Genomic DNA, 288,358 nt, shown 5'->3' with positions numbered 1-288,358 from the left:
TACTCTTATCCCTGTAGTGCCCCAAAAAGAATATTTAAAGTATCAAACCAATCCAAAACAAAACAAGCAAACAAAAAATAACAAAAAGTAATAAAAAAAACCTCCAAAACCCCAAGAAAACAACCAACCAACCAACCAAACAAACAAACATACAAACAAATCTCTTTGCTCCTCTGTTTCCCACCTCTCCAACACCTCTTCATTTGTCCTGGTGGCTTTGGAAGCTGCCGTGCTTCATACAGCATACCCTTTTGTCCAATCAGCTCTACTTGCAAATGTTCACTGCAGTGAGTCATTGGTCAGGTTCAAGGCCACTGGTTTCTTGTGCATCTTCATCACTGGATCCTCACCAAAACTCTCTCAGACATCCCTCATCAATCCCAAGTTATGGCGATCTTGTGGATATCCTTTCACCAGACCAGTCCCTTCACTAGCTACAGCAGATTCTATATAGGATAGATGTTAGGATGGGCCAACCCCACCTTTGGTGGTATTCGAGCTGATCTATAGGTGCTGTGGATAACTCCCCCTCTAAACCTAGACATATTGCTTAAAAAAAAAAAAAAACGGTTAAGAGATTCTTGTGTCCCAAATCAGAAGAGCCCTCTGGTGTGGGACAGAGAAAATCCAATATTTTTATTTAAAACAGGTTGATTATAAATGTGATCACTTTCTAAAAAAGAAAAGGGGATATGATATAGATATATAGGAGAATATACAGATGATGAGATAAAAGGGTAGATTAATGAACCTACTTTTAAAGAACAACTTGTTTAAAATGTTTTACATTGGTATAGATTTTAGTTTATGTTTAAAATGTTTTATATTGGTATAAATTTTAGTTTATTGATACAAACTTGAAGTTAATTTTGTTATACTATATATATATATATTTCTATTCTTGTTTGAAGTATTATGTTTATGTAACTCATTTAAAATTGTAATGGATAATTAAGAATAGATTAATAATTAGTCATCTATGATAATAATATTTGTAGCCATGTTAGTTAAGTCTTCTAGGTATACATAGATATATTTTAGATAGATAGGTAATCTTCAAACACTTCATAGACCTAGAGAATATGGCATTTAAATAACTTAGAATTCTGTTGACATGAGACACAATTGCTCCTGGTTGCACCAATTTGATCCCGAGAGAATGTTGGGCTTCTAAGACATTTCCATTTGGAAGTTTGTCTTTTTGGCACAAAATGGCCTACTGGGCAAAGAACTGCCTTTGCCTTGACGGCTGACAGTACAAATGCAATGCTGTCCTTTCTGGACAAGCGGGACACAAGGAAAGCGACCAATGTACTCTGCCAAGACAGGGTAAGATGGTCTCTCAAAATTCCTGTTTCTGAAAATGGTCTGTCAGATACTCTAGGCCTGTAGCCAATTTGAATGCACCAACAATGCTGAGAAACATTAGGTGACTGTCCAGGCTGCCAGCTGTCTTGGTCTACTCTTGCAAGATTCCCGAAAGTTTCTTGCATCCATCTACCATTTCTCAGGTACCATTATGTTCCTTCTCAGGTCTTTGATGTGGTTGAAAACTAGATAGTTGTAATTTCCTCAGTTATGATAAAAGATAAGTTAGATATAAAACCTTAAACTCACAAATATAAGATAGATAGGACATCTTCTTTAATATTGTAACTATAATTCTTGCTCAGTAATTGTTTTGTTATATGTAATTTTACCATGTTAAAGTTAAAACCTTCCTTTTTAAAAAAAAGAAAAAAAGGGGAAGTGCTGTGGATATTGCTCTATATAAATAAAACACTGATGGCCAGTGACCAGGCAGGAAGTAGGTTGCCAGGCAGGAAGTAGGTGGGACAAGGAGAGAGGAGAATTCTGGGAAGCAGAAGGCTAAGGGGAGACACTGCAGCCACCGCCAGAACAAGCAACATCTAAAGACTCTGGTAAGCCACCAGCCATGTGGCAAGGTATAGATTTATTAAAAAATGGGTTAATTTAAGATAAAAGAACAGTTAGCAAGAAGCCTGCCATGGCCATACAGTTTATAAGTGATATAAGCATCTGAGTGATTATTTTATAAGTGGATTGTGGGACTGCGGGGCTTGGGGAATCTGGAGAGAAGCCCTCCAGCAACATATAGGGCTATGAACCCAGACATGGCCTTTGGCAGCAACCAGGCCTGGGACAACACCATGGTCCTGGGTGGTAGCATAGGCCACTCAGATCTGTATGTCCCCCTCTGCATCACATCCTCAAGACTCCAACAAGGCCAGAAGTGGTGGCCCAGGCCATGGGATTCCCAGTGGCCCATGGTGGGCCACAGAGTTCAACATAGACTCTGGCTGCAGTAGTATTATGGACCCAGACATGGTCCTCTACAGTAGCCTGGATCTGGAGGTCACCTAGGTCCCATTTGGCAACATAGGCTTTCAAGATTGGCAGGGCCCCAGTGGTAATGTGGCCTTTGAATACCAAGACAGCTCCAGGTGGTGGCCCAAAACCTGGGAATCTGAATGGCCCTCATGTTGACAGGGACCATGGAAATCAACCCATACCCTGGTTGCAGTAGGGCCATGGACCCAGATATGGCCACCAGGTGCAGCCCTGGCCTAGATGTCACTATGGCACTAGATAGCAGTATGTACCATTTAGGTCTGTATGGCCCCAGATGCACCATGGCCCCAGGGCACTAACATGGTCCCTGGTGGCTGGCTGGTCAGACCCTCTAACAACCACATAGATTCCTGTTGAAACAGGAGTCACAGACATCGACTAAGATCCTGGCTGCTGATAGACTACAGACCCAGACAAGGCCCTCTAGGGCAGCTTGGGCCTGGAAGACATCATGCCCATGCAGATCAGCATGGTTCCATCATCAAAATGGCTTTTGGACACCTACAGGGCCACTGGTGACAGGCCAGACACTGGGCACTATTGTGGTCTTTTGTGGCCACATGGGTCATGGATGGCCACAAAGATGCTATCTGTGGGAGGACCATAGACCAAGACATGGCCCATGGCAGCAGCCTGGGCCTGGACATCACCATGGCCCTGGGTGGCAATAAGGCCTCCCACATCAGCCTACTACTCACTGCCTTCTCTCAATTCTTCTTTTCCACCTCTTTCCATAGCACATGAACCATTGCTCTTTGCTTTCTCTCCCATTTCTCCACCACATGCTCTCTCATCCTGATGGGTCCCACCTTCTGGACACTGTTGTCTCCCCACCAGTCTAGGTCTTGAGAACCCATGCTCGGCTTTGGGTGGCTTACATTCACCTGAGCCGAGTCCTCATCATTGTTCTTATCACTTTTTAAGCTTATTCTCTAAATCAACACATCCAGACTGCAGTTTCCATTCACTACACTCTTCCCAGTCCTCTCCCTCCCCAAGATCCATTCCACTTATGCTTCCCTTTAGAAAAGAACAGGCTTCCAAGGAATATCAACTAAACATGGCATAACAAGATATGGTAAGATTAGGCACAAACTCTCATATCAGGGCTGGTAAAGGCAACCCACTAGGAGGAAAAGGTTTCTGAGGACAGACAGAAGAGTCAGAGACACCACTACTCCAAATTTTAGGATTTCCATAAACACCAAGCTCACAGCAATAACATAACTGCAGACCTACCTAAGACCTATGCAGACTTTGCAATTGCTGCTTCAGTCTCTGTGAGCCCTCATGAGTCCTGCTTAGCTGATTCTGTGGGGCATGTTCTCATGGTCCTCAACCACTCTGGCTCCAACAGTTCTTCCTGCCCCCTCTTCCATGGGTTTTCCCAAGGTTCAAGGGAAGGGACCTGATGGAGATTTCCATTTTGGGCTCTCTCTTTACCTAATGTTGGGCTGTGGGTCTCTGCATCTACTTCCATCAGCTGTTGGAGAAAGAATGCAGATTGGAATAGGCAACAATCTATAAGTATAGCTGAATACCATTAGGAAACATTTTATTGACTTTTTTTCTATCCTGGGTTTCAGCCTCTGGTTCTTGTTCATTTTGACAGTGATGGTCATGGGCTCCCTTTCCTGATTTAGGACTCAAATTGGACCAATTATTGATTGCCCATCCCCACAAGTTCTGTGCCTCCATTGCCCTCACACATCTTGCAGGGAGGATAGATTGTAGGTTGAAGGTTTTGAGGTTGCTTGGTGTCCTAGTCCCATCAATGGAAGTGGCCTGGTTACAGGAGATGGCCAATTCAGACGCTGTAACCTTCATTACTAGGAGCCCTCTCTAGGGTCACCCTTGTAGAATCTGGCAGTTTCTATTGCACTAAGTTTCCACATTGACCCCCAGTTCCCATCATCTCTTCCCATACTGTCTCTCTTCATCCCTCTGCCCTCCAACAGGATCCCTCCTCTTCCCATTCCCAATAGCCTCCAGTCCACCCACAAAAATCTATTCTATTTCCCCTTCTCAGGGAGATCCATGTGTCCCCCTAGAGATGTTCTTGTTACTTAGCCTTTCTGGGTCTGTGGGTTGTATCATGATTATCATTTACTAAACTGTTAATATCCAATTTTAAGTGAGTACATACCTTGTTTATCTTCCTTGTCTGGGTTATCTATTGAGGATGATTTTGTCTAGTTCCAACAATTTGCATGCAAAATTTATAATATCATATTTTTAGCAGTCCATTGTGTAAAGGTACCACATTTCCTTTATCCATTCTTCAGTTGAGGAACATATAGAATGTTGCCAGTTCCTGGATAGTTTAAAAAAATCTTATTGAACATAATTGTGCAAGAGTCTTTGTTGTAGGATGGAGAGTCTATGGTGGTATTTTATTTGTACTGAAATGTGATTTTCATTGTATGTTAATAAATAAAGTTGCCCAGGGGTCAGAGCTATTAGAGCCACAGCAAGAGCGTGGTGGTGGTGGCGCATGCCTTTAATCCCAGCACTTGGTAGAAGAGCTAGGTAGATCTCTGTGTGTTCAGGGAGACAGCCAGCATTGGAGACATATGCCTTTAAGACCTGGAGGGCGGTACTTACAGGCAGTGACGAGGCAGTCATGTGTTTGGGTTTACAACCAATGAGAAGGCAGAACAAAAAAACTATTTAAAGACAGACACACAGGAAGTAGCTCTCTTTCAGGGAAGCTAGAAGCACTGCAGGAGGTAAGATTTTAGCTCTGAGCTCTCACCTCTCAGCTTTCTCTTTTACATTGGTTCTGTGTTTCTTATTTTAATAAGATGGTTGGTTACATCTACAAGAGTCCCTTGGGTATATATACAAGAGTGTTATAGTAGAGTCGTGAGGTGGATCAATTTCCAGTTTTCTGAGGAAATGCCATATTGATATCCATGGTGATTGTACTAGTTTTCACTCCCAACAGCAGCAGAGGAATATTCCTCTTGCTCCACTTCCATTCCAGCATGAGCTGTTACTTGTGTTTTGATCTTAGCCACTGTGACAGGTGTAAGATAAAATCTCAGTGTCCTTTTGTGAGGCAGATAAGGCCTAAAGCACTGGGCCATGCCTTTAGCTAACAAAGAGCTCTGACATGCACAGTAGTATCCTGACCCAGAGGACCCTGAAACTGGACCCTCAAGATGACCTCTGTTGACATATGACCCAGAGCTAACCAGGAAACACCAGTACAGCTAGAAGCAGAGACTGACAAAAAGTACACACATAAATGCTTTGGTCCTTTTTTAATAAACAAGATTGCTTAAAACCTCTCAGAGCCTGTGTCATTTGGTTCTGTGTCTACTCACCGTCTTCCCCAGCTGCAGAGCAAGCAACACTTTTGATTTTCATTTCCCTGATGGCTGAGGATGTTGAACATTTACTTCTTTTTCTCAGCATTTGAGTGTCCTGTATTGAGAATGCTCTGTTTACATCTGTACCCCATGTTTAAACTGGATTCTTTGGTTTGTTGACTTCTAGTTTCTTGAGTTCTTTATATATTTTGCATATTGGCCCTCTATCAGATCAGGAATTGGTGGAAATATTTTTTCATGCTGTAGGCTTCCATTTTGTCCTATTGACAGTGTTCTTGGTCCTACAGAAGCTTTCTGTTTTTGAGGTCCCATTTATTAATTGTTGATCTTAGTACCTGTGCTATGAATGTAATATTCAGGAAATTGTCTCCAGTGACAATGTGTTCAAAGCTATTTCCCACTTACTCTTCTATCAGAGTCAGTATATCTGGTTTTATGTTGTGGTTTTTGATCCATTTGGATTTAGTTTTGTACAGGGTGATAAATAATGGATCTGTTTGTAATCTTCTATATACTGACATCCAGTTATGACAACACTATTTGTTGAAGATGCTTTCTTTTTTTCTGTTACATTCTTTTAATTTTTTTAATAAAAATTAAGCTGTCCATAGGTATGTTGTTTTATGTCTGTGTCTTTGATTCAGTTTCATTTATGGATGTGTCTGTTTTTAATTTTTATACCATAAGTTTTTTATTAGGAGAGCTCTGTAGTACAACTTGAAATGGGAGATAGTGACATCCATGTGAATTCTTTTATTGTTTAGTATTGTTTTAGCTATCCTGGACTTTTCCCCATATGATACAGAATATTGACATGTTGAGATCTGTATAGAATTGGGTTGGAATTTTGATGGGGAGTGCATTGATGGTTTAGCACAGAATTTTACCAGACTTTAAAAGAAGATCTAATGCTAATACTTTTCAAATTCTTCCACACATTAGAAACAGGAGCATTGTCAAATTCATTGTATGAGGCCACAGCCACCCCAAAACCTAAACCACATAAAGTTTCCACAAAGAAAGAAAATTATAGACCATTTCCCTCATGAACACAGATGAAAGAATACTCAATAAAACACTTGCAAACTGAATCCTAGAACACATCAAAAAGTTCATCCACCATGACCAAATAGCCTTTGCCCAGGAATGAGGGTTGGTTATACATATGAAAATCAATCAAAGTAAGCTACCAAATAAACAAACTAGAAACAAACAAAGAAACAAAAAATGTTCATCCCATGAAAGCAGAAAAAGCCTTTGACAAAATTCAACATCCTTTCAAGATAATAGTATTGGAAAGAGTAGGGATACAAAAAATATACTGCAAAATAATAAGAGCAATTCACAACAAGCCTATAGCCAACATCACATTAAATGGAAAGAAACCAAAGTAATTCCACTAAAATAAAGCAGAAGGGAAAGATGTCCATTCTTTTTATATCTATCCAATACAGTATTTGAAGTTCTAGTTAGAGCAATAAGACAACTGAATTGGATGCTAATTGGAAAGAAGTCAAAGTATTGCTATTCACAGATGATATGATATTGTACATATGTGTGATGGTATGAAAGAAAATAGCCCTCATAGGGAATGACAGTATTAGGAGGTATGGCTTTTTGGAGTAGGTATGGCCTTGTTGGAGGAAGTGTGTCACTGTAGGAGGTAGACCTTGAGGTCTCCTTTGCTCAAGCTATGCTCAATGTGGAGGTTTACTTCCTGTTGCTTGTGAATCAAGATGTAGAACTCTTAGCCACTTTTCCAGCACCACAACTGCCTGTATGCTGCCATGTCATGCCATGATAACAATTGACTAAACCTGCAAAACTGTAAGTCAGCCACAATTAAATGTTTTACTTTATAGGAGTTGCCATAATCATGATGTCTCCTCACAGTAATAGACACCCTAACAAGAGAGGAGTTTGTCCCAGGACCTGGGGTAATGTTGTGATAGGCCTGACATGCATGCTTTTGTTTAAAGGAATATGGATCTTTGGAATTGTGGAGCAAGGCTCTATCATGATATTCAGACAACTATTCTCCCTTTAAAAGACAGCCTTTGGACTGTGTCTTAATTTGATATTTATTGCTATAAAAAATACCATGACCATGCAACTTTTATAAAAGAACAATTAATTGGGGTGGCTTGCTTACAGTTTCAGATGTTCAGTTCATTATCATCATGGAGGTGAGCATGGCAACATGCAGGAAGACATAGCACTGGAACTGAGAGTCCTACATCTTGCAGGCAACAGGAAGTTAACTGACACATTCAGTGGTATACTGAGCATAAGAATCCTCCAAGCTCTCCTGCAGTGACTCATTTCCATCAGCAAGGCCATACCTACACCAACAAAGCCACACTTCCTAATAGTGCCCCTTCCTATGATGTTATGGAAACTGATTACATTCAAATTACCATGTTCCACTTCCTGGCATCCATAAGCTTATAACAATATCACAATACAAAATTCATTTAGTCTAACTTCAAAAATCCCCATAGTCTATCACAGTCTCAACAATGTTTAAAAGTTCAATGTCTCGAACCCGGACCCCATCCCTGGGCACCAGCCACTCCAGGAAGACCTGCACAACTTGGCCCCAGGTTCTGGCCACCGGGCAGGTCCCCTTCGAGCCCCACCGGGAGGGATCCCCTTTTCCAAGGCCCCTGGTAGCCCCTGCAATCTCCGTGCCCTGCCCACATGCCCATCAGACCCCAGTCACCTCCTGAGACTTAGAGACCGGCCCCAAGCTCCCATCTTGCTCCTGACTTCCCTTCTGGACCAGAGACTTCCGGTCCAGATAAGAGCTTCCATCCTGCCCTGGAGTTCCCATTTGGAAAGAGAACTCCCATCTGGACAAGAGAGAGAGACTTACTGAATCTGTCAGCTCTTTCTGAACCAAGTACACTGAGAAGACCAAGAAGGAACCACAAGGAGATGGGCAGACGTCAAGGCAGAAGTACATACAACAAAATGAAGAGCAATACAGCATCACCAGAAACTAGCCTGCCTCCAACATCTAGACCTGAACATCAAAAATTGGAAGAAGAAGAAGAAAGTAGCCTTATGAGTAACATCATGAAGAAGGTAGAGGCTTGTGTAGAGCTAAAGACAAGAAAATTGGAAGAAGGCTGTAAACAACTAGAGGAAAGGGCAAACAAATTAGAAGAAAACAATAAAGTCCTGCAAGAAAGCAATAAAGTCTTGGAAGAAAACAATAAAGTCCTGGAAGAAAACAATAAAGTACAGGAAGAAAACAATAAAGTACTGAAAGAAAATCATGAAAAAGCAATGAAACAAGTAAAGGAAACAGTCCAAGACCTGAAACGGGAAATTGAAAAAATAAAGAAGACACAAACAGAGGAAATGCTGGAAATAGAAAACCTGAGTAAAAGATCGGGAACTTCAGATGCAAGTATAATCAACAGAATGCAAGAGATGGAAGAGAGGATCTGGCATTGAAGATACAGTAGAAGAAATAGTTTCATCAGTCAAAGGAAACACTAAAGCCAACAAAGTCATGAACCAAAATGTCCAAGAAATTTGGGACACCATGAAAAGACCAAACCTAGGAATTATAGGGATAGAAGAAGGTGAAGAATACCAACTCAAAGGCACAGAAAATATATTCAACAAAACTATAGAGGAAAACTTTCCCAACTTAAAGAAGGAAATGCCTATGAAGATACAAGAAGCCTATAGAACAGCAAACAGAATAGACCCCCCAAAAAAGTCCCCTCGACACATAATGATTAGACAACTAAATGTACAGAATAAAGAAAGAATATTAAGAGCAGCAAAGGAAAAAGGCCAAGTGACCTATAAAGGTAAACCCATCAGAATAACATCTGATTTCTCAATGGAGACTTGGAAAGCCAGAAGGACCTGGACAGATGTAATGCAGACACTAAGAGACCATGGATGTCAGCCCAGACTAATATACCCAACAAAACTTTCAATAATCATAGATGGAAGGAACAGGACATTCGAAGACAAAGCCAGATTTAAACAAAAAAAAATGGATAACAAACCCAGCCCTACAGAAAGCACTAGAAGGAAAATTCAAACCGAAGGAAGTCAGATACACACTCGAAAACACAGGCAATAGATAAAGCCACAACAGTAAACCCTAAAGAAGAGAAGTACACACACACACACACTACCACCAAAAATAACAGGGATGAACAATCACTGGTTGTTAATATCCCTTAATATCAACAGACTTAACTCACCTATTAAAAGACATAGACTTACAGAATGGATACGAAAGCAGGACCCATCTTTCTGCTGCATACAAGAAACACATGTCAAATTCAAAGACAGACACTACCTAAGAATAAAAGGCTGGGAAAAGACTTTCCAATCAAATGGTCTTAAGAAACAAGCGGGTGTAGCCATCTTGATATCCAACAAAATAGACTTCAAACTAAAATCATTCAAAAGAGATCAAGAAGGGCATTACATCCTCATCACAGGAATGATCCACCAACATGAAGTTTCAATTCTGAACATATATGCCCCAAACACAAGGGCACCCACATATGTAAAAGAAACATTACTAAAGCTTCAACCACATATAAAACCCCACACATTAATAGTGGGAGATCTCAACACCCCACTTTCACCACTGGACAGATCTCCCAAATCGAAACTTAACTAAGAAATAAAGGACTTAACTGATGTCATGACCCAATTAGACCTAATAGATATCTACAGAACATTCCATCCTAACAAGAAAGAATATACCTTCTTCTCAGCACCCCATGGAACTTTCTCTAAAATTGAACACATACTTGGCCACAAAGCAAATCTCAACAGATACAAAACAATTAGAATAACCTCCTGTGTTTTATCAGGCCACCATGGATTAAAGTTAGATTTCAAAAACAACAAAAACTACAGAAAACCTACAATCTCATGGAAACTGAATAATGCTCAACTGAATCACCAATGGGTTAAGGAAGAAATAAAGAAAGAAATTAAAGACTTCCTAGAGATCAATGAAAATGAAGACACCACATACCCAAACTTATGGGACACTATGAAAGCAGTGCTAAGAGGGAAATTCATAGCACTAATTGCCCACATAAAGAAGTTGGAGAAATCCCACACTAGTGACTTAACAGCACACCTGAAAGCTCTAGAACAAGAAGAAGCAAAGTCTCCCAGCAAGAATAGACACCAGGAAATTATCAAAGTGAGAGGTGAAATTAATAAATTAGAAACTAAGAGAATAATACAAAAAATTTAATTAAACAAAGAGTTGGTTCTTTGAGAAAATCAACAAGATAGACAAGCCCTTATCCAAACTAACCAAAAGACAGAGAGATCATCCAAATCAACAAAATCAGAAATGAAAAGGGGGACATAACAACAGACATTGAGGAAATCCAGAGAATTATCAGGTCATATTTCAAAAACCTCTACTCCACAAAACTGGAAAACCTAAAAGAAATGGACTTTTTCTGGATAGGTACCACATAACTAAGTTAAATCAAGACCAGATAAACTATTTAAATAGTCCAATAACCCCTAAGGAAATAGAAACAGTCATTAAAAGTCTCCCAACCAAAAAAAGCCCAGGAACAGATGGTTTCAGCGCAGAATTCTACCAGATCTTCAAAGAGTTAATACCAATACTCTCTAAATTGTTCCACATAATAGAAACAGAAGGAACATTACCAAACTCCTTCTATGAGGCTACAATTACCCTGACTCCTAAACCAAACAAGGATGCAACAAAGAAAGAGAACTACAGACCAATCTCCCTCATGAACATTGATGCAAAAATACTCAATAAAATACTGGCAAACAGACTCCAAGAACACACCAGAACAATTATCCACCATGATCAAGTAGGCTTCATCCAAGGGATGCAAGGGTGGTTCAACATATGAAAGTCCTTCAATGTAATACACCATATAAACAAACTCAAAGAAAAAAAACCACATGATCATCTCACTAGATGCAAAAAGGCATTTGACAAAATCCAACACCCCTTCATGATAAAAGTCTTGGAGCGATCCGGAATACAGGGAACATTCCTAAACATAATAAAGGCAATTTACAGCAAGCCAACACCCAACATCAAACTAAATGGAGAGAAACTCAAAGCAATTCCACTAAAATCAGGAACGAGGCTGTCCATTCTCCCCATACTTATTCAATATAGTATTTGAACTTCTAGCCACAGCAATAAGACAACATAAGGAGATTAAGGGGATATAAATTGGAAAGAAAGAAGTCAAGCTTTCCCTATTTGCAGATGACATGATAGTATACTTGAATGACCCCAAAGATTCCACCCAGGAATTGATAAAGCTTATAAACACCTTCAGCAACATAGCAGAATACAAGATCAACTCAAAAAAAATCAGTAGCCCTCCTATATACAATGGACAAAGAAGCTGAGAAGGAAATAAGAGATACATCACCCTTTACAATAGCCAAAAATGACATAAAATACCTCGGGGTAACAATAACCAAGCAGGGGAATGACCTATATGACAAGAACTTTAAGTCCCTGAAGAAAGAAATTAAAGAAGATGTCAGAAAATGGAAAGATCTCCCATGCTCATAGATAGGCAGGATTAACATAGTAAAAATAACAATCTTAACAAAAGCAATCTACAGATTCAATGTAATCCCCATCAAAATATCAACACAATTCTTCACAGACCTGGAAAGAATAATACTCAACTTCATATGGAAAAACAAAAAACCCAGGATAGCCAAAATAATCCTCTACAATAAAACAACTTCTGGAGGCATCACAATCCCTGACTTCAAGCTCTACTATAGAGCTACAGTAATAAAAACAGCTTGGTATTGGCATAAAAACTGACATGTGGACCAATGGAATCGAATTGAAGACCCTGACATTAACCCACACACCTATGAACATATAATTTTTGACAAAGAAGCCAAAAGTGTACAATGGAAAAAAGAAAGCATCTTCAACAAATGGTGCTGGCATAACTGGATATCAACATGTAGAAGGCTGCAAATAGAACCATATCTGTCACCGTGCACAAAACTTAAGTCCAAGTGGATCAAAGACCTCAACATAAATCCAACTACTCTGAACCTCCTAGAAGAGAAAGTAGGAAGTAATCTTGAACGCCTTGGCATAGGAGATCACTTCCTAAATTTAACACCAGTAGCACAGACACTGAGACAAACAATCAATCAATGGGACCTCTTGAAACTGAGAAGCTTTTGTAGAACAAAGGATATGGTCAACAAGGCAAAGTGACAGCCTACTTAATGGGAAAAGGTCACACATCTGACAGAGGACTGATATCTACAATATATAAGGAACTCAAGAAATCAGACATCAAAATGCCCAACAGTCCAATTAAGAAATGGGCTGTAGAACCAAACAGAATTCTCAACAGAGGAAACTCAAATGGCTGAAAGACATTTAAGGAATTGCTCAACATCCCTAATTATCAGGGAAATGCAAATCAAAAGAACTCTGAGATACCACATTATGCCTGTCAGAATGGCTAAGATCAAAAACACTGAAGACACCTTATGCTGAAGAGGATGTGGAGCTAGGGTAACTCTCCTCCACTGCTGGTGGGAATGCAAGCTTGTACAACCACTTTGGAAATCAATATGGTGCTTTCTTAGAAAATTGGGAATCAATCTCCCCCTAGATCCAGCTATACCACTCCTGGGCATATACCCAAGAAATGCTCAATCATACCACAAGAGCACTTGCTCAGCTATGTTCATATCAGCATTGTTTGTAATAGCCAAAACCTGGAAACAACCTAGATGCCCTTCAACTGAAGAATGGATAAATAAATTGTGGCACATATACACAATGGAATACTACTCAGCAGAGAAAAACAATGACATCATACGGTTTGCAGGCAAATGGATCGATCTAGAAAAAATCATCCTGAGTGAGGTAACCCAGACTCAGAAAGACAAATATGGTATGTACTCACTCATAGGAAGATGCTAGATGTGGAACAAGGATGATTGGACTGCTACTCACATCACCAGTGAGGCTACCTGGAAAACAGGACCCCAAGAAAGACACGGAGAAATGGATGAGATCTACATGAATAGCCTGGACATGAATGGGAGCAATGAAGGGTGACAGTCGAGGGAAAGAAAGTGGGAGATCCTAGCTGAATCAAGAAAAGAGAGGGAGACCAAGGAATAGGAGACCATGGTATATGAAGACCACATGAGAAGGGAAGGAAGCAGAGAGCTAGGGAGGCCCACGGAGATCCACAAAGATACCCCTGCAAAAGACTGCTGGCAATGGTCGAGAGATGGCCGGGACTGACCTACTCTGGTGATGGGATGGCCAAACACCCTGATAGTTGTGCCATAAACCCCATCCAAAGACTGAGGAATCTGGATGCAGACATCCATGGCTGGGCCCCTGGCGGAGCGCTGGGAGTCTAATTAGTGAGAAAGAGGAGGGTTTGTATGAGCGAGAATTGTTGAAGCCAAGGTTGGATAAAGCACAGGGACAAATAACCAAATGAATGGAAGCACATGAACTATGAACCAAAGGCTGAGGGGTCCCCAACTGGATCAGGCCCTCTGAATGAGTGAGACAGTCATTTGGCTTGATCTGTTTGAGAGGCAGCTGGGCGGTGGTGCCGGGTCCTGGGCTCGTTGCATGAGTTGGTTGTTTGAATCCTGGGACTTATGCAGGGAAGCTTGGCTCGGTCTGGGAGGGGGGGACTGGACCTGCCTGGTCTGAGTCTATCAGGTCGATCCCGGTCCTCAGGGGAGACCTTGATCTGGAGGAGGTGGGAATGGGGGGTGGACTGGGGGGAGGGGGAAGGGGGCAGGGGGGGAGAGCAGGGGAATCTGTGGCTATTATGTGGAACTGAATGGTGTTGTAAAATAAAAAATAAACAAATAAATAAATAAAATAAAATAAAAGTTCAATGTCTCCTCTGAGATTCATGCAACCTCTTAAATGTAGTCCCTTATAAAATGAAAATAAAAAGTAGATCACATGGTTCCAAAATAAAAGTCACATGTTATACATTACCATTACAAAACACAAGGAAAGGAGCATAGTGAAGAAATACTGGACCAAAACAATACTGAAAATCAGCTGGGGAAACTCCAAACTCTGCACCTCCATATCTGATGTCAAAATGCAGTTCAAATTTCCAACTCTGTTCATTTTTGTTGACTGCAACACACTTCTTTCTCTTGGGTTGATTCTACACCTTGTTAGCAGCTATCCTCACCAGATATCCCAAGACTCTGGCATCTCTAACATTGTGGTGTCTCCAAGGTAATTCAGGCTTCAACTTCATACTTTCACATAATGGCCTACCTATTAGGCCTCTATTCAGGGATTCCCCTGTCATCTGCCTGGCCTCAGTGGCCTTTTAAGGCATGCAGGCACACTCCATAACTTCTTTCTTCTATTTTAACTCTAAAGACAGAACCACACGTTCCAAGCTGCCAAGTTCTGCTGCTTACTGGGGCTGGAAAATGGTCCCTTAATTTCATTACATCTTTATCAGCTTTCTGTCATTCACTGCTTAATCTTGGATGCTCTGAAACTTGCTCTCTAGACCAGTCTGGCTTCAACTCAGAGGTCTGATAGCCTCTTCTTCCAAGTGCTATCATTAAAGGCATGTACCACCACACCTGGCTCTAAATTTTCTAATTCACATGTAGAAACTTAGCTTGATGGAATATTGCCCTCAGCTCATCAATCCCTTTATTCCATATCTTTATGTTGTTGAACACACAATACAGCTCCATTCCACTTTCTGATGCTCTTTTTCTTTTCAAAATTTACTTTTTGTAATTTATCCTGATCAGCTTGCTCCTTTTCATTATAAATCTTCATTAGAGTTATCACTAATATCCACACTACAGATTCTATACGAGACTGGTTTGAGATTTCTTCTGCCAATGGAATTAAGCTAAACTGCTTCTCTTTAGCCTCAGGCAGACTCTTTCTACAAGGGCAAAAGGCAACATTCTAAAATTCTCTTCTGAAACATCTTGAGTGAGCCTCAGACAGTTCAAATAATTCTTAGCACCTCTGTCTTTGATGCTTCTACTGGCATGGTACAGTAAGCTGTGCTTAAAACATTCTACTGCTTTCATAACTCAAGGTACCAAAATCCAAATTCTCCAAAAAAATACATGATCAGGCACATCACGGCAATATCCCTTCCCTAGTACCACCTTCTTTCTTAGTTAAGGTTTAGTCCATTATCATCATGATGGGGAGCATGGCAGTATGCATGGAGACAGTGCTGGAATAGCTGAAAATCCTACATTTTGCAGGCAACAGGACGTTAAGTGACACATCAGACAGTATTCTGAGCATAGGTGCTGTGGGATATCCTGTATGCTGCAAAGGTATGTTGCCATGATTGACTGATAAATAAAATGCTGGTTGGCCAGTAGCCAGGCAGGAAGTACAGGCAGGACTAGCAGAGAGGAGAATTGGGGGAACATGAAGGTGGAGTGGAAGGAGATGCCAGATCGCCATCCAGGGAGCAGCAAGTAAAGGCAGCAGGTAAAGCCACAGAACATGTGGCAACATACAGATTAACAGAAATGGGCTGAGTATAAGGGTAAGAGCTAGACAATGGTAGGCCTGAGCTAATGGCTGAGCAGAATAATTAATATGAGCTTCTGAGTGATTATTTTATAAGTGGTTGTGGGGTCTGTGTGGCTGGACAGCACTGGAGAAAACTCCAGTTACACATAGGAAATCTCAAAACTCATCCCCACAGTGACACACTTCCTCCAACAATGCCAAACCCTCACCAACAATGCCACACCTAATAGAGCCACTCCCTATGAGATTATGGGAGCCAATTCCATTCAAACTACCACAGCTTGGTATTGGGTCTTTTTTATATATATATATATTTTTTTTTTTGATTTTTCTTTTTTTTTTTTTCTTTTTTTTTTTTTTTTTTTTTTTTGGTTTTTCGAGACAGGGTTTCTCTGTGTAGCTTTGCGCCTTTCCTGGAACTCACTTGGTAGCCCAGGCTGGCCTCGAACTCACAAAGATCCGCCTGGCTCTGCCTCCCGAGTGCTGGGATTAAAGGCGTGCGCCACCACCGCCCGGCCTGGTATTGGGTCTTAGTGGAAACTGTATGTTTGACAGTGGACCACCAAGATACCATAAGACCTGAACTGCTTATCCATGAACTGGGTGCTATCATATCCACTGGGTCATAAATGAGGATGTGCTTAACCACATTCTATTATCAAATTAAAGTGGTATATATGAGACTGGGCCTGAGAAAGTCATAAAGGCACAAGCTATATGAAGAAGTTGTCCAAATATCTATAGTTTCTTCTCATATTACAATAATGTCTGCTGCCAGACATCTAACTATGGCCTCATTGAGTTTCATATGATGAGTTGATTGAGGAAGAGAAGACTAGGGCCTGACTCAAGAGATTTCAGAGGAGAAGAATATTAATATGTGATTGCAAGATTGTTCCTGTGATATTTTGGTGAAGAATGTGGCTGATTTTTGTCCTTGTCTGAAGAGTCTACCTGAGGTCAAAGTGAAGGGATTTGGATTAATTCTGTTGGCAGAGGAAACCTCCAAACATCCTAGTATTGACTCTGGTATGTGGTTGGTAGTATTAACTCTAACAAAGATTTATAATGAAAAAGAGCAAGTTGAGAAAGGAAAACATAAAACATACAATTTGAGAACAGAAGGAGCACCAGGAAGTATAATAGAGCTGTGTCCTGTGTTCAAGGAGATAAATAGATTTAGAAATGGAATAAAGGGAATGGTGACATCAGGGCAAGATCCCACCCAGCTAGGCTTCCAACTTCTGAAAATGAATTAAAGAAAAGCTCAAAGCTGGGTGTAGTGGCACATACCTTTAATACCAGCCCTCTGGTAGCAAAGGCAGGTGTATCTCTTTATTTGAGGTCATTCTTGTCTACAGAACAAGTTCCAGGACAGCCAAGCTCATCCAGTGAAGAAAACTATTAAAAAGAAAAGGCTGGTAAAGATGTAATTGAGAGATCTCTGAGCTCAAAGCCAGCAAGGTCTACAAAGCCAGTTCCAGGACAGCCAATTGAGGAAGTGAAGAAAACCATGGAAAACAGAAACTGGTAAAGATGTAAATGAACAAGGTGGGTATATATTCTAGCTTCAACCATCAGCAGAACTTGGCTGCTTTAGCAACAGGATTCTGTCTTTAGAGAGTGAAGACTAGAAGATAGGGTTTATAGAATCTCCCTCTGCTACTAAGGAAAGCTGCTGAAGCCAGGCAGGTATCAGTGATTTCCTTGAGCTGAGGCTAAAAAGTATTATAGAAAGTTGTGTAGGTAAAGCATGGATTGCTTTCAAGATGACAAGATTCTGGAGATGCCAAAGTTGTGGGATATCTGCTGAGGAGAGCTGCTAACAGTGAGTGGAACCAGCCTAAGAGAGAAAAATGTATTGCAGTCAACAAAGCTGAAAATAAGTGGAGATCTTAAAAATGTTTTGAACTCAGATATGGAGATGCAGTTTGGAGTTTGCCCAGTTGGTTTCTGGTTCCGCTTTTGTCCAGTATTTCTTCACTATGCTCTTTTTCATAATTTTTGGAAAGGTAATGTATATCCTGTGTCATTATATGTTGGAAGTATGTGATCTACTTTTGAATTTTGATTTTACAGGAGATTACAGTTAAGAGATTATATGAATCCCAGAAGAGACTTATGAACATTAGGCTTTTAAATAAGTTTGACACTGTTATAGACTATGGGGACTTTTGAAGTTGGACTGAATGAATATTCACATTATCATATTTCTACAAGCCTGTAGGGGCCAGGGAATCAAATGTTGTAGCTTAAAAAATTTGCTTCCATAAGGAGTGCCACTTTAAGGAGGTATGTCTCTGTTGGAGTAGGTATGGCCTCATGGGAGGAAGTGTGTCACTGTGGGGATGGACCTTGAGATCTCCTTTGTTCACACTATGCTTAGTGTGGTAAACATTTTACTTCCTGTTGCCCATGGATCAAGATGTAGAGCTCTAAGCTCCTTCTCTAGCACCATGTCTGTCTGTATGCTGCCTTGTTGTGCCATGATGATAATGGACTAAATCTCTGAAACTGTAAGCCAACCTCAATTAATCATTTTCCTTTATGAGAGTTGCTGTAGTAATAGTGTCTCTTCACAGCAATAGCAACACTAAGTAAGAAAGAAATTGGTCCCAGATGCTAGGGTTTTGCTGTTATAGGCCTTACCACACTTTTGTTTGAAGGAATATGGATCTATTGGATTATGGAGCAAGGTTCTACCATCATATGCAGACAATTATTTTCCCTTAGAAAGAAAGTCTTTGGCCCTTGTCTTAGTTTGGTTTTTATTGCTGTAAAAAGACACCATGACCATGGCAACTCTTATCAAGAAAACATTTACTTGGGGTGGCTTGCTTACAGTTTCAGATGTTCAGCCCATTGTAATCATGGAGGTGAGCATGACAACATGTAGGAAGACATAGCACTGGAACAGATAGTGCTGTATCTTGCAAGCACAACAGGAAGTCGATTGACATTCCTGTGGTATCCTGTGCAAAAGAAATCTCAAAGCCCTCCCCACAGTGACACATTTCCTTCAATAAGGCCATACCCATTAAAACAAAGCTACATCTAGTAGTGATATTGGGGCCAAATTACATTCAAACTACCCCATTCCACTTCCTGGCCCCCATAAGCTTGTAACATTATCAGAATGCAAAATTCACTTAGTCCAGCTTCAAAAGTCCCCATAGTCTATCACAGTGTCAACAATGTTTAAAAGTATGAAGTTCAAAGTCTCTTCTGATATTAATGCAACCTCTTAAGTGTAATCCCCTGTAAAAGCAAAATCAAAAAACAGACCACATACTTCCAATGCATAAAGGTTCATGATTACTATTCCTAAATGCAGGGAAGAGAGCACAGTGAGGAAATACTGGACCAAAGCAAAACTGAAAGACAAGTGGGCAAACACAAAACTCTTTACCTCCATGTCTGATGTCAAAAATGCAGTTCAGATTTCCAACTCTGTTCAGCTTTGTTGACTGCAACACACTACTTTCTCTTGGGCTGGTTCCAGTCTTTGCTAGCAGTTCTCTGTGGCAGGTATTCCACAACTCTGGCCAGCATCGCTAACATCTTGGCTTCTCCAAAGCAATTTAGGCTTCAATTTTACAGCTTTACAAAATGGCATCTCTACTAGATCTCAATTCACAGACACTCCTGACATATACAGCCCCAATGGCTCTCCTTAGGCATGGAAGTAAATTCAATAACCTGTTTCTTCAGTCCTTCACTCGGATGCCAGAACCACATGACCCAAGCTGCCAAGTTCTCTTGCTTGCTGGTCATGGAACAAGGCCCCCTCATTCAATTACATCTTCAACTGCTTTCTTTCCTTCACTACCTAAGTTTGGCTGCTCTGAAACCTCCTCTGTTGATAAGACTGGCCTCAAACTCAAAGATTTTCCAGCCTCTGTTTTCCCAGGACTGGGATTAATGGTGTGCCCCATCACACCTGGCACTAAACTTTTCCTTAGTTTTTTTTCCACAAGTTGGAAAATTAGCTGGATGGGATCTTGTCTTAAGGTTGTAGATGTAAACAACCATCTATTAAATAAGAAACACAGAACCAATGCAAAGAAGAAAGCCAAGAGATCAGAGATAAGAGCCTTACCCACCTGCTGCAGCTAGCCTCTTAAGCCAAGAGACCTCTCCAAAAGAGAGCTACTTCCTGTCTGTTTGTCTTTATATAGACTTTCTGTTCTGCCTTCTCATTAGTTGTAAAACCAAAAACATGACTGCCTTGTCACTGTCTGTTGTACAGCCCTCCAGGTCTTCTATAGTATTGATATTAAAGGCATGTGTCTCCAATGCTGGCTATATCCTTGAACACACAGAGATCTACCTAGCTCGGCCTACCAAGTGCTAAGATTAAAGGTGTGCACCATGAATGCCCAGCTTTGCTATGGCTTGCTATTAGCTCTGACCCCCAGGCAACTTTATTTATTAACATACAATTTTTTTTTCAAATTAACAAACTGTAAATTGTTTTCCCAAAGATACATTTTTTCCATACACATCCATCATACACTGTAACCAAAAAAAGCAGTGTACATGAAATAAGAGAAAATAAATTAAAAACCCATAGAATAGGTAAGGAAACTCTAGTCTGGAGCACAGCTGAGTTTCCAGCAATGTAAGGAGGCTTGAGAGTTGCTTTATAAGAATGCCTGCTAGCAAGGGTTCCAGCAAGGTGGTTGGTCTATAGTCAGTCTTGAGTACTTGAAACAGTTCAGTGTGTGGTTGGTTGTTGTTTTCCTTAGTGTTTAGAATAGCCATCATTGTCCTGCAATAGGCAGAGCTATCACATCCAGGAAAAGGAGGGAGGGAACCAGAGGCAGCATGAGATCCAAATACAGCATTCAAAGGTAATTGGTCCAATGGTGCCTGGAGGAGGAGGAAGGGGATGATACTCCAGGGTTAGCCATCTTCCTTTGGGGGTGTGTACCAGCCGTTTTTTTTTTTTTTTTTTTTTTTTCGTGGATCTGCACCAAAGACTTGTAGGACTGCTGTGCTCTTGTTAGGCTGTACTGAGATTTGTTGGCTACAAACTGCCCCGAGCCTTTCCCTTCACCAGCGTAGTGCTGATCTGCATGATCACATTTCAGTACAAATAAAATATCACCATGTTTCCCCTTTTCTATTTTTTAAAAAAAAGGAAAAAGGTTATAACTAACATAAGAAAAACTATACACAAAAGTATAATAACTATATACAATATATACAAGTAATACATACCTAAACAATGTCTAGTCCATTTGTATTTGACAAATTCAGAGAAAATAATTCCATTATCTATCCTATTTTTCTAAGTCCAAAATGTCCCTAATTCACTTTCCATCCTAATTAATCTTCAATTATAACTAAATAATCTTCAACTCTAACTAACAAATCTTCAACTCTAACTAACTTGTGTTCAACTCCCTCAGAGACCCAAGAAGGAAATAATATTAGCTAACAAAAATAAAAACAGGAAGTGCACACAAGCAACTTCCAAAAGTTTGTGAGTTGACAGGAACAGCCAGTTGCCTGGACAGTCATCTGAGGTTTCTCCGCAGTGTTGGGGCATCATCTTTAGCCTATAGGCTTAGCATATCTGACAGACTCATTTGTGAAGTAGGTTGTACACAAGGTCAACAGTTCAACCTCACATTGGGTGAGAGCAGTCCATGTACCAGAAACACCTGAATTCCACTAGTGTCATGTCATAATTCAGGATTTTAAATTCTGGAAATTGTTGATTTTTTTTATTTCAGCTGTCCATTCTTCTTGGCTGTGTATATATGGCTTCATCTCAGCATCCCATTCTTCTCCACATCCCTCTATTAAATGCCAATCTATTATTGAGAGGTGTGAGCTTAGTTACTCTTCAAGAATAACTGTTTCAGCTGCTGTTCCATTGCACATCAAAAGCCATCGGCCCACTGCCTGTTCAGCTGCCTTCAAAGAAAAAGGCACTGTACCTTTTCCGGATTGCGAAGGCCACTTCAGGGATGGTGCCATATTGTCCTGGCCTCAGAAGATGCCTTTTGATAAAGTCATAAACACTTGTTTTGGCAAGAATCAGTAGTCCTTTGTTTCGTGTCCTGTCTGTCCTGTTTGTCAGCAGTTGATTCAAGGATACTTTGTTGTGCAGTGGCTAACTTTTGCCACAATGAAAGTTAATTCCATATGCAGTTTCTTCAATGCCCATATTTTCTCTGAAGTAGATTGGTACTGCCAGGAGCCGACATGTCTCAAAAAAGAAAAAACTTCTAAGTTATTAAAATATTTTAAATGCCACATATTCTGTAGATCTCTGAAGGGTTTGAAGATGACCTGTCTATCTAAAATATATCTGCTCAATCTTGAAACATATGTAATATGACTACAAGTTATATTGTAATGTCTAACTACTAAATTTCATTTCTTTATATCCTAATAGTTGGTAATAATAACATTCAAGGATCAGAAAATTGCACATTACATTGTTAAATGAATGGTAAGAAATATACATATAGCATTTTCTAACAATATCAATTTCAATATATATAATTTGTATACAATATAAAAAAAATCCAATCCAATGTAAAGTATTTAAAACTAGTAATTGTTTTTTTCTTTTCTTTTCTTTTTTTAACAAGAACCTTAAATCTAATCTCCTTTGCTTAGCCTTTTTCCTAACCCTTGACAACAACTTGTAACCAACCTCCCCTAAACAATGAAAATTATCCCAGACACAAAACCCATTAAAAAGACCAAAAAAAAAAAAAAAAAAAAAACCACCCGCCCCACACCACCTCTTTGGGAATGTGGGCATCGTATTCTTAAAATTTCTTCCTGCTGGGTATGGGCAAAGTTATCTTTATCCTGAAAGAAATATTTTAGGTTAACTGTCGAATTCTAGGAAAGGTAACTACATCCTTTGTTATCTAGTCTGTGTATAATGCCCAAGTTCAGGATTTATCTCAAGTCCTTATTCAAGTAGTCATTGAGACTGGATCATCTCAGCTAGTCATCTCAAAATTGCTCTGAGTACCTTGTAGTCCAAAGCTGATCTGTAGATGATGTTTGTCAGCTTAATGATATTATTATTGTCCACGTGGAATTATTATTGTTGTGGGGCCCCATCTTCTTCCTGGAGACTTCAGTTGATGTTAGGCCTGGCCATGATTTCCTGCAGAAAACTGATAAGAGACTCGAACACAAAGACATATATATGCAGCTAATTGAAGCTTTTTTTTTTCTAGAATTAGTTAGTACTCTATAGGATCACTCATATTTTAACAAAGTTTAAACTGTATATATATATATTAATCTTGTAAATTTTGATATAAAATTCATACTTTAAGAAAAGTTTAGGGAATCAGAATAGAATCAAAGAGTTGAGATTAGTAATAGAATTGTCCCTTAATTAATTTGGCTTTTCTCCTGTCCCATAACAGAAGATGGCTCTTTCTTCTGGCATGATACAGGGAGTTTGCATTTTCCTTTTAACAACATGCTTGAGTTTAAAGAAGGAGGGAGCCATTCTCCAACTCCAAAGTCAGCTTTAAATTTTAATTAAACTGGGACTATTAGAAGACCAATAGTGTTAAATCTTTAGAGAAAAGTGGGAACAAACATTTAGGAAGAGATAAAATTTTTTAGATAATATATAGCCATATACCGTTTCACTCTGTTTCCTGGGATAGATGATTTGTCCCTTTTCTTCAGTTGTCTCATTTGTCTTGTGTTCTTCAGATTCCTTAACCTTTATTCTCCTAAAAGACAAAAACAAAAACCTTTCCCCAAGACTAATTTTGGGGATGTTCCTTTTTGGCAAGTTATTATTTGATTAAATGAAAAGGCATGTGTTACTGGTACAAGTTAGTTTAAATTGGATGTTCATGCTGGTTGATGAACTATAACCTCCTCTAATTAAGAGGTCTCTCTTGTTCAAATCGAACCTTTATCAATTTTTGATGGTACCCACAGCTTATCTTCTCCTGTAGAAACAAAAACAAAACCTCATCACCAACATAATACATACCCTGGTTTCCATTCTGAGGTCAACACAACCTTAAAGTATATAGGCTGATTTAATTCTGTAGTTTTTTCTATTATCCAATGTCTCTCTGCAGCTGTTGTTCCTTTCTCATTGGCATTCAGAAAATTCAAAGTTAATAGAGCATTAAGTAGTCTATTTCTGGAGGTTTTTGTTACCCTTTTCTGTTTATTTAGCATATCTTTTAGAGTTCTATTTGATCTTTCTATGACTGCTTGACCTGTAGGATTATGTGGTATACCTGTAATATGCTTTATATTTTAATAAGCAAAAAATTGTTTCATTTTAAAAGAGACATATGATGGAGCATTGTCAGTTTTGATTTGTGCAGGTATGCCTATGATGGCCATAACTTCCAGCAAATGAGTGATTACAGAATCAGCTTTTTCAGAACTCAATGCCGTTGCCCATTGAAATCCTGAATAAGTATCAATGGTATGGTGTACATATTTCAATTTTCCAAATTCTGCAAAGTGAAACACATCCATCTGCTAGATTTCATTCCTCTGAGTACCCTTTGGGTTACATCCTGCTGGTAATGGCATTTGATTGTAGAAGGAACAAGTAGGACATTTCTTTACTATTTCTTTGGTTTGTTGCCAAGTTATGGAAAAATCCTTCTTTAAACCTTTACTATTGACATGATGTTTTTTATGAAATTCTGAGGCCTCCAACACATTTCCTATCAATAATTTATCAATCTCATCATTGCCTTGTGCTAGAGGGCCTGGCAGACCAGTATGGGATTGAATGTGAGTTATATATAATGGTTGACTCCTTTTCCTGATTGTATCTTGTAATTGAATAACTAATGAAGTTAATTCTGAAGCATCAGGGATAAATTCTGCAGTCTCAGTATGTAATACCACTCTTTCAGCATACTGAGAGTCAGTTACTATGTTGAGAGGTTCTGAAAAATCCATTAATACCAACAGAATAGCATACAATTCTGATTTTTGAACTGAATTATAAGGACTTTGAACCATTTTACTTAAATTTTCTGATTTGTAACCTGCCTTTCCTTGTTTGCTGGCATCTGTATAAAATGTACGAACTCCAGATATGGGTTTTTGCCGTACAATTTGAGGCAAGATACAATCAGCTCTATTTATAAGATCAATTCTATCACTTTTGGGATATTTGCTGTTAATTTTTCCAAAAAAATTACTGCAAGCTCTTTGCCAAGGTTCACTTTCTGTCCATAATTTTTCAATGTCCTCCTTAGTTAAAGGTACAACAATTTCTACTGGATCTATTCCTGCTAATTGACGAAGTCTCAATTTTCCTTTCCAAATCAAGTCAGAGATTTTTTTCCACATAAGTTTTTAATTTTTTTATTTGGTTTATCTGGTAAAATATCCATTCCAATATAATATCTTCCCTCTGCATTAATATTCCAGTAGGAGAATGAGAAGAAGGTAAAATAACCAAAATGCAATCCAGCTTTGGATCAATACGATCCACGTGCCCTTCATGTACTTTCTTTTCTACCAAGGCCAATTCTTTCTCAGCTTCAGGTGATAATTCTCTTGGACTATGTAAGTCCTTGTCACCTTCTAAGGTTTTGAACAAATTATTCAGTTCATCATTTTTTTACCCCAACAATAGTTTGTAGATGAGAAATATCTCCAAATAATCTTTGAAAGTCATTAAGAGTCAGTAGTCTATCTCTCCTAATTTGCACCTTTTGGGGTCTAATTTTTGTAGCTCTATCCTAAATAATTAATAGAATCTCCTCTTTGTATCTTTTTAGGAGCAATTTGTAATCCCCAGCAATGCAAAATTTTCTTTACTTCTTCAAACATTCTTTCTAAAGTATCTGCATTTGAGTCAGCTAGTAAAATATCATCCATATAATGAGAAATTATAGATTTAGGAAATTTTTTACGTATCACTTCCAATGGCTGTTGTACAAAATATTGGCACAGAGTTGGGCTATTCAACATTCCCTGTGGGCGGACCCTCCATTGAAATCTTTTAACCAGTTGAGAATTATTATAAGTAGGCACTGTGAAAGCAAAATCTTAATCTGTCTTTTTTGTAAGGGTATTGAATAGAAACAGTCTTTTAAATCAATAACTATGAGAGGCCATCCTTTTGTTAACAGAGTAGACAAAGGAATCCCAGATTGTAGAGAGCCCATTGGCTGAATTGCTTTGTTAATTGCTCTAAGGTCTGTTACCATTCTCCATTTACCAGATTTCTTTTTAATAACAAATACAGGAGAATTCCAAGGGCTGGTTGATTCTGCAATATGATGAGCATTTAACTGTTCTTCTACCAGCTCTTCAAAAGCCTGGAGTTTCTCTGTTGTTAAGGGCCATTGCTGAACCCATGCAGGCTTGTCTGTTAACCATTTTAAAGGTAGAGCTGTTGGTGTCTTTGGGAGATTATCAGTTGTTGTGCCCTGTTCTTGTATAATATGGATGGCTGGTGACCACTCAGAATAATGCCTTCTAATATTTCTTTCAGAAACATGTGCTAGTTTATGATTTGGCTCTGAGATTGGAGGGATGTTAATCTGAGTATTCTATTGTTGCAACAAGTCTCGACCCCACAGGTTCATAGGTATGTTAGCCACATATGGTTTTAATTTTCCTCTCTGTCATTCTGGACCTATACATTCGAGCCATCTTGCACTCTGTTTCACCTGAGATAATGTCCCAATTCCTAACAGTTGAACGTTTACCTCCTTAAGAGGCCAAGTTGGATGCCAAAATTCTGGTGTAATTATGGTAACTTCCACACCTGTGTCTACCACACCAGACAACAAAACACCATTTATTTTTTCCATTAATTTTGGTCTTTGTTCATTAATAGAAGTTTGCCAAAAAATTTTCTTTATGTTTTCTCCTGAATTTTCTATTCTCTCTGTTTCATCATCCTGACCAGCATGTTTTATTCCAATAGGCATTTGGTTATTTAATTGCTCTGAGTAGCTCTCTGAAAGAGAGAGCTACTTCCTATGTGTTTGTCTTGATAAAGTCTTTCTGTTCTGCCTTCTCATTGGTTGTAAACCCAAACACGTGACTGCCTCATCACTGCCTGTACGTACAGCCCTCCAGGTCTTAAAGATGTAAGTCTCCAATACTGGTTGTATCCCTGAACACGCAGAGATCTACCTAGCTCTGTCTACCAAGTGCTGGGATTAAAGGCATGCACCACCACCACCATGCTCTTGCTATGGCACTAATAGTTCTGACCCCTGGGCAACTTTACTTATTAATATACAATTAAAATCACATTTCAGTACAAATAAAATACCCCCATAGAGAGCTTTCACTTGGTCTTTGAGACCTGCTGGAGCCATTGCAATTTTCAGGGTTGAGAGGGATTGTAAATTAGCTGAACACATGTTTTACATTGTGGTAGGGATATATGTTTTAGGGCCTATGCTGAAATATTAAAGTTTAAAAATGTAATCTCCCTGAAAGCATCACATGCTAAAGGCATTGTTGAAAGATTATAGGGCTTCAAGGAAGTCATTGTATCACGAGGTCTCCAATTTCCTCATAAGTATAGCATTGTTTGACTCATAGTTTGATGACATTGTTGGGATAAGATGCAAACTATGTGATAGAGCTTGGCTGCTAAAAGTGAATCACTGAAGGATAGACCACTAATCATATGATGTGTTTGTAACCCATTCAAGTCTGTGCTTCCTGAGGATCATGACATTGCCAGATTTTCTTTACCATTTCATTCCATCATGATGTTTCTGTCTCTCTCAGTATTTGAAACAATGGAGCCAGCAACCAGAATCATCTCTGTGAATCCATGAAAAAAATATTGTTTACTGATTTGCAATTATTTATATAAATTATTTGCTAAAAGTCAAAGGTCATCACATGACCATTTGAGAAAATATTTATGCTGGCCATTACTATCATCAGTTTACATAAAAAATGTTTAATGAGCTAGAGATAGCTCAGCAGTTAAGAAAACATACTGCTCTTTCAGAGTCCCTAAATTTTCTTCTAAACACTCATATCAGGTGGCTCACAACTACTTTTGAAGGATCTGGTAACTCTTGCCCCCATGGTCACTTGCACTGATATGACAAACACACATAGACACTCATAGACATACACATAATTAAAATTTTAAAAACTTGTAATTCAATGCTGAAACCACAAAGTTTAAAACTTATGGATACCAGTTTAAAATCTACTATGAATAACTAGTAAATATATAGTCAGTTACTCAGATACTTAATTTCCAAAAACATTAAAAAATCCACATTAAAACAAAAGAACATACTGCTTCACACTCCTTAACAAGGTTTAAATTCAAAGAAGACACTATAGTCCTTTGTCATATCTGAATGACTGCCTTTCCCATCTATTCCTGTTGGGAAGTGAAGCAGTAACACCATGATGGTAAGTATTAGGAAAAGTTATTACTGTGAGTTAATCCTCAATTTCCATATATATTTTACTCTAGATTTTTTATTCAGGACGTATAAAAGCTTTAATAATAATACACATGCAATTTCAATATGATATACTTAAACCACAGCATTTCTATCTACTTACATAGTACTCAGCATTATAAATGATGATTCAAGGAATATAATGACATTGATAAATCCCTAAAGCACATTGTGCTGAGTGAGAATGATTTAGGAAATAAAGGAATACACATGAACATTTGAGTAGATGCATGTTTTCTCTTATATCAACTCTATAGTATGTATACATGAATAGCAACACCACATAACAATATCATACACTAATCTTGATTAAAATAAAATATATATGCAATATGATTATTGTTAAATTAATTCCAAGTCAATGCAAAATAATATAATGGTATAATGAGAACAATGGTTTTTCTCTTTAGCAAGGAATGTGACTTTGAGTATTCAGTGGAATGGAAATGTTTTGGTCTTGATTGTATTCTGAGAACATGAGTGTATTTGTTCTCCAAATGCCATGTTTTGTTCACTTACAACTTGGATATGACTCTCTTGTTAACTCTACTAAACTCTAGCAAAACTAAAAATACTAGTGTCTGTAGTACTTTACATTAATATAATATTTGATAAATTAATTGACAATTCATAATTAAGTTAATAATTTTGAGTTATCTGGAATGAAAGGTAATTTGGTATACATGTTCTTAAGCAGCAGCTCTGTTAAGCTAGTGTCCCAGTTAGGTTGATTTGTCAGGTTGACACAGCCTTGAGTCCTATGAGAGGAAAGCCTTGTAGCAGATTCATCTAGATGTGGTTGGTCTGCAGGCATGCCTATCAGTGACTATCTTGGTTATTAATTGACTCATGGTCCCAGCTCAACAGGGAGACAACAACCCTAGACAGATGGTTCTGGATAGCATAAAAAAGCTAGCTAAACATTAGCAAACAAGAGAGAGGTAGCAGTCAGCATTCTTCAATGGTTTCTGCTTCACATTCCTGCTTGAATTCCTACCCTCATTGATGAACTGGGAGAGGAAAGGTAGATCAAATAAACTTCTTTTCTCCTTAAGATGACTTCACGCAGAATGCCTTATTATAGCAACAGAAAGGAAATTAAACAGAAACTGATACAGAGTAGGAGTTTTTCCTGGGACACACATAGCCATGTGGCATTTTATGCCTTTGGATTATTTTGTTGGATATTGCATAAGATTTTGGAACTTTGTGCTGGAAATTCTGCTGAATGCTCAACATTTAATATAGTTTAGTAGCTTGGAAGATGAACTATGGAGGTGTGTTTTGTGAGGTTTCTGGGAATATTGACTAAATTAAGAATTGGTCCAGAGGCCATTTGTGTGAAATGTTGTGTAAAGGGTCTGTGACTGTTGTCATCTGAGACTGCAGATTTAGTTGTAACTAAAACCAGATCTGTAGGCCAGGTGGTGTTGGCACTTTAATCCCAGCACTTGGAAGGTAGAGGTAGGCAGACCTCTGAGAGTTTGCAGCCGGTCTGGTCTACAGAGCAAGTTCCAGGACAGCCAGGGCTACACAGAGAAACTCTGTCTCCAAAAATTAAAACCAGCCGGGCGGTGGTGGCACACGCCTTTAATCCCAGCACTTGGGAGGCAGAGCCAGGTGGATCTCTGTGAGTTCGAGGCCAGCCTGGGCTACCAAGTGAGTTCCAGGAAACGGCACAAAGCTACACAGAGAAACCCTGTCTCGAAAAACCAAAAAAAAAAAATTAAAACCAAACCAAAACCAAAGAAACAGATCTGCATAATTGAGGTGAACCTGTTTTTCTCTTGGATGATGAGATTGTTTGTCACAGGGGGTTGAGGAATGAGCTGTGATTGAAAAGAATTCAGCATCATTGAGATAATAGGAATGTATTTTCCTTCGGGTCAGCTCAAAGAAGCTATAGTCCAAGACAGCCAAGGCTATATTTTAATTTGGCAGCCAAACTTGACAATGTATAAAAGTCTCCCAGGTGATACTAATTTTAAAGGTTTGGAAAATTCATGATTGAATGGGTCATGGATATGAACTTGGTCTTTGTAGCATATGGCAGATGGGCATTCCTTTGGAGAGTCCAGAAGTAGTCATTAGTAAAGGTACATTCTTATTCGTAGTGAAAACTAGAAAACTGGAGATATCAGGACTGTGGGCTGTCTGACAAGGAGAGTAGCAAATGTAGAGTGTAGCTAGCACAAGACTCTGAGACAAATCATGTGTTCTGTATATGGCAGAGCTGGAGAAGGGTGACTGTTTAGCTTTTGGAGATAGAGACTACACAGTAAGCAAGCCTCAGATAGTGGATATTGAGCAATAGAATTGTGATTTATACTGCTGAATATTTAGGTTGATTTTCTGCTGTTATTATGTCCTTTCATTTTGGAGTAAGAAGTATGTAATTTGTTTTCAACTTTAGAGGAGCCCACAGTTAAAAGACATCTATCTATCTATCTATCTATCTATCTATCTATCTATCTATCTATCTATCATCTATCTATCTATCTATCTATCTATCTATCTATCATCTATCTATCTATCTATCTATCTATCTATCTATCTATCTATCTATCTATCATCTATCTATCTATCCTATCAATCTATCTTGCCTACAGCATTCTATGTGCATGTATGCCTGGATGCCAGAAGAGGGCACCATATCTCATTATAGATGGTTTTGAACTACCCTGTGGTTGCTGGGAATTGAGTTCAGGACCTCTTGAAGAGCAGCCAGTGCTTTTAACCTTTGAGGCACCTTTCCAGCCTCAAGACTTTGGGGTCTTGAGGTGAATTTTTAATGAGTTTTAATAAGACTTTTAATGTGTTTAAATTTTTGAGACTAGAGCTTTTAAATCGAACTGTGTTTCATGTGATGATGTTAAAATAAGATCTCAGAGACAAATTATTGAAAGATTGTAGCTTAAAGTGAAGTGTTTGTGTGTCAAGTTGAGAAGTGGTGAAATATTCTAGTTAGCAAACTGTCATATTGTCACAGCATAGAATCTCTTGAGAACAGAAGTCTCATTGAATAAGTATCTTTATTCAGTTTGGCTATGAGCATGTATGTGAGGTATTATCTTATTTGTTAAGTAGGACTTAGCCTACTCTGAGTCTTGCCATTCCTTATGCAAATGGCTTTGGGTTGTATAAACATCCTGCAGCATGTATGTACAATCTATTAGAGAGATTAGTCATTACAGAGAACCTAAGCTCTGTACTGGGACAATAGAGGAGTTTCTTGAGGGGCCACATGCAGAAGCTGATACACTGTGATCCAATAAGGCAAGGCTACATCTCCAACTGGTGTCAGAACTTGGCACTGACTTCTACATAATACTGGTTTGATGGTGTTGGACCCCAAAATTTAGGGTCTCAAGTAGGTGCCCCAAGAACCCAGACTCCAGTCCAGTTGATGCAATAGCAGGAGGATTTATTAAGCTTCTATATAGAAGGGCAAACTCCGCTCCTAAGAGGAAGAGCCGCATCTTACTGCAGCCACATGGGGGTTTTTAAAGGAAAAGCCCACAAAAGCCATAAGATTACAATTCCCATACAATTTTGTTTCACAAGATCATGGTCTGGGTACAGAGTGATCACAGAGGGGGTACAGTTACGTCGAAACCTCAAGGGGGGTATCAAGGCGGGAGTGGAGTTTACACACAGGTCACAGTGGTCCTTCCTGGAACATCTGCAACTATCCCAGTCACAGTTGAGCACATCTCTTAACAGAAATCTTTTTACAATGTTATATGGTTGCAGGGGAGATTGAACAATGGCTGAGTCAGCTTGCTCTTGGAACTAGATTTTTAGTTTCTCATTTCCTGGTGCTTGAAGTTTCTCTTTTCCTGAGGCTTGGGGGTGTAAGCCTGAAGTCCTTCAATGGATTGAAAGAGGTAAGATTTGGGGGTCATTCAGATCAGCTGTAGTAATGACTTGAGTCACTGAGAAGAGCCCCTGGGTGACTATGTGAAAAAAGGAAAGTAACATCTTACTTGCAGTGGAAACTCTAGGATAGTGGAGCTGGCAGAACCATTGCACATCAGTCAAGGATGAATAGAGGTGGCAACTCTGGCCTAAGTTGCTTATGTTTCAGGAAACAGAGATGCAGAAGAAAGGCTACCCGAGACAATGCTATCAGCCCCTGGGAACAATGAAATCTGACAGAAGTTCTTTGGAAGAGAAAAGATGCCTAGTGGAACCACTGAAATTTTTTGTTATGAAATATGGTTCCCAGACAGGAAGGATCAAAATGAATACACAGAGAGAAGAGGGAAACACGTCCTTGGAAGCAAGGCATAGTGAAAGGGAACCACAGGATTACAGTCTACATTCACCTTCTATAGATGTCACAGTCTTATTAAATAAGAAATACAGAGCCAAATGCAGAGTTAAAAGCCCAAGAGGCCAGAGCAGCAGCTAAGAGCTGAGACTTAAAACCACCTTCTTACCCCTCGCTGCTGCAACCATTCTTCCTCTCAGAAAGAGACCTATTTCCTGTGTATCTGTCTTTTTATTGACTTTCTGTTCTGCCTTCTCATTGGTTGTAAACCAAACTGCATAACCTCCTTATCACTGCCTGTCTATACAGACCTCCAGGTCTTCTATGGTTGGTATTGAGATTTAAAATGTGTGTCTTCATGCTGGTGGTGTCCTTGAACACACAGAGATCTGCCTGGCATGTGATAGGGATTAAGGGCATGAGCTACCACTGCCAGACTTCTGCTATGGCTTGCTATTAACTCTGACTCCCAGGCACTTTTATTTATTAACATACAAATAAAATCACATTTCAGCACAAATAAAATATCACCATATTTCCCCATTTCTATTTTAATAAAAAGAAAAAAGGAAAAATGCTATAACAAATATAAGAAAAACTATATACAAAAAGTACAATAACTATATACAATATATACAAGCAATAAATACCTAAATAATGTCTAGTCCATTTGCATTTGACAAATTCAGAGAAAATAATTCCATTATCTATCCTATTTTGGTAAGTCCAAAATGTAACTGATTCACTTTCTATCCTAACTTATATTACTAACAGAACTATCTTATAACATCTTTCAAATTTATACACTTATACTTTAGTGAGTTTCTTTTCTGAAATTCTTAACAAGAAAAACTGTAACTATAACTATCTAATCTTCAACTATAACTATCTAATCTTCAACTATAACTATCTAATCTTCAACTCCCTCAAAGACCCAAGAAGGAAATAATATTACCTAACAAAAATAAAAACAGGAAGTGCATGCAAGCAGCTTCCAAAAAAAATGTGAGTTGACAGAAACAGCCAGCTGCCTGGACAGTCACCCAAGGTTTCTCCACAGCACTGGGGCATCATCTTCAGCCTATAGGCTTAGCGTATCTGACAGACTCATTTGTGAAGCAGGATGTACACAAGGCCAACAGTTCGACCTCACATTTGGTGAGAGTAGTTCATGTACCAGAAACACCTGAATTCTACTAGTGTCCTGTCATGATTCAGGATTTTAAATTCTGGAAATTGTTCAGGTTTTTTGTAATTCAGCTGTCCATTCTTCTTGACTGTGTGTGTGGCTTCATCTCGGCATCCCATTCTTCTGTGTATCCCTCTATTAAATGCCAATCTACCATTGAGAGGTTAGACTCTATCAGCTTAATTACTCTTTCAAGAATAACTGTTTCATCTACTGTTCCAATGCACACCAGAAGTCATCAGTCCACTGCCTGTTCAGCTGCCTTTGAAGAAAAGGCCACTGTACCTTTTCTGGATTGCAAAGGCCACTTCAGGGATGGTGCCATATTGTCGTGTGAAGTTCAGAATCTTGGCACATTTAGCTGATGACCTGGGCCATGCAGTACCTAACTCCAGGCTTCACCAAATGTGCAGGGTCAAAGACGTTCTTGATTTCTGTAATGTTCCCAGAGTTCAAGATAGATCTAAATTTGATGAACTCATTGCCAGTAATTTGCCTCCCAATTTGAAAATCAGTTGGGGTTACTAAGCATTTCAACAGTTGACTGCATTGAGATCTTGTTCTCCTCACTACAGTGGCTGACAAACCTTGTGATATGGTATCCATCAGAACTCTTCTCTAAACCTCCCTTTCCTTTCCTTTTTTTCCCCCTGTAGAAGAACACATCTTTTTTCTCATGGAGAATCAACAAAGAAAACATTTTCACATTTGCTAAAGCTGTTTCTCCCCAATAAAATCAACTGTTGATAATTAAAAAAAAAAGGAGGCATCAGAAGATGCCCTTTTTACGGCCACAACCACACTTGTTTTGGCAAGAATCCGTAGTCCTTTGTTTTGTGTCCTCTCTGTCCTGTTTATCAGCAGTTGATTCGAGGATACTTTGTTGTCCAGTGGCTAACTTTTGCCACAATGAAAGTTAACTCCATATGCAGTTTCTTCAATGCCCATATTTTCTCTGAAGTAGATTGGTACTGCCAGGAGCCAACATGCCTCATAATCATAACAAAAAAAGAAAAAAATCTAAGTTATTAAAACATTTTAAATGCCATATTCTGTAGATCTCTGAAGGGATTGAAGATGACCTGTCTATCTAAAATACATCTGTTTGATCTTGAAAACATACCAAATATGACTACAAGTTCGATTGTAATGTCTAAGTACTAACTTTCATTTCTTTATATCCTAATAGTTGGTAATAATAACATTCAAGGATCAGCAAATTGCATTACATTGTTAAATGAATGATAAAAGTACAATATCTTGAACAAGATTGGAAGTATACATATAGCATTTTCTAACAATACCAATCTCAATATATATAATTTGTATACAATATACAAAAATCCAATCCAATGTAAAGTATTTAAAACCAGTAATTGTTTTTTAAAAGTAGATTTGATAATCTATCTTTGTATCTATATCTTCTCTTTATTTTTCTGAGTAGATTCAATAATCTACCCTCTATTCTAGCATTTCTAGGTATCATTTTTTAAAAACAAGAACCTTAAATCTAATCTCCTTTGCTTAGCCCTTTTCCTAACCCTTAACAACAACTTGTAACCAACCCTCCTAAACAATGAAAATTATCCCAGCCCCAAAACCCATTAGAAGACCAAAAACCACCTGCCCCACAGAACCTCTTTGGGAATGTGGGTGTCGTATTCTTAAAATTGCTTCCTGCTGGATATGGGCAAAGGTATCTTTATTCTGAAAAGAAAAATTTGGGGTTAATTGTCAAATTCTAGAAAAGGTAGCTATATCCTTTGTTGTCCAGTTTGAGTATAATGCCAAAGTTCAGGGTTTATCTCAAGTCCTTATTCAAGTAGTCTTTGAAACTGGATCACCTCAGCTAGACATCTCAAAATTGCTGAGCAGTTTGTAGTCCAAATCTTATCTGTAGATGATGTTTGTCAGCTTAGTGATATTATTATTGTCCACATGGAATTATTATTGTTGTGGGGCTCTGTCTTCTTCCTGGAGACTTCAGTTGATGTTAGGCCTGGCTGTGATTTCCTGCAGAAAACTGATAGAGACTTGAATACAAAGACATGTATAGGCAGCTGATTGAAGCCTTTTTTCTAGAATTAGTTAGTATTCTATATGACCATTAATATCTCAACAGTTTAATATATATATAATCTTATAAATTTTGATATAAAATTCATATTTTAAGAAAAGTTTAAAGAATCAGAATAGAACCAAAAAATTGAGATTAGTAGTAATAGAAATCTCTTAATTAATTTAGTTTTTCTCCTGTCCCATATCAGAAGATGGCTGTTTCTTCGGGGGGCATGATACAGAGAGTTTGCATTTTCCTTTTAACAACATGCTTGGGTTTAAAGAAGGAGAGAGCCATTCTCCAATTCCAAAGACAACTTTAAATTTTAATTGAACTGGGACTGCAAGAAGATCAATAGTGTTAATTTTTTTTAGAGAAGAGCAGAAACAAACATTTAAGAAGACTTATGAAATTTTATAGATGATATACTAATAGACGATTTTACTCTTTTTCTTGGGACATTTTTTCTAGATGATTGGTCTTTTTTCTTCAGATGTCTCATTTGTCCAGTGTTCTTCAGATTCCTTAGCCTTCATTCTCCTAAAAGACAAAAACAAAAAACTTTCCCCAAGCACACATGGATGCTGATGTAACTGGTTATAAAATCTGACCTCATTCTTCCAGTGCCCTAAATGGTGGGCATAATCAGCTTGAAGGTGATAATTACAGTCCAGTTAAGGCATATTTAACAGGTTTTTTTGATATTGCATATTTGCTTACTCAGAAATTTATGTATAAGATATTTATAAGGTTATACACATATCCTAAAGCTTTAATAAATTAAAGGAGACTGAGATTGTGAGCAATTTTATACAATTATGTTAATATTGAGACAAGAGTGTTAAAAAAGAGAGTATCTGAGCAAAATATAACATTGATTTAATTACTTTCAAGTTCAATGACCAAAGAAATTCTAACCTTTCCTGCAGGGCCTTAAGACTTCCTCCAAGGGGTTAGGGTTCTCCACAATGGGAGCTGCCCTGGCCTTGAGCAGCAGCACCAGGGATTCTGCAAGAAGTACCTGATTGACAAGCCCTGTCTCACTGAACTTTCACAAGAATAATTATTTTTAAACAGACATAATATCACATGTTCAATTGAAATTGTTATCAAAATTGCCCATATGGTTAAAGACAAAGTTGTCTCTGAACTCCACTCTTGTATGATCAAAGCAACTTTCAACTGCTGCACCAGACTGTTTCCTGCTCTCTAGGCTCTCTTGAAGAGCCCCTCCCTTCACCTACCTCCTCAGGAGTGTCCTGCATGGCTCTTTGCAGGAGCATCTTCAGAGTCTGCCTTTGGAACCTGCAATGCCTAATGGAGCCAACAAGGAAGTAAATGATGGGGTTGGCACAGCTGTTAACACAGGACAGGAAAGTTGTAATTGAATAAATACTGCAAGGGAAAATGTCAAGAGGCCACCAGATCCAAAGTATGAAGAACCAGTAGATCCCATAGGACAAGCCGAAGAGCAGGAAGACTAGCACTGTGAAGGCAATGGTCACATACAGCCTGGTCACTGGCATCCGTCTTGAGCCACAGAAAATTCTGACTAGCAGAGTCAGGGTTGACCCTGAGAGTATTACAACTAAAACAATTAACCAAGCAAAGGTGATGAAATCTAGTTTCTCACACCCACGATAATCAAACACATCATAAAGTAAGCCACATGCCATCCCTTCCAGGAGGCTCAACAGCAGGGACAAGGCCCAGAGCAGGGCACACATGACAGTTGATGTATGTCTTGGACGTCTACAGCGATACCAGATGGGCCACACAACAGAGAGGCAGCGCTCAGCACTAATGGCACTGATCATGCTCAGACCTGAAAGGTAAGCAAAATTAAACACAATTCTCAAATACTTATCAAGGCCAATGTGGGTGTTGTGGATATGAGCAATAATATTCCTAAGGGAATATACAGTCTGAAAACAGAGGAAGAGGAAGTCAGCACCAGCCAGGTTGAGGATGTAGACAGAGAAGGCATTCCTGTGCATGTGGAAGCCCAGAAGCCAGAGCACTATGGCATTTCCAACCAGCCCAACCAGGGCAATGGTGACTGTTAGAATATTCAGTGTTTGGGACATGGTCTTACAGGTTAAGTTTGGATTGTAGTAACTTTCATTCACTCCTGTGTTGTTAGTCCTCCAGGCAAAGGTGGCTAGGTCCATGCCAGGCAATTCTTCACTAGTGTTCCTTAAATGAAAAACAAGACATAAGAAATGCTGTATACATTCCTATTTTCAGGCACATCCTGCTCTGTGGGAGTAACTAACGGTGGTTCATGAGGAGGAGGAAACAGATTTACAGAAATTAAGTCATTTTTCAAACCCTAAAATTTCTAGAAGCTTCTTCCAAATCAATTTTTTACTGACTTGAGCTATCTATAACCAATTCATCTACCCACACTGGGGTAGCTGATAGCTCAAGCACAGCTGCTCAGCATCCTATGTGGTATCAGGAAGAGGCAGGGCTCTGACCACAATTTCCCTTCAGTCCTGAGGCTGAGGTTTCTCTTATAGTGAGGAGTATAACATGCCCCAGCATGAAGAGTGGCTGCCCTCAGTAATTGGGATAGAGGCCTTCCAATGGGGAAAAATGGAATAAAGAATGAGAGTCAAGAAAGGAATGAGCTTGTTACTAAGACATCTATGAGACCAGACAGATTTATTAGGCTTGAAGGGCTGGTCTCCATTTCACATTTTGGAAACTAAAAAGCAGAGAGGGCCTCAAAGATAGCTAGGCTTTTCTGTTGTCTGTCATTATGCCACAAGTATCTAGCTCTCTACAGGGAGCACAGTGGGTAATTAAGAAATGCAAATAAAGAAAAAATGAATTATATGCACTAGGGTAGTTGAAAATTTGAAGTAAATATTGTAAAAATGTTTTAAAACAATTTCAGCCCAGGCAGGCCTCGAACTTGTGATCCTCCTGCCTCCACCTCTTTCAGCAAATCCTACCAGCGTGGCCACCACAACCAACAAGGAAACACATGAACTATGAACCAATAGCTGAGGAGCCCCCAACTGGATCAGGCCCTCTGGATAAGTGAGACAGTTGATTAGCTTGATCTGTTTGGGAGGCATCCAGACAGTGGGACCGGGACCTGTCCTGAGTGCATAAGCTGGCTGTTTGGAACCTGGGGCTTATACAGGCACACTTGGCGAGGCCTGGGAGGAGGGGACTGGACCTGCCTGGACTGAATCTGCCAGGTTGAACTCAATCCCCAGGGGAGTCTTTGTCCTGAAGGAGATGGGAGTGGGGGGTGGACTGGGGGTCAAGGGGGGCAGGGGGGGAGAACAAGGGAATCCATGGTGGATATGTAAAATTTAATTAAATTATAAAATAAAATAAAATAATAATAATAATAATAATAAAATAATAAAAAGAAACAAAAGAAAAAAGAAGAAATGCTCAATAGCTCAATATAAATGAACAAACCCAAACAAAATTTCCATTCAACACATACTTCCAAGTGTCTCCAAGGTAAACTTAAGCTATGAAGAAATTTGCAAATGATCCTGGAGTTTTAGGTTTATATTATCTATCTAGGTAGGAAAGGGGAAACATATAAAATGAAACATTCACTGGACACTTCTGCATGTCATTCTGTAGGAATGTTTACGCAGAAGAACTCTTCAAATTCTAAAGAGAAATCTTAAGATGATTTTTTTTAAACACAGAAGTTGTAAGTGAAATCACACTAAAGATGAATGGCAGAGCTTTATTTTATTCTGCATTTGTTTTGAGTTCTTAATCCAAACTCTTCATATACTGCGCTGTCTTCCAAAAACCAAAGTCTCCATGAATACATGATTTATGTGACCATAAAGAGATAAATACAGGAATAGGAAATGATGCTCTTTCCTACTACAGAGATAATATGACCCTTTTTTTGAGAAGATATAAATGATCTACATAGATATAGAGTAAGGTAATATATTTGAAAGGTAGTTTGATTCTTTGTTGACCATTTGCAGGCTGATGCAGAGCGATTGTTACATGGCAAGAGGAAGAAAGAAGACAGGGATTATTATGTTGGTAGTAGATATTGCTGTTGGGTGTGGTGAAAAGCCAGGCTATCCTAGCTCCTTCAGAAATATTTTCTTTGTCAGATCATGACTCCTTGATGTCCTCAAGTAAATAGTTTAATTTTCCTTGTATTTTTGGTGGATTTTCCTTTTGCTTTAGGAGTAATGGAGATGAATGCCCAACTTAAGGAATGTGGAGGGAGAAGAGATCCTGATACAAAGAACAGCATAAAAAATTATACTTCTTGGCAAAATGTGAATTAGTGACTAAAAGCACCTGATTAGTTTGAGAGAATCATTAGAATGTTTTCCAATGATTCTACCATGTTTTGAGTATTCTTCAAATTTTTCTTTCTTGTAATATTTTGAGACACATGATACTTTATATTTTTTTAATTGTATTCTGAAAATCAGTTCACAAGATGATGACTTCTTTGTAAAGATTTCCTTGAATTTTCACACATTATATAAATATTCAAGTGGGCATAGAGAACTATCCCATCACCCCAAGAACCTCCCCTTTGCAACCTAATTTGCAATCACTGATCTTTTCTCTGTCACTCATTTCATTTTTGAGACTGTCTTGTAAATAGAATCATAGATATGTAACTTTTTAAGACTGCCTTCTTTTACTGAGAATAGTATCTTTGAAATTCATCCATATTACTGAATATTTCAACTCATTCTTTTAGCTTTTGGGTGACATTTAATTCATAGAAATTAATACAGTGTATCTAGTCACTCATTATAGGAAAATAATGTTTCCAGATATTGGAAATTCTGAATAAATTTGCTTTAAAAATTTCTTTGTAAAAAAAGTTGAGTACTAGAAAACACAAAGAATAAAGAAAATATCACTGCTAATGATTTCCTCCATGAAAAACTCTTGCAGTTTTGAAGAATGTCTTATGCTATGGAGATGAATAATGATGGTCATAGTCATTCTGCAACCCAGGAATGTCTAGTATATAGCTGTAATTATGACTCAGAAGAATTTCAGACCCCAGGTTAGGCATTTGATTCTGAATTCATTGTGGGTCCTGAAAACTAGATGTGATTTTATGTAGATAAAAAAATATAGATCTACATGGAAGGATTTGTAGGTTGAGTTGAAAAAGGAAATAGGAACCACCTCACTTTGTAAATGCTGTCCCATCCTCTATAAAGATCAGTAGTAGATGTAAGTGAATACAAGCAGGTCCTGAGGCACATAGGATTACTTATTACTTTTCCCCCACCCAACACCCTGTCCAAAATTTTTCATAGGCTCCTCTTCCTCTGAGGTCCAAAGAGATGTTTGGAGAAAGCACATCTACTCTGATCTTTCCATTCCCATCATCACACTGGACAATGGGAATTTAATGAGGGCTATTCCTCTATTTGCTGCTTTGGATCCTGAACAAAGAAATCACTGTGAGAGCTCAGGCCACCAGAGTTCTCTGTATTAGCCCTGTTTTAGCCCTTCCACAGAGGCCAGGAATGTTGTTAGGTGGGGCTCTGGCACCATTCAGTTGATCCTGGCTTGGTCTGTCTAGAGCTGAGAATGCAAAAGGATCACAATACAACCATTCATACCTACTGAGCTTCTGAAACAGAATCCTGAGAAGAGCAGCAAAGCATCCACTCTCCAGCTCATCAACAATGAATGGCTGTTGTTGTGCTTTCTGTATCTCCTTAATGTTCTTTACCCTCACAATTCGTTTTTGTAATATAATCCCATATACTTCTCTCTTTCCTGTCTTGCTGCTTCTCTCATTTCCACTAGGCACACAACTGTCCACACCCTGTCCATAAATATTAAGTATTACTTTCTTTTTTTTTTTTTTTTTTTTTTTTTTTTTTTTTTTTTTGGTTTTTCGAGACAGGGTTTCTCTGTGTAGCTTTGCGCCTTTCCTGGAGCTCACTTGGTAGCCCAGGCTGGCCTCGAACTCACAGAGATCCGCCTGGCTCTGCCTCCCGAGTGCTGGGATTAAAGGCGTGCGCCACCAACGCCCGGCTATTACTTTCTTATTAATACTTTTGCATTTGTTACCTTGTACTTCTCAGGTTTTTTTATATTACCATAGCAACATCTGTAAAATTACATAAAATCACAGCTAGTTTTCAGGAGTGTAGTTGTTGCTTTCAATTGTTTTCTGTTTCTTTCTAAATTTAGATATTTGGCTGTGTTTTGTGTTGACTAGGTCTGCTTTCTCCTTCTGAGCAAAAGTTGTTCCCTAGGAAGATATTCATAAAAGAGTTATCTAACAAAAGGATACAAATTGTGATCCAGAAATAAACATTTTCAAAGAACGAGCAATATGACTCTAAGTTTGATATCACTTCAATATGAAAAATCAAAAGGTACATAAATGATGTAATACCAGACAATGAACTCAGAAGTCTAAATTTTTAATGTTGAATGATTTGAAAGAAGATACAAGTAAATGGAGTAAGTGACAAATTTATATAACCTATTGTAGATAAATTCACATCTTTATGAGATTCTTGAGCAAAGGATACAAATTATGGGAAGGACAACCTCAGGGAGTCAAATGAAATATCCATTTGGAAGCATCTCTATGTGGTGATATTTTATTTGTGCTCTAATAAACAAGGTTTACTTGGAGATAAGAGGAAAGAGCCAGTGACTATATTAAACATAGAAGTCAGGCAATGATAGCACACACCTCTAATTCTAGCATTTGGGAGACACAGATTCACCTGGATCTCTGTGAGTTTAAGGCCACACTGGGAACAGAGCCAGGCATGGTGGCACACACCTTTTTCCCCAACTCTAGTTAACCATAGAGGTCTGTAGATCTGTAGAGACAGACAGGAAGTGATGTAGCTGGGCAGAGGGAAGAAGTGAGGTGGCAGGGCACAGAAAGGATATAGGCATGGGTATACATGGAGTAGCTCCTTTTGGCTGATGGTCTTCAAGTGGTAAGAATGTAGCTGCCTTCTTTCTGATTCTCTGATCTCTCAGTTTCTCCCCAATATCTGGCTCTGTGTTTTTTTTTTAATCAATAAGACCATTTAGCAATTCATTTTACATCTGGTGCCCAACATTTGTGGCATGAATTCACAAAAAATCCACTTGGCTGTGGCCTTAACAGGCCCTAGTTCAGGCCTGAGCTACATGCATCCAGAGTCTCCACTCCACATGGGCCAGAGTCTCTTTACTTCTTCTCTCCTGGTGGATGGTGGGCTCTCTCTGGATCCCCATCTCTGATTTCTACCACACAAAATAAGCTGCCTTGAAACTCCCTCAGACTTTTACTGTTCTACACAGTAGGCAGACTTGGTGAGTCAATCAAGATATCTTAAAGGGGAGGCATTAGTTATAAGATAATTTTTTCCCACATTAAAATTTGGGAAACAATTTTACAATGGAAGGAATTTGGTCTCTGTTTGATAACACACTGGGCAATCTGAAAATGGAAAAATTAAATGAGATGATAATTAATGTTGATGAGATTTACATAATGTCAATTATGAAAATTATTTGTTTGATCATTTTTATTTTAGCATTAAAAAGATTGGTTAATTTGAGTACCAAGATAAAAGTATTAGAAAAGCTTATTAAAATAGATCATACAGATAATCAGACCCAGACAGAAGAATTTAAAGGTGAACTTATCTCAGCATTGAATTATATGGTTAGAGAGAAACAGCCTATTTTCAAACAAACAACCTTAATCCACCCAGTAACCTTAAAGGAACTGCCAAATGCTCAAGGCTATGTATGAGCTAACTGGACTCCTGAGGAAATATTATATTTAAGGAGATTTAAAGAAGCTGTAGTCTTATATGTTATGCATTCTCTGTTTGTAAAGCAGATGTTAAACTCGTGGTAACAGCATTATCCCTTGGGACTGGAAAGACTTGGTTACATCTGTATTAGAGGCTGGCACACAGTTATAATGGAGAACCTGGTGAAAAGAAGAGACTAAGACTATGATGTAGAGCTAGAGGTATAGAAATTTCCCAAGATCAACTTCTTGAAGAAGGCAATTACACTGATATACAAAGACAATCTTTATATGATGACCACACTGTAATTTTATGCCAAATGGCAGCCCTGAATGCATGGGACAGAATTGAAGAAGTAAGAAAAAATGAGTCATTATGAAAGTTATACAAGGCTGTCTTACAAAGGCTGTCTTCAGCAGTAAATAGAATGATACCAAATTCAGAAGCTAGACAAATAATTGAATCTCTGGCTTTTGAAAATACCAGAGCAGCATACAAAAGGGTAATTAGGCTGTTAAAGGCAAGATCAGCACTCTTAGAGGATTGGGTCAGAGGTACAATTAATATTGAATCCCATGATCATGATGATACTTGGATAGGAGAGGTTATTTCCACAGGTTTGAAGAAAAATAATATTGTCAGGTGCTTTAATTGTGGTAAACAAGGTCACCTAAAAAGGGACTGTAAACAGGACATTGCTAGAAACAATGTTCCTTCAAGAAACAATGGCAACAGAATGACCCTCCCTTCTGGATTATGCACAAGGTGTGGCAAAGGTAAACATTGAACTAATGAATGTAGATCAAAAAGGGACAGACAAGGTAATTCTTTGCCTTTGCCATTGGGAAACTCCCTGATGGGCCACTTGTAGGCCCCCATGCAAATTCAGTTCAGTCCTTTCCTGTTATTGTAGAAGAAACCCCCAACCAGGGCAATTAAATAACCAAATGCCTGTCTTAAAAAAATATACTGCTTGGGGTGATAGAACAGCTATAGCAGAGAAAACAGGAAATTCAGGAGAAGGCATAAAGTGATTTTTTGACAAACTTCTATAAATGAACAAAGATCAGAATTAATAATACAAATAAATGATGTTCTCATTGAGGGTCTTGTAGACACAGGTGAAGAAATAACAATAATTTTATCAGAATCTTGGCATCCAAATTGGCCTCTTCAGGAGTTAGATGTCCAGCTCTTAGGGATTGGAACATTATCTCAAGTGAAACAGAGTGCAAGATAGCTTGAATGTATAGTACCAGAAGGACAGAGAGGAAAATTAAAGCCATATGTGGCTAATATAGTTATGAACTTATGGGGCTGTGATCTATTACAAACAATGGAATACCCAGATTAACATTCCTCCAACCTCAGAAACAAATTATAAACTGACACATATTTCTGAGAGAAATATTAGAAGGTATTATTCTAAAGAATGGTCACCCACCAGCCACATTGTACAAGAACAGGGCACAATAACTGATGATCTTCCAAAGACACCAACAGCTCTACCTTTAAAATGGTTAACAGACAAGCTCTTATGGATACAGCAATGACCTTTAACAACAGAGAAACTGCAGGCTTTAGAAGAGCTGGTACAAGAGCAGTTAAATGCTCAGCATATTGAAAAATCAACCAGCCCTTGGAATTTTCCTGTGTTTGTTATTAAAAAGAAATCTGCCGGGCGGTGGTGGCGCATGCCTTTAATCCCAGCACTTGGGAGGCAGAGCCAGGCGGATCTCTGTGAGTTCGAGGCCAGCCTGGGCTACCAAGTGAGTCCCAGGAAAGGCGCAAAGCTACACAGAGAAACCCTGTCTCGAAAAAACAAAAACAAAAACAAACAAAAAGAAATCTTGTAAATGGAGAATGGTAACAGACCTAAGAGCAATTAACCAAGTAATTCACCCAACTAGCTGTCTACAATCTGGAATTCCTTTGCCTACTCTGTTACATAAAGATGTCCTCTTAGAGTTATTGATTTAAAAGACTGTTCTTTTCAATACCCTTACAGAAAAACAAAGAAAGATTTGCCTTCATGGTGCCCACTTATAATAATTCTCACCTTGTTAAGAAATATCAATGGAGGGTCCTCCCACAGGGAATGTTGAATAGCCCAACCCTGTGCCAATATTTGGTACAACAGCCATTGAAAGTAATGCATAAACAATTTTTAAATCTATAATTTATCATTATATGAATGGCATTTTACTAGCTGACTCAAATGTAGATATATTAGAAAGAATGTTTGAAGAAGTAAATGAAATTTTGCTTTGTTGGGGATTACAAATCGCTCCTGAAAAGATACAAAGAGGAGATTCTAGTAATTATTTAGGATATAAAATAGATCTAAAAAAAACAGACCCCTAAAGGTGCAAATTAGGAGAGATCAATTACAGACTCTTAATGACTTTCGAAGATTATTCAGAAACATTTCCCATCTATGAACTATTGCTGAGGTAAAAAATTATGAACTAAGTAAATTGGTCAAAACCATAGAAGGTGACAAGGACTTAAATAGTCCAAGAGAATTATCACCTGAAGCTGAGAAAGAATTGACCTTGTTAGAAAAGAAAGTACAGGAAGGACATATGGATTGTGTGGATCCAAAGCTTGATTGCATTTTTGTTATTGGACCTTCTGGGCATTCTCATACAGGAATTCTAATGCAGAGGAAAGATAATGTATTAGAATGGATATTTCTACCAAATAAACAGAGTAAAAAGTAAAAACTTATATGGAAAAGATCTCAGATTTATTTTAAAAGGAAAACTGAAACTTGGTCAATTAGCAGGAATAGACCCAACAGAAATGGTCATACCTTTAGCTAAGGAGGACATTGACAAATTATGGGCAGAAAGTGGACCTTGGCAAAGAGCCTGCAGTAATTTTTTAGGAGAGATTAACAGCAAATATCCCAAAAGCAATAGAATTGTACTTATAAAAAGAGCTAATTGGATTTTACCTCACATTGTATGGGAAACACCCATATCTGGAGCTTGTACATTTTATACAGATGCACACAAACAAGGAAAGGTAGGTTACAAATCAGAAAATTTAAGTATAGTGGTTCAGATTCCTTATAATTCAGTTAAAAAATTGGAATTATATGCTATTCTGATGGTACTAATGGATTTTTAAAACCTCTCAACATAGTTACTGACTCTCAGTATGCTGAAAGAGTGGTCTTACATACTCAGACTTCAGAATGTATCCCTGATGATCAGAATGAACTTCATTATTTATTCAGTTACAAGATATAATCAGAAATCGGAATCTTCCCTTATATATAACTCACATCCAATCCCATTTGGGTCTAGCAGGATCTCTAGCACAAGATAATGATGAGATCAATAAACTATTGATAGAAAATGTGCTGGAGGCCTCAGAATTTCATAAAAATATCATGTCAATAGTAAGGGTTTAAAAAAGGATTTTTCCATAGCCTGGAAACAAGCCAAGGAAATTGTAAGGAAATGTCCTACTTGTTCTTTTTACAATCAGACTGTACTACCAGAAGGATGTAAGCCAAAAGGTACTCACAGGGATTAAATCTGCCAGATGAATGTGTTTCACTTTTCAGTGAAACTTTTCAGGAAAACTGAAATATATACACCACACCATTGATGCCTATTCAAGATTTCAATGGGCAACTGCTCTGAGTTGTGAAAAGGCTTATCCTATAATCATGCATTTGCTAGAAGTTATAGCCAACATGAGTATACCTGTACAAATTAAAACTCACAATGCTCCAGCATATGTCTCTGGTAAAATTAAACAGCTTTTTGCTTATTACTGTATTGTAATAATTATTACAATTTTACTATATTGCAATAATATTGTATTACAGGTATACCACATAATCCTACAGGCCAAACAGTCATAGAAAAATGAAATGAAGCTCTCAAGGATATGCTAAATAAACAGAAAGGGATAACAGAACCCCCCAGAAATACATTACATAATTCTTTATTAGCTTTGAAGTTTTTAATGCTAATGAGAAAGGAACAACAGCTGCAGAGAGACTTTAGATATTAGAAAAAAACTACAGAATTAAATCAGCCTATATACTTTAAGAATGTGCTCACTTCAGAATGGAAACCAGGATATGTATTATGTTGTGAACTATTTTCTGTTTTTTCTATAGGAGAAGAAAAGCTATGGATGCCATCAAAATTGACAAAGATTCGATTTGAACAAGAGAGACCTCTTAATTAGAAGAGGTAATTGTTCATCAACCAGCATGGCCATTCAATTTAAATTAACTTATACAACTAATAAATGCATTCGATTTAATCAGCTATACCTTGCCAAAAGGGTACATCTCCAAAGTTAGGATTGTGGAAGGGTTTTTGTTTTTGTCTTTCAGGAGTATCAAGGTCAAGGAATCTGAAGAAAACTGGACAAATGAGATATCTGAAGAAAAAGAAAAAATCATCCAGAAAAAAAAAATGTCTCAAGAAAAAAGAGTAAATTGGCCTATTGGTATATCACCTATGAAATTTCATAAGTCTTTCTAAATGTTTGTTTCTGCTCTTCTCTACACACCCTTAACACAAATGGTCTTTATATAGTCACAGTTCAATTAAAAATTAAAGCTGGCTTTGGGGTTGGAATATGGCTCTCTCCTTCTCTAATCCCAAGCATGCTTGTTAGAGGAAAATTCAACATCTCTGTATCATGTCAGAAGAGCCACCTGATATGGGACAGAAGAAAAACCAAAATTAAGGGACTATTCTATTGCCACTATTCCCATAATTCATTGGTTTTACTTTGACTCTTTATAATTGCTAGTCTTTGAAAGTTATTACCATCTATTTAGGATAATAAAGAAATGAAGGTTAGTAGTTAGTCATTACAATTGAACTTGTCATATCAGGTATGTTTTCAAGGTCAAGCAGAGATATATTGTAGATAGACGGATCATCTTAAAACACTTCAGAGAGATCTACATAATATGGCATTTAAGATGTTTTAATAACAGATTTTTTTTCTTTTTTTATGACTATGAAATATGTCTTCTCCTGGCAGCACCAATCTACTTCAGAGAAGATGATGGGCATTGAAGAAACTCCATATGGAGTTTTACTTTCACTGTGGCAAAATTTAGTCACTGGGCAAGAAATTGCCCTCATAACTCCTGACAGTATGCTGTCCAAATGGACAGACAGGACACAAAATAAAGGACTGCTGATCCTTGCCAAGACAAGGTAGGAAGGCTCATTAGAAAATCCTGCTTCACAAATGAGTCTGTCAGATATGCTAAGACTATAGGCCAAAGATGATGCCCCAATATTGCAGAGAAACTTCAGGTGACTGTACAGGCAGCTAGCTGTTTCTGTCATAACTCACATGTTTTGGAAGCTGCTTATTTGCACTTTTTGTTTAACTAGATAATATTATTTCTTTCTTGGGTCTCTAAGAGAGTTGAAGATTAGGTAGTTATAGTTTTCCTTGTTAACAATTTCAGAAAAAGAAACTCACTAAAGAAGTATAAAGTGTGTAAGTTTGAAAGACATCCAAAGATAGTTTTGGTAATACAAGCTAGGATAGAACATGAATTAGGTACATTTTGGACTCATGAAAATAATGGAATACTTTCACTGAATTTTTCAAATACAAATGGACTAGACATTGTTGCCTGTATATATTGTGTATAGTTATTGTACTTGTTGTATATAGTTTTTCTTATATTAGTTAAAACTTTTATGTTAGACAAAAAAGGAGAAATGTGGTGTTATTTTATTCGTGCTCTAATAAATACAATTTACTTGGAGATCAGAGGAAACAGCCAGCCACTATATTAACCATAGCAGTCAGACAGTGATAGCACATGCCTTTAATCCTAGCATTCCGGAGGCAGAGATTCATGTGGCCTTCTGTGAATTCAAGGCCACACTGGGAATAGGGCTAGACTTGGTGGCATATGCCTTTAATCCCAGCACTTTAACCCCATCTATCGAGTTCTGGAGGTCTGTACAGACAGACAGTAAGTTATAGAGCTGGGCAGAAAGAAGAAGTGATGTAGCTGAGCAAAGAGAGGAAGTGAGATGGCAGGGCACAAAAAGGATAAAGGCATGGGTATACAGGAAGTAGCTCTCTTTGGCTGAGGATTTCCAGGTGGTAAGAATGTGGCTGGCTTCTTTCTGCTTCTCTGATCTCTGTTTCTCCCCAATATCTGGCTCCATGTTTTTTATTAAGACTGTTTAGCAATTCATCTTACATATTTAGCACACTGGATCAGGAAGTACAAAGAGTTAAAGATATTAAAGATGAAGTTGTGAAATAATGAGATTTAGAATACAGTAGAAAAATAAGATAAATTGGGCATTCTAATTCCTATAATCCCAGGTATGATGAGTCTATGGCAGGAATGTTTCTGAGTTAAAAGATGGCCTGGACTATATTGTGAGATATACATCAGCCTGGTAATTTCTTTATCTTTGTCCAAACCAAACACCCATTGAAGAAATGTATTCTATCCTTACTCACATTATACTCCCTCGCCAAATTCTACCCAAGACATGGATTCTAAGAAAGATGAAAGTATTTGAGGAGATTTAGAAGAAGCTCCAGTCTTGGAGAAAAAGCCCTGAGGACCTAGAAAACCATTTGCTACCCAAGGACTTTTCAACAAATTGCCCAATGTGCTCTATTGTATTCACCAAGTTCACACCATTTTTTGAGCCTTAATTGCCCACTAGGAACACAAGCTCTTCATTTAGAACATTATCTGGACATCTACCAATAAAAATATTGGGAAACGAGATATTAGATAAGTACCTGAACAATCAAACTTGACTTTATTAGGCCTGTGACCTCTCAAAGTTCTTTCACAATGAGTAGTTCATCTTCAATAGGCAGTGGCAGGAAGCCAAATCAGAACAAAATCAATTACAGCTTCTATTGTGACTGAACTTCTTGTCCAAGCAAGGAAGCTTTAACTGACTTATATTTAAATCATTCACATCCAAAATATAATAAAAATGTTGCCAAGCATGTATGGGATCATCCTATAAATAAGAAAGAATAAAAAAGAATACTGCACAAAGAAACAGAAGAAGTGATCTAAAATTATGAGACTTTAGGAGAGAATAAATTTCATGAAGACAATAAAAAATGGGATTGAGAAGGATTCAAATATTTAAATCAATAACTGAGTAAACTTCTAAGATGAACAAAAATGCTGAGTCAGTACTCAAGTTAACCAGGAAAACCCTGAAATTACAGGAGCACCTTAAATAAGGAGTTTACCTTAAATATAAATGATGTTAAATCATCACTTAAATGATATAGCATGCATGACTGTGTGACAAAATATCCAACTGATGGCTGTCTGCAAGAAACACACTTCACTGACAAAGATATGCACAAAGTAATATGGAAAATGATATTCCAAATGGACAGAAGATAGAAAATCAAAATGTACATGTTCATAGTACTTCATGCAACAACTGTGGGGTAGATATCCTTTTTGACATGCTACAAAGTTTTCTCTAAAGTATTTTATCCCATAATATAGTTGTGGTGGATTGAATGTGATTGGTCTCCATAGACTCCTATGTTTAAACACCTGGCTCCCAGTTGGTGGAACTGTTTGCAAAAGATTAGGTGTGGCCTTGTTGGAGGAGATGTGTCCCTGGATTAGACCTTGAGGTTTCAGAAGCCCACGACATTCCCAGCACACCACCTCCACCTTACAAGATGTGAACTCACAGCTGTTCCTGCTACCATGCCTTTGCTCTGCCATCATGGATTCTAATCTTCTGAAATCATAAACCAAATTAAACACTTTGTTTCATAACTTGCTTGCTCATGGTGTTTTGTCATAGCACTTGAGAAGAAAGTAGAAAATCATTATATAGAAAATACTATTGACTAAATTGAACATCTCCTCAGGATTAAAAAAAATTGAAGTAACTCAGGATAGAAACATGATAATGTAACACAATGAAGGAGATATATTATAGCTCATTGACCCTGGAAAAAATTTTAAAAAAAAAGATACTTTCATACTCTTATCCCTCTTCTATTTAATATTGTGGTTAAAATCTTAATAAAAGCAATGAATCAAGAGAAAGAAAAGATCCAAACTGAAAACTAATTACTCACACTCCCCTTTAGCAAGAAACAGAATTACTTTAAAAACATAAAGCCTGGAAACATCTCATGGCATCAAACATTGAACACAGAAATCCTATTACATCCTCATATTTAGTTTGTATGATGTTCAAATATTTTCATGTCCATGAGACCTTGGTACTATTGTTACTTTTAGAATGAATACACTTATACAGATCTTTATACTGATAGATGATTGATTGGGTAGAACATATAGGGAACATATAGGGATAGAAAATACAATAACAAAATTCTCAATTATTCTGACTGATTACAAGCAGCGGTGATTATACTCAGAATTACTTATGCATGCCCAAGGACCTGAAGATGGTCATTGAAGGAACTTTGAAATAAAGACCCAACATTGCTTGGTTGTGTACTGAGGAGCACTTAGATGCACAGCGTGACAATGGGATGTACATCTGAGATGACTAATCAGCAAGAGGAAGCTGAGCTCTGAGTGCTGCTGCATAGAGGGACCTGAAACATGGGCATGTCTAATGGAGGACTGCTAAGTGGAGTGCAGTAATGAGAAAGAAAAAACCTAACATAACAGGAGCCTTCTCCATGGCCTCTTCTAGAAGGTGGGGCATTTTCTCTGATGACAAAATTTATCGGTGCAGACTGTCTGAAGATAACGTGAGAAGGTGCAGGACTTGTAATATAAATAGTGATGGGCTTGCAGGTATGGACTGAACGCCAGTTCTTTAAAAGCTTCCCTATATTGTCACCTTGAATCCCCCCTAGATCATGTGATACAAGAATAACTGTTTTTGCTAGTTTTCTGAGGATGGAATTGTAGCACAAAAGGATGAATGATTATACCTGACTCTTATAGTTGTGAATTCCAATCCAAATGAACTGCCTCAGGACCAGTATAGTGTGTGTGTGTGTGTGTGTGTGTGTGTGTGTGTGTGTGTGTGTGTGTGTGTGTGTGTGTTTGAAGAAGCTGATGTCAAGTTTTTCTTCAAATAGATCACTACCTTACTTTTTGAGACAAGGTTTCTCACTAAACATGAAGCTCACATACTTGACCACAGACCAGCAAACCCCAGGGATTCTCTGGTCTCTGCATCCCCAGCAATGGAGTGATGGGCATGCCTTGCCTGGCCTGGATTATTCTGGTTGCTGGAATTCATGTTATTATGCTTGCACTGCAGTTACTTTACAAACTAAGCCATCTACCCTGGACAGGATCAACCTTTCACAAACCCTTTGTACACCACAACACTGTGTGTCTATTATAAGTGAATAATGGAAAAGCCTGGGAGACTTACCCACAGTATAAGCAAGGTGTTTGTCTCAAGTGTGGTTGAATGAAAACTCTAGCTAAAAATTTGTGAAACAGCCAGAGAGAAGTTGATGGGGCTGAGAATGGAACTGATATCAGCTACAGTCAGCAAAAAAGTGACAGTGGCTGTGTTCACCTGTAACCCCGGTGCTTAGTAGGTAGAGGTAGGAAGATTAGAAGTTCATGTTTTTTCTTCACAATCTAGAAAGTCTAATTCCTCACTTCTCTCTTAACTAATTACCTTATTTTAAATTAAAATGGATCCCAGTTCACATTTTCTATTGATCCCAATGACAAAAGCATGAACGGAAACTGAAGATTCAAAGATGAGTGGATAACTGAAACAAGTCTGTGTCAGGGTTTTATAGGAACAACCCCCCTGCTCCTCTGTATCATCCCTACACTGACATGTTGATGAAACTGAGAGTTCTTGACCACAACGTTCCACTGCCCTTTTTTAGATCAGAGGACCAACAATGCTGCAGTTCTTGTGTCTTACTTGGTGCTGCTGCCAATCCACACATAACTTTCTTGGTAAGGTATTCTTCTACCTTTCTGTTTTTCAGTAGCAACTCTAGTACTGTAGCCAATAAGCAATGTTTCCCTGCATAAATTTCAGTCCAATCTCATGTCATTTTTGGTCAATATGGGTGGTTCCTCCACAAAAGCAATATTAGAAGAATAAAACAAACACAAGCAAGACAAACATTATTCTCATGGAGATGAGGGGAGAAATGATCTGATGGCAGTTAAATCTAGAAATCTCACAGTGGAAGAAGATTTGCAAGTGATGAAGTTTTTCTTTCCATCTTTCTCTGTGGTCCTGACATCTCACAGAAGTGCCATATCTCACTCCTAGAGCAGAACTTTTCTCTAAGTTTCTTTGTATTTGAGGCAGTTGGTGACATTTCAAGGATAGTGTAGAGCACAGAAAGAGTTTGGGATTTTTATTTTTAATCTCTCTCCAGATCAGCTGTGTATTGTCAAAGGCAGTGCTCATCAATGCATCTAGTTATCCCCTCTTACAAGGTAGCTACAATTCTCTCTGTCTCTGCCTCTTTCTGTCTCTCTCTGTCTCTCTCTCTGTCTCTCTCTCTGTCTCTCTGTCTCTCTCTCTCTCTGTCTCTCTCTCTCTCTGTCTCTCTCTCTCTCTCTCTCTCACCAATTCTTTTGCTGATTATTGGAGCCAAGTAATGGACAATTTCCTTCACTCTCTTGCTTTATCATGATTCCCCATGAATTGCCTCTGTCCCTAAGTCCTGTGGTCTTTGTAAATAAACAATTCCTGTGGTATTCCTCAGATATTCAAATTCTAAGGATCTATTTCTTTTTGGAAGCAACATATACACATTGCAGATCAGCTATGAGAGCCAACAATGAGCCGTTTTACAGGGTTTTGCCCTGGGAAACAAAATATTCACACAACCTTCCTCCTTAAGCAAATAACAAACATGAATATGAATCATTTGCCGAAAATGAGAAAAGTCTGTTTAAGCCAAGCCATCTCTGCTTCAAAAAGAAGCTTTTGTTTCATGCTTCCTAGGAGTAAGCCTTGAATCCTGCATGTTGCATTTTGTGGTAGCAGCACAATGATATGGATATAGAGAAAACTCCAAGACAGTAACTCTCAATGATATGGATATAGAGAAAACTCCAAGGCAGTAACTCTCTAAACATTCTTGGAATATATCCTTACCTTTCTTCCATTTTCAGGTCCAGAGGGGGGAAACTGACCAAGGCTGAAGAAGATTCTTTCACAGAGTTCTAGACTCTGTTTCTTTGAGTTAGGATTTGCCTTGTGTAGCTGACTAAGTGTTTCTGGGCCAGGTGAGGCTTATAAAAAATGTTGAGTAGACCTTTTGACTTCCAGTAAGTAAGTGGGAACAAGTCACACACTAGAGAAATTTGAATCCAGATGCCCCCTAAGATGTTTCCTGGCACTTGTCCCAATTACACTCATATCAACCTTTCCCATCCCATCCTTTTAGATCTATTTGTTGTCAAATAATTACTCTTCCATCTTTTATGGACCAACTCCCATCATAGGTAGCAACATTATGTAGTTTCAGCTCAGATTTTAAGAGTATATAACTGAAGCACAAAGATATCATGCCTCACATATCAGCCTTTCCCTTCCCATCCTAACTGGTTTACACTCCTTGTAAATGATAGAAATTGTTGATCAGTGGGGTTCTATGGGTTTCAATACCACAAGCACTACAGGTCATTGAATGTGATGCTAAAACCCTATTGGTAAAGACACCACATACTTGAGTCATAGAGAATGGAGAAATCAAGCTGGTTTATTCTGGCTTAGAGTTTGAAGGGATCTATCCTACCATGGGGAGGGGAATGGCAGCAGCAGTCTGAGGCTAGCTGGTCACCTTGCATTGGCAGTTTGGAAGAAGAGAATAAACAAGAAGAGAGGTACCCCTGGCAGTGACCCTCTTCTGCCAGCAAGGCTCCACCTGCTGAAAGTGATACACCCTTTCCACCTGCCACTCCAGCTGGAACCAAGTGTTCAAGTGCAGAGCCTGTGAGACACTTCACATTGAAACTGCCTGCCATGTTTCATCACAGCAGCTTGATGACTGATTGTTTCTCAGAAAAGGCTTCTATTTCACCATAGCATGGAGAAAGGAGATGACATCAGTCTTCTTCCAAGCTTCAGGTTCCCAGGGCCCAGGAAGTTAAATGAGTGAATTTGTTTGAGCTTTCAGTTCTCTTATAGAAACCTCACTGTTTTATTCTTTGTGGCCCCAGCGCAGCAACTCTCTCTCTCTCTCTCTCTCTCTCTCTCTCTCTCTCTCTCTCGTGTGTGTGTGTGTGTGTGTGTGTGTGTGTGTGTGTGTGTGTTAAGAGGTGTATCCCTATGGAGACTGTCCTTAAGTGCACTATGTTGCTCAACAGCTTCAAAATCATGGTGATTCTCTTCTGTAAGTCTCCCATGGGCTAGGATTTCAGATGAACACTACTATGAGTGGCTTCCAGAAGCTTTCTTTTTTCACCTTCCTTCTTTGCTTTCTCTCTTCCTTCCTCCATCCCTCCCTCCCTTCCTCTCTCTCTCTCTTTCTGTCTTTTTTTGCCAGTATTATTTGCTTCTATTCTAGGTCTCTGGGCTATCCTGTCTATGGTTCCTGGCCATCTAAACAGTGTCAGGCATGAGCTCACTCTTGTGGCATAAGCCTCAATTTGGACCAGTTATGGATTGGCCACTTGTGGTGGTATTGTGTCTCCCAATATATTGTGCACCCTAAAAATTTATCTGGGGTCAGAACAGAAGAGCCACTAGATAGATATAGAGGCCAGAAAAATGGTGGCACACACACACACACCTTTAAACCTACCATTCTGGAGGCAGAGATCCATCCAGATCTCTGTGAGTTCAAAGCCACACTGGAAATAGCCAGGCATGGTGACTCACACCTTTAATCCCAGGAAGTATTGCCAGGAAGCAGAAAGGTATATAAGGCATGAGGACCAGGAACTAGAGCCTTTTTAAGCTTTTAGCTTTTAGCAGCAGTTCAGCTGAGATCCATTTCAGATGAGGACTCAGAGGCTTTCAGTCTGATGAAATAAGATCAGCTGAGGAATTGGCAAGCTGAGGTTGGATGTGGCTTGTTCTGTTTCTCTAATCTTCCAGCGTTCACCCCAATACTTGGCTCTGGGATTGTTTTTATTAATAAGACCTTCTAATTTTATTAATAAGACTATTTAAGATTCATCATACAGCCCCTCCACAAGTTCTGCTCCTCCATTAATCCTGCATATCTCAGGTTGAAAGATTTGTGGCTGGTTTGGTGTCCCTGTTCCACTGTTAGGAGCCTTGCCTGGATTTAGAAGATGGCCAGTTTGGCTCCATACCCCCCATCACTAAGAGACTTTGCAAGGGTCACTCTCATAGATTTCAGGGAGTTTCCACTACACTAGGTTTCTACATCATTCCCAAATGTCCCCTAATTCCAATCATCTCTCCTCCAGTACCCTATTCCTCCATCCCTCCCACCACTGCCTGATCCCTCCTGTTCCTATCCCCACCAGATCCCAGTATACCTGCAAAATATATTCTATTTCCCCTTTCCAGGGGAGATTTATGTGTCCCTCCCCTTGTTACTTTTCCTCTCTGAGGTTGTGGATTGTAGCATGATTATCCTTTACTTAAAAGCAAATGTCAAGGTGAGTGTCCCGGCTCAGCCTAGACCCCATCCCTGGGCACCAGCCACTCCGGGGGAGACCTGCCCAACTTGGCCCCAGGTTCTGGCCACTGGGCAGGTTCCCTTCTAGCCCTACTGGGAAGGCTCCCCTTCTCCAAGACCCCCGGCAGACCCTGCAATCTCCATGCCCTGCCCCCACACTCATCTGCTCGAGACCCCAGCCACTTCCTGAGACTTAGAGACTTGAGACTTAGAGACTGCCCCCAGCCCCCATCCTGCCCCAGACTTCCCTTCTGGACAAGAGTGCTCATCCTGCCCCAGACTTCCCATCTGGACAAGAGTTCCCATCGTGCCCCAGAGTTCCCATTTGGACAAGAGAGGTTCCATCTGGACAAGAGAGAGAGACTTCCTGAATCTGTCAGCTCTGTCTGAACCAAGTGCACTGATAAGACCAAGAACAAACCACAAGGAGAAGGGCAGACGTCAAGGCAGAAGTACATACAACAAAATGAAGAGCAATACAGCATCACCAGAACCTAGCCCTCCTCCAATCTCTAGACATGAACATCAAAAATAGGAAGAAGCAGAAGAAAACAGCCTTATGAATAACATCATGAAGAAGGTAGAGGCTTATATAGAGGAAAGACAAAAAATGGGAAGAATGCTATAAAAACTAGATGAAAGGACAAATAAAGCAGAAGAAAAAAATAAATTCCTGGAAGAAAACAATAAAGCACTGAAAGAAAATCATGAAAAAGCAATGAAACAGATAAAGGAAACAATCCAAGACCTGAAAAGGGAAATAGAAAAAATGAAGAAGACACAAACAGAGGGAATGCTGGAAATAGAAAATCTGAGTAAATGAATGGGAACTTCAGATGCAAGTATAACCAACAAAATGTAAGAGATGGAAGAGAGGATCTCTGGTGTTGAAGATACTGTAGAAGAAATAGATTCATCAGTCAAAGAAAACACTAAAGCCAACAAAGTCATGAACCAAAATTCCAAGAAATTTGGGACACCATGAAAAGACCAAACATACGAATAATAGGAATAGAAGAAGGAGAACAATACCAATTCAAAGGCACAGAAAATATATTCAACAAGATCACAGAAGAAAACTTTCCCAACTTAAAGAAGGAAATGCCTATGAAGATACAAGAAGCCTATAGAACACCAAACAGACTAGACCCCCCCAAAAAAGTCCTCTCGACACATAACAATTAAACAATTAATGTACAGAATAAAGAAAGAATATTAAGAGCAGCTAAGGAAAAAGTCAAGTAACTTATAAAGGCAAACCCATCATAATAACACCCAATTTCTCAATGGAGACTTTGAAAGCCAGAAGGACCTGGACAGATGTAAAGCAGACACTAAGAAACCATGGATGCCAGCCTAGACTAATATGCCCAGCAAAACTTTCAATCATCATAGACAGAGTGAAGAAGACATTCCAAGACAAAGCCAGGTTTAAACAATACTTATCCACAAACCAGCCCTACAGAAAGCACTAGAAGGAAAATTCCAACCTAAAAAAAATCAGATACACTCTCAAAAACACAGGCAATGGATAAAACCACAACAGTAAGCCCCAAAGAAGAGAAGTACACACACACTACCACCAAAAAATAACAGAAATGAACAATCACTGGTCATTAATATCCCTTAATATCAAAGGACTAAATTCACCTATAAAAAGACACAGGCTTACAGAATGGAAAACTAAAGTAGGATGCATCTTTCTGCTGCATACAAGAAACACATCTCAAATTCAAAGACAGACACTGCCTAAGAATAAAAGGCTGGAAAAAGACTTTCCAATCAAAAGGTCTTAAGAAACAAGCGGGTGTGGCCACCCTGATATCCAGCAAAATAGACTTCAAACTAAAATCAATCAAAAGAGATCAAGAAGGGCATTACATACTCATCACAGGAAAGATCCACCAACATGAAGTTTCAATTCTGAACATTTACGCCCCAAACACAAGGGCACCCACATATGTAAAAGAAACATTACTAAAGTTTAAACCACATATAAAACCCCACACATTAGTAATGGGAGACTTCAACACCCCACTTTCACCACCTGACAGATCTCCTAAATTGAAACTTAACAGAGAAATATAGCTCTTAACTGATGTCATGACCCAAATGGACTTAATTGATATCTACAGAACATTCCATCCTAATAAAAAAGAATATACCTTCTTGTCAGCACCCCATGAAACCTCTAAAATCGACCACATACTTGAGCACAAAGCAAATCTCAACAGATACAAAACAATTGGAATAACCTCCTGTGTTCTATCAGACCACCATGGTTTAAAGTTAGATTTCAACAACAATAAAAACTACAGAAAGCCTACAATCTCTTGGAAACTGAATAATGATAAATTGAATCACCAATGGGTTAAGGAAGAAATAAAGAAAAAATTAAAGACTTCCTAGAGATCAACAAAAATGAAGACACCACATACCCAAACTTATGGGACACTATGAAAGCAGTGCTAAGAGGAAAATTCATAGCACTAATTGCCCACATAAAGAAGTTGGAGAAATCTCACACTAGTGACTTAACAGCACACCTGAAAGCTCTAGAACAAGAAGAAGCAAATTCACCCAGGAAAAACAGATGCCAGGAAATTATCAAAGTGAGAGGTGAAATCAATAAAATAGAAACAAAGAGAACAATACAAAAATTAATGAAACAAAGAGTTGATTCTTTGAGAAAATCAACAAGATGGATAAGCTCTTATCCAAACTAAGCAAAAGACAGAGACAATCCAAATCAACAAAATCAGAAATGAAAAGGGAGACATAACAACAGACTTTGGGGAAATCCAGAGAATTATAAGGTCATACTTCAAAAACCTCTACTCCACAAAACTGGAAAACCTAAAAGAAGTGGATAATTTTCTGGATAGGTACCACATACCTAAGTTAAATCAAGACCAGATAAACTATTTAAATAGTCCAATAATCCCTAAGGAAATAGAAACAGTCATTAAAAGTCTCCCAACCAAAAAAAGCCTAGGACCAGATGGTTTCAGCACAGAATTCTACCAGATCTTCAAAGAAGAGTTTATACCAATACTCTTTACATTGTTCCACACAATAGAAACAGATAGAACATTACCAAACTCCTTCTATGAGGCTACAATTACCCTGATTCCTAAACCAAACAAGGATACAACAAGGAAAGAGAACTACAGACCTATCTCCCTCACGAACATTGATGCAAAAATACTCAATAAAATACTGACAAGCAAACTCCAAGAACACATCAAAACAATTATCCACTATGATCAAGTAGGCTTCATCCCAGGGATGCAAGAATGATTCAACATATGAAAGTCCATCAATGTAATACACCATATAAACAAACTCAAAGAAAAAAACCACATGGTCATCTCACTAGATGCAGAAAAGGCATTTGACAAAATCCAACATCCCTTCATGATAAAGGTCTTGGAGCCATCAGGAATACAGGGAACATACCTAAATATAATAAAGGCAATTTATAACAAGCCAACAGCCAACATCAAATTAAATGGAGAGAAACTCAAAGCAATTCCACTAAAATCAGGAACAAGGCAAGGCTGTCCACTCTCCCCATACTTATTCAATATAGTACTTGAAGTTCTAGCCAGAGCAATAAGACAACATAAGGAGATTAAGGGGATACAAATTGGAAAGGAAGAAGTCAAGCTTTCTCTATTTGAAGATAACAAGATAGTATTCTTGAGTGACCCCAAAGATTCCACCCAGGAACTTATACAGCATATAAACACCTTCAGCAACATAGCAGGATACAAGATCAACTCAAAAAAACATCAGTAGCCCTCCTATATACAATTGACAAAGAGGCTGAGAAGGAAATAAGAGATACATCACCCTTTACAATAGCCACAAATGACATAAAATACCTTGGGGTAACACTAACCAAGCAAGTGAAGGACCTATATGACAAGAACTTTAAGTCCCTGAAAAAAGAAATTGAAGGAGATGTCAGAAAATGGAAAGATCTCCCATGCTCATGGATAGGCAGGACTAACAGAGTAAAAATGGCAATTTTACCAAAAGCAATATACAGATTCAATGCAATCCCTATCAAAATACCAACACAATTCTTCACAGACCTGGAAAGAATAATACTCAACTTCATATGGAAATACAAAAAAACCCAGGATAGTCAAAAGAATCCTGTACAATAAAACAATGTCTGGAGGCATCATGATCCCTGATTTCAAGCTCTACTATAGAGCTACACTAATGAAAACAGCTTAGTACTGGCATAAAAACTGACAGCTGGACCAAGGGAATCAAATTGAAGACCCTGACATTAATCTACACACCTATGAACATATAATTTTTGACAAAGAAGCCACAAGTGTACAATGGAAAAAAGAAAGCACCTTCAACAAATGGTGCTGGCATAACTGGATATCAACATGTAGAAGGCTGCAAATAGATCCATATCTATCACTGTGCACAAAACTTAAGTCCAAGTGGATCAAGGACCTCAACATGTATCCAGCTACTCTGAACCTGCTAGAAGAGAAAGTAGGAAGTAGTCTTGAATGCATTGGCATAGGAGATCACTTCCTAAATATAACACCAGTAGCACAGACACTGAGAGAAACAATCAATCAATAGGACCTCCTGAAACTGAGAAGCTTTTGTAGAGCAAAAGATATGGTCAACAAGGCAAAGTGACAGCCTACTGAATGGGAAAAGGTCTTCACCAACCTCACATCTGACAGAGGACTGATATCCAGAATATATAAATAACTCAAGAAATTAGTGCCCAACAGTCCAAATGAGAAATGGGCTATAGAACTAAACAGAGAATTCTCCACAGAGGAAACTCAAAGGGCTGAAAGACATTTAAGGAATTGCTCAACATCCCTAATCATCAGGGCAATGCAAATCAAAGCAACTCCCAGATACCACCTTACTCCTGTCAGAATGGCTAAGATCAAAAACACTGAAGACACCTTATGCTGGAGAGGATGTGGAGCTAGGGGAACTCTCCTCCACTGCTGGTGGGAATGCAAGCTTGTAAAACCACTTTGGAAATCAATATGGCATTTTCTTAGAAAATTGGGAATCAATCTCCCCCAAAATCCTGCTATACCACTCTTGGGCATATACCCAAGGAATGCTCAATCACACCACAAGGGCACTTGCTCAGCTATGTTTGTATCAGCATTGTTTGTAATTGCCAGAACCTGGAAACAACCTAGATACCCTTCAACTGAAGAATGTATAAATAAATTGTGGTACATATACACAATGGAATACTACTCAGCAGAGAAAAACAATGACATCATGAGATTTGCAGGCAAATGGATGGATCTAGAAAAAATCATCCTGAGTGATGTAACCGAGACTCAGAAAGACAAACATGGTATATACTCACTCATAGGAGGATACTAGATGTGGAACAGGGATGACTGGACTGCTACTCACATCACCAGGGAAGCTACCTGGAAAACACGACCCCAAGAAAGACATGGGGATCACCCAATGATGGAGGAATGGATGAGATCTACATGAACAGCCTGGACATATGTAGGGATAATGAAGGGCAAGGGTCGAGGGAAAAAGAGCTTGGGGGAGCAGGAGATCCTAGCTGGATCAAGAACAGAGAGGGAGAACAAGGAATAGGAGACCATGGTAAATGAAGACTACATGAGAATAGGAAGAAGCAAAGTGCTAGATAGGTCCACAGAAATCCTCAAAGATACCCCCACAATAGACTGCTAGCAATGGTCAAGAGACAGCCCGAATTGACCTACTCTGGTGATGGGATGGCCAAACACCCTAATTTTCATGGTAGAAACCCTGTCTAATGACTGAGGGTACTGGATGCAGAGATCCATGAATAGGCCCCAGGTGGGGCTCTGGGAGTCCAATTAGAGAGAAAGAGGAGGCTTTATATGAGCAAGAATTGTTGAGACCAAGGTTGGATAAAGCACAGGGACAAATAGCCAAATGAATGGAAACACATGAACTATGAACCAATGGCTGAGGGGTCCCCAACTGGTTCAGGCCCTCTGATTGGGTGAGAGAGTTGATTGGCTTGATCTGTTTGGGAGGCATCCAGGCAGTGGAACTGGGTCCTGTGCTCATTGCATGAGTTGGCTGTTTGAAACCTGGGGCTTATGCAGGGACGCTTGGCTCAGTCTGGGAGGAGGGGACTGCACCTGCCTGGACTGAGTCTACCAGGTTGATCTCAGTCCTTGTGGGAGGCTTTCCCCTGAAGGAGGTGGGAATGCAGGGTAGGCTGGGGGAAAAGGGGCGGGAGGGCGGAGAACAAGGGAACCCATGGCTGATAATGTAGAACTGAATTGAATCATAAAATTAAATAAATCAAAAAAAGTGGAGAAATCAAGATGAGCACAAATAAACAAACAAAAAAGCTAATGTCTACTTATAAATGAGTTGGTCTTCTGAGTCTGGGTTACCTAACTCGTGATGATCTTTTCTGGATCCACATATTTGCATGAAAATTTTATTATATCATTGTTTTTAACAACTGAGTAATGCACCATTGTGTCAATATACCACATTTTCTTTATCCATTTTTTTGTTGAAGGACATCTAGGGTATTTCCAGTTTCTGGCTCTTATGAATAAAACAGCAACAAACATGGTTGAGACAGTGTCCTTGCTGTAGAATGGAGTGTCCTTTGGGTATATGCCCAAGAGTGGTGTAGCTAGGTCTTGAGGTAGATCGATTTCCAATTTTCTGAAGAACCACCATATTGATTTCTATAGTACATGGCTGTACTAGGTTTTACACCTACAAGTAATGGAAGAGTGTTTCCCTTAATCCAAATCCTTACCAGCATGAGCTGTCACTTGTGGTTTTGATCTTATAGAACCTCAAAGTCACTTTAGATTGTATTTCCCTAATGGTTAAGGACGTTAAACACTTCCTTAAGTATTTCTTAGCCATTTGAGATTTTCACTGGTGAGAATTCTGTTTAGATCTGAATTCCATTTTTAATTAGATCATTTGGTTTGTTGAAATCTAATTTCTTGAGTTCTTTATATATTTTGAACATTAGCCTGCTATGGGATGTGGAATTTATGAAAATCTTTTCTAACTCTGTAGGCTGTGGTCTTGTCCTTTTGCCTTGCAGAAGCTTTTCAGTTTAATAAAGTCCTATTTATTAATTTTTTATCTTAGTTCCTGCATTATTGTAATTCTTTTCAGGAAGTTGTCTCCTGTGCTAATGAGTTCAAAGCTAGTCTCCATTTTCTCTTCTATTAGGTTCAGTATATCAGTTTTATTTTGAAGTCTTTGATCCACTTGGACTTGAGTATTGTATACAGTGATAAACAGGGATCAATTTGCATCCTTTTATATGATGATGACCAGTTAAACCAGCACCATTTGTTGAAGATACTTTCTTTTTTCCATTGTATATTTTTGGCTTCTTTATCAAAATTTAGGTGTCCGTAGGTTTGTGTGTTTACATCCGTGTCTTTTTCAATTCCATTGATCAACCTTTCTGCTTTTATGCTAATACCATGCAATTTTTATTATTATAGCTCTGTAGTACAGCTAGAAATCAGAGATAGTGATACCTCTGGGTGTTCTTTTATTGTACAGGATTGTTTTACTTATATTGCATTTTTGTTTTTTCACACAAAGTTGAGTATTGTCCTTTCAAAGTCTGTAAAGAATTGTGTTAGAATTTTGATGGAGATTGCATTGAATCTGTAGATTGCTTTTGGTAGGATGGCCATTTTTACTATGTTAATCCTGCAAGTCCATGAGCATGGGAGATATTTTCATCTTCTGTTATCTGCTTCAATTTCTTTGTTCATCAAAGACTTGAAGGTTTTGTCATACAAGTCTTTCAGTTGCTTAGTTAGAGTTACTCCAAGATATTTTATATTACTTGTGGCTAAAGTGAAGGATGTTATTTCCCTGTTTTCTTTCTTAGCCCAATTGTCATTTGTTTAAAGAAATAACTGATTTTTTAAAGTTAACTTTATATCCAGCAACTTCACTAAAAATGTTTATCAGTTGTAAGAGTATCCTGGTAGAATATTTGGGACTGCTTATGTGTACTATCATATCACCTGCAGATAATTATACTTTGACTTCTTCCTTTCCAATTTGTGTTCCTCTGATACCCTTTCAGTTATCTTATTGCTCCAGCTAGAACTTCAATTACTATAATGAATAGATATGGAAAGAGTAAATACCCTTGTCTTGTTTCTGCTTTTAGTGAAATTGCTTTGAGTTTCTCTAAATTTAATTTTATGTTAGCTATTGGCTTGCTACAAATTGTCTTTATCACATTTATGGATGTTCCTTGTATCTGTGATCTCTCCAAGAATTTTATCATGAATGTATTTTGGATTTTGTCAAAGGCCTTTTATCCAGCTAATGAGAGAAATCATGTGTGTGTTTGTTTCTTTCAGTTTGTTTATATGGTGAATTATGTTTATTGACTTTTGTATGTTGAACTAAGCCTGCATCTCTGGAATGAAGCCTATTTGGTCATGGTGGATTTTCTTTTTTATATGTTCTTGGAATAGGTTTGCAGTATTTTGCTGAGTATTTTTGCATCTATGTTCATAAGGGAAAATGGTCTGTAGCTATCTTTCTTTGTTGAATCTTTGTGTGCTTTGGGAATCAGAGTGGGTGTTGCCTTATAAAATGAATTTGACAATGTTCCTTCTGTTTCTATCATATGGAATGATTTGAAGAGTATTGGTGTTAGTTATTCTTTGAAAGTCTGGTAGAATTCTGCACTAAAACAGTCTGACCATTTTGGTGATATTTAATTTGTGCTTTAATAAATAAAGCTTGCCTAGAGATCAGGGGGGAAAGGTCAGCCATTTTAAGTAAACAAGAAGTAAGGCAGCACATGCCCTTAATCCTATCACTTAGCAGGCAGGATCTCTGTGTGATCAAGGCCACACTAGAGAACAGAGCCAAGCATGGCGGCACACACCTTTAATCCCAGGAAGTGATGGCAGGAAGCAGAAAGTTATATAAGGCATGAAAACCAGGAACTACAGCTTTTTAAGCTTTGAGGCTTTTAGCAACAGTTCAGTTGAGATTCATTTGGGTGAGGACTCAAAAGCTTTCAAGCTGAAGATTTGGGGAAACAGGATCAGATGAAGAGTTGTAGCGGTGAGGTTAGCTGTGGCTTATTTTGCTTCTTTGACCTTTCAGAATTCACCTCAATACCTGGCCCTGGGTTTGTTTTTATTAATAAGAACTTTTAAGATTCCTGTTACATTTGGCATCCAACTGTGGGGCAGGAACTCACAAAAAAGCCACTTGCCTGTGCTCTTGTAGACCCCAGCTCTGCTGGAACTGCAAGCGGACAGAGTTACATGTGGCCAGACTGCTTGTGGGCTTACAGAGACCCTGGCTCAGGCCCTGTTTCATGGCTCAGGCTGGAGCATGTGGCTGAACTTTCTTTAGCTTTTTTCTCCTAGTTGGGTAGTAGGCTCTCTCTCTCTCTCTCTCTCTCTCTCTCTCTCTCTCTCTCTCTCTCTCTCTCTCTCTTTCTCTGGATTTCCATCTTGGACTGCCACCACACTAGGTAGCTGCTTTGAAATTCCCTCGGACTTCTACTGTTCTACGCAGTCAACAGATTTGGTAAGTCAATTAAGATATCTTAAAGGGAAAAATTAGTTAAAAGAGAATTTTTTCCCACATTAAAAAAAAAATGGGAAACATTTTTACCATGGAAGGAATTCGGTCTCTGTTTGATAACACATTAGTTTGAAAGTGGAACAATTAAATGAGAGGATAATTAATGGTGATGGTATGTATGTAACATCAATTATGAATATTATTTGTTTAATCATTTTTATTTTAGCATTAAAAAGGTTGACCAATTTAAGTGCCACGATAAAAGCTTTAGAAAAACCTGTTAAAATGAATCATAGAGAAATTCAGACCCAGACAGAATAATTTAAAGGTGAACCTAGCTCAGGATTGACTTTAGAAAAACCTGTTAAAATGACTTATAGAGAAATTCAGACTCAGACAGAAGAATTCAAAGGTGAACTTAGCTCAGGATTGAATTATACAGTTTCAGAGAAACATCCTCAGGTTATCAGACAATAGACTTTAATCTACCTGGTAACCTTACAGGAACTGCCAAATGCTCAAGGGTACGTATGAGCTAAATAGACTCCAATGGAAATGTTAGGTTAAAGGAGATTTAAAGAAGCTATAGTATCATACAACATGCAATCTCTATTTATAAAGCATATGTTAAACTCATGGTCAACTTGTAATAGAATTATCCCTCAGGACTGGAAAGAATTAATTACAGTCCTGCTAGAGCGTGGACCACAATTATAGTGGAGAACATGGTGGAAAGAGGAGGCTAAAACAATAGAACAATGATGTAGGGCTAGAGATAAGGAAATTTCCCAGGATTAGCTTCTTGGAAAAGGCCATCTATTTCTCTTGCTTGAGCTTGCTTCTTTTTGGTCCAGTGTTTTCAGAGGTGCTGTTAAAATGCTAGTTTGAGATCGCTCTGATTTTTTATGTAGGCATTTAGTGCTATGAACTTTCCTCTTAGCTTCCACTCTGTCCCATAAGTTTGGGTATGTTGTGCACGAATTTTCAAAGAAGTCTAGAAAGTCTTTAATTTCCTGTTATTTCTGAAATCCAGTTTTAATTCATGGTGTTCTGATAGGATGTAAGGGGTTATATTAATGTTTTTTCTTTTCATTCAACATTGTATTTTTATTGATTCTTTGGGATTTTCACATCATACAACCCAATCACACTCACTTCCCAGTCCTTCCATGTCCATCCTTCTACCCTTGCTATCTCTCAGGCAACAAAATTTTTTAAAAAAGTTCAATCTGTGTTATCTGTGAGAACTGGAGCATGGTCAAACTCTGAGTGTCTGCTCATTAAGTAGAAGTGGGTCCTTCCAACCCCACCCCTGCCAGAAGCTATCAGTTGTGCACAACTACACTTCAGCATACTTATCACACTTTTTAAGAGTTCTCTTTGATGGCTTCCTGTTTAGGCTGAAACTTGGGAGGTACTGGGGAGTAGGGATTGTCACAGAAGCTCTTCGTGTTCCTCTTCATCAACTGTGTGTCTGCAGTCAAAAAACAAAAGTAGCTTCCTTGCTCTTTACAATGAGAGGGAGCATGAATCATGGACTTCCACATGGTTTCTGGTTGCAGCTCAGAAAAATGAACACAGACCTCAGCTGCAGTAGGACCACAGGCCTAGACAAGGCCCTCAGAGGCAGCCTGGACCATGGATATCAACCTGGATTCAAGGTACAAAACAGACCATGGGGATCCACTTGGCCTTCTCTGGCAGCATGGGCTACAGACATCAACAAAGACCCTGGCTGCAGTAGGTCCTAGGACTCAGACAGGGTCCATTGTGGCAGCCCAGACCTGGATATCATCATGGCCTCAGGTTGCAGAACAGGCCACTCATATCATTATGGCCCACCTTGGTGGCACAGCCTATGGACATCAACATGACTTCAGATCACAGCATAGACTACAAACATCCACATGGCATTAGGTGGCAAAATGGCTACAGACATCAACCCAGCCCTCAGCTGCATCAGGACCATGGACACACACATGGCTCTCAGCTGCTGCAAAGGCTAGAGACATCAACATGGCATCAGGTAGCTGCACAGGCCATTCATAACAACATGACTTCTGGCCTCCAGCATGGCCCTCAGGCATCAACATGGCTTCAGAGGTGGCACCAACCATGGATAGCCTCACAGATTTGGGTGGTAACACAGGCCACAGACATCAACTTGGCCCCTGGCCATATCAGGACCACTAACCTACTCATGAACTTTAGCAGCAGCATAGATCACAGTTCTCAACATGTCCTCAGGGTGGCTACACAGTCCACTTACATCAACATGGCTTCCCAAAGCCACAAAACGCCAAAGACATCACCAAGGCTTCGGTCAGTGGCACAGACTATGTATGTACATATGAATCTCAGGCTTCATCATGGCCTGGGGCAGCAGCATGGACTATAGATACCAATTGCCTTTGGTGACATCACAGACCATAGTGGACCAAGGTTATGAGGAGGTCCAATCCAGAAAGTGAACTGTTGCTCATCTCAGGCCTCCATAGTTGCCCATCACTGGGAAAATCCCATAGCTGAACAGTGTGTTTTGGGGCTAAGTCTGCACCTGCATAACTCCAGGTGTGTGCACACCACACTTGTGACTCCACTGGGCAATGGCATGTTTTACTGTCATTAGCCCTCTTTCACACCTGTCACTGATGTCAAGTCTCCACTTCTGCACACCTCATGCACTGGTCAGCTCTTCCATCTTTCCCAACTCTCCATCAAACAGCCATTCATCTTAGTGAAATATAGCAACCATCCTTCTAGAGGTGTACTAAGTAGACCAAATTTTCTAGTATCTGTTAAGACTTGCTTTGTGACTGTGTATGAGGTCAATATTGAAGAATGTTTCATGAGGTGATGAGAAAAAAGTATGTTCTTTTGTGTTTTGGTGAAATGTTCTGTAAATAACTCTTAAGTTCATTTGGCTCATAATGTCTGTTAGCTCCAGTATTTTTCCATCTAGTTTTTATCTGGATGATCTGTCTAATGGTGGGATTGGGGCATTGACGTCTCCCACTATCATTGTGTGAGAGTTGATCTGTGATTTCAGCTTCAGTAGTGTTTTCTTTACAAATGTGGGTGCCCCAGGAAACCACTTCCTAAATATAGCACGAGTAGCACAGACACTGAGGGCATCAATTAATAAATGGGACCTCCTGAAACTGAGAAGCTTCTGTAAGGCACAGGACATAGTAAATAAGACAAAACGACAGCCTACAGAATGGGAAAAGATTTCACTAACCACACATCTGACAGAGGGCTGATATCCATAATATATAAAGAACACAAGAAACTAGACATCAAAATACCAAACAATCCAATTAAAAAATGGGCTACAGAGCTAAACAGAGAAATCTCAACAGAAGAATCTCAAATGGCTGAAAGACATCTAGGTAATTGCTCAACATCCTTAGTCATCAGAGAAATGCAAATCAGAACAAGTCTGAGATACCATCTTACAACTGTGAGAATGGCTAACTAAGATGCAAAACACTGATGATAGCTTATGTTGGAGAGGATGTAGAGCAAGGGGAGCACTCCTCCACTGTTGGTGGGAGTGCAAACTTGAACAGGCACTTTGGAAATCAGTATGGTCATATACCCAAGGAATGCTCAATCATACCACAAGGACATACACTCAACTATGTTCATAGCAGCATTAATCATAATGGGCAGAACCTTAAAACAACCTACATGCCCCACAACCAAAGAATGGATAAAGAAAACGTACACAGTTGAGTACTACTCAGCAGTAAAAAAAAAAAAAAAAAGACATCATGAAATTTGCAGGCAGATGGATACAAGTAGATAATATCATCCCAAGTGAGGTAACCCATACTCAGAAGGACAAACATGGTATGTACTCACTCATAAGTGGATAATAGATGCAAAACAAAGGATAACCAGACTTCACCCCACAGCTCCAAAGAAGCTAGCTAACTATGAGCACCCAAACAGGGATGCATGGATCGCCCAAGGAAAGGGAAATAAATGAGATCTCCATGAGTAAACTAGGGATGAGGGGGGCAATGGAGGGTTAGGGGATGGGAAGTGAGAACATAAGGGAATGAGATGGTGGAGCTGGAACAGGGATGGAGTAGGAGAGCAATGAAAGAAATACCATGATAGAGGGAGACATCATGGGGATAGGGAGAAACCAGGTGCTAGGGAAGTTCCCAGGAATCCACAAGGATGACCCTAGCTTAGACTACTAGCAATAGTGGAGACAGTGCCTGAATTGGCTTATCCTAGTAATCAGATCGGTGAATAATCTAACGATCATCATGGAGCCTTCATCTAGTAACTGATGAAAGCAGATACAGAGATCCATAGCCAAGCACCAGGCTGAGTTCCAGGAGACTAGTCGAAGAGAGAGAAGAGGGATTCTATGAGCAGGGAGCAACAAGATCATCATGGGGAATCCTATAGAGACAACAAAACCAAACTATTAGGAACTCATGGACTGTGGACCAATAGCTATGGAGCCTCTATGGGATTGGACTAGGCCCTCTGAATAGTGAGACAGTTTTGCAGTTTGATCTGCTTAAGGGGCCCTCTGGCAGTGGGGACAGGATCCACCCCTAGGACATGAGTGGGCTTTTTGGAGCCCACTGCCTATAGTTGAACACCTTGCACAGCCTTTGTGCAGGGGGAGGGGCTTGGACCTGCCTCTACTGAATGTACCAGACTCTGCTGACTCTCCATGGGAGGCCTCACTTTGTTGGAGGAGGGAATTGTGGGTGGGTTGGGGGAGAAGGCCAGAGGGACAGGAGAAAGAAAGAGAAGGATCTGTAGTTGATATGTAAAGTGAATAAAAAAAAAATCCCCTAATAAAAAACAAGACAAATGTGGGTCCTCTTTCTTTTTAGGCATAGATTTTAACTACTGAAAGATTGTCTTGGTGTATCTTTCCTTTGATGAGAATGAAGTGTCCTTCTCTGTCTCTTTTGGTTAATTTTGTTTTGAAGTCTATTTTGTTAGATATTAGATTGGCTATACCAGCTTGTTTTTTAGGTCCATTTCCTTGGAAAGTCTTTTTCCAGCCTTTCACTCTGAGGTAATGTCTCTTTTTTGATGGTGAGGCATGTTTCTTGCATGCAGCAGAAGGATGGATCCTGTTTTGACATCAATTCTACTAGTCTGTATCTGTTTATTGGGCAATTTAGTCCATTGATATTGAGAGTTATCAATGATCAATGATTGCTAATTCCTGTTATTTTGTTGTTACTGGTGGTGGTGGTTGTGTGTCTATGGGTGTTTTCCTTCTTTTGGTTTTGCTGATATGAGATTATTTATTTACTGATTTTCATGGGAGTAGTTAAGCTTCTTGCATTGGAGTTTTCTTTCCAGTCTCTTCTATAGGTCTGGATTTATGAGAAGATATTGTTTAAATTTGACTTTATCATGGATTATCTTGTTTTCTCCATCTGTGGTGACTGAGAGCTTTGCTGAGTATATTAATCTTGGCTCATATCTGCGGTTTCTTAAAGTCTTCAAGACATCTGTCCAGGCCCTTCTGGCTTTTAGAGTCTCCATTGAGAAGTAGTGTGTCATTCTTAGAGGTCTGCCTTCATATGTTACTTGGCCTTTCCCTCTTGCAGCTTGGAATATTCTTTCTTCGTTCAGTATGTTTAATGCTTCATTATTGTGTGGTAAGGGGGCCTTTCTTTTCTGGTCCAATCTATTGGTGTTCTGTAAGCTTCTTGTACCTTTATAGGCATGTCCTTCTTAAAGTTAGGAATTTTTCTATGATTGTATTAAAAATATTTTTAGAGTATTTGAGATGTGATTCTTCTCCTTCTTCTACTCTTATTATTCTTAGGTTTGGATGATTTGTGTCAGGAATATTTTAGATTTAAAATTTCCTTTGACAGGTATATTAATTTCTCTTGTATTCCTGAGATTCTGTCTTCCATCTCTTGTATTCTGTTGGTGATGCTTGAATCTGTAGTTCCTGTTTGATTACGTAGATATTTCATCTCTATGATTTCTTCCATTTTTGTTTTCTTTATTGCCTTTATTTCCATTTTCAGGTCTTGGACAGTTATTCATTCCCTTCATCTATGTATTTGAGTTTTTTCCCTTGACTTTCTTTAAGGGACTTATTTAGTTCCTCCAGTTGTTTGTTTGTGTTTTCCTGGCTTTCTTTTAGGGATGTATTGATTTCTTCAAAATTTTTGTTCATGTTTTCCTGGGTTTCATTAAGGAATTTATTCAATTCTTATTTAAGGACCTCTATCATCTTCAAAAAATTGGTCTAAGGCCATTTTCTTGTGCTTCAGCAGTGTTAGAATATCCTGAGCTTGTTGTAGTAGGATAGTTGGGCTCTGGTGGTGACATTTTACCCTGGTTGTTGTGTTTTTACACTGGCATTTGGTCTCTTGGTTTTGGGTAATTATTCATTTATATGGAAGCTTCTGAGTTTGTTTTTGTTGGATGGGTGTTTCCTTATTTCTGTTTCCACTCTGGTCTTCCTCAGCAACCTGTGGTTCTGGTAGCTGGCATGTCCTCTGGTCTAGTGGGGTGCCTCTGCTGTGGTTCTGGTGGCCTGGGTAACATCTGGGGTTCTAGTTTCTGGTTTTGCCTGTGGTAAAGCAGGGGGCATCTGCTGGAGTGAGGACTGGGAAATGATGACTTGGGGCTGTTGGGAATAGGCTGGGTGGCCTTGGAGGGAATGTTGGAGGCCTCTTGTAAAGCATGGCTCTTCCACAGGAGTTATGGGCTGGGGTATATGAATTATGAAATAGTCTATAGAAACCTTAATATGCTGTTTGGTTAGAGTGCATAATTCTAAAGTATAATTTTATAATGCGTGCTGTGATAACAGGAAAATGAAATGCTACTTTGGCATTGGTCCTTTCTGAAAGTAAATTCAAGTAAGTCCCTTGGATACTTACCATAAGGAAATAGATAACCAGAGAGAGAAATTATGGAAATGGAAACGGGTGTAACCAGGATGCTAATGGAAGAAGCATGAAAGGAGCTAAAAACAAAGGAGTCTCTCTTAAACCTTCATTGTACAGGGATGTATATTGATCTGGTAATTCAACTGAAGGTGATACTTTCAAAGGTTGAAAATGGTGAAAGCAATATATTTCATGATGGGCTCAATTCTGGTAAATGAAGCTAGGGAACAGACTTACAATCAAACTAATCAGTTTATTTATTCATTAATATACTTGGTCAATAACAGTTATTGAAATTAGACAGTATTTTGAAGTCTGACAGAATTAAAATATACTGATTTGCATACCTATGTTGAAATTTAGTTTGTTCAAGGCATAGAAATAAAAGATATATTTAGAATATCCCTAAACTTATAATATGTGTTGGGAAGATGGCCCACTGGTTTTTAACTCCTGGTAAGCAAGCCTGAAAACCTGTGTTGGAAGTCCTAGAACCCTCATAAGGCAAGAACAAATACTGTGCTCATCTGTAATCCCAGCATTCCAGTGGCAGGATAGGAGACAGAGACATGAGAATCCAAGAAGCTCATGCTAGTTTATCTGATGTGAAAAGTGGTTAAAGGGATCTAATTTCAAGTAAGAAGGAAGGTGAGGACAAATATCTCAGGTGTGGGATTACCATAGGACCTGCCTAACCTTGCTATGGAATGCACAGACTCATACTTATGCAAGAACACATACACACACACACACACACACACACACACACACACACGCATGCAATGCACACTTGCAAGCTCATTAACAAAGAAATTCATTTTTTTGAAGTGACAGCTCTTACCCCCTGTCACTTAAAGCCTAGGAGTAAAACCCTGCTTCAGTATGCTACTCCATAAAAATTCACCATGCATTTCCAATTTCCCTTAACTTTTCCTATCTTTGTGAATCATCCCATCCTGAGGTTAACTCTTCAATGACTCCAATTTGAACCAATGTTCTTCTGGGTGGTTTATCACATGCATCATACAAATGCTTTGAAGAAGCAAGCAAAATACTGAAACCTGTTTGACAGGGCCTCAACTTTGCTTGCACATAGTCTTCTTCCTTAAATGAATGTCAGAGGATGTCTTCTCTCCACATCACCAAATCTGAATGTTTTGAGTGAAACAGGGGCTGTGTTGGAAGGGAGAACATTTCAGAGAGAAGCTTATCTCTTGTCTTTGTAGGAAACACCAGACCCCTGCATATAGTACTCTGTGATAGAATCAGGAGTATGTGAGCTCAGCAGAAACAGCATACCAAGAACTCTCTGGAAGTTCAAACAATATATCTTGACCTTTCTTCTATGTTCTAGTCCAGAGATGGGAATTTGACCTGTAATGAGGAAAAGAGATCCTTTCTTACATAGTTTACAACTTTGTTCTTCTATTTAGCAGATGCTTCTAGGAGGTGAATAAGGGTTTGTGACCGCATGAAGTTTGTACAAACTCTGATCAGACATTGTGACCTCCTGTACATGTTCTGGGGGCAAATCAGATATCAGATATGTTTGAATCTGGATCCTCACTAAGGTATTTCTTCATTTCTGCCTTGTTTCACTCACACATCATCTTCATCCATTAAGTAATATTTCATTCATACCCCTCCAAGTAATTGTGATTCTCTGAATGCAAACTCTCAGCTCATACGCAGTAACATCAAGGATCATGAGATTGCATTCCAGAGCTTTATGACTAAAGAATAAATGTCATTGGTCCACTCAACACACTGAATTTACCCTTTTGGAATTTTCTTTATTAGAGCATACTACATCCATTTGTATAGCTCTGTTCCAAATTACATAAATATACATGCAGTGAAATAGACTCTGAATTCCATTCTCTAGAAACCATTTACTAATTTCAATATCTGATTGCTCTTATCATTAGTATCTCTGAATACAAACTTATTTTTGTTGGTGATCTGTCTATATGGAATGGATCTACGGACTTCCCCAAGGAAATGTGGAATTTCACACAGGAAACACATTCTTCTTACTTTCTTTCCTTCATGAAAATCTTTCATTATTCATATTCTTTTAATGTACATGCTCACATCAAATATTCAGTCTTATTTTCTATTATTTTCCTGTATGTTCTTAATGCTACAATTACTTTATGTCAATTAAATATGTGATTTCACTTAGAAACTGACAAGGATATCAACTTTAGCTGCTTTAAGGAAATGATTTCCATGATTTGGATGAGGTTGAACTGTCTCCTTCCCAAATGTTCATGTGACTGGTGCTTGTTCCCCAGAATGATGGTTTTATGGAATGTTTAGCAGGCAAAGCTTAGGGGATGGTCCTCAGCATATTGGGGCTATGGTCTCAGACATCTGTTTGGAGATAGGGCTCAGTGTTTAAAGTTGAGTACTTCTCTTGCAAAGGACGTTGGTTCCTTTCCAAGCATATGAGACAACTCACAATAATCTGTAACTCCAGCTTGAGGGGATCTGATGCCTTGAGGGGATCTGATGTCTTATGTCCTTACAGGAACCTGAACACACACAGGAATACACACACACACACACACACACACACACACACACACACACACACACACACTTTTAAATTAACCTTTTTAAAAAAGATATATAGATGCCAAATATGTTTAGAAAAATATTTATGATATCCATTAAAAGCAAAAATTTTAAAGGAACACAATGTGATACTAGAATATGGCTCCTGGAGTATAAGAACATTGATGGTACAATTGCCATTGAGAAGGAGCATCAGGGATGTTCACATACTATGGGTAAAATAAAAAAAAATACCCAGATGCTTAAAATGTCAGGTGAAAGTTTCTAAAATTACAAGATAGAGGCTTATCATAAAACACAGGAGCCAAGTAATTTGGAATTCATAAAATTAATAAAAATTCCACTCTGCACATACAGCTCTACAAAAGCATCTGTAGCTGAAGATTGTGACAGAGCACTTACCCAGCATGTGGAAGGCTCGAGGGTCAATCACTAGCACCTCAGAAGCATTATAAACAGAAGTTTGCAATACTTACTCTCTTTGCCACATCTAGAAGTGTACAAAATGTTCTTTGCAGGTAAGTGAATGAGGAAAGGGTGGACCATCCATATAAAGTGAATCATTAATCATCATTAATAATAAATGGCCCACCATGAGAAGACATGGAAGAAGTCTAAATGAAAACTGAATGAAGTTTGTCTAATAGAGCCACATGCTGGATCAAAGCAATAAAACAAAGTATTGGGAGACATAACTCAAAAATGGCATAAGGTAGTGATTACCAGGAGCAATGGCAGGAAATGAGAGAATACAAGCTGTTTAGAGCATCAAAACTCTTCTGCATGAGATTTCAAAGACAAATGAATGTTGTTCTGCTTTTGTCAAAATCCACCGAACTGCATTCAGGACAAGCAGACTCCATGGTGTTTGCAGGGACTGCAATGTGCTCACTGCTCCTATCTATCTCTATTGTGGTGAGACTCCAGAGATCAAAACCAGTTCCCCACCAGATGCTGTCCAGGCACCACAGGGGGGCAGCAGTCTCAGGCTTCTCCCATCTGGTGGGACCTAACATAGCATGCCAATATTATCATAGGGCCCTTCCATTTTTGCTATCAAGCCTTGAGAACCAGGACAGGTCCATACTCTAGGGGAAATTAGTGCCAAAATTCTTGACTAAGGCACCAAAGCCATCAAATTGTAGCTGACAAGCAGACTACCTGGGGTAGAGAATATGACACTAAATACCAACAAACAGAGAAAATCCACATCTTAACCCTGTTATGGATTAGCTCCTCTCTTAATGTAGACACCTCTGCTGAAAGAAGAAAGGATACAAGAAAAAAGGTGGGGAAAACCCTCCACCAACCAATTAACTGCTGGTGTGCAAATCTCAAATACACAAATAAAAATATTTTTTTTGTTTTTTGCACATTCATCTTTTTAACTTTTTATTTAAAATTTTTCTTATATATTTTGATCATGTTCTTTCCTCTCCACCCAGATCCTCTCTTCCAATTTACCCAACTTTATGTTCTTTTCCTCTCTTAAACACTGCTGAGTAGTACTCCATTGTGTATATGGACCACACTTCTTTTATCCATTGTTCACCTGAGGGGCATCTAGATTATTTACAGGTTCTGCAATTATGAATAATGCTGCTATGAACATAGTTGAGGATGTGTTCTTGTGGTATGATTGAGCATTCCTTGGGTATGTGCCCAAGAGTGGTATAGCTGGGTCTCACAGTAGATTGATTTCCAATTTTCTGAGAAAACACCATACTGATTTCCAAAGTGGCTGTACAAGTTTGCACTCCCACCAACAGTGGAAGAGCATTCCCCTTGCTCCACATCCTCTCCAACATAAGCTGTTATCAGTGTTTTGGATCTTAGCCATCCTGAGAGGTGTAAGATGGTATGTCAGATTCATTTTAATGTGCATTTCCCTGATGACTAAGAATGTTGAGCAATTCCTTAAATGTCTTTTGGCCATTTGAGTTTCTTCTGTTGAGAATTCTTTGTTTAGCTATTTATCCCACTTTTCATTGAATTGTTTGGTATTTCGATGTTTAGTTCCTTGACTTCCTCATATATTCCTCATATATTTTAGATATCAGCTCTCTGTCAGATGTGAGGTTGGTGAAAACCTTTTCCCACTTTGTAGACTGTCCTTTTCTCTTATTGACCATGTCCTTTGCCCTACAAAAGCTTTTCAGTTTCAAGAGGTCCCATTTATTAATTGTTGCTCTCAGTGTCTGTGCTATTGATATTATATTTAGGAAGTGGTTTCCTGTGCCAATACATTCAAGACTACTTCCTACTTTCTCTCCTATCAGGTTCAGAGTAACTGGATTTAGGTTGAGGTCTTTGATCCACTTGGACTTGAGTTTTATGCATGGTGATAGATACAGATCTATTTGCAGTCTTCTACATGTTGACATCCAGTTATGCCAGCATCATTTGTTGAAGATGCTTTCTTTTTTCCATCATACAGTTTTGGATTCTTTGTCAAAAGTCAGGTGTTCATAGGTGTGTGGGTTAATGTCAGGGTCTTCAATTTGATTCCCTTGGTCCACATGTCAGTTTTTATGCCAATACTAAGCTGTTTTTATTACTATAGCTCTACAGTAGAGCTTGAGGTCAAGGATGTTGATGCCTTCAGAGGTTACTTTATTATACAGAATTGTTTTAGTCATCCTGGGTTGTTTGGGGTTTTTTTATATATGAAGTTGAGTATTTTTCTTTCTAGGTCTATGAAGAATTGTGTTGGGATTTTCATAGGGATTGCTTTGAATTTGTAGATTGCTTTTGGAAAGACTGCCACTTTTACTATGTTAATCCTACCTATCCATGAGCATGGGAGATATTTCCATTTTCTGATATCTTCTTCAATTTCTTTCTTCAGAGACTTAAAGATCTTGTTATACAGGTCTTTTACAAGGTAATTTATATTATTTGTGGCTATTGTAAAGAGTGATGTTTCTCTGGTTTCTTTCTCAGCCCAATTCTCATTTGCATATAGGAGAGTCACTGATTTTTTTGAAATGAATCTTGTACCTTGCCACATTACTGAAGGTGTTTATTAGCTGTAGTTGTTCCCTGGTAGAATTTCTGGGGTCAATTATGGATACAACCATACAGTAAGCAAATTGCAAAAGTTTGGTTTCTTCTTTACAAATTTGTACCCCCTTGATCTCATTTTGTTGTCTTACTGCTCTAGCTAGATCTTCACTTACTATATTGAATAGATATGGGGAAAAGGACAACATTGTCTTGTTCCTGATTTTAGTGGAATCACTTTGAGTTTCTCTCTGTTTAATTTGATGTTGGCTGTCAGCTTGTTGTAAATTGCCTTTATTATGTTTAGGTATGTTCCTTCAATTCCGATCTCTCTAGGACCATTATCATGAAGGTTTGTTAGATTTTGTCAAAGGCTTTGTCAGTATCTAATGAGATGATCTTGTGGCTTTTTTTCTTTCAGTTTGTTTATATGGTATATTTCATTGACAGATTTTCGTATGTTGAACCATTCTTGAATCTTTCAGATGAAGCCTACTTGGTCATGGTGGATAATTTTTTTGATGTGTTCTTGGATTCAGTTTGCCAATATTTTATTGAGTATTTTTGCGTCAATGTTCATGAAGGGTAATTGATTTGTAATTCTCTCTTTTTTTGCATTTTTGTATGGTTTGGGTATCAGGGTAACTGTAGCCTTATAAAAAGAGTTTAGTGATGTTCCTTCTGTTTCTATTGTGTGGAACAATTTGAAAAGTATTGGTATTATCTCTTCTTTGAAAATTTGGTAGAATTCTTCACTGAAACCACCTGATCCTAGGCTTTTGTATAGTTGGGAGACTTTTAATGACCATTTCTATTTCCTTGGGGGTTATAGGTCTATTTAAATTGTTTATCTGGTCTTGATTTAATTTTGGTATGTGATACCTATTGAGAAAATTGTCCATTTATTTTAGATTTTGTAATTTTGGGGAGTATAGGCTTTTGGAGTATGATCTGATGAGTCTCTGGATTTCCTCATTGTCTGTTGTTATGTCTCCCTATTCATTTCTAATTTTGTCACCTTGGATGTTACCTCTCTGCCTTTCATTAATGTGGATAAGGCTTCCTAGTCTACCTTGTTAATTTTCTCAAAGAACCAACTCTTTGTTTCATTGACTCTTTGTATTATTCTCTTTGTTTCTATTTTATTGATTTGAGCCTTAAGTTTGATTATTTCTTGGCATCTCTTCCTCCTGGATTAGTTTGCTTCTTTTCAGATGTTCTGTTAAGTCACTAGTCTGAGATTTCTCTAACTTTTTATGTCGACATTTAGTGCTATGAATTTTCCTCTTAGCACTGCTTTCATTGTGTCCCATTAGTTTGGGTATGTAGTATACTCATTTTCATTGAATTCTAGGAAGTCCTTAATTTATTTATTTATTTCTTCCTTGACCCATTGGTGATTCAGTTGAGCATTATTCAGTTTCCATGAGATTGAAGGCCTTCTGTAATTTTGTGGTTGTTGAAATGTAACTTTAAGCCATGGTGGTCTGATAAATTACAAGAGGCTATTCCGATTTTTTTGTATCCATTGAGATTTGTTTTGTGACTGAGTATGTGGTCAGTTTTAGAGAAGGTTCCATGGGGTGCTGAGAAGGTATAATCTTTTGTGTTAGGGTGGAATGTTCTATAGATATCTATTAAGTCCATTTGAGTTATAACATCTGTTAGATCCCTTATATCTGTTTTAAGTTTCTGTCTGGTAGATCTGCAACAATGATAACCAGACTACAACCCCCAGCTCCAGAGAAGCTAGCTAACTAGGAGGACCCTAAGAGATACACATTGGATTGTCCTGGGAAGGGGAAATGGATGAGATCTCCAAGAATAAACTGGGGATTGTAGGGGCAATAGAGGATAGGGAATGGGGAATGAGAACATAAAGGAACAGGGTTGGAGTAGGAGAGCAAATAAAGAGATACCATGACAGAAGGAGACATCATGGGGATAAGGAGAAACCAGGTACTAGGGAAGTTCCCAGGAATCCATAAGGATGACCCAAGCTTAGGCTACTAGCAATAGTGGAGAAGGTGCCTGAACTGGCTTATCTCAGAAATCAGATTGGTGAATACCCTCAATGTCATCATAGAGCCTTCATGTAGTAACTGATGGAGGCAGATGCAGAGATCCACAGCCAAGCACTAGGCGGAGCTCCAAGATTTCAGTTGAAAAGAGAGAAGAGAGAGACCGGCCCCCAGCTCCCATCCTGCCCCCGACTTCCCTTCTGGAAGAGAGGTGAGTATCCGGGTCCAACCCGGACCCCATCCCTGGGCACCAGCCACTCCGGGAAGACCTGCCCAACTTGGCCCCAGGTTCTGGCCACCAGGCAGGTCCCCTTCTAGCCCCACTGGGAGGGATCCCCTTTTCCAAGCCCCCTGGCAGCCCCTGCAATCTCTGAGCCCTGCCCCCACACCCATCTGCCTGAGACCCCAGCCACCTCCTGAGACTTAGAGACTGGCCCCCAGCTCCCATCCAGCCCCCCGACTTCCCTTCTGGACCAGAGTTGGACAAGAGAACCCCCTTTTGGACAAGAGAGAGAGACTTCCTGAATCTGTCAGCTCTCTCTGAAACAAGTACACTGATAAGACCAAGAAGGAACCACAAGGAGATGGGCAGACATCAAGGCAGAAGTACATACAACAAAATGAAGAGCAATACAGCATCACCAGAACCTAGCACTCCTCCAACATCTAGACCTGAACATCAAAAATTGGAAGAAGCAGAAGAAAGTAGCCTTATGAGTAACATCATGAAGAAGGTAGAGGCTTGTGTAGAGGAAAAGACAAGAACATTGGAAGAATGCTGTAAGCAACTAGAGGAAAGGGCAAACAAATTAGAAGAAAACAATAAAGCCCTCCAAGAAAACAATAAAGTCCTGGAAGAAAACAATAAAGTCCTGCAAGAAAACAATAAAGCACTGAAAGAAAATCAAGAAAAAGCAATGAAACAAACAAAGGAAACAGTCCAAGAACTGAAAAGGGAAATTGAAAAAATAAAGAAGACACAAACAGAGGGAATGCTGGAAATAGAAAACCTGAGTAAAAGATCGGGAACTTCAGATGCAAGTATAACCAACAGAATGCAAGAGATGGAAGAGAGGATTTCTGGCATTGAAGATACAGTAGAAGAAATAGTTTCAACAGTCGAAGGAAACACTAAAGCCAACAAAGTCATGAACCAAAATGTCCAAGAAATTTGGGACACCATGAAAAGACCAAACCTAGGAATTATAGGGATAGAAGAAGGTGAAGAAAACCAACTCAAAGGCACAGAAAATATATTCAACAAAATTATAGAAGAAAACTTTCCCAACTTAAAGAAGGAAATGCCTATAAAGAAACAAGAAGCCTATTGAACACCAAACAGACTAGACCCCCCAAAAAAGTCCCCTCAACACATAATAATTAAACAACTAAATGTACAGAATAAAGAAAGAATATTAAGAGCAGCCAAGGAAAAAGGCCAAATGACCTATAAAGGTAAACCCATCAGAATAACACCCGATTTCTCAATGGAGACTTTGAAAGCCAGAAGGACCTGGACAGATGTAATGCAGACACTAAGAGACCATGGATGTCAGCCCAGACTAATATACCCAGCAAAACTTTCAATCATCATAGACGGAAGGAACAAGACATTCGAAGACAAAGCCAGATTTAAACAATACCTATCCACAAACCCAGCCCGACAGAAAGCACTAGAAGGAAAATGCCAACCGAGGGAAGTCAGATACACACTCCAAAACACAGGCAATAGATAAAGCCACAACAGTAAACCCCAAAGAAGAGAAGTACACACACACTACGACCAAAAATAACAGGGATGAAGAATCACTGGTCATTAATATCCCTTAATATCAACGGACTTAATTCACCTATAAAAAGACATAGACTTACAGAATGGATACGAAAGCAGGACCCATCTTTCTGCTGCATACAAGAAACACATCTCAAATTCAAAGACAGACAATACCTAAGAATAAAAGGCTGGGAAAAGACTTTCCAATCAAATGGTCTTAAGAAACAAGCAGGGGTAGCCATGCTGATATCCAACAAAATAGACTTCAAACTAAAATCAATCAAAAGAGATCAAGAAGGACATTACATACTCATCACAGGAAAGATCCACCAAGATGAAGTTTCAGTTCTGAACATTTATGCCCCAAACACAAGGGCACCCACATATGTAAAAGAAACATTACTAAAGCTTAAACCACATATAAAACCCCACACATTAATAGTGGGAGATCTCAATACCCCACTTTCACCACTGGACAGATCTCCCAAATCGAAACTTAACAGAGAAATAAAGGACTTAACTGATGTCATGACCCAATTGGACCTAATAAATATCTACAGAACATTCCATCCTAACAAGAAAGAATATACCTTCTTTTCAGCACCCCATGGAACTTTCTCTAAAATTGACCACATACTTGGCCACAAAGCAAATCTCAACAGATACAAAACAATTAGAATAACCTCCTGTGTTCTATCAGACCACCATGGTTTAAAGTTAGATTTCAACAACAATAAAAACTACAGAAAAGCTACAATCTCATGGAAACTGAATAATGCTCAACTGAATCACCAATGGGTTAAGGAAGAAATAAAGAAAGAAATTAAAGACTTCCTAGAGATCAATGAAAATGAAGACACCACATACCCAAACTTAGGGGACACTATGAAAGCAGTGCTAAGAGGGAAATTCATAGCACTAAATGCCCACATAAAGAAGTTGGAGAAATCCCACACTAGTGACTTAACAGCACACCTGAAAGCTCTAGAACAAGAAGAAGCAAAGTCTCCCAGGAAGAATAGACGCCAGGAAATTATCAAAGTGAGAGGTGAAATTAATAAATTAGAAACTAAGAGAATAATACAAAAAATTAATGAAACAAAGAGCTGGTTCTTTGAGAAAATCAACAAGATAGACAAGCCCTTATCGAAACTAACCAAAAGACAGAGAGAGAGAATCCAAATCAACAAAATCAGAAATGAAAAGGGGGACATAACAACAGACATTGAGGAAATCCAGAGAATTATAAGATCATATTTCAAAAACCTCTACTCCACAAAACTGGAAAACCTAAAAGAAATGGACATTTTTCTTGATAGGTACCACATACCTAAGTTAAATCAAGACCAGATAAACTATTTGAATAGTCCAATAACCCCTAAGGAAATAGAAACAGTCATTAAAATTCTCCCAACCAAAAAAAGCCCAGGACCAGATGGTTTCAGCGCAGAATTCTACCAGATCTTCAAAGAAGAGTTAATACCAATACTCTCTAAATTGTTCCACATAATAGAAACAGAAGGAACATTACCAAACTCCTTCTATGAGGCTACAATTACCCTGATTCCTAAACCAAACAAAGATGCAACAAAGAAAGAGAACTACAGACCGATCTCCCTCATGAATATTGATGTAAAAATGCTCAATAAAATACTGTCAAACAGACACCAAGAACACATCAGAACAATTATCCACCATGATCAAGTAGGCTTCATCCCAGGGATGCAAGGGTGGTTCAACATACGAAAGTCCATCAATGTAATACACCATATAAACAAACTCAAAGGAAAAAAAACAAGATCTCTCACTAGAGGCAGAAAAGGCATTTGACAAAATCCAACACCCCTTCATGATAAAAGTCTTGGAGCGATCAGGAATACAGGGAACATACCTAAACATAATAAAGGCAATATATAGCAAGCCAACAGACAACATCAAATTAAATGTAGAGAAACTCAAAGCAATTCCACTAAAATCAGGAACGAGGCAAGGCTGGCCACTCTCCCCATACTTATTCAATATAGTACATGAAGTTCTAGCCAGAGCAATAAGACAATATAAGGAGATTAAGGGGATACAAATTGGAAAGGAAGAAATCAAGCTTTCCCTACTTGCAGATGACATGATAGTATACTTGAGTGACCCCAAAGATTCCACCCAGGATTTGATAAAGCTTATAAACACCTTCAGCAACATAGCAGGATACAAGATCAACTCAAAAAAATCAGTAGCCCTCCTATATACAGTGGACAAAGAAGGGGAGAAGTCAATTAGAGATACATCACCCTTTACAATAGCCACAAATGACATAAAATACCTTGGGGTAACACTAACCAAGCAAGTAAAGGACCTATATGACAAGAACTTTAAGTCCCTGAAAAAAGGAATTGAAGAACATGTCAGAAAATGGAAAGATCTCCCATGCTCATGGATAGGCAGGGTTAACATAGTAAAAATGGCAATCTTACCAAAAGCAATTTACAGATTCAATGCAATCCCCATCAAAATACCAACACAATTCTTCACAGACCTGGAAAGAATAATACTCAATTTCATATGGAAAAACAAAAAACCCAGGATAGCTAAAAGAAACCTGTACAATAAAACAACTTCTGGAGGCATCACAATCCCTGACTTCAAGCTCTACTATAGAGCAATAGTCATAAAAACAGCTTGGTATTGGCATAAAAACCAACATGTGGACCAATGGAATCGAATTGAAAACCCTGACATTAACCCACAAACCTATGGACATATAATTTTTGACAAAGAAGCAAAAAGTGTACAATGGAAAAAAGAAAGCATCTTCAACAAATGGTGCTGGCATAACTGGATATCAAGCTGCAGAAGGCTGCAAATAGATCCATATCTGTCACCGTGCACAAAACTTAAGTCCAAGTGGACCAAAGACCTCAACATAAATCCAGCTACTCTAAACCTACTAGAAGAGAAAGTAGGAAGTAGTCTTGAACGCATTGGCATAGGAGATCACTTCCTAAATATAACACTAGTAGCGCAGACACTGAGACAAACAATCAATCAATGGGACCTCTTGAATCTGAGAAGCTTTTGTAGAGCAAAGGATACAGTCAACAAGGCAAAGCGACAGCCTACAGAATGGGAAAAGATCTTCACCAACCCCACAGGTAACAGAGGACTGATATCCAGAATATATAAGGAACTCAAGAAATTAGACATCAAAACAACCAACAGTCCAATTGAGAAATGGGCTTTAGAACTAAACAGAGAATTCTCAACAGAGGAAACCCAAATGGCTGAAAGACATCTAAGGAATTGTTCAACATCCCTAATCATAAGGGAAATGCAAATCAAAACAACTCTGAGATACCACCTTACACCTGTCAGAGTGGCTAAGATCAAAAACACTGAAGACACTTTATGCTGGAGAGGTTGTGGAACTAGGGGAACTCTCCTCCACTGCTGGTGGGAATGCAAGCTTGTACAACCACTTTGGAAATCAATATGGCGCTTTCTTAGAAAATTGGGAATCAATCTCCCCCAAGATCCAGCTATACCACTTTTGGGCATATACCCAAGAAATGCTCAATCATACCACAAGAGCACTTGCTCAGCTATGTTCATATCAGCATTGTTTGTAATAGCCAAAACCTGGAAACAACCTAGATGCCCTTCAACTGAAGAATGGATAAATAAATTGTGGCACATATACACAATGGAATACTACTCAGCAGAGAAAAACAATGACATCATACGGTTTGCAGACAAATGGATCGATCTAGAAAAAATCATCCTGAGTGAGGTGACCCAGACTCAGAAAGACAAATATGGTATGTACTCACTCATAGGAAGATGCTAGATGTGCAACAAGGATGACTGGACTGCTACTCACATCACCAGTGAGGCTACCTGGAAAACGGGACCCCAAAAAAAGACACGGAGAAATGGATGAGATCTACATGAACAGCCTGGTCATGAGTGGGGACAATGAAGGGCGACTGTCGAGGGAAAGAGAATGGGAGATCCTAGCTGGATCAAGAAAAGAGAGGGAGACCAAGGAATAGGAGACCATGGTAAATGAAGACCACATGAGAAGGGGAGGAAGCAGAGAGCTAGGGAGGCCCATGGAGATCCACAAAGATACCCCCACAAAAGACTGCTGGCAATGGTTGAGAGATGGCAGGAACTGACCCACTCTGGTGATGGGATGGCCAGACACCCTGTTAGTTGTGCCATAAACCCCATCCAAGGAAGGTCTGAGGAATCTGGATGCAGACATCCACGGCTGGGCCCCTGGTGGAGCACTGGGAGTCTAATTAGTGAGAAAGAAGAGGGTTTATATGAGGAGAACTGTTGAAGCCAAGGTTGAATAAAGCACAGGGACAAATAACCAAATGAATGGAAGCACAGGATCTATGAACCAAAGGCTGAGGGGCCCCCAACTGGATCAGGCCCCCTGAACGGGTGAGACAGTCATTTGGCTTGATCTGTTTGGGAGGCAGCTGTGTGTTGGTGCTGGGTCCTGGGCTCATTGCATGAGTTGGCTGTTTGAATCCTGGGACCTATGCAGGGACGCTTGGCTCGGTCTGGGAGGGGGGGACTGGTCTTGGCTGGACTGAGTCTACCAGGTCGATCCCGGTCCTCGGGGGAGACCTTGATCTGGAGGAGGTGGGAATGGGGGGTGGGGTGGGGGGAGGGGGAGGGGGGCGAGAGGGGGAGAACAGGGGAATCTGTAGCTATTATGTTGAACTGAATGATGTTGTAAAATAAATTTACTAAAAAAATAAATAAATAAAAAATTCTTACACTTTCAGAAAAGGAATACAGACCAATGCATGTTTCTAGGAATAATATCATAACATGCTATAAAAATCAGTCACCAACCATTCAGGCTGTTCACAAACAGAGCACAACTGTTGTTGAACTCTCAGAAGTACCAACTGCCTCACATTTAAAATGGCTAACTAATAAACCTGTCTGGGTTGGACAATGGCCTTTGACAAAAGAGAAGCTACACGCTTTAGAACAGCTGGTTCAAGAGCAGTTAAATGCTCAACACATTGAAGAATCTACCAGCCCTTGGAATTCTCCTGTATTTGTTATTAAAAGAAAATCTGGTAATTGGAGATTGCTGACAGATCTGAGAGCTATTAATAAAGTGATTCAGCCAATGGGCTCCCTACAGACTGGGATCCCCTTGCCCCAGTACATCATACCATTGACACCTATTCAGGATTTCAATGGGCATCTCCTATGAGTTCTGAAAAGGCTGATTCTGTGATTACACACCTATTAGAAGTTATGGCCATCATGGGAATACCTGTACAAATTAAAACAGACAATGCCCCAGCATATGTCTCCAATAAAATGAGACAGTTCTTTGCTTATTACAATATAAAGCATGTTACAGGTATACCACACAATCCCACAGGCCAAGCAGTCATAGAGAGATCCAATCGAACTTTAAAGGATATGCTAAATAAACAGCAACAGGTAACAATGACTCCTAGAAATAGACTGCATAGTGCTTTATTAACCTTGAATTTTCTCAATGCTAATGAGAAAGGAACAACAGCTGCGGAGAGACATTGGACAACAGACAAAACTCCTGAGCTAAACCAACCAGTTTATTTCAAGGATGTGTTGACCTCAGAATGGAAACCTGAATATATTCTACGTTGGGGAAGGGGTTTTGCCTTTGTTTCTGCAGGAAAAGAAAAGCTATGGATACCAACAAAATTAATAAAAATTCGATTTGAACAAGAAAAACCCCTTGATGAAGAGAAGTAAAAGATCATCCACCAATGTGACATCTCTACAAGTTGTAAGAAAAATTTAATAATCATAGGGTGGGGTAGGGTTCTGTTTTTGTCTTTCCAGGATAATGGAAATGCCCATCTTCCAAAACTCATAAGGCCTTGGATATCCGGATGTTTACAGCAGAAAGGAAGAATCTCTTGGTACCAATCTACACATGGTAAAATCTCACTGTCTAACATCTATCTCTCTATCAATCTAGAAAAGTTGTGGTTCCAATTCAATTATAGCCAAGCTGGGTTTAGAGATGAAATTGGCTCACTCCTTCTCTAAACCCAAGCATATTGCTAAAAGAAAATTTTGAGAGATTCTTCAGTCCCATATCAGAAGAGCCCTCTGGTGTGAGACAGAAGGAAACCAATAAAAAGGGACCATTGTCTTCTAAATTCTAATTCTCTCCATGCTTACTCTTGATTTCTCAGAATCCTTTCTTACATGCTATGTCCTCTTTAAATCCAAACCTCCCATTTTTGATAACAAATAAGTTTTTCCAATAGCAATCTCAGAAGTCTCCAGAAGGAAGATGGGGCCCCAACAACAACAACTCTACACAATCCAGAATGATGCCATGGTAATCATCATCATACTACACTTCTTGCCAGAATTTCAGACAATCTTACTCATTACTCTAAAACTTGCTGCAGAACCTACAGTTAGTCTTACTGAGATTTAACTATCTGAGCTTTCTCACAGTACCCAACAGAAAAAACATCACCCCCTAAACGGCAGGAAGCAATTCTAAGAAAACGACACCCCTTCTCCCTTTGGTTTCATAATTCTCAGGGTTATGGATGACAGTTATAGGGTTGGGGGTGGAAGAAAATATTAGGCTCAGTATTGTAAAAAAAAGGGGGAGAGAAGAAATGGAATGGATAGGTATAAGATATGATGGTAAATCATTGTATATACTAGTAAACAAACTTAGTAAAATATCAACCTTAGATAATTTGCACTGTAATTTGTACTGTTATAGATTCTTATATATTGATACAAATGTAAACTATTTATATACTCCTGTTTAAGATAATTTGTATATTGATACAAATACAGAACTATATTTGTTATAATGTACATATATTTCTACTCTTATTTGAAACATTTTTATATTGATACAAATGTAAATTTATATCTGTCATACTTTATAGATGTTCTACTTCTGTTTAGGATATTCGATATATTGATATATATTTAAGATTATTGTCATATTGCATATCCCACTATATATTCCTATCTCTGTTGTAAATATCTTGTGTATTGTCACAATTTTGAAGTCATCATTCTTCACCATACATTTGCTTATAGACTGTTTACCTTATTTACGTAAAGCCTTAGTCCTTAGGTTATTTCGGTAGATAAGATTTATAGATTTATAGTCGCCTATGCCTGTCATCTCTATAGTTACGTTAGTTAGGTTACCCAGATTTACAGATACATAGGTCAGATGGGCAGGTAATCTTCAAACACTTCATAGACCTAGAGAATATGGCATTTAAATAACTTAGAATTCTGTTGACGTGAGACACAATTGCTCCTGGCTGCACCAATTGATCCCGAGAGGATGTTGGGCTTCTAAGACATTTCCATTTGGAAGTTTGTCTTTTTGGCACAAAATGGCCTACTGGGCAAAGTATTGCCCTTGCCTTGATGGCTGACAGTACAAATGCAATGCTGTCCTTTCTGGACAAGCGGGACACAAGGAAAGCGACCACTGTACTCTGCCAAGACAGGGTAAGATGGTCTTTCAGAAATCCTGCTTCTCAAAATGGTCTGTCAGATACTCTAGGCCTGTAGCCAATTTGAATGCACCAACAATGCTGAGAAACATTAGGTGACTGTCCAGGCTGCCAGCTGTCTTGGTCTACTCTTGCAAGATTCCCGAAAGTTGCTTGCATCCATCTACCATTTCTCAGGTACCATTCTGTTCCTTCTCAGGTCTTTGATGGGATTGAAGACTAGCAGTTATAGTTACAACTTAGTATATATAATATCTTAGATAGAACATATTAAGTATTAGATTCAGGTTTTTTAGGATAGGACACCTTTGAATGATATTTATAACATGTCGTTTACCTATGCTCTATACTTCTCTGGATTTTAGTATGTGTTTCTTGCTTGATATTGTTTGCATTGGTTGTAGTTACATCTTATCTAGGCCATTATCCCTCATTATTTCTGGACAATATTTGATAACAATTCCTTTGTATATAGTCTTGTATTAGTTTAGAACCTTCTTATTTAGACAAAAAGGGGGAGATGTAGTGGGTAGCCATTCCAGCTTGGATCTGGAAGTTCCAACCCCCATTGAGACTCTGGCAACTGTCACACCTACGAGGCAGGGTAAGGGGAGGCGCCTGGGGACCCCAGAGCTGGATGGGCCAGCGCTCTCTCTGTGCACTCTCTCGGTGCCGGGACGCTGAACGGTAAGGTGGACTGTGCAGAGCTCCGGAGAACACCACTGGACTGCATTACACCTTCCCCAGACCCTGCGACCTACCCATTACTTAATTTGTGAGTTACGCCATTAAATAAATATCCTTTAAACTATGTGGAGTGGCCAAAATAATTTCTCCAATAGAAAATAGCTGTGTAGTTGATTTGTTTGAGGGGCCCCTGGCAGATCTATCCCTGGTGAATGAGCTAGCTTTCTGAAGCACATTTTCTATAGTTGGATTCCTTGCTAACACTTGATGCAGGAGGAAGGGGCTTGGTCCTGCTTCAAGTGAATGTACCAGGCTTTGTTTATTCCCCATAGGAGGCCTAACTCTTTTGGAAGAGGGTGTGGGAAATGGGAGAGAAGAGTTTGAGGGGGAATTAGAGGAGGGATGATAGGGGGATCTATGGTTGGTATGTAAAATGAATAATATTTTTAATTAAAAAAAGAGCTGGAGCTGTGTGTGATGCCACTTGCCTATAACCCCAGCAGTCTAGAAACAAAGACAGGTAGCTCTCCATGAATTCAAGGCCAGCATGGCTTACATAGTGAATGTCAAGCCAGCCAGGGCTACATAGTGAAGTGAGACTTTATTTCAATAAAACAAAACAAATGAAAGAAGCAAAAAGTTGTGTTAGGCCACCATTGTGCAGTTGATTTTGCTGGCATGTGTAAACACACATAAACACACACACACACACACACACACACACACACACACACATACACACACATGCATATGCAGATATTACTTCTTGATGAATTATACATTTAGTAGTATGAATCATTATTACTTCTATTATTTGAAGTTTATTGTGCCAAATAGATGTACAGACACCCATATGTGTTCATATTCCATTTATTTAGAATAATATTTTCATTCTTTTGTTTTTATTCTATACATGGTTTTGTCAATAGAAATATGTTGCTTGCAGACAGTGAACAGCTGGAGGATTCTTTGTTATCCAATCAAGCACAGTTAAAACAATTTACTTTTGAGAGATATGTACTAATCCTATATTTTGGAGGGTTTCCAAGTTGATTTGAAAACCAACCCTGAGCCACTTTAATTAAATGTTTTCTTTATAAGAGATGCTGTGGTCATGGTGTCTTTTCACAGAAAAAGGAACCTTAACTAAGATAGAAGTTGGTACCAGGGACTTGGATCCTGTTATAGGCCTGACCATGTTCTTGTTTGAACAAATTTGGACTTTAATACTTTGGGTTAAAAAACAGAGGAATGCTTTTAACATTGCTTTATGGGGCCATAGTAATAGGAACATGTAATACAGTGATGCTAAGAGTTATTTGAACAGTTGTAGGCTCATTCAAGAGTTTTCAGAGGACAAGAATTTTAGTATGTTGCCTAAAGATCATTCTTGTGATATCTGTAAAGAAAATGGCTTTTACTCCTGTCCAAAGAGTTTGCCTGGGGCTAAAGTGAAGAGGTTTGGACTAATTCCACTGTCAGAGGAAATCTCAAAACAGCCTAATATAGACTCTGTAGTTTTATTAGTGGTAACTCTAGTGAAGATCTATAATGAAAAGAAACAAACTCAGCAGGATAGATTACAAAATGTAAAATTTCAGGAAAAAGGAACACCAAAAGGTTAAATAGAACCAAGTCCTGTGTTCAAGGATGTAAACATATAAGAAATGGAATAAAAGGAGTGATGACCTTCAGGTAAGATTAAACCTAGCTAAATTTCAAGCTTGGGAATTCAAGAAAAGCTTAGAGCTGGGTGTAGTGGTTCATGATTTTAATGAGTGCACTAGGAAGCAGAGGCTAGCAGATGTCAGAGTTTGAGGCCATCATGGTCTGTGGAGCAAGTTTTAGGACAGCCAAACCTATGCTGTCCTAAGAAAGAAAGCTGGTGAAGATGTAACTGAACAAGGGGCCATATTGCAGCCCCAGCAAGCAGCAGAAATTGGCAGCTTTGGCAATGTAGTACTGGCTTTAGAATTAAGGATAGAAGAAACATATTATGGAATTTGCCTCCAAGCTTAAGGAAAGCCATTGAGGAAAGGCATATGTCAGGAGTGTCCCTGAATGGAGGCTTAGTAGAGAGGCAATTTCAGGAAGCTGTGAAGTTGAAGCCTGGATTGCCATGGAGAACCCAAGATGTTAGAGATGCCAGAGTTGTTAAATACCTGCCAAGGAGAACTGCTAACAGGGAGTAGAACCAGCTCAAGAGAAATAAGTATGATTCAGTCAATAAAACTGAATAGGGTTGGAGATCAGGACATTTTGACATCAGATATGGAGATAAAGAGTTTGGAGTTTGCCCAGATGGTTTTCAGTCTTGCTTTGGTCCAGTATTTCTTTACTATACTCTCTTCCATGCATTTTGAAATGAAAATGTACACCCTGTGCCACTATACATTGGAATTATGTGATCTCCTTTTTCATTTTGATTATTACAGATGATTACAGTTAAGAGATTGCATGAATCTCAGAAGAGACTTTCAACTTTGAGCTTTGTAACATTTTAGAAACCGTAATAGACTATGGGGACTTTTGAAGTTGTACAAAATAAATTTTGCATTATGATATTGTTAGAAGCTTTGGGGGAGTGGAATGTAGTAGTTTGGATGTAATTAACCCCCATTGTCTCATAGGGAATAGCACTGTAGGGAGCGTGCCTTTGTTGGCATGGTTATGGCCTTGTTGGAGGAAGTGTATCAATATGGGGTAGGCTTTGGGATTTTCTATGCTCAAGATTCCATCCAGTTTCTCAGTCTACTTCCTGTTGCATGCAAGATGTAGGACTCTCATCTCCAGCACATTATCTCCCTACATGCTGCCATTCTCCCCACCATGAGGATAATGAACTAAACCTATGAAACTGTGAGTCACCCCAATTAACTGTTTTCTTTATAAAAGTTGCCCATGATCATGGTGTCTTTTCACAATAATAGAAACCCTAACTAAGACACTGCCTTACACCCAGAGGGTCATGCACATTTCATAATGTAAAATCTATGTAGCCCATCTTCAAGTCTCCAAAGTCTTAATGGTTCCAATATTGTTCAAAACCCAAGTTCAATTTTCCTTTGAAATCAATATCTGTGAACTCAGTGGATAATGAAATAGAACAGACTTCCTTCTGAGGTACTGTAGTAGAGGAAACACTACCATTCTTTAAGGGAGGAACAAGAAAATATCTGACCAAAGCAAAACTAAACCACAGAATAACAATTAAACTCTATAGATCTCTATCTGTCATCCATGTGACATGCTATCATTATTAACTCCAATAACCTTGACTTTGTTGCCTCTAGTGCTTGGCTCTTGTAACCAAACATGGTTTCTCTCTGTGGCTTGTTCCATTAATTTCTTGCATCTTTCCTCTTTAGGCATTCCACATTCCTGTCCTCTTCAAAATCTCTGGGTCCCCACTTCAGTTCAGATTTTATGCTCACACTTTTAACCTCTTGGGGAAATCTTGTAGGAATCCAACCGTATTGCTCATTGCCATAATTTCCAGGTCTCCTTTAAAAATCTATGACTCCACCTTTTGTCAACTTAACAACCAAACAAATCACTTCTAATCCAAACTCCCCACCTCTCAAATCCACAGGCTCATGATAATCTGGCAATACAAGAAGTGTTCAGTGCTACATTCTCAAACCAGGAATTAATAGGCACAACACAACTAACAGTCTAACATTTTCTAATTATGAGCTCCAAAACTGATAAGATCAAAGCACAACCAAAATCCAGCAGGGTAAATCCTGTGTCCTTCAGTTCAAAGTTCAGCTTCTTTTTTTTTTTTTTTTTTTTTTTTTTTGGTTTTTTTCGAGACAGGGTTTCTCTGTGTAGCTTTGCGCCTTTCCTGGAGCTCACTTGGTAGCCCAGGCTGGCCTCGAACTCACAAAGATCCGCCTGCCTCTGCCTCCCAAGTGCTGGGATTAAAGGCGTGCACCACCACGCCCGGCACAAAGTTCAGCTTCTTAAGGACATAATTAAATAGGCCCCAGAAGGTTTTGTGAGCCTCATTCCTCCAAATATGCTGCTAGGAACACACATGGGTTCCTCAACCAGCTCCATTATTTGCCCAAAGCCCTTCTTGACTGATATTCAATGGTCTTCCTTGCAACTTTGCTATCCTGTAATTTCCATTTCAACTTAAATGTCACCTTCACAATGTCACACAATGGCCTCCCTGATAGTCCTCTCAGTGTTCAACCCTACCATACAGTGCCTGACCTCAGCTGTCTTTAATGTCCCCCTGTGTATTTTGTCACTCATAACTTCAAAACCAGTACAGGAAAGTTCTGATGCCATCTTGAGATAAAGCCTCAACTTCCAGGCCCACAGCTGTTAACACAATCTTTGTGTAGACAACCAAGAAACACTTTCCTATTTTCTCAATGATTTTATGATGTAGGTATAAGAACTGGTACATATACTGAGATCTGCATTTCATGAGGTGGGTGATCCAACACTCTTCTTTATATTTATGAAGTAAAATAATAATAACATTTCTGTTCAGAGATTCTAGTGTTAATCCCAAAGACAGAAGAAAAAAGACCTCTGACCCATATCATTATGTCCAAAACAGTTAAAGAAAGCAACTAAATAAAGCAAGGATTTTGACTGATGTACATGAATTATTGTCTCCCTAAGATGGGGTTCAAGAATCCAGCATTGGATGTGAGGAAGACAAGGTTTGTACAGAGCTCAGGTGTAGGGGGTTTACAAATAGGAGAAATAGGCAGGATTACAGGTTCAGAACATAACATGTGGTTGAAAGAATGTAATAGCAACAAGTAGTCATAACAAGGTAATTATAGGTGGTCAAGTGACCCATTGAAAGAGAGAGTTGCAAGATGGTTATAAACAACTTTTTGAAACAAAGACATGATTACCATTCTAGGAACAATCATTATAGAACCATTTGTATTTAAGATTACAGGTGAGGCATAGCCCAATGCTTGAAAAGCAGACTTTTAATCACAAATGAGACAGAATCCAGTTTGACTTTACTTTAATTTCAGTTGTGTTACCAAGCCTTGAGAACCATGTCAAGCCCATACTCCAGGACAAATTTGTTCCAAACTTCTTGACCAAGGTACTGCAGTCACCATATTGTAGCTAACAAACAGAATATCTGGGGCAGAGGTTATAGCATAAAATACCAATAGACAGAGGATATCCACATCTTAACATTGCCATGAATTAGCTTCTATCTGAAAGCTATAGACACCTCTACTGAAAGAAGAAAGGCAAATAGAACAAATAAGAGAAAAAAAAACTTAGAGAAGAAGGGGATGTTGAGATGAAGCCAAGAAGAATGGACAGCTGAATTAAAAAACTGTCAACAATTTCCAGAATTTAAAATCCTAAATCATGACAGGACACTAGTGGAATTCAGGTGTTTCTGGTACGTGGACTTCTCTCACCCAATGTGAGGTTGAACTGTTGACCTTGTGTACATCCTACTTCACAAATGAGTCTGTCAGATACACTAAGCCTATAGGCTGAAGATGATGCCCCAACACTGGGGAGAAACCTCAGGTGACTGCCCAGGCAGCTGGCTGTTTCTGTCAACTCACAAATTTTTTGGAAGTTGCTTTCATGCACTTCCTGTTTTTATTTATTTATTTATTTATTTATTTATTTATTTATTTATTTATTTATTTATTTTTAAAGTATAGGAAAATTTTATTGGAGGAGAGTTAAATTGATTACATATTTCTCAGTTATGTTTTAAGAAACAAATTAGTCAACATACAATTCAAGAGAAAATTTAAAAATTAAAGACAGAAAATCTCTGACATTTAGAAGATATATGGAAATACAAACTTCCAGGAACATTAAAGATCATCTAACAATTCCTTTATTTTCTAGAGAAATAAGCCAAGACCTAAGAGATAATGATTTGGTTGAAATCATGTAATTATTGATTATCAAAAATTGAATTTCATTCTATGTGTACTAGTACTATTCACCTTCATGTTGCAATTCAAGAGGTACCTAATAGTTACTGTGGAGTGTATATCCATATAACCATATTAAGTAAAGTAACAAAATACCGTGATAGAGATATTATGCAGTGAAACATTAATAAGATGCTAAAATTAAATATACACCACTATGTACGAAGTAAAATGTTATATATTTTTATATTCCCAAAGCTGTGTCTGTAAATTGGTGGCCAACAAAACCAGGATTCTGGTTACTTCTAAGATGGAGCACTTAAAGAGAGCTGACAAAATACTAATTTTGCATGAGGGCAGCACCTATTTCTATGGGACATTTTCGGAATTACAGAGTCTACGTCCAGACTTCAGTTCGAAACTCATGGGGTATGATACTTTTGACCAGTTTACTGAGGACAGAAGAAGTTCAATTCTAACTGAGACCTTACGCAGGTTCTCAGTAGATGATTCTTCGGTCGCCTGGACCAAAACCAAACAGTCATTTAAACAGACTGGAGAGTACGGAGAGAAAAGGAAGAGCTCTATTCTAAATTCATTTAGCGCTATGAGGAAATTCTCCATTGCACAAAGGACTCCTTTAGGCACAGAAGGAGATTCTGATGAGCCCCAAGAAAGGAGACTCTCCCTAGCTCCAGATTCTGAACAGGGAGAGGCAATCCTGCCTCAAGCAACGTTATCCCCTCTGGCCCCACACTTCCAGGAAGAAGGAGACAGTCTGTTTTGGACCTCATGACATACACACCTAGCCCGGGCTTCAGCAGCCTCCAGAGGACAAGGGCTTCCATCAAAAAATCTCCTTAGCCCCTCAGATAAGCTTAAATGAAGTAGATATATATTCAAGACGGCTGTCTGAAGACAGTGCCTTGAACATCACTGAAGAAGTTAATGAAGACGATTTAAAGGTATGTCCCCCTCCATGTCTTAAGATGCCCTCATCCTAACTCCATAATTTCAATAAGTTCTGATACATATTACATATTGCATAGAATTCCATTGCAGTCTCTGGGTTCAAGGGTACAAAGTATGTAAGCAACTTCAAAATGTAAAATAACTATTTCTGATTGTAATTGAAATGTCACTTCCCTACAAAAGCTGTAAGCCAAACAGGGGCTTAGTACTGAGTCCCTTTACTAGGCCCATGATATGAGATTCATTATTATAAATTAGTAATTGTCAGACTTAGTGGTTTCCTAGAACATAATGGAGTAAACAAATGGTTGCATTTATGTAGACATAAAGAAGTGTTTCTAAACAGGCATGGCCTCGACAAGGATTACAAATACCTGGCTCCTTGACCAGACTGATTCACATTCATGCCTAAATTTAGTTAATGTGTACCTTTCAATCTTTCAGATTTCTTTTCTATGTTACATTTCTTTTATTGCACTGTAAAGTTCATAAAATTGGCGCAAAACATTGTGGTAATGTTACAATACCAGTTTTAAGAGTTCAGTAACTAATGAGGAGCTGATGGGATACATGCAGAACTGTGAAAGCGATCTCACTTAGCTAGCTGTACGTGTAGACTGTAAATCTACATTCAGATCATTTCTGAACTAAGACTATCAGCTCAGTTTATCTGTTGAGGTCAACCAGGAAACCCTAGAATATACCTTGATTTTTGCAAAAAACAAAATAGGGGGAGGGGTTTCTTCAGCATTTCAGTCCACGAGTAACAGTATCCTAACAGGCAAAGTGTTCTCTCACTGTCAACATAGAATGAACTGCTGCTGGAGGTCAACTTGGGCTTTAATTTGCATTAGCACTTACATGCATAGTAGTCCAAGTTGTTGACCTCATGACTTTAAAAAGTAACTCTAAAAAAGTAAAATGGCCCTTCTTGGAAGACTAAAGAAAGACATCCAGCCATAGTTGTAAAAATCTCATCAAAACAATGTACCCTTTGATGAATTATGCCTCAATTTAAAAAAAAAGGAGCCCCAAATAAGAAGCAGTTCTGAAAAAGAAAATATAACTTAAGATATTTGAAAAAAACAAGGTGAATACAGATTCAAAAATAATTAAGATACATTTTCCTAAGGCTACCTAGAATTAGGCTTTAAAGAATTCTACCATTTCAAATTTACCACTAGTTACTAGATACCAATTTACAAACAAGATGTTCACTTTTTTTGTTCCTTTATCAAGAGGAAAATCTACCTTCAGACTATGAGGATGGTGATGGGGAGGGACTAAAAAACAAGATTCAAACAATCCCATGCAAATATCACATTTTTCAAACGGAAGAACTCCAAACTGCACTAGTAGTTCCAATCACTAAGACACTTTCCATTGAAATGATTTAAGTACAAATACATGGCACCAAGGTTTAGGCCTAATATAGGCCTGACAACCAAGTCCTTGTTTTCTGGAAGAAAGGCCTCAAAAGTCCCACTCAATTCCACATAACAATGCTTCAAAGATCAATTAGGTTTTCATTTCCTTAATATTTTTGTTTTTGACTTCTAATCTTAAAGACTAGATTAAAACTTAGCTCAATTCCCAGAAGGCATTGCTTCCCTTTGCTCTATGAAAGAGTCCACCAAGACCTCTTCCTCAAAACCATCTAGCCCCCAGCCTCCAACCTGTGCTTGTAATGCATCTTTCTCAACATCCTGAAAAGGTAATGTAGGTAAAATATGCTCATAAACATTAAAACTAGTTGTTAGAAAGACATAATTAGCTTTATAATTTAAGTTTTAAAACATAAATGCTTGCAGCTTGATCTGCACTGACAATGATTGTCGGAGCCTAGAATTCAACATTTACAAATTCTCATTCACACACACAAAACACACTATTATCACACAACTTGTGTCTTGAGAGAATCTTCTGCTTTTTAAATCTTTGGCCTCCCAGTCAATCCCAAGTTCAACCAACTTTAACTAAAACTTCACTCAGAATTTCACCAAGCTTTTCACCCACACATTAATGCTTGTCATATCTTTCATCAACTGTCAAAATCTGAAGCCTGCTCAGAGATTGCCAGATAAAAGAAAATAAATGAAATACACAGAGGTTATTTCAAAACAGAACATGACCATCAAAAAAAAAAAAAAAAAGTCACGATTCCCGATTGGGATCATCCTTTGTTTACTACCAGTAAGAAAAATCCCACGTTGGACTATTTCACACTCCGGCGTTGGCCAAAGGACACGAGAGCTGGTTCTGGAGCATGCAGTTTCTCACACAGGTGTCCCCAGAGGAACACCAGGGACAAAGTCACGTGAGGCCTCTCCCATACAGAGGCTGTCTCACAGGGGCAGTGAGGACACCCACTAGTTTGTGGAGATCCCTGAGAAAGTATGATTCTTAAAATCTGGATTGTACATAATTCACATCAGCCCTGTTCAGGTACTCACTGGAAGAAAGATGCAGTTGTTTGCCAGAACTCAGCACTCCACTCTAGATCAGCCATGTGGCCATGATGGCTTTCTCACAAGTGATATTCTCTAGTTTAAAGGATAATTATGTTGGGCTACAGATTTGCTATTTCCAAGGATGACTTGGAGTTCATCACTCATCACTTGATTTGAATAACCGTCCCAACATCAACCATCTATTGAAAAAAGAAACTCTTCAAAGAATGACTTCTCACTCTGTAAGAAATAAGCTAGAAACAGCAAAGTAAAAAAACTCTAATGGCTGATACTGAGATTAAATTGTGTTCAATATGGGATCTAGTGGCTTACTGCAAAAACCAGACCCAGAGAGCTGTAGAATTACACATATGCTCACCATCAAAATAACTTACATGAAACTGCTTCTGGCATAGATCAAGAGGTTAAGATTAAAAAAATAAAAACAATGGATTGAACCTGCATGTTCCATTGCTCATAAACTTGCACACACTATTGTTCTGCAAAAAAGACAACTGCAGCAAGGAAAAATGGCCCTTCTGCAAACAAGCCTAAAAGTAACCCCCAAAAAGAAAAAAAAATAACATGCATATATGTATAAAGTGTTACTATTAAACACAATGCTATCTCTAGGGGGGGGGATTAACTGCATAGGTTAAAAAAGAAAAACAAAAAACCATGTGCAACATCTTAAGCCAGTAAAGCACCAAAATAAAAAAAAATTTAAAAACCCACCAAAAATCACTTTTCATAATGATTAACATAGAAGCACAAAATATCGACCATAAGCCAGGAAGCAATTACCTGGACAGATACAATGTCCACTGTTGAAAGAATTTTTCTTCAATTTAAATGTCTTTTCTCATCTCTAAAGAAACCTTAAAGTGCTAACTTTACTTATATAAAGCAGGCAAATTCTTCAAGTAATTTGCTACGCCAATTTTTATCATCCTAAACAAGGAACTAAAAATAGCAAGTGAAGTGAAAAGGACAGAACACCCGATGGGTTCCACACAGGTAGACACCCTGGAGAACGTCACTTACCATCCCGCCTTTCTTCACTGCACTGCACAAGCTAACAGATTAAGTATCTGTTTTCTTACATTAACTCCCTAGGATTTGCTAAGGTTTTTGCAAGTCACTAGGTAACACATACAGTCCTAAGGAAATAATGTCACTTAAAAATCAGCACTGGACACTAATTAAAGCAAGCTTGTGTGTGTGTACTGCCTTAAACTAAAAGTGAGGCATTGCTTACAAACTGTGACGAGCCGCCCTCCACCGGACGGCTCACTACTCCTGCCCCTCGGATGCTTTTTCAAGGAAGTCTACATTAACCAGATGGCGATTGAGGTGCTTGCTGTAATCCTTTTCCTTTCTAAAAGACCGATCACAGAAAATATAAACAAACTCTCCCTCGGTTATTTTAACTGCCAACCCCTCCTTCCCACCTTTTGAACTTGCTTCTTGTGGCACTGGCCGAGCCCCATGCAGCCCAGAATCATCACTTCCCTCGGACATATTATCACTCAGGTCACTTCCATCTTGGCTGTGGATGCCTTCGTCTTCATCAATGTCCGCCAAAGTGATAGGAGGCGAGGCCGTTACGGTTGGTGATGGGACAGGAGGCAATGGTGACGCCGGTTTGGGTGCTGAGGCTTTCATAGGGACACTCTCTGGGTTCTGCTCAGTGTCCACTTCCATTTCACAAAGCCCAGCTGAACCAGTCTGACACTTAGCATGTAACGTTTCACCACCTGACCCATTTGAGTTTTGTTCCAAGGATAAGACACTGGTAGATTCCTTGGGAGCAGCAAGCATAGCTAGACTCTGTTCCCACTTTCTTGAGAGGGGCCATTTTATTTCCTTCCCCATCAGAGCCAATTTCTTGGTCCTTGGGTGTCTCTTTTCTTCTTGAGTTTCCCTTTGGATGATCCTGTTCGCGCCTGCTTTCCTTCAGAAGCTGGCTATCTCTAATAGGCACTAAGCCAACTTCAATAAGGAATTGCTCCTGCCACACCACCTCACTCCACATGCCCAACTTCTCCTTGGTACTCTCTTTTCGGGGAGAAGACCTTTTGGTGACTGGTTTCACTTGAAGAGGTGGCTCCATGACAGCAGGAGGCTCCTTCTGAACAGATCCCATGTGAGGAGGCCCTGTCTGAGCAACCTCCATCTGAGCATGGTCCAAAGGACAAAGCAGCCTCTTCTGACAATGTCCCCACTGAGACTCCATGGGAGGAGGTGGCTCCATCTGATCAGGCTCCATGGGAGAAGGCGGCTCCCTCTGAGCAGGCTCCATGGGAGGAGGCTCCATCTGATCAGGCTCCATGGGAGGAGGCTGTTCCATCTGAGTAAGCTCCATGGGAGGAGGCTGCTCCATCTTTGGAGGCTCCGTGGGAGGAGGCAGCTCCCTCTGAGGAAGCTCCAGGGGAGAAGGCAGCTCCCTCTGAGCAGGCTTCAGGGCAGGAGGCGGCTCCCTCTGAGGAGGCTCCAGGGGAGAAGGCAGCTCCATCTGAACAGGCCTGGTCTGAGCAATATCCATGGGAGAAGGAAGCCCAGGCTGAGTAGAGCCTGTAGGGGTGACCACCACCTGAGTGAGCACAGGACCGGAAGAGACCTCCTCCTGAGCCAGCTCCATGGAAGGAGGCTCTGCTGGAGCTGTCTCCTTCTGCGTCTCCTGAGCAGGTCTGCTGCCTTTCTTACTTGATTTACCTTTTTGAGGTTTCTTCTTTGCACCTTTTTTAATGGAAGTATTTTGCTTTTTATTGTCCCCCTTAGTCTCCTCCATCTTGCTGTCATCCTTTGGCACCTCGGTACTATTTTTAGATTTGCTTTCCATCTTTTTTTTTTTCTTTTTGGTCACTGGTTCCTCGTTCACAGGCTCATCTGACAGATGGGCTTCAGCATCCACCTTTTTTTTGTTCTTCTTGGCTTTACTGACTTTTTCTTTATTATTTCCTGTATGTACATCTATGTGTTTCGTCTCTGCTGCCTTAGTCTCTGTCGCGGATTTCCGAGTTCTGGTAGTTACCTGGACCACTGAGGCATTGCCACAAGACTTCTCTTTTGAAACAACCTTTTTCTCTAGATATTAGGATAGCAACACCAGCTTGTTTCTTAGGTCCATTTGCTTGGAAAGCCTTTTCCCAGCCCTTTACTCGGAGGTAGTGTCTGTCTTTGAAGTTAAGGTGTGTTTCTTGTATGCAGCAGATGGATGGGTTCTGTTTTCTTATCCATTCTGTTAGCCTGTGTCTTTTTATAGGTGAGTTGAGACTATTGATATTGATGGATATTAATGACCAGTGATTGTTAATTCCTGTTATTTTTTGTGGTTGTATTGTGTTGTCCTTCTGTGGTGTATGTTGGTGAGGGATTATCTATTGCTTGATTTCTCATGGATGTGTTTAGCTTCTTTGGGTTGAATTTTCCCTTCTAGTGTTTTCTGTAGGGCTGGGTTTGTGGACAGGTATTGATTAAATCTGGTTTTATCCTGGAATATTTTGTTTACTCCACCTATGGTGATTGAGAGTTTTGCTGGGTATAATAGTCTGGGTTGGCATCCGTGGTCTCTTAGTGTCTGCATGAGATTTGTCCATGATCTTCTAGCTTTCATAGTCTCTATTGAGTAGTCTGGTGTTACTCTGATGGGTTTGCCTTTATATGTTACTTGGTCTTTTTCCTTTGTGGCTCTTAATATTTTTTCTTTGTTCTGTGTGTTTAGTGTTTTGATTATTATGTGTCGACGGGATTTTTTTTTGTTTGGATCCAGCCTATTCAGTGTTCTGTAAGCTTCTTGTATCTTCATAGGTATTTCTTTCTTTAGGTTAGGAAAGTTTTCTTCTATGATTTTGTTGAATATATTTTCTGTGCCTTTGAGTTGGTATTCTCCTTCTATCCCTATTATTCTTAGGTTTGGTCTTTTCATGGTGTCCCAAATTTCCTGGACGTTTTGTGTTACAACTTTTTTGTTTTAGTGTTTTCTTTGACTGACTAATCTATTTTCTCTATCATGTCTTCAGTGTCAGAGATTCTCTGTTCCATCTCTTGCAATCGGTAGGTTATGCTTGTTTCTGTAGTTCCTGCTCGTTTAGTCAGGATTTCTATTTCCAGCATTCCCTCAGCATGTGTTTTCTTTATTGTCTCAAATTCATTTTTCAGATCTTCTGTTGGTTACATCTACAAAAACTTCATCCAACAAACTAACTGCTGGCGTGAAAATCTCAATTACAGAAATAAGAACATTTCGAATAACAACAAAATACACACCTTGAACTCAAAGATATCCATCTGCCTCTGCCCCCTGTGCCATCAGGCTTAGCAGACTGTAGAATTTTCAAGTATGTTGTAATCATCTTCTGGACTTCCTTAGTATCTATTATAATGTTTCTCTTTTCATTTCTAATTTTATTAATCTGGGAACTCTTTCACAGTCTTTTGTTCAATTTGATAAAGTGTTTGTCAGCCATATAGCTTTTCTCACAGAACCAACCCTTTTTCAATGAGTATTAATATTTTTTCTTTTGATGTGATTTGGTTCTTTTTTATTTATTTCAGCCATGCATTTGATTATTTCTTCCCATCTACTCTTTTCTTATTAAGAACTTTTCTATTCATTTTACATACCAAACACAGATCCCCCTCTCCTCCCTTTTCCTGTACCCCAGCCTTCCCCCACAGTTCACTCTACATTCCCAACTCTTCTAAGGCAAGGTCTCCCATGGGGAGTCAGCAGAACCTGGTAAATTCAGTTGAGGCAGGTCGAAATCACTGCTCCCTGTACTAAGGCTGTGCAAGGTGTCTCACCATAGGTAGTGGGCTCCAAAAAGCCCATTCATGCACCAGGGACAGATCCTGATCCCACTGCCTGGGGGGCCCCTAACCAGTTCAAGCTAAACAATTGTGTCACCTATCTAGAAGGCCTAGTCCAGTCCCATGGGGGCTCCACAGCTGTTGGTCCACAGTTCATGTGTTTCCACTAGTTTGGCTGGCTATCTCTGTACATTTTCCCATCATGATCTCTATGTCCCTTGCTTAGAGAATCCCTACTTTCTCATCAATTGGACTCCTGGAGCTTGGCCTGGCACACTGCCATGGATCTCTGCCTCTGCTTCCATCAGTAACTGGATGAGGGCTCTATAATGACAGTTAAGGTATTCACTAATCTGATTACCAGAGTAGACCAGTTCAGGCACCCTCTCGACTATTGCTAGTAGTCTAAGGTGGGATCATCCTTGTAGATTACAGGGAACTTCTATAACACCCTGTTTCTCCCTATTCCCATGATGTCTTCATTTACCATGATATCTCTTTCCTTGCTCTCCCACTTTTTCCCTGTTCCAGCTCAAACCTTACATTCTCTTATGTTCTCATCCCCCACCCCTTGCCTTACATTAGCCCCCCCTCACCCCTAGTTTTCTCAGGTAGATCTTATCTATTTCTCTCTCCCTGAGAGATCTATGTATCATTTTTAGGATCTTCTTTGTTAGCTAGCTTCTCTGGAGCTATGAATTGTAGTCTGGTTATCCTTTGCTTTAATCTAGTATTGACTTATAAATGAGTACATACCATGTTTGTCCTTCTGAACCTGGGTTACCTCACTCAGGATAATATTTTATAGTTCCATCCATTTACCTGAAAATTTCATAATGTCATTGTTTTTTACTGCTGAGAAGTACTCCAGTGTATATATGTGCCACATTTTCTTTATCCATTCTTCAGTTGAGGGACATCTAGATTGTTTCCACATTCTGGCTGTTACAAATAATGCTGCTATCAATATAGTTGAGCATGTGTCCTTGTGGTATGATTAAGTAATCCTTGGGTATATGCTCAAGAGTAGTATAGCTGGGTCTTGAGGTAGACTGATTCGCAGTTTTCTGAGAAACCACCATACTGATTTCCAAAGTGGCTGTACCAGTTTACACTCCCACCAAGAGTGGAGGAGTGTTCCCCTTGCTTTGTATCCTCTCCAACATAAGCTGTTATCAGTGTTGTTGATCTTTTCCATTCTGACAGTTGTTCAGATGGTATCTCAGAGTCATTTTGATTTGCATTTCCCCGAGGACAAAGGATGTTGAACAGTTCCTTAAATATCTTTGGCCATTTGAGGTTCTTCTCCTGAGAATTATCTGTTTAGCTCTGTAGCCCATTTTTTTGATTGGATTGTTCAGTATTTTGATGTCTAGTGTCTCGAATTCTTTATGTATTTTAGACACAAGACCTCTGTCAGATGTGGATTTGATGAAGATCTTTTCCCATTCTGTAGGCTGTCATTTTGTCTAATTGACCATGTGCTTGGACCTACAAAAGCTTCTCAGTTTTAGGAGGTCTCATGTATTAATTGTTACTCTCAGTGCCTGTACTAGTGGATACTATATTTAGGAAGTGGTCTCCTGTGCCAATCTATTCAATCCTTTCTCTTCTATCAAGTTCAATGTAATTGGATTTATGTTGAAGTCTTTGATCCACTTGGACTTGAGTTTTGTTCATTGCAACAGATATTGGTCTATTTGCAATCTTCTTCATGTTGACATCCGGTTATTACAACACCATTTGTTGAAGATGCTTTCTTCTTTTCATTGTACCATTTTGAGGTCTTTGTCAAAAATCATGTGTTCATAGGTGTGCAGATTATTGTCAGGGTCTTCAATTAAATTCCATTTGTCCACATGTTGGTTTTTATGTCAGTACCATACTATTTTTATTACTATAGCTCTATAATAGATTTTGAGATCAGGGATGGTGATGCCTCCAGAGGTTGCTTTATTGTATAAGATTCTCTTTTTGATTTCTTTGTTTTTCTTTTCATATGTAGTTGAGTATTGTTCTTTCCAAGTATGTGAAGAATTGTGTTGGGATTTTGATGGGGATTGCATTGAATCTGTAGACTGATTTTGATAAGACTGTCATTTTTACTGTTAATCCACCTACCCATGAACATGAAAGTTCTTTCCATTTTCTGATATCTTCTTCAATTTCTTGCTCCAGAGACTTAAAGTTCTTATCATACAGATCCTTCCATTGCTTAGGTAGAGTTACCCCAAGTATTTTAAATTATCTGTGGCTATTGTAAAGGATGATGTTTCTCCGATTTCTTTCTCAGCCAAATTATCATTTGTATATAGCAGGGCTACTGATTTTTTTGAGTTTATCTTATATTCTGCCACATTACTGAAGGTGTTTATCAGATGTAGGAATTCCCTGGTAGAATGTTTGGGATTGCTTATGTATACTATCATATCGTCTGTAAATAGTGAAAGTTCTTCCTTTCCAATATCTATCCCTTTGATCTCTTGTTGTCTTATTGCTGTAGCTAGAACTTCAAGAACTATATTGAATCAATATGGGGAGAGTGGACATCCTTGTACTGTTCCTGATTTTAGTGGAGTCACTTGGAGTTTTTCTCCATTTAGTTTGATGTTGGCTGTTGGCTTGCTGTAATTGCCTTTATTATCTTTAGGTATGTTTTTTGTATTTCTGATCTCTCTAGGACCATTATCATGAAGATGTGTTGAATTTTGTCAAAGGCTATTTCAGTATCTAATGAGATGATCATGTGGTATCTTTCTTTCAATTTATTTATATGATGTATTACATTGACGGTTTTTTGTATGTTGAACCATCCTTGAATCTCCGGAATGAAGCCTACTTGGTCATGGTTGATAATTTTTTGATGTGCTCTTGGATTCAGCTTGCCAATATTTTATTGAGTACTTTTGCATCAATGTTCATTAAGGAGATTGTTCTTTAATTCTCTTTCTTTGTTGCATCTTTGTGTGTTTTGGGTATCAGGGTAACTGTAGCCTTACAAAAAGTTTGGTAATGTTCCTTCTGTTTCTATTGTGTGGAACAATTTGAAGAGTATTGGAATTAGTTCTTCTTTGAAAATCTGGAAGAATTCTGCACTGAAACCATCTGGTCCTGGTTTATTTTTTTATTTTTTTTTTTTTTGGTTGGAAGACTTTTAATTACCATTTCTATTTCCTTAGGTGTTATTGGTCTGTTTAAATAGTTTATCTCATCTTGATTTAACTTTGGTATATGGTCCCTATCCAGAAAACAGAAAATTGTCTATTTCTTTTATATTTTCCAATTTTGTGGAGTACGGGTTTTTTGAAGTATGACCTGATGATTCTCTGGATTTCCTTATTTTCATATGTCTCCCTTTTTATTTCTGATTTTGTTAACTTGGATGTTCTCTATCTCTCTCTCTCTCTCTCTCTCTCTCTCTCTCTCTCTCTCTCTCTCTCTCTCTGCCTTTTGGTTAATTTGGATAAGGGCTTGCCTATCTTCTTGATTTTCTCAAAGAACCAACTCCTTTTTTCATTGATTCTTTTTATTGCTCACTTTGTTATTATTTTATTGATTTCAGCCCTCAATTTGGTTATTTGCTGGTGTCTATTCTTCCTGAGTAAGTTTTATTCTTTTTGTTCTAGAGCTCTTTGGTGTGCTATTAAGTCACTAGTGTGAGATTTCTCCATCTTCTTTATATGGGCATTTAGTGCTATGAATTTTCCTCATAGCACTGCTTTCATTGTGTCCCATAAGTTTGGGTATGTTGTACTTTAATTTTCATTTAATTCTAGGAAATCTTTAATTTATTTCTTTATTTCTTCCTTACTCATTGGTGATTCAGTTGGACATTATTCAATTTCCATGAGATTGTAGGCTTTCTGTAATTTTTGTGTTTGCTGAAATCTAACTTTAAATCCAGGGGTCCATCAAAATACAGTAGGCTATTCCACTTTTTTTGTATCTGTTGAGATTTGCTTTGTGACCTAGCATGTTGTCAATTTTAGAGAACGTTCCATGGGGTGCTGAGAAGAAGGTATATTCTTCTGTGTTAGGATGGAATATTCTGTAGATATTTATTAAGACCATTTGAGTCATAATTTTTGTTAGATCTCTTATTTCTCCATTATGTTTCTATCTGGCAGACCTGTCCATTAGTGAGAGTAGAGTGTTGGAATCTCCCACTACTGGTGTGTGTTGTTTGATGTGTGATTTAAGTTTCAGTAATATTTCTATTCCAAATGTAGGTGCCCTTGCATTTGGGGCATAAATGTTCAGAATTGAGACTTCATCTTGGTGTATTTTCCTTGTAATGTCCTTTCCAATCTCTCTTGATTGGTTTTAATTTGAAGTTTATTTTATTAGATATTAGCATAGCTATACCAGCTTGCTTCTTATGTCTATTTGATTGAAAAATCTTTCCCCAATTTTTCACTCTGAGGTAATGTCTGTCTTTGAAGTTGAGTTGTGTTTCTTGTATATAGCAGAATGATGGATCCTGTTTTTGTATCAATTCTGTTAGCCTGTGTCTTTTTATGGTAAATTGAGACCATTAATATTAATGGATATTAATGACCAGTGACTGTTAATTCCTGCTCTATTGGTGGTAGTGTTGTGTGCTATTTTGTCCCCTGATATATTGTGCACCCTTATAAATTTATCTGGGCTCAGAGAACAAAGCAGCTACTAGACAGAAATAGAAGCCAGAAAATGGTGGCACACACCTTTAATCCTATCATTTGGGAGGCAGACATCCATCCAGATCTCTGTGAGTTCAAAACCACACTGGAAACAGCCAGACATGGTGACACATGCCTTTAATCCCAGGAAGTGATGGCAGGAAGCAGAAAAGTATGTAAGGTGTCAGGATCAGAAATAGAAGCTTCTGGCTTGTTAAGATTTTAGGCTTTGGGCAGCATTTCAGCTGAGATCCATTAGGATGAGGACACAGAGGCTTCCAGTTTGAGGAAACCAGATCAGCTTAGGAATTGGCAAGATGAGATTGGATGTAACTTGTTCTGTTTCACTGATCTTTCAGGATTCACCCCAATACCTGGCTTCGGGTTTGCTTTTATTATTAAGACCTTTGAAAATTTGTGTTACAGTTGTGTGTTTCCCTTCTTTGGTATTTGTTGGTGTGGGATTATCCAGTGCCTGTGTTTTCATGGGTTTATTTAACTTCCTTTGGTGGTATTTTTCCTTCTAGTGCTTTCTGTAAGGCTGGATTTGTGGTTAGGTATTGTTTAAATCTGTTTTTATCATGGAATACTTTGTTTACTCCATCTATTGCAATTGAGAGTTTTGCTTGTTATAATAGTCTGAGTTAGCATCCATGATCTCTGAGTGTATGCATAATGTCTGTCCAGGACCTTCTGATTTTCAGAGTCTCCATTGAGAAGCCAGGTGTTATTCTGATGGGTGTACCTTTATATGTTACTTGGCCTTTTTCCTTTGCTGCTCTTAATATTTTTTCTTTATTCTGTATGTTTAGTGGTTTGATTATTATGTGGAGAAGGACTTTTTCTTTGGATCCAGTCTATTTGGTGTCTATAAGCTCCTTGTATCTTCATAGGCATTTTCTTCTTTAAGTTGGGAAGTTTTCTTCTATGATTTTGTTGAATATATTTTCTGTGCCTTTAAGTTGGTATTCTTTTCCTTCCTCTATCCTTGTCATTCTTATGTTTGGTCTTATGGTGTACCAAATTTCCTAGACATTTGGTGTTATGACTTTTTTGGCCTGGGTATTTTCTTTGACTGACGAATCTATTTGCTCTGTGGTATCTTCAATGCCAGAGATTCTCTCTTCTATCTCTTATATTCTGTTGGTTATGCTTGCTTCTGTAGTTCCCGTTCATTTACTCCGATTTTCTATTTCCAGCATTCCCTCAGTTTGTGTCTTCTTTATTGTCTCTATTTTAGTTTTCTATTCTTGAACTCTTTCCTTCACTTGTTTGATTGACTTTTCTTGATTTTATTGGCTTTCTTTAAGGGATTTATTGATTTCTTCCAATTTTTTGTTCTTATTTTTTTTTGTTTCCTTAAGGAAATTTTTCATTTCCTCTTTAAATGCCTCTATCATCTTCTCAAAGACATTTTAAGGTCAATTTCTTCTGCTTCTCTGTTGGGATGTTCAGGGCTTACTGATGTAGAACTACTAGGTTCTGATTATGACATATTGGTATTTGTTGTTGACTGTATTTTTGCACTGGCATCTACTCATCTCTTCCTCCACTCAGTATAAGCAGTGTCTGGGTCTCAGGGAGCCTCTCGGTCCAACTGATATTCTTTGTCCTATGGGATCTCTTGGTCTAATTGGGGCTCCTTGTCCAATTGGTGCTGATGGACTCTGCATCTCAGGGAGCAGCTCTTAGTCCAATTGGCACTGGTGAGCTCTCTATTAGGGAACAGCTATTCCCAATTAGTTCAGGGTGGGCTTATGGTTCCAGTAGTCTCTGGTGCTGCAGGATATGGTTGACTGTTCCTAATCAGTGCAGGGTGGACTTATGACTATGGTGGTTACTGGTGTCACAGGGCATGGTTGTCTTGGAGATGGGACAGGGGAAGAGGTAGCTGCCCAGTCTCTGGAGCTATAATGGATAGGGAGAGTAGCATGGAATGTGTCCCTGGGGTGTTGGGGTTAGAGAACTGGTCTTCCCAGTCCAGAGATGGGGCCTTACCTGTGCCCAATTGGTGGAGGGTGGGTTTATGGCTCCTGTGGTCACTGATGCCACAGGGGATTGTAGCTGAAGTGTTTTTTTTGTTCCTGTCCAGCTCCCACAGCTTTGTGGTGGCTTGCATCCAAGTAAACACACAGAGGCTTGTACTAATTAAAACTGTTCAGCCAATAGCTGAGGCTAACTATTGCCTAGCTCTTACACTTAAATTCAGCCCATTTCTGTTAATCTGTATGTTGACACATGTTCCTTGCCTGTTACATGCTATTCTGTGGATGTCAGACTGACCTCTCCTGACCCAGCCTTCCTGTTCCCAGAATTCTCCTCTCTCTTTGTCCCACATATACTTTCTATTTGGCTACTGGCCAATCAGCACTTTATTTATTAACCAATCAGAGAAATACATTCACAGCATACAGTGATATCCACAGCACTTCCCCTTTTCTTTTTTCAAAAAAGAAGGTTTTAACTTTAGCATAGTAAAATTACTTATAACAAAACAATTATCAAGCAAGAATTATAGTTATAACATCTAGTCCATTTGTATTTGGCAAAATTAAAAAAGAAATACTGTCTATCCTATATTTGTGAGTCTAAGGTTTCATATCTAACTTATCTTTTATCATAACTAAGGAAAATTATAACTATCTAGTTTTTAACTACATCAAAGTCCTCAGTAGGATATAATATTACCTGAGAAATGGGAGAAGGATGCAAGCAACTTTTGGGAGTCTTGTGAGGATAGACAGAGACAGCTGGCATCCTGGACAGTCATCCAAAGTTCCTTTGTAAAGTTGGGACATCTCTTTCACAGGCTGTAGAGTGAGGCAGGGGAAGAATCTTATGCCTAGTCTCTGGGGCGGCACTGGCTGGGAGGCAGAGGAAGGAGTATATAATGTCCCCACTCGGGGCCTAGGAGTTAGAGAACAGATCTTCCCAGTCCAGAGATGGGCCTTACATGTTTCCAGTGGTTCAGTGTGGGCTTATGGCTTCATTGGTCACTGGTCACAGAGGATGATTGTCTTCCCATCTACTCTTTAGGCATATTACTCATTCTTGTTTTTCTAGAGCATTCGGGTTTATAGTTAAGTATGAGATTGCTTCAAGTTTTTTTTGTTTGTTCATTTGTTTGGTTTTTGATCTAGGCATTTAGTGCTATGATGTTGCCTTTTAAAAAAACTTCTTATTGATTCTTTGTGGATTTCATACCTTGTATTCTCATCCCACTCATCTCCCTGTCCCCTTGCCTCTGTCTTTACAACATTACTCCCCAACACACACCCCCAATTTAAAGTATAACCAAGAAACAAACCAAAACCAAAGAATCTCAAGCAACCAACCAACCACAAAAGAAAAAAAAACTCAGTGTGGAAGCTATAGTTTGGCCCAGTGAGTCACATAGTATACCCTTAGTCCATACATCTTTACTTGTAAGTGTTCATTGCAATGGATCATTAATCTGGCTTCAGTCCTCTGACTTCTGCTACCCTATTGATACTGGGCTCTCACTGGGATTCCTCCTGGATATCCTATTGCTGTTTTGTGTCACAGAGATCCTGAAGCTTTGGATCAGCAGGTCCAGTCCCTTCACATGTTCCAGCAGTTCATAGATGAAGTGGATGTTGGAGTGGGCTAACTCATAACATGGTTCTGGGCCTGGGTGGTAGTTAGGTTGGTCATCCCATCAGCTTTCCCTCATCTACAGAGTCAGGGGGAGCTCTACAGCATTGCCTTAGCTAGCTCACCCAAAACATCAGGCAACAAAGAGAAGGGCCAATTCTCCTGCTCTCATACCCTTGGCCTGGCTCACCCACACTCACATCACCAGGACCAGCTCTACTGTTTCTTCCAGGCATGATGTATGGCCCACTCTCCTGATTAGAACTGCCTACATTTTGTCCCATAGATTAAGATATGCTGTGTTTTCATTCAGTTATTAAAAGTTTTTAACTTTCTTTTTGATTTCTGTCTTGACCCAATTTTCAGTAAGTAGTGAGTATTTCAGTTTCCATAAGTTTGCTGTTTCTATTTTTGTTGATATCCAGCTTTAATTCATGGATTTCAAGTTAGAATCCAATGTATTATTTTAGTTTTCTTTTATATGTTGAGACTTGCTTTGCATTATATATAATATGTAGTCAAATTAGCAGAAGGTTTCCTGGGCTATAAAGAAGAAAGTGTATTTGTCTTAGTTACTCTTTAATTGCTAAGACAAAACACCATGAATAAGGCAAGTTATAGAAGAAAGGTAAATTGGTTGTCTTAATCACTGCTCTATTGCTGTGAAGAGACACCATGACCAAGAACTCTTCTGAAGAAAACATTAAATTGGGGGCTTGCTTACAGTTTCAAAGATTTAGTCCATAATCATCATGGTGGGGAGCACAGTCTCATGTATAATATGGGGAAAATAGCTGAGAGCTTGGTTGTGATTCGCTGGCCAAGAGAGAAACTCTGGACTTAACATGGGCTTTTGAAACCTCAAAGCCTAACACTAGTGGCACATTTCATCCAACAAAGCTACATCTCTCTCTCTCTTTTTCCTTTTCAAGTTTATTTACATAAGGCATTCTATAGTGAATTTTAAAAAAAATCTGTTAAAGTCTAAAGCAGATATAATATATTGCACTTTTTCCATTCTCACCATTTTTTTTTAATTTAACACAATTTCTTTATTGAATCTATGGGACCTTCACATCATGTACCCTAGTTCTGCCCACCTCCCAAACCCTCTATATCCTACACTTATCCCTTTAGTGCCCCCCAAAGAATATTTTAAAGTATCAAACAAATCCAAAACAAAATAAGCAAGCAAGCAAACAAAAACAAAAAAGAAATAAAAAAGCAAAATAAAAAACTTAACAAAACAAATAAACAAATTTCTTTGCCCCTCCATGTTTCCCACATCTCCAACACCTCTTCATTAGTCCTGATGGCTTTGGGAGCTGAAGTGTTTCACACAGCATACCCTTTTGTCCAGTCAACTATACTTGCAAATCTTTACTGCAATGAGTCATTGGTCTGAGTCAAGACTTCTGGTTTCTGGTACACCTTCATCACTGGTCTTCAAAAAAAAAACTCTCTCAGATATCCCTCAACCATCCTGAATCATGGAGATCTTGTACGTATCATTTTACTGGACCAGTCCCTTTACCAGCTCCAGCAGGTTCTTGATATCATAGATGTTAGGGTGGAATAACACCACCTGTGGGCTTGGATTGTAGTTGAGCCATTTTTTAGTGCCATGAACACAGATGGCCCTCAGCAGTAGCCAGAGCCAGGACAACACCATGGCCCTGAGGGGTAGCACAATACACTCAGATCTGTATGTCCCCCTCTGAAACATGGCCTTCAGTCTCCAACAAGGCCACAAGTTGTGACCCTGGGCCTCCAACTGGCCCCTGATGGGCCACAGACATCAACATGGACTCTGGCTGCAAGAGGATAATGGGCCCAGACATGGTCCTCAGTAGTAGCCTGAGTCTGAATGCCACCATGGTCCAAGATGTCAACATAGGCTATCGAGATTGGCATGGCTCCACTGGCAGTGTGGCCTTCATATACCACAGCCCCAGGTGGTAGCCTAGACCCAGAATCTACATGGCCCTCATGCTGTGGGATGGTCTGTATGTCAAATTGCTCTGATTGGTCAATAAATAAAACACTGATTGGCCAGTGGCCAGGCAGGAAGTAGGTGGGACAAGGAGAGAGGAGAATTCTGGGAAGCAGAAGGCTGAGGCAGAGAGACACTGTCAGCCACCGCCATGACCAGCGGCATGTGAAGACGCCGGTAAGCCACCAGCCACATGGCATGGTATAGATTTATGGAAATGGATTCATTTAAGCTATAAGAACAGTTAGCAAGAAGCCTGCCACGGCCATACAGTTAGTATGCAGTATAAGTCTCTGTGTTTACTTGGTTGTGTCTGGGCGGCTGTGGGACTGGCGGGTGACAAAGATTTGTCCTGACTGTGGGTAAAGCAGGAAAACTCTAGCTACACCCTCATGTTGACAGGAGTCATAGAAATCAACCCAGACCCTGGTTGCAATAGGGCTGTAGACCCAGACATGGCACCCAGGTGCAATCTTGGCCTAGATGTGTTATGGCACTAGATAGCAGTATGCGTCAGTTAGGTCTCTATGGCTCCAGATACAGCATGGCCCCAGGGCACCAACATGGTCCCTGGTGGCTGATCAGACCCTGGACAACCATACTGATCCCTGTTGCAACAGGTATCATAGATATCAATGCAGACCCTGATTGTTGTTGGGCTACAGACCCAGACATGGCCCTCTGTGGCAGCTTGGGGCTGGATGACACCATGACCATGGAGATCAGTATGGATCCAACAGCAAAATGGCTCTTGGACACCTACATAGCCACTGGTGGCATATCAGACACAGCATCATTGTGGCCTTTGATGGCCTTTGATGGACATAGATGGCCACAAAGACCATGGCTATGGGAGGACCATGGACCCAGACATGGCCCTTGGCAGCAGCCTGGGTCTGGACATCACCATGGCCCTGGGTGGCAAGAAGGCCTCCCATATCAATCTATTACTCACTGCCTTCAGTTCTGTTCTACCTCTTTCCACAGCACATGCATCATTCCTCTTTACTTTCTCTCCCATTTCTCTACCACATATTTGCTCATTATAATGGGATGTACCTTCCTGACACTGCTCTCTACCTTCCTGACATTACTGTCTTCCTACCAGCCTAGGTCTTGAGGACCCAGGCTGGGCTGTGGGTTGTTTGCACAAATCTGAGATGAGTGGCATCAGATGGATTGTGGATGTCTTCCTGCCTACCAGGGTCTTAAGAACCCAGGCTGGGCTGTGGATGATTTGTAACCACCTGAGCTGAATCTTCACCATTGTTCTTATCAATTTTTTCTTTTTTCTTTTCTAATACAATACACCCCAGCAGAAGTTTCTACTCACTCTACTCTTCTCAGTCCTGCCTCTACCCCAGACTGATTCCTCTTCTCTTTCCCTTTAAGAAAGAGCAGGCCTCCAAGAAATATCCACCAAACATGGCATAAAAACTTACAATAAGACTAGGCACAAACTCTCACATCAGGGCTGATCAAGGCAACCCTGTAGGAAGAAAAGGGTCCCAAGGACAGACAGAAGAGTCAGAGACACTACCACTCCAACATTAGGAGTCCCAAAAGTCACCAAGATCATAGCTCTAACATAATTGCAGAGGACCCCGCTCAGATCCATGTAGACTTTGCAATTACTGCTTTAGTCTCTGTGAGTCCTTAAGAGTCCCATTTAGTTGATTCTCTGGGCCATGTTCTTTTAGTCCTCAACTGATCTGGCTCCAACAGTTCTTCCTCCCCCTCTTCCATGGGATTCCTGGAGCTCTGAGGGAAAGGACCTGATAGAGATTGTCACTTTGGGTTCCCTCTGTACATAATGTTGGACTATGAATTTCTGCATATACTCCCATCAGCTATTGGAGAAGGCCTCCAAGATGCAGATTGGACTAGGCACCATATATGAGTATAGCAGAATATGATTAGGAATTATTTTATTGATTTTTTTCTATCCTGGATTTCTGGGCTGTCCTTCCTCTGATTCCTGGTCATTCTGACAATGTTAGGCATAGGCTCCCTTTCCTGGTATGGGCCTCAAACTAGACCAGTTATTTATTGCCCATTCCCACAAGTTCTGTACCTCTATTGCCCTCACACATCTTTTAGGGAGACAGACTGTAGGTTGAAGGTTTTGTGGCTGGTTGGTGTCCTGGTTGCAGGAGATGGCCAGTTCAGTCTATGTATCTTCTATTATTAGGAGTCTTTTCTAGGGTCACCTTTTTAGAATCTGGCAGTTTCTGTTGCACTAAGTTTACACAAATTAGCCCCAAATGCCCCCCCAAAATGCCTCTTCCTATAATGGCTCCCTCCATCCCTCCCCATTCTAACAGGATCCCTCTTGTTCCCATTCCCAACAGCCCCCAGTCCACCTACAAAGTCTATTCCATTTCCCCCTCCCAGGGAGATCTGTATACCTCCCCCATTGGAGCCCTTCTTGTTACTTAGCCTTTCTGGGTCTGTGGGTTGTATCATGCTTACCTTCTACTTAACAGTTAATATTCACTTATAAGTGAGTACATACCTTGTTTATCTTTCTTGCCTGCATTACCTCATGCAGGATGATTTTTTTCTAGTTCCAACCATTTGCCTCCAAATTTCATGATGTCATGTTTTTAGCAGCTGAGTAATACTCCATTGAGTAAATGTACCACATTTACTTTATCTGCTCTTCAGTTGAGTGACCAGTAGGTTGTTTCCAGTTTCTAGCTATTAACAATAAGGCTTCTATGAGCATAGTTGAGTAAGTGTCTTTGTGATAGGATAGAGAGTTCTTTGGGTATATGCCAAAGAGTGTTGTATCAGGGTCTTAAGGAGGATCAATTTCCAGTTTTCTGAAGAAATGTCATATTGATTTCCATGGCAGCAGTACAAGTTTTCACTCTCACCAGCAATGGAGGAATGTCCCTTTTGCTCCACCTCCACTCCAGCATGAGCTATCACTTGTGATTTTGATCTTAGCCATTCTGACAGGTTTAAGACAGAATTTCAGGATCCTTTTGATTTTCATCTCCCTGATGGCTAAGGATTTATCTGTTTCTTTTTCTGTTTCTCAGCATTTGAGATTCCTGTACTGAGAATTTTCTGTTTAGATCTGTACCCAATGTTTAAATTGTATTATTTGGTTTGTTGATGTCTGGTTTCTTGAGTTCTTTATATATTTTGAATATTAGCCCTCTATCAGATTTGGAGTTGGCAAAAATCTTTTCCCATGCTGTAGGCTTCCATTTTGTCCTGTTGACAGTGTTCTTGTCCTACAGAAGTTTTCATTTTCATAAGATCCCATTTATTTATTGTTGATCTTAGTGCTTGTGCTATGAGTGTTCTGTTCAGAAAGTTCTCTCCAGTGCCAATGTGTTCAAAGGTATTTTACACTTTATCTTCTATCAGATTCAGTGTATCTGGTTTTATGTTGAGATTTTTAATCCATTTGGACTTAAGATTTGTGCTGGGTGGCAAATATGGATTTATTTGTATTCTTTTATATACTGACATTCAGTTATGACAGCACTATTTGTTGAAGATGCTTTCTTTTTTCCATTGTATAATTTTGGCTTCTTCATAAAAAATCTGATGTCCATAGGTATGTAGATTCATGTCTGTGTCTTTGATTCAATTTCATTGATGGATGTGTCTGTCTTTAATGTTCACATCATGAGGTTTTTATTAGTAGGACTCTATAGCAACAGCTTGAAATGAGGGACTATGACATCCATTCTTTTATTGTTCAGGGTTGTTTTTAGCTATCCTGTTTGTTTCCCCATATGATGTAGAGTATTGTTATATTGGAGTCTGTAAAGAATTGTGTTTGAATTTTGATAGGGATTGCATTGATGATTTTAGCACAGAATTTTACCAGACTAAAAGAATAGCTAGTGCTAATATTTCTCAAATTATCCCACACATTAGAGACAGGGAGCATTGCCAAATTCATTGCCACCATCACCCTAAAACCTAAACCACATAAAGATTCAGCAAAGAAAGAAAATTACAGACAAATTTTCCTCATGAACATAGATGAAAAAATGCCCAATAAAATGCTTGCAAACTGAATCCTAGAACACATCACAAAGTTCATTCACCATAACCAATTAAGTAGCCTTCATCCCAGAGATGAGGGATGGATTTCCATATGAAAATCAATCAATGTAATCCACTAAATAAACAAAGTAAAAACAAAACAAAGAAACAAGAATAATCATCTCATTAGAGGCAGCAAAAGACTGACAAAATCCAACATTCCTTCAAGATAATAGTCTTGGAGAGAATAAGGATACAAGGAATATACTGCAACATAATAAAGACAGTTCACAACAAGCCTATAGCTAACATCAATTAAATGGTGAGAATCTCAAAGCAATTCCACTAAAATCAGTAAGAAGGCAAGGCTGTCCATTCTTTCCATATCTATCCAATATAGTATTTGAAGTTCTAGTTAGAGCAATAGGACAACTGAAGGAGATCAAGAGGACACTGATTGGAAAGGAGGAAGTCAAAGTATTGCTATTCACAGATAATATGATATTATACATACATGTGGTGGTTTAAAATAAAATAGCCCACATAGGGAATAACACCATTAGGAGGTATTGTTTGTTGGAGTAGTTATGGCCTTGTTGGAGGAAGTGTGCCACTGTGAGGGGTGGACATTGAGGTCTCCTTTGCTCAAGCTATGCTCAGTGTGGTAGACAATTTACTTTTTGTTGCCTGTGGATCAAGATGTAGAACTCTCAGTTCCTTCTCCAGCACCATGACTGCCTGTATGCTGCCATGTCATGCCATGATGATAATGGGCTAAACCTGTGAAACTGTAAACCAGCCCCAATTAAATGTTTTCCTTTATAGGAGTTGCTAAAGTGTCTCTTCACAGCAATAGAAACCTTAACTAGGCAGGACTTGGTCCCAGGGCCTGGGTTAATGCTGTGATAGGCTTGACCATACTTTTGTTTGAAGGAATATGGGCCTTTGGGATTTTAGAGCAAGGCTCTACCATCATATGCAAACAATTATTCTCCCTTTGAAAGACAGCCTTTGGACTGTGTCTTAGTTTTGCTTTTTATTGCTGTGAAAAGATACCATGACCAGAAAAACTTTTATACAGAAAACATTTAGTTGAGGAGGCTCCCTTACAGTTTCAAAAGTTTAGTCCATTATCATCATGAGGTGAGCATGGTGACATGCAGTAAGACATGGTGCTGGAGCTGAGAATCCTACATCTTGTAGGAACAGGAAGTCAACTGAAACATTCAGTGGTATCCTGAGCATAAGAAACCTCAAAGCCCTCCCACTGTGACTCATTTCCTTCAACAAAATACTCCAACAAATCGACACCTCCCTATGAGATTACGGAAGCCAGTTACATTCAAACTACCATTATGGCTTCCATAAACTTGTAACAATATTGTAATGAAAAATTCATTTAGTCCAACTTCAAAAGTCCCCTTAGTATACCACAGTCTTAACAATGTTTTAAAGTTCAAAGTCTCTTCTGAAATTCATGAAACCTCTTGAATGTAAGCCCCTGTGAAGTTAAAATAAAATACAGATTACATACTTCCAACATTGTCAGATGATGTACATTGCCATTCCAAAACACAGGGAAGGGAGCATAGTGAGGAAATATTGGCCCGAAACAAGTCTGAAAATCATGTGAGGAAACTCCAAACTCTGCATCTTTATGTCTGATGTCAAAATGTAGTTCAGATTCCAACTCTGTTCAGCTTTGTTGACTGCAACACACTTCTTTCACTTGGGCTAGCTCCACCCCTCTGTTAGCAGCTATCCTGAGCACATATCCCAAGATTCTGACATCTATAACATCTTGGGGTCCCCAAGGCAATTTAGGCTTAAACGTCACACCTTCACACAATGGCCTATCTATTGGGCCTCCATTCAGGGACACCCCTGACACATGCCTGGCCTCAGTGGCTTTCTTTAGGCATGGAGGTACATTCCATAACTTGTTTCTTTTTCTGATTTTTTTTTGAGACAGGGTTTCTCTGTATAGCTTTGCGCCTTTCTTGGAACTCACTCTGTATCCCAGGCTGGCCTCAAACTCACAGAGATCGCCTGTCTCTGCCTCCCAAGTGCTGGGATTAAAGGTGTGCACCACCACCACCCAGCTACTTGTTTCTTCTATCCTTAACTATAAAGACAGAACCGTGTGTTCAAAGCTGATAAGTTCTGCTGCTTGCTGGGACTGGAAAATGGTCTCCTCATTTAATGATATCTTCATCAGCTTTCTGTTTTTCATTGCCTAAGCATGGCTGCCCTGAAACTTGCTCTGTAGACCAGGCTGGCCTCAACCTCAGAGATCTGACAGCCTCTGACGTCCTAGTGCTATCATTAAAGCTTTTCTTTAACTCAAAAGTTGGAAATTTAACTGGGTGGGATCTTGCCTTAAACTCACCACTTCCTTTATTACATTTTTAAATCTGTCTCTTTGAAAACAGAATATAGCTCCATTCCACTTTGTGGTGCTCTTTTTCTCCTCAAAATTTACTTTTGTAATTTACCCTGCTCAGCTTGCTCCTTTTCATTATGAATCTTCATTAGAATTACCACTAATATCCACACTACAGAATCTAAACTTGGCTCTTTTGAGATTTTTTTCTGCCAATGAAATTAATCCAAACCACTGCCCTTTAGCCTCAGGTACTGTTGGGACAAGGGCAAAAGGCAAAATACTAAAATTCACCTCTGAATCATTTTGAGTGAGCCTCAGACAGTTAAAATACCTCTTAGTACCTCTGTCTTCCATGCCCCTACTGTTATGGCCCAGTAAGCAGTGCTTAAAGCATTATACTGCTTTCATAATTCAAGATACTAAAATCCAAATTCCTCCAAACAAACAAAAGATCAGGCACATTACAGGAATACCCCATTATCTGGTACCAACTTCTGTCTTAGTTAAGGTTTTTTATTGCTGTGAGGAGACACCATGACTACAGAAACTCTTATGAAGAAAACATTTAATTGATGTGGCTCACTTACAGTTTCAGAAATTTAGTCCATTATCATCATGATGGGAAACATGGCAATATGCAAGCAAACATAGTGCCGGAGTAGCTGAAAGTCCTACATTTTGTAGGCAACAGGAAGTTAACTCACACATCAGGCAGTGTCCTGAGCATACGAAATCTCAAAGCTCATTCTTACAGCAACACACTTTCTCCAACAATGCCAAACCCTCACTAACAAAGCCACACATCCTAGTAGTGTCACTCCCTATGAGATTATGAGAGCCAATTACATTCAAACTACCACAGCTTGGTATTGGGGCTTAGTGGAAACTGCATGTTTGACAATGGACCACTAAGATACCTTAAGACCTGAACTGCCCATCATGAGCAGGGTGCTATCACACCCACCAAGTCATAAAGTAGGATGTGCATAGCAACAATCTACTATCAAATGGAAGTGGTATATATGAGACTGGGCCTGAGTAAGTCCTGAAGGCACAAGCAAGCTACCTGAAGAAATTAACCAAATGTCTACAGTTTCTTCTATTACAATACTGTCTGCTGCCAAACATCCAACTATAGCCTCGTGGAATGTTTCATATGAACAGCTGGCTGAAGAAGATAAGACTAGGGCCTAGCTCAAGATGTTTCAAAGGAGAAGAATATTAATATATGACTGAGAGATTGATCTTGTGATATTTTGGTGAAGAATGTGGCTTCTTTTTGCCCTTATCTGAAGAGTCTGCCTGAGATGAAAGTGAAGGGATTTGGATTAATTCCATTGGCAGAGGATATCTCCAAACAGCCTAGTATTGACTCTGGTATATGGTTAGTAATGTTAGCTCTAATAAAAATGTATAATGAAAAGGCACAAGCTGAAAAAGGAAAATACAAAATATGCATTTTGAGTATAAAAGAGACACCAGGAAGTATAATGGAGCCAAGTCAAGGACATAAACAGATTTAGAAATGGAATAAAGGGAATGGTAACATCAGGGCAAGATCCCATCCAGCTAGGCTTCCAACTTCTGAGAATGGATTAAAGAAAACTCAAAGCTGGGTGTGGTGGCACAAGTCTTTGATACTAACCCCCCTGTTAGCATAGGCAAGTATATCTCTTTATTTGAGGTCATCCTGGTCTACAGAACAAGTTCAAAGATAGCCAAGTTCAGCCAGTGAAGGAAATGATCAAAAAGACAAAGCTGGCTATTATGTAATTGAGAGATCTCTCAGATCAAAGTCAGCCAGGTCTACAAGCCAAGTTCCAACACAGCCAAGCTAGGAAATTAAGGAAACCATGGAAAATAGAAAGCTGGTGAAGATGTAACTGAACAAAGGGGGAAATATACCAGCCCCAACAGTCAGCAGAACTTGGCTACTTTGGCCACATGATTTCTTTAGAGAGTGAAGAATAGAAGAAATGGGTTATATAATCTCCCTCTGTTACTGAGGAAAGCTGCTGAGGCCAGGCATGCATCAGTGACTTCCCTGAGTGGAAGGTTAGAGAGGCTACCATATAATGGTAGGTACATCCTGGATTGCCTTGGAAACCACAAGATGTTGGAGATGACAGAGCTGTGGGATATCTGCTGAGAAGAGCTGTTAATAGGGAGTAGAACCAGACCAAGAGAGAAAAATAAGTTGCAGTCAACAAAGTTGAAAGTAGGTAAAGATATTAAGAGTTTTGACATCAGATATGGAGATGCAGTTTGGAGTTTGCCTAGTTGGTTTTGGTTCTGCTTTGTCTAGTATTTCCTCACTATGCTCTCTTCCCTAATTTTTGGAAAAGTGATGTATATCCTGTGTCATTATATGTTGGAATTATGTAATCTGCTTTTGAATTTTGATTTTATAAGGGATTACAGTTAAGAGGTTGCATGAATCTTAGAAGAGACTTTGAACTTTAGACATTTAAATAAGCTTGATACTGTTATACACTATGGGGACTTTTGAAGTTAGACGGAATGCATTTTTACAGTATGATAATTCTACAAGCCTATGGGTACCAGGGAATGAAATGTGGTGGCTTAAAAGAAAATGGCCTCCATAAGGAGTGGCCCTATTTGGAGGTATGGCTCTGTTGGAGTAGGTATGGCCTTGTGGGAGGAAGTGTGTTACTGTGGGGATGGACCTTGAAGTCTCCTTTGTTCAAGCTATGTTCAGTATGGTAGACAAATTACTTCCTGTTGCCTACAGATCAAGATGTAGAACTCTCAGCTCCTTCTCCAGTACCATGCCTGCCTGTATGCTACCATGTCATGCCATGATAATAATGGACCAAATCTCTGACATTGTAAGTCACCCCCAAATTAATTGTTTTCCTTTATAAAAGTTGCTGTTGTCATAGTGTCTCTTTACAGCTCTAGAAACCCTAACTAAGACAGTAAGCACCCCAAATTCTACTAATGAACTGCAGCTACTGATAAACACCTTTGGTGAAGTGGCTGGTTATAAGGTTCACTCAAAAAAAATCAGTAGCTTTCCTGTAAACAAATGACAAATGGACTGAGAAAGAAATCAGGAAAACAACATCCTTTGCAAGAGCCACAAATAATACAAAATATCTTGAGGTAATTCTAACCAAGCAAGTAAAAGTCTCCTATGTTAAAAAGTTGAAATCTTTGAAGAAAAAAATTGAAGAAGATATCAGAAGATGAAAAGATCTCCAATGCTAATGGATCAATAGGATTGACATAATAAAAGTGGTCATCACATCAAAAGCAATCTACAAGGCCACACCTCTTAATCCTTCTAATCTTTTTAGTTAGTACCACTCCTTGGTGACTAAGCATTCAAATATATGAATCTATGAGGTACTTCCTTATTCAAGGAACATATGAGGGATTACAGTTTCAGAGGATGAGTCCATGGTCATCATTGCAAAAAGCATGGTAGAATGCTGTCAGGCATGGCAATGGAGCAGTCACTGAGGGCTTTCATCTCATTAACAGGTGTGAGGCAGAGAGAGCTAACTGAGAACAGTGTAGAATTTTGAAACTTTGAAGTCCACCACCATGAGTACACCTCCTCCTACAAAGCTACACCTACTAATCCTTTTCAAACAGTTCTACCAACTGGGGAACAAGCATTCAAATATATGAACCTGTGGAAACAATTTGTTCAGTGTTTGAGTGGAATGTTCTATAGATGTCTCCTATGACATTATCTGAATCAAGTGCTTCTGTTTAGTTTTTGCCTGGATGATCTCTCTACTGGTGACAGTGGGGTCTCGACATCACAATCCTGTGTGTTAGAATCAGTATGTAGTCTTAACTGTACTATTTGTCTTAGGGTTTCTATTGCTGCAGTGAACCATCATGAACAAAAAGCAAGGCAGGGAAGGGTTTATTTGCCTTATACTTCCACATTGCTGTTCATGACTGAAAAAAGTCAGGATAGGAACTCAAACAGGGCAGGATCCTGGAGTCAGGAGCTGATGCAGAGGCTGTGGAGGGGTGCTGCTTACAAGCTTTCTTTCCATTGATTGATCAGCCTGCTTTTCTATAGAACCCAGGACCACCAGCCCAGGGAAGGCACCACCCACCATGGGCTGGACCCTCCCCCATTGATCACTAATTGAGAAAATACCTTACACCTGAATCTCATGAAGTCATTTCCTTAGCTGAGTCTCCTTCCTCTCTGATGACTCCAGCTTGTGTAAAGGTGACACACAAAAGCAGCCCGTACAGTATTGTTTCTTTTATGACTTGGGTGCCCTTGCATTTGATGCATAAATGTTAGTATAATATTCTCTTGGTGAATTTTTCCTTTAATGAGTACTTAGTGTTCTTAACTATCTCTTCTGATTAATTGTGGTTTGAAATCTCTTTCATTAAATAGCTACCATAGCTATTCCTGCTTTCCTCATGGGCCCATTTACTTGGAGTAGATTTACTCATCCTTTTACCCTAAGGTGATGTCTGTCTGTGATGGTGAGGCATGTTTCTTGAATGCAACAGAACGACAGATCAGTTTTCTAATCAAATCTGCTATTCTACATCTTTCTCTTGGGGAATTGAAACCATTAAGTTTGAGAGTTGTATATGAGCAATGCATATTGATTCCTGTTAGTTTTGTTGTGGTGAGGGTATTTTCTCTTAATCTTTTGATTTACTCTTCTTGAGTTATTTATTTCTGTTGTGTGTTTCCTTTGAAACTGAAAATTTCCATCCTTCAGGGAAGCTCCTTAAGCAAGAAGGTAAGCTACTGAAAATAGCCTTAGGAGTTACTTGAAGACTCAAATACCAGACAATCTTCCTGGAAGAAGCAGAAACTAACTGAACTTCCTGCAGACTATGTAGTGTGCTCCAGGTTCCCAGCTTTTGTGAGCTTTCACCCATGTTATGCTGGGCTTTGGTGTGGCTTTCTTTGAATCATTTCTGGTCCTGTAAGTAACTCACACTCATATTCCTGAAATCAATCTCAATAAAACTCATTGGTTCACCAAGCTGGACTTTGGTGGTATTTGTACTTTGATCTGTAATTACATCCCTTTCTGTCATGAGTAGATGTGTGTGTGTTGTGTCTTCTCAGGAAAAATTTTGTCACACAATAATTCCTTATGTCCTCTTGGGTTTAGTTAACCTCTTCAACCTAATTTTTTCCTTCATGTGTCTTTTAAGAGTAGAATTGGTGGACAACAAATGATTATTTTCTGAATCATGTGTAGCTGGAACTTTCTCTCCAGTCCTGCCCAGCCTGCGGTCCCATAGTTGCTTATAAAATAATCACTCAGAAGCTTATATTAAGTATATCTGCTCAGCCATTATCTCAGGATTATCACTGACGAACTCTTTCATTTAAATTAACCCATAATTCTTATCTATGTTTAGCCACGTGGCTTGGTACCTTTTCTCTGCTCTGCCTTCACATCTTGCTCCCTGTGTGTCTGGCTGTTGACTCCTGACTCAGCCCTTCCTCTTCCCAGAATTCTCCTTGTCTGCTCACTCTGCCTATGCTTCCTGCCTGGCTACTGGTCAATCAGCCTTTTATCAAACCAGTGTATAAAAGCATTATCTTCCAGCAATCATGGAATGGTTTTCATTCTCTATTAATTGTGATTTATAGTTCTGCTGGGTCTACATCTCAGAGCTAATAGAAAAAAAATCTCCCTTGAAAATCATGTGTTATTTTTCTGGTTCTGTTTATTTGGTGATCTATATGTCATTCATACCTTGATAGATAGCTCTTTCTTTAGATTAGGGGAATTTTCTTAATGGTTTTGTTAAAAAATATTTTCTGTGCCTTTAAACTGGGTTTCTTCTCTTTCTTCTATACTTATTTCATAGGCCTGTTATTTTACATCACATATATAACTTAAGCCATATATGATTATAACATGCTTTTAGGCAACTATAATTAATTCCTTTTAGCTTTATCAAATAATGTTGTTGTTATTTGTGCTTTGTCCTCTTTCTTCTCCTGGATCGAGGTCTCTTCTTTCCCCAAGTTAGAACATCTATACCATCAGTCTGTTTCCCAATTCATATCACCTATATCCTGTTGTTTACCCCCTCATGCTCCCATCCCATCTATTGTCTCTTTATAATTTCCTGTTTGTTGTGTTTAGTCCATGTTGCATGGGGATTTGTAGCTAGGAGCTGTAGATGAGAGAGAACATGCAGTGTTTGTCTTTTTGAACCAGGGGTTACCTTACTCAATATAATATTTTATATTACAAGAAATTTACCTGAAAGTTTCATGATTTTATTTTTCTTTACAGCTGTATTATAGATAGACAGTTTTTGCACCCACCAGTTCCCAAATAACTGAAACAGAGACTCATCATTAATTATAAATGTTCAACCAATTGCTCAGACTTATTACTAACTAGCTCTTCCAACTTAAATGAACCCATTTCTATTGATCTATATGTTATCATATGACTCATCGCTTTTCCTGTCTTCCAGCATGTCTTTCTTCCTCTGAATCCTTTGGCAACCCTTCTGACTCCATCTTTCTTCTTCCCAGTGTCTTTACTCTGGATTTCCTGCCTAACCTTATCCTGTCCAACCATTGGCTGGTCAGCTTCTTTCTTAAACCAATCCCAGCATAATTTACACAATGTACAGAAGGATTGTACCACAGCATTTCCTCCCTTTTTCTAAATAAAAAGAAATTTTAATACAGTAAAATTATACACAACAAGATCAATATCAATTAAGAATTACAATTACAAATACCCAGTCCATTTGTATTTGGCAAAATCAGAGAAAATATTCTGTTATCTATCTTTCTTTGTGAGTCTAAAGTTTCATATCTAATTTATCTTTTTATTATAACTAAGGAAAAATTTAAGTCTAATTATTTAGTCTTTAACTCCATCAAAGATCCCAGAAGGATAAAATGTCATTTTTTTCATTGATACAACTTTCAAATTAATTTTGTTATGCTACATGTATGTTTCTACTCTTGTTTTGTTTTTATGCAGTTCATTTAAAAATGTAATGTATAATTAAGAAATACAGATTAAGAGTCATCTCTCATAGTCAAATTCATAGTCGTGTTATGGTATGTTTTCAAGATCTCTAATGACAAGGACATTTGGCTGCCTGGAAAGGATTCTTCCAACTCTGGCAAACAGGCCTGGTCTATCTAACAGACATTACTGAGAAGTAAGGAATTTTGAAGGATTGTTCTACTATTAATCTGTATTTCTTAATTATATATTACGTTTTTAAATGAACTGCATAAAAACAAAACAAGAGTAGAAACATATATAGTGTAACAAAATTAATTTGAAATTTGTATCAATAAGCCAAAATCCATACCAATGTAAAATATTTGGTGATCAATGGTTGTTTTTTGGATTAAAGTAGATCCACTAATCTACCCTTTCATCTCATCATTTCTGTATCATATCTCCCTTCTTCCTTTAGAAAGAGATCTTTGAAGTTAACTTCATTGTCTAGCTTTTTTCCTGTCTATGACAAATAACAACTTGTAACCACCCCCCTTAAATGATAGCAAATATCCATAACTCATATTTTTAGAATGTGGGCATCATTATGTAGACTACTACTTATTGTTTGGGGTTGCTGGTATCTCTGTACCCTAAGAAAATTCAGGATAATGATCTTGAATCGAGTTGCTGGATCATCTCAGTACTCTGAACTCAGAACTTAGAAATCCGCACTCAGAACTATGAAAAGACTGCAACAGAAGCATTTTGAGATGTTGGATCACCTTTGTCATTCATTTTCATTGGTGTCTGGTCTCCTTGTTCTGAAATACATAAACTTTTAATGGTAATGTAAATTACAAGTATGGAATATGTGGTATGCACAAGTCTGTTAAAGATGATTTTTTTGTTTTTTTATTTGAACAGGTAAAATACACATTATGTGTCATGTACTTCTTCTAGGCTTATTTCTTTATATTTGTAGCCAGAACTTTCAGGGGGTCTTCCTTGATCAAACCTGATCCATATCAACCTGGAATGAATCCACAGCCTCTCATTTACTGTGGAAATAAAACTATAACCTCTTCTACAAAGCAACACACCTTTTGACTTCCATTTCAAAGTCAAACTATTTTTAAAATATATAGGTTGGCTTAATCTAGCAGTTTTCATAATCCAGGGTCTCTTAGCAGCCAAAAAAATTTAAAGACAACACAATAACATATAGGATCCAGACTCTCCATTTATTTCCTAGCATTATGTGACTTTTATACTACTTTACTTCCTTTGTAAGGACTTTATTATTTTAAAACTATATTTTTATGGCTATCACTTTTTCACTTCTCTCCTGAGACTGTATATTTTTAAACACACTCTAACCCATTTAAAGTTTTTTTTTTCCATCTGGATCTGACTTTACTGAGTATCTATAACCTTTTCTGTCTTCATGAGCAAAATCAAAACCTGCCATGCAGTACACTGGTTGAACTTGGGTTGGCAGTTCAATCCCACAAGTAGCAGCTGGGAAATTGCTCTTTTTACTGCAGCCTGTGTGAGAGACTGGAGGAGCTGCCATGCATCTTAGTTCATGAAGTGTTGGCAGCTGCCAGGAGATGCATCTCTGTACTGTGAGAAACAAGGCTAGGACGCTGCATTTGGCTGTTTCTGTGTGTTTAAAACCTTTTTAAAACTTTCTCATGTCTTATGTGGATGTAGGTGCCAGATACTTGGGTACCATTTGTAGGCAGAATTTTATTTTCCACCCAGCAGTTCCCAAATGACTGACACAGAGACTCAATATTAATTATAAATGTTCAGCCAATAACTCAGGCTTATTACTAATTCTTACAAATTAAATTAACCCATTTCTATTAATCTATGTATTGCCATGTGGCTCATGGCTTTACCTGTCCTCTAGCATGTCTTGCTCCCTCTGCATCTCCTGGTGACCTCTCTGACTCTGCTCTCCTTCTTCCCAGGGTCCTTTGTCTGTTGTTTCCACCTAACCTTATCTTATCCAGCTATTGGCCAGTCAGTTTCTTTATTAAACCAATCATAGTGTAATTTATGCAGTGTACAGAGGATTATTCCACAGCACTGAATGATATTCCAGTGTGTCTAGGTACCATATTTTCATTATCCATTCATCTATTGATGCACAGTTAGGTTCTTTCTATATCTTGCTAATGTGAATAGGGTGGCAGTGAATATGACTGAGCAATTATCTATGGAGAACATATGCTAAGGAGTAATATAGCTGGATTAGAAGACAGATTTAGTGTTAGGGTTTGATTGATTGATTGATTGATTGATTGATTCTCCTTACTGATTTCTAGACATATAGTGAATGAAATTCACATAAATAGAAATAACCTCATTCTATGAAGCATATATTAGTGTAATAACCAAATGGGGTAAAGAAACAACTAAAAAACTATATTCATGATGGACTCAGTAAAATAAAAGTAAATCTGAACAAAAGCACATATCAAGAATATTGCTCAGTAAAATAAAAACAACTTGAATAAAAACACATGGCAAGAATATTATGATCAAATTGTATTTAACACAAACACAGAGTGGGTTCAAACTATGTCAGTCAATAAATATCTTAAATCATTATAAATAGGATTGAATACAAAAAATTACATGATAATTTCAAAAGATGCAGAAATAGGCATTTACAAAATCCAAAGTGCTTTCATGGTAAAATTCCTAGAGAAGCAGAACTGTAGGGATCCTACCGCAACATAAAAAAAGACTACAGATGACAAACTCATAGGCAACTTTTTCTTAAATGGATTAAAAACTCTAAGAAATCTCCTGAAAATCACTAATGAGATAGCACTGCCCACTATGGAAATTCATTTTCAATATAGTGCTGGAAGCTCTAGTTGAAGCAGTAAAGCAAGAGAAAGAAATTAAAGTGTACAAATAAGAAAAGAAGAGTCAACTTATCACCATTTGCAGATGATATATTATATATATGAGATGCCAAAATACTCAGAAAAAAAACTGGTAACTATACGTTCAGCAAAAAGGCAGGGTACAGAATTAACTTGCAAAAATTAGTAGTTTTTTATATATCAAGTGACTGCACAAGAGTGATTATTAATTGAAAAAAAATGAAAACATATATAGAGATGAAAACAAGAGAACAGCCAAATATAGTGGGAAGAACTAAATAAGAAATTAATGCTCAGAGATACAGTCTGGGATATAAGAACTGTGAAAATACTGTGGAGAGGCATGAATATTCCATGTGCTCTTAGGATCCTAGGTCTGTTCTTCTCAGTGTTCTCCTCTGGCACTGAAGGAGATGTTTGCTTCTGAAAAAAGGATCCCTGTCATCTGACTGTAGATGAATTGTTAAACGGTTTTATTAAATAAAAACCTGGAACCAGATATAGGAGTGAAAATCTGAGCGATCAAAAAAATAGGAAAAGCCACAAGCTAATCTCACCTCACCAACACCTCAATCTCCATAGTGAGCTACTTCCTGTGTACCCACACCTATATGTCTTTCTGTTCTGTTCTCTCATTTGCTCTCTCAGCCCAGCTACATCACTTCCTCTTCCTGCCAAGTCTGTCACTTCCTGCTTGCCTGTACAGACCTCCAGACCTCTATGGTTGGTGCTGGGATTAAAGGTGTATGTCATCATGCCTGACTCTGTTCCCCAGTGTAGCCTTGAACTCACAGAGATACAGACAGATCTCTGCCTGCCAAGTGATAGGATTAAAGGCATGTGCTACCATTGTCTGACTTCTATATAGTGACAGGCTTTTCCTGTGATCTCCATGCAGATTTTATTGGGAGACACAGTATATTGGGGAACTCAATACATCACCATATTTCCCCTTTTTTGTCTAAAATGAAAAAGCTATAACTAATATAAGAAAAACTATATACAATAAGTAAATATATATAATAAATACAAGCAATAAATACATTAACAGTGTCTAGTCCATTTTCATTTGACCAATTCAACAAAAATATTTCATTATTTATCCTATTTTAGTGAGTCCAAAATCTACCTAGTTCACTTCCTACCCTAGTTTGTATTGCCAACAGAAAACTATCTTATGATGTATTTCAAATTTTACACTTTACACTTAGTGAGTTTCTTTTCTGAAATTGTTAACAAGGAAAACTGTAACTACAACTATCTAATCTTCAACCCCCTCAGAGATGAGAGAAGGAAATAATATTACCTAGTAAAACAGGAAGTGCAATCAAGTGACTTCCAACAAATGTGAGTTATGAGAGAAACAGCCAGCTGCCTAGATATTCAGCCGTGGTTTCTCTGCAACTTTGGGACATTATCTTTGCCCTACAGATTTAGCATATCTGACAGACTCATTTGTGAAGCAGGATGTAAGCAAGGCCTACAGCTTGACCCCATATAAAATGTGAGTGTTCCATGTACCAGATAAGCTTGAATTCCACCAGTGTCATGTCATGATTCAGGATTTTAAATTCTGGCTTCTGGGCTTGTGGGTGGCTTTATCTCCTGTATTAAATGCCAGTCTACCATTGAGAAGCCAGATTCTGTCAGCCTAGTTACTCCTCCAAGAATACTTGTTCCAGCTGCTGTTCCATTGCACATCAGGAGCCATCATCCCAATGCCTGTTCAGTTGCCTTTGAAGGAAGGGGCACTGTACCTTTTCTGGATTGCAAAGCCACTTCAGCAATGGTGTCATATTGCCCTGGCCTCAAAGTATGCCTGTTGCCAAAGCTGCAACCACACTTGTCTTGGCAAAGATTGGTAGTCTTTTTGTGTGTGGGTGTGTGTCCTGCTTGTCCATTTTGGACAACTTGCTGTCAGCAGTCGATGTGAGGGTACTTTCTTGCCCAAAGGATAACTTTTGACACAGTGAAAGTTAACTCCGTGTGGTGGTTCTTCCATGTCCATACTCTGAAGTAGATTGAGGCAGCCAGGAGCAGATATGTCTCATAGTCATAAAAAAGGAGAAAAAAACTATGTTATTAAATGCCATATTCTGTAGATTTCTGAGGGTTTTGAAGATGACCTGTCTATATAAAATATATTTCTGCTTGCTGTAGATCTCTGAAGTGCTTGAAGACAACCTGTCTGTCTAAAATATTTTTCTGCTTGACCTTGAAAACATACCTATTACTATAAGCTTGATTGTAATGACTAACTTACATTTCTATCCTAATAGTTGGTAATAATAAATTCCAATGATTAGCAAATTGCATTACATTGTTAAGTGAATTATATAAGTATAACATCTTGAACAAGATTGGAAATATAATTACAATATATCAATCTCAAATTGGTATCAATATACATAATTTATATACAATATACAAAAATCCAATCCAATGTAAAATATTTAAAACTAGTTGCTTTCTAAAAGTAGATTAAATAATGTGCTTTTTTATTTTATCATATCTATATAAATCAATCTCAAATTGGTAGCAATATACATAATTTGTATATAGTACACAAAAATCCAATCCAATGTAAAATGTTTAAAACTAATAGTTATCTTTTCAAAAGTAGATTCAATAATCTATATTTTTATCTATATCATCTCATTTTTCTTTTCAGAGTAGATTCAATAATCTACACTGTATTCTATCATTTCTATATCATTTTTTCAGAGTAGATTCAATAATCTCTTTTTTTTTCAAACAAGAACCTTAAATCTAATCTCCTTTGTTTAGACTTTATCCTGACCATTAACAATAACAACTTGTAACCAACCATCCTAAACAATGACAACTATCCCAAACCCAAAACCCATTGAAAGAGTAAAACCACCCACCACACCTCTTGGGAATATGGGCATCGTGTTCTTAAAATTACTTCCTGCTGTTTGTGAGGAAAGGCATCTTTAGGGGATCTTGAAAAGAAAATTTGGGGGTTAATTCTCAAGTTCTGGACTGGTAGCTGTATCATTTTTTTTTCTTTCTTCTTTTCTTTCAAAACAAGAACGTTAAATCTCCTGTTTAGCCTTTTTTCCCTGACCATTAACAATAACAGCTGGTAACCAAACATCCTAAACAATTATCCCAAATCCACTGAAAGACCAAAAACCACCTGCCTCACCTCTTGAGAATATTGGCATTGTGTTCTTAAAATTGCTTTCTGCTGTTTGGAGGTGAAGGCATCTTTAGGGGATCCTGAAATGAAAAAAATGTGGGTTAATTGTCAAGTCCAGGGAGAGGTAGCTATATCATTTGTTGTCCAGTCTCTGCATAATGTGAAAATGCAGGGCTTGTCTCAAGTGCTTGCTCAAGTAATCTATGAGGCTAGATCATCTCAGATAGCCATCTTGAAATTGTCCTGAGCAGTTTGTAGTTCAAAGGTGATCTTTGGGTGATGTTTGTCACCTTAATGGTATTATTATTGTCCATATGGAATTGTCATTGTGGGTCCCCATCACTTTTCTGGAAACTTCAAATTTGCTGTTAGGCATGTTTATGAATCCCTACAGAAAACTGATAGAGACTAAAACACAAAAACATGTAGAGGCAGCTAGATAAAGCCTTTTTTCTAGAATTAGTTAGTACACTATATGACCATTAATATCATGACAAAAGTTAATATATATTAATTTATAAATTTTGATATAAATTCATACCTAAAGAAAAGTTTAAAGAATCAAAATAGAACCAAAGAATTGAGATTAGTGGCAATAGAATAGTCCCTTGATTTTGGTTTTGGTCTTTCTGATACCAGATCGCTCTTCTGACATGATATAGAGGTTTTGCATTTTCCTTTTAAAAAACATGCTTGGGTTTAGAGAAGGAGAGAGCCATTCTTCAACTCCAAAGCCAGCTTTAATTTTTAATTGAATGGGAACCAAAAAAGATTATTTGTGTTAAGTGTCTGTAGAGAAAAGCAGAAACAAATATTTAGGAAGATTTATGAAATTTTATATGTGATATACCAGTGGGCCAATTTACTTTTTCTTGGACATGTTTTTCTGGATGATTTGTCCCTTTTCTTCAGATGACTCATTTGTCCAGTGTTGTTCAGATTCTTTAGCCTTCATTCTCCTAAAAGACAAAAACAAAAACCCTTCCCCAACCCTAAGTTTGGAAAGGTTCCCTTTTAGCAAGTTATATATGATTAAATGAAATGCATTTGTTAGTGGTATAAGTTAATTTTAAATTGGATGGTTATACTGGTTGATGAACTATCACCTTTTTTAATTAAGATATCTCTCTTGTTCATATCGAACCTTTATCAATTTTGATGGTATCCATAGCTTTTCCTCTCCTGTAGAAACAAAAGCAAAACCTCATCCCCAATGTAGCATATATCCTGGATTCCATTCTGAGGTCAGCACATCTTTAAAGTATATAGGCTGATTTAACTCTGTAGTTCTTTCTATTATCCAATGTCTTTCCACAGCTGTTATTCCTTTCTCATTAGCATTGAGAAAATTCAAAGTTAACAGAGCATTATGTAATCTATTTCTGGGGGTTTGTTACCCCTTTCTGTTTATTTAGTATATCCTTTAGAGTTTGATTTGATCTATTACTGCTTGGCCTATAGAATTATGTGGTATATCAGTAATTTGCTTTATATTGTAATAAGCAACAAAACTATTTCATTTTATCAGAGACATATCCTAGAGCATTGTCAGTTTGAGTTTGTGCAAGTATACCCATCATGGCCATAACTTCTAGCAAATTCATGATTACAGAATCAGCCTTTTCTGAAATCAGTGCAGTTGACCATTGAAATCCTGAACAGGTATCAATGGTGGTGTACATATTTCAATTTTCCAAATTCTGCAAAATGAAACTATTCATCTGTCAGATTTAATCTCTCTGAGGACATTTTGGGCTACATCCTGGTGGTAGTAGAGTCTAATTTAAAAATAAAAAGTAGAAGATTTCCTTGGCTTGTTGCCAGGTTATGGAAAATTCCTTTTTTATACTCTTACTAATGGCATGATGTTTTTTAAAACATTCTGAGGCCTCCAGCACATTTCTATCAATAGTTTATCAATCTCATCATTACCTTATACCTGGCAGACCTGTATGGGAATGGATGTGTGTTAAATATAAGGATTGATTTCTATTTTTGATTATATCCTGTAACTGAATAAATAACAAAGTTAATTCTGACTCATCAGGGATAAATTCTGCAGTCTCCATATATAAGACCAGTCTTTCAGCATACTGAGAGTCAGTAACTATGTTGAGGTTCCAAAAAAATCCATTAATACCAATGGAATAGCATATGATTTTTGAACCAAACTATAAGAACTTTGAACCATTTTACTTAAATTTTCTGATTTGTAACCTGCCTTTCCTTGTTTGTTTGCATCTGTATAAAATGTACAGGCTTCAGATATGGGTGTTTCCCATATGTGAGGCAGAATCCAATCAACTCTCTTTATAAGTTAAATTCTATCAATTTTGAGATATTTGCTGTTAATCTCTCCCAAGAAACTACTGCAAGCTCTTTGCCAAGGTTCACTTTCTTCCCATAATTTGTCAATGTCATCCTTAGCTAAAGGTAGTACAGTTTCTGCTGGGCCTATTTCTGCTAATTGACAAAGTCTCAATTTTCCTTTCAAAATCAAGTCAGATATATTTTCCGCATAAATTTTTAATTTTTTTAACTCTGTTTATTTGGTAGAAATATCCATTCCAATACATTAGACTCATCTTGCACTCTGTTTCACTTGAGATAATGTTCCAATCCCTAACAGATGAACATTTACCTCCTAGAGAAGCCAATTTAGATGCTAAAATTCCGGTGCAATAATTGTGACATCAGCACCAGTGTGTACAAGACCTTCCAAGAGAACATCATTTATTCATATTTTTAATTTTGGTCTTTGTTCATTTATAGAAGTTTGCCAAAATATTTGCTTTATGGTTTCTCCTGAATTTCCTGTTCTCTCTGCTACAGCTATTCTATCACCCCGAGCAGTATTGTTTTTTACAATAGGCATTTGGATATTGAATTGTTATAAGAATGTGTTTTTTTCTATGACAGTGGAAAAGGATTGAATTTAATTTGCCATGGGGGCCTGCATGAGGCCCCTCAGGGAGTTCCCCAATGGCAAAGGCAAAGGATTACCTTGTCTGTCCCTTGTTGATCTACATTCATTGGTCCAATGTTTAGTTTACCCTGATCACACCTTGTGCATAATCCAGAAGGGAGGGGTATTCTGTTGCCATTGTTCCTTGAATAATCATTCTTTCTAAGAATGCCATTTACACTCCCTTTTCAAATGACTGTTTCCTGCAACCAAAACATCTGATATTTTTCATCAAAGCTTTTGATATAACCTCATAACGTATCATCATGGTCATGAGTCTCAATATTAATCGTGTCCCTGATCCAATCCAAGGGTGTTGATTGCTGTGGATATCACTCTATATAAATAAAACACTGATGGCCAATGACCAGGCAGGAAGTATAGGCGGGACAAAGAGAGAGGAGAATTGGGGAAACAGGAAAAAGGAAGAGAGACACTGCAGCCACCACCAGGACAAGCAGCATGTAAAGATGCCGGTAAACCACCAGCCACGTGGCAAGGTATAGATTTATAAAAATGGGTTAATTTAAGATAAAAGAACACTTAGCAAGAAGCCTGCCACGGCCATACAGTTTATAAGTATTATAAGCATCTGAGTGATTATTTTATATGTGGAGGGTGGGACTGTGGGGCTTGGTGGAAGCTGGAAAAAAGCCCTCCAGCAACAGCTGATCTTGCCTTTAATAGCCTGATTATTCTTTTATATGCTGCATTTGCATTCTCAAAGGCCAAAGATCCAATTATTATCTGTCTAGCTTCTGAATTTGGTATCATTCTATTTACTGCTGAAGACATCCTTTGTAAGAAATCCATGAAGGATTCTTTAGAGCCCTGTATTACTTTTGTAAATGATTCAATTTTCTTCCCTGCTTCCTCAATTCTGTCCCATGCATTCATGGATGCCATGTGGCATAGAATTAGGGTTTGGATATCACATAAACATTACCTTTTTATATCAGCATAATCGTCTTCTCCAAGAAGCTTATCCTGGGAAATTTCCATACCTCTAGTCCTACATCATTGTTCTATAGTTTTAGCCTCCTCTTTCTGCCACATTCTCCACTATAATTATTGTCCATCCTCTAGCATGACTATAATTAATTCTTTCCAGTCCTGAGGGATAATACTTTTACAAGTTGACCATGAATTTAACATCTGCTTTACAAATGGAGAATGCATGCCTTATGATACTATAGCTTCTTTAAATCTCCTTAAATCTAACATTTCCATTGGAGTCTAGTTAGCTCGTACACATCCTTGAGAATTTGGCAGTTCCTGTAAGGTTACTGGGTAGATTAAAGTTTGCTGTCAGATAATCTTAGGCTGTTTCTCTGTAACTGTATAATTTAATCCTGAGATAGGTTCACCGTTAAATTTTCCTGACTGGGTCTGACTTTCTCTATAATTCATTTGAACAGGTTTTTCTAAAGTCAATCCTGAGATAGGTTCACCTTTAAATTCTTTTCTCTGGGTCTAACTTTCTCTATAATTCATTTTAAAAAGTTTTTCTAAAGCTTTTATCTTGGCACTCAAATTGACCAATGTTTTTAATGCTAAAATAAAAATGATCAAATGAATAATATTTATAACTGATGTTATGCACATCCGATCAACATTAATTATTCTCTCATTTAATTGTTCCACTTTCAGACTGGCTAATGTGCTATAGAACAGAGACCAAATTCCTTCCAATTGTGGGAAAAAATTCTCTTTTAACTAATTTCATGCTTTAAGATATCTCAATTGACTTACCAAGTCTGTCAACTATGTAGAACAGTAGAAGTCTGAGGGAATTTCAAAGCAGCTCCCTAATATAGTGGAAATCTGAGATGGGAATCCAGAGAGAAGAGCCTACCACTCACCAGCAGAAAAAAAAAATAACAAAGAGAATCTGGCTGTGTGCAGCTCCCAGCTTGAACCATGCAGTTGGGGCCTGAGCCAGGGGGTGCTGTAAGGCCACAAGTGGCTTTTTAGTGAATTCTTGCCACAATCGTTGGAGCACCAAATGTAAACGAATTGCTAAATGGTCTTATTAAATAAAAAACCTGGAGCCAGACATAGGAGTGAAAATCTGAGCGATCAGAAAAATTGGAAAAGCCACCAGCTAATCTCACCTCACCAACACCTCAATCTTCATAGTGAGCTACTTCCTGTGTACCCACACCTATATGCCTTTCTGTTCTGTTCTCTCATTTGCTCTCAGCCCAGCTACATCACTTCCTCTTCCTGCCAAGTCTGTCACTTCCTGCCTGCCTGTACAGACCTCCAGACCTCTATGGTTGGTGCTGGGATTAAAGGTGTATGTCATCATGCCTGACTCTGTTCCCCAGTGTAGCATTGAACTCACAGAGATACAGACAGATCCCTGCCTACCAAGTGATAGTATTAAAGGTAAGTGCTACCATTGTCTGATTTCTATATAATGACTGGCTTTTTCCTGTGATCTTCACGCAAATTTTATTGGAAGACACAGTAAATTGGCAGACACAATACAACACCACATCTGACTGAGAATTACATAGTTAAAGGGACACAGGAATACTAATCTTTTGTTCTTTTTCTGAAAATGCAGTGTGCCTTCTGTACCACCATTATGGATTGGAAGAATATGACTGATTTCTTGATGCTTGGAGGCTTGGAGCTAGGAGCTTGAATAAATCTCAGAAGAGAGCTTTCACTTGGTCTTTGAGACCTGCTGGAGCTATTGCAATTTTCAGGGTTGAGAGGGATTGTAAATTAGCTAAACACATGTTTTACATTGTGGTAGGGATACATGTTTTAGGGCCTATGCTGAAATATTAAAGTTTAAAAATGTAATATCCCTAAAAGCATCACATGTTAAAGGCATGGTTGAAAGATTATAGGGCTTCAAGGGAGTCATTGTATCACGAGGTCTCCAATTTCATCATAAGAATAGCATTGTTCGACTCATAGTTTGATGGCATTGTTGGGATAAGATACAAACTATTTGATAGAGCTTGGCTGCTAAAAGTGAATTACTCCAGGATAGACCACTAATCATATGATGTGTTTGTAACCCATTCAAGTCTTTGCTTCCTGACGATCATGACACTGCCAGATTTTCTTTACCATTTCATTCCATCATGATGTTTCTGTCTCACTCAGTATTTGAAACAATGGAGCCAACAACCAGAATGATCTCTGTGAATCCATGAAAAAAAATATTGTTTTCTGATTTGCAAGTATTTATAAAAATTATTTGCTAAAAGTCAAAGGTCATCACATGACCATGTGAGAAAGCATTTATGCTGGCCATTACCATCATAATCAGTTTACATAAAAAATGTGTAATGAGCTAGAGAAAGCTCAGCAATTAAGAAAACATACTGCTCTTTCAGAGTCCCTAAATTTTCTTCTCAACACCCATATCAGGTGGCTCACAACTAATTTTGAAGGATCTGGTAACTCTTACCCCCATGGTCACTTGCACTGATATGACAGACACACATAGACACTCATAGACATACACATAATTAAAATTTTAAAAACTTGTAATTCAATGCTGAAACCACAAAGTTTAAAACTTACAAAGACAAGTTTAAAATCTATTATGAATAACTAGTAAATATATAGTCAGTTACTCAAATACTTAATTTCCAAAAACATTAAAAAATCCACATTAAAACAAAAGAACATACTGCTTCACACTCCTTAACAAAGTTTAAATTCAAAGAAGACACTATAGTCCTTTGTCATATCTGAATGACTGCCTTTTCCATCTATTCCTGGTGGGAAGTGAAGCAGTAGCACTATGATGGTAAGTATTAGGAAAAGTTCTTACTGTGTGCTAATCCTCAATTTCCATATATATTTTACTCTAGATTCTTTATTCAGGACATATTAAAGCTTTAATAATAATACACATGCAATTTCAATATGATATACTTAAACCATGGCATTTCTATCTACTTATATAGTACTCAGCATCATAAATGATGATTCAAGGAATATAATCACATTGATAAATCCCTAAAGCACATTGTGCTGAGTGAGAATGATTTAGGAAATAAAGGAATACACATGAACATTTGAGTAGATGCATATGTTTTCTCTTATATCAACTCTATAGTATGTATACATGAATAGCAACACCACATAACAATATCATACATTAATCTTGATTAAAATAAAATATATACACAACATGATTATTGTTAAATTAATTCCAAATTAATGAAAAATAATATAATGGTATAATGGGAACAATGGTTTTTCTCTTGGGCAAGGAATGTGACTTTGAGTATCATGGAGTCATTCAGAGGAATGGAAATGTTTTGGTCTTGATTGTATTCTGAGAACATGAGTGTATTTATTCTCCAAATGCCATGTTTTGTACACTTACAACTTGGATATGACTCTCTTGTTAACTCTACTAAACTCTAGCAAAACTAAAAATACTAGTGTCTGTAGTACTTTACATTAATATAATATTTGATAAATTAATTGACAATTCATAATTAAGTTAATAATTTTGAGTTATCTGGAATGAAAGGTAATTTGGTATACATGTTCTTAAGCAGCAGCTCTGTTAAGCTAGTATCCCAGTTAGGTTGATTTGTCAGGTTGACACAGCCTTGAGTCCTATGAGAGGAAAGCCTTGTAGCAGATTCATCTAGATGTGGTTAGTCTGCAGGCATGCCTATCAGTGACTATCTTGGTTATTAATTGATTCATGGTCCCAGCTCCACAGGGGGACAACAACCCTAGACAGATGGTCTGGACAGCATAAAAAAGCTATCTAAACATTAGCACACAAGAGAGAGGCAGGAGTCAGCATTCTTCAATGGTTTCTGCTTCACATTCCTGCTTGAATTCCTACCCTCATTGATGAACTGGGAGAGGAAGGATAGATCAAATAAACTTCTTTTCTCCTTAAGATGACTTCATGCAGAATGCCTTATTATAGCAACAGAAAGGAAATTAAACAGAAATTGATACAGAGTAGGAGTTTTTCCTGGGACACACATAGCCATGTGGCATTTTATGCCTTTGGATTATTTTGTTGGGATATTGAATAAGGTTTTGGAATTTTGTGCTGGAAATTCTGCTGAATGCTCAACATTTAATATATTTTAGTAGCTTGGAAGATGGACTATGGAGGTGTGTTTTGTGAGGTTTCTGGGAGTACTGACTAAATTAAGAATTGGTCCAGAGGCCATTTGTGTGAAATGTTGTGTAAAGGGTCTGTGACTGTTGTCATCTGAGACTGCAGATTTAGTTGTAACTAAAACCAGATCTGTAGGCCAGGTGGTGTTGGCACAGGCCTTTAATCCCAGAACTTGGAAGGCAGAGGTAGGCAGACCTCTGAATTTGCAGCCGGCCTGGTCTACAGAGCAAGTTCCAGGACAGCCAGGGCGACACAGAGAAACTCTGTCTCCAAAAAATTAAAACCAAACCAAAACCAAAGAAACAGATTTGCATCATTGAGGTGAACCTGTTTTTCTCTGCGATGATGAGATGGTTTGTCACAGGGGGTTGAGGAATGAGCTGTGATTAAAAAGAATTCAGCACCATTGAGATAATAGGAATGTATTTTCCTTAGGGTCAGCCCACAGAAGCTATAGTCCAAGAGAGCCAAGGCTGTATTTTAATTTGGCAGCCAAACTTAACAATGTATAAAAGTCTCCCAGGTGATACTAATTTTAAAGGTTTGGAAAATGCATGATTGAAGGGGTCATGGATAGGAACTTGGTCTTTGTAGCATATGGCAGATGGGCATTCCTTTGGAGAGTCCAGAGTGGTCATTAGTAAAGGTACATTCTTAATCGTAGTGAAGACTAGAAAATTGGAGATATCAGGACTGTGGGCTGTCTGACCAGGAGAGTAGCAAATGTAGAGTGTAGCTAGCACAAGACTCTGAGACAAATCATGTGCTCTGTATATGGCAGAGCTGGGAAGGGTGACTGTTTAGCTTTTGGAGATAGAGACTACACAGTAAGAAAGCCTCAGATAGTGGATATTGAGCAATAGAATTTTGATTTATACTGCTGGATATTTGGGTTGATTTTCTGCTGTTATTATGTTCTTTCATTTTGGAGTAAGAAGTATGTAAATTGTTTTCAACTTTAGAGGACCCCACAGTTAAAAGACATATATATATATATATATATATATATATATATATATATATATATATATATATATATATATATATATATATATATCATCTATCAATCATCTATCTATCAATCTATCTATCTATCTAATCTATCTATCTATCTATCTCTATCTATCTATCTTGCCTACAGCATTCTGTCTGCATGTATGCCTGGATGCCAGAAGAGGGCACTAGATCTCATTATAGATGGTTTTGAATTACCATGTGGTTGCTGGGAATTGAGTTCAGGACCTCTTGAAGAGCAGCCAGTGCTTTTAACCTTTGAGGCACCTTTCCAGCCTCAAGACTTTGGGGTCTTAGGGTGGATTTTTAATGAGTTTTAATAAGACTTTTAATGTGTTTAAATTGTTTTAATTGTATTTATTTTATTTTACAATGCCATTCAGTTCTACATATCAGCCATGGGTTCCCCTATTCTCCCCCCTCCCACCCCATCCCCTTACTCCCAGCCCACCCCCCATTCCCACCTCCTCCAGGGCAAATCCTCCCCCGAGGACTGCTATCAACCTGGTAGACTCAGTCCAGGCAGATGCAGTCCCTTCCTCCCAGCCTGAGCCAAGTGTCCCTGCATAAGCTCCAGGTTTCAAACAGCCAACTCATGCAATGAGCACAGGACTTGATGTACCACATTTTTTTCATCCATTCTTCCATTGACGGGCATCTAGGTTGTTTCCAGGTTCTGGCTATTACAAATAGTGCTGCTATGAACATAGCTGAGCATGTATCTTTATGGAATGAATCAGCATTCCTTGGGTATATGCCCAAGAGTGGGATGGCTGGGTCTTGAGGTAGTTCAATTCCTAATTTTCTGAGAAACCGCCATACTGTTTTCTACAGTGGTTGTACAAGTTTACATTCCCACCAACAGTGGAGGAGTGTTCCCTTTGCTCCACATCCTCTCCAACATTGACTGTCATTGGTGTTTTTGATCGTAGACATTCTGAGAGGTGTAAGGTGGTATCTCAGAGTCGTTTTGATTTGCATTTCTCTGATGATTAAGGATGTTGACCATTTCTTTAAATGTCTTTCAGCCATTTGTGTTTATTGTTTTGTGAATTCTCTGTTTAGCTCTTTAGCCCATTTTTTAATTGGACTGTTCAGTATTTTGTTGTCTAGTTTCTTGAGTTCTTTATATACTGTGGAGATCAATCCTCTGTCAGATGTGGGGTTGGTGAAGATCTTTTCCCATTCTGTTGGCTGTATTTTTGTCTTATTGATTGTGTCTTTTGCCCTGCAAAAGCGTCTCAGTTTCGAGAGGTCCCATTTATTAATTGTTGTGTTCAGAGTTTGTGCTGTTGGTGTTTTATTTAGGAAATGGTCTCCAGTGCCAATGCCTTCAAGAGTGCTTCCTACTTTCCTTTCTATTAAGTTTAGTGTAATTGAATTTATGTTCAGGTCTTTGATCCACTTGGACTTGAGTTTTGTGCATGGTGACAGATATGGATCTATTTGTAATCTTTTACATACTGAGATCCAGTTATGCCAGCACCATTTGTTGAAGATACTTTCTTTTGTCCATTGTATAGTTTTGGCTTCTTTGTCAAAAAGCAGGTGTTCATATGTGCATGGATTAATGTCAGGGTCTTCAGTTTGATTCCATTGGTCCATATGTCGGTTTTTATACCAGTATCAAGCTGTTTTTATTACTATAGCTCTATAATAGAGTTTGAGGTCAGGGATGGTGATGCCTCCAAAGGTTGCTTTATCGTATAGGATTCTTTTAGCTATCCTGGGTCTTTTGTTTTTCCATATGAAGTTGAGTATTTTTCTTTCCAAGTCTGTGAAGAATTGTGTTGGGATTTTGATGGGGATTGCATTGAATCTGTAGACTGCTTTTGGTAAGATTGCCATTTTTACTATGTTAATCCTACCTACCCATGAGCTTGGGAGATCCTTCCATTTTGATATATTCTTCAATTTCCTTCTTTAGAGATTTAAAGTTCTTGTCAAAAAGGTCCTTCACTTGTTTAATTAGTGTTATCCCAAGGTATTTTATATTATTTGTGGCTATTGTAAAGGGTGTTGTTTCTTTGACTTCTTTCTCAGCCTTTTTATCATTTGTGTATAGGAGGGCTACTGATTTTGTTGAGTTGATCTTGTATCCTGCCACTTTACTGAAGGAGTTTATCAGCTGTAGAAGTTCCCTGGTAGAGTTTTTGGGGTCAATTATGTAAACTATCATATCATCTGCAAATAGTGAAAGTTTGACTTCTTCCTTGCCAATTTGTATCCCTTTGATCTCCTTTTGTTGTCTTATTGCTCTGGCTAGAACTTTTAGTACTATATTGAATAAATATGGGGAGAGTGGACAGCCTTGTCTTGTTTCTGAATTTAGTGGTATCGCTTTGAGTTTCTCTCCGTTTAATTTGATGTTTGCTGTTGGCTTGCTATAAATTGCTTTTATTATTTTTAGAAATGTTCCTTGTATTCCTGATCTTTCTAAGACCTTTATCATGAAGGGGTGTTGGATTTTGTCAAAGGCTTTTTCAGCATCTAAGGTGATGATCATGTGGTTTTTTTCTTTCAGTTTGTTTATATGGTGTATTACATTGACTGATTTTCATGAGTTGAACCATCCTTGCATTCCTGGGATGAATCCTACTTGGTCGTGATGGATAATTGTTTTGATGTATTCTTGGATTCCGTTTGCCAATATTTTGTTGAGTATTTTTGCATCAATGTTCATGAGGGAGATTGGTCTGTAGTTCTCTTTCTTTGTTGCATCTTTGTGTGGTTTGGATATCAGGGTAATTGTAGCCTCATGAAAAGAGTTTGGTAGTGTTCCTTCTGTTTCTGTTGTGTGGAATACTTTGAAGAGTATTGGTATTAGTTCTTTTTTGAAAGTCTGGTAGAATTCTGCACTGAAACCATCTGGTCCTGGGCTTTTTTTGGTTGGGAGACTTTTGATGACTGTTTCTATTTCTTTAGGGGTTATTGGTCTATTTAAATGGTTTATCTGGTCTTGATTTAATTTTGGTATGTGGTATTTATCCAGAAAATTGTCCATTTCTTCCTGGTTTTCTATTTTTGTGGAGTACAGGTTTTTGAAGTATGATCTGATGCTTCTCTGGATTTCCTCATTGTCTGTTGTTATGTCTCCCTTTTCATTTCTGATTTTGTGAATTTGGGTGCTCTCTCTTTGCCTTTTGGTTAATTTGGCTAGGGGTTTGTCTATCTTGTTGATTTTTTCAAAGAACCAACTCTTTGTTTCATTGATTTTTTTCTATTGTTCTCTTGTTTTCTATTTGTTGATTTCAGCCCTCAATTTGATTATTTCCTGGCGTCTATTTCTCCTGGGTGAGTTTGTTTCTTTTTGTTCTAGAGCTTTCAGTTGTGCTGTTAATTCATTGGTATGGGATTGCTCCATCTTCTTTATGTGTGCATTTAGAGATATGAATTTTCCTCTTAGCACTGCTTTCATAGTGTCCCATAGGTTCGGGTATGTTGTACTTTCATTTTCATTGAATTCTAGGAAATCTTTAATTTCTTTCTTTATTTCTTCCTTGACCCATTGATGTTTCAGGTGGGCATTATTCAGTTTCCATGAGTTTGTGGGTTTTCTATAATTTTTGTTGTTTTTGAGGTCTAACTTTAAGGCATGGTGGTCTGATAAGATACAGGAGGTTATTCCAATTTTTTTTTTGTATCTGTTGAGTTTTGTTTTGTGTCCAGGTTTTCTATGGTTGGTATTGAGATTAAAAATGTGTGTCTTCATGCTGGTGGTGTCCTTGAACACACAGAGATCTGCCTGGCATGTGATAGGGATTAAGGGCATGAGCTACCACTGCCAGACTTCTGCTATGGCTTGCTATTAGCTCTGACCCCTAGGCACTTTTATTTATTAACATACAAATAAAATCACATTTCAGCACAAATAAAATATCACCATATTTCCCCATTTCTATTTTAATAAAAAGAAAAAAGGAAAAATGTTATAATGAATATAAGAAAAACTATATACAAAAAGTACAATAACTATATACAATATATACAACAATAAATACCTAAATAATGTCTAGCCCATTTGCATTTGACAAATTCAGAGAAAATAATTCCATTATCTATCCTATTTTGGTAAGTCCAAAATGTAACTGATTCACTTTCTATCCTAACTTATATTACTAACAGAACTATCTTATAACATCTTTCAAATTTATACACTTATACCTCTTTAGTGAGTTTCTTTTCTGAAATTCTTAACAAGAAAAACTATAACTATAACTACCTAATCTTCAACTATAACTATCTAATCTTCAACTATAACTATCTAATCTTCAACTCCCTCAAAGACCCAAGAAGGAAATAATATTACCTAACAAAAATAAAAACAGGAAGTGCACGCAAGTAGCTTCCAAAAAAAATGTGAGTTGACAGAAACAGCCAGCTGCCTGGACAGTCACCCAAGGTTTCTCCACAGCATTGGGGCATCATCTTCAGCCTATAGGCTTAGCGTATCTGACAGACTCATTTGTGAAGCAGGATGTACACAAGGCCAACAGTTCGACCTCACATTTGGTGAGAGTAGTTCATGTACCAGAAACACCTGAATTCTACTAGTGTCCTGTCATGATTCAGGATTTTAAATTCTGGAAATTGTTCAGGTTTTTTGGAATTCAGCTGTCCATTCTTCTTGACTGTGTGTGTGGCTTCATCTCGGCATCCCGTTCTTCTGTGCATCCCTCTATTAAATGCCAATCTACCATTGAGAGGTTAGACTCTATCAGCTTAATTACTCTTTCAAGAATAACTGTTTCAGCTACTGTTCCAATGCACACCAGAAGTCATCAGTCCACTGCCTGCTCAGCTGCCTTTGAAGAAAAGGCCATGTACCTTTTCTGGATTGCAAAGGCCACTTCAGGGATGGTGCCATATTGTCATGTGAAGTTCAGAATCTTGGCACATTTAGCTGATGATCTGGGCCATGCAGTACCTAACTCCAGGCTTCACCAAATGTGCAGGGTCAAAGACGTTCTTGATTTCTATAATGTTCCCAGAGTTCAAGATAGATCTAAATTTGATGAACTCGTTGCCAGTAATTTGCCTCCCAATTTGAAAATCAGTTGGGGTTACTGAGCATTTCAACAGTTGACTGCATTGAGATCTTGTTCTCCTCACTACAGTGGCTGACAAACCTTGTGATATGGTATCCATCAGAACTCTTCTCTAAACCTCCTTTTCCTTTCCTTTTTTTTCCCCTGTAGAAGAACACATCTTTTTTCTCATGGAGAATCAACAAAGAAAACATTTTCACATTTGCTAAAGCTGTTTGCCCCCAATAAAATCAACTGTTGATAATTAAAAAAAAGAAGGCATCAGAAGATGCCTTTTTTAAGGCCACAACCACACTTGTTTTGGCAAGAATCCGTAGTCTTTGTTTCTTGTCCTGTCTGTCCTGTTTATCAGCAGTTGATTCGAGGATACTTTGTTGTCCAGTGGCTAAATTTTGCTGCAATGAAAGTTAACTCCATATGCAGTTTCTTCAATGCCCATATTTTCTCTGAAGTAGATTGGTACTGCCAGGAGCCAACATGCCTCATCATCATAACAAAAAAAGAAAAAAAATCTAAGTTATTAAAACATTTTAAATGCCATATTCTGTAGATCTCTGAAGGGATTGAAGATGACCTGTCTATCTAAAATACATCTGTTTGATCTTGAAAACATACCAAATATGACTACAAGTTCGATTGTAATGTCTAAGTACTAACTTTCATTTCTTTATATCCTAATAGTTGGTGATAATAACATTCAAGGATCAGCAAATTGCATTACATTGTTAAATGAATGATATAAGTACAATATCTTGAACAAGATTGGAAGTATACATATAGCATTTTCTAATAATATCAATCTCAATATATATAATTTGTACACAATATACAAAAATCCAATCCAATGTAAAGTATTTAAAACCAGTAATTGTTTTTTAAAAGTAGATTTGATAATCTATCTTTGTATCTATATCTTCTCTTTATTTTTCTGAGTAGATTCAATAATCTACCCTCTATTCTAGCATTTCTAGGTATCATTTTTTAAAAACAAGAACCTTAAATCTAATCTCCTTTGCTTAGCCCTTTTCCTAACCCTTAACAACAACTTATAACCAACCCTCCTAAACAATGAAAATTATCCCAGACCCAAAACCCATTAGAAGACCAAAAACCACCTGCCCCACAGAACCTTTTTGGGAATGTGGGCGTCGTATTCTTAAAATTGCTTCCTGCTGGATATGGGCAAAGGTATCTTTATTCTGAAAAGAAAAATTTGGGGTTAATTGTCAAATTCTAGGAAAGGTAGCTATATCCTTTGTTGTCCAGTTTGAATATAATGCAAAAGTTCAGGGTTTATCTCAAGTCCTTATTCAAGTAGTCTTTGAAACTGGATCACCTCAGCTAGCCATCTCAAAATTGCTGAGCAGTTTGTAGTCCAAAGCTTATCTGTAGATGATGTTTGTCAGCTTAGTGATATTATTATTGTCCACATGGAATTATTATTGTTGTGGGGCCCTGTCTTCTTCCTGGAGACTTCAGTTGATGTTAGGCCTGGCTGTGATTTCCTGCAGAAAACTGATAGAGACTTGAACACAAAGACATGTATAGGCAGCTAATTGAAGCCTTTTTTCTAGAATTAGTTAGTATTCTATATGACCATTAATATCTCAAAAAAGTTTAATATATATATAATCTTATAAATTTTGATATAAAATTCATATTTTAAGAAAAGTTTGAAGAATCAGAATAGAACCAAAGAATTGAGATTAGTAGTAATAGAATAGTCCCTTAATTAATTTAGTTTTTCTCCTGCCCCCATATCAGAAGATGGCTCTTTCTTCGGGCATGATACAGAGAGTTTGCATTTTCCTTTTAACAACATGCTTGGGTTTAAAGAAGGAGAGAGCCATTCTCCAATTCCAAAGACAGCTTTAAATTTTAATTGAACTGGGACTGCAAGAAGATCAATAGTGTTAATTTTTTTAGAGAAGAGGCGAAACAAACATTTAAGAAGACTTATGAAATTTTATAGATGATATACTAATATACTAATAGACCATTTTACTCTTTTTCTTGGGACATTTTTTCTAGATGATTTGTCTTTTTTCTTCAGATGTCTCATTTGTCCAGTGTTCTTCAGATTCCTTAGCCTTCATTCTCCTAAAAGACAAAAACAAAAACCTTTCCCCAAGCACACATGGATGTTGATGTAATTTCCAGTGCCCTAAATGGTGGGCATAATCAGCTTGAAGGTGATAATTATAGTCCAGTTAAGGCATATTTAACAGGCTTTTTTGATATTGCATATTTGCTTACTCAGAAATTTATGTATAAGATATTTATAAGGTTATACACATATCCTAAAGTTTTAATAAATTAAAGGAGACTGAGATTGTGAGCAATTTTATACAATTATGTTAATATTGAGACAAAAGTGTTAAAAAAAAGAGAGTATCTGAGCAAAATATAACATTGATTTAATTACTTTCAAGTTCAATGACCAAAGAAATTCTAACCTTTCCTGCATGGCCTTAAGACTTCCTCCAAGGGGTTAGGTTTCTCCACAATGGGAGCTGCCCTGGCCTTGAGCAGCAGCACCAGGGATTCTGCAAGAAGTACCTGATTGACAAGCCCTGTCTCACTGAACTTTCACAAGAATAACTATTTTTAAACAGACATAATATCACATGTTCAATTGAAATTGTTATCAAAATTGCCCATATGGGTAAAGACAAAGTTGTCTCTGAACTCCACTCCTGTATGATCAAAGCAACTCTCAACTGCTGCACCAGACTATTTCCTGCTCTCTAGGCTCTCTTGCAGAGCCCCTCCCTTCACCTACCTCCTCAGGAGTGTCCTGCATGGCTCTCTGCAGGAGCATCTTCAGAGTCAGCCTTTGGAACCTGCAATGCCTAATGGAGCCAACAAAGAAGTAAATGATGGGATTGGCACAGCTGTTAACACAGGACAGGAAAGTTGTAATTGCATAAATATCGCAAGGGAAAATGTCAAGAGGCCACCAGATCCAAAGTATGAAGAACCAGTAGATCCCATAGGACAAGCCAAAGAGCAGGAAGACCAAAACTGTGAAGGCAATGGTCACATACAGCCTGGTCACTGGCATCCGTCTTGAGCCACAGAAAATTCTGACTAACAGAGTCAGGGTTGACCCTGAGAGTATTACAACTAAAACAACTAACCAAGCAAAGGTGATGAAATCTAGTTTCTCACACCAACCATAACCAAACCCATCATAAAGTAAGCCACATGCCATCCCTTCCAGGAGGCTCAATAGCAGGGACAAGGCCCAGAGCAGGGCACACATGACAGCTGATGTATGTCTTGGACGTCTACAGCGATACCAGATGGGCCACACAACAGAGAGGCAGCGCTCAGCACTAATGGCACTGATCATGCTCAGACCTGAAAGGTAAGTAAAATTAAACACAATTCTCAAATACTTCTCAAGGCCAATGTGGATGTTGTGGTTATGAATAATATCGCTAATGGAATATACAGTCTGAAAACAGAGGAAGAGGAAGTCAGCACCAGCCAGGTTGAGGATGTAGACAGAGAAGGCATTCCTGTGCATGTGGAAGCCCAGAAGCCAGAGCACTGTGGCATTTCCAACCAGCCCAATCAGGGCAATGATGACTATTAGAATATTCAGTGTTTGGGACATGGTCTTACAGGTTAAGTTTGGATTGTAGTAACTTTCATTCACTCCTGTGTTGTTAGTCCTCCAGGCTAAGGTGGCTAGGTCCATGCCAGGCAATTCTTCACTAGTGTTCCTTAAATGAAAAACAAGACATAAGAAATGCTGTATACATTCCTATTTTCAGGCACATCCTGCTCTGTGGGAGTAACTGACCCTGGTTCATGAGGAGGAGGAAACAGATTTACAGAAATTAAGTCATTTGTCAAACCCTAAAATTTCTAGACGCTTCTTCCAAATCAATTTTTTACTGACTTGAGCTATCTGTAACCAATTCATCTACCCACACTGGGGTAGCTGATAGCTCAAGCACAGCTGCTCAGCATCCTATGTGGTATCAGGAAGAGGCAGGGCTCTGACCACAATTTCCCTTCAGTCCTGAGGCTGAGGTTTCTCTTATAGTGAGGAGTATAAGATGCCCCAGCATGAACAGTGGCTGCCCTCAGTAATTGGGATAGAGGCCTTCCAATGGGGAAAAATGGGATAAAGAATGAGAGTCAAGAAAGGAATGAGCTTGTTACTAAGACATCTGTGAGACCAGACAGAGTTATTAGGCTCGAAGGGCAGGTCTCCATTTCACATTTTGGAAACTAAAAAGCAGAGAGGCCCTCAAAGATAGCTAGGCTTTTCTGTTGTCTGTCATTATGCCACAAGTGTCTAGCTCTCTACAGGGAGCACAGTGGGTAATTAAGAAATGCAAATAAAGAAAAAATGAATTATATGCACTAGGGTAGTTGAAAATTTGAAGTAAATATTGTAAAAATGTTTTAAAAAATGTTGAGCCCAGGCTGGCCTCGAACTTGTGATCCTCCTGCCTCCACCTCCTTCAGCAAATCCTACCAGCATGGCCACCACAACCAACAAGGAAACACATGAACTATGAACCAATAGCTGAGGAGCCCCCAACTGGATCAGGCCCTCTGGATAAGTGAGACAGTTGATTAGCTTGATCTGTTTGGGAGGCATCCAGACAGTGGGACCGGGACCTGTCCTCAGTGCATAAGCTGGCTGTTTGGAACCTGGGGCTTATACAGGCACACTTGGCGAGGCCTGGGAGGAGGGGACTGGACCTGCCTGGACTGAATCTGTCATGTTGAACTCAATCCCCAGGGGAGTCTTTGTCCTGGAGGGGATGGGAGTGGGGGGTGGACTGGGGGGCAGGGGGGGCAGGGGGGGAGAACAAGGGAATCCATGGCTGATATGTAAAATTAAATTAAATTATAAAATAAAATAATAATAATAATAATAATAAAGAAACAAAAGAAAAAAGAAGAAATGCTCAATAGCTCAATATAAATGAACAAACCCAAACAAAATTTCCATTCAACACATACTTCCAAGTGTCTCCAAGGTAAACTTAAGCTATGAAGAAATTTGCAAATGATCCTGGAGTTTTAGGTTTATATTATCTATCTAGGTAGGAAAGGAGAAACATATAAAATGAAACATTCACTGGACACTTCTGCATGTCATTCGGCAGGAATGTTTACACAGAAGAACTCTTCAAATTCTAAAGAGAAACCTTAAGATGATTTTTTTAAAACACAGAAGTTGTAAGTGAAATCACACTAAAGACGAATGGCAGAGCTTTATTTTATTCTGCATTTGTTTTGAGTTCTTAATCCAAACTCTTCATATACTGCGCTGTCTTCCAAAAACCAAACTCTCCATGAATACATAATTTATGTGACCATAAAGAGATAAATACAGGAATAGGAAATGATGGTCTTTCCTACTACAGAGATAATATGACCCTTTTTTTGAGAAGATATAAATGATCTACATAGATATAGAGTAAGGTTATATATTTGAAAGGTAGTCTGATTCTTTGTTGACCATTTGCAGGCTGATGCAGAGCGATTGTTACATGGCAAGAGGAAGAAAGAAGACAGGGATTATTATGTTGGTAGTAGATATTGCTGTTGGGTGTGGTGAAAAGCCAGGCTATCCTAGCTCCTTCAGAAATATTTTCTTTGTCAGATCATGACTCCTTGATGTCCTCAAGTAAATAGTTTAATTTCCTTGTATTTTTGGTGGATTTTCCTTTTGCTTTAGGAGTAATGGAGATGAATGCCCAACTTAAGGAATGTGGAGGGAGAAGAGATCCTGATACAAAGAACAGCATAAAAATTATACTTCTGGGCAAAATGTGAATTAGTGACTAAAAGCACCTGATTAGTTTGAGAGAATCATTAGAATGTTTTCCAATGATTCTACCATGTTTTGAGTATTCTTCAAATTTTTCTTTCTTGTAATATTTTGAGACACATGATACTTCATATTTTTTTAAAATTGTGTTCTGAAAATCAGTTCACAAGATGATGACTTCTTGGTAAAGATTTCCTTGAATTTTCACACATTATATAATTATCATTCAAGTGGGCATAGAGAACTATCCCATCACCCCAAGAACCTCCCCTTTGCAACCTAATTTGCAACCACTGATCTTTTCTCTGTCACTCATTTCATTTTTGAGACTGTCATGTAAATAGAATCACAGATATGTAACTTTTTAAGACTGCCTTCTTTTACTGAGAATAGTACCTTTGAAATTCATCCATATTACTGAATATTTCAATTCATTCTTTTAGCTTTTGGGTGACATTTAATTCATAGAAATTAATACAGTGTATCTAGTCACTCATTATAGGAAAATAATGTTTCCAATTATTGGAAATTCAGAATAAATCTGCTTTAAAAATTTCTTTGTAAAAAAAAAAGTTGAGTACTAGAAAACACAAACAATAAAGAAAATATCACTGCTAATGATTTCCTCCATGAAAAACTCTTGCAGTTTTGAAGCATGTCTTATGCTACGGAGATGAATAATGATGGTCATAGTCATTCTGCAACCCAGGAATGTCTAGTATATAGCTGTAAATATGACTCAGAAGAATTTCAGACCCCAGGTTAGGCATTTGATTCTGAATTCATTGTGGGTCCTGAAAACTAGATGTGATTTTATGTAGATAAAAAAAAATATAGGTCTACATGGAAGGACTTGTAGATTGAGTTGAAAAAGGAAATAGGAACCACCTCACTTTGTAAATGCTGTCCCATCCTCTAGAAAGATCAGTAGTAGATGTAAGTGAATACAAGCAGGTCCTGGGGCACATAGGATCACTTATTGCTTTTCCCCCAGCCAACACCCTGCCCAAAATTTTTGATAGGCTCACCTTCCTCTGAGGTCCACAGAGATATTTAGAGAAAGCTCATCTACTCTGATGTTTCCCTTCCCAACACCACACTGGACAATGGAAATTGAATGAGGGCTATTCCTGTATTTGCTGCTTTGGAGCCTGAACAAAGAAATCACTGTGAGAGCTCAGGCCACCAGAGTTCTCTGTATTAGCCCTGTTTTAGCCCTTCCACAGAGGCCAGGAATGTTGTTAGGTGGGGCTCTGGCACCATTCAGTTGATCCTGGCTTGGTCTGTCTAGAGCTGAGAATGCAAAAGGATCACAATACAACCATTCATACCTACTCAGCTTCTGAAACAGAATCCTGAGAAGAGCATCAAAGCATCCACTCTTCAGCTCATCAACAATGAATGGCTGTTGTGCTTTCTGTATCTCCTTAATGTTCTTTACCCTCACAATTCATTTTTGTAATATAATCCCATATACTTCTCTCTTTCCTGTCTTGCTGATTCTCTTCCACTAGGCACACAACTGTCCATACCCTGTCCATAAGTATTAAGTATTACTTTCTTATTAATACTTTTGCAATTGTTACCTTGTACTTCTCAGGTTTTTTTATATTACCATAGCAACATCTGTAAAATTACATAAAATCACATCTAGTTTTCAGGAGTGTAATTGTTGCTTTCAATTGCTTTCTGTTTCTTTCTAAATTTAGACATTTGGTTGTGTTTTGTGTTGACTAGGTCTGCTTTCTCCCTCTGAGCAAAAGTTTTTCCATAGGAAGATATTCATAAAAGAGTTATCTAACAAAAGGATACAAATTGTGATCCAGAAATAAATATTTTCAAAGAACAAGTAATATGACTCTGTCCAAGTTTGATATCACTTCAATATGAAAAATCCAAAGGTATATAAATGATGTAATACCAGACAATGAACTCAGAAGTCTAAATTTTTAATGTTGAATGACTTGAAAGAAGATACAAGTAAATAGAGTAAGTGACAAATTTATATAACCTATTGTAGATAAATTCACATCTGAGATTCTTGAGCAAAGGATACAAAATATAGGAAGAACAGCCTCAGGGAGTCAAATGAAATATCCATTTGGAAGCATCTCTATGTGGTGATATTTTATTTGTGCTCTAATAAACAAGGTTTACTTGGAGATAAGAGGAAAGAGCCAGTGACTATATTAAACATAGAAGTCAGGCAATGATAGCACACACCTCTAATCCTAGCATTTGGGAGACACAGATTCACCTGGATCTCTGTGAGTTTAAGGCCACACTGGGAACAGAGCCAGGCAGGCATGGTGGCACATACCTTTATCCCCAGCTCTAGTTAATCATAGAGGTCTGTAGGTCTGTAGAGACAGGAAGTGACAGAGCTGGGCAGAGGGAAGAAGTAAGATGGCAGGGCACAGAAAGAATATAGGCATGGGTATATAGGGAGTAGCTCCTTTTGGCTGAGGATTTCCAAGTGGTAAGAATGTAGCTGCCTTCTTTCTGCTTCTCTGATCTCTCAGTTTCTCCCCAATATCTGGCTCTGTGGGTTTTTTTTAATTAATAAGACCATTTAGCAATTCTTTTTGCATCTGGTGCCCAACATTTGTGGCATGAATTCACAAAAATCCGCTTGGCTGTGGCCTTACGGGCCCTAGCTCAGGCCTGAGCTACATGCATCCAGAGTCTCCACTCCATGTGGGCCAGAGTCTCTTCACTTCTTCTCTCCTGGTGGATAGTGGGCTCTCTCTGGATCCCCATCTCTTATTTCTACCACACAAAATAAGATGCCTTGAAACTCCCTCAAACTTTTACTGTTCTACACAGTAGGCAGACTTGGTGAGTCAATTAAGATATCTTAAAGGGGAGGAATTAGTTTAAGATAACTTTTTCCCACATTAAAATTTGGGAAAAAATTTTACAATGGAAGGAATTTGGTCTCTGTTTGATAACACACAGGGCAGTCTGAAAATGGAACAATTAAATGAGAGGATAATTAATGTTTATGGGATTTACATAATGTCAATTATGAAAATTATTTGTTTGATCATTTTTATTTTAGCATTAAAAAGATTGGTTAATTTGAGTACCAAGATAAAAGTTTTAGAAAAGCTTATTAAAATAGATCATAGAGATAATCAGACCCAGACAGAAGAATTAAAGGTGAACTTATCTCAGCATTGAATTATATGGTTACAGAGAAACAGCCTGTTTTCAAACAAACAACCTTAATCCACCCAGTAACCTTAAAGGAACTGCCAAATGCTCAAGGCTATGTATGAACTAACTGGACTCCTGAGGAAATGCTAGATTTAAGGAGACTTAAAGAAGCTGTAGTCTTATATGTTATGCATCCTCTGTTTGTAAAGCAGATGTTAAACTCGTGGTAACAGCATTATCACTTGGGACTGGAAAGACTTGGTTACATCTGTCTTAGAGGCTGGCACACGGTTACAATGGAGAACCTGGTTAAAAGAGGAGACTAAGACTATGATGTAGGGCTAGAGGTATGGAAATTTCCCAAGATTAACTTCTTGAATAAGGCAATTATACTGATATACAAAGACAATCTTTATATGATGACCACACTGTAATTTTATGCCAAATGGCAGCCCTGAATGCAAGGGACAGAATTGAAGAAGTAAGAAAAAAATGAGTCATTATGAAAGTTATACAAAGCCTAAAAGAAACCTTCATGGATTTCTTACAAAGGCTGTCTTCAGCAGTAAATAGAATGACACCAAATTCAGAAGCTAGACAAATAATAATAGAATCTCTGGCTTTTGAAAATACCAGCGCAGCATACAAAAGGGTGATTAGGCTGTTAAAGGCAAGATCAGCACCCTTAGAGGATTGGGTCAGAGGTACAATTAATATTGAATACCATGACCATGATGATACTTGGATAGGAGAGGTGATTTCCACAGGTTTGAAGAAAAATAATATTGTCAGATGCTTTAATTGTGGTAAACAAGGTAACCTAAAAAGGGACTGTAAACAGAGCATTCCTAGAAACAATGCTCCTTCAAGAAACAATGGCAACAGAATGACCCTACCTTCTGGATTATGTACAAGGTATGGCAAAGGTAAACATTGAACTAATGAATGTAGATCAAAAAGGGACAGACAAGGTAATCTTTTGCCTTTGCCATTGGGAAACTCCCTGTTGGGCCACTTGCAGGCCCCCATGCAAATTCAGTTTAGTCCTTTCCTGTTATTGTAGAAGAAACCCCTAACCAGGGCAATTAAATAACCAAATGCCTGTCATAAAAAAAACTATACTGCTTGGGGTGATAGAACAGCTATAGCAGAGAAAACAGGAAATTCAGGAGAAACCATAAAGTGAATTTTTTGACAAACTTCTATAAATGAACAAAGATCAGAATTAATAATACAAATAAATGATGTTCTCATTGAAGATCTTGTAGACACAGGTGAAGAAAGAACAATAATTGTACCAGAATCTTGGCATCCAAATTGGCCTCTTCAGGAGTTAGATGTTCAGCTCTTAGGGATTGGAACATTATCTCAAGTGAAACAGAGTGCAAGATAGCTTGAATGTATAGCACCAGAAGGACAGAGGGGAAAATTAAAGCCATATGTGGCTAATATAGTTATGAACTTATGGGGCTGTGATCTATTACAACAATGGAATACTCAGATTAACATTCCTCCAACCTCAGAAACAAATTATAAACTGACACATATTTCTGAGAGAAATATTAGAAGGTATTATTCTAAAGAATGGTCACCCACCAGCCACATTGTACAAGAACAGGGCACAATAACTGATGATCTTCCAAAGATACCAACAGCTCTACCTTTAAAATGGTTAACAGACAAGCTCTTATGGATACAGCAATGACCTTTAACAACAGAGAACCTGCAGGCTTTAGAAGAGCTGGTACAAGAGCAGTTAAATGCTCAGCATATTGCAGAATCAACCAGCCCTTGGAATTCTCCTGTGTTTGTTATTAAAAAGAAATCTGGTAAATGGAGAATGGTAACAGACCTAAGGGCAATTAACAAAATAATTCAGCCAATGGACTGTCTACAATCTGGAATTCCTTTGCCTACTCTGTTACATAAAGATGTCCTCTTATAGTTATTGATTTAAAAGATTGTTCTTTTCAATACCCTTACAAGAAAAAAACAAAAAGATTTGCCTTCATGGTGCCCACTTATAATAATTCTCACCTTGTTAAGAAATATCAATGGAGGGTTCTCCCACAGGGAATGTTGAAAAGCCTAACCCTGTGCCAATATTTGGTACAACAGCCATTGGAAGTAATGCATAAACAATTTTTAAATCTATAATTTATCATTATATGAATGGTATTTTACTAGCTGACTCAAATGTAGATACATTAGAAAGAATGTTTAAAGAAGTAAATAAAATTTTGCTTTGTTGGGGATTACAAATTGCTTCTGAAAAGATACAAAGAGGAGATTCTAGTAATTATTTAGGATATAAAATAGATCTACAAAAAAAATTAGACCCCTAAAGGTGCAAATTAGGAGATATCAATTACAGACTCTTGATGACTTTCAAAGATTATTCAGAAACATTTCCCATCTATAAACTATTGCTAAGTAAATTGGTCAAAACCTTAGAAGGTGACAAGGACTTAAATAGTCCAAGAGAATTATCACCTGAAACTGAGAAAGAATTGACCTTGTTAGAAAAAAAAAGTACAGGAAGGACATATGGATTGTGTAGATCCAAAGGTTGAATGCATTTTGGTTATTTGACCCTCTGGGCATTCTCATACAGGAATTCTAATGCAGAGGAAAGATAATGTATTGGAATGGATATTTCTTTTTTTATCTTTTTTTTATTATTATTATTTTACAACACCATTCAGTTCAACATAATAGCCACAGATTCCCCTGTTCTCCCCCTCTCGCCCACCCCTCCCCCCAGCCCACCCCCCATTCCCACCTCCTCCAGATCAAGGTCTCCCCCGAGGACCGGGGTTGACCTGGTAGACTCAGTCCAGGCAGGTCCATTCCCCCCTCCCAGACCGAGCCAAGCGTCCCTGCTTTTGTAGAGCAAAGGATATGGTCAACAAGGCAAAGCGACAGCCTACAGAATGGGAAAAGATCTTCACCAACCCCACATCTGACAGAGGACTGATATCCAGAATATATAAGGAACTCAAGAAATTAGACATCAAAAGGACCAACAGTCCAATTGAGAAATGGGCTTTAGAACTAAACAGAGAATTCTCAACAGAGGAATCCCAAATGGCTGAAAGACATTTAAGGAATTGCTCAACTTCCCTAATCATCAGGGAAATGGAATGGATATTTCTACCAAATAAACAGAGTAAAAAATAAAAACATATGGAAATGAACTCAGATTTATTTTAAAAGGAAAATTGAAACTTTGTCAATTAGCAGGAATAGACCCAACAGAAATGGTCATACCTTTAGCTAAGGAGGACATTGACAAATTATGGGCAGAAAGTGGACTTTGGCGAAGAGCCTGCAGTAATTTTTTAGGAGAGATTAACAGCAAATGTCCCAAAAGCAATAGAATTGTACTTATAAAAAGAGCTGATTGAATTTTACCTCACATTGTATGGGAAACACCCATATCTGGAGCTCGTACATTTTATACAGATGCACACAAACAAGGAAAGGTAGGTTACAAATCAGAAAATTTAAGTAAAGTGGTTCAAATTCCTTATAATTCAGTTTAAAAATTGGAATTATATGCTATTCTGATGGTATTAATGAATTTTTAAAACCTCTCAACATAGTTACTGATTCTCAGAATGCTGAAAGAGTGGTCTTACATACTGAGATTTCAGAATGTATCCCTGATGATCAGAATTAACTTCATTATTTATTCAGTTACAAGATATAATCAGAAATAGGAATCATCCCTTATATATAACTCACATCCAATCCCATTTGGGTCTAGCAGGATCTCTAGCACAAGATAATGATGCGATCAATAAACTATTGATAGAAAATGTGCTGGAGGCCTCAGAATTTCATAAAAATATCATGTCAATAGTAAGGGTTTAAAAAATGATTTTTCCATAGCCTGGAAACAAGCCAAGGAAATTGTAAGGAAATGTTCTATTTGTTCTTTTTACAATCAGAATGTACTACCAGAAGGATGTAAGCCAAAAGGTACTCACAGGGATTAAATCTGCTAGATGGATGTGTTTCACATTTCAGAATTTGGAAAATTGAAATATATACACCACACCATTGATGCCTATTCAAGATTTCAATGGGCAACTACTCTGAGTTCTGAAAAAGCTTATCCTATAATCACACATTTGCTAGAAGTTATAGCCAACATGGGTATACCTGTACAAATTAAAACTCACAATGCTCCAGCATATGTCTCTGGTAAAATTAAACAGCTTTTTGCTTATTACTGTATTGTAATAATTATTACAATTTTACTATATTGTAATAATATTATATTACAGGTATACCACATAATCCTACAGGCCAAACAGTCACAGAAAAATGAAATGAAACTCTCAAGAATATGCTAAATAAACAGAAAGGGATAACAAACCCCCCAGAAATGTATTACATAATTCCTTATTAACTTGGAAGTTTTTAATGCTAATGAGAAAGGAACAACAGCTGCAGAGAGACTTTATATAGTAGAAAAAACCTACAGAATTAAATCAGCCTATATACTTTAAGAATGTGCTCACTTCAGAATGGAAACCAGGATATGTATTATGTTGTAAACTATTTTCTGTTTTTTCTATAGGAGAAGAAAAGCTATGGATACCATCAAAATTGACAAAGATTTGATTTGAAAAAGAGAGACCTCTTAATTAGAAGAGGTGATTGTTCATCAACCAGCATGGCCATTCAATTTAAATTAACTTATACAACTAATAAATGCATTCGATTTAATCAGCTATAACTTGCCAAAAGGGTACCTCTCCAAAGCTAGGATTGTGGAAGGGTTCTTATTTTTGTCTTTCAGGAGTATGAAGGTCAAGGAATCTGAAGAAAACTGGACAAATGAGATATCTGAAGAAAAAGAAAAAAATCATCCAGAAAAAAAAATGTCCCAAGAAAAAAGAGTAAATTGGCCTATTGGTATATCACCTATGAAATTTCATTAGTTTTTCTAAATGTTTGTTTCTGCTCTTCTCTACAGACCCTTAACACAAATGGTCTTTATGTAGTCACAGTTCAATTAAAAATTAAAGCTGGTTTTGGAGTTGGAAAATGGCTCTCTCCTTCTCTAATCCCAACCATGCTTGTTAGAGGAAAATTCAACATCTCTGTATCATGACCTTTAGCAGCAGCATAGATCACAGTTCTCAACATGGCCTCTGGGTGACTACACAGGCCACTTAATATCAACATGGCTTCCCAAAGCCACAAAATGCCAAGGACATCACCAAGGCTTTGGTCATTGGCACAGACTGTGTATGTACATATGAATCTCAGGCTTCATCATGGCCTGGGGCAGCAGCATGGACTATAGATACCAATTGCCTTTGGTGACATCACAGACCATAGTGGACCAAGGTTATGAGGAGGTCCAATCCAGAAAGTGAACTGTTGCTCATCTCAGGCCTCTATAGTTGCCCATCACTAGGAAGACCCCATAGCTGGACAGTGTGTTTTGGGGCTAAGTCTGCACCTGCATAACTCCAGGTGTGTGCACACCACACTTGTGACTCCACTGGGCAATGACATGTTTTACTGTCATTAGCCCTCTTTCACACCTGTCACTGATGTCAAGTCTCCACTTCTGCTTCTCTGAACAGCTCATGCATTGGTCAGCTCTTCCCTCTTTCCCAACTCTCCATCATACAGTCATTCATCTTAGTGAAATATAGCAACCATCCTTCTAGAGGTGGACTAGGTAGACCAAATTTTCTAGTATCTCTTAAGACTTGCTTTGTGACTGTGTATGAGGTCAATATTGAAGAATGTTTCATGAGGTGATGAGAAAAAAGTATGTTCTTTTGTGTTTTGGTGAAATGTTCTGTAGATAACTCTTAGGTTCATTTGGCTCATAATGTCTGTTAGCTCCAGTATTTTTCCATCTAGTTTTTATCTGGATGATCTGTCTAATGGTGGGATTGGGGCATTGAAGTCTCCCACTATCATTGTGTGAGAGTTGATCTGTGATTTCAGCTTCAATAGTGTTTTCTTTACAAATGTGGGTGCCCCAGGAAACCACTTCCTAAATATAGCACCAGTAGCACAGACACTGAGGGCATCAATTAATAAATGGAACCTCCTGAAACTGAGAAGCTTCTGGAAGGCAAAGGACATAGTAAATAAGACAAAACAACAGCCTACAGAATGGGAAAAGATTTCACCAACCACACATCTGACAGAGGGCTGATATCCAAAATATATAAAGAACTCAAGAAACTAGACATCAAAATACCAAACAATCCAATTAAAAAATGGGCCACAGAGCTAAACAGAGAAATCTCAACAGAAGAATCTCAAATGATGATAGCTTATGTTGGAGAGGATGTAGAGCAAGGGGAGCACTCCTCCACTGTTGGTGGGAGTGCAAACTTGTACAGGCACTTTGGAAATCAGTATGGGCATATACCCAAGGAATGCTCAATCATACCACAAGGACATACACTCAACTATGTTCATAGCAGCATTAATCATAATAGGCAGAACCTTAAAACAACCTAGATGCCCCTCAACCAAAGAATGGATAAAGAAAATGTACACAGTTGAGTACTGCTCAGCAATAAAAAAAAAAGACATCATGAAATTTGCAGGCAGATGGATACAAGTAGAAAATATCATCCCAAGTGAGGTAACCCATACTCAGAAGGACAAACATGGTATGTACTCACTCATAAGTGGATACTAGATGTAAAACAAAGGATAACCAGACTGCAACCCACAGCTCCAAAGAAGCTAGCTAACTATGAGCACCCAAACAGGGATGCATGGATCGCCCGAGGAAAGGGAAATAAATGAGATCTTCATGAGTAAGCTGGGGATGAGGGGAGCAATGGAGGGTTAGGGGATGGGAAGTGAGAACATAGGGAATGAGATGGTGGAGCTGGAACAGGGATGGAGTAGGAGAGCAATGAAAGAAATACCATGATAGAGGGGGACATCATGGGGATAGGGAGAAACCAGGTGCTAGGGAAGTTCCCAGGAATCTACAAGGATGACCCCAGCTTAGACTACTAGCAATAGTGGAGATAGTGCCTGAATTGGCTTATCCCAGTAATCAGATCGGTGAATACCCTATCATCATGGAGCCTTCATCTAGTAACTGATGGAAGCAGATACAGAGATCCACAGCCAATCACCAGGATGAGCTCCAGAAGACTAGTGGAAGAGAGAGAAAAGGGATTCTATGAGCAGGGAGCAACAGATCATCGTGGGGAATCCTACAGAGACAACAAAACCAAACTATTAGGAACTCATGAACTGTGGACCAATAGCTATGGAGCCTCTATGGAACTGGACTAGGCCCTCTGAATAGTGAGACAGTTTTGTAGTTTGATCTGCTTAAGAGGCCCTCTGGCAGTGGGGACAGGATCCACCCTTAGGACATGAGTGGGCTTTTTGGAGACCACTGCCTATAGTTGAACACCTTGCACAGCCTTGGTGCAGGGGGAGGGGTTTGGACCTGCCTCTACTGAATGTACCAGACTCTGCTGACTCCCCATGGGAGGCCTCACTTTGTTGGAGGAGGAAATTGTGGGTGGGTTGGGGGAGAAGGCCAGAGGGGCAGGAGAAGGAAAGAGAGGGATCTGTAGTTGATATGTAAAGTGAATTAAAAAAAATCCCCTAATAAAAAACAAGACAAATATGGGTGTTCTTGCATTTTAGGCATAGATTTTAACTACTGAAAGATTGTCTTGGTAGATCTTTCCTTTGATGAGAATGAAGTGTCCTTCTCTGTCACTTTTGGTTAATCTTGTTTTGAAGTCTATTTTGTTAGATATTAGATTAGCTATACCAGCTTGATTTTTAGGTCCATTTCCTTGGAAAGTCTTTTTCCAGCCTTTCACTCTGAGGTAATGTCTCTCTTTGATGGTGAGGCATGTTTCTTGCATTCAGCAGAAGGATGGATCCTGTTTTGACATCAATTCTACTAGTCTGTATCTGTTTATTAGGCAATTTAGTCCATTGATATTGAGAGTTATCAATGATCAATGATTGCTAATTCCTGTTATTTTGTTGTTACTGGTGGTGGTGGTTGTGTGTGGGGGAGTGATTTCCTTCTTTTGGTTTTGCTGATATGAGATTATTTATTTACTGTGTTTCATGGGAGTAGTTAAGCTTCTTGCATTGGAGTTTTCTTTCCAGCCTCTTCTATAGGTCTGGATTTATGGGAAGATATTGTTTAAATTTGACTTTATCATGGATTATCTTGTTTTCTCCATCTGTGGTGACTGAGAGCTTTGCTGAGTATATTAATCTTGGCTCATATCTGGGGTTTCTTAAAGGCTTCAAGACATCTGTCCAGGCCCTTCTGGCTTTTAGAGTCTCCGTTGAGAAGTCGTGTGTCGTTTTTAGAGGTCTGCCTTCATATGTTACTTGGCCTTTCCCTCTTGCAGCTTGGAATATTCTTTCTTTGTTCAGTATGTTTAATGTTTCCATTATTATGTGGTGAGGGGGCCTTTCTTTTCCAGTCCAATCTATTGGTGTTCTGTAAGCTTCTTGTACCTTTATAGGCATGTCCTTCTTAAAGTAAGGAATTTTTCTATGATTGTATTAAAAATATTTTTAGGGTATTTGAGCTGTGATTCTTCTCCTTCTTCTATTCTTATTATTCTTAGGTTTGGATGATTTGTGTCAGGAATATTTTAGATTTAACATTTCTTTTGAAAGGTGAATCAATTTCTCCTGTATTCCTGAGATTCTCTCTTCCATCTCTTGTATTCTATTGGTGATGCTTGAATCTGTAGTTCCTGTTTGATTACGTAGCTATTTCATCTCTATGATTTCTTCCATTTTTGTTTTCTTTACTGCCTTTGTTTCCATTTTCAGGTCTTGGACAGTTTTATTCACTCCCTTCATCTATGTATTTGAGTTTTTTCCCTTGGCTTTCTTTAAGGGACTTATTTAGTTCCTCCAATTGTTTATTTCTGTTTTCCCGACTTTCTTTTAGGGATGTATTCATTTCTTCCAAATTTTTGTTCGTGTTTTCCTGGGTTTCATTAAGGGATTTATTTATTTCTTATTTAAGGACCTCTATCATCTTCAAAACATTGGTTTAAGGCCATTTTCTTGTGCTTCAGCAGTGTTAGAATATCCTGAGCTGGTTGTAGTAGGATAGTTGGGCTCTGGTGGTGATATATTACCCTGGTTGTTGTGTTTTTACACTGGCATTTTGGTCTCTTGGTTTTGGGTAATTATTCGTTCATATGGAAGCTTCTGAGTTTGTTTTTGTTGGATGGGTGTTTCTTTAGTTTCTGTTTCCACTCTGGTCTTCCTCAGCAACCTGTGGTTCTGGTAGCTGGCATGTCCTCTGGTCTAGTGGGGTGTCTCTGCTGTGGTTCTGGTGGCCTGGGTAACATCTGGGGTTCTAGTTTCTGATTTTGCCTGTGGTAAAGCAGGGGGCATCTGCTGGAGTGAGGACTGGGAAATGATGACTTGGGGCTGTTGGGAATAGGCTGGGTGGCCTCTGAGGGAATGTTGGTGGCCTCTTGTAAAGCATGGCTCTTCCACAGGAGTTATGGGCTGGGGTATATGAATTATGAAATAGTCTATAGAAACCTTAATATGCTGTTTGGTTAGAGTGCATAATTCTAAAGTATAATTTTATAATGTGTGCTGTGATCACAGGAAAATGAAATGCTACTTTGGCATTGGTCCTTTCTGAAAGTAAATTCAAGTAAGTCCTTTGGATACTTGCCATAAGGAAATAGATAACCAGAGAGAGAAATTATGGAAATGGAAACGGGTGTACCCAGGATGCTAATGGAAGAAGCATGAAAGGAGCCAAAAACAAAGGAGTCTCTTTTAAACCTTCATTGTACAGGGATGTATATTGATCTGGTAATTCAACTGAAGGTGATAATTTCAAAGGCTGAAAATGGTGAAAGCAATATATTTCATGATGGGCTCAATTCTGGTAAATGAAGGTAGAGAACAGAATTACAATCAAACTAATCAGTTTATTTATTCATTAATATACTTGGTCAATAACTGTTATTGAAATTAGACAGTATTTTGAAGTCTGACAGAATTAAAATATACTGATTTGCATACCTATGTTGAAATTTAGTTTGTTCAAGGGATAGAAATAAAAGAGATATTTAGAATATCCCTAAACATGTAACATGTGTTGGGAAGATGGCCCACTGATTTTTAACTCCTAGTAAGCAAGCCTGAAAACCTGTGTTGGAAGTCCTAGAACCCCCATCAGGCAAGAACAAATACTGTGCTCATCTGTAATCCCAGCATTCCAGTGGCAGGATATGAGAGAGAGACATGAGAATCCAAGAAGCTCATGCTAGTTTATCTGATGTGAAGAGTGGTTAAAGGGATCTAATTTCAAATAAGAAGGAAGGTGAGGACAAATATCTCAGGTTTGGGATTACCATAGGACCTGCCTAACCTTGCTATGGAATGCACAGACTCATACTTATGCAAGAACACACACACACACACACACACACACACACACACACACACACACGTGCATGCAATGCACACTTGCCAGCTCATTAACCAAAGAAATTCATTTTTTCTGAAGTGACAGCTCTTACCCCCTGTCACTTAAAGCCTAGGAGTAAAACCCTGCTTCAGTGTGCTACTCCATAAAAATTCCCCATGCATTTCCAATTTCCCTTAACTTTTCCTATCTTTGTGAATCATCCCATCCTGAGGTTAACTCTTCAATGACTCCAATTTGAACCAATGTTCTTCTTGGTGGTTTATCGCATGCATCATACAAATGCTTTGAAGAAGCAAGCAAAATACTGAAACCTGTTTGACAGGGCCTCAACTTTGCTTGCACATAGTCTTCTTCCTTAAATGAATGTCAGAGGATGTCTTCTCTCCACATCACCAAATCTGAATGTTTTGGGTGAAACAGGGGCTGTGTTGAAAGGGAGAACATTTCAGAGAGAAGCTTATCTCTTGTCTTTGTAGGAAACACAAGATCCCTGCATATAGTACTCTGTGATAGAATCAAGAGGATGTGAGCTCAGCAGAAACAGCATACCAAGAACTCTCTGGAAGTTCAAGCAATATATCTTGACCTTTCTTCCATGTTCTAGTCCAGAGATGGGAAGCTGACTTGTAATGAGGAAAAGAGATCCTTTCTTAGATAGTTTACAACTTTGTTCTTCTATTCAGCAGATGCTTCTAGGAGGTGAATAAGGGTTTGTGACCGCATGAAGTTTGTACAAACTCTGATCAGACATTGTAACCTCCTGTACATGTTCTGGGGGCAAATCAGATATCAGATATGTTTGAATCTGGATCCTCACTATGGTATTTCTTCATTTCTGCCTTGTTTCACTCACACATCAGCTTCATCCATTAATATTTCATTCATACCCCTCCAAGTAATTATGATTCTCTGACTGCAAACTCTCACCTCCTAGGCAGTAACATCAAGGATCATGAAATTGCATTCTAGAGCTTTATGACTAAAGAACAAATGTATCATTGGTCCACTCAACACACCGAATTTACTCTTTTGGAATTTTCTTTACTACAGCATAGTACATCCATTTGTATAGCTCTGTTCCAAATTACATAAATATACATGCAGTGAAATAGACTCTGAATTCTATCCTCTAGAAACCATTTCCTAATTTCAATGTCTGATTGCTTTTATCATTAGTATCTCTGAATACAAACTTATTTTTGTTAGTGATCTGTCTATATGGAATGGATCTACGGACTTCCCCAAGGAAATGTGGAATTTCACACAGGCAACACATTCTTCTTACTGTCTTTCCTTCATGAAAATTTTTTATTATTCATATTCTTTTAATGTACATGCTCACATCAAATATTCAGTCTTATTTTCTATTATTTCCCTGTATGTTCTTAATGCTACAATTACTTTATGTCAGTTAAATATGTGATTTCACTTAGAAACTGACAAGGATATCAACTTTAGCTGCTTTAAGGAAATTATTTCCATGATTTGGATGAGGTTAAACTGTCTCCTTCCCAAGTGTTCATGTGATTGGTGCTTGTTCCCCAGAATGATGGTTTTATGGAATGTTTAGCAGGCAAAGCTTAGGGGATGGTCCTCAGCATACTGGGGCGATGGTCTCAGACATCTGTTTGGAGATAGGGCTCGGTGTTTAAAGTTGAGTACTTTTCTTGCAAAGGACTTTGGTTCCTTTCCAAGCATATGAGACAACTCACAACAATCTGTAACTCCAGCTTGAGGGGATCTGATGTCCTATGTCCTTACAGGAACCTGAACACACACAGGAATACACACACACACACACACACACACACACACACACACACACACACACACACACACTTAAATTAACCTTTTTAAAAAAGATATATAGATGCCAAATATGTTTAGAAAAATATTTATGATATCCATTAAAAGCGAAAATTTTAAAGGAACACAATGAGATACTAGAATATGGCTCCTGGAGTATAAGAACATTGACGGTACAACTGCCATTGAGAAGGAGCATCAGGGATGCTCACATACTATGGGTGAAATAAAAAAATACCCAGGAGCTTAAAAAGTCAGGTGAAAGTTTCTAAAAGTACAAGATAGAGGCTTATCATAAAACACAGGAGCCAAGTAATTTGGAATTCATAAAATTAATAAAAATTCCATTCTGCACATACAGCTCTACAAAAGCATCTGTAGCTGAAGATTGTGACAGAGCACTTACCCAGCATGTGGAAGGCTCCAGGATCAATCACTAGCACCTCAGAAGCATTATAAACAGAAGTTTGCAATACTGACTCTCTTTGCCACATCTAGAAGTGTACAAAATGTTCTTTACAGATAAGTGAATGAGAAAAGGGTGGACCATCCATATAAAGTGAATCATTAATCATCATTAATAATAAAGGGCCCACCATGAGAAGACATGGAAGAAGTCTAAATGAAAACTGAATGAAGTTTGTCTAATAGAGCCACATGCTGGATCAAAGCAATAAAACAAAGTATTGGAAGACATAACTCAACAATGACATAAGGTAATGATTACCAGGAGCAATGGCAGGAAATGAGAGAATACAAGCTGTTTAGAGCATCAAAACTTTTCTGCAGGAGATTATAAAGACAAATGAATGTTGTTCTGCTTTTGTCAAAATCCATCGAACTGCATTCCAGACAAGCAGACTCCATGGCTGTTTGCCAGGGACTGCAATGTGCTCACTGCTCCTATCTATCGTTGTGAGACTCCAGAGATCAAAACCAGTTCCCCACCAGATGCTGTCCAGGCACCACAGGGGGCAGCAGACTCAGGCTCCTCCCACTTGGTGGGACCTAACATAGCATGACAATATTATGACAGGGCATTCTATTTTTGCTATCAAGCCTTGAGAACCAGGACAGGTCCATACTCCAGGGGAAATTAGTTCCAAACTTCTTGACTAAGGCACTGAAGCCATCAAACTGTAGCTGACAAGCAAACTACCTGGGGTAGAGAATATGACACTAAATACCAACAAACAGAACATCCACATCTTAACCCTGTTATGGATTAGCTCCTATCTTAATGTAGTCACCTCTGCTGAAAGAAGAAACGAGACAAGAAAAAAGGTGGGGAAAACCCTCCACCAACCAATTAACTGCTGGTATGCAAATCTCAAATACACAAATAAAAACATTTTTTTTGTTTTTTGCACATTTATCTTTTTAACTTTTTATTTAAAATTTTTCTTATATATTTTTATCATGTTCTTTCCTCTCCACCCAGATCCTCTCTTCCAATTTACCCAACTTTATGTTCTTTTACTCTCTTAAACACTGCTGAGTAGTACTCCATTGTGTATATGGACCACATTTCTTTTATCCATTGTTCACCTGAGGGGCATCTAGATTATTTACAGGTTCTGGCAATTATGAATAATGCTGCTATGAACATAGTTGAGGATGTGTTCTTGTGGTATGATTGAGCATTCCTTGAGTATGTGCCCAAGAGTGGTATACCTGGGTCTCACAGTAGATTGATTTCCAATTTTCTGAGAAAACGCCATACTGATTTCCAAAGTGACTGTACAAGTTTGCATTCCCACCAACAGTGGAAGAGTGTTCCCCTTGCTCCACATCCTCTCCAACATAAGCTGTTATCAGTGTTTTGGATCTTAACCATCCTGAGAGGTGTAAGATGGTATGTCAGATTCATTTTAATGTGCATTTCCCTGGTGACTAAGAATGTTGAGCAATTCCTTAAATGTCTCTTGGCCATTTGAGTTTCTTCTGTTGAGAATTCTTTGTTTAGCTATTTATTCCATTTTTTCATTTGAATTGTTTGGTATTTTGCTGTCTAGTTTCTTGACTTCCTCATATATTTTAGATATCAGCCCTCTGTCAGATGTGGGGTTGGTAAAGACCTTTTCCCACTTTGTAGACTGTCCTTTTCTCTTATTGACCATATCCTTTGCCCTACAAAAGCTCCTCAGTTTCAAGAGGTCCCATTTATTGATTGTTGCTCTCAGTGTCTGTGATACTGGTGTTATATTTAGGAAGTGGTCTCCTGTGCCAATGCATTCAAGACTACTTCCTACTTTCTCTCCTATCAGGTTCAGAGTAACTGGATTTAGGTTGAGGTCTTTGATCCACTTGGATTTGAGTTTTGTGCATGGTGATAGATACAGATCTATTTGCAGTCTTCTACATGTTGACATCCAGTTATGCCAGCACCATTTGTTGAAGATGCTTTCTTTTTTCCATCATACAGTTTTGGATTCTTTGTCAAAAGTCAGGTGTTCATGGGTGTGTGGGTTAATGTCAGGGTCTTTAATTTGATTCCCTTGGTCCACATGTCAGTTTTTATGCCAATACTAAGCTGTTTTTATTACTATAGCTCTATAGTAGAGCTTGAGGTCAAGGATGTTGATGCCTTCAAAGGTTACATTATTATACAGAATTGTTTTAGTCATCCTGGGTTGTTTGGGGTTTTTTTTCTATATGAAGTTGAGTATTTTTCTTTCTAGGTCTGTGAAGAATTGTGTTGGGATTTTGATGGGGATTGCTTTGAATTTGTAGATTGCTTTTGGTAAGACTGCCACTTTTACTATGTTAATCCTACCTATCCATGAGCATGGGAGATGTTTCCATTTTCTGACATCTTCTTCAATTTCTTTCTTCAGAGACTTAAAGATCTTGTTATACAGGTCTTTTAAAAGGTAATTTATATTATTTGTGGCTATTGTAAAGAGTGATGTTTCTCTGATTTCTTTCTCAGCCCAATTCTCATTTGCATATAGGAGAGCCACTGATTTTTTTAAATGAATCTTGTGCCTTGCCACATTACTGAAGATGTTTATTAGCTGTAGCTGTTCCTGGTAGAATTTCTGGGGTCAGTTATGGATACAACCAAACAGTAAGCAAATTGCAAAAGTTTGGTTTCTTCTTTTCAAATTTGTAACCCCTTGATCTCATTTTGTTGTCTTATTGCTCTAGCTAGATCTTCACTCACTATATTGAATAGATATGGGGAAAGTGGACAACATTGTCTTGCTCTTGATTTTAGTGGAATCACTTTGAGTTTCTCTCTGTTTAATTTGATATTGGCTGTTGGCTTGCTGTAAATTGCCTTTATTATGTTTAGGTATGTTCCTTGGATTCCTGATCTCTCTAGGACCATTATCATCAAGGTTTGTTGGATTTTGTCAAAGGCTTTTTCAGTATCTAATGAGATGATCATGTGGCTTTTTTTCTTTCAGTTTGTTTATATGGTGTATTTCATTGACAGATTTTCATATGTTGAACCATTCTTGAATCTTTGAGATGAATCCTACTTGGTCATGGTGGATAATTTTTTGATGTATTCTTGGATTCAATTTGCCAATATTTTATTGAGTATTTTTGCATCAATGTTCATGAAGGGTAATTGATCTGTAATTCTCTTTTTTTTGCATCTTTGTTTGGTTTGGGTATCAGAGTAACTGTAGCCTTATAAAAAGAATTTGGTAATGTTCCTTCTGTTTCTATTGTGTGGAACAATTTGAAGAGTATTGATATTAGCTCTTCTTTGAAAAATTGGTAGAATTCTTCACTGAAACCACCTGGTTCTGGGCTTTTTTATGGTTGTGAGACTTTTAATGACCATTTCTATTTCCTTAGGGGTTATAGGTCTATTTAAATTGTTTATCTGATCTTGATTTAATTTTGTATGTGGTACCTATTGAGAAAATTGTCCATTTATTTTATATTTTCTAATTTTGGGGAGTATAGGTTTTTGGAGTATGACCTGATGATTCTCTGGATTTCCTCACTGTCTGTTATTATGTCTCCCTACTCATTTCTAATTTTGTCAACTTGGATGTTACCTCTCTGCCTTTCATTAATGTGGATAAAGCTTGCTAGTCTACCTTGTTAATTTTCTCAAAGAACCAACTCTTTGTTTCACTGACTCTTTGTATTATTCTCTTTGTTTCTATTTTATTGATTTGAGCCATAAGTTTGATTATTTATTGGCATCTCTTCCTCCTGGGTTAGTTTGCTTCTTTTTCAGATGTTCTGTTAAGTCACTAGTTTGAGATTTCTCCAACTTTTTTATGTGGACATTTAGTGCTATGAATTTTCCTCTTAGCACTGCTTTCATTGTGTCCCATTAGTTTGGGTATGTAGTATACTCATTTTCATTGAATTCTAGGAAGTCCTTAATTTATTTATTTATTTCTTCCTCGACCCATTGGTGAATCGGTTGAGCATTATTCAGTTTCCATGATATTGAAGGTTTTCTGTAATTTTGTGGTTGTTGAAATGTAATTTTAAGCCATGGTGGTCCAATAAATTACAAGAGGCTATTCCCATTTTTTGTATCCATTGAGATTTGTGTTGTGACTGAGTATGTGGTCAGTTTTAGAGAAGGTTCCATGGGGTGCTGAGAAGAAGGTATATTCTTTTGTATTAGGGTGGAATATTATATATATATATATATATATATATATATATATATATTAAGTCCATTTGAGTCATAACATCTGTTAGATCCCTTATTTCTCTTTTAAGTTTCTGTCTGGTAGATCTGCAACAAGGATAACCAGACTACAACCCACAGCTCCAGAGAAGCTAGCTAACTAGGAGGACCCTAAGAGATACACATGGATTGTCCTGGGAAGGGGAAATTGATGAGATCTCCAAGAATAAACTGAGGATGGTGGGGGCAATAGAGGATAGGGAATGGGGGATGAGAACATAAAGGAACAGGGATGGAGTAGGAGAGCAAATAAAGAGATACCATGACAGAAGGAGACATCATGGGGATAAGGAGAAACCAGGTGCTAGGGAAGTTCCCAGGAATCCATAAGGATGACCCAAGCTTAGGCTACTAGCAATAGTGGAGAAGGTGCCTGAACTGGCTTACCCCAGTAATCAGATTGGTGAATACCCTAAATATCATCATAGAGCCTTCATCCAGTAACTGATGGAAGCAGATGCAGATATCCACAGCCAAGCACTAGGCTGAGCTCCAAGAGTTCAGTTGAAAAGAGAGAAGAGGGATTCTATTAGCAAGGGGCAACAAGACCATGATGGGGAAACCTAAGGAGCCAACCAAACCAAACTAGTAGGAACTCATGAACTTTAGACCAACAGCTGTAGAGCCTCCATGGGACTGGACTAGGCCCTCTGCATAAGTGAGATAGTTGTGCAGCATGAAGTGCTTAAGGGGCCCTTAAGGGTAGTAGGATCAGGATCCATCCCTGGTGCATGAACTGACTTTTTGGATCTCACTACCTACAGTTGGACACTTTGCACATTGTTGATGCAGGTGGAGGGGCTTGGACCTGCCTCTACTGAATGTACCAGACTCTGCTGACTCCACATGGAGGCCTTACCTTGTTGGAGGAGGGAATGGGGAGTTGGGGGGGTGGAATGCTGGAGGGGCAGGATGAGGGAAGAGTGGGAGATCTGTCTGTGATTGGTATGTAAAATTCCTTTAAAAAAGAATAAAGAGTTAAATGTGTGCTTTCTTTTTCAGAGGGTGAGTCCATGACCATAATGGTAAGGAGCATGGTGGCAAGCAGGCAGGCATATTGCTAGGACAGGAGCTGACAGTTTAAATCCGATACACATGTATGAGGCAGAGAGAACTGAGAATAGTGTGGAGTTTAAAACCTCAAAGCCTACCACATTGACACACAACCTTCAACAAGGCCACACCTCCTAATCATTTCCAAATAGTTCAACTGACTCAAGATTAAGCCTTCAAATATATGAGTCTGTGGGGGATATTCTCATTTAAACTACCAGAGTACTGTTCAGTATTTGGATAGAATGATCTGCAGATGTCTGTTAGGTTCATTCTGTTTAGATTTTGTTTGTATGATCTCTCTATTGGTGAGAGTGGGGTATTGAACCCACATCATTGTATTAGGGTCAGTATGAGATTTTATGGTATTGTCTCTTTTATGACTTGGGTGCCTTTGCAGTTGATGTATAAATGTTAGAGTCATAATATCCTCTTGGTGGATATTTCCTTTAATGGGTATATAGTATTATTCCTTATTTCTACTGATTAGATTTGGTTGGAAGTCCATTTTTTTCAGATATTGAAATAGCTATTCTTGGTTGCTTCATGGGCCCATTTACATGAAATAGATTTTTTTCATCTGTCTAGCCAAAAGTGATGTCTGTCCTTGATGGGGAGATATGTTTCTTGGATATGGAAGAAAGATGTATCCTGTTTTCTAATCTTAGTCTTAGGTATGGTTACAATTGCTATGATGAAACACCATGACCAAAGCAACTCAGAGAGGAAAAGTTTATTTAGCTTATATTTCCATGTCACTGTTCATCACTGAAGGAAGTTAGGAGAAAAACTCAAATAGGGCAGAGACCAGGAGTCAAGAGCTAATGCAGAGGCCATGGAGGGGTGCTGCTTACTGGCTTGCACCTCATGGCTACTCAGTCTGTTCTTTTATAGAACCCAGGAAAACAAGCCCAGGGATGGCACCACCCATGATGGGCTGGGCCCTCCCCTATCAATCACTGATTAGTAAAATGCTTTACAGATGTTAAGGTCAAAGAATCTGGGAATAATCCACCTCAAAAGACTTGGTTCTAGCAAAAAGATTTATTTAGATAAACTGATATCAAGGAGGTGGGAGGGACAACTGCACCCCCAAGGCAGGGACGGCATCCAATTTTAAAGGGAAAAAAATCACAAAAAGAGAGTTCCTGAGCCTCATCCAATCATAATGTAATACAGGGGAAGGTGGTTGGGGACTTTCCATAGTGGTACAACTTTAGCCTATCAGGTGGTCATGTGGCTTGGGGGCCACTCACTCAGAAGAGGATTGAACATTTGTGGTTTGGCCTTATTTTAAGAAGGGGATTGACACCTATATCGAGTTGGGGGTTGCAGCCATTCTCAGGAAATTGTAACAGCTCAGAGTAGAACAAACTGAAACAAAAGTGGAGTTCTTACTGTTAATTAGAATCTAACATTCACCCTCTTCTAGTGGGTCATCAAATCATTGATGTTAGGGTTCCAGGTCCTGTAGAAGACCATATTGGGCCTATAGAATTAGGAGTGTAACTGAACTAATTTTCTTTTGAATAAAATGAGAAAGAGTTCAGCAGGCAAGGATCACAAAGCATGATTAATAGAATTATAACTAAAGGCCCCATCATTCCTGTTATTAGGGTAGTAATCCATGGTGACCAGTTGAAAATAGAGTCAGACCAGCCCTGTGTAGCTAATCTGGACTCTTATCTTTCCCCCAATCTTTTTCTGACTAAGCTTAGGCTTTCTTTGATTATTCCCATATGAATAGTATAAAAGCAGCATTATTCTCCCAGGGCTACACAAAGTCCCCTTTGATGCAGGTTCAATCCATTCCAATTCTGTAGAATTACCTCTGCCAATGAGTTGAGAGAGGATGTTAGGTGGCCCATGGATATTTCTAGGGAGGCCAAATCTTGGTCAACCTGACTCCCCAGAGCCCAGTTAATTTTGCTCTCCCTTGAGAAGGGCCATGGTAACTACACCAGCTATTTCTGCCATCCCTAGACTTACTAACAAGAGGATTAGAATGGGCGCAGCCCTAGGACTGTTGTGAAAGGGGTAAAGGTTAACATGTTCCTGTTCCCCTCCTGAGAATAATAATACACTTGGGAAGGAGCTTGATCAAGATGCAGAATTGAGCAGATTCTGACACAACAAAGGGGTTTATACAAGAAGTGAGCCTTGAGCAGCAATCAAACAAAGAGCCCCAGGGTGGCACCAAGAGGAGTGTGGAGTTTCCAGTATCTCACAGCTGCAGTTTAAAGGTTTTGTTACAGTGTCTCTGGTACCAGGAGTGTTCCATATGATATCCAGGAGAGTAGAAGCAAGTTCCTTGTCCTCCCGTGCTACCAAGGGTGATTTTGACCTCCTTTTCCCAGAAGCAGAGTTGACCATGGCTATTTTGTGTGATGGACAGATTCATGATATGATGTTTTTCAACCTCCATACTTGCTATATTGCCTATTCCCATGTAATATAAGGAGTTCTGGGGTCAAGACATAGCTGACAGTCCTCATTGAGGGCTAGAGAGGAAGAACTTAAAAGACTGTGCACATATTCTAGAGAGGACTCCAGAGTCCTCTGGGTTGGCCTGGATGGGAACTAGAGCCTGGGCCCTTTCTTCCCTCACTGTGGGACCTAGACAGGTATAGTTGTAGGGCCTAAGACCTCACTTATATCCTGAATAGGATCCAGTACTCAGGATCAATGGGCTTTGGGATTTGCCCCACACATGGGAGAAATTTCTGAATGCTGACAGTGTCCCACAATCTTTCCAGTCCTGGAAGTACATTAAAAGTCCCCATGTTTATTCTTCTGCCTAGGCAGTGGACAAACCATTATAAATAGTCATTTGTATTTGATTTATCATGCCCACCTATTGACCGGATAGATGCTTTTCCCTCCTAATGAGAAGATCCCCATCTCTATCTTTTTCTTTCACCCATGGCCCATGTGTCTCACATCCCCAGGAGGAGCAATAATAGTCCTCAGGTCCCCCCACAATTTGGTTTCTTGCTGGGAAAGCATAGAATAAATACATAGCCAGGTTGGTTTCTAAAGTATGGTCTTCATAGCCATAATCAAGGTACTCACATGAATAGCCATAAGCACCCTGGAACTTGGGGGAGCCTTCAAGTCCAGCAGGGCACATAGGTCCACATGGAATATGGGGAACCCATATGTAGTAGCATTGGCTATTACATTTGTATGGGACAGTCCCATAATGTCAGGACTGGCATGTGTGTGTGGTTAGAATTTATCAATCCCATCAGTGCAAATAGGAAAGTGAGGTAGGTATGAGTCTTAGCTTTAGCAGGTCCTGTGGATGGAGTCATACAGTCCATCTTTTGTCATCCTCATGGGTTATTTGTCTGGAACTGGCTTCAGGTGCGAGTGGTGCACCCAGAATTTGATTTCATCTAGTTTTGTCCCTCATTTCTTCTCCACTCTCACCATATCCTAAATCATCCAAGAAATTTATGACTAATCCATTTCAGACAATCACTGACTCTGTCTGTTGATTCAAAGTTACTTTACAGGCACAGTGGACTGGCTGTAAGAACAATTCTCTTGCAAGAGATATAACATACCAAAATTAATCAAGACCAGATAAACATTTAAAAGAGAGCTATAACCACTAAGGAAATAGAAGCAGTCATTAACCATCTCCCAACAAAAAAAATGCCCAGGGACATATATTTTTAGTGCAGAACTCTACCAGACTTTTAAAGAAGAGCTAATACCAATACTCCTCAAATTACTGCACAAAATAGAAATAGAAGGAACATTGCCAAATTCACTTTATAAGGCCACAGCTACCCTGATACCCAAACAGCATAAAGACTCAACAAAGAAAGAGAATTACAGACCAGTTTCCCTCAGGAACATACCTGCAAAATTTCTCAGTAAAATACTCACAAACTGAATCCAAGAACACATCTAAAAAATCATGCACTATGATCAAGTAAGCTTCATTCTAGAAAAGCAGGAATGGTTTAACATATGGACATTAGTCAATGTAATGCACCATATAAACAAACTGAAAGATAAAAGCCATGTGATCATCATATTAGATGCTGAAAACTCCTATGACAAAATCCAACAACCCTTTATGATAAAAGTCTTGGGGAGATCAGGGATACAAAGGACATACTTAAACTTAATAAAAGCAATATACAGCAAGGCAACAGCCAACATCAAACTAAACTCAGAGACAGAGACTCAAAGCAAGTCTATTAAAATCAGGGACAAGACAAGGCTGTGTACTCTCTCCACATCTATTCAATATAGTACTTCAAGTTCTAGCTAGAGCAAAGGGAGATCAAGGGGATACATATTGGAAAGAAAGATGATAAAGTATTTCTATTTGAGTATGACATAATAGTATACATAAGTGACCCCAAAAATTCCACCAGGAAATTCCTACAGCTGATAAACATCTTCAGCAATGTGGCTGGATACAAGATTAACTAAAAAATCAGTATCTCTCCTATACACCAAGAATAAATGGGCTGAGAAAGAAATCAAGGAAACAATAGCCTTTGCAATAGCAAAAGTAATATAAACAAACAATATAAAATATCTTTGAGTAACTCTAACCAAGCAAGTAAAACACATTTGGCAAAAACTTCAAGTCTTTGAAGAAAGGAATTGCAGATGATATCAGAAGACGAGAAGACCTCCCATGCTCATGGATTGGTAGGATTAATATAGTGAAAATGGCCATCTTCCCAAAAGCAATCTACAGATTAAATGCAATTCCCATCAAAATTATAACACAATTCTTTACAGACCTTGAAAGAACAATACTCAACCTCGTATGAAAAACCCAGGATCGCTAAAACAATCCTGTACAATGAAAGAACTTCCAGAAGTATCACCATCCCTGATTTCAAGCTGTAATACAGAGCTGTGGTAATAAATGCTGCATGGTATTGGCATAAAACAAGACAGGTTGATCAATAGAACCAAATCGAAGACCCAGAAGCAAATCAGGTAATTACTTAGATAAGATTGGGTTATGGGTATTTTTTGAGGCGTGGCCCAGTCCTCTGTGACTGGCACTATCCCTAAACTGAGGGTCCTGAGCTGTATAAAAAAGCTAGCTAATCATGAAGAGTACCCAATCCAGGGAGTGAGCCAGTAAGCAATATTCTATGTAGTTACTACTCCAGGTCCTGCTTGAGTTCCTGGCATGACTCCCTCAGTGATGGACTGTGACCTTGAGGTGTAAACCATATAAACTCTTTCTTCTCATCAACTGGTTTTTGTCAGAGTGTTTTACCAAGCTACAGAAAAAAGAAACTATAACATTGTCCAAATGATTTATTCAGGAAACATTTATTAATTTGCAGAAGCACTCCAAAGACAACTGAAATTTAAGGAGATCAAGAACATGGTGTATCCTACTCAATTCATTTATAATGATATAGCTGTCAATACAGGATAGAAGTATTTCCATTTCATAAACATTGCAGGCAAAATGTTGTAAACATTCACAATCTCATCTAAGAGGAACCAGTTGATAACAAAGGACAGGAAGACTAGTACTGTGAGTGCAATAGTCACATACAGCCCAGTCAAGGGCTTTGAAAATAGAAATTGGCACAAAACAAAATACAACAGTCATTTAATTAGTATCAAGTTTAGTGACAGAAGAAATGCAGGTCTTTCCTTTAGCCTCCTGGAAAGGAATTTGTCAAAAGTGGGAGCAGCCATGGATCCTAGAGTTAGTGTAAGGTTAACCTCACAAGGAGTTGGTGAATCCCTGAGTACAATAGTTCAGAAACATTGCAGTGAGTATTTGTTTAGCAGGCCCCATATCACTCAAGTTCCAGAAGACTGATTATTTACTCAATTGATTTAATGTCAGGTGAGGAAGTGAAGATTTTGAAAAGAATTCACACTGATAAAGGCAAAGTTGTTTCTCAAAGCCACTTCTGTCTGATCAAAGCTGCTCCCAGCTGCTGCACTAGACTGTTTCCAGCTCTCCAGACTTTCCTGAATAACACTGATCTCCAACTTCTTCCCCCTCAGGAGTGTCCTGCATGGCTCTCTGCAGAAACAGTCTCAGAGTCTGACATTGGAACCTGTGGTGCCTAATGGAGCCAACTAGGAAGTAAATGATGGGGTTGGCACAGCTGTTAACACAGGATAAGAATGCTGACATTTCATAAACATTACAAGGGAAAACTCTATAAAAATTCTCAATCCAATCAAGAGGAACCAGTTGATCCCATAGGACAAACCGAAGAGCAGAAAGATCAGCACTGTTAGTGCAATGGTCACAAAGAGTCTGGTCACAGGAATCCTGTGTGAGCCACAGAAGACCCTGAGCAGCAGGGCCAGGCTGGACCCTGTGAGAACCACAAATAAAACAATTAACCAAGCAAAAATTATAGAATCTAGCTTCTTACACCAACCATGAGGAAAACCATTAAAGATGATGCTACAAGCCTCCCCTTGCAGGATGCTCAATAGTAGAGACAGGGCCCAGAGCAGGGCACACATGACAGCAGATGTGTGCCTTGGTCTTCGACAGCGGTACCATATGGGCCACAGAGCAGACAGACAACGCTCCGTGCTCATGGCACTGAGCATGCTCAGACCGGCAAGGTAGGCAAAGTTGAACAGGACATCGAAAAATCTAGAGATGAAGATGGAGCGGAATATGCTAGTGATAACATGAATGGAATGTGCAACGTTAAAGCAGAGGAAGAGAAAGTCTGCACCAGCCAGGTTGAAGATGTAGACAGAGAAGGCATTCCTGCTCATGTGGAAGCCCAGAAGCCACAACACTGTGACATTTCCTGCCAGCCCAACCAGGCCAATGATGACGATAAGAAAATTCAGGGTAAATTTTGTGGCATCACAGGATGTGGTTATGTAGTCACTTCCATTTACTGTTGTGATATCAGTCCTCCAGGTTGGGCCAGTTGGACTCATGCTTAAGAACTCTACACTAGTTGTCCTGAAAAGAAAATAAAGATATGAAAAATGCTGTGTAGGCTCTGATTCTTAGGACCACATTGCTCTGTGGGGATTATTGACCCCAATTCATAAGCAGGAAAATTAAGCAATTTATCAAACCCTGAAAGTCCTTGAAATTTCTTTTAAATTCAACTCATATTGACTTGGGCTATATGCAAACCACATCCTCTACTGTAGTAGAGGCTCTGCTGTAGCCACTCGACAGCTGAAACTGAATGAGGATACAGAACACTGAACTCAACTTTCTTTCTGTCATAGGACTGAGGTTTCCTCTCAGGTACAGATGTATGGAATCCCCAGCCTGACAAATAGCTGCCCTGAGTCACTGTGGTGGAGCTATCAAATGGGAAAAACATGTGAAAATCCTGAATGAGGATATTTCTTACTTTTCTGTTATGATAAAATGCAATTACACAGGCAACTTATGAGTGGAAGAGCTTTGGCAGCAGTAGTAGGCATGGAGATGGGAACAAAAGCTGATCAGAGCTCCCCACTCCCCTGCCCAAGAGACATCCTAAAGCCAGACCACCTAAACCTCCCCAACAGTACCACCAACTGAGACCAAGGGTTCAAATATCTGAGCCAATGGAAAATATTCTAATTCAAACTAGTGCGAGAGTCCTGAAGAGACTGTCACTTCTTATTATGACTCATGTAAGAACAGCAAGACTTATTAATCTAGAAATGCTGAGTTTCCATTTCAAATGTTGCCAACCAGAAAGCAGGGAGGCTTTGGAGGACCTCAAGGCTTTTCCTGCTTCCTGTTACCTATGTTATTGTCCAACTCTCTATAGGGATATAGTGAATAGTTAATAGATTTACATTTAACTGATGAATAAATGAAATAGAAGCCCAAGGGGTAGTTGTAATTTTATAAGAAATGTTAAGTAAACATTTTAAAATGTATTTATCATTTGGAAACCACATGTAGAGAATGAAGGATATGCCATTGTTCATTATTCATTCAGAATATCCCCTCAGATAGGGGACTTATACTGCCATGTTTCCAATGACCAGTAAATATATGGCAGTAATAACCACCTAGAGGAGTTTGAGCATAGATTTAGGGATAGGATTATGTGATGAGCAGAATTATGAAGACTCTTCAGGAGTAAAATGCAAATGTGAGACAAGGGTGATCTGTCAATGGGACTCAATAGAAGCTGCTATATCACAGAAATATCTACAATGAAATAGAAAGTTGTAGTCTATGAGCTATACAATATAATCCTACATATGACATCACTTGGGTTATTTTATGTAAATAAGTTTTACACTTTCAGTGATGTAAGTATGAGAATTATCTGAGGGGAGATACTTAACTTTTCATTGATGAAGAGCTTTGGATGACAGACAGCAGATGCTCATGCAGAAGCCAGTAGGAAATAAGAATCACTCCACAGGGAAGTGAACATAGAAACTGTGTTCAAGCCATTTTCCTATTGCTGTGGTCAAACACTGAGCAAAAGCAACTTGTGGATTTGAGGATTTATTTTACTTACACTGTGAGGGGCTGGACCCTCCTATATCAATTAATAAAAGCTCCACAGATATGACCACATGCCAATATGATCTTAGAACTTCATCCATTGGGGTCTCCTGTCACATGAGTGTAGTTTATATGAAGTTGACAGTTAAAGGCAAGTAGAACTATCTGGATGTATGATCAATTCATTTCGGTTTTCTTACTTGTCATCTGAAGTCAGTACTATGACAGTCATATGTTATATTGTTCATATGAAAAGTTGTAGTAACAGAGGCAGGAAAACACTGACAGATCATACCCTAAAAATGAGTAAACACATCTCCCCAAAATGGAGAGATGATAAAGACAACAAATCCAGATTTCTGGATTTCTGTGAGGTTGAAATGAAACAATATATTCAAGGCTTGAGGGTGGGGTGGGTGACATGGAAGACAAGAAAGTCCAACAATTAGTGGCATGCAAAGACCAGTTGAACTCTACCAACATTGCCCTTTAGATTTGTAAAAGAAAAAATAATCCTTACTAGTTGCTCAAAACCACCAGAAAGTCCTACTCCTTCCCAATTTCCTTCCCCATATTGTCACATTGCTCTCTGCCCTCCCCAAACAACATCCAGTGATTTCCAGAACTTCCCTTCCCTGAACTGGCCTTACTGTTCCCTACTCCACTGATACCCCCACTCCATTCATCTGTAATATCCCTTCTCCAACCATCATCTAGGCTGTGTTTCTTTCCTCTCTGTAGGCAATCCTTCTCCTCTGCAATCTTCCCTGAGCCACTAGGTAGGCACCTCCCTATAACACCCCACATGCTTCTTGGCTTCTTTGGTGTCTCACCTCCAAGTAGCCATACTGAAGATCTTGGTGCCTCCAAGATCTTACATCCCTCTCACCTTATAATTTGCTCACTCCTCTGGGATCTTCCTACCAATTGCTCTTAGTAGACCCTGCTCTTGCTGACCCACATAGGCCTCCTGTCCACTGTACTAGCTTCCCAGGATTATCTGCCTCTAACTGCCAATTGACCATAGTTTCTCAGAGAAACTAGACTTGGAAAAGCACACTAGAAGGCAACAGAGGACAAGACCAGCAATAGTTATGCACAGTTGTAATGACTTTTTGACATAATCTATCTGCATCAACAGTAATATTTCTCAAAGAAAACTAGGGATAGAACCCACAGCCATCAATACAAGTTCCATAATGAAAACCAAGTCTCAACACTCTTACAACTTAATACTTTCCTAAATACTATACATATGTACACTGATTTGAGCAGAAAGAAAGATTGAAAGAAAGATAGAACTAACAAACTATTTCAAATGTGCAATTCCCAGCATAGAAAAGAGTAAAACAAAAGCCAGGATATGTCCTTCCCCCAAATTACTAATTTCCTAGCAAAGTACCCCAATTGGAAGGACCTGGAAGGTTCTCCAGACAAATAATTCAAAAATGATCTTAAATATTTTTATGCAACTCAAAAGGGATATCAATATGCTCCTAGAGAATGAAACAAAGAGGTGGATGAAACACAGAAGTCAATGCAAAATGAAAAAAACAGAATTCAATAAAGAGACAAAGTTGCTAAAGAAAATTAAAACAAAAATTATTATGGAAATTAAAATTTCAATATGCCAAATAAAAACCTCTGTGAAAGCTTCAACAACAGAATGGGTTCTGTCAAAAACGGAGAGTTAAGACTAGAAGATAAAGTCAAGGATCACTCAGTAAAGGTCAATACGATATTTTAAAAAATATTTGATCAGAACATAGGAAAGTTTTGGGATACCATGAAATACATAACTTTTAAATAAAGGGAATACAAGGAAAACAATAACTCAATGAAAGAGTGTTCAACACTAAATAAGATATCTATATCACAACTCATCCCCTCAAGATTGAGAGTCATCGCTTATGACAAGGAAGAAAGATTGCAGTAGCCAGAAGTAGTGGATGTTTATAGTAAAGTATTTGCAGACATGTTAGTGCTGTGCCACACACAAACTTTCAGTGACTGTGACTCATGTGTACACAAGATCTACACAAGATCAAGGGACCCCAAAGCCCAGCATGGATGAGAGAATGGCTCATGGATTCCCACCCCTAGCTGAGGAGCTAGCGTTCAGCATCTGATGGCTTCTGAGGTAGGGAGAGTCACTTTTCTTCAGGGGTTCAACTCCAGTGAGGCTCTTGATTCTATAGTAGATGGCCCCATGCCTATGCACATGCAGGCAGTACTAAGTGGACTCAATGGTTTTCTTTATGAGAAATGAAGGGGGAAGAAGTGGCACTATAGGAAAGGAACTGGAAGGAGGAAAGCTGTAAACCTTGGCTTTCAAATCTCCCATAGTCAATCCTGACAGCCCACAAGTGGCCAACAGAGACTTTCCAGTCTCTTGTTTAGGGTAAAACATCTGGGGATCCTTGAATTCTGCTCCTAAAGGTGAACTTACACGATCCTCATCCAAGAAAAGCAAATAATAACTTTGAGAATAAGTTCTTAAAAAAAAAACTTACCTTTCCCACATTCTTCTTGATAGAGCTGGTAAGCTGGTCTATGTCAAAGGGAAGAGAATTCCGAGTCACCTGTCAATACCAAGGACGTTTCTGTCCTAGTAAGGTGTCTACCAGGAGTAAAGCCTGTGACTTGAAGAAGCCTTATCAAATGGTGGAAAGGCCTGAGGTTTCCTGTATGTAGAACTGTTGGCAAGGGGGTGTCACTCCTTTGAGTCATGTTCTTCATGAGATGACTCTCAGCATTTGTTCTGAAAAGTGCTATCTTTTGTCCTCTACTTAAACCAACCCTATGGCTCCCCTTCCCAGGCTTGTTGTTTCTAACCTTCTTACTGCCAGATGACTACCAATGCTAAGCACTATAAGCTAATGCTAGGAGCTTGTGCAGCTAAAAGCCACACTGTCCCTTCTTGTTATTCAAATAAGGAAAGGCCTTAAGGGAGTTGGACCACATATATTCATTATAACACCAGTAACACATAATAGCTTTTATCTCACTGGCACAGATAAATATTAAACGGAACACCTTGATTTCTATTCTTGTGGATTGAAAAACCGGTCCCAGTTGTTCATCTAATTTATTTGCATGTCATAATTATAGATTTTAATTGTGAACTTACATTTTAATTCCATCTCTATTAAAAAAATGATAAATTGATAGCACACAAAAAAATGAAATGAGTTCAAGATATAGTAGATAATATGGAAACTTCAGAAAGGAGATTTTTATATATCTTTAATTAAAATGCTAAATAGTCTCATAGAAAATATGAATTAACAAATAGAATATTAGTACATACAGATGGGGATCAGAGCGGAAATGCCAGAACTAAAACACTCCAGCAAACACAAAGGACACCACTGAAGACTGTAAAACTGAGTACACATTTAGAAAAAGCAAAATACACACTTGAAGCTACAAGCTCATTAACAGAATACAATGGAAAACTTCCAAATGGAAAACAAAGACAAACCTATGTAGAAATAAGAATATATGTAATGTTATTCGATTATAAGAGCCATAAACATACACAATCAGAGCAAAAACTGGAGGTAAAGAGAAAGGAACAAAAGAGACACGTGAAGTAAAAATGGTTGAGAATTTTGCAAAATTATTACGAGAAACCAAATATATTACTAACAGAAGAGGAAAAACTCAAAATGCTTAGATACTGAAGTACAAACTACTAAAGATGACAAGGGTTAAAGGAGAAATGCGAAGAGAAATACTTTAAATATCAAAATTAACCATGGCACTATAGTAAATCGCTTCCCTTAAAGAATTTACTATAGTAAATCTATTCACATAACAATAGAAGGAAGGAAAGAAGAAAGAGACAGAGAGAGAGAGAGAGAGACAGAGAGACCGAGAGACAGAGAGGAGTATGTTAGTGTGTTAAGTTTGGTGAATTGTAACAAAATAAATATTAGATAAATTTATAGCATAGGGGGTAGGAAAGAAGACCTAAAATCAACAAAATTTCTAACAGGAAATAAAAAGATAAGTTGGGGTCAAAATAAATAGGTAAAACATGCTGAAGATAAGTAGCAATAAAACTGATAATAGGAAATTAGTATATAAAATCAGGAAGCCAAGAAAAAAAGAAAAGATGAACAGAATAGATAAGACATGACACACACTCACAAATAATCAATGAACCTTGAATACAAACTGAACAGAAGAAAAGATTAATTAAAACCTTACAACAATAAGGATATCAGTAGAGAAAAACTTGGAAACTAAGTCTTACTCTTTGAGATCAGCAAAGTCAATAAATCTCCAGACAGATGTTGCTTTGTGGCAGAGCACTTGTAGATACTTGTGACTGTAGCTATTATGATACACAGAGGAAAACATATATCATAAAACAAGAGATACTGCCATCCTCCATCAGACGGGCTAACACCCCAAACACTGCAGACACCAGCTCTGGAGAGGATGTGGAGCACAGGAGCACTCACCCAGTGCAGGCAAATGCAGAATGGTACACTACTTTAGAAGGCTACCCCAATGTTTCTTAAAGTGCTGAACGTGGTCCTATCACAGCATCCAACAGGCATGTGTTAATTACATGTACATTGAGTTGAAAATTTAAGTCTATTTGAAAATACAAGAGTTAATGGCAGTTTCCATCATAGTTGCCCAAACATAAAAGCAAACAAAATATTCTTTGTAAGTGAATGGATAAGCTGTTGAACATCCATAATGCAAAAATATTACCTCTAAGTTTAAATAAGTGAGCCATCAAGCTATGAAAATATATAGAGGGACCTGAAATGCATAATACTAAGATAAAAGGGGGCAGTCTGAGAAAAGCTACATACTACATGATTTCAATATTAAATGAAATCTAGGAAAACCAAAACTATGTAGCTGAAAGATCAGTGATTTGCTGAGGCTCTGTGGTGAGAGTGAAGAATGGATGCAGGACTAGGCATCATTAGATAGTTAGAAATATTCCACTCATTCCTGTAATGGTACATAATATCATCTTACATTTGTCAGAATCCATTGAGTTGTACAGCACAAGATGAAATACAATGCTCATTGATGTTCTGTTTTTTAACTATTATATAAGTATTGGGGCATTAATTTTAATATATACATTAAGCCATAAAGATGTCAATAACAGGAGAAATTATGCATACATGATGAAGGTGGAGACAAGGATATACATATTTATGAGATGTTGGCCAGGCAGCCCTTGAAAACTTCCAAAACGATACAGGTTATGGCACTGCTATTGTTCACCCGCCAGAACTAGATGGTGAGGTTCCATTGCTAAAGACACCATATATTTTGAATACATGACTCAGTCATATCTAGCTGGAAATGATCTAGAAGCTTCTTCCCTATTGACTACTGTTCACAGTTTGGGGAGGTACAATGCAGGTCATGGATAATGAAAGTCATCAGTCTCTTTTCCAGCTGTATAACCTGAATGGCACAATTCTAACATGTCATGAAAGATATACAGTAGTGCTAAAACTGCTGTGGAGTAAACAACCACCTTCTGATGGAATTTCAGACTCACTCCACAGAAAGGCACACACTTGATATTGTAAACTTGATCAAAAAACTTATGTTTAAGCCGGGCGGTGGTGGCGCACGCCTTTAATCCCAGCACAGGGGAGGCAGAGGCAGGCAGATCTTTATGAGTTCGAGGCCAGCCTGGTCTACAAAGCGAGATCCAGGAAAGGCGCAAAGCTACACAGAGAAATTCTGTCTCGAAAAACCAAAACCAAAACCAAAAACAAAAAACTTATGTTTAGAGAAGTGATAGGTTTTGAGGGAGAATATCCTATGGATGTTTGCTTAATAGACATGTAGCCTAACTACCTCTGAAAGATGTATGTTTATAATCATAGAATAGTTCTTCTCTCAGCCTTGGTCATAGAATTTTCTTTTTGCAGAGGGCAATAGTTAAAAGAAGATACTCACTGATGTTCAAAATGCTGGGAATAAACGACTTTAATATGTTCAGCCCTAAATGAGACAACTATATCAGACAATCTGTATGTCTTTTGCAATCACAAATACAAGTCACTAGGGAAATGTGAAGCAAAAGAGTATTACACACCAGAGTGTTTAAAATTGAAAAGACTCAGCATATCACAAGTGTCAGGAGCATGTACAATGACTGGCGCTTTCATGCTTTGTTTGGAGTAAATATAACCACACAGTGAAAGAGTTATATAATGTCATGTCTTGTAATCTAATATACCAAGGAAATGAAAGCATATGTCTACAAAATTTCTTCAATAAAAACATTTGTCAGTCAGTATGAAGTAGCTAACCATCATAAGAGTTATAGAGCTTTAAAATGCTGATAAAAGGAACAAAATGAAATGGATGAACTCAAAAGGGGGCTGAGCACTGGATGCTAGGATTCAAAACTGCATATGTTATGTCTCTAAATATGTGGAGAAGATCCACACAAAGTTAATGGCTGTTAAAAGAAGTTGAAGCAATGTTTTTCTCTAGGAGCAGAAGTAGTAAGGAAATGGGTGCAGAGTGACTTACAGAGTTATAAAAAATTATATTTAGGACTTCCCTTCTGGACCAGAGGTGAGTCCCCGGGTCCAGCCCGGACCCCATCCCTGGGCACCAGCCACCCCGGGGAGGCCTGCACAGGTTGGCGCCGGGTTCTGGCCACCGGACAGCTCCCCTTCTAGCCCCACCGGGAGGGATCCCCTTTTCCAAGCCCCCCGACAGCCCCTGCAGTCTCCGCGCCCTGCCCCCACGCCCATCTGCCCGAAACTCCAGCCACTTCCTGAGACTTAGAGACCGGCCCCCAGCTCCCAGCCTGCCCCCGACTTCCCTTCTGGACCAGAGGTGAGTCCCCGGGTCCACCCGGACCCCATCCCTGGGCACCAGCCACTCCGGGGAGGCCTGCACAGCTTGGCGCCGGGTTCTGGCCACCGGGCAGCTCCCCTTCTAGCCCCACCGGGAGGGATCCCCTTTTCCAAGCCCCCAGCAGCCCCTGCAGTCTCCGCGCCCTGCCCCCACGCCCATCTGCCCGAGACCCCAGCCACTTCCTGAGACTTAGAGACCGGCCCCCAACTCCCAGCCTGCCCCCGACTTCCCTTCTGGACCAGAGGTGAGTCCCCGGGTCCAGCCCGGACCCCATCCCTGGGCACCAGCCACTGCGGGGAGGCCTGCACAGCTTGGCGCCGGGTTCTGGCCACTGGGCAGCTCCCCTTCTAGCCCCACCGGGAGGGATCCCCTTTTCCAGCCCCCCCGGAAGCCCCTGCAATCTCCGCGCCCTGCTCCCACGCCCATCTGCCCAAGACCCCAGCCACTTCCTGAGACTTAGAGACCGGCCCCCAACTCCCAGCCTGTCCCCGACTGCCATTCTGGACCAGAGCTTGCCCCTGACTTCCCTTCTGGACCAAAGAGTTGGACAAGAGAACTCCCTTTTGGACAAGAGAGTCTTCCTGAGTCTGTCAGCTCTTTGTGAAACAAGTACACTGATAAGACCAAGAAGGAACCACAAGGAGATGGGCAGACGTCAAGGCAGAAGTACATACAGCAAAATGAAGAGCAATACAGCATCACCAGAACCTAGCTCGCCTCCAACATCTAGACCTGAACACCAAAAATTGGAAGAAGCAGAAGAAAGTAGCCTTATGAGTAACTTCATGAAGAAGGTAGAGGCTTGTGTAGAGGAAAAGACAAGAAAATTGGAAGAACGATGTAAACAACTAGAGGAAAGGGCAAACAAATTAGAAGAAAACAATAAAGCCCTCCAAGAAAACAATAAAGTCCTGGAAGAAAACAATAAAGCACTGAAAGAAAATCATGAAAAAGCAATGAAACAAACAAAGGAAACAGTCCAAGAACTGAAAAGGGAAATTGAAAAAATAAAAAAGACACAAACAGAGGGAATGCTGGAAATAGAAAACCTGAGTAAAATATCAGGAACTTCGGATGCAAGTATAACCAACAGAATGCAAGAGATGGAAGAGAGGATTTCTGGCATTGAAGATACAGTAGAAGAAATAGTTCCATCAGTCGAAGGAAACACTAAAGCCAACAAAGTCATGAACCAAAATGTCCAAGAAATCTGGGACACCATAAAAAGACCAAACTTACGAATTATAGGGATAGAAGAAGGTGAAGAATACCAACTCAAAGGCACAGAAAATATATTCAACAAAATTATAGAAGAAAACTTTCCCAACTTAAAGAAGGAAATGCCTATGAAGATACAAGAAGCCTATAGAACACCAAACAGACTAGACCCCCCAAAAAAGTCACCTCGACACATAATAATTAAACAACTAAATGTACAGAATAAAGAAAGAATATTAAGAGCAGCCAAGGAAAAAGGCCAAGTGACCTATAAAGGTAAACCCATCAGAATAACACCCGATTTCTCAATGGAGACTTTGAAAGCCAGAAGGACCTGGACAGATGTAATGCAGACACTAAGAGACCATGGATGTCAGCCCAGACTAATATACCCAGCAAAACTTTCAATCATCATAGACGGAAGGAACAAGACATTCGAAGACAAAGCCAGATTTAAACAATACCTATCCACAAACCCAGCCCTACAGAAAGCACTAGAAGGAAAATTCCAACCGAGGGAAGTCAGATACACACTTGAAAACACAGGCAATAGATAAAGCCACAACAGTAAACCCCAAAGAAGAGAAGTACACACACTCTACCACCAAAAATAACAGGGATGAAGAATCACTGGTCATTAATATCCCTTAATATCAACGGACTTAATTCACCTATAAAAAGACATAGACTTACAGAATGGATACGAAAGCAGGACCCATCTTTCTGCTGCATACAAGAAACACATCTCAAATTCAAAGATAGACACTACCTAAGAATAAAAGGCTGGGAAAAGACTTTTCAATCAAATGGTCTTAAGAAACAAGCAGGGGTAGCCATCCTGATATCCAACAAAATAGACTTCAAACTAAAATCAATCAAAAGAGATCAAGAAGGACATTACATCCTCGTCACAGGAAAGATCGACCAAGATGAAGTTTCAATTCTGAACATATATGCCCCAAACACAAGGGCACCCACATATGTAAAAGAAACATTACTAAAGGTTAAACCACATATAAAACCCCACACATTAATAGTGGGAGATCTCAACACCCCACTTTCACCACTGGACAGATCTCCCAAATCGAAACTTAACAGAGAAATAAAGGACTTAACTGATGTCATGACCCAATTGGACCTAATAGATATCTACAGAACATTCCATCCTAACAAGAAAGAATATACTTTCTTCTCAGCACCCCATGGAACTTTCTCTAAAATCGACCATATACTTGGCCACAAAGCAAATCTCAACAGAAACAAAACAATCAGAATAACCTCCTGTGTTCTATCAGATCACCATGGTTTAAAGCTAGATTTCAACAACAACAAAAACTACAGAAAACCTACAACCTCATGGAAACTGAATAATGCTCAACTGAATCACCAATGGGTTAAGGAAGAAATAAAAAAAGAAATTAAAGACTTCCTAGAGATCAATGAAAATGAAGACACCACATACCCAAACTTATGGGACACTATGAAACCAGTGTTAAGAGGGAAATTCATAGCACTAAATGCCCACATAAAGAAGTTGGAGAAATCCCACACTAGTGAATTAACAGCACATCTGAAAGCTCTAGAACAAGAAGAAGCAAAGTCTCCCAGGAAGAATAGACGCCAGGAAATTATCAAAGTGAGAGGTGAAATTAATAAATTAGAAACTAAGAGAATAATACAAAAAATTAATGAAACAAAGAGTTGGTTCTTTGAGAAAATCAACAAGATAGACAAGCCCTTATCCAAACGAACCAAAAGACAGAGAGAGAGAATCCAAATCAACAAAATCAGAAATGAAAAGGGGGACATAACAACAGACATTGAGGAAATCCAGAGAATTATAAGGTCATATTTCAAAAACCTCTACTCCACAAAACTGGAAAACCTAAAAGAAATGGACATTTTTCTGGATAGATACCACATACCTAAGTTCAATCAAGACCAGATAAACTATTTAAATAGTCCAATAACCCCTAAGGAAATAGAAACAGTCATTAAAGGCCTCCCAACCAAAAAAAGCCCAGGACCAGATGGTTTCAGCACAGAATTCTACCAGATCTTCAAGGAAGAGTTAATACCAATACTCTCTAAATTGTTCCACATAATAGAAACAGAAGGAACATTACCAAACTCCTTCTATGAGGCTACAATTACCCTGATTCCTAAACCAAACAAGGATGCAACAAAGAAAGAGAACTACAGACCGATCTCCCTCATGAACATTGATGCAAAAATACTCAATAAAATACTGGCAAACAGACTCCAAGAACACATCAGAACAATTATCCACCATGATCAAGTAGGCTTCATCCCAGGGATGCAAGGGTGTTTCAACATACGAAAGTCCATCAATGTAATACACCATATAAACAAACTCAAAGAAAAAAACCACATGATCATCTCACTAGATGCAGAAAAGGCATTTGACAAAATCCAACACCCCTTCATGATAAAAGTCTTGGAGCGATCAGGAATACAGGGAACATACCTAAACATAATAAAGGCAATATATAGCAAACCAACAGCCAACATCAAATTAAATGGAGAGAAACTCAAAGCAATTCCACTCAAATCAGGAACGAGACAAGGCTGTCCACTCTCCCCATACTTATTCAATATAGTACTTGAAGTTCTAGCCAGAGCAATAAGACAACATAAGGAGATTAAGGGGATTCAAATTGGAAAGGAAGAAGTCAAGCTTTCCCTATTTGCAGACGACATAATAGTATACTTGAGTGACCCCAAAGATTCCACCCAGGAATTGATAAAGCTTATAAACTCCTTCAGCAACATAGCAGGATACAAGATCAACTCAAAAAAATCAGTAGCCCTCCTATATACAATGGACAAAGAAGCTGAGAAGGCAATTAGAGATACATCACCCTTTACAATAGCCAAAAATGACATAAAATACCTTGAGGTAACACTAACCAAGCAAGTGAAGGACCTATATGACAAGAACTTTAAGTCCCTGAAAAAAGAAATTGAAGAAGATCTCAGAAAATGGAAAGATCTCCCATGCTCATGGATAGGCAGGGTTAACATAGTAAAAATGGCAATCTTACCAAAAGCAATTTACAGATTCAATGCAATCCCCATCAAAATACCAACACAATTCTTCACAGATCTGGAAAGAACAATACTCAACTTCATATGGAAAAACAAAAAACCCAGGATAGCTAAAAGAAACCTGTACAATAAAACAACTTCTGGAGGCATCACAATCCCCGACTTCAAGCTCTACTATAGAGCTACAGTAATAAAAACAGCCTGGTATTGGCATAAAAACCGACATGTGGACCAATGGAATCGAATTGAAGACCCTGACATTAACCCACACACCTATGGACATATAATTTTTGACAAAGAAGCCAAAAGTGTACAATGGAAAAAAGAAAGCATCTTCAACAAATGGTGCTGGCATAACTGGATATCAGCGTGTAGAAGGATGCAAATAGATCCATATCTGTCACCGTGCACAAAACTTAAGTCCAAGTGGATCAAAGACCTCAACATAAATCCAGCTACTCTGAACCTGCTAGAAGAAAAAGTAGGAAATAGTCTTGAACGCCTTGGCATAGGAGATCACTTCCTAAATATAACACCAGTAGCGCAGACACTGAGACAAACAATCAATCAATGGGACCTCTTGAAACTGAGAAGCTTTTGTAGAGCAAAGGATACGGTCAACAAGGCAAAGCGACAGCCTACAGAATGGGAAAAGATCTTCACCAACCCCACATCTGACAGAGGACTGATATCCAGAATATATAAGGAACTCAAGAAATTAGACATCAAAAGGACCAATAGTCCAATTGAGAAATGGGCTTTAGAACTAAACAGAGAATTCTCAACAGAGGAATCCCAAATGGCTGAAAGACATTTAAGGAATTGCTCAACTTCCCTAATCATCAGGGAAATGCAAATCAAGACAACTCTGAGATACCACCTTAAGCCTGTCAGAGTGGCTAAGATCAAAAACACTGAAGACACTTTATGCTGGAGAGGATGTGGAACTAGGGGAACTCTCCTCCACTGCTGGTGGGAATGCAAGCTTGTACAACCACTCTGGAAATTAATATGGCGCTTTCTTAGAAAATTGGGAATCAATCTCCCCCAAGATCCAGCTATACCACTCCTGGGCATATACCCAAGAAATGCTCAATCATACCACAAGAGCACTTGCTCAGCTATGTTCATATCAGCATTGTTTGTAATAGCCAATACCTGGAAACAACCTAGATGCCCTTCAACTGAAGAATGGATAAATAAATTGTGGCACATATACACAATGGAATACTACTCAGCAGAGAAAAACAATGACATCACACGGTTTGCAGGCAAATGGATGGATCTAGAAAAAATCATCCTGAGTGAGGTAACCCAGACTCAGAAAGACAAATATGGTATGTACTCACTCATAGGAAGATGCTAGATGTGGAACAAGGATGACTAGACTGCTACTCACATCACCAGTGAGGCTACCTGGAAAACGGGACCCCAAAAAAAGACACGGAGAAATGGACGAGATCTACATGAATAGCCTGGTCATGAGTGGGAACAATGAAGGGCGACAGTCGAGGGAAAGAGTGGGAGATCCTAACTGGATCAAGAAAAGAGAGGGAGAACAAGGAATAGGAGACCATGGTAAATGAAGACCACATGAGAAGGTGAGAAGGGGAGGAAGCAGAGAGCTAGGGAGGCCCACGGAGATCCACAAAGATACCCCCTCAAAAGACTGCTGGCAATGGTCACGAGACGGCAGGAACTGATCTACTCTGGTGATGGGATGGCCAGACACCCAGATAGTGGTGCCATAAACCCCATCCAAGGACTGAGGAATCTGAAGGCAGACATCCACGGCTGGGCCCCTGGTGGAGCACTGGGAGTCTAATTAGTGAGTAAGAAGAGGGTTTATATGAGCGAGAATTGTTGAAACCAAGGTTGGATAAAGCACCGGGACAAATAACCAAATGAATGGAAGCACAGGATCTATGAACCAAAGGCTTAGGGGCCCCCAACTGGATCAGGCCCCCTGAACGGATGAGACAGTCATTTGGCTTGATTTGTTTGGGAGGCAGCTGTGCATTGGTGCCAGGTCCTGGGCTCGTTGCATAAGTTGGCTGTTTGAATCCTGGGACTTATGCAGGGACACTTGGCTCGGTCTGGGAGGGGGGAATGGACCTGCCTGGACTGAGTCTACCAGGTCAACCCCGGTCCTCGGGGGAGACCTTGATCTGGAGGAGGTGGGAATGGGGGGTGGGCTAGGGGGAGGGGTGGGCGAGAGGGGGAGAACAGGGGATTCTGTGGCTATTATGTTGAACTGAATGGTGTTGTAAAATAATAATAATAATAAAATAAAAAATAAAAAAAAGAAAAAAGAAAAAAAAATATATTTAATTATTTTGAGCCAACTAACTAACTACTTGAGCCTACTAACCAACTTCACTAACCACAGCAAAATTGTATCCTAGTCATCTGTTACACATCACCCTCTCTTAATTTTTCTAGCCTTAAAATGATTTGCAAAAATTAAGAAGAGATGAAACATTTAAATGAATGTATTAATTTTCATGGCAAACCCATTGGAAACTATGAGGGATTAGAGTAATCACAGAGAGGGAAAAATCTTTAAATAATTTTCATTTGGTAAAGGGAGAGGAAAGTAAAGGGATGGACCTGTACATGTGTCTACTGGACGACTTGAGAAATGCAAACCACAAAGAAGCAGCCTACCTCAAACCTTACATGTTGTTGCCTTATTTTGGTATCAGACCTAACCACATGTTTGCAAAACCTAATGATGAAATAAGTGTAAAGATAGGAGCAAATCTGATTATTGCACAACATATATATTTTGACTCAGTGTGTTGAAATTCTGGCATGCAAGGCAAGATGTACTCAAAGATGCATAGTGGCATACCTACTGCCTATTACAGGGTAATTAACTGCATTTGACTGGTTTAATGCCTCCTCCATAGGAGGGAATATTATACCTATTACTAATACTATTCAAAATTCCATATCTGGCAGCATCATAGGCCCTAGAGTAGAATATGCTACTGTTGTTTTGGTAAGCCTTCATGTTGTCAAATTGTCCTCTAAGTACTTATGTTTTCATCCATAGACCTGGGCTTCTCTCAGTTTTTCTCAGAGAATCTTTTTTTTTCCAGGGAAAATAGTCAGTTGTCAGATGCATAAACAGACAATGAGGAGAATAAGAAAGTGAGTGCTCAATTCTATAACTAGTAAGTATCTCAACCTGCTACACTAAGGCACAGGAAGCATGGGGGAAAATGATGTGGAAAGAATGTAAAAGATATAGAATGGGTTGAGTTATGTGAAATATTCTTCTGCAAATGATATTATTTCACTTATGAAATCATAGCATCTGGAGTTACCTGTACAAGGTCAAGCCAGCTGAAATTCTAACACTGGTGAAATAATTAGTCACTAGGCCAAACACCTTACCAAGGAGCTATTAGCATTTATGGTTAATGGAGGAGAGAGAAGTATTATTCTTGGAGCATATGGCCACTGGTAGGATGTTCAGAGTCCATGAGCTCCTATTAACTCAGGTCAGCTGTCTTTGTGTGTTTCCCCAGCATGATCCCCCTTGCTCACACAAGCCCTCCTCCCTCTGGTCAACTGTACTCCCTGAAACTCTGCCCAGTGCTTGACTGAGGATCTCTGCATCTGCTTCCATCGGTTACTAGATGACAGCTCTTTACTGACAATTAGGAAAGTCACCAATATGATTACAGGAGAAGATTAGTTTACAAACCCTCTCCACTATTGCTAAACTTAGCTTGGGTCATCCTTGTGGATTCCTGGGAGTGTCCCTGGCACCAGGTTTCTTCCTAACCCCCAAATGGCCCTCTCTGTCAAGGTACCCTTTCTTTACTCTCTTTCACAGTCCTGCCTCCAACTCAACCAACCCAATCTCTCATGTTTCACCCCACCATTTCTTTCCCTCCACCACCCTCAGCCTCAAGTTTACCTAGGAGATCTCATCTATTTCCCATTCCCAGGAAAATGCATGCATTCCTTTTAGGGTTCTGTTTGTTACCTAGCTTCTCTGGGACTGCAAATTGTAGCCTGGTTATCCTTTGCTTTACATCTAATATCCACTTACGAGTGAGTACATAACATGTTTGTCTTTCTGGGTCTGGGTTACCTCACTCAGGATTATTATTTTCTAGTTCTAGGCATTTGTCTACAAATTTCATGAAGTCATTGTTTAGTACTGAGTAGTACTCCATTGTGTATATGTACCACATTTTCTTTATCCATTCTTTGGATGAGGGATATCTAGGTTGTTTCCAGGTTCTGGTTATTATGAATAATGCTGCTATGAACATAGTTGAACAAGTGCCCTTGTGGTATGTTTGAACATCCTTTAGGTATATGCCCAAGAGTGGTAATGCTCGGTTGTGAGGTAGATTGATTTCCAATTTTCTGAGAAACCACCATACTGACTTCCAAAGTGGCTGTATAAATTTTCACTCCCACCAATAATGGAGGAGTGTTCCCCTTGCTCCACATCCTCTCCAGCATAAGCTGTCATTTGTGTTTTTGATCTTAGATGTTCTGACAGGTGTAAGATAAAATCTCAGAGTCATTTTGATTTGCATTTCACTTGAACATTTCTTTAAGTATATTTTGACCATTTGAGATCAATGATTCTTCTGTTGAAAATTCTGTTAGGTTTAGGTTTAGGTCTGTACCCTATTTTTAATTGGATAATTTGTTTTTTTGATGTCTAGGGCTTTTTTTATTTTGGAGATGATCCCTCTGTCAGATGTGGGTTTGGTGAAGATCTTTTCCCATTCTGTAGGCTGCTGCTTTGTCCTATTCATGGTGTCCTTTGTCTTACAGAAAATTTTCAGTTTCATGAGGTCTCATTAATTAAACAATGATCTTAATGTCTGTGCCATTGGTGTCCTGTTCAGGAAGTAATCTCCTGTGCCAGTACATTCATGGCTATTTCCCACGTTCTCTTCTATCAGGTTCAGTGTATCCGGATTTATGCTGAGGTCTTTTATCTAGTTGAACTTGAGTTTTGTGCAGAGGGACAGATATGGATCTATGTGCATTCTTTTATGTGCTGACATCCAGCTAGAGCCAGCATCATTTTGTTGAAGATGCTTTTTTCTATATTTTTTGTATATTTCTGACTACTTTTATCAAAAATCAGGTGTTCTTATGTATGTGGATTCATGTCTGAGTCTTTGACTCAGTTCCATTGATCCACCTGTTTGTTGTTATTATTAGCAGTATTTATTACTCTTGCTTTATAGTACAGTTTGAAATCAGGGATGGTAATATCTTCAGACATTCTTTTATTATACAGGAATGTTTTAGCTTCACAGGATTTTTTCCATACAAAGTAGAGTACTGTTCTTTCAAGGTCTGTAAAGAATGATGTGTGGATTTTAATGAGGATTGTATTGAATAGGTAGATTGCTTTTGTTAAGATGGCCATTTTTACTATGTTAATCCTACTGATCCATGGGCATAGGAGATCTTTCCATATTATGATATTATCTGCAATTTCTTTCTTCAAAGATTCAAAGTTCTTGTCATACAGGTCTTTCACTTTCTTGGTTATAGTTACAACAATGTATTTTATGTTATTTGAAGCTATTGTATAGAATGTTGTTTGCCTGATTTCTTTCTCAGACCATTTATCATTTGTATATAGAAGAGCTACTGATTTTTTTTAATTAATATTGTATACAACCACTTGACTAAAGGTGTTTAACATCTATGGGAGTTCCCAGGTAGAATTTTTGGGGTCTCTTATGTTTACTGCCATATCATATATTAATAATGATACTTTGACTTCTTTCTAGGAAAGAATAGTCTTAAACATGTACACACAAAATACAGGGGATCCTAATTCTATAAAAGAAGTAATATTGGATCTAAAAACAATTTAAACACAACACATTGATAGTGTGTGATTTCAGTACCCTATTCTTACGAATAGACAGATCATTTGAAAAAAAGTAAAGAAACACTGTAGTCAAATGGCATCATTTTCAAATGGGTCTAATGGACATATGCAGGACATTCCATCCTAACACTAAAGAATACACATTCTCTCAGCACCACAAGAGACTTTTTCCGAAACTGACAACTTATTAGGACACAGAGCAAGCTTCAAGAAATATAGAAATATTGAAATAATATCCATCATTCTGTTTGACCACCATGGATATCAACAGTGATAGCAACTAAAGAAAGCACTCACACTCATGGAAACTAAACAATACACCACTGAACGATAATTGGGTCAATAAGTAAATCAAGAAATAAATTTCAAACTCCTAGAATTGAATAAAAATGTAAACACAATATGTCAAAATGTATGGAATACAATGTGGACAGTCCTCAAAAAATAATTTATAGCATTCAATGCCTATATTTAAAAAACAGAGATATCTAAAACTAATAACACAATGATGCACACAAGAAACTGCAGAATGCACAGTCCAAATGGATGTATCTATATTATAACCCCCCTTCCAAGGCCCAGGGATCATTATGAAAAGAATATAAGAACTGGAGGTGGTAGATGACTACAGGAAAACAATGTCTTCCAGATACATTAGGACAGTTGTGCATATGAACTTACAGAAATTGTGGCAGCAAACTGCAAAAGCTCAGGCCAGTTAAAATCTCAGCATGGAAATAGCAATTGGCCATGAATCCTCATCCTTAGCTGAGGAACAATTGGCAATTTGAAGGTGCTGAGAAACAGTTACTTTTCTTCAAGGGGATGATCTCTCATAGCTCATCCATGTTCCAGGGATATGGGCTCATGTACAAGAGCATATAGGATGGGCAGCACAAATTGGAGTTCTTGGGTTTTTAAACAGTCAGAACACAAACTTTAGTGTGTAAAGAAGTGGAGAGGGTCTTAGATGCATTTGGGGAAGTTGTGAATTTGATTAAAATACATTGTATGAAATTCCTAAGAATTGACTTAAATTTTTATAAATAGAAAAGAAACTTCACAGTCTCAGGATTGCCCCACGGCTCACAACAAAGGTGGTGGTGGTATGGATCAAAACATGAATCTCTCCCACTGGGGCACAGGTCTCTGTCTACTTTCATAGTTCTAGAGCTCTGTCTGTGAGAACTGGCACAGTGATAATTATGTGGGATACATGATAGAAACAGTCCCTTGACCACTGTGGTAGTTTGACTATATTACAGTTAATACATTGTATGAATTTCAGGAGAGGCTTTGAATTTCGGAATTTAAAACATTGTTGAGACTGTGATAGACTATGAGAACTTTTGTAGTTGGACTAAATGCATTTTGCATTATGGCATTGTTACAAGCTTATGGGGACCAGAAAGTGGAATGTGGTAGTTTGAATGTAATTGACGCTATAATCTCATAGGGAGTGGCACCATTAGGATGTGTGGCTTTGTTTGAGTGGGTATGACCTTGTTGGAGGAAGTATGTCACTGTGGGGGTGGGCTCAGGATACTGGCAAGTGTCTCAGTTGATTTCCTGTTGCCTACAAGATGAAGAACTCTCAGCTCCTTCTCAAGCACTATGTCTGCCTGCATGTTGCCATGCTCCCCACCATGATAATAATGGACTGAACCTCTGAAACTATAAGCAAACCCCCTCAATTAAATGTTTTCCTTGTAAGAATTGCCATGGTCATGGTGTCTCTTTACAGCAATAAAAACTCTAAATAAGGCAACCACCAAGGCTAATACTCTTAGTATATTCTTGATTTTTCTAGGCCCAGAAAGGGTATGTGCCCATATTGAAGTGAGCCGTGGTTAAGGCAGAGATTCACATCTAGATGCCAGTGCACAGGTCTCAATTGAATTCTGCTGCAGGCTGCTCTATGGTCCAGGCTTGTGTTTAGAGCTTCTCTTCCTACCCCTGCTGATTCCCACTGTGGAAGATTCCAAGCAAAATCCTCTCCTGTCACTATTGCCTTCTCCAGGCAAATAAAAATCCTACTCTTCTTTTACTGTATGACACAAAATCAGAGGTTGGGTATTGAAAGAAGGCATTTTCCTTTCTAATAATTTACTTCCAATGACTGAGATTGTGGACATTGACTTGGAGGTCAGAAATAGGGGGCTCTGTCAAGTACTGGGGTTCACATGATGAGCCTGGTACTAGGCTTCAAATTGAGACATGAACATAATTTTCTTTCTGCTGGAGACTAGATTTGGTTGGGGTGGTGTTCAGGTCCAAAAGAGGATGTGTGAAGTCAGTAGAGGGAAGGAAGAGATGTACATGATCTAAGAGTGAATCTGGATGGCTGCCCACAGCATTTATTGAAAAAGAAATACACCTTTTGAACTCAATAGTTTAGCCACAGGATAGATTGAAAATAGACTTGCTGGGCAGTGGTGGCGCATGCCTTTAATCCCAGTACTTGGTAGGCAGAGGCAGGTGGATCTATGTGAGTTTGAGGCCAGCCTAGTCTACAAAACAAGTTCCAGGAAAGTCACAAAGCTACACAGAGAAACCCTGTCTCAAAAAAAAAAAAAAAAAAGACTCAATGATTCAGGGATAGAAAGCAGCCATTAACTTCATTATAGCATTTTCTCTGAGACAAAAGCAATGTAGATGAAATTCTAAACAGTCTTAGTAAATAGGAAACACAGAGCCAAATACAGAGGCAATAGCCCAAGAGATCAGAGCAATAGCCATGACTAGCTTTAACTTACAATAGCTACCCCAGAGGGAGTTTCTTCCCGCCTGACTTGTGTTTTTATTGCCTTTCTGTTCTATTTTCTCATTGGCTCTAAACCCAACCACATGACTTCCTCGTTACTGCCTGTCTATGCAGACCTCCAGGTGTCTATGGTTAGTACTGGGAGAAAAGGTTCGTGTCACCATGCTTAGCTGTGTCCTTGACCACACAAGACTCTGCCTGCCATGTGATCAGATTAAGGGCATGTGCTACCACTGCTGGACTTCTGCTTAATGGCTATTTGACCTCTGAACTCCAGGCAACTTTATTTATTAACATACAAATAAAATATCACATTTCATCACAAATAAAATATCACCACAAAACAGTAAGTTCAGCAATTATCAAAATGCCTATTGTTCTCAAAGGTTCAGAAACTCTACCAGTAGCCCTCCTACATCAAGAGAAGGGCCACAAGTTCCTCCTGCCAGAAATAAATAAAATTACTGCTTTTAGCAAGCAGAAGCTTTCCTCAAGCCCCTAAGGGAATAGAGATCCTTATCTAAATGTCTGGCCTTGGGAAAAGAACTTCTGGTGAACAGACAGTCTACTCATTCTGATAGAGCATTGGCACTGAGAAGTTCCCAAATTGCATTGTTTTGTGTCTTAGTCTTACTATCTAGATCTATTCCCCTCATGCACTCCCAAAAGGGAAGGTCCTGATGTTTTACTCTTTTTTCATTATACTGTACCATTCTGATTTCTCTATACTTAGAAACTGAACTTTTGTCCTTAATGGTTTCAAGTTCTGGATCTGGATTGTAGGCATTTCATCCTTGGGATCAGTTAACTTTCTCATTCTTGGTGTAATCAAGAGGGTACAATGAGATCCCTGTGTGCAAAGTCATCAAGCTACAAGGTTCCATGGTAGCAGGGACTATTTCCAAAGGATTATTATGTTTAAAGAGACTGCCATTTCATACATTTTCACCCTTCAAAACCCACACAAAAATTTTAAAGAAGAAGGCATAAGGAAACTCTCATAACACATACTGAGAATCATTAAAAATCAAAGTTAAAAGGTGCTAAGGAATTGTGGTCTGCAATGTCAAAATGCTACAACTTTATCAAACAACAATGGTCACCATGTGGTCCATGCTATCTTTCCCTCCCACAAAGTGAAGATGTCTCTCTCCATACTGTGCTGCTGGGAGTTTGGGGAGGGCAATATAGGTAATTCTCTTATTCTATCTTCCTCAAATTGTCCTATATTTTGACTATGCTATAAACAGGTACCCTGGGCTTCCATTTTCTTTCCTTGACCATTGTGAATTGTGTTGCTATGTGAGGGAATAATCACCCAAGGGCAAGACTACTGCCTGCTTATGATTTAGACTAACTTAACATGCATATTGAAAACTCTAACACAGTCAGTAAATGAATGTTCAAAAGTAGTATGATGGGTATTTTAAGACAGAATAAAAGCTGGAGTGAGATAAAATATTCATGTAAACCAGAAAACAAAAGAGGTTGGAATGCAAAAGACCAAAGTGTTCAATGGTCTCCAGGTGCAGCTCTCTAAGCACGAGGACTTGTGCTTAATACCAAGCACTGCCATAACACATGGAAGATAGGGATCAGCAGACATCTGTGTATTTGTTAGAAATTAACCTACCTAATTAACAAGCACTTGAATATACATGGCCCAATATGACAATTCAAACACAGAATTGTGGTACATTCTAATAAAAAGACATCTTTATGCTGTCACCAGATTCCCACATTAAAAATTTAAAAATACATATCCAATTAAAATAAAGTGATGAGCTGGTGTTATGTGATATTTCGGTTACATTCTGACAATAAAGGATGCTCTGAGTCAGAAAGCAGAGCTAGCCAGTAGCTAACCAAAATTAACCACAGAGATCTTTATATATATACATATACATATATATATATATATAATGCTGAATGCCATTTATTGAAGGAGGGAGGAAGTCTTAAATTGTGGAGCGTTTACCCACCACCCCCACAGTTCCCCAGAGTTTTCTTGAGTGCAATCAGCAGGAAATATTAGATAGAAGGATTTATTGCAGAGAATATCGCGGAGATAAACAGTTAGAAAATAAAGGATAGCCTCGAGAGGGCCTGGAACCTATTCCAATGGGCCCCAACTGTCTCTGGCCCAGGGTTTTTATAGAGACACCAAGGGGTGGAGCAAAAGACCTCCTCCCCCAGCACAGCCAAGTGCAGACCATCTCAGACACCTGCACTCAGGCCCGTGGTCCTGATCATCCTCTATTCGGACCTGCTGGGTAAAGCCACGAGGAACCCAAGAACGGGCTCCCACAGGTCCCCACTTCTTAATATATAAAAAAATAACTATTAATGGCTTACAGCAATCTCCATAGCTGTTACACCTCCCAGTATGGGAGTAGAGGATGATATAGATGGCATTTCTCTTTTGAATTAGGTCCAAGGTGACCACAGCAGTCTTAGCTGCCTCAAGCCCTTTCTAAACCAAAAACTCTTAAGGCGACTACAAACTTAAAGAATCCCTTAGCTTCATCATTACCATTAACAAGTTAACATAAATGTTGCTATACATAGTCACAATTCTCTCAATCTTACAACTCAAAGCAAACTCTTAACAGAACCATTTGAATTAGCATATATGGTGCTATATATAGTTAACAATTTTCTCTGTCTTACAACTTTAACTCAATCATTTGAATTTTCTTGTTAACAGAACATAGGAAAAGCTTCGATGTTTTCTCATCAAACTAAACATTTCCTCAACTCCACAAAACCAGGGTGCATTAATATCAATAGATTTCTGCGAACATAATTCAATCTCATAGCTCCTCCTTTTCTTTATAATTTTTAAACAAAAACTCAAACCTAGTTAGAGAAACCCAAACTTATACAATTCCTACAAACCCATATTGAAAAGCAATATTTTCAATCTAACCATTAACACTTTGAAAACTTTTTAGCAAAACATCCAAAAGCAGTTTCTTAATAAAACTCTTTACACACTTTAAAAGTAGTCTCTTAGTAGACCCCATTTGCATTTCTTACTAACAAAATATGACATTAATCCACTCAAAGAACAATTTAAATTAAATAGACTAAGGAATATTAACTCTCCCTTTTATAATTTTTTAAGCAAAATCCCAAGCCTAGTTATAAAACCCAAACTTCTGTTTAAACAGTTCCATTTGTAACACAAAACCAGTTCCATAAGTAATTCCATTCTTATATAAACAGTTCCACAAAACAATTCATGAATCACCAGTTAATAAAGCATATATGCATACACAAAACGGCATCTTGATTCTAGGTAGAAATAAATTTCTTCATTTAAACAGTTCCATTTTTAACCCAATTCCAGAAAACCGTTCCTAGGTCATTACTCAAAATTGTCCCATTGCAATGAAATCTCTATTGTTTATTTCATTTCTTAAGTCTTAAAATTCAAATGATAAATTCTGGTACTATCCTTCCAAATATGAGAAATCCATAACCAAAATCTTTCTGTAATTTTATCTAATTTTAAATTCAAAAAGTTCAAACAAGAAAAATTCTGGTATCAGGCTTTCACTTCCAAATATGAAGAGACATTTTTCTTTTTAAGTTTTGTTATTATTATTATTATTTATTTTACAATACTATTCAGTTCTACATAATAGCCACAGATTCCCTTGTTCTCTCCCTTCCTGCCCCCCTTCCCTTCCCCCCAGCACACCTCCCATTCCCACCTCCTCCAGATCAAGGTCTCCCCCGAATAGACGCCAGGAAATTATCAAAGTGAGAGGTAAAATTAATAAATTAGAAACTAAGAGAAGAGACATTTTTCAACCAAAACTTTTTGCAGTTAATAATTTTTGTTCAAACAAGCATCTCTGAACTTTTATTCTCAAGCCAGAGACCTTTTTAGGTACAGTAGTATTCTAAACCGCACCGTTTTTTTGATGTTAGCTCAGGTTTTTCTGTGTTGTGTCGATTTTCCACGGATCTCAGCTGCAAATGCCTTGTTGTGCTGGTTCTGGCATCCACCATTCTTAGTTTCTTAGCGGCTTCTGGAGCTTTTGAAACCATTCAGACTGCCTACTTTGCAGTCTACTGGGACACTAACCTTCTGTGTCTCGGGTTCTTTCACCATATACATTAAGAATAGATTCACACTTAACATTTACACTTTTGTTTTACAAACTCACATAACATGTGCTTAAGCATAAACTCACTCAACATTTACACATTTTTACAAACTCACATATAACATTAACATCTACTTATTTATACTTTAAGGAAACTATAGAACTACTTTAGCAAATATATTTCTTATTAATTCTTATATACTTATATTCGTTCCATCTTATTTCTTATTTAAACTTACATTTACAACTATCATCTTACAAGCTTATTACTACATGTCTTAAGACTACCTTAGATACTTCTTACAAACTTATATTCTTAAAGGAACTCTATAGATCTATTTTACAAACTTATATAGGCTACCATTAGCTTATATCTAACTTAGCAAACACCTAAAGATTTCTTAACACAGATCTAACAAGACAGGATTTTTACAAACTCACATATCTTATTTTCATCTTTCTACTTCTTACTCTTAATTATTATCACCATCTCTATTAGAAAGATTCTCTTAACTAGACAGGAAGTACGTACATCATTTCTAAAGTTTAGAGTTTATAGTCAGCTTTGTTATAAAGCACTGGGATTTAGTGAGTGTTGTCATTATAGAGTTGTGATACTTGTTGCTAGGGGATTGTAGCATTCTGGGGACAAAGCCACACTCCAAAGTTGCCAGTTCTCTCAAGCCGTTCCAGACCGGCAGAGATGCACTGTCAGCGATAAACGGTTTTTAACTAGAGGATGTCCATTCACCCAAATTCATAATAGCTCCCCTAAGAACTTCAATTCAAACAAATGTTCTATCACAGCAGTACTTTTGGTTTGCTCTACTGAAAAACTTCACTTCACGCTGAGGGTGAAATTACCGTATTTAGCTGCTATAAAGCTCTTTGCCAGCTGGGCGGTGGTGGCGCACGCCTTTAATCCCAGCACTCGGGAGGCAGAGGCAGGCGGATCTCTGTAAGTTCAAAGCCAGCCTGGTCTCCAAAGCGAGTTCCAGGAAAGGCGCAAAGCTACACAGAGAAACCCTGTCTCGAAAAACCAAAAAAAAAAAAAAAAAAAAAAAAAACTCTTTGCCCCCAAAACTGCACAGCTATTAGGTGATATAAGGTATTTTTCTAAAGGAGCTAGTAAAGCCAAAAGCGGCACAGCTCCGAACACTTATTTCCTGTTTGCATTAAACCAGTGACAAAACCTCAAATACTAATTGAGCCACTTTCATCCTGGTTCCTTTATAGGAACCTCATTAGAGCTGACCTTCCTTAGTTTCACGATCCTTACCAAACGCTCCGGTAACCACCGAGCTTCATTCTCCTCTTGTGAAAAAACACAAACATGTCCTTGACCCCATATTAAAACAGGATCTAGACCCTTCCATAATCCCGAGCAGGGATCTTTCCATTTCACTTGAGTTTCAGGATTTAATATTTTTACTTCATTAGCTTTAACTCCTGATGTTATTAGCAGCGGTGATATTTAGCATTGATTTCTTATAAGGAACTTTCAGGTGAAGCATCTCTTTTGTAAGACAGCTAGATTTTCTGAAGTTTGTTTCCCATCTAGAAAGCAGTCATTTGTTTTTTGAATGCCTGTTTCCTTGTCTCCTTATTAGATTTGCAAAAGAATCACTCATTGCAGGCTGTTTGTTCAAAAGGCAAAGAACTTTTTTAATTTAAACATAAGTTTCTTCATATCTAAGACAACATTCAGTGTATAAACTGCTATCTCTTGCTTTAAGGACTTTAAAGTGGCTTGTTTGCTCTTAAAGGTAGCTTTTTGTCTTCCAACTGCCGAAAAAACTTTGCACAGCTATTAGGGAAAATAAGGCATTTTACCATGGGAGCCCCAGACCAAGAAGCACCTAGTTCCCTATCCTTTCAATTTTTCATTGGAACTGACACTTAAACTCTTAGATGATTTTCCTACTCATTCTTTTAAAAGCTGTATTTTAAGTTTACCATGAACATATTTTCGAGCTGACAAGTGTTTCAGGGCAATGGCACCATCTTTAGCAGAAAAACTACCTTTCCCAGAATGCATTTCCTTTATATCAGTCCATAATAATATCAGTCCCTTATATCATTTCCCATAGTTCTTTTCGGGTCTGAGAGTCAACGGGTTCTCTTTTAATAGACATGCCTGGGAGGTTTGAACAAAGTCTCTTGCCTTTGCAACCGGAGATTTGAACAAGCATTTTACATTTTCAGCTATGGCACATTGGGAGATTCCTATTCTCTCCTCAGCTGGCTTCAACAGGTATCTCTCCTTCATTTGACACTGGTCCTGGATCAGAACCACACCTGCCTCGTTAGCCGGCATTGAGGCTGGCATTTCTGATAGCAACTTTCCTCGGGGCTTGTGTTTGCCTTAGCCAGTCAGTGAAAAACAAGACCATTTGCAACAGAGCTTTTCCATAGCTCCTTCAGAGAGATTTTCTCCCACTGATCTTATTCTCATTTTGCTTGTTCCTCCCCCCCTCCCCCAGATGCAGAGCTTCAGCTATCTGTCTGTGGCTCTGTACCTCTGCTAGCTACTTTTGGAGGTAGGGACTTTTTTCTTCTCCCCCTGAATCTGCCTCAAACTCTAGCAGCTTTGTCAGGTCATGCATTTTCTGGGGAGGAATCTGTCTGGTCTGTTTCTTCAGAGTCTTTCCCCCAGACAGTTCCCAGTTTGGTCTCAGTTTATCCCCTCTACCCCAGAAACAGTTTCCGACACTACAGTGGCGGCTTTCCCTGCTACTGAAGGTAGGGCTTTTTGTCTGTTTCTGTTTTCGGGGTCTGTGTGGTTTGCATACAGACTGAAAATCTAACAAGAGCCTTCACCTGGCCCAGTCTCCCAGTGGGTTGTCTTTGCTTGTCTGGGTGCTCAAGGACAGAGCTTATGCCAGAGGCAATCACCCCTCAGGGCTACACTCCCTCATCTCAGGGGGTCAGTTGAAACAAAGATTTCTCAAAGAGGTGCTTTCTCTGACAGAAAAGAAAGCTTTACTCCTGGATAGTTCTGTTCTGCCCTGGCTGGGCTCTTTCCCCAGACAGGGTTCTGACTCAGCAGCACAACTGCTTCAGACACAGTTCAGCTTTACTATTTTCCCAGAAAGGTCCTTTCTCTGATAGGAAAGCTTTTCTCAGATTTTTTGTTGTAGCTGTGGACCTATAAACCCGGGACTTGTAGGAAAGTGGACAACTGTGCGGTTCCCACCTGCTTTAGCTTTGTTTATTCATTAGCAATCTTCCCCTGGATCCTGCACCTTCCTGCCTCAGCTCTGTGCTCCGGGAAGTTTGCAACTGCAGAAACCCTAGTATCCCTGAAATGCACTCCAACTCAGAGATGCTGGCCAGTCGCCTCTGGGTTTTTGGTCAGAAGCAAGAATACAATGCTAACAGTTTGCATTGCTTCAGGGGATCTTTGCATTAGGACATTTAGGAGCACTTTTTCATTCTGAAACGCTCACTCAGAAAAAAGACCCTTGATGCCTCAGCTGGGCATAACTGAAAAGCTTGGCTTTTTTGCTTTTCCTTAGAACTAATCACAGGTGGTCCCCATACTAATATCTTCAGGTGATTCTAATTTTTGTCATCTCCCAGAAGGACAAATTTAGTTTTTAAGTTTAAGAGAGCTTTTGAGAAAGATTAAGGCTTTTTAGAGAGATTTTTTTCCCCAAATTTTAAAAGTTTTATAGTTTAACAGAAAGATTTTTTTTTCCCCAGGAGAAAGACCAACTTTTCCCAAAACTTCCCAACTTTAAACTTTGACTTCTTACACCCCCATTTTTGCCTCAGGGAGAAAACACTTTCTCCTGCCACTTGGACTTAGCATTTCAGCTGTCCCCAGGACAAAAGCTTCCATAGGAAACTTTTTCTTCCCCATAAGATCAGAGAAGAGCTTTTTTTTTACTACCTGTAAAGCCCAAAGAAAGATTTTTCCCCAGTTTGCATTCATAGCCCCCAAAGTTAGAAAATTGAAGTTTTTCTGTCTAGTTGCCTTATTTATTTTTTCCTACACAATCTTACACTTCTAAGTTTTTCCTAACTATATTACTACCCTATACCTTATACTTATTCTTCACAGATAGAAATTGAGAAAGGGATAGAAGATAGAAAATTTTGACAGAAGAGAATTTCGCTGCAGCATTGGACATCCTTCCAGTCCACTTTCCTTTTCTCTCAAGGATAAAACCCCTGCCTCCCAGAAAAAATATATTTTTTCCATAACACCGGCATGCCTTTCCACTGGCAGGGCTGACAGCACTTTCACCAAAACTCTGTAATAAAACTATTATTTTCCTTTATCTTTGTCTTTAGTCCCTGTTCATTTGACTTTAGTCCCCCCTTTTTTTGTTCCCCTTTTTTTATTTAGTCCCTTTTTTTTTCTTTTTTCTTTAGTCCCTGTTCAGGCGCCATTCTGTGGGGCATTTAACCACCACCCCCACAGTTCCCCAGAGTTTTCTTGAGTGCAATCAGCAGGAAATATTACATAGAAGGATTTATTGCGGAGAATATCGTGGAGATAAACAGATAGAAAATAAAAGATAGCCTCGAGAGGGCCTGGAACCTATTCCAAAGGCCCCCAACTGTCTCTGGCCCAGGGTTTTTATAGAGACGCCAAGGGGTGGAGCAAAAACCTCCTCCCCCAGCACAGCCAAGTGCAAACCATCTCAGACACCTGCACTCAGGCCCGTGGTCCTGATATCCTCTATTCCGATCTGCTGGGTAAAGCCAAGAGGAACCCAAGAACGGGCTCCCACATTAAATACAGGCTTACAACACAATGGGAGAACCCCAGAGGGCAGAAGTTCACTACCAATGTTTTACAATCTTTCATCTAAGCTGTTAATGCCCATTATGCAGGATACACAGACAAGGATCTTCCCTTAAGCATTCAGGAGGGTGGAACCCAGCAGGGAATTAGCATAGGGAGGATATCAAGGTCAAGGTCAGCAAGCAAGGCAACGGTTACCCAAAACAGAGACCAGGGCCCTACAGGTCCCCCTTTTACTAAAAAATGAGCTTCTGGCTTAGGTTGCATGGGATGTCAGCAGTTCACCTTACCCATCATGGAGATGCCTATCCAGGCCACACAGACACTCTGTCTTAGGTTGATGAACGCCCCCGGGCTCTGAATAATCATTATCATACAGGCTCATTCGTGTGTGAGCTGCAGAATTAACTGCTGCCAAAGATCTCAATGTATTTTTTTATTTACTTTTTTCTTGTTGTTGTTTTGGGTTTTTTTCATTTGTTTGTTTTTTTCAAGACAGGGTTTCTCTGTGTAGTTTTGGTGCCTGTCTTGGATCTTACTATGTAGACCAGGCTGGCCTCGAACTCACAGAGATCCACCTGGCTCAACCACAGAAATCTTGAAGGGCTGAGGACAGATAGGAAACACAAAGTAGTAATTCAGGGATCTCAGCCCTTTTGGACTGAGGAATGAAAGAGAGGAGGTCAGTGGTAGCTTCTCCATCACTTTTCTGATCATTCAGGTTCTTACCCCCATATCTGATTCCATATTTTTTGTTGATAAAGAATAATTAGACAAATGCTCCACCTGACATCCAACATGAGGCAAAAATAATGAGATAGCCGCCACCACCACTGGCAAGCACAGCTGCCACCAGCAGCCACAGCCATAGCTTCCAGAATTGGCTGGATTTTCCTCCCTTGCCCAAAGCCTGCTGAGTGAGTTTGGGGTTTTCCTGTTGCAGCTTCTCTACAACAGCCTCCAGCTACAGCCCAAACTTCACAGGTGTCTGGGCTCCTTGTGTTGCTGCCACACTAGGATAGCCACCTCAACACCTGCTCAAGCTTCTACTGCTGTTGCAACTGCCACACACTCTTGGCTCATATCTATATGCAAGCAACTGCAGCTGCCCTCAGCAAGGCTGTGCACCATCTGTGTTCTCTGCCCACCTGTGATACTCAGTGACAGCCAGCCTCACACTTCACTGTCATTGTCAGTAGATTTGGTGAGACAACTGGGAATTCTTAAAGGAGGGGGGTATTAGTTTTTTTTTAAGAGGATTTTCCCCTCATTAAAAATGGGAAACAATATTATAATGGAGGGAGTTAGGTCTCTATATTATTCCATAATAGATGGTTTGAAAGTGGAATAATTACATGAAAGAATAATTAAGATAGCTGGGATTTACATAATGTCAGTTATAATCATTATCAGTTTGATAATTCTTGTTTTATCCTTACAAATGTAGGTTGATATCATTGACAAATATGAAAAACTGACTGATAAGATAAAATCCTTAGAAAGACAGACTAATGGAACTAAGAAAAATATTTGCATACAGACAGAGGAGTTTAGAGCCAAAGTTACCACATCAATGCTTTCTGAAACTAAAGAGGAGCAGCCCAAGGTTATTAGAAAACCAAACTTAATTCATCCAGTTACCATTCAAGAACAACCACCAGATGATAGGAATTCCCAAGGATATTCGGAAATAAACTGGGATCCTGCAGAAATGTTAGAATTGAAAATATTTAAGGAAATTATAGTTTCATGTGATATGCATTCACCTTTTGTGAAGTACATGTTAAATTCATGAGCCATTCAGAACAGAATTATTCAACAAGACTGGAAAGATTTAGTTACAGCAGTATTAGAAGCTAGTCCTCAGTTACAGTGGAGAACCTGGTGGAGGCCATGGAACAATGAGGTAGAGTTAAAGATTATGAGACTCCCCAAGATCAAATCCTTGGTGAGGGCCATTATGCTGATGTGGAAAGACAGAGTACATTTGATGATTGTACCTTGGCTGTATGCTGTACAGCAGCTTTGAATGATTGGGACAAGAAGAATAAGGAAAGATGACTGAGCCATTTACTAAAATTATGCCAGGGCCAAAAGAAACTGTCACTGCTTTTTTACAAATATTGACTTCAGCTGTATATAGAATGATATTATATCCAGAAGTTAGATGAACATTAATTGAATCTTTGGCTTTTGAAAATGTTAAATCAGCCCTCACCCACCATAGTCCCAGAGATCTTCCTCCCCTTGTGAACCAGCCCCCATCACATCAGCTACCACTGGAGCCATGAGCCCCACCTGCCCTGATTGGAGAAAGAAGTGAGTGTCTGGGCTCCTGACTGGAAAGCCCATCTCTATCCTGTGCCTCTTCTCACCAATGTGGCCCCAGTGACCAGGCAGCACAATCTCTCCCCTGCTGCATCAGCAACCACCAGAGTCACAGGCCCCACTTTCACCAATTGGAGGAAAAGGTGAGTGTCTAAGTTTAATGCTGGACAGCCCTTCTTTCTAGGCTCTAGCTGCTGCGGGCACACCGCATGCCCCCCCACAGCAGCCCCAGGAAATGGGCAGTGGCATCCTCCCCCTCTGCCAACCATCCCCTGGAGCAAGAAGTCTCACCTATACCAATTGGAGAAAAAGGGACACCTGGAGGCACAGGCTTCACCCACACTGGCTGGAGGAAGAGAAAGGTAGACAGTAGTGGAAGAATACATTTCACAACATAAAGTGCAATATGGTACCACCAGAAACTAGTGGTTCAACAACATCAAGAACTGAACATCCCAATGTAGATGAAGCAGAACAAAACAACCTTAAAAATAACTTTATGGTGATGATAGAGCCCCTTAAAGAGGAAAGGAAAATTTTTTTTAAAGAAATGGAGGAAAAGACAAAGAAAAATGAAAAGAAATCAATAAACCTCTTAAAGAAAGCCAAGAAAAAAAAACAATCACACAAGTGAAGGAAAAAGTTCAAGATTTGAAAATTGAAATAGAGGCAATAAAGAAAACACAAACTGGGGGAAATCTGAAAATGGAAAATCTGGATAAACAAACAAGAATTACAGATGTAAGCATAACCAACAGAATACAAAATATGGATGAGAGAATCTCAGGTGTTGAAGATACAATAGAGGAAACATTCATTGGTCAAAGAAAATGTTAAATCCAATAATTTCTTAACATAAAACATCCAGGAAATCTGGGACACCATGAAAAGACCAAACCAATTATTATTATTAATAATAGGGATAGAAGAATGAGAAGAATTCCTTCCCAATGGCATAAAAATATATTTAGCAAAGTCATAGAAGGAGACTTGCCCAACCTAAAAAAAGACATGCCTATAGAGGTACAAGAAACTTACAGAACTCCAAATAGACTGGACCAGAAAAGAGTCCCCTTGCCACATAATAAGCAAAACATTAAACATAGAGAATAAAGAAAGAATTTTGAGCTGCAAAAGAAAAAGGCCAAGTAATATAAAAGGCAGACCTATCAGACTCACACCCAACTTCTCAGTGGAAACTCTGAAAGCCAGAAGGTCCTGGAGACATTCTGCAGACACAAAGAGACCATGGATGCTAGCACAGACTACTATACCCAGCAAAGTTTTCAATCACCATAGATGGAGAAAAACAAGATATTACATGGCAAAACCAATTTAAACAATACCTATCTACAAAGCCAGCTCTACAGAAAGTACCCTAAGAAAAACTCCAATTCAAGGCAGTTAGATGCACTCATGAAAACACAGGCAATAGACATCATACCAGCAAATCCTAGGGAAGGGAAACACACATACTACCACCAACAAAAAAATAAAACCAAACAATAATAGGAATTAACAAGCACTGGTCCTTAATATCTCTTAATATCAATGGACTCAATTCATCTAAAACAAAAGACACAGGCTAACAGAATGGATAAAAAACAGGAACCATCCTTCTGCTGCATACAAGAAACATGCCTCAACTTCAAAGACAGATACTCTCTACCTCAGAGGAAATGGTTGGGAAAACATTTCGCAATCAAATGGACCTAAGAAAAAAGCTGATGTAGCAACACTAACAAAAATAGATTTCAAACTAAAATTAATCAAAAGAGATGAAGAAGGACATTTCATATTCATCACAAGAAAAATCCACCAAGATGAAGTCTCAATTCTGAATATAAATGCCCCAAATAAAAGGGTACCCACATTTGTAAAATGAACATTATTAAAGCTTAAATCCCACAGCAAACCCCACACACTAATAGTGGGAGATTTCAACACCCCGCTCTCACCACTAGATGGATCTGCCAGACAAAAACTTAACAGAGAAATAAGGGAACTAACAGATGTTATGAATCTTATGAAGTTAGCAGACATCTTTAGAACATTTCACCCAAACACAAAAGAATACACTTCCTTCTCAGCACCCCATGGAACCTTCTTTAAAACTGACCACATACTCTGTAACAAAGCAAGCCTCAACAGATACAAAAAAAAAATAGAATAACCCTGTGTATGTTATTGGATCACCATGGCTTCAAGTTAAGATCCAACAACAACACAAATTACAGAAAACCTACAAACTCATGGAAACTGAATAATGCTTAACTTAATCACCATTGGGTCAAGAAAGAAATAAAAAAAGAAATTAAACATTTCCTAAAATTCAATGAAAACAAATGTACAACATATTCAAACTTATGGGACACCATGAGAACAGCACTAAGAGGAAAATTCATAGCACTAAATGCCCACATAAAGAAGTTGAAAAAAATCTCACACTAGTGACTTAACAGCACACCTCAAAGCTCTAGAAAAAAAGAAGCAAACTCACCCAGGAGAAGTAGATACCAGAAAATAATCAAATTGAAGGCTGAAATCAATAAAATAGAAACAAAGAGAACAATACAAAGAATCAATGAAACAAGGAGTTGGTTCTTTGAGAAAATCAACAAGATAGACAAACAAACCCTTATTCAAACTAATCAAAAGGCAAAGAGAATATGTAAATTAACAAAATCAGAAATGAAAAGGAGGACATAGCAGCAGACACTATGAAAATCCAGACAGTCATTAGGTCATAATTTGAAAAACTGCACTCCACAAAATTGGAAAATTTGAAAGAAATGGACAATTTTCTGGATAGGTACCACATACCAAAATTAAATCAAGACCAGATAAACAATTTAAATAGACCTATAAACCCTGAGAAAATACAAGCAAGTCATCAAAAGTCTCCCAACCAAAAGAGAAAAAAAAGCACAGAATTTCAAAGTAGAGCTAATACCAATACTCCTCAATTATTCCACAACAGACACAAAAGGAACATTCCCATACTCTTTCTATGAGACTACAGTTACCCTGATACCCAAACCACACAAAGATGCAACAAAGAGAGAATTACAGACCAATCACCCTCATGGACATTGATGCAAAAATACTCAATAAAATATTGACAAACTGAATCCAAGAACACATCAAAAAAATTATCCACCATGATCAAGTAGGCTTCATCCCAGGGATGCAAGGATGGTTCATCATATGAAAATCTGTCAATACACCTTATAAACAAACTGAAAGAAAAAAAACACTGATCTTCTCATTAGATGTTGAAAAATCCTTTGACAAAATCCAACACCTCTTCATGAGAAAGGTCTTGGAGAGATCAGAGATACAAGGAACATACCTAAAAACAATAAAGGCAATTTACAACAAGTCAACAGCTAACATCAAGCTAAATAGAGAGAAATGCAAAGCAATTCACTAAAATCAGGAACAAGACAAGGCTGTCTACTCTCACCATATCTATTCAATATAGTGCTTGAAGTTCTAGCTACAGCAATAAGACAACAAAACGAGGTCAATTGGATACAAATTGGAAAGGAAGAAGTCAAACTTCTCTTTGTGGATGATATGATAGTTTACATAAGGCACCCCCAAAATTCTACCAGGGAACTCCTACAGCTGATAAACACCTTCAGTAATGTAGCAAGATACAAGATTAACTCACGAATAATCCTATATACAAATGATAAATGAGCTGAGAAAAAAATCAGAGAAAAATCACCCTTTACAATAGACACAAAAATACCCATAAAATATCTTGAGATAACTCTCACCAAACAAGTGAAAGACCTGTTCGATGAGAACTTTAAGTCCTTGAAGAAAGAAATTGAAGAAGATATCAGAAAATGGAAAAATCTCCCAAGCTCTTGGATGGGTAGAACCAACATAATAAAAAATGGCAATCTTACCAAAAGCAACATAGAGATTCAGTGCAGTCCCCATCAAAATCTAAATGTAATTCTGCATAGACCTCAAAGAACAAAACTCAACTTCATATTGAAAAGCAAAAAACCCAGAAGAGCCAAAACAATCCAGTGCAATAAAGGAATGCCCAGACATATGACCATCTCTGACTTCAAGGTCTACTATAGAATTAGAGTAATAAAAACAGCTTGGTATTGGTATAAAAACAGACACATGGCCACCCAAGCCTGTCCAGTTGCCGGCCAGCAGGCAAAGCTCCTGCAGGAAGGCTCCCCCTCACTGAAACCCCCAACCAGACCCTGCAATCTACACACTCTATCCCAATAACCATCTGCCTGAAACCCCAGCAACTTCTGAGTCAAGGAAACCAAATTGCCAGCTCTCATTGGATGAAGAAGTAAGTGACTGTGCTCATACAAAGAAAGTCCTGTCCCTAGGACCCATCCCTGGAACACAAGCAGTCCCCAGAAACCCCCACCCAACTCTGTCGCCATAGCTGGCCAGCAGGCAAAACTCCTGTGGAGGGCTCCCCCTCATCAAAATCCCCCACCAGACCCTGCAATCTATATGACCTGTACCAATACTCATCTGCCTGAGACCCCAGCAACTTCCTGACTCAAGGAAACCAAACTACCAGCTCTCATTGGACCAAGAGTAACTTCCTGAGGCATGGAAACTAAACCGATAGGTCTCATAGGACAAAGAGCTCTCATTGGACCAATAGTAACCTCCTGAGACAGGGAATCCAATAGCCCTAATTAGACCAACAGTAGCTTTCTGAGACAGAATCTGCCACCTCTCATTGGACCAAGAGAGGCTCCTTGAAACACAGAATCTGTCAGCTCTGACTGGACTGAGAGCCCTGATAAGACCAAGAGTGGCTCTGTGAATCACAGAATTAACTAGCTTGGGCTGACCCAGGAGCAGCTCCCTGAGAAATAGAATCTGCCTTCTCCAGCTAGACCAAGACCTAAGATTGGACCCAGAGGGACCCCCTGAGACATAGACACAACAAGCACAGAGTGGACCAATAGCAACTTGCTCAGACACAGGCACCTCTTATACCTAATAGAGGAGATAGGCAGACATCGAGGCAAAAATAGATACACCAACATAAAGAGCAATACGGCATCATCAGAACCTAGCCCTCCCCCAACAGCAAGACCTGATCATCACAAGGTAGAAGAAACAGAACAAAGTGACCTTACGAATAGCATCATGAAGGTGTTTGTCCTAGCTGCCTCCCACATGAATACATGAAGCCAGGAAACTAGCCAACCTTCCCTTTAGGGACACCGAGCTCTGGGAGAAGGGATCTAAGGAAGGGAGTCTACACTGACTCTCCCTTACTTCTCCTGTTGCCCAGTCACCTCAAACTCAGACTCTAACCAGCCTCTCTTCAGGTGAGGGAAGGTTGGTTATATCCTCTGCTAGAGAGGCATGGTCTTACTTCCCTTTCACTCTTCCAAGCTACCCTCTCTCTTGCTTTTGAAACCTTTCTCAGCTCTGAGGGTTGGAGTCACACTCACATTCCTTGTTCTTAAGAGTCTGGAGCTAGCTCTACCTTTGACTCCCTGACATCAAGCAGGAGTGTGCCTTACTGTCCCAACTCTGGGCCTCATTCTGCTAAAGCTGAAACAAGGTTTCACCTTTCTAAGCTTCCTAGCTCATGCCAGACATGAAAGCTGAGCTCTTTTAACTTTTTCTCCTCCTTAAAAACAATTAACTAAGTGAAGGAAGGTATACAAGCCCCTCACCCTACCCCAGGGACCATGGTTCCAGGACCTCACTGCCTCCTTTCTGGGGCTTCTTCCCCTCCCTTCAGCTAAGACGAGCTGGCATGGAGTAGAAGGCAACTAGTTCTGTTATTTATTGAATATTGGGGTTCAGTTATAAAGCCAGAACTACAGCTAGGACCTGGCATTTCAGCGAGGGACCATTTCAGACCAAAATGTACTATGAATGGTTGGGTTTTTTAATTAAAGTATATTAAAGATTAAATAAAACATGAAAAAATGAAATTAAGGAAAAGACATACCAAAAAATGGAAGAAATCAATAATGAAATAGAGGAAAAGACATAAAAATTAAAATATATCAATAAATCCCTTAAAGAAATCCAAGAAAATCATGAAAAAGCAATTAAATATGTGAGGAAAACCTTTCAAGACCTGAAAGGGGAAATAGAAACAATGAAAAACACACAAACAGAGGGAATGCTGGAAATAGAAAAACTGAGTAAACAAACAGGAAACACAGATGCAAACATAACCAACAGAATACAAGAGATGGAAGAAAGCACCTCTGGTGTGCAGGATACAATAGACAAAACAGATTCCTCAGGCACAGAAAATACCAGAGCCAAAAAAGTCATAACACAAAACATCCAGTAAATCTGGGACACCATGAAAAGGTCAAACTTAAGTATAATATGGATAGAGGAAGGACAAGAATACCAACTTAAAGGCACATAAAATATATTCAACAAGATCATAGAGGAAAACTTTCCCAACTTAAAGAAGAAAATACCTATGGAGATACCAGAAGCCTATAGAACACCAAACAGACTAGATCCCCCCAAAAAAGTCTCCTTGCCACATAATAATTAAATAACTAAACCTACAGAATAAAGAAAGAATATTAAAAAGCAGCAAAGGAAAAAGGCCAAGTAACATATAAAGGCAAACCATTCAGAACAACACCTGATTTCTCAATGGAGACACTGAAAGCCAGAAGGACACAGAGAGAAGTAATGCAGACACTAAGAGACAATACCCAGCAAAACTTTCAATCATTGTAGATAGAGTGAATAAAACATTCCAAGACAAAACCAAATTTAAACAACACTTATTCACAAATCTAGACCTACAGAAAGCACTAGAAGGAAAACTCCAACCTAAAGAAGTCAGATACAACCACGAAAACACAGGCAATAGATAACACCACAGCAATAAATTCCAAAGAAGGAAAATACACATAAACTACCACCAAAAGATAACAGGAAATGAACAATCACTGGTCATTAATATTCATTAATATCAATGGACATAATTCACCCATAAAAAGACACAGGATAACAGAATGGATACAAAAGCAGGACTCATCTTTCTGCTGCATACAAGAAACACACCTCAACTTCAAAGATAGACACTACCACAGAATAAAAGGCTGGGAAAAGTCTTTTCAATCAAACAGTCTTAAGAAGCAGGCTGGTGTAACTATCCTAATATCCAACAAAATAGACTTCAAAGTAAAATTAATTAAAAGAGATCAAGAATAATATTACATAGTCATCACAGGAAAGATCCACCAAGATGAAGTTTTAATTCTGAACATTTATGCCCCAAACACAAGGGCACCCACATATGTAAAAGAAACATTACTAAAGCTTAAATCACATATAAAACCCCACACATTAATAGTGGGAGACTTCAAAACCCCACTCTCACCACTGGACAGATCTGCAAAATAGAAACTTAACAGAGAAATAAGGGGCTTAACTGATGTTATGACTCAAATGGACTTAATCGATACCTACAGAACGTTCCACCCTAACAAAAAAGAATATACCTTCTTCTCAGCACCCCATGGAACCTTCTCTAAAATTGACCAAATACTTTGCCACAAAGCAAATCTCAACAGATACAAAACAATTGGAATAACCTCCTGTGTTCTATCATACCACCATGGTTTAAAGTTAGATTTCAACAACAAAAACTACAGAAAGCCTACAATCTCATGGAAACTGAATAATGCTTAACTCAATTACCAATGGGTCAAGGAAGAAATAAAGAAAGAAATGAAAGACTTCCTAGAGATCAATGAAAATGAATATACCACATACCCAAATTAATGGGACCCTATGAAAGCAGTGCTAAGAGGGGAATTCATAACACTAAATGCCCACATAAAGAAGTTGGAGAACTCTCACACCTATGAACATATACTTTTTGACAAAGAAGCCAAAAGTGTACAATGGAAAAAAGAAAGCTTCTTTAACAAATGGTGCTGGCATAACTGGATGTCAACATGTAGAAGTCTGCAAATAGATCTATATCTGTCACCATGCACAAAACTTAAGTCCAAGTGAATCAAAGACCTTAAGATAAATCAAATTAAACTGAACCTGATAGAAGAGAAAGTAGAAAGTAGTCTTGAATGCATTGGCACTGGAAATCACTTTCTAAATATAACACCGGTAGCACAGACACTGAGAACAACAATTAATAAATGGGACCTCCTGAAACTAAGAAGATTTTGTAGAGCAAAGGACACAGTCAACAAGACAAAGCAACACCCTACAGAATGGGAAAAGATCTTCACCAACCCCACATCTGACAGAGAGCTGATACCCAGAATATATAAAGAATTCAAGAAATTAGACATCAAAATGCCCAACACTCCAATTAAGAAATGGGCTATAGAGCTAACCAAAGAATTCTCCACAGAGGAAGCTCAAATGACTGAAAGACATTTAAGGAATTGCTCAACATCCATAATCATCAGGGGAATGCAATCAAAATGATTCTGAGAAACCTTACACCCATCAAAATGGCTAGGATCAAAAGCACAGAAGACAGCTTATGCTGGAGAGGATGTGGACCAAGGGGAACTCTCCTCCACTGTTGGTGAGAATGCAAGCTTCTACAGCCACTTTGGAAATCAATATGGTGCTTTCTTAGAAAATTGGGAATCAGTTTCTCCCAAGACCCAGCTACACTACTCTTGGGCATATACCCAAGGAATGCTCAATCATACCACAAGGGCACTTGCTCAGCTATGTTCATAGCAGCATAGTTTGTAATAGCCAGAATGTGAAAACAATTTAGATGCCCTTCAACTGAAGAATGGATAAATAAAATATGGTATATATACACAATGGAGTACTACTCAGCAGAGAAAAACAATGATATCATGAGGTTTGCAGGCAAATGGGTGGATCTAGAAAAAATCATTCTGAGTGAGGTAACCCAGACTCAGAAAGACAAACATGGTATGTACTCACTCATAGGTGGATACTAGATGTAAAGCAAAGGAAGACTAGACTCCTACTCACAACTCCAGGGAGGCTACCTAGTAAAGAGGACCCTAAGAAAGACACAGGGTCCACCCAATGACAGAGAAATGGATGAGATCTACATGAGCAAACTGGACATGAGGGGGTTTATGAAGGGCAGGGTTCGATGGAAAGAGAGCTTGGGGAGTGGGAGATCCCAGGTTGATCAAGAACAGAGAGGGAGAACAAGGAAAGAGATACCATGATAAATGAAGACACCATGGGAATAGAAAGAAGCAAAGTGCTAGAGAGGTCCCCAGAAATCCACAAAGATACCTCCACAATAGACTACTGGAAATGGTCAAGAGAATGCCCAAACTGACCTACTCTGGTAATCTGATGGCCAAACACCCTAACCGTCATGATAGAACTCTCATCCCCAGTGACTGACAGAAGCAGATGCAGAGATCCTATCCAGGCCCCATGTGGAGCTCCAGGAGTCCAATCAGCAAGAGAGAGGACAGATGATATGAGCAAGAGATATTGATTGGAAAAAGCACAGGGACAAATAGCCAAACTAGTGGAAACATATGAACTATGGACCAATAGCTGAGGAACCCCCATGGAACTGGATCAGACCCTCTGGATAAGTGAGACAGTCAATTAGCTTGAACTATTTGGCAGGCCCCCAGGCAGTAGGACCAGGACCTGTCCTTAGTGCATGAACTGGCTTTTTGGAACCTAGGGCCTATGCTGGGACACCTTACTCAGCCTAGGTGAAGGGAGGAAGGGACTGGACCTGCCTCAACTGAATCTACCAGGCTGAGCTGAATCCCCAGGGGAGTCCTTGCCTTGGAGGAGGTGGGTTTGAGGGGAGGTTGGGGGGGGGGCGGGAGGAGGAAGGACAGGGGAATCTGTGGCTGATATGTAAAATTAAATTAATTATAAAATTAAAAAAAGAAATACATAATACAAAAATAAACTTTAAGTGCTTTTCAGACAACTAAATATAATTTTAAAAATATGTTTTCCTATTTGAAGGTGAGACATTTCACTTTTTAAAACTCAGAATATTTGGTGACCATTTATCTTTAATTTTTTATTATTAAGCAATTTTCTGTTCATTTTAGATACCAACCACAGATGCCCCTCTTCTCCCTCCACCTGCCCCTAGCCTTAGAAAGAATCCAAAGAGAAGGCCCCAGCCTTCAAGACTATGCAGAAGAATGGCAAAGGCCAACATTGGATTAATGAATCAAGATTAACATGGAATAGGCAAGGTAATCCTTTGCCATCAGGAAATGCCATGGGGGCCTCTTGCAGGCCCCATTTTCATATTTGGTTCAATAATTCCCTGTCAGCACTGGGGAAACTCCTCCATAGAGCAGTTGAAAACTTAATGCCTATTATGGAAAAGCATACTGCATACATGACAGAAAAGCTTTAGAAGATAAGACAAGCTGGGACCAGGATGGCCGAGTAGTTAAGGCACTGGACTTAAGAAGATAAAACAAAATTTTCAGGAGAAACTATAAAGCAAACATTTTGGGCAACTTCTATAAATGATCAAAGATCAAAGTTAAAAATATGAGTAATTGCATTGTAATTCAGGGTTTGGTAGATGCTGAAGCAGATGTAAAAATAATTACACCTAAATCTTGGCATCCAAAATGGCCTCTTTGGGAAGTAAATGTTCACCTTTTAGGGAAGGAAACTTTATCTAAGGTAAAACAAAACACAAGATGGGTCAAATGTATAGGTCCAGAAGTACAGAGAAGAAAATTAAAGCCATATGTGGCTAACATACCAATGAATTTATGAGAACATGATTTATTATAGCAATGAAATACCCAGATTAACATTCCTCCAATCTCAGAAACAAACCATAAACTAATATATGTTTCTGGGGAAATTAAAAGATATAGAGAAGAGTTCCCTAGCACCAACTGGACTAAGCATCCCAGTATCAGGTCAGTTGACAGGTCTCCTGCAGGCAGGCTGGACTACCACCATCCCCCACCAGACATTGTAACCTACAAGCCTCATCCTATCCCCCAAATCCACCCACCCTCTGAGACCACAGCTGTTCCCTGTGACAGAGTCCATCTACACCGATTAGACCAAGAACTCTGATTAGACCAAGAGCTCCAATTGGAACAAGAGTATTGATCAGACAAAGAGAGGCTCCCTTAGACACAAACACTGCTTGCACAGAGTGGAGGAAGAGATGGGTAGACACCAGTGCAAAAATATAGTCAACAACATAAAGAACAATATGTTCAGAACAATACCATCAGAACCTAATGATTCTACATCAGGAAGACCTGAACATCTCAACACAGAAGAAGCAGTAGAAATAGACCTTAAAAATGACTTTAAGAAGATGACAGAGGCCTTTAAAGAGGAAATGAAAAATTCCTTTAAAGAATTTGAGGAAAAGATAAACAAAAAATTGGAAGAAATCAATAAATTCCTTGAAGAAAACTAAGAAAACAAAGAAAAAGCAACCAAACAGGTGAAGGAAACAGCTCAAGACTTGAAAATTGAAATAGATGAAATAAAGAAGATACAAACTGCTGGAAGTGGAAAGTCTGAGTAAACAAACAGAAACTACAGATGCAAGCATAACCAATGGAATGTAAGAGATAGAAGAGAGAATCTCTGGCATTGAAGATACAATACAGCAAATAGATTAGTCAGTCAAAGAAACAACAAAGCCAACAAAGTCATAGCACAAAATGTCCAGGAAATCTGGGACACCATGAAAAGACCAAAACTAAGAATAATAGAGATAGAAAAAGGAGAATAACACCAACTCAAGGGCACAGAAAATATATTCAACAAAATCATAGAAGAAAACTTTCCCAGCATAAAGAAGGAAATGTCTATGAAGATACAAGAAGCTTACAGAACACCAAATAGACTGGACCCCAAAAAAGTCCTCTCATCACATAATAATCAAACCACTCAACATACAGAATGAAGAAAAAATATTAAGAGCTGCAAAGGAAAAGGGCCAAGTAACATATAAAGACAGACCCATAAGAATGAAACCTGACTTCTCAATGGAGACTCTGAAAGACAGAAGGTCCTGGACAGATGTTATGAAGACACTAAGAGACCATGGATGCCAGCCCAGACTATTATACTCAACAAAACTCTCAATCACCATAGAAGAAATAAACAAAATATTCCAAGATAAAACCAGATTTTTACAGTCCACAAACCCAGCACTACAGAAAGCACTAGAAATAAAAATCCAACCTAAGGAAGTTAGATGCACCCATGAAAACAAGGCAATAGACAATCTCACACCAACAAATCCCAAAGAAGAGAAACACACAACACTATCACCAAAAAAATAACAGAAAGTAATAATCAATGGTCATTACTATTCATTAATATCAATGGACTCAATTCACCTATTAAAAAATACAGGCTAACAGAATGGATACGAAAACAGGATCCATCCTTCTGCTGCATACAAGAAATATACCTCAACCTCAAAGACAGACACTACCTCAGAGTAAAGGGATAGGAAAAGTCTTTTCAGTCAAATGTACTTAAGAAGCAAGCTGGTGTAGCTCTCTTAATATCCAGCAATGAGACTTCAAACTAAAATTAATCAAAAGAGATTGAGAAGGACATTACATATTCATCACAGGAATAGTCCACCAAGATGAAGTCTCAATTCTGAACATTTTTGCCCCAAATACAAGAGTACCCACATATATAAAAGAAACATTACTAAAGCTTAAGTTACACATCAAACCCCACAGACTAATAGTGGGAGACTTCAGCACTCCACTCTCACCAATGGAAAGGTCTGCCAGACAGAAACTTTACAGAGAAATAAGGGAACTAACAGATGTTATGACTCAAAAGGACTTAATAGAAATCTACCAAACATTCCACTGAAACACGGGAGGATATACCCCATGGAGCCTTCTCTTAAATTGACCACATACTCTGTCACAAAATAAATCTCAACAAATACAAAAAAATTGGAATAACCTCCCAAATTTTATGGGACCAGTATGGCTTAAAGTTAGAATTTCACAACAACAAAAATTATAGAAAGCCTATAATCTCATGGAAACTGAATAATGCTCAACTGAGTCACGACTGGATCAAGGAAGAAATAAGAATGAAATTAAAGCCCTCCTAGAATCAATGAAAATGAATGTACAACATACCCAAACTTAAGGGACACTATAAAAGCAATATGTGGAAACTTCATTGCTGTGGAATGTCTTTCTGTATGCTGTGGATATGTGTTGCTCCCATTGGCTAATAAATAAAATTGCATTGGCCTATGGCAGGGCGGGATGGAACCAGACAGTAAAAAACCAAGAAACATAGTGAGAGGAGAAAAAAGAGTGGAGGGAGATGCCAAACTTCCATCCAAGGAGCAACACATAATGGGATGCAGGTAAAGCCATGGGACATGTGACAATACATAGATTAATAGTTATGGGCTGAGTTAAGGTATAAGAGCTAGCTAGTAGGAGGCCTGAGCCATAGGCCATATAATTTACAATTAATATTAAGCCTCTCAGTGATTATTTTACAAGCCGCTGCAGGACCTCGAATTTAGGCAGGCCCAGAGAAATAGGGCCAGGTGGTACTAGAGAAGCTTAGGGCTACAGTTCATAGCTCTAAATGCTCTAAATGCCTACACAAAGAAGTTGGAGAAATCTCACACTAGTGACTGAACCACACACCTGAAAGCTCTAGAACAAGAAGAAGCAAACTCACCCAAGAGAAGTAGATACCAAGAAATAATCAAATTGAGGGCTGAAATCAATAAAATAGAAACAAAGAGAATAGTACAAAGTATCAAAGAAACAAAAAGTTGGTTCTTTAAGAAAATCAACAAGATAGACAAACCCTTATCCACAACTAAGTAAAAGGCACAGAGAGAATATTCAAATTAACAAAATGAGAAACAAAAAAAGGGGGACATAATAACAGACACTGAGGAAATCCAGAGAATCATCAGGTCATACTTCAAAAACCTGTACTCCACAAAATTGGAAAATATAAATGAAATGGACAATTTTCTGGATAGGTACCATATACCAAAATTAAATCAAGACAAGAAAAACAATTTAAAGAGACCTATAATCCTATGGACATAGAAGCAGTCATTAAAAGTCTCCCAACCAAAAAAAGCTCAGGACCAGATGATTTAGCAAAAAATTCTACCGGAATTTCAAAGAAGAGCTAATGCCTGTAATCCTCAAACTGTTCCACACAATAGAAACAGCAGGACCATTGCCAAACTCTTTCTCTGAGGCTACAGTTACCCTGATACCCAAACCACACAATGATACAACAAAGAAAGAGAATTATAGACCAATCTCCCTCATGAACAATGATGCAAAAATACTTAATAAAATATTGGCAAACTGAATCCAGGAACACATCAATAAAATTATCCACCATGATTAAGTAAGCTTCATCCAAAATATGCAAGGATGGTTCAATATATGAAAATCTTTCAATGCAATCCATCATATAAACAAACTAAAAGAAAAAAACCACACGATCATGTCATTAGATGCTGAAAAATCCTTTGAAAAAATCCAACACCCCTTCATGATAAAAGTCTTGGAGAGATCAGGAATACAAGAAACATACATAAGCATAATATACAACAAGTCCACAGCCAACATTAAATGGAGAGAAACTCGAAGTGATTCCACTAAAATCAGAAACAAAATAAGGCTGTCCATTCTTCCCATGTCTATTAAATGTAGTACTGGAAGTTCTAGCTAGAGCAGTACAACAACAAAGGGAAACCAAGGGGATATAAATTGGAAAGGAAGAAGTCAAACTTTCACTATTTGCAGATGATATGATAGTCTACATAAGAGACCCCAAAAATTCTCCCATGGAACTCCTATAGCTGATAAACACCTTCAGTAATGTAGCAAAATACAAGATTAACTCAAAAAAATCAGTAGCCCTACTATACACAAATGAAAAATGGGCTGAGAAAGAAATCAGAGAAACATCACTCTTTACAATAGCCACAAATAATATAAATTACCTTGAGCTAACATGAGGCAGCTTGATCAGATAAGATGAGAGTGAACTGGCCATTGAAATACCAAACAGGACATTCAAGGACCTGGGACAAGAGGCTCATACAAACATCTTGCCCAAGTCAAACAAATGAAGACATTTAAGGAACAAAAAGATCATTACAGCTGGACCACAGAAAGCACACTGTAAAGATGAAGGAACAATTGCCTATTGATCATTCCTGGGCCAGGCATCGGGGAGCATGCCTGTAGTCCTAGCTATTTGAAAGTCGGAGACAGCAAAAGTGTCAGTTCAAGCCCAGCTTAATTACACAGTAAGATACTGCCTTTTAAATTCTTGTTATAGGTTGAATGTTCGCATTCCTTCCCCAGAAAGTATAGGCTGAGGTTCTTTCTAGTCCCTAGTATGGCTATATATAATGATGGTCCTGACAAAGCAGTTAAGATTAAATGGGATCATAAGAGTAGGACCTTGCTCCAACAGTGTTAGTATCCTTATAAGTCTACATCTCCAGCCCCAGTTCTGCTTGAGCCTTGAGGTCACATGGACTCACAGGGAGCTAACAGGACCTACCATCCATACCTTGATGCTGCATTTGTAGTCTCTAGAACTGTGTGTCATTTCTATGTAAAGCGCTGTGCTATTTTCCTGTGGCAGTCTAAACACATAAATACAATTACAAAAATGAGAAAAAAATTTCTATCATCTTGAGGGAAATATATTTCATCATAAACCTTAAAAAATACCTTGGTCTAACTCTAACCAAACAAGTAAAAGACTTGGATGACAAGAACTTTAAGTCCTTAAAGAAAGAAATTGAAGAAGAGGTCATAAAATGGAAAGCACTCCCATGATCATGGATAAATAGAACCAACATAATAAAAAATGGAAATTTTACCAAAAGCAATCTACAGATTCAATGCAATTCCCATCAAAATCCCAACACAATCCTTCACAGACCTCAAAAGAAAAATACCCAACTTCATATGGAAAAACAGAAAACCCAGGATAGATAAAACAATCCTTTACAATAAAGAAACTTCTGGAGGCATCATCATCCCTGATTTCAAACTCTACTATAGAGCTGTAGTAATAAAAACAGCTTGATATTGGTGTAAAAAGTGGCATGTGGAACAATGGAATCGAATTGAAGACCCTGACATTAACCCACACACCTATGAACAACTGATTTTTGACAAAGAAGCCAAGACTGTACAATGGAAAAAAAGGAAGCATCTTCAACAAATAGTGCTGGCATAACTGGATGTTAACATTTAGAAGACTGCAAATAGATCCATATCTGTCACCATGTACAAAACTCAAATACAAGTGGATTAAAGAACTCAACATAATTCCAGTGACACTGAACCTGATAGAGGAGAAAGTAGTATCCTAGAATGCATTGGCACAGGAGACCACATCCTAAATATAACACCAGTAGCACAGACATTGAGAACAATAATAAATGGGACCTCCTGAAACAGAGAAGCTGTTGTAAAGTAAAGGACACACTAAATAAGAACAAATGACAGACTACTGAATGGGAAAAGATCTTCACCAACCCCACATCTGACAGAGGACTGATCTCCAAAATACATAAGGAATTCAATAAACTAGACATCAAAATACTGAACAATCCAACTAAAAATGGGCTACATATCTAAACAGAATTCTCAACAGTAGACTCTCAAATGGTTGAAAATATTTAAGGGATTGCTCAATATTCTTAGCCATCAAGGAAATGCAAATAAAATGATTCTGAGGTACCATCTTACACCTGTCAGAATGACTAAAATCAAAACCACTGATTTCAGCTTATGTTGGAGAGGATATGGAGCAAGGGGGACACTACTTTACTGTTGCTGGGAGTACAAACTTGTACAGCCATTCCAGAAATCAGGATGGCAGTTTCTCAGAAAATTGGGAATCAATCTACCTCAGAACCCAATGATACCACTCTTGGGCATATACCCAAGGAATGCTAAATCATACCACAGGGACACTTGCTCAACTATGTTCATAGCAGCATTATTCGTAATAACCAGAACCTGGAAGCAACCTAGATGCCCCTCAACAGAAGAATGGATAAAGAAAATGTGGTACATATACACAATGGAGTATTACTCAACTGTAACAAACAATGACATCATCAAATTTACAGGCAAGTGGATAGAAATAGAAAATATCATCCTGAGTGAGTTAGCCCAGATTCGGAAATACAAATATGGTGTGTACTCACTTATAAGTGGATATTAGATGTAAAGCAAAAGATAATCAGACTACAACCCACAGCTCCAGAGAAGCCAGGAAACAAAGATGATACTAAGAAGGACATATGGATCACCTTGAGAAGGGGAAACAGAGGAAATCTCCATGAGTAAACTGGGGATCAGTGGAAGCAATAGAGGGGAGGAGATGGGAGATGAGATCATGAGGGAATGGGATGGTAAAGCTGTGGGAGGGACAGAGTGGGAGAGTAATAAAAGAAATATCTTGATAGAGGGAGATATCATGGGGTAAGGGAGAAACCTGGTGCTTGAAAATTCCCAGGAATCCACAAAGACAACCCCAGATTAGACTACTAGGAATAATAGAGAGGATGCCTGAACTGGCTTACCCTGGTAATCAGATTGGTGAATATCCTAACTATCATCATAGAGCCTTCATCTAGTAACTGATGGAAGCAGATGCAGAGACCCACAACCAAGCACCAGGCTGAGCTCCGGGAGTCCAGTTGAAAAGAGGGATGAGAGATTATAAGAGCAAGGGGGCGGGCAGTGGTAGCAAATGCCTTTAATCCCAGCACTCAAAAGTCAGGAAGATCTCTGTGAGTTTGAGGCCAGCCTGGGCTACCAAGTGAGTTCCAGGAAAGGCGCAAAGCTACACAGAGAAACCCTGTCTGGGGAAAAAAAAAAAGAGCAAGGGGGATCAAGATCATGACAGGGAAATCTACAGTGACAACTGAACCAAGCTCATAGGAACTCACAAACTTAGACCAACAGCTATGGAACCTGCATGGGACCAGACTAGACCCTCTATATGGGAGACATTTGTATAGCTGTATCTGTTTGAGGGGCCCCTGGCAGTGTGATCAGGATCTATCCCTGGTACATGAGCTGACTTTCTAGATCCCATTACCTATGATGGGACTCCTTGCTCATCATTGATGCAGTGGGGAGGGACTTGGTCCTGTCTCAACTGAATGTACCAGGCTTATCTCTCCCCAATGGGAGAACTTACCCTATCAGAGGAGGGGGTGAGGGGTGTGTTTGCTGGAGCCGGGGAGCTGGATGAGGGATGAGAAAAGGATCTGGGGTTGGAATGTAAAATGAATAAAAAAAATTTAAATCCAATATAGTTGAAATAAAAAAACAAAATCTTCATAATGTCTATCATGAATATGTTCAAGGACATTAAAGGAGATATGAACAATGCCCTACTAAATGAAAAATGGGTCAAGACAGAAATTAAGAAATGAACTGAAAACTTTCTAGAACTGTTTGAAAAGGAAGGTACACATGCCCAAACTTTTGGGGTACTATGAAGGAGCTTTTAGTAGGCAACTTCATTGCACTTAATGACTACATTAAAATCAGAGATCTCATATTAGCAACTTAAGTGAAAGCTCTAGAACAAAATAAGAAATAACACTTAATTATTTGTAGCAGTACATGGCAAGAAATTAATCAATCTCTGGACTGAAATCAATAAAATATGAAATAAAACAATAAAAGGATCAGTGAAATAAAGTGTTGGTCCTTCAAGAAATTCAGTAAAATTATAAACCCTTAGCCAAACTAACTAAAAGGCAAAGAAAATATCCAAATTAACAAAATTAGGCACAAAAGTGGGGGTATCACATCAGACATGAGGAAATCCAGAGAATGATAATGACATATTTTTAAAATATATACTCCACCAAATTGGAAAACCTAAAAGAAATGGGTAGATTTCTTTAAATATACCCCTACCATGGTTAAATCAGGATCAGATAAGCAATTTAAACAGACCTATAGCCCCTAATGCAATAGTAGCAGAAATTAAAAGTTTCCCAACCAAAAAAAATCTCACAACCAGATGGATGCAATATAGAATTCTACAAGATTTTCAAAGAAGAATTAATAGCAATATATTTCATATTATCCCCAAAGTAGAAACAGAAAGAACATTGTCTAATTCTTTTTATGAGGCCACAGTTCCCTGCTTTCCAAACCACACTAAGACCCAACAAAGAAAATTACCAACCAATTTCCCATATGAACATAGATTCTAAAATACTTGTAAACTGAATTCAAGAAAACATCAAGAAGATCATCTGCCATGATCAGGTAGGTTTCATCCCAGAGATTCAGGGATGGCTTATTACATGAAAAATCAGTAAATGTCATGCATCATTTTAAAAAAAATGAAAGAAAAAGCACACAGTCATCTCCTTAGAGGCAGAAAAGCCTTTTAACAAAATCCAATAACCTTTGCTGTATCTCTTGAAGAGACTAGATATACAAGGGACATACCTTAAAATAATACAGGCAATTTACAACAAGTAACAACATCCGCTAGAACACAGAGAAACTCATAACATTTCCACTAAAATTTCCACTCTCTTCATATCTTTTCAATACCATACTTGAAGTCTTAAGTAAAGCAATAGACAACTGAAGGAGAACAAGAAGAAAAAACTGGAAAAGAAGAAAACAAAGTATCTCTATTTTCATATGAGATGATTGAATTCATAAATGTCTGTCTTAGTCAGTATTCTATTGCTGTGAAGAGACATCATGACCATGGCAACTCTTACAAAAGAAAGCACTTAATTGGGACTGGCTTACAGTTCAGAGGTTTAGTCCAATTTCATCATGTCAAGAATCATTAAATGTGGAGAAGTGTAACATGAATTGCTAAATGGTCTTATTAATAGAAAACCCTGAGCCAGATATTGGGGTGAATTTTAAAAGATCAGAGAAACAGAACAAGCCACAGCCAACCTCAACTTTACCAACTCCTCAGCCTCCAGAGCGAGACTTCCTGTTTACTTGTGCCTTATGTACCTGTCTGTGCCCTGCCTTCTTACTTTTTTCCTAGTACTGGGATTAAAGACATGTGTACTTCCCAAATACTTGGTAGCAAAGGCAAGAGATCTCAAGTACTGGGATTGAAGGTGTGTGCCACCATGCCTGGCTCTGTTCCTAGGGGTCCTTGAACTCACAGAGATCTAAAAAGATCTCTGCCTCCCTAGTGATAAGATTAAAGGTGTGTGCCACCACTGTCTGACTTCTATGTCTAATTTAGTGGCTAGCTCTGTCCTCTGATCCCCAGATAAGTTTATTGGGGTATAAAATATATTGGGGTATACAATATATCACCACAGAGAAGTCCAGTTGGTGCCTACATAGAGCCTTCACCCCTACTCACTCATATTCATAGTACTAGAAGGTACTCTGCATACTATCAGAGGAAAAGGTAAACACCAATACAGCTATATACACTTTGCTCTACTATAGTGACCTGTCATGCAAGATATGCTAGTGCAATAGGGCCTCAAAAGCTGTGGGAATAACCAAGAGCTGTCTGATTTTATCTAAGGCTCACTGCATGAGATGGAATCCATGCCCAATTCTACTTAGGTGGTTAAGAACTGGAGACAAGATAGGCCATGGTTTTAAGGGAAACCAAATATTACTGTTCTGCTCAAAGAATGTAGCAGTAAATTGACTCCTAACAGCATTCTGATACTCTCCTAGATCAGTGTCTTGCTCAGCCATCATAAGTGAAGCTACTTCCTGAACTACCTGGGAAAAAATATAGAGACCAAAACTGGACAATGTGATGAAAAAGAGAGACTTGGAACAATACGTCCTTAATGGGGTTTCTCCATCAAATCCTTCCCCTAGAGGCTCATTGAACTTTGTGGAAGAAGAGATGTAAAGATTATAAGAGCCAATGGGGATGGAGAACATCAAGGAACCAAGGCCTTCTAGACACAACAGGGCTGATACACATATGAACTCACAGAGACTGTGGCAGCATGCACAGGGCCTGTATGAGTCTGAGACATATGGGATCCCAGAAGTGAAAGAAATGGGCAATAGCCCCCATCCCTAACCTAGAAGCTATCTCTGATTGATATCTGCTCAAAAAAGAAAAATTCGTTTTCTTCAGTGGAACTTCACTGGGTATACAAATTACTCGTAAGGGCAGGCCTCATGCCCAACATTAGAAGGCCAACCCAAAACAGCTCAGTAGCATACTTGACAGTCTTTGGCTCATAATGCTTTGTCTGGGCAACTTTTTTTCTGTTTTCCTTATGTCTTTTCTTATGCATTATGGCTTCTGATTTTACATTTTTATTGGAATTCCTGTGTGTGTCAGTATGTGTATCTCTACACACATCTGTAGGCATCTCTTGCACTTTTTCTTTGGCACTGTCTTTCTGTTTGTTTTGGTTCTTTTATCCTATTGTGGTTTATTTGTTTATTTGTTTTTCTGTTAAGAGAGAGAAAAGATACGGACTTGGATAGATGAAGTGGAAAGAATTTGGAACAAACTGGGGTAGGGACCCATGATCAGAATATATTGTATTAAAAATCTACCTTTAATAAAAGAAAAGTAGGTTAAAAAGACTGCATTGTACAAAACAAATCAACTAAAAAGCAACAACAACAAAAAACAGGATGAGAAAACCAGGCTGGAGGAAATGGAGCAATTCATTGCTAGCTGGAGGTGAAGAACAGCCACAGCTTCACAACAGAGAAGAGGCAGATGTGGGGACTGGAGGAGGGCAGGAGAAAAAGAGACTATATCATGAGCACATTGGTCCACTATGTCTGAATTAAGGGGCCCATTCATCCATGAGATATCATGCAATCATCTGGTTTTACTGAACGTGGACCCTTTTCCTACCAGAGGACAGCACATGGCTTCTATGATGACCAAGAACACCAGACAAGACAGCATCTTCCTTAAAGCTTTCCCCAGGCTGGAGACTAGAAGTTCATTTAGGTTAGCAATGGCATCCCCTTCCAGGCAGCTCGAAGCTGATGTTGTGAAGCAAGTTTGTTCTAACTGAAGCAGTCCCTCCTAGAGGAAGGAAGGAGGCTCTGGGGCTCTCTCACCAGCTGAGGCAGCCTGGAGAAGACTCAGAATGAACATGTCCTACTGCCTTTAGTTCAGCAGGGAGCTCCAAGACTGCAGCTTTTGTGAGTTGCCATCCTTGCTTCTGTAAGGAACCCTTCATCTACACTCCACAAGTAATCCCTCACTCATAATCCTATAAGACAGTCCAATAAACTAATTGGTTCACTAAACTGAACTTTGGTAGAATTCTTACTTTCCTCTTCATGGGTTTCCTGGGTAAGTAGATCTTTATTCACATCTCCTCTGAAAAGTCACACAGCTGCTTGGTGTCAAAACATGGTCATCAGAATCAAAGAGGAATTTGAGAGGAGGGTGCAATGGCCTTGCTATGAACAAAATTGAATGCATCTGACATTCTGAAAAGTACATGAACATCTAGGTTCAAGAGCAGAATGTTAGGTTTGAGTATGAAAAACACTCTATAGGTTTATATGCTTTAAATGCTTCCATTCCAGATGCTGGAGCTACTTGGGGAGACTGCAGGAACTTTAGAAGCCAGAATGTACAAAAGAAGTAGTCACTGGAGGAATGACTAGTCCTTCCTATCATAATCTGCATCCTGTCTTCCATAGTGTGACCTTCATCTTCTGCTCTGTGCTCTCATTTCCATTGTATTCTGCTCAGAATCCTTATAGCATAAAATAAGTAAACTATTCTTCTCCAGTTATTCTGTAAAATATTTGATCACAGTGAAACAAAACTAATCCAGCACATTTACTCCTCAGCATATGCTGAAGCATCTTAGTTATACAATGATCTGTGATTATTGTAGTGAATAATCTTTCTATGGCAACATTTTTATGAGACACAGAAGTTCTTGTGCTCACAGATAAGCACCAGCCAAAAAGGAATATTAAACACATACGTTTTTCTTTTTTAAGGGAGAAAAGAGTAACATGTTATCCACCAGAAGGCTAGGAGAGGATGTGGTTAGTAGCCTGGTGACTTTTGTGCTTTCTGTAGGACAAAGACCACACAGGATCCTCTACTACACCCTTAGCATGAGCTTGGTTTTTCATCAGTCAATCTATAGAACCCATCTGTATGGAAGATGTCGCATGCTCTGTCAAAAGACTTTCTATGTAGTCACGTCTTAAGCTTTATTGTGAAGATTGGATTTTTTTCCAATCAAACCAGAAAACTTTTTCCCAAATTGTTCCATGCTTAAATATGCCTAAAATAAACTACCCAGTGTCCGTCTATCACAGTTTGTACCAACATGTGCTACTGAGTCATGTTAAACCAAATTTCCTACATGCCTCCCCTGGTTTGACAATCTGCTGTCCGTGGTGTTTGAAGAGTGCCACCCAAAGTCTCTAACCATTGGATTTGCTTTACTGTTATTTTCTTGAAGATTTTTGCAAGTGTTTTCTTCAAAGATATTGGTCTGTAGTTCTTCATGGAATTCATGTCTGTTCTTCACTAATTGTTAGGTGAAACTCAACAGTGATCTGTGTGATTCTGAGGTTTTCTTGGACTAAGACTTTTAATTTTGTATTTGGGATCATTTTTCCAGGGGCGGGGGGAGCATTGTTTTAATATTTCATTTTATATATAAATCTGTGTATGTCTGTGTCTCTGTATAATTGTGTGGGGGTGTGGTATTTCTGGCCCTACTCTAGTCCTCTGCAAGAGCAGTGTGTGCTTTTAACTTCTGAATTACATCTTCAGCCTCATCACTAATTTGTGTCTTCATGAATGTATCATAGTGAGTGGTGATGTATACGTCTCCAGATCTGTCCATTTCTACTAGGCTACCAATCGTTTATCATCTATATGCTCATAAGACTCTCTAACATTGTTCTCCCTCTCTGTTATTGATCCAGCTGGGATCTCCCACTCCCCTAAGATCTCTTTCCCTTGACCCTTGCCCTTCATTACCCCCCTCACATCCAGTTTGCTCATGTAGATCTCATCCATTTCTCTGTCGTTGGGTAATCCCTGTGTCTTTCTTAGGATCCTCTTTTCTAGGTAGCCTCCCTGGAGTTGTGAGTCTAGTCATCCTTTGTTTTACATCTAGTATCCATCTATGAATGAGTACATACCATGTTTGTCTTTCTGAGTCTGGGTTACCTCACTCGGGGTGATTTTTTCTAGATCCATCCATTTGCCTACAAACCTCATGATGTCATTGTTTTTCTCTGCTGAGTAGTACTCCAAGGAAAAAGTGAGCATGATAAATGAAGACCCCATGGGAATTGGAAGAAGCAAAGTGCTAGAGAGGTCTCCAGAAATCCACAAAGATACCTCCACAATAGACTACTGGCAATGGTCAAGAGAAAGCCCAAACTGACCTACTCTAGTGATCGCATGGCCAAACACCCTAACTGTCATGCTAGAATTCTCATCCAATGAGTGATGGAAGCAGATGCAGAGATCCACGGCCAGGCCCCAGGTGGAGTTCCGGGAGTCCAATTGGCGAAAAAGAGGAGGGATTGTATGAGCGAGAGATGTTGAGATCATGATTGGAAAAAGCACAGGGACAATTAGCCAAACTAGTGGAAACACATGACCTATTAACCAATAGCTGAGGAGCCCCCAATTGGATCAGGCCCTCTAGATAAGTGAGACAGTTGATTAGCTTGAACTGTTTGGGAAACCCCCAGGTGGTAGGACCAGGACCTGTCCTTAGTGCATGAGCTGGCTGTTTGGAGCCTGGGGGCCATGCAGGGACACTTTGCTCAGCCTGGGTAAAGGAAGGAGGGGACTGGACCTGCCTCAACTGAATCTATCAGGCTGAACTGAATCCCCAGGGAATTCCTTGCCCTGGATGAGATGGGAATAGGGGGTGGGCTGGGGAGAGCTGGGGGGCGGAAGGAAGGAGGAGAGGGGAATCCGTGGCTGATATGTAATATTAAATTAAATTATATAATAATTTTTTTAAAAATCTCTAATATTCTTTTGCATTTCATTGGTATCAGCCCTGGAGACTTTTCACCAATGATAGTATGTATTTGAGTCCTACACCACATTTTCTGTTAGTCTAAGTAAAAGCTTTTCAATTCAGTTTCCCTTTTTAATCTGGAGTCAGGCAAGCTACGATGTCACTAGTTGTTTTTTTTTTTTTTAGGAAGCATTTCTTTGTTTCGTTCATCGTTGTTTTGTTTGAATCTTTACTTCAATCATGTCTTCTGTGATCTTCATTACTTATTCTCTTCTACTAATATTGATTTTGGCTTTTCTATCTTGATTTTTTTAGACATCCTTCAGATGTCCAGATAATTTTTCATTATTTGCTTATTTGAAAAATGCATTAAGTCCAACTTGAAAAGTCCTCATAGTCTTGCACAGTCCCAACACAGTTTAAAAGTCCAAAATCTCTTCTGAAACTTGAGGCAAACTCCTAATTGTAAACCTTTCATCAAATCAAAAAGCAAATTATATATTCCAACATACAAAAGCAGAGAGCATATATTATCATTACAGAATGGAGATACGGGAGCATAGTAAAGAACTACTTGGCCAAAGAAAAATTAAAATTTAGAAGATTAAATTACAAATCCTATAGCTTTTGCATCTTGATGTCAGAAGGCTGAGATGGCTCTGCCCTCTCAGTTTTGATGACTGCAGCACACTTTGCTCTCTTAGACTGGCTTCACTCACACTATGCAGCTCTCTATGGCAGGTACCCCAAAGTTCTGGAAGCTCCAACATTTTGGGGCTTTCAGCTAAATCTAGGCTTAACTTTCACAGCTTCACACAATGTCCTCTCCAGGACTCCATGCAGGGACACTCCTGCCACATGCCTGTCCTCAGTGGTTTTCCTCAACCATGGAGGAAGATTCCATGACCACTTCACTCCTGAATCCTTCTTGACCCAAAGGCCAGAACCACATGGCTGATGCTGCCAGGTTCTGTATTCTGCTTAGAATGGAACCTGACCTCTTCCTTTAATTACATTTACATAAGCTTTAATTTGTTGCTTTCATTTGTTGAAAATCTTTTCCTTTGTTTTAAGAGAGTCTCTAGGCACTTGCTTTTTGTGTATTGGAAGTTTAGCTGAATACATTCTTGCCCTGAGAGCAGCACTCCCTTTATTCCATGGCACATCAGGCCTTTCTTTCAACTACTATCTCTTTGAGCACAAGACTTGTTTCTAACATTAAATTTCCTGGTTATCTTTTGTTTTCATTCTACATTTTTTATTTCTTTTTGTCCTGCTTAATTTTTCTCATTGTACACCTAACATCCTTTGCCAACAAAAAATGGTCCCATTTAACTTCAGGCACATACTTAGAACAAGCGCAAAACTGAACCAAGCTCATAGGAACTCCTGAATATTAGATCAACAGTAGGGAACCTGCGTGGGACCGGACTAGACCCTCTGCATATGGGAGACAGATGTGTACCTCGGTCTGTTTGAGGGGCCCCTGGCAGTGTGATCAGGATCTATCTATCCCTGGTGCGTGAACTGGCTTTCTGGATCCCATTACCTACAGCTGGACACTTTGCTCAACCTTGATACAGTGGGGAGGGGCTTGGTCTTGCCTCAACTGAATGTACCAGTCTTAGCCGTCCCAAAATGGGAGAACTTACCCTTTTGGACAAGGGGAGGAGAGGGGAAGGAGGAAAGAAAGGCGGGGTTTAGGGTGGGAATAAGAGGAGGAATAAGAGGGGGATCTGTGGTTGGTATGTAAAATGAATAAAATTTTTAAAAAATTACTTCCTAGATATTGTCTCACACACACACACACACACACACACACACACACACACACACACACACACACACACACAGCAAAAAGCAGCCACATTCTTTGCAAAATATTACAAGATTGGTCACTGGCACAAATGCTGAGTGTCCCCCTCCTGAGCTGGGCATCCATTGTCTATAATGCTCTCAGCATGACTGTCATCCAAGTTCCTACTAAGATAGTCTGTTAACCCCCACTTACATACAACATTCAACTGCTTCCGTAGTTCAGAGACCCATACATAGACCTCAGCATTCCTTGAAAAAGCAGCGTGGTCAGTTCTTTTACATCAATAGCACACTCATTTATCATATTATGTTTTAGTTATATTTCTATTGCTGTGATGAGAAACAAACCAAGGCAACTTATAAAAGGAAGCATTTAATTTGGGAGAACACAGTTCCAGGGGGTTGGAGAGCATGACCATCATTGCAGGAAGCATGGCAGCATAAAAGTAGGCATAGCATTGGAGCAGTAGTTGACAGCCTACATCTAATCCAAAGGTATGCGGGGTGGAGCTGGAAATGGCCTGGGAATTTGAAACCCCAGACAAAACCCTAGTGCCATGCCACCAACAAAGCCTCACCTCCCAATCCTGCTCAAACAGTTCCACATTCAAATACGCCTATGGCAACCATTCTCATTTGAACCACAAGAGTAATAAACAGGATGGGATCTCACTGTAATAACAGTAGACTGCATTCAGGAGGGGTTTTTTAGGATAAATTATTGGTCACAAAGAGAAAAAAAATGATTATTTAAGTGAGAAAATGTATAAGTTAGTTTGTCCAAATATAACAACCACATGTATATCAAGCATTATGTTGCCCTCTTTCAGTTTGCACTTTAAATTGTACTTGAGAATAGAAATATGGACAGCACTGATCTCTGAGGCAAAAAGTTTTGACTGGAGGGAATATGCAAATTAGAAAAGGTGAGAGAGTGTTTTGTGTCTTGATTAAATTCTGAGTTCTATAGCCACAGGCACTTAAGCAGGTTTGTTGATTTGTTTCCTTTGATCTGTGCATATTGTGCTCTCTTAACTGCACTTCAATTGAAATTATCACATATTTTATCCTCAGAATTGAAATAATATTTTATAGAAAAAGTTACTAAAATAAGCATAATTTAAGTTGTAAATGCCGTGACTTCTTGGGAATGACATAAATTTAGAAGAGGTTTAATTTCAAGGGGACCCAGTTATACTTATTGAAACCTGATTGGATATTTGTCATGAGAGATTATAAGGCAGAGATTGAGTAAATCATGGCAAAAACAAGAGAAGAAAGAGGGAAGACTTGACCATGGAATGCTAAGCAAGGCACTGTGGAAGGACCCAGTAGAGGACAGTCTCTCTCCTCCTTCAGTTGTACATGGATGTTAATGGACCTCATTACAAAACCTGACCGCACTCATCCTATACTAAAAGTGAAAAACACAGGGAACTTGAAGGTAAGGACTTCACAGGGAGAATAGAGATTTAACACAGACTTCTCTTGAGAATGCATATTTCTTTACTTAGAAATTTATATAAGAAAGACATTTCTCCATAAATTCTCTAAAATCTATAAAAAATAAGCATTTTAGTTATTAGATTTTATAATATAATAAGGTCATAATATAAATATATTCAATATTTGACACTTCAAACATTGAGAAAAATGTTCTTTAAAACAGTAAATATTTGCAAAATATAGCATGGATTTAAGTACTGTCAAGTTCAGTGACCAAAGAAATGCAACTCTTTACTCCATTTCCTTGACCCTTCTGCAGATGGAGGGATTTGTCAATAGTGGTCAACAGCTCTCCAGGACTCCAGAGGTCTCCAAGGAGTCCCATCGAAAGGAGATGATGAAGCACTGAGCAAGACAGCTCCAGAAATACTGCAGTCTGTATTTGTATAACAAGTCAAGTATCAATCAACTTCCACAAGATTGACTACTTCCCCGAATGATTTAACTTCAGATCATCACTAAACAAAGTTATGAAAATGCCATGAAGTGATAAGGACAAAGTTGTTTCTCAATGCTACTTCTGAACGGTCAGAGCAGCTTGTAGTCACTGCAAGCCTGGTTTCATTTCCCTAGATCTTCCTGAAGAATCCCCCTCTCCACTCTGTTCCTCCACAGGAGTGTCCTGCATAGCTCTCTGCAGAAGTAGCTTGATAGTGTTCCTCTGGAACTTACGATTCCTAATAGAGCCAACAAGGAAGTAAATAATGGGATTTGCACAACTGTTAAAACAGGACAGACATATTGTCACTGGATAAAAATTACAAAGCACTACAAATTGAAAATTGTCAATACATGCTAAGAGGAAACAGTAGATCCCATAAGGGTAAACCAAAGAGCAGGAAGAACAGCACTGTGCACACAATGGTCACATACAGCCTAGTCACAGGAATCCTCTGTGAGCCACAGAAGATAGTAACAATAAAGGCCAGACTGGACCCTAATAGAACCATAAACAAAACAATTATCCATGCAGCAGTGATGAAATCAAATGCCTGACACCAACCATGGTCAAGACTATCAAATAACAAGCCACATTCCTTCCCTTCCAGGAGGCTCAACAACAGGGACAGAAACCAAAGCAGGGTACATATGACAGCTGATGTGTGCCTCAGGCGTTGGCAACAATACCAGATGGGACACATGACAGACAGGCTTCGTTCAAAGCTAATGGCACTGAGTATGCTCAAGCCACAAAGATAAGCAGAGTTTGACAAAACAAAAGAAAATAGAGGCATGTCAATGGTCTTGGCATTGAAGATATACAAAATAATATGAATACAATATACAATTTGAAAGCAGAGGAAGAAAAGTCAGCCCAGGCCAGGTTGAGAATATAGACAGAGAAGGCATTTCTGTGCATGTGGAATCCCATAAACCACAGCACTATGGCATTTCCAACCACCCCAACCAGGGCAATGATGAGGGAAAGGAAAAGCATGGTACAGGACAGGATTTCACAAAATGAAAGTCCAGTGTAGTTGCTTCCATTCACTGCTGTGATGTTAGTGCCCCAGTCTGGGGTGTTTGAATTCACACTTAGGAAATCTTCAACGCTGTAACTAGAAAGAAAAAGAAGATATGAGCACCTGCTTATAATCTTTGATTGTTAGGATATCTTGCTCTGTGTGAATGACTGACCTGGCTCATAAAGAGTAGGAAACAGAATTGTAGAGACTGAGTAATTTATCAAAACCAATAAATAGGGAGCCTTAATTTAAATCCAGTTTGTATTTCTTTCACCTACCTACAAACCAGGTACTGTATGGATATGAGAGTAATTTGTGGCCCCCAAAAAGAAACTCAGTGTCTTGGGCTGTGTCAGAAAGAAACAGAACTCTGAACCCAATTTTTTTCTGTCATTAGGCTGTTTCTGTGGTGCAGAAACTTGGAAGTCAGAAGCCTGACCAACAGCTGTTCTTAGTCCTGGGAGGGGAAGGCTATCAACTTGGAAAAAATGAACACATGAATGGGAGTCACAAAGGGAATGACAAATCTTACCAAGACCAGTATGACAAGAACCAGAACTGCAGGCTGAAGTCACTCAGTCTTCATTTCAGATTTGCAACTAGAAAGCAGGAAAGCCTTTGAGGACATTAGAAACTTATCTGTTGTCTGTTGCTATATCATAAGTGTCCATCTCTTTGTAAGAGTACATTGAGTAGGTAAGAATTTTCACTAAACAATTGAATAAATGAATCATAAACCCAACAGTAGATGGACATATTTTAGAGCAAGTTTAGTACCAAAAAATGCATAGAAAATGAAGAAAATATCATTGCTGATGAGTCTGTGAGTGGGACTCAGTCTCTAGTGTACTTGAAAGAATGGCATATGGTGCAGAGATGGCTAACAATGGCCTTTGTCATTTTCCAATCTGGGAATGTCCAATTATTAGCTGTAATGAGGAGAACCTAGACCAACAGTTCTCAAATTGTGGGTTGTGACACTTTGGGGTAGATTTGTAACAACAAAAAGATATCCTGCATATCAGATATTTATATTACATTTCATAAGAGTAGCAAACTTACAATTATGAAGTAGCAACAAAAATAATTTTATGATTGGGGGGTCACTACATCCTGAGGAACTGTATTAAAGTGAAAGAGCATTAGGAAGAATGAGAACCTCTGACCTTGAAGAATCAGGCATAGGATTCTGAGATGAATTGAATGTCTAGCACTCTTCAGGAGGTAAAAATTTAATATGGGGAAACAGAGAGAGAGAAGAAGAGAAGTGGAAACTGTGCTAAGTAGAGGGTATTGTGACACCGAATCATCCACAGGGCTTGAAAACAGAAACCCTCGCTAGGAGAGGGATAGAAACTCCCCTATCTGCCATGTTAGCTTACTTGTGGAATACCAACACTCTAGTGTCTAAGGCAGCAAGAATTCCATGAATTCAAAAACAGTCTGAACTACATAGTGAGTCCAAAAAAGCCTGGGCTGTGAGAGAAAGAATCAAGGAAAAAGAGAAAAATATAAGAAATGTGAGACTCAATTTAGAGACCTAACCTACAAATCCTATGTTCAAATGATAGGAATGAGACCCAGACTAAAGCATATAAAAGTAATTCCATGAACTAGAAAACGGGTTTTCCTTGATCTAAAGGAGGATATGGTTATTCAAACCAAGGAGATGTTCTAAATGGACATGAAAAGAAATGAACCCATACACAACAAACCGTAGTGATGAATGTCAAGGGCAGATGACACATGAAGAATGCTGTTGTTAGAGACTGAAGGGACATGTGGCACTTCACTTGCAAAATGAAACCTGTCAGAAAAACAGCAGATGTCTGAAGCTGAGATACCATGCTCTCCACGTCCTGAGAGCAAACGACTGCCAATCAAGCTGCACAGCCTTCCTGGAATGAAACATCTAGCACTTTTCTCTTGTTTGTTGTTACATTATAAACAAACTCAGAAGTAAGGAATCTTGGAAAGGGTCTAGTAGAGATGAAGGAAGATATTGAAAAGGATGAAATGGATGTAAGAGCAGGGAGGGAAGGGGAATTAAAGTACATTGAATACAGAAATCAAATTATCAAATAACAAAATTAATCAATGAATAAAATTAGTTTGTATATTTAGGGAAGCACAACTACACCTGTATCCACAGTAACACCAAGCTCATGGTTCAGATGACTATTACTGTTGATACATTTCCACACTCCATGTGGTCTTCTAAGATTTGAGTTGTGTTTAACATTTTCTGTAATATTCCCTAAATATGTACATTAATGATAAATTTACTTAGCTCTGTTCTTCTCATTTGCTCATTTTTAAGATCATCATTTTTCTACTGAGAGAAACAAAGGGACGGAAGCTTTCAGTTACAGGAAACACAGGTGCCGGAGTTTCTGACAGAACTGTACTTTTAGAGACAGAACCAGTACCTGTACAAATCCATGTCAAGGAAAAGAGGATAATTCTCACAATAACAGAACATTTACATGGTTGAGATGAGAGCAGAAAAGGAGAATTTACAAGAAGTGGGCACAGCATTGATTTACAGGATTCTAATCTCCCAAAATCAAGTCTGCCTGTCCACACAGCTAAAGAATGACTTTTGTACTTCCTATGTCATTAGGAACACCTGAGACTCCTTGGCTTCTCCACCTCAAGGTATAGTTATACAGTCCCAGATGAAGAAAAACAGATAAAAATTTGGGAGAAAGGGTTTCCAAAAGCCTCTTACCTTTCCTCCATTTTCTTATGGGAAATGGTAAGCTGGTCTGTGACAAACTGGAGGGTCTCCTGAGTAAGCTGTCAACATGAAACACTTCTGTCACCCGGAGAATACTTTGAGCCTGGTGCTTGAGGAAGGGTAATCTAGATGGCAGAGAGACCTGTGGTTTCCTGTGCTTGGATCTGCTGGCATATGAGCATCACCCCTTTGAGTCATGCTCTTCACGAGGCTGTTCTGGGCAGTGGGCCTGGTTCCTATCTATCATTCTCTGGTTATGCCAACCCCTGTGGTCCCCCTACCCTGTTAGTTTCAGTTGAAACAAGAGCCTAGTTATTAAGCTAATCTAGGTATCCATCTTTCCCAGGGACTCCCAAGTGCTGGGGCTGCAGGCAGGCCACCAACCAGCATCAATGTGGGTAGTAGTGACTTGAGCTCAGGTCATCACAATTTCAGGGAAAATGCTGTACTCACTGAGCCAACTCCAGGACTATCTAAGAATATTTTCATAAAGGAGGAAATCCACTTCAGCTCCTCCATCTTTTTAATATGAAAGATTTTTTAAGCAAAAAGAGTATTCACTGAGTTTGCATGTTAGTGTGTTAGGTTGTTTGGCTGATTGTTGTCTTACTTGATAACCAGGAAACAGCAGGACATGAATTAAAGAAGAATTTCTTTATCTCCTCCTTCAGCTTTACATTTTGTAGGGTAAACAGGTTAAAATCTCATTCAACAAATCAATGCATACTAAGGTTAAACTGAAATTCAAGGACTACATTTACTATGTCTAAAATACTTTAAATTATTTCTATACCCATGTGACATTTTAGTAGATTTGCTTCCTAAGTACAGTCACTGCTTGCAAGATCTTTGCCCTGTCAGAACCATGTGAACTTTAAGCCTTTGGTTGTGGTATCAAGTTTTCCTGATTTTGTTAAAGGGATATGAAAGAAAACATGAGTATGTGTTATATATGATATAAAACTGTGAATTGGTGAGACTTATGTAAATTTTTATCAGTATTTGGAAATAATAGCACTTAAGGAAAATCTCCTCCAAATGTGAAAATGAAGAATTCCTGAGGTAACTTGACAAGAATTACAGGAGATGGTTCTTTAGATTTTTGGTGCTGAATTAATTGACAGGTCTCTGCATATATCTATCAAATTGCAGTCATGAAAAAATGCATCAGTGCTCATTAAATCACTTACATCAGTTATCCAAGTAACATTTATTAGCTGGAGGTGTGCTGCAAGGGCTGCCTACAGCCAAGAAGACTACCCTTTGTGGAGACATACACAATGAAATCATTAGTTTTAATGAGACAGAAACTGGAATAAATTAAAAGAAGCTCATTAGAAATAGGAAGGTTGCTCTGTGTCTATTAAGTGCTGTACGCTAAGGAAACTGGCATTTTCTGCACTGCTTTCAGGATTCTGCAGGAGAGAAAATTGTTTAATAGTAGGGACAGTGGAAGATCCAAGAGTTGGTGATGCTCACACAGGATTGAGGTAAAGCCATAATAAGATGATTCTAGCAACACTGGAGTCACATTTGATCAACAAGGCCTGTCTTCTTTAAAGCTCAAGAAGATATGTTTTATCTCATCTGTTATGAGATCAGGGAGCAAGGAGGAGAGAAAGTAAAAAAAAAATCCAACAAATTGATGAGGGTATTGTCTCTCAAAGCATATCTGTCTACCAAAAGCAGAGACTTTATCACCACTCCACTGCTTCCATACCTCTTCAGGGTTCCTTAAGAAGACCATGTCCACATTCACACTCTAGAGGAGTGTCCTACAAAGGCCTCTGCAGAGCCAACTAGGTCTGTCACTGATGAGGTGATAACATAGAGTTAAAAGCCAACACAGAAATAACTGATGCTGTTGGTATAGGGCACAACAGATGCATGAGAGGCCTCTGCAAATGAGGAAGAGCAGCATCCTGAGCATGAGGGTCACATAAAGCCTGTCATGTATTTCTACCTGACCAGCGGAGGCTGCCAAAACCCAAGAACTAATCAAATAATCAGCCACAGAGTTGTGATGAAATAATTAGACAGATGTGATTCATAGCCAAGTGTTTTAAGTAGCTGGCCATATCAGGCTTTTACAGGATGCTGAAAAGTAGAGCTATAATGCAAAGCAGAGTAAAAGCTACCTGACCAGTGTTTTAGATAGAATTAGTAATCCAAGAGGGGATAAAAGATGGACAGGCAATTGTTGGTGAAATTATTATTATTATTTATTATTATTATTATTATTATTATTATTATTAATTTTGGTTTTTCAAAACAGGGTTTCTCTGTGTAGCTTTGCTCCTTTCCTGGAACTCACTTGGTAACCCAAGCTGGCCTCGAACTCACAGAGATTCTCCTACCTCTGCCTCCTGAGTGCTGGGATTAAAGGCATGCGCCACCACCACCCGGCCTGTTGGTGAAATTATTAAGACCACTCCACGTAGATAAAAGGGAGGTTTATTTAGTGGCGTAACTGACAAGTGAAGAGATAGGTAGGTTCCAGGGTCTGAGGAAGGTATGTTCACTCCGACAGTGTTCTCTGGAGAACTCTGCTCAGTCTACCTTCGGGGTCCAGGAACCAAGAGAGCCAGCACATCCAGATCTCAGTCTTCAGGGTCCTCTCTTGGCCCAGCCTTGTAGGCATGACATTTACCGAAGCCTCAATGGGAATTAGAACTTTCAGATCAAGGTTGGAATGGCTACCCACTACAGGCAATGCTCAGAGATAATGACACTGAGCATACTCAGGCCTGCAGTATAGGGAGAGACACACAGGAAATGAATCTAGAGATGAAGAAAAGGTGATGGCAAGTTTATATAATGAGACCATATGAGGTGGAAGTCAGCCATTGATCATTTTTAGACATAGAAGACACCCTTGTCTATGCTAAATCACAGTAGCAGAGAACAGTCCATTTGTTGAAGTTGCTTTCTTTTTTCCATTGGATAGTTTTGGCTTCATCAAAAATCAGGTGTTCATAGGTGTGTGGTTAATATCAAGGTCTTCAATTTGATTCCATTGGTCCACATGTCGATTTTTATGTCAATACCAAGTTATTTTTATTACTATAGCTCTATAGTAGAGCTTGAGATCAGGGATAGTGATGCTTCCAGAGGTGGCTTTATTGTACAGGATTGTTTCTAGCTATCTGGGTTTTTTGTTTTTACATATGTAGGTGAGTATTTTTCTTTCCAATTCTGTAAAGAATTGTGTTGGGATTTTGTGTTAGGATTGCACTGATTCTGTAGATTGCTTTTCGTAAAATTACTGTTCTTACTGTGTTAATTCTACCTATCCATGAGCATGGGAGATCTTCCCAATTTTTTGATAGCTTCTTCAATTTCTTTCTTCAGAGACTTAAAGTTCTAGTCATACAGATTTTTCACTTGCTTAGTTAAAGTTACCCCAAAGTATTTTATATTATTTGTGGCTATTGTAAAGTGGGTGTTTCTCTACTTTCTTTCTCAGCCCATTAATCTTTTGTATTTGGGAGGGCTAATGTTTTTTTTAGTTAATCTTGTGTCCTGCCATATCACTGAAGGAGTTTGCCTGGTAAAATTTTTGCAGTAACATGTATATTATCATATCATTTCCAAATAGTAAAAGTTTAACTTCCTCTTTTCTTACATCTGTCAGAATGGCTAAGATCAAAAACACTGATAACAGCTTATGTTGGAGAGGATGTGGAACAAAGTGACCACTCCTCCACTGTTGGTGGAAGTGAAAACTTGTACAGTCACTTTGGAAATCAGTATGGCATATTTTTAGAAAATAGGGTATCAATCTTCCAGACCCAGCTATGACACTCTTGGGCATATATCCAAGGAATACTCCATCATACCACAAGGACACATGTTCTACTATGTTCATAGCAGCATTATTCATAATAGCCAGAACCTGGAAACAAACTAAATGCCCCTCAACTGAAAAACAGATAAAGAAAATGTGGCACATATACACAACGGACTATTACTCAGCAGTAAAAAATAATGACATCATGAAATTCACACGCAAATGGATGGAACTAGAAAATATGATTCTGAGTAAGGTAACCCATACTCAGAAGGACAAACATGGTATGTACTCACTCATAAGTAGATACTAGATGTAAAGTGAAAAATAACCAGACTACAACCCATCACTCCAAAGGAGCTAGCTAAAAAGGAGAACCCTAAAAGGGATGCATGGATTGCCCTGGGAAGGGGAAATAGATGAGATCTTCTAAACTGGGGGTGGTGGGAGGCAATAGAGCATAGGAGATGGGGGATGAGAACATAAGGAAACAGGATGGTCAAGCTAGAATAGGGAGAGAGTGGGAGAGCAAGGAAAGAGATGCCTTGATAAAGGGAGACATCATGGGAACAGAGAAAAACAGAGTGCTAGGGAAGTTCCCAAGAATTCACAAGGATGACTCCACCTTAGACTACTAGCAATAGTGGAGAGGGTGGCTGAACTGGCCTACTCCAGTAATCAGATTGGTGAATACCCTAAATGTCATCATAATGCCTCCATCCAGTAATTGATGGAAGCAGAGATTCACAGTCAAAACCAGGCCCAGTTTCAGAAGCCCAGTTGAAGAGAGGGAAGAGGGATTCTATGAGCAAGGGACATCAAGATCATGATGGAGAAACATACAGAGACAATCAAACCAAACGAATGGGAACTCATGAACTGTAGTACAATAGCTGTGGAGTCTCCATGGGACCGGACTAGGCCCTCTGCATAGAAGAGGCAGTTGTTTAGCTTGACCTGCTTAAGGAGCCCCTGGCAGTGGGATCAGGGTTCATCCCTGCTGCATGAGTGGTCTTTTTGAAGCCCAGTGCCTATGGTGAGACACCTTACACAGCCTTGGTTCAGGAGGAAGGGCTTGGACCTTCCTCAAGTGAATGTACCAGGCTCTGCTAACTCCCCATGGAAGGCATTGCCTTGGAGGAGGTGGGAATTGGGGTTGGGTTGGGGAGAAAAAATGAAAGATAGGAGGAGGGAGGAGAGGGGAATCTGTGGTTGGTATGTAATATAAGCAGAAATTTCTTAATAATTAAAAAAAAAGAAAAAGAGTGATGAGTCAATATGTGTATTGGAAGCTAAATGAGTGTTTTCCAAAGCCCATGAGCTGACTACTGGTCTTATTCTCATTTTACTGGTAAGGAGGTAAGGAGAAAAGGTTGAAGACATGTTCTATAAACTTGTGTCCATGGGGCTGGATCACTTTGTTAGTCCTGCAGATCTAATAACCCAGTGTCTTAGCCAACTACACATAGAGAGGCAGACACCAAGAATGAATGAGCCAGTCAAATCCAACATATGTGTTTTTCAGCAGATTTCTGAAATCAAGGAAGAGGATGCAATTAAATGAGTGGAGGAAATGCAAATGGAGCCAACTGATGTAGGAAGCTGAATGCATGAGTTCTTCCTTGCTTCAGAAAAGACAGTCTTCAGTCATCCACATTGCTAAGGACTCACCTGGCAGGCAGAATCTAAGTGGAGAGAAGTGGTATACTCTATCAGAGATGGGAAAAGCATCGGACTGAGGCATTTATCACATGCTCCTCCAGTCCTGCACTGTGGCTGCTTAATGAGTTGAAGAAAAACCACAAGATCTCTTTTTCTCTCTCAGGTCATCTTTGTCTTTTTATTGTCTGCAGTGAACGCACTTTGCATTTCTATTTATGAATGTGGTTTTGTTCGTGCCCCTTTCATTAAACTCAATGCATTATAAACTCTAGCTCTGGTGTTTGTGGCTGTAACAAAACCCTCTAGCACTTGTGCATTAGAGAATCCCAGGCTTGATATAAGTAATGTTGCTGACATCACAAAATCTAGAGCAGGTTCAATAACAGCTTCCGTCACCTTGATCCGTGTTCATAATTTACCCATTATAGAGCTATGAGAAATGTTACCTGTGCTGTGTTCCTGAGAACTTTCACATGTGTGTAGAAGGTCACTGTCAGTCAAGTGTTAATTTCCCATCAACATCTGTCTTCTACTGAAACATAATGATTCTTAAAGGTTACACTCTGTAAAATTCACAGTTCTCACTGAATGTCAAACTGAATGACAGAATTTGACTTGATGCTGAAATAGAGGTGGATAGAGGTTTTTTCAAATATCCCCTGGGTACTGGTCACTGTGTGAGGATCACAGAATCCTCTTTCTCAAACCAGAATGATGATCCATTTCAGACTCAGGTGGAGCCAGGGAGATGAGAGAAGTTCTCCCCAGATATGTCAAGGCCTAACAAACTTCTCTCCTTTTAGTCCATCTTCATGTAAACAGAAACATACCCCATGGTGTAATTCAAAATACAAGTACCTATGTACTCCCATTTTATTCACTTCCTTCCATTCTCAAGGTAGCTATGGTGGCAGTAAGATCATTCCACAAAAGTGACAATTTGTAAGAAGACACAAGCAAATTGGTAAAAGATAATAGGAAATGCCAGTTTGTCAACTGTGGTAGAGAAAGTTCTTGTAAATACACACTTTGTTAAGGCTCCAGAAAGACATAAAATATTTTATTTTCTATTAGTATCTTACATTTTCTCTTCACACTCTTCAGCATCCTGAGAAAAGTTATCACTGGGCCTTGTCAATGGATTCACAGTCAATGCTGAATTCTTACTTTACATAGGTACAGCCACACATTGACAGTAGTCAGGAAGAGAGCAGCTTGGTGTTGCATATGTTGTTTTCTTTGCTTTACTAATTAATTATCTCTCTTTTGTCTCAATTTCACTCTGTTTGATTCTGTCTATCTGTCTGTCTCTCTCTTTCTCCTCTCTCTCTGTCTCTCTGTGTCTGTGTCTGTGTCTGTCTGTCTCTCTCTCTCTGTCTCTCTCTGTCTCTCTTTCTCTCTCTCTCTCTCTCTCTCTCTCTCTCTCTCTCTCTCTCTGTGTGTGTGTGTGCGTGTGTGTGTGTGTGTGTGTGTGTGTGTGTATGTGTGTGTGTGTGTGTGTGTTAGGCTGTGAATTTACAGAGCCATAGAAACCCTGCCTGAGTAAAGCAACACTACCTTCCCAATGGCATGATCCCACAACCATGGGTGCCTACAAGCAATTCTGAATTCTTATAGCTTCTCTCCATTCCTTCAGTCCTGGTAATAGTAATGCTGCTCTGCTAAAATATGCCACCTGTTTCTCTCAGGCCTCCCTACATGTTGATAAAGAGACTGCACTGAAGATATCTCAGTTGCCCTTTTATTTCCTGCCTTCTCTTTCTGGAGGTGATTACAGATACGAGGCATATCATGGAAAATAGCAGTGAATAACAAGAAAATCAAAGCCTACTGACATTACAACAGTAGAAGTGACTTCTGTGACCTCATCTCCTCCTAAAGTCAGGCATAGCCAGATTAACTGTGGACAGTATCATGTGCAGCTGGAGGAAATGGAGCGATTTGATTAAGCTTTCTAGCTGGAGATGAAGAACAGCCACAGCTTCACAGGAGAGAACCGGCAGATGTGGGAGATAAAAAAGAGAACCATGTCATGAGCACATGGAATGCACTATCTCTTAATAAGATGCCCAGGGCATCACATGGGCATCAGGCTCTTACTGAGTAAGGAACCCTTCATAAACAGGACAGCACATGGGCTTCTGTGGTGCCTGAGGACACCAGATAAGACAGCATCTTCCTTAGGGCTGTCCTCACTCAGAAGACAGAAGTTCAGTTTAGGGTCAAGTAATGGCTCCTATTTTCAAGCAGCTCTGGGTTGCTCCTGTGAAGTAAGATCCTTCTAACTGAAGCAGTCCCTCCTAGAGGAAGGAAGGAGGCTCCTGGGGCTCTCTGACCTGCTGAGGCTGCCTGGGGAAGACTCCAAATTACCATGTCTTACTACTTTCAGGTCCGGCAGAGAACACAAAGACTGCAGCTTTCATGAGTTGTCATCCATGCTGGGGTGGCCTTTTTAAGGTGCACATGTCCCTGTGTTATCCATGCTCCTGTGAGGCCCTTCATCCACACACTACTAGTAATCCCTCACCCATACTGATGTAAAGTCACTCCAGTGAAGCAATTGTTTGACCACACAGAACTTTGGTAGAATTCTTACTTTGCTCTTCATGGGTTTCCTGGGTAAGTAGATCTTTATTCACATCGCCTCTGAAAAGTCACACAGCTGCTTGGTGTCCAAACATGGCCAAGGGATTCAAAGAGCAGAATCAGAGGAGGGTGCATCGGTCCTGCTATGAACATAACTGAACGCATCTGACATTCAGAAATGCACATGACCCTCTAGGGTCAAGAGCAGAATGTTAAGGTTTGAATATGGAAAATACTCTATAGGTTTAAATGCTTTAAATGCTTCCTCTCCAAAGGCAGGAACTAGTTGGGGAGATCACAGGAACTTTAGAAGCCAGAATGTATTAAAAACATAAGTCACTGGGAGGAATGACTTGTCCTTCCTGTCATGGTCTGCATCCTGTCTTCCAGAGTGTGACCTTCATCTTCTGCTCTGTGTCATTTCCAATATATTCTGCTCATGTGCATGGACCAAAACCTCATAACATAATATAAGTATACCATTCCTCTATAGTTATTCTGTAAAATATTTTATCACAGTGAAGCAAAAACTGATCCAGCACATTTACTTCTCAGCATATTCAGAAGTACCTTTGTTCTACAATTATCTATGATTATTGTAGTGAATAATCTTTCTAGGACGACGTTTGTAGGAGACACAGAGTTTCTTGTACTCACAGATAAACACCAGCCAAACCAGGAATATTTCTTTTTCACTCTTCAATTTCGGTTTATTTGAAAGAAATGTTTCTGATTGCACTGGAGATCTTTGAAAGAAACAAAGAATTCTTTACTTAACATGAAAAGGAATATGCCCTAGTTCTGTTGTTCATCTTATCATTATCGCTTTGTTTTAGGATGAGTGTATTTTTTGCTTTTATAGTTTATGAATATGTGGTGATTGGTTGGAGGTTATTTAAATGCAGAGGAGGTCAGAGAACAACAATAAGAATGAATTTAGTTGATGATATCGAGGGCTTGCTTGGGCCTCTTTCAGAAACAGAGCATTGATCTGTCTGGTTCACAACTGAGTAACTCAAGGGCAATTGCTAAGTGTCCTTGAGTGTAACTGATACAAAGCTTTGGATTGGAAAAACACCAGTAGCACAGGCACTGAGAGAAACAATCAATCAATGGGACCCCTTGAAACTGAGAAGCTTTTGTAGAGCAAAGGACATGGTCAACAAGACAAAACGACAGCCTACAGAATGGGAAAAAAATCTTCAACAACCCTACATCTGACAGAGGCTGATATCCAGAATATATAAAGAACTCAACAAATTAGACATCAAAATGCCCTACAATCCAATTAAGAAATAGGCTATAGAACTAAACAGAGAATTCTCAACAGAGGAAGCTCAAATGGCTGAAAGACATTTAAGGAACTGCTCAACATCCCTAATCATCAGGGAAATGCAAATAAAAATGACTCTGAGATACCACCTTACACCTGTCAGAATGGCTAAGATCAAAAACACAGAAGACAGCTTATGCTGGAGAGGATGTGGAGCAAGAGGAACTCTCCTCCACTGTTGGTGGGAATGCAAACTTCTATAGCCACTTTGGAAATCAATATGGCGCTTTCTTAGAAAATTGGGAATCAATCTCCCCCAAGACCCAGCTACACCACTCTTGTGCATATACCCAAGGAATACTCAATTATACCACAAGGGCACATGCTCAGCTACGTTCATAGCAGCATTGTTTGTAATATCCAGAACCTGGAAACAACCTAGATGCCCTTCAACTGAAGAATGGATAAACAAAATGTGGTACATATACACAATGGAGTACTACTCAGCAGAGAAAAACAATGACATCATGAGGTTTGCAGGCAAATGGATGGATCTAAAAAAAAATCATCCTGAGTGAAGTAACCCAGACTCAGAAAGACAAACATGATATGTACTCATTCATAGGCGGATACTAAATATAAAACAAAGGTTAACTAGACTCCTACTCACAACTCCAGGGAGGCTACCTAGAAAACAGGACCCTAAGAAAGACACAGGGATCTCCCAATGACAGAGAAATGGATGAGATCTACATGAGCAAACTGGACTCGGGTGGCGATGGGGGGGGGGTAATGAAGGGCAAGGATTGAGAGAAAGAGAGCTTAGGGGAGCAGGAGACCCCAGCTGGATCAAGAGTAGAGAGGGAGAACAAAGAAAAAAAGACCATGATAAATGAAGACCCCATGAGAATAGAAAGAAACAAAGTGCTAGAGAGATCCCCAGAAATCCACAAAGATACCTCCACAACAGACTGCTGGCAATGGTTGAGAGAAAACCTGAACTGACCTACTCTGGTGATAGGGTGGCCAAACAACCTAACTGTTATGCTAGAAATCTCAGCCAATGACTAATGGAAGTAGATGCAGAGATCCACGGCCAGGCCCCAGGTGGAGCTCCGGGAGTCCAATTGGTGAGAAAGAGGAGGAATTGTATGAGCGAGAATTGTTGAGGCCAAGATTGGAAAAAGCACAGGGACAAATAGCCAAACTAGTGGAAACACGTGAACTATGAACCAATAGCTGAGGAGCCCCCAACTGGATCAGGCCTTCTGAATAAGTGAGACAGTTAATCAGCTTGAAATGTTTGGGAGGCACCCAGGCAATGGGACCGGGACCTGTCCTTAGTACATGAGCTGGCTGTTTGGAACCTGGGGCCTATGTAGGGACACTTTGCTCAGCCTGGGTGAAGGGAGGAGGGGACTGGATCTGCCTGGACTGAATCTACCAGGTTGAGTTGAATCCCCAGGGAAGTCCTTGCCCTGGAGGGGATGGTAATAGTGGGTGTGTTGGGGGGAGGCGGGGGGGGGGGCAGGGTGGGGGAGGGGAAAGGACAGGGGAATCCGTAGCTGATATGTAATATTAAACCAAATTATAAAAAAATAAATAAAATAAAGAAAAAAGTAAAAATAAAAGAAATTTTAAAAAATAGATTGTTCTGAACCAGTGTCATCTGTTAATTATGAAAGTATCAATTTTTATTTAGCTGCAAGGCTTTTACTTGGAAGTGAGACAGTCAATTAGCTTGAACTCTTTGGGAGGCCCCCAGGCAGTGGGAACGGGACCTGTCCTTAGTGCATGAGCAGGCTGTTTGGAGCCTGGTGCCTATGCAGGGACACTTTGCTCAGCCTGGGTGATGGGAGGAGGGGACTGGACCTGCCTCGACTGAATCTATGAGGCTGAGATGAATCCCCAGGTGAGTCCATGCCCTGGAGGAGATGGGAATGCAGTGTGGGGAGGACAGGGAAATTCGTGGCTCAAAAAAAAGTAAGTAAATGGAAAAAAAAACCAGCAATATTAAACACATATGATTTTCTTCTTAAAGGGAAAAAAACATGCAATGTGTTATTCACCAGAAGGCTGACAGAGGATGTGGTTAGTAGCCTGGTGACTTTTGTACTTTCTGTAAGACAAAGTCCACACAGGAGCTTCCACTACACCCTTAGCATGAGCTTGGTTTTTCATCAGTCAATCTATAGAACCCACTTGTATGCAAGATGTCACAGGTTCTGTCAAAAGACTTTCTATGTAGTCACATCTTAGGCTTTATTGTGAAGATAGAATTGAATTAATTACCACCAGGGAACTTCTTTCCCAAATTGTTTCATGTTTAAATGTGCCTAAAATAAACTACCCAGTGCCAGACTATCAGAGTTTGTGCTACTGAGTCATGTTAAACTGAAATTCCTACTTGCCTCTCCTGGTTTGACAATCTGCTGGACACGATATTTGAAGACCCCCCCACACAATCATTAACCTTTGGATTTGCTTTACTGTTATTTTCTTGAAGATTTTTGCAAGTGTTTTCTTCAAAGACATTGATCTGTAGTTCTTCATGGAATTCATGTCTGGTCCTCTCTAATTATTAGATGGAACTGACAGTGATCTGTGTGATTCTGAGTTTTTCTGGGACTAAGACCTTTAATTTTGGATTCAGTATCATTTTGTTGTTATTTTTGTTTTAATATTTCATTTCATGTATAAATTTGTATGTGTCTGTGTATCTGTATAATTGTATGGGGTGGTATTACTGGCCCTCATGGAAGCCAGAAGCATGATATTCTTTTGGAACTGGAGCAATAGGTGGCTGTGAGCTACCTGGTATGGATGTTGGAACCTACCCTAGTCCTCTGCAAGAGTAGTGTGTGCTTTTAACTTCTGAGTCACATCTCCAGTCTCATCACTAATTTGTGTCTTCATGAATGTATCATGGTGAGTGGTGATGTATACATCTCCAGGTCTGTCCATTTCTACTAGGCTACTAATCTCTTATCATCTATATGCTCATAAGAATCTAAAGTATCCTTTTGCATTTCACTGATATCAGCCCTGAAGTCTTTCTCACCAATGATAATATGTATTTGAATCCTACACAACATTTTCTAAGTTAGTCTAAGTGAAAGCTTTTCAATACAGTTTCTCTTTTTAATCTGGCATCACGCAAGCTACCATTTGCCTCATGTCCACTAGTTTTTATTTTTAAGAAGCAGTTCTTTCTTTTGTTCATCATTGTTTTGTTTGAATCTTTACTTCACTTACATCTTCTCTGATATTTATTACTTATTCTCTTCTACTAATATTTATTTTGGTTTTCTATCTTGTTTCCTAGCTCCTTGAGAAGTTCAGATAATTTTTCATTACATGCTTAACTGGAAAATGCATTAAGTTCTACTTGAGAAGTCCTCATAGTCTTTAATAGTACCAACACAGTTTAAAAGTCCGAAATCTCTTCTGAGACTTGAGGCAATCTCCTAATTGTAAACCTTTCATCAAATCAAAGTGCAAATTATATATTCCAACATACAAAGTCAGATAGCATTCATTATCATTACAGATAGGAGATATGGGAGCATAAAATACTGGGCAAAAGAAAAATAAAATTCAGCAGGGAAAACTCCAAATCCTGTAGCTCCACGTCTTGATGTCAGAAGGCTGAGAAGACTCTGCCCTCTCAGCTTTGATGACTGCAGCACTCCTCTCTCTCCAGGACTGGTTTCACTCACTCTATGCAGCTCCCCTTGGCAGGTTCCCCAAAGTTCTGGAAGCTCCAACATCTTGGAGTCTCCAGCTAAATCTAGGCTTCACTTTCACAGCTTCACACAATGTCCTCTCCAGGACTCAATGCAGGGAATCCCCTACCACATGCCTGTCCTCAGTGGCTTTCCTTAACCATGAAAGAAGATTCCATGACCACTTTACTCCTGATTTCTTTTTGACTCTAATGTCAGAACCACATGGCTGAATCTGCTAACTTTTGTATTCTGCTTAGAATGGAACATGACTTCTTCTTTGAATTACATTTACATAAGCTTTAATTTGTTGATTTCATTTGTTGAATATGTTTTCCTTTGTTTTAGGAGAGACTTTAGACACTGGATTTTTTGCCAGTTGGAAGTTTAGCTGAATACATTCTAACCCTGAGAGCAGCACTCCCTTTATTCCATGGCACATCAGGCCTTTCTTTTAAATACTTTCTCTTTGAGCACAAGACTTGTTTCCAACATTAAATTTCCTGGTTATCTTTTTTTTATTCTACATTTTGTGTTTCATTTTGTCCTGCTTAATCTTTTTCATTGTATACCTAACATCATTTGCCAACAAAAGTGGTCCCTAAATCTTTCATTTAGACTCAGGCAGATACTTAGGACAAGAGCAAAAAGCAGCAACATTCTTTGCAAAATATCACAAGATTAGTCACTAGCACAGATGCTGATTAGGAGAGGTAAGAGAGTGTTTTGTGTCTTGATTGGATTCTGAGTCCTATAGCCACAGGCACTTAAGTAAGTTTGTTGATTTGTTTCCTTTGGTCTGCACATATTGTGCTCTCTTAACTTTACTTCAACTGAAATTATCACATATTTCATCTTTAGAATTGAAATAATATTCTATAGAAAGTGTTACTAAACTAAGCATAATTCAAGTAGTAAATGCTGTGGCCTCTTGGGAATGGCATAAATTTAACACAGGTTTGATTTCAAGGGGACCTAGTTATAACTGCTGGAACCTCATTGGAAATTTGTCATGAGAGATTATAAGGCAGAGAGAAGGCAAATCATGGCAAAAACAAGAGAAGAAAGAGAGAAGACTTGACCATGGAATGCTAAGCAAGGCACTGTGGAAGGACCCAGTGGAGAACAGTCTCTCTCCTCCTTCAGTTGTACATGGATGTTAATGGACCTCATTACAAAACATAACCACACTCATCCTATGCTTAAAGTGGAAGACACAGCAAACTTGAAGGTAAGGACTTCACAGGGAGAATAGAGATTTAACACAGACTTCTCTTGAGAATGTATATTTGTTTACTTAGAAATTTATATAAGAAAGACATTTCTCCATAAATTCTCTAAAATCTATAAAAATAAGCATTTTAGTTATTAGATTTTATAATATAATAAGGTCATATTATAAATATATTCAATATTTGACACTTCAAACATTGAGAAAAATGTTCTTTAAAACAGTAAATATTTGCAAAATATAACATGGATTTAAGTACTGTCAAGTTCAGTGACCAAAGAAATGCAACTCTTTACTCCATGGAGATATGGAGGGATTTGTCAATAGTGGTCAACAGCTCTCCAGGACACCAGAAGGCTCCAAGGAGTCCCATCAAAAGGAGATGATGAAGCACTGACCAAGAAAGCTCCAGAAATACTGCAGTCTGTATTTGTATAACAAGTCAAGTATCAATCAACTTCCACAAGATTGACTACTTCCCCAAATGATTTAACTTCAGATCATCACTAAACAAAGTTATAAAAATGCAATGAAGTGATAAGGACAAAGTTGTTTCTCAGCACTACTTCTGAATGGTCAGAGCAGCTTGTAGTCACTGCCAGACTGGTTTCATTTCCCTAGATCTTCCTGAAGATTCTCCTTCTCCACTTTCTTCCTCCACAGGAGTGTCCTGCATGGCTCTCTGCAGAAGTAGCTTGAGAGTGTTTCTCTGGAACCTACGATTCCTAATAGAGCCAACAAGGAAGTAAATGATGGGATTGGCACAGCTGTTAAAACAGGACAGACATATTGTCACTGGATAAAAATTACAAAGCATTACAGATTGAAAATTGTCAATCCATGCTAAGAGGAACCAGAAGATCCCATAGGGCAAACCAAAGAGCAGGAAGACCAGCACTGTGCACACAATGGTCACATACAGCCTAGTCACAGGAATCCTCTGTGAGCCACAGAAGATAGTAACAATTAAGGCCAGACTGGACCCCAAGAGAATCACAAATAAAACAATTAGCCATGCAGCAGTGATGAAATCAAATGCCTGACACCAATCAGGGCCAAGACTATCAAATAGGAAGCCGCATTCCATCCCTTCCAGGAGGCTCAACAACAGGGACAGAAACCAAGTCAGGGTACATATGACAGCTGATGTGTGCCTTGGGCGATAGCAACGATACCAGATGGGCCACATGACAGACAAGCTTCGTTCAAAGCTAATGGCACTGAGGATGCTCAAGCCACAAAGATAGGCAAAGTTTAACACAACAAAACAAAAAGGGGGCATGCCAATGGTCTTGGAGTAGAAGATGTTCAAAATAATATGAAGACAAAGTACAATTTGAAAGCATATGAAGAGAAAGTCAGCCACAGCCAGGTTGAGGATGTAGACAGAGAAGGCATTCCTGTGCATGTGGAATCCCAAAAACCACAGCACTATGGCATTTCCAACCAGCCCAACTAGGCCAATGATGAGGGAAAGAGAAGTCATGGTACAGGACAAGATGTCACAAAATGAAATTCCAGTGCTGTTGCTTCCATTCAGTGTCGTGAAGTTAATCAGCAAATCTGCAATGTTTAAATCAACTCTTAGGAGCTCTTCAGTCCTGTAAGTGGAAAGAAAAAGAAGATATGAGCACTGTGGGAGCCCGTTCTCAGATTCCTCGTGGCTTTACCCAGCAGGTCCGCATAGAGGATGATTAGGACCATGGGCCTGAGTGCAGGTGTCTGAGATGGTCTGTACTTGGTGCTGGGGGAGGAGGTTTTTTGCTCCACCCCTTGGCGTCTCTATAAAAATCCTATGGCAGAGACAGTTGGGGTCCATTGGAAAAGGTTCCTGGCCCTCTCAAGGCTATCCTTTATTTTCTATCTGTTTATCTCCACAATATTCTCCACAATAAATCCTTCTATCCAATATTTCCTGCTGCTCACACTCAAGAAAACTCTGGCGAGCTGTGGGGTTGGTGGGTAAATACCCCACAGAGCACATGCTGTATATTTTTTGAATCTCATGACATTCTGCTCTGTTGAATGACTGAGCTGGCTCATTAGGAGAAGAAACAGTATTGTAGATACTGAGTAATTTATGAAAACTAACATATATGGAGCATTAATTTAAGTTCAGTTTGTATTTTTTTCAGCTATCTACAAACCATGTTCTGTACTGATATGAGAATAGTTGGTGGCCCCAATATAGACACTCAGTCTCTTGGTCTGTGTCAGAAAGAAATAGAACTCTGAAGCCAACTTTCTTTCTGTCATTAGGCTGGTTCCTCTCCTTTGAAGGAACTTGGAAGCCAGAAGCCTGACCAACAGCTGCTCTTAGTCCTGGCAGGGGAAGTCTATCAACTGGGAAAATATAGAAATTGTGAATGAGAGTGATGGAGAGAAGGTCAAGTCCTACTAAGACCAGTATGAAAAGAACCAGACCTACAGGCTAATTTGACTCAGTCACCATTTCAGATTTGAAACTAGAAAGCAGGAAAGCCTTTGAGGCCATTAAGCACTTTTCTGTTGTCTGTTGCTATATCACAAGTTTCTCTCTCTCCACAGGGGCTCAATGACTAGGTGGGAATTTTCACTAGACAATTGAATAAATGAATCATAAACCAAACAGTGAATTAAATATTTTAGAGCAAGTTTAGTAACACTAAATGCACAGAAAGTGTCATGGCTGATGAATCTGTCTCTAGTGTGATTGGAAGAATGGCATTTGGTGCAGAGATGGCTAACAATGACTTTTGTCATTCTCCAACATGGGAATGTCAAATTATTTTAACCTGTGGGTTGTGACCCTTTTGGGTAAATTTGTAACAATGAAAACATATCCTGCATATCAGATATTTACATTACATTTCATGACAGTAGCAAACTTACAGTTATGAAGTAGCAACAAAGATAATTTTATCATCGGGGGCACTACAACATGAGGAATTATGTTAAAGGGAAGCAGCATTAGAAAGGCTGAGAACCTCTGACCGTGAAGAATTAGGCACAAGATTATGAGATGAATTGAATGTCTAGCATGCCTCACAAGTTAAAAATTTAATAGGGAGAAACAGAGAGAAGAAGAGAAGTGGGAATGATTCTAAGTTGAGAGTATTGTTGCACAGAATCATCTACAGGGCTTGAAGACAGAAAGGGTCTCTAGGAGGGTGATAGAAACTCCTCTACCAGCCATGTTGGCTTATCTTGTGGAATATCAGCACTCTAGAGGCTAAGGCAGAAAGAATTCCATGAATTAAAAACAGTCTGAGCTATTTAGTAAGTCCAAAAAAGCTTGGGCTGTGAGAAAAGAAAGCATGAAAAAAGTGAAAAATATAAGAAATGTGAGACTCAATTTGGAGACCTAACCTATGAATACTATGTTCAAATGATAGGAATGAGATGCAGACTAAAGCATAGAAAAGTAATTCCATGAACTAGCACAAGGGTTTTCCTTGATCTACAGGAGGATATGGATATTCAAAGTGAGGAGGTGTTCCAAATGGACATGACAAGAAATGAACCCATACACAACAAACTGTCCTGACAAGTGTCAGGAATAGATGACCAATGAAATATGCTGGTATTGATTTTTGAAGTGGCATGTGGCACTTTACTTGCAAAATGAAACCTTTCAGAAAAACAGCAGATTTCTAAAGCTGGGAGACCATGGAAAGGTGTGTTCCACATCCTAAGAGGAAACAACTGCCAATCAAGCTGCCCCCCACTTCTTGGGATGAAACATTAGGAACTTTTCTCTTGTCTGTTGCTATATTACAAACAAAACCAAAAATGATGAACTGGGAAAGGATCTAGTAGGGATGGAGGAGGAAGTTGAAAAGGATGAGATGGATGTAAGAGAGGGGAGGGGAGGGTAATCAGCATACATTGAATATAGAAATCAAATTATCAAATAACACAATTAATCAATGAATAAAATTAGTTGTATGTCTCGGGCAGCACTACACCTGCATCCACAGTAATATGCAGCACTTCTTTCAAATGAATATTATTGTTGATACATCTCCACCCTCCATGTGTTCTTCTTGCATTAGAGTTGGGTTAACATCTTGGGTAACATTCCCTAAATATGTACATTACTGATAAATTATACTTAACTCTGTTCTTCTCAGTTGCTCATTTTTTAGACCATCATTTTCCTACTGAGAGAAATAAAAAAGAATGAAAGGGATCCATTGTAAGAAACACAGGTGCCTGAGGTTCTGACAGAACTATACTTTAGAGACAGAGCCTGTACCCATATGTATGACATGTCAAGGAAAGTGGCAGGATTCTCACAATAACAGAACACTTGCATGGTTGAGATGAGAGCAGAATAAGTAGAATTTACAAGAAGTGGGCACTGCTTTTATTTACAGGATTCTAATCTCCCAAAATCAAGTCTGCCTGTCCATACTGCTAAAGAATAACTTTTGTACTTCCTATGTCTTTAGGAACACCTGAGACTCCTTGGCTTCTCCACCTCAAGGTATAGTTATACGGTCAGAGATGAAGAAAAACAGATAAAAATTTGGGGGAAAGGGTTTCCAAAAGCCTCTTACCTTTCCTCCATTTTCTTATGGGAAATGGTAATCTGGTCTGTGACAAACTGAAGGGTCCCCTGAGTAAGCTGTCACATGAACAGCTTACTGTGTCGCCCGGAGAATGCTGTGAGCCTGGTGCTTGAGGAAGGGTAATCTAGATGGCAGAGAGACCTGTGGTTTCCCGTGCTTGGATCTGCTGGCATATGAGCATCACCCCTTTGAGTCATGCTCTTCACGAGGCTGTTCTGGGCAGTGGGCCTGGTTCCTATCTATCATTCTCTGGTTATGCAAACCCCTGTGATCCCCCTACCCTGTTAGTTTCAGTTGAAACAAGAGCCTAGCTATTAAGCTAATCTAGGTATCCATCTTTTCCCAGGGACTCCCAGGTGCTGGGACTACAAGCAGGACAATGTGGGTAATAGTGATTTGAGCTCAGGTCATCACAATTTCAGGGAAAATGCTTTACCCACCTAAGCAGTCTCTGGCAATATCTAAGAATATTTTCATAAAGGAGGAAATCCACTTCAGCTCCTCCATCTTTTTAATATGAAAGATTTTTTAAGCAAAAAGATTATTCACTGAGTTTGCATGTTAGTGTGTTAGGTTGTTTGGCTGGTTGGTTGTCTTACTTGATAACCAGGAAACAGTAGGATATGAATTAATGGAGAATTTCATTATCTCCTCCTTCAGCTTTACATCTCGTAGGGTAAACAGGTTAAAATCTCATTCAACAAATCAATGCACATTAAGGTTAAACTGAAATTCAAGGACTACATTTACTATGTCTAACATACTTTAAATTATTTCTATACCCATGTGACATTTTAGTAGATTTGCTTCCTAAGTACAGTCACTGCTTGCAAGATCTTTGCCCTGTCAGAACTATGTGAACTTTATGCCTTTGGTTGTGGTATCACGTTTTCCTCATTTTGTTAAAGGGATATGAAAGAAAACATGAGTATGTGTTATATATGATATAAAACTGTGAATTGGTGACACTTATGTAAAATTTTATCAGTATTTGGAAGTAATGACACTTAAGGAAAATCTCCTCCAAATGTGAAAATGAAGAATTCCTGAGGTAACTTGACAAGAATTATAGGAGATGGCTTATTAGACTTTTGGTGCTGAATTAATTGACAGGTCTCTGCATATATCTATCAAATTTCAGTCATGAAAAAATGCATCAGTGCTCTTTAAATCACTTGCTTCACTTATTCAAGTAACATTTATTAGCTGGAGGTGTGCTGCAAGGGCTGCCTACAGCCAAGAAGACTACCCTTTGTGGAGACATACACAATGAAATCATTAGTTTTATGAGACAGAAACTGGAATAAATTAAAAAGAAGCTCATTAGAGTAGGACAGTTGTTCTGTGTCTATTAAGTGCTGTGCCCTAAGGAAACTGGCATTTTCTGCACTGCTTTCAGGATTCTGTAGGAGAGGAAATTGTTCAATAGTAGGGACAGTGGAAGATCCAAGAGTTGGTGATGCTCACACAGGATTGAGGTGAAGCCATAATAAAATGATTCTAGGGACACTGGGGTCACATTTAATCAACAATTCCTGTCTTCTTTAATGCTCATATGTTTTATCTCATCTCTTATATTAGATAAGGGAGGAAGGAGGAGAAAAAGTAAGAAAATCCTCCAAATTGATAAGGGCATTGTCTCTCAAAGCATATCTGTCTACCAAAAGCAGAGACTTTATCACCACTCCACTGCTTCCATGCCTCTTCAGGGTTCCTTAAGAAGACCATGTCCACATTCACACTCTATAGGAGTGTCCTACAAAGGCCTCTGCAGAACCAACTAGGTCTGTCACTGATGAGGTGATGACATAGAGTTAAGAGCCAACACAGAAATAACTGATGCTGTTGGCACATCTGTTGACAGAAAATAAAATGGACATGAAGAACAACCAAAGCATTTGACCAAATCAGACTCAACCTAGAAGAGTGTGGCACCACAGATGCATGAGAGCCCTCTGCAGATGAAAAAGAGCAGCATCCTAAGCATGTGGGTCACATAAAGCCTGTCATGCACTTCTACCTGAAACATCAATGGTCCTGATCAGCAGAAGCTGCCAAAAACCAAGAACTAATAAAATAATCAGCCACAGGGTTGTGATGAAATAATTAGACAGACGCAATTCATAGCCAAGTGTTTTAAGTAGCCAGCCATATCAGGCTCTTATAGGATACTGAAAAGTAGAGATATAATGCAGAGCAGAGTAAATACTACCTGGCCAGTGTTTTAGATAGAACTGGTAATCCAAGAGGGCATAAAAGATGGACAGGCAGTGCTCAGAGATAATGACACTGAGCACACTCAGGCCTGCAGTATAGGGAGAGACACACAGGTAATGAATCTAGAAATGAAGACAAGGTGATGGCAAATTTATATAATGAGACCACATGAGGTGGAAATCAGCCATTGGGGAGATCACAGGAACTTTAGAAGCCAGAATGTACTAAAGAAGTAAGTCAATGGGAGGAATGACTTGTCCTTCCTGTCACGGTCTGCATCCTGTATTCCAGAATGTGACCTTCATCTTCTGCTCTGTACTCTCATTTCCATTATATTCTGCTCATGTGCATGGGCCAAATCCTCACAGCATAAATGTAAGTAAATCATTCCTCTCTAGTTATTCTGTAAAATGTTTTGTCACAGTGAAGCAAAAAACTACTCCAGCACAGTTTCTGCTCAGCCTATGCTGAAGCACCTTTGTAATGCAATGAACTGCAAATATTGAGGTGAATAATCTCTCTAAGGAACTGTTGGATTTGCTTTTCTGTTACTTTTTTTAATGCTTTTGCAAGCGCTTTTGTTTTTCAAAGATATTAGTCTATGGTATTTCATGGACATATGTCTCGTCTTTAAATGTTAGATGAAACTGACAAGTGAACTGTGTACTTCAGAGCTTTTCTTACACTGATAATTAAATTATAGACTCAGTATCACTGTTTTTTACTAAGATTTCATTTCAGGTATCATTGTGTGTGTGTGTGTGTGTGTGTGTGTGTGTGTGTGTGTGTGTGTGTGTGTCCCTATATCAGTATCTGTGTGGTGGCAAAGCATGTGCTTAAGGAGACCAGAATCATTGGATCACTCTAGGTGTAGTTACAGTGGTCATGAGGAGCCTGGTGTGGGTGCTAGAACCAAACTCCTCCCTCTGTGAAAACAGTGTGTGCTTTTAACTGCTGAGTCACTTCTCCATCCCCATCATTTTTGTGTTTCATGAATGTTTCTTGGTGAGGGTTGATGTGTATGTCTCCATGTGTGTCTATTTTTATTACGCTACCGCCTTTTACATCTATATTGTCATAACAATCTCCAATGATCTTTTGCACTTCCATGACATCAGTGCTAAAGTCTTTCACTAATGATATTGATTATTTCTGTCCTATATCTCTCTTTCTAAGTTAGTATAGAGGGAAGCTTTTCAATTCAATGTCTCTTTTCTAAGAAGCAGCTCTTTGTATTGTTCATCACTGTTGTGTTTGAATCTTCATTTGTGTCTTCTCTGATCTTTATTACTTATTCCCTTCTACCAATTGTGATTTTGGCTGTGTTTCTTGTTTTCAATATCCCTGAGATGTCCAGATGTTTTCTTCATTATTTACATACTTGTGTAGGTGAGGGGATGCTGCACACATCAACAACGGTGCACCTGCAGTTGTCAGAGAACAAATTTGAGGAGGAGTTCTGTCCTTATACTGTGTGAATCTCAGAAATGGAACTCAGATGTTCAGGCTCATTAGCAAGAGACTCCAATTGAGTCCTGTTGATGCTGATGACATGTTCACAGGTTTTGGGTCATTCTTTGGATACAGAAAACCTACCTGCCAGTGGCCATACCCCCAGTGAAAATTCAGTCTCCCTCCCCAGGAACCATCTACTACCAAGAATGCCTCATATAGAGTTGGTTCCTTGGAAGTCCCTCTTAATTCCATGATGGAATACAAAATAATTTTTTGAATATGTCACTCATGAGTACTGAATTTACATATTTCCATACCTTTTCTACCACAACTCTCTGTGTGCCCCCTACTCTCTTTCAAATTCAAGAAACTTTTTGTTAATTATTAGGAAAAACACATAAATTGATATGTGTATCTATATGTGTGTATATAGCCTACTGAGATTATTGAGTGCTGTTCCTAAGTACATGTTTTTAAGGCTGACTAGCTAGGGTTTAATAACCAGTCAGGGAATCATCCCTGAAGAAGATTGATTCTCCTTCTCTCAGCAGCCATTGATTGCTCATAGCTCTTCATCTAGGAGTGAAATTCTGTGGGATTTCTCCTACTCACATTGGCAGATCTACCAGTGTTGACATTTTATGGATGTAGCTTCCCTTTCATATCTAGAAGACATTATCTAGCAGCAGTTTTTCTGGTCCTCTGGATCTTGAAATCTTTCTGCCCAATTTACATAATATTCCCTGAGGTTGTATTGTAGATAAAATTCTAGAGGAAAATTTATCTAACTGGAGGAGGGCAGGAGATAAAAAAAGAAACCATGTCATGAGCTTATGGGGTCCACTATCTCTGAATTAAGGGGCCCATTCCTCCATGAGACATCACATTGTCATTTGGTTTTACTGAATGTGGAGTCTTTTCCTACCAGAGGACAGCACATGGTTTCTAAGATAACTAAGAACATCAGACAAGACACATTCTTCTGTAGGGCAGTCCCCAAACTGAAGACTAGAAGTCCATTTTAGGGTCAAGTAATGGCCTCCTTCTTTTAGGCATCTCAGAGCAGCTGCTGTGAAGCAAGTCCCTTCTACCTGAAGCAGTCCCTCCTAGAGGAAGGAAGAAGGCTCCTGAGGCTCTGTCTCCAGCTGAGGCAGCCTGGGGAAGACTCAGAATGAACATGTCCTACTGCCTTTAGTCCAGCAGGGAGCTCCAAGACTACAGCTTTCATGAGTTGTCATCCATGTTGGAGTGGCCTTTTGAAGGTGCAGATGTCCCTGTGTCACCCATGCTCCTTTGAGGCACTTCTTCCACACTCTACTATTACTAATCCTTCACTCCTAATACTATAATATGCTCCAATAAACTAGGTGGTTCACCAAACTGAACTCTGGTAGAATTCTTTCTTTGCTCTTAACAGGTTTCTTGGGTAAGTAGATGTTTATTCTCATTTCCTCTGAAATGTCACACAACTGCTTGGTGTCCAACCATGGCCAAGATAATCAAAGAGGAATTTGAGAGGAGGGTACATGGGCCCTGCTGTGAACATAACTAAATGCATCTGACATTCTGAAATGCATATGACCCTCTAGAAGGTTAAGGTTTGTGTATGGAAAACACTCTATAGGTTCAAGAGCAGAAGGTTTAGGTTTGAGTATGGAAAACACTCTATAGGTTTATGTACTTTAAATGCTTCCTCTCCAGATGCTGGAGCTACTTGGGGAGATCACAGGAACTTTAGAAGCCAGAATGTACTAACGAAGTAAGTCACTGGGAGGAATGACTTGTCCTTCCTGTCACAGTCTGCATGCTGTCTTCCAGAGTGTGACCTTCATCCTCTGCTCTGTGCTCTCATTTCCATTATATTCTGCTCATGTGCATGGACCAAACCCTCGTAGCATAAATATAAGTAAACCATTCCTCTCTAGTTATTCTGTAAAATATTTCATCACAGTGAAACAAAACTAATCTGGCACATTTACTGCTCAGTATAGGCACTAGAATGAACTGCAATCATTGTTATGAATAATCGTTCTCACCTACCATTTAGGAGAACAGATGTTCTTGTGCTCACAGATAAGCACCAGCAAAAACAGGACTATTAAACACATAGGATTTTCTTTCTAAAGGGATAAAAGAGTAATGTGTTATCTACCCAGAAAGCTGGGAGAGGATGTTATTAGTAGCCTGGTAACTTTTGTGCTTTCTGTAGGACAAAGACCACATCAGATCCTCCACTACATCCTTATCATGAGCTTGTTTTTTTGTTAGTCATCCTATAGAATCCATCTGTATGAAAGATATCACAGGTTCTGTAAAAACACATTCTATGTAGTCACATCTTAAGCTTTATTGTGAAGACTGGATTGAATTATCACCAGGGAACTATTTTCCCAAATTTTCCATGTTTAAATGTGCCTAAAATAGGCTTCCCTGTGTCAGACTATCACAGTTTGTACCAACATGTACTGAATCATGTTAAACCGAATTTCCTTCTTGCCTCACCTGGTTTAACAGTCTGATGGCCATGGAGTTTGAAGAGTCCCCACCCACAGCCTCTTACCATTGGAATTGCTTTATTGTTATTTTTTAAAGATTTTTGCAAGTGTTTTCTTCAAAGATATTGGTCTGTAGTTCTTCGTGGAATTCATGTCTGTTCCTCCCTAATTGTTAACTAGAACTCACCAGTGATCTTTGTGATTCTGAGATTTTCTTGGACTAAGGCTTTTAATTGTGGATTCAGAATCATTTTTGTTGTTTCTTTAATTTAAGACTTCATTTTTTGTATATATATATATAAAATTCTGTGAGTGTGAGTGTGTGTGTGTGTGTGTCTCTATATATGTCTGTGTAACTGTATATGTGTGTGGTGGGGAGCATTTCTGGACTTCATGGAAGCCAGAAGCTTGGGATCCTTCCAGAACTGGAGTTAAAGATGGCTGTGAGATATCTGGTATGGATGCTGAAACCTACTCTAGTGCTCTGCAAGAGTAGAGTGTGCTTTTAATGCTGAGTCACATCTCCAGTCTCATCACTAATTTGTGTCTTCATGAAATTATCATGGTGAGCAGTGATGCATACATCTCCAGGTCTGTCCATTTCTATTAGGCTATCAAGCTTTTATTATCTATATGCTCATAAGAATCTCTAATACTCCTTTCCAGTTCAGCAATATCACCCCTGAAGTCTATTTCACAAATGATACTATATATTTGAGTTTTACATCTCTTTTTGTAAGTTAGTCTAGAGGAAAGCCTTTCAATTCAGTTTCCCTTTTTAATATGGAGTCAGACAAGCTACCATATGCCACAAGATCACTAATTCTTTTTTTAAAGATGTAGCTCTTTGTTTTATTTGTCACTATTTTGTTTGAATCTTTACTTCATTGATGTCTTCTCTGATCTTTATAACTTATTCTCTTCTAGTAGTTTTGATGTTGGTTTTCTATCTTTTTTTTTCTAGCTCCTTGAGATTCATCATTTACTTATTTGGAAAACGCATTGAGCTTAACTTGAAAAGTCCTTGTAGTTTTTCACAATCCCAACACTGTTTACAAGTCCAAAATCTCTTCTATGACTCAAGGCAATTTTGTCAAATCAAAAACAAAGTATATATTCCAACATGCAAGGCAGAGAGCATATATTATTATACAGAAGGGAGATATGGGAGCATAGGCAAGAAATACTGGGCAAAAACAAAATCAAAATTCAGCAAGGTAAACTACAAATCCTGTAGCTCCACATCTTGATATCAGAAGGCTGAGATGGCTCTGTCCTTTCAGCTTTGATGACTGCAGTACACGTCTCTCTTTTGGACTGGTTCCACTCATTCTATGCAGCTCTCCTTGGCAGGTACCCCAAAGTTCTGCTGGCTCAGACATCTTAGAGTCTTCAGCTAAATCTAGGCTTCACTTTCACAGCTTCACACAATGTCCTCTCCAGGTCTCCATGCAGAGATTCCCCTGCCACATGCCTGGCCTCAGTGGCTTTCCTTAAGCATGAAAAAAAGATTCCATGACCACTTTACTCCTGAATCCTTCTTGACTCAAAGACCAAAACCACATGACTGATGCTACCAAGTTCTGTATTCTGCTTAGAATGAAACTTGAATTTTTCCTTCAATGACATTTACATAAACTTAAATTTGTTGCTTTCTTTTGATGAATAAGTTTTCCTTTCTTTTAGGAAAGTCTTTAGGCACTTGCTTTTTTCTAGTAGGAATTTTAGATGGATAAGTTCCTGCGCTGAGAGCATCATCCCCTTTGTTCCATTGTACGTCAGGCCTTTCTTTAAACTACTATCTCTCTGAGCACAAGACTTAGCTTCAACGTTTAATATCCTGATATCGTTTTTTCTTCAATTGTACATTCAAATTTCTTTTTTTGCCCTGCTTTCTCTTTTTCATTGTAAAAGTAATGTCTTTGCCAACAAAAGTAGTACCAAACTCTTCCATTTAGCCTCAGGCAGATACTCATGACAAGAGGAAATAACAACCACATTCTTTGCAAAGTATCATAAGAATGGTCTCTAGCATAGATGCTGATAGTGTTCCCCTGTTGAGCTGGACCTCCATAGTCTACAATGCTCTCAGCATTACTATCGTCCAAGTTCCTACTATAATGGTCTGTTAAACCTCACTTACAACATTGAACTGCTTCCCTAGTTCAAAGACCCCTAGATAGACCTCAGCATTCCTTGAAAAAGCAGCATGGGCAGTTCTTTTACATCCATAGCACACTCATTAGCACCAACTTCTGTTTTAGTTACATTTCTATTGCTGTGATGAGAAACAACGACCAAGGCAATTTAAAAGGAAGCATTTAATTTGGGAGATCACAGTTCCATGGGGTTGGAGAACATGACCACCATGGCAGGAAGCGTGGCAGCATGAAAGTAGGCATAGTTTTAAAGAAGTAGTTGACAGCCTACATCTAATCCAAAGGTGTGCAAAGTGGAACTGGAAATGGCCCAAGTATTTGAAATCCTAAAGACAACCCCTAGTGTCATGCCTCTTAACAAAGCCTCACCTCCTAATCCTGCCCAAATATTCCCACCAATTAGCAGTAAGCACTCAACTATATGAGCCTATGGCAACCATTCTCATTCAAACCACAAGAGTAATAAACAGGATGGGATCTCACTGTAATAACAGTAAACTGTACTCAGGAATTTTTCTAAGAATGAAGTATTGGTCACGGGAAAAAATGAATATTTAAATGTGATAATTATGTGTTAGTTTGTTCAACTATAACAACCACACGTATATCAAGCATTATGTTGCACTCTTTCAATTTGCACTTTAAGGTTTAGTTTAGAAATATAGACAGCACTGACCTCTGAAGCAAAAAGTTTTGACTGGAGAGAAAGTGCAAATTAGAAGAGGTAAGAGTGTTTTATGTCATGATTGAGTTCTGGGTCCTGTAGTCACCAGAACTTATGAAAGTTTGTTGGCCAGGCAGTGGTGGTGCATGCTTTTAATCCAGCAATTAGGAGGCAGAGGCTGTGGATCTCTGTGAGTTCAAAGCCAGCCTGGTCTATATAATGATTTCCAGGACAGCCAATGCTGTTACATGGAGAAAACTTGTCTTGAAAAAAACAGAAAATAAAAGCATATTTGATTCCTTTGATCTGTGAATATTGTGCTCTCTTAATGCATTTCAATTGAAATTATCACATATTTCATATTTAGAATGGAAAAATATTTTATAAAAAATTTACTAAAATACATATAATTCAAGTAATAAATACTGTGATCTCCTGGGAATGGCTGAAATTTGAAACAGGTTTGATTTCAAAGGAACCCCATTATGCTTGTTGGAACCTCAGGGGAAATTTGTCATGAGAGATTATACAGGCAAAAAGAGGGGAAAATCGTGGCAAAGACAAGAGAGGAAAGAGAAAAAACTTGACCATGGAATGCTAAGCAAATCACTGTAGAAGTAACCAGTGAAGGACAGTCTCTCTCCTCCTTCAGGTGTATACATGGATGTTGATAGATCTCATTACAAAACCTGGCTGCACTCATTCTATGCTGAAAGTAGAAGACACAATGAACTTGAAAGTAAAAACTTCACTGGGTGAATAGAGGTTTAGCACAGACTTCTCTTGAGAATGTATATTTGTTAACTTTGAAATTTACATAAGAAAGACAATCCTCCATAAAAATCTCTGAAATCTACCAAAAAAAAATAAGGACTGAATTATAAGATTTTATATTATAAAATTATAACAGGATTATATTATAAATATAATATTTGATATAATGATATTTGACACTTCAAACATTGAGAAAAAGATTGTTTTTAAAAAGGAAATATTTGCAAAATATAACATGGATTTAACTACTGTCAAGTTTAGTGACAAAAGAAATGCAACTCTTTACTCCATTTCCTTGACCTCTTTGCTTCTGGAAGGATTTGTCAATAGTGATCAGCAGCTCTCCAGGACCCCAGAGAACATCCAAAGGGTTCCATCAAAAAAAGGTGATGAAACACTGAGCAAGACAGCTTCAGAAATACTGCAGTCTGTATTTGTATAACAAGTCCAGTATCAATCAACTTCTGCAAGACTGACTACTTTCCCAACTGATTTAGCCTCGGGTCATCAACTAAGCAAAGTTATGAAAATGCCACAAACTAATGAGGACAAAGTTGCTTCTCAAAGCTACTTCTGAATGATCAAAGGTGTTCACAAGTTTCTGCCAAACTGTTTTCACTTCTCTAGATAGATATTCCTGAACAACCCCCCTGTAGAAATGACTGTCTTATTAAAGATTCCTGCTACACCCCCTCTCCACATTATTCCTCCTCAGGAGTGTCCTGCATGGCTCTCTGCAGAAGTAGCTTGAGAGTGTTTCTCTGGAACCTACGATGCCTGATAGAGCCAACAAGGAAGTAAATGATGGGATTAGCACAGCTATTAAAACAGGACAGAATTCTTGTCAATGGAAAAAAATAACAAGACAAAAAATCATCAAAATTCTCAATCCATGATAAGAGGAAATAGTAGATCCCATAGGGCAGTCCAAAGAACAGGAAGACCAGCACTGTGCACACAATGGTCACATACAGCCTGGTCACAGGAATCCTGCGTGAGCCACACAAGATAGTAACCATTAAGGCCAGACTGCACCCCAAGAGAACCACAAACAAAACAATTAACCATGCAGCAGTAATGAAATCAAATGTCTGACACCAACCAAGGCCAAGACTACCAGATAGGTAATCACATACTGTCCAGTCCAGGAGAGTCAACAGCAGTGACAAAAACCAAACCAGGGTACATATGACAGCTGATGTGTGCCTTGGGCGATGGCAGCGATACCAGATGGGCCACATGACAGACAGGCACCTTTCAATGCTAATGGCACTGAGGATGTTCAGGCCACAAAGATAAGCAAAATTTGACACAACAAAAGAAAATGTATAGAATCCTGTGGGAATGGAGTAGATTTCTAAGATAAAACAAACAGAGTATACAATTTGAAAGTATATGAAGAGGAAGTCAGCCCCAGCCAGGTTGAGGATGTAGACAGAGAAGGCATTCCTGTGCATGTGGAATCCCAGAAGCCACAACACTATGGCATTTCCAACCAGCCCAACCAGGCCAATGATGAGAGAAAAGAAAATCATGGTATAGAACACAATGTCACAAAATGAAATTCCAGTGTAGTTTATTCCATTCACTGCTGTGACGTTAGTGCTCCAGTCTGGAACATCTGAATCCACTCTTAGGAGCTCTCCACAGCTGTAACTGGAAAGAAAAAGAAGATATGAGCACATGCTTATAATCTTTGATTCTCAGGACATCTTGCTCTGTGTGAATGACTGACCTGGATCATAAAGAGAAGGAAACAGAATTGTAGAGACAGTAATTTATCAAAACCAATATATAGAGCTTTAATTTAAATTTAGTTTCTATTTCTCTTGGTTATTTACAAAGCAAGTTCTATACTGATATGAGAATAGTTGATGGCCCCAATATAGATACTCAGTGTCTTGGGTTGTGTCAGAAAGAATAGAACTCTGAACCAAACTTTCTTTCTGTCATTATGCTGGTTCTTCTTTGGTGCAGGAACTTGATAACCAGAATCATGAACAACCACTGCTCAAAGTCATGGCACAGGGAGGCTATCAACTGAGAAAATATATAAATCATAAATGACAGTCATAAAGGGAATGCCAAGTCCTACTAAGACCAGTATGAAAAGAACCAAACCTACAAGCTAATATGACTCAGTCTCTACTTCATATTGGAAACTAGAAAGCAGGAAAGCCTTTAAGGACATTAAGCACTTTTCTGTTGTCTATTGCTATATCACAAGTGTCCATCTCTCTGTAGGCACACAGTGAGCAGGTGGAAATTTTCACTAAACAATTGAATAAATGAATCATAAACCCAACAGTAGATGAAAATGTTTTAGAGCAAATTGAATACACAAAATGCATGGAAAATGAATTTGCCATTGGGAAACTCCAGTATGCTTGAAAGAATGGCATATGGTACAGAGATGGTTAACGATAGCTCTTGTCATTCTCCAACCTGGGAATGTCCAATGGTTAACTGTAATGAGAACCTAGAGAGTGGTTCTCAACCTGTGGCTTGTGACCCTTTGGGATAAATTTGTAACAATGAAAATATATCTTGCATATCAGATACTTACATTACATTTCATAACAGTAGCACTTACACTTATGAAGTATCAGAAAATAATTTTATGATTGGGATCACTACAACATGAGGAACTATATTAAAGGGTATTAAAGGGTAAGAGCATTAGAAAGGCTGAGAACCACAGGCCTTGAAGATATAGGCATAGGATTTTGAGAGGAATTGAATTTCTAGCACTCTTTAGGAGGTAAAAAATTAATATGGGAAAACAGAGAGAAGAAAAGAAGTAGAAACTGTGCTAAATAGAGGGTATTGTGACACAGAATCATCTACAGGGTTTGAAGAGAGAAAAGGTCTCTAGGAGGGTGATAGAAACTCCTCTACCAGCCAGGTTAGCTTACATGTGGAATACCAGTACTCTAGAGGCAAAGCCACAGAGAATTCCATGAATTAAAAAACAGTATGAGCTACATAGTGAGTTCCAAAAAGCCTGAGCTGTGAGAGAAAGCAAACAAGAAAAAGGAGGAAAATACAAGAAATGTGGGACTCAATTTGGAGACCTAACCTATGAATACTATGTTCAAATGATAGGAATAAGATGCAGTCTAAGGCACAGAAAAAAATTCCATGAAATAGAACATGGATTTTCCTTGATCTACAGGAGGATATGGATATTTAAACAGAGGAGGTGTTCCAAATGGACATGACAAGAAATAAACCCATACTCAACAAACTGTAGTGACAAATGTCAAGGGCAGATGACACAAGAAGAATGCTGGTGTTAAACACTGAAGGGTCATGTGGCACTTTACTTGCAAAATGAAACCTGTCAGAAAATAGGAGATTTCTAAAGCTGGGAGACCATGGAAAGGTGTACTCCACATCCTGAGAGCAAACAACTGCCAATCAAGTTGTACACCCTTCCTGGGATGAAACATTAAGAACTTTTCTCTTGTCTGTTGCTATATTATAAACAAAAGAAAAAGTGATGAACTGGGAAAGGGTCTAGTAGAGATGGAGGAGGAAGTTAAAAAGGATGAGATGGGTGTAAGAGGGGGGAGAGAGGGTAATCAGCATACATTGAATATAGAAATCAAATGATCAAATAAGAAAATTAATCAATGAATAAAATCAGTTGTTTGTCTGGGGCAACACAACTATAAACTATATCCACAGTAACACCCAGCTCTTGGTTCAGATGACTATTACTGTTGATACATCTCCACATTCCATGAACTCTTCTTGGATTGGAGTTGGGTTTAACATCATGTTTAACATTCCCTGAATATGTACATTACTGATATTTTATACTCAACTCTGCTTTTGTCAGTTACTCATTTTTAAAGCATCTTTTTCCTACTGAGAGAAATGCAAAGGGATGGAATCTTTCCATTGCAGGAAACACAGGTGATTGAATTTCTGGCAGAACTATACTTTCAGAGACAGAGCCTGTACCCATATATATATGCCATGTCAAGGAAAGTGGCAGGATTCTCACAATAACAGAACATTTGCATAGTTTAGATGAGAGCAGAATGAGGAGAAATTACAAGAAGTGATTTCCAGGATTCTTATCTCCCAAAGTCAAGTCTGCCTGTCCACACTGCTAAAGAATGATTTTTGTACTTCCTGTGTCTTTAGGAACTCCTGAGACTCCTTGGATTCTCCACCTCAAGGTGTAGTTATATGGTGACAGACTAAGAAAAAAGACAAAAACTTTGGGAAAAGGGTTTCCAAAAGCCTCTTACCTTGCCTCCATTTTTCTTATGGGAAATGGTAAGCTGGTCTGTGGCAAAGTGAAGGGTCCCCTGAGTCAGCTGTCAACGTGAAACACTTCTGGTGCCTGGAGAATGTTGTGAGCCTGGTGCTTCAGGAAGGCTAATCTAGATGACAGTGAGACCTGTGGTTTCCAGTGCTTGGATCTGCTGGCGTATGAGCATCACCCCTTGGTCTCATGCTCTTCACGAGGCTGTTCTTGACAGTTGGCCTGGCTCCTATCGATCATTCTCTGGTTATGCCAACCACTGAGACTCCCCTACCCTGTTAGTTTCAGTTGAAACAAGAGCCTAGCTATTAAGCTAGTCTAGGTATCCATCTTTTCCCAGGGACTCCCAAGGGCTGGGCATGAAGGCAGGCCACCAAGCAGCATCAATGTGGGTAATAGTGCTTTGAGCTCAGGTCATCACAATTTCAGGGGAAGTGCTTTACCCACTGAGCATCTCCAGAACTATCTAAGAATGTTTTATAAAAGGGGAAATCCACTTCACCTTCTCCATCTTTTTAATATGAATGATTTTTCAGGCAAGAGGATTATTCACTGAGTTTTCGTGTTTGTGATTAGGTTGATTGTTTGGTTGGTTGTCTTCCTTGATAATGAGGGTGTAGTAGGATATGAATTACAGGAAGATTTCATTATCTCCTGCTTCAGCTTTGACATTTCATAGAGCAAATGGGTTAAATTCTCACTCAACATTTCAGTGCATACTAAGGGTCAACTGAAATTAAGTACTGCATACTATCTAAAATACTTTAAATTATTTCTCCCCCCATGTAACATTTTAGTAGATTTGTTTCCTAAATATAGTCACTGCTTGATCTTTACCCTGTCAGAACTATGTGTACATTATGCCTTTCATTATGATATTACTTTTTCCTGATCTTTGTTAAAGGGATATGAAACAAAATGTGAGTGTGTGTTATATATGATATAAAACTGTGCATTGGTAAGGCTTATGTAAAATTTTATTGGTACTTGGAAATAATGGCACTTAAGGAAAATCTGCCTCCAAATGTGAAAGTGAAAAATTCCTGAAGTAACTTGACAAGAATTATAGGAGATGGATGTTTAGATTTTTGGTTCAGAATTAATTGACAGGTTTCTGCATATATCAAATTTCAGTTATGAAAATGCATCAGTGCTTTTTATATCACTTACTTCACTTATTCAAGTAACATTGATTAGCTGGAGGCATGCTGTGAGGCCTGCCTACAGCCAAGAAGACTACCCTTTTAATGAGATAGAAATTGGAATAAATTAAAAGAAGCTCATTAGAAATGGGACAGCTGTTCTGTGTCCATTTAGTGCTGTGCCCTAAGGAAACTGGGCATTTTCTGCTGCTTTCAGGATTCTGTAGAAGAGGAAATTGGTCAACAGCGGGGACAGTGGAAGACCCGGGAGTTGGTGATGCTCATAGAGGGTTGAGTTGAAGCCATAATAAAATAATTCTAGGGACACTGAAGCATATTTGATCAACAAGCGCTGTCTTCTTAAAGCTCAAGAGGATATGTTTTAGCTCATCTATTATGATATCAGGGAGCAAGGAGGAAAGAAAGTAAGAAAATCCTCCACATTTATAAGGGCATTGTCTCTCAAAGCATATCTGTTTACCCAAAGCAGAGACTTTATAACTGCTCCACTGCCTCCCTAGCTCTTCAGGGTTCCTTAAGAAGACCAGCTTTACATTCACCCTCTATACAAGCGTCCTACAAAGGCTTCTGGAAAATCAACTAGAAGGTCTGTCACTGATGAGTTGATAACATAGAGTTAAGAGTCAACACAGAAATAATTGATATTATTGGTACATCTGTTGAGAGGAAATAGAATGGACATGAAGAACAGCCAAAGAATTTGCTCAAATCAGACTCAACCTAGAAAAGTAGGGCACAACAGATTCATGAGAGCCCTTTGCAGATGAGGAAGAGCAGCATCCTGAGCATGAGGGTCACATAAATCCTCTCTTGCAAATCTGCCTGGAACCTCAATGGTCCTGAAGAGCAGAGGCTGCCAAAACCCAGAGAACTAATAAAATAATCAGCCATATGGTTGTGATGAAATAATTAGACAGATGTAATTCATAGCCAAGTGTTTTAAGTAACCGGCCATATCAAGCTCTTACAGGATGCTAAGAAGTAGAGCTATAATGCAGAGCAGAGTAAATGCTACCTGACCAGTGTTTTATGTAGAAAAACTAATCCAAGATGAGATAAAAGACAGACAGGCAATGCTCAGAAGTAATGACACTGTGCATGCTCAGGACTATAGTGTAGGGAAAAAGAAACACAGAGATAGTGAATCTAGACATGAAGACAAGGTGATGGCAAATTTATATAATGACACAACATGAGGTGGAAGTTAGCCCATTAAAGTTTGCCAATTAGACATAGAAGACACCCTTGTCAATGCAGAATCACAGTAGCAGAGAACAGACCATTTCCTGAAAGCCCCACCATGGTGTTGCATTATCACCAAGACAAAAATGAGTCTCCTTATCCTGGGCCCTCTATTCTTGGACAAAATTCCTCTAATGACAATAGAATATTCAGTAGTCCCCCATACTCTACCCCATGTTTTAAGCCACAATATGTCTTGAAAGCAAGATAAAAGTCTGAGCATGCTGAATGCTTCAAGGATATAACTCTGGCCTATCTATGCTTCTGTCATAGAAAAGGGGCAAAAGAAATGGAACTCTCAGTAATGATTGATGGCCACTCTTAGTGACTGGGATGCTCCATCCAAGATACAATAAGGAAATCATGATTGAGATTCATGAATGTAATGTCACCTCTAGCTAAGACAAATTTAGAGATAGCCATACTTCTGAGTATGAAATGGCTATACATACACAAAGACGTTTTATATATTATGTATTGCAACAGCCCATTTCCATGTACAGGTTAGAGTGAATAGTTATGAAATATACCCAACAATAAATAATAGAAGGAAGGAAGGAAGAAAGGAAAGAAGGCAGGAAGGAAGGAAGGAAGGAAGGAAGGAAGGAAGGAAGGAAGGAAGGAAGAAAGAAAGAAAGAAAGAAAGAAAGAAAGAAAGAAAGAAAGAAAGAAAGAAAGAAAGAAAGAAAGAAAGAAAGAAAGAAAGAAAGAGAAAGAAAGAGAGAGAGAGAGAATTCACAAAAGAGAAAAAAGAAGGAACAATGGAGGGAAGGAGGGAGTGAGGAAGGGAACAAGAGGGGGTCTTTTGTATTGGAAAATTTGAGTCAATATCACAAATATTTTTATCAATAAATTGGGTTATTTGAGAAATGATGGCAGAAGTTTCTGTTCCACCAGCAAATAAACACACTGAGGCTTATATTAATTATAAATGCTCATCAAATAGCTCAGACTTATTACTAATTAGCTCTTACAACTTAAATTAACCCATATTTCTTACCGAAGTTCTACCATGTGCCTCATGGCTTATTACCTCATTTTGTACACATCTAGCTTCCTTGAGGTCTGCTGGCATTTCCCCTGACGCTGCCCTTCTTGATCCCAGCATCCTTATTTTGATTGTCCCGCCAATGCTTCCTGCCTGGTTAACAGCCAGTCAGATTTTTATTAAACCAATTTGAGTGACAAATCTTTACAGTGTATAAAAGGATTATTTCATAGCAGAGAAGGTCATATATATAGATAAGCATTTTGGTTATGGTCCTTTCCAATCCTCTATGTCTTCCCTCCCATTCTTGCCAGCCTCAATTTGTCCTCACAGACTTCTTTTTTATACTCATAACTTCTTATTTTGTTTTATGTTTCAGAGTTAAACTAGGATAATCTGTGTGACCACATGTTGGAAACTTTCCATCTCAGCCTAGAAAGCTCCAAGGAGCTCAACAACTAGATACAATAATCTTCCTTTTTCTAGAATCTGATGTCTGCCAATAGGTCAGTGGCAAGTAGCCCGGCCATGTAAGCCCCTTTGCTATCCAAAGCTGACTGTTCTGTGAGCCCAACTTGTGGAGATACAGTGTTAGTAGACACAAATGATGTGATTTACCTTACCATGTCATGCTTATATGATAACATATAAGCATAGCCCTTCTCTCTTTATTCAGTTCTTATATTATTTCAGCCTCCTCTCTGTGATATCCCCTGAGCCTTAAGAGTGTAGTAAAATGCCTTGTTTAGGACTGAATCCTGAAACACCCTTTATTCTGAATAATTTGGAGAGATTAAGGCTGCAGGTAGCATTTGTTTGATTTAGTAAACATCAATATTTGAAGATGTTTTGATGCTGTGTCAAAGGACATAAGAAAGAGTAGTAGGTTCCCACCAAGAGATCAAGACCTGCTCCATCATGGATTCTTGCCCTGATTAATAGGACTGTGTATGGATCTCAATTTTGGAAAGGCCTCAAATCCAACCAGGGAGAAGTTGGTTACTCACATAACAGTCATGCCACTCTTGCACCAAAAGGCACATCTTGCCTGGTAGTTTGAGATTATATTTCATAGAAATCATAACTGGGTAATAAAACCACTCCTCATGATTCCTTCAGTGCAGAGTTCTTGTTCTGTGTACAGAGTTCCTCTTGTTTGCAGATGTGGCTAGTATTGGTCATGAGCATGTCTACCAAGTGTGGAGACGCAGTAGATGGTGCTACTGGGAATCTAGGGTCATGGTTTAGGAATGTGTTCAGTAAGGAACTGTATTTCTGCCACTACTGAGGTATTTAAAGTAAATGTGGGGATGCTGGCTTATGAAGGTAAGGCAAGGCAGTGCCAGGGTAATTACTTAGTGATTTCTATAAAGTCTTATTATAAACCAGCCATTACCTCTCTAGGTGAAGGAAGTGGGGTTTTACTCCCAATATAAATATTGGGGAGGAGAATTCATTAAGGAAACTACTGGAAATGAAAAATAGGCCTATCAGTATGCTGAGTAACACTATTAGAGACAAGATAAACATTCACAAGAAACAAGAGTTTCAGTCTGGTAAGAGTAATGAATCTTTTGATTTGCATTTTCCTGATGACTATGGATGTTGAGCAATTCCTTAAATGTCTTTTGACCATTTGAGCTTCTTCTGTTGAGAATTCTCTGTTTAGCTCTGTAGCCCATGGTTTAAATGGATTGTTTTGTATTTTGATGTCTAGTATCTTGAATTCTTTATATATTTTGGAGATCAGACCTCTGTCAGATGTGGGGTTGCTGAAGATCTTTTCCCATTCCATAGGCAGTCATTGTGTCTTATTTACTGTATCTTTTGCCTTACAAGAGGTCCCCTTTCTTAATTGTTGTTCTCAGTGTCTGTGCTACTGGTGTTATATTTAGGAAGCGATCTCCTGTGCCAATGTGTTCAAGACTACTTCCTACTTTCTCTTCTATTAAGTTCAGTATAACTGGATTTATGTTGATGACTTTGATCCACGTAGAGATGTTGCCAGCTGCCACCATGAGAAGATGTTAAGATACCGGTAAGCCACGAGCCATGTGGCAACTTATAGATTAATAGAAATGGGTTAATATAAGATATAAGAACAGTTAGCAAGAAGCCTGCCATGGTCATAGAGTTTGTAAGCAATATAAGTCTCTGTGTGTTTACTTGTTTGCGTCTGAGTGGCTGTGGGACTGGTGATTGAGAGAGATTTGTCTGCCCATGGGCCAGGCAAGAAAACTCTAGATACACTAGTGACTTAGCAGCACACTTGAAAGTTCTACAACAAGAAGAAGCAAATTCACCCAGGAGAAACAGATGCCAGGAAATAATCAAATCGAGGGCTGAAATCAACAAAATAGAAACAAAGAGAACAATACAAAGAATCAATGAAACGAAGAGTTGGTTCTTTGAGAAAATCAACAAGATAGACAAGCCCTTATCCAAATTAGCCAAACAGCAGAGAGAGAGCATCCAAATTAACAGAATCAGAAATGAAAAAGGAGACATAACAACAGAAGACAAGAAAATCCAGAGAATCTTCAGGTAATACTTCAAAAACCTGTACTCCACTAAATTAGAAAACCTGAAAGAAAAGGACAATTTTCTGGACAGGTACAACATACCAAAGTTAAATCAAGGCCAAATAAACTATTTAAATAGAGCAATAACCCCTAAGGAAATAGGTATGGTAATTAAAAGTCTCCCAACCAACAAAAGCCAGGACCAGATTGTTTAGTAAAGAATTCTACCAGATTTTCAAAGAAGAGCTAATACCAATACTCTTTAAGTTGTTTCATACGATAGAAACAGAAAGAACATTACCAAACTCTTTTTATGAGGCTATAGTTACTGTCATACCCAAACCACACAAAGGTGTAACAAAGAAAGAGAATTATAGACCAATCTCCTTTATGAACATTGATACAAAAATACTCAAGAAAATACTGGCTAACTGAATCCAGGAACACATCAAAAAAAAGTACCAACTATGACCAAGTAGGCTTCATCCCAAATATGTCAATTAAATACACCATATTAAAAAACTGAAAAAAACACATGATAATCTCATTAGATGTTGAAAAAGCCTTTGACAAAATCCAACAGTCCTTCATGATAAAGGTTCTAGAGAGATCAGGAATACAAGGAACATACCTAAACATAATAAAGACAATTTACAGCAAGCCAACAGCCAACATCAAATTAAATGGAGAGAATCTCAAAGCAATTCCACTAAAATTAGGAACAAGACAAGGCTGTCCACTCTTCCCATACTTATTCAATATAGTACTTGAAGTTCTAGCTAGAGCAGTAAGACAACAAAAAAAAAGATCAAGGTGATACAAATTGGAAAGGAAGAAGTCAGATTTTCACTATTTTCAGACAATATGATGTTATACATAACTGACCCAAAAAATTCTATGACAGAACTCCTACAGCTGATAGGTTCCTTCAATAAGGTGGCAGG

The 288,358-nt window shown here is 38.9% G+C and overlaps 4 protein-coding genes and 2 pseudogenes across 8 annotated transcripts; all 6 read right to left on the bottom strand.

The window, feature by feature from the left end:
- Positions 1 to 36,638: 36,638 nt before the first annotated feature.
- On the bottom strand, positions 36,639 to 38,511 carry LOC102915043 (mas-related G-protein coupled receptor member X2-like). The gene is made up of 2 exons (XM_076543523.1): positions 37,490 to 38,511; positions 36,639 to 36,785 (listed from the first exon to the last, which is right to left on the bottom strand). The coding sequence occupies exons 1-2, from the start codon at positions 38,414 to 38,416 to the stop codon at positions 36,771 to 36,773; spliced, it is 942 nt and encodes a 313-aa protein (XP_076399638.1). The 5' UTR covers positions 38,417 to 38,511; the 3' UTR covers positions 36,639 to 36,770.
- A 113,161-nt stretch (positions 38,512 to 151,672) lies between these two features.
- Positions 151,673 to 267,575, bottom strand: LOC102919175 (mas-related G-protein coupled receptor member B4-like). 5 transcript variants are annotated; one of them, XM_076543502.1, is made up of 3 exons: positions 248,628 to 248,798; positions 152,466 to 153,414; positions 151,673 to 151,783 (listed from the first exon to the last, which is right to left on the bottom strand). In XM_076543502.1, the coding sequence occupies exons 1-3, from the start codon at positions 248,636 to 248,638 to the stop codon at positions 151,769 to 151,771; spliced, it is 975 nt and encodes a 324-aa protein (XP_076399617.1). In that variant the 5' UTR covers positions 248,639 to 248,798; the 3' UTR covers positions 151,673 to 151,768. The 5 variants fall into 5 exon arrangements, with proteins under 5 accessions (XP_076399617.1, XP_076399620.1, XP_076399606.1 ...); XM_076543505.1 differs by lacking the exons at positions 151,673 to 151,783; positions 248,628 to 248,798 and adding an exon at positions 156,515 to 156,659 and having other exon boundaries at positions 151,820 to 153,414; XM_076543491.1 differs by lacking the exons at positions 151,673 to 151,783; positions 248,628 to 248,798 and adding an exon at positions 267,445 to 267,575 and having other exon boundaries at positions 151,821 to 153,414.
- On the bottom strand, positions 181,132 to 183,898 carry LOC102925999 (mas-related G-protein coupled receptor member X2 pseudogene; annotated as a pseudogene).
- LOC143272032 (mas-related G-protein coupled receptor member X2 pseudogene) lies at positions 244,586 to 247,198 on the bottom strand (annotated as a pseudogene).
- On the bottom strand, positions 263,009 to 267,581 carry LOC102919883 (mas-related G-protein coupled receptor member X2-like). Its single transcript, XM_076543514.1, has 2 exons — positions 267,445 to 267,581; positions 263,009 to 264,504 (listed from the first exon to the last, which is right to left on the bottom strand). The coding sequence occupies exons 1-2, from the start codon at positions 267,453 to 267,455 to the stop codon at positions 263,496 to 263,498; spliced, it is 1,020 nt and encodes a 339-aa protein (XP_076399629.1). The 5' UTR covers positions 267,456 to 267,581; the 3' UTR covers positions 263,009 to 263,495.
- Positions 267,582 to 274,756: 7,175 nt separating this feature from the next.
- LOC102920198 (mas-related G-protein coupled receptor member X2-like) lies at positions 274,757 to 281,773 on the bottom strand. Its single transcript, XM_076543475.1, has 2 exons — positions 281,483 to 281,773; positions 274,757 to 278,876 (listed from the first exon to the last, which is right to left on the bottom strand). Exons 1-2 carry the CDS (start codon positions 281,491 to 281,493, stop codon positions 277,922 to 277,924), a joined length of 966 nt encoding a protein of 321 aa, XP_076399590.1. The 5' UTR covers positions 281,494 to 281,773; the 3' UTR covers positions 274,757 to 277,921.
- Positions 281,774 to 288,358: the final 6,585 nt, after the last annotated feature.

The sequence above is a fragment of the Peromyscus maniculatus genome, chromosome 1, assembly GCF_049852395.1.
Source record: "Peromyscus maniculatus bairdii isolate BWxNUB_F1_BW_parent chromosome 1, HU_Pman_BW_mat_3.1, whole genome shotgun sequence".
In the NCBI taxonomy this organism is placed as follows: Eukaryota; Metazoa; Chordata; class Mammalia; order Rodentia; family Cricetidae; genus Peromyscus; species Peromyscus maniculatus.
Note: the sequence above shows the minus strand (reverse complement) of the source record. Positions and strands in the feature narration are given on the sequence as shown.

Bases quoted from the DNA above. Each gene is read 5' to 3' on its own strand.
- LOC102915043 (XM_076543523.1), bottom strand. From the start codon at position 38,416: ATGGACCTAGCCACCTTTGCCTGGAGGACTAACAACACAGGAGTGAAT.